Source organism: Amblyomma maculatum, chromosome 11, assembly GCF_055883805.1.
Source record: "Amblyomma maculatum isolate TAMU_Amacu chromosome 11, ASM5588380v1, whole genome shotgun sequence".
Lineage (NCBI taxonomy): Eukaryota > Metazoa > Arthropoda > Arachnida > Ixodida > Ixodidae > Amblyomma > Amblyomma maculatum.
In genome coordinates this window covers 33,787,386-34,075,743 of record NC_139354.1, presented here as the reverse complement: position 1 = coordinate 34,075,743, position 288,358 = coordinate 33,787,386, and the positions used below count along the sequence as shown (strand labels likewise).

At 49.9% G+C, this 288,358-nt stretch overlaps 2 protein-coding genes and 1 long non-coding RNA gene across 3 annotated transcripts; 2 read left to right on the top strand and 1 right to left on the bottom strand.

The window, feature by feature from the left end:
• Positions 1–58,107: 58,107 nt before the first annotated feature.
• Positions 58,108–276,467, top strand: pxb (putative Hedgehog signaling attenuator pxb). The gene is made up of 5 exons (XM_084584547.1): positions 58,108–59,000; positions 185,274–185,435; positions 186,970–187,222; positions 252,571–252,751; positions 273,221–276,467. Exons 2-5 carry the CDS (start codon positions 185,306–185,308, stop codon positions 274,355–274,357), a joined length of 1,701 nt encoding a protein of 566 aa, XP_084440673.1. The 5' UTR covers positions 58,108–59,000; positions 185,274–185,305; the 3' UTR covers positions 274,358–276,467.
• On the top strand, positions 105,334–109,591 carry LOC146173445 (uncharacterized). Its single transcript, XM_084585197.1, has 2 exons — positions 105,334–107,539; positions 109,495–109,591. Exons 1-2 carry the CDS (start codon positions 106,326–106,328, stop codon positions 109,589–109,591), a joined length of 1,311 nt encoding a protein of 436 aa, XP_084441323.1. The 5' UTR covers positions 105,334–106,325.
• On the bottom strand, positions 154,439–157,483 carry LOC146173444 (uncharacterized). The gene is made up of 3 exons (XR_014701802.1): positions 156,995–157,483; positions 156,752–156,912; positions 154,439–155,206 (listed from the first exon to the last, which is right to left on the bottom strand). It is a non-coding gene; the product is annotated as an uncharacterized LOC146173444 (long non-coding RNA).
• Positions 276,468–288,358: the final 11,891 nt, after the last annotated feature.

Genomic DNA, 288,358 nt, shown 5'->3' with positions numbered 1-288,358 from the left:
GAGAGAGAAAGACGCCATTCAACTTAGTCTAGACTGTTCACTTTGAGTACCCTAAATTCTCAAAATTATTACTCAGCCCTCCACAACCGCGGCCCTCATCGGCCACATGACAACATCTGAGCGCCATATACCACAATATATACCCTCACACAGGTAGGGGCATAAGTTTCTGTGATAAAATAAGAAATGAATAGAGGGTTATGTCTATCTGACCAATTTTCTCTGATTCCTCTTCTAGAAGCTATCTTTGCACAAGAATACGAAAGCACCAGATTTAGGACAAGGCATCCAATCTGGGGAGTAGTTCGGGCTATTCATTAGTGCCTCATTAGTGACCCAAAACACTTCGCAATGGATGGTAAAAAGATTGGCTTAAATTATCCCGGAAAACTGACGGTAACAAGAGAGCACGTCAGGCGCCGCACAGGTGGTTTATACAAACGCCTCGCTGCTTCTTTGTCAATACATCTGAGCGTTTAAAAACAGCACTACTGGCGCGGAGCCCGGATTCATGGTGGCGCACCGACTGACTGGGCCAATATTCTTCGGCTGGAGGTTCCCGAGATCTCAGCGGGGGCGGGAGCGTCACGATCTCTGCGTTGGAGGAGAAACCATCGCCGCGTGAAATGAAGACGTTCAGTTTTCTTGGAGTGCCCAGGATAAAGAAATAATAAAAGAAAAAAGATAACTTTGCAGGAGTTACGTATAGCGAAATGTTGGGGAAGGAATGAGTGAGCGCAGAATCGGAGGGGAAGCAGACGCTGCTTGCAGAGGTCAGCCCTCGGCACGAACACCTTCCCTTCCCCTCCCCGCTTGCCCTCTGGGCGTGTGCAATTAATCTGGAAGCCCGGAGGCAAAGAAAGCCGCCTCAAAGCCGGCGTCATCTGCACGTACTTGGCATTTTCCTCAAGGAGCGCTGGAAGATTGCGGTTTCGCCCGCTCTGTCTTTCGGTTGGTGGGTCTCTCATTTTGAAAAACGACGCTTTTTGAATGGCTAGACAGGACGCAGACAAGCGCGTGGTTTCCGGCCTATAGAGCGTAGCAGGCGAACAGGACGGGAAGAGCAGACGAAAAAGCGAAACGGGGCGCCACCTCTCTGTTTCGTCTGCAACAAGAAAACAGAAAAAAACCAGCGCACACATTGGTTTCTCGACGACTGTTTTCATACGAGCCAAGTTGTTTGTTATTAACGAGAAGAGCGCCTTACAAGCTGGAGGAACGGCGCGCACACAACACGACGCTGATTAAGTTGGCGGCGTCTCTCTTAGTCGTCGAGTGGTCGTTAATCCTGGCCACTTGGGAGAGGTGCCGGCGTTCATACAAGTGGAGTTGGGTATTGTCTGCGCGTATGACCTGAACAAATGGTGCTGTGTTGCTCGATGACCGTAGAGGTGATGGGGCGCCTTGCAAGGGACTCTGTTGGGAAAGGTCGCGCGAGTTCTGAGTCCGGATATGATTGCTGCAGAAGCAACGACGGAGAAGAAAGGCCGTAACAGCTTCGCGAGTTCGAAGCCAAAGTCACGTAGAAGTTCTGCTGTTCCTCGCTCTCTGTCTCTCTTTTTCTTTGTAATCTCCTAATTAAGACAAACTCAATTTATCACCCTCGCTTAATTAACATGCAGCCTGTGTGTTTTTCGCACTCGACTCTTCTCCTGTTTGCTCATCGCCTCGAGTCCTCATTGATGTTTTTTTTTTTTCTTTACACCACAGGAAGGCTCGGATACACCGGTCAATGCAAGACTTGCACCGTAAATTAAAGGAAGCAGTCACGTTGACTATATTTGGATCCAACTCAGATCTGCAGTAACCTTAACACACAATCTATCCCTGACAGAAAGTAGTCCACTTCAAACGTTTGCTTGCTGCCTAAATAAAAGGCTAGTCACCAATACAACGTATATAAGCCCAAGGATGTCAGTGCCTTCGCCTTGTTTGCTATAGTGAAATATTAAAAACAGATTTTATTCACTGTTTGGCGGAGCAATACACACACCGCATGCATACCATGGCCATAGTTACAAATTGGTGTTTTCGTAAGTGGTATCCGACTTTGGAAGCCAATCAAAATGACACAGGCTAACCCGGGGCCGATCAAGCGCTATATCTTCAGTGCTTTTCGTTCTGGAACTTCTGTGAGACCTCCAAACATAAAGTGCCGTTCTTTTATACACTCGTATATTCAAGGCAAGAAAATTTTTAAATTACCTTCCGGGAGGATTCGTTATCAAGCAGCTGCTGTAAAGGCAGTTTTGGTATTTTCATATAATGTTGCGTTTCAATAAGGAAGTGCTACTTCTTAGCAGTCTAAGGGCTCTTCATTCCATGAAAACAGCATTAGTATTACAGCTCTCTCTCTCTCTCTCTCTCTCTCTCTCTCTCTCTCTCTCTCTCTCTCTCTCTCTCTCTCTCTCTCTCTCTCTCTCTCCGTGCGCGTGCGTGCGTGCGTGTCTTTTCTTTTGGTTTGCTCAAGCACACTTCGCTTCTCTGCGTTTCTCACTTTACCGCAGTTAACTTGTACAACAATTTTGGAACCCTGAAAGCGCACGCATAGAGCAAGATCACTTCAAGTTGTGCCCCGGTAAAATTGAACCTAAGGGAGTCCTTCAAATGATCCCTCCCCCTCCTTCCCAGCTAAGCTTTATTCATTGTGGCACATTACTGCAAGAATAATCCGGGTGATATAAGCCAGAGAGCTCTGAAAATGTTTCATATCCCTGTAACTAAGCTTCTCTGCATGTACGTGAAATGGTGAATGTATTCAAATGCACCTACTTGTTATACAGACAGATTCTATAGGTCACTATTCTCCTTGAGGTATCCAAACACTTGCTCCTTTCCTGCTTTATTTCAGAAGTGGATATATGGAAAAGCACTCTGGGCGGAAGTCAAATGTCCTTTGCAGGGAACCGCCTTTATATGTAAGCGCCTATGGTGTCTCGGACCGTATACTCTTGGTTGCCCTCCCCCCTTTCCCTCTAGCTTTTTTTTTTCTTGTCCAGAGTAGTTGCTATCGGGAGCATGCAATCTTCGAGCCACCCTACTGAGCTCCACAAAAAGAGTGCACCCAAACCGCAGCCTACCGACAATAACGTAAGCCAGCAACTAAACCGCGGCAGCTGGCGAGGCGTTACACCACAGAAAAACCAACTGCAAGCTGCCCAACCTACTCGGGGTACAGAACCTCTCTCCCTACCCCCCGTCCTCAGCCTTCTCCGGGAGCGATTGGAAAACCACCAGAGAGCGGGCAAGCTTCAGAGGCTGCCCTTATTTAGCTGTTCCCTGGCGCTTAGCAGATCCAGGCAGGCATGCAGACGAGCTCACTCAAAAGTGATTGGGGGGAAGGGGGGGGGGGATTGGGAGAGGGGCGCAAGGAAGTATAGTAAACCTGACACCGGAGGTGTTTCTTGTTGCCCTGAAAGATGGGCCATTGTCAGTTGCCAACTTTCTTTCCAGCGGGGGTCTTATTTCTTGTTCGTGTAGTTTGTTCGTCGCGACCTAGACTGTAGTTGAGAGCGAACACTTCCTTCACACTGGGGGGTAGGTCGCGACGCCCCCAGTGAAAAAGAGAAACTAAATTCAACACCATTCGGGGCCTCTCCGCATAAGCGTCGCCGATGCCATCCTCTGCTCTTTGAGAAGAACGCGAGGTACGCCATTGTGTCCCGAGCTAAGCCTGGTGAGGGCCCCGGCGAGGGGTATGCGAGGTGGGTTGAGAGAGAATGGTTGGTGTGCACCGCTACCTGAAGACACACCGCAACGTTCCTTCCTCCTCGGCGGTGGGGCAAGCTACAACTGTGGGCTTCCAAACCGAGCTCCTACTACATAGGCATCTATTCGCCCTCTCGCTTTTGCTGGTGCGTCGTTACATTGCTGGAGTCCCGAGGCCGTGGTCTGTCGCGGATCTCTCTCCCCCCCCCCCCCCCCCCCCCCCCAGCCTTCCTTCATCTCAGGGGCCGCAATTTTTCCTCCCCGACCACAGCGGGTGGTGTTTGCGGCGGCAAGCAGTGTAGGGAGTCGGTTTGGCGTCGCTTCTGCTGCTGGTAGGCGAGGGTGGAGAACGTGGCAAGGGGGCTGGAGCGTGGCGGAACGGACCAAGTTTTCTTTACTTTCCTCTTTGATTTCATTCTCTTTTCGGTATTTTATCTTTTTCTTGCTCGCTGGCACGCGGATGGTTGAAAGGGCGAGCAGCAAGCCGCCAGAAAGTCGGCTAAAGGTGGCGGGGGAAGGGCCCCGGGGTACCGCCTGGGGGGCCAGGTGGCGTATGATTGCTTTCCGAGGCGGCTGCGCGCCGGTCGAAACCTGGCGGAGGCTGACGACGGAGCCCGCGGCCGCAGCTTCCACCTTCCCTGTGGGAACCCGAATCTTCGAGGGTGGGTTTTCTCAGCTGCCGTGGGTTCAGTGATCGTATAGAGCTGTGAATCGTGTTAGGCAGGCAGCGCCTAAAAAAGCTCAGTTGCTGGAATCACCACTCCCTTTCACTTTGCTGTCTTCTGGAATCGAACGGAGGGATGCAGTGGGTTAAAGGGCAACTCCGGCGGCTTTTTAATCATTTTGTGTTCTTGGTTGAATTACGTTCCTCGGCATGTCTTGACCCCAAAACAAAAAACCGTTTTTCGAAATTTCAATTAGAAGTATTTTTATAAATAACATGCAGCAACTCGAAACCGAAACTGCTTTCATGGCCAGAAACGATGTCTCAGTTGACGGAATGGTGACGTCACACTCAGTATTAGAAAAACACTCGTACGTGCGTTGGATGGTGAAAATAAAGTATGCAGATCATGACGCACTGCATAAAATGTCTAAGGTAGTTCAATATAAGCCTCACAATTTCATAATCACGAGGGAAGTGGACAGTAACGCCGGTATACTGTTTGTGACGTCAGAAACTCAGTGTTTCCCGCAGAAATAGTCCCAACTTAAGCCATAAAAACGGCATATTTTAAAGTCGTGTTGCGCGCTAACGCATTATCTTACGGCGCCCAAATTTTGTAGAGTACGTAGAGTACAAGAACATACAATAAAAATTTCACTAGAATATTTGAATGTCAAAAAACCTCCGGAGTTGCCCTTTAAAACATTCTGAGGACGATTACGGTGCTCCGTAATGAGAAATTTGGGGGCAGCTATTTAAGCGCTTTTGCGATATACCGAGGCAAAACAAAAAAAGAGAGATGCTTGTATATATGCACGTGCAGTTAAAAGTGCTGTTTATTTTTCTCGCGAACCAACAAGAAATTTTAAGAAAAGAGAGGAGAGACCAAGGGCGAGCGGCACTGAGCTCGTGGCTCTTCTTTCTCTTCTGAGAAATTATCTTTGGCTCGCGACTCTCTCGTGGCTCGAGGCGCGTCCCTCTGGCGGTGTAACCGGGCGAAATGGAGTCACGAGCCAAATACGACTTCTCTTCTGTTGAGAACTTATCTTCAGCGCATGATAAAAATAGTGTTTTGGGGCCACGCATGCATGCATACATACATACAAGCATCCCTCAAATTATTTGCCTCAATATATTGGAAAAACGCATGAACAGCTGCTCTAAGATTTCGTAATACAGAGTATCGTAATCGTCCTCAGACTTTTTTAATCCACAAAACTGCAGACTCGCAACTATGGACGTCCACTAGTAATAGAAGCTGGGTAGCAAGCGACTAGCACAGGAAGGCCTGAGCTCTATAGTTTTAGCTGCTGGGGCAGGCGAAGTATTCTGAACTTCGTAGCCGCTCGATGTGGCGTATATTACTCACGCAGAGGACACGGGTCTGCAGAAGAACTATACCAGAAATTCCGTTCATTAACAGTTTCGGGGCCCCATTTCATGCACATTATAACAGAAACTTCCTAGCTGCTATGAAAAACGTTTCTGGCGACTTACTGTTCGACATTTGAGGAACTGAAGGAAGCAAGAGAAACAAAGGCGAAAAAGTTGAAGGGCACTTAAGCTACGCCGTTAAGGGTATAATGGGAGAACAGTTACGGGCTTCGCGTTTGCATCACGTGCTCAAAACTAATTCAACGACTTAGTTCTTTATCTCGTTTTTCTTGTTTTTTCTCTTAGTCCTACCCCCTAGCGGTCTGTGCGAATGGCGGACCGATGCACAAACTTCTTAGGTGTCTCCCGAGTAGCGACCGAGAGTGTTTCCGCGCATATTAAGACGAAATCCTTTCTAGGCTCATGTTGATCTCGCATCGGCGAGATCTGTCCGCGAGATGTGTCAGCGAGATTCCACAAGTGCCAGATACTGCGTATTTCACTTCATGCGAGCTAATTGTGGGGCGCTGGTGTACTTTGATTAGTTCAATGGAATGCTGGTTTTGTTCGACAAGGGGCGCGCGATGTAACATGTGCAGCAGCCACGCCCAGGCTTTCGCATTTCTCCACTCTAGCTTCTGCAGAGAACTTATTTCCTCGAAGACAATTTTCAGTTCCTTCGAGCGGCTATATAGGTGGTCATATATTGGGTTCTGCTGGTCTTAAAACGTTGTCGGAACGCCTCACAGCATCCCCGACAGCTGTGATCCATATTTGTCTTTCTTGTGTGAGGACCTAACTACCTATCTGCACACTCGTAATGGGTTATGTATGCATAAGACAACGCTATTCAATAGATCAGGTATAAGGCGCATTCACCAGGTCCACCTTTACGCAGCTCGAAACAACGAGCTGTTGTGGAGGGGCAGCATACCAGTCTCGTAAACAAAAGGGTATGAACTCGACCCAAGCACAACTTAACCCTATTTTTTTTTGGCTCCACCACTTTCTTTTGAGTGCGGAAACGCCACTGAGAATTCTGGAGCCATTCAGAGCTATCTTTGACATGTTCCTGAATGTTGTTTTTCGCTTCGATAGGTATTTTCGATCAGCGCCATCAACGCCGATACCGGCGGCGCTCGTCACCAGCTTTTCTAGAAGTGCAACCTCCAACGCTATCGCGTTAACGGGGAAGGTTCGTTGAACCCATCCACCCAAATCGAACTGACGCAGTGCAAATGGAGGCTGATCAACCGCCTCGAAGTTTCTTCCCTTCTTTCGAACAGGTATGTGTAAACTGAAGATCAACTCTCGTTCTGCCGTTTCAGCGAAGGTTTTATCTCACCGGGCTTTTTCCTAAACAGGCAAGCGAACATCTCACAGTAGTCTGAAATTCGAAGTGAATGACTTTCACGCATATATTATGCGCTTCGGGTCCACTTACAAATGAAAATAACAGCTGTGATTTGCCGGAGCTTGTACGAGAGGACCAAAATTTAAATATTGGTTACGGATAGTTTAGCTTTAAATAGGTGCTGCTGAATAAAATAAACTGCACACGCAGCTATATTTACGATAACAGCAGTAAGGCATAAAATCCGTTCACACTTCCCAACATGCAAAGCAGGAGAAATCAACCAGACATAATCTAAAGAGATGAGTGCCATGTCAAATACCGAAAACAGATAGACGGACTGGCGTATGATATTTTCGTTCCCCTTTGCCTGACTGGACACGTCACGCACATTGGTTTATGTCTACCTTTATTGCACACCAATTCTTATCCCTGCTTCTTTATACTTGCATGCTTGTGCTTGTTTTCCTTTTGACAGCGGAGTCTTCCTTCTGTCGCTGACGCGCGCTCTGCGAAGACATTGCGGTTGGGCTAGTGTGGTCTTAACGTACGACTTGGCGCTTTGTACGCTGCTCATGGAAGAACTAATAGAGCACTTTTATCACGCCAGAAGGAGCGTTTTCTAGTAGTACTTAAAGAGAAAGCTAAAAGGCAAATATAGCATTCGTATCTGAAGGGAGTGTTTCAAGAATTGATCACAAAAGCCATCATTTCTCGAAGTGAAACTGGAAAAATTCCGGCCATTACTAAGAACCGGAAATGACGTAGAAAAGAGCGCAATCGAACCTTGGAGAAATGTGGGTCAGACATGGCAGTAATTGAATTACAGTAATGAAATTACTGTAATTTAAATACTTTTTCCGGTAATTTGTAATGTAATGAATTACTTTTTCGGCTTGGTAATTTAGTAATGTAGTGAATTACTTTTTGGTGGTAATTTCACAGCAAAAGTAATTGATTCCTTTCGAAATTACTTTTACCAAAGTGCGCCACTGCTTCAATAGACAACAAAGTAGAGTGCGCGAAAGCAGGAACGACGTGCTGCAATCCGAAGCCAGCGTAACGGATTGGCAAAAAGTGACAGAATTGAGCAGAACTATAGTCAACTAGAATACTCTGGAGAACAAGTTGTTTTGTTTAATAACTTTACTTAGTTTTTGCATTTATGGAAACTAGAATGTAATTTCAAAGTAATTGAATTACTCAGTCGAAGTAATTGCAATGTAATTTCATTACTTTTGGCGAGCAGTAATGAGTAATGCAATTTAATTACTTTTCTGCGATTTTCAGCGAAGTAATTAGTAATGTAATTTAATTCATTTTCAAAAGTAATTTTGCCATGTATGATGTGGGTTATAGCACATTGGCGGCTTGTTACTTCTTCGAAAAACCTCAGCGAGTGGGCGGAGGATTTATTCGGAAACTATTATAGAGCCGTGAGCTAGCGCCGACCGTACGAATTTACAGCACTGCGAACGAAAACCAGCCATCAGCATTCAACATGGACTACAGCGTGTTTTGCCCCACCTTTTATGTACTTCTGAAACGCTTGCGACGCGAGCGTTTCTTGCACGACGCGCACGTTCCTGCCTCTGACAGCTGCACACGTGGTTTTTGCATGGCAATAGCGGAGGAAATTGCAAAAACTTCAACATCGTAACAAACCTGGCACCTCCAATCCACTCTTCAGCCTCAAGCTCTTGCTCATATACCGTCCGCAGACCATTCACATGCACTGTGAACCGGCTGAGAACGCTTCTTGAGCGCCCATTTCTACTTCATATCCGGTAACTCGCCCAACTCCACGACACGCCACCAGGTGCACGCATCATCTGATACATAGCGTTGAAACGCTTGTTACCACAAAATAGTTTCCTGCGAAGTATAAAACTTCGTCTGGATTAGGTTTAAGACACCAGTCACAGTCGAGCCAAATTAAAATTTCGTTTCAGTTGGCGTTTAAAGACAGCTTACTTTAATGACCGCGGGTGCCGCTGAAAACCAAATTTCGACCAATCAGAACCGCTGTTTTTTGACACATGGAATCTATGGGAAGTTTCGCAACTGGTGATATGAAAGATAAGAGCTAAAGAGATAAAAAATAAAAAATAAAAATAGATATAAGAGAGCTGTGCGCTTCCATGGGCCCACACCCAAGAAGCGCTCAAGAGCAAGCTACTCCTATTCTCAGCTGATATTCTTTCTCATCCTCTATGGCAGCCGCCTTCTAAGTTCATCCCGTGGTATTCGCCTTACGGCTTCTCTTTCTTCGACCCTGCAATTGGAGGCTCGGATTCGCCTCTCTACACATTGTTACCTGCCAACCATGCAGGTTCACGGTGATGCTTAGAGCATTCAGAGAACACTGAACAGCTTCTTCTGTTTTTTTATTTTTTTAATATGTGTTGCACTATAATACTTTAAAGGTTGAGAAAACGCAAAACAGATGGTTGATCGAAATAAACAGCGCTGTAAACAAGGCATGAAAAGACATTCTCTTGCAAAAGTAGCAAGTCAGCAACGCTGTACATCACTGATCAACTAGCCTTTCAATATTGTAATCACACATTTTTCTAAATGGACGAGATAACTCTGCACAGAAGAAAGCGAATGAAAAATTATCACGGTGCATCGTCGTTAATGTTGTCCTATATTACCCGTTGGGTGCTATTAGCAAAGCAATAGTATCAGCATTAAGACATGTTACAATCGACCCTTCCTCCTCCCCTCCTCCCTCCGCCCCTTCCACCCGCTTGCCCCCCGAGGCAGCTGACGGCTAAATAAAATCTGCTAACGGGATTTTTTTCTGGGCTACACTTACCTAAACAGAGTTTAAGGATTTAAAAAAAAAAAAACTATCGAATGGTAAAGAATTGGGGTGATTGGATCTTACCAGTACCTTTCTTGAAGTGTTCAATACAACTGCCTTTGCGGTTCCTTGGAGACGTGCATGCTAAGGCCAGTACCCCTAACATGGAAGTGATGTGTAAATACGTGCAACTGGATGTGAAACAGAACGCAAATTAATTTTGACAGAAACCTCAATCTGCCAATTGAAATGAATAATGGTAATGAAATTATGACGCTGGACTAGTTTTTTATTAGCCACATGCATATAGACTGCATCGGAAATCCGAGTCATGAAGAAATAATATCCGTCCATTTGCTGTCTGTTTGCGAATTTGTGAACTAGGTCCAACAAAAGATGGCATATATGTCTCGCTTTGTGTGGATATATATCTGAATTATCTGTTATCATCTGGTCACGCAGTCTTCATTACGATATCTCCCCCCCCCCCGCCTGTAATCATTTGAATAGAATTTAGACATCTGCGCGCTTTTCACCGTCTAATGATGCCTGTATTTGTACGTCTAGATTCCGCTCACGTGACTTCAGAAACACCATGTACAAAGCAAACACATAGCGGTTTTTGTTCAATAAGATTATCTTAAAATTCCATGTCACGGAAACGTAGCCAATTCCTCTATATTTTGTTTTCAAAAAGCGAAAAAGGCGAAGGGGGGGAGGCGGAGACGGAGGGCGTTGAGTGGATAGTGCAAAGTTGTACGTATTTCGTCATGGGGAGGGAGAGAAGAATGCGGCGGGCGGCATACCTTATAAGACCCCTGTCTTCTTTTTCTGCCTGGTCCAATGGGCAGCGCTAGGCCCTTACTAATTCTCACCAACTCTCCAAGGTATGTACAGTCCTCTGGTTTGCTCCAACTCCAGGCAGTCCAAAGGAACGCGAAGGGAATGTAGCTGTCCTTAGTCTTCATTTTTGGCACGGAGCGCTGAGATAAACACGTGACCATTATTTCTTCCTTTCTTTCTTTCTTTCTTTCTTTCTTTCTTTCTTTCTTTCTTTCTTTCTTTCTTTCTTTCTTTCTTTCTTTCTTTCTTTCTTTCTTTCTTTCTTTCTTTGTCTCTCCAGACGCATACGCTATGCAAACAATTTGCTTTTTTGCCCAATTCTCGTAAACGAGCCCATACACCAGAGGTGTGCTTCCAGAGCTACCCATATCGGATCTTTTTAATTAGTTGGCCTTAATACTCGCACGTGAAGACAGCGTATGTGTTATCGAGGCGGGAGCGAGCCCAGCTATACACGAAGTCAGCGGCGCAGCGCGTACCGTGCATAGCTGAGCATCCTCAAGCTGCCGCGTTCTTTCGCATGAACGCGAAGGGAAATGGGAATTCGGAATTGAAACAGGGAAGGGGGTTCAGGGCAAGAAAAAGGGGGAAAGCATTGCGCCAAAGCGGCCCGCGAACGCGATAATGAACAGAGCGTTATCCAATTTGCATACCAAATCAGAGCCCGCCATCGCGCGCCGCGGGATCCAGCTGAGCGTGCACGATGACGTGTTCTGCGTCCCTACTTCGATTCGTTGGTGCTTTCTTTTGGGGATTCGCCGAAAAGAGCAGCGGGAGATGGCACAGGACGCGGGCAGAAAACCCCGTCTGTCCCGTTGTTTCTTTTTTTTTTTTTTTGTTTCCTGTCGTATTTTTAAACGAATCTACTGGTATTCTGACTGGGTGCCTGATTTCAATTACGTTATTTCGGGAACAAGGTGAAGATAAACATTTGAAAAGCGACATTCCCAGAAGCCAAAAGTATGATTCCTGGTCTAGATATTGTACATGTCGTTATTCGTCCTTTGTGGGAAGGACAGTGCCAATCAAATCGAATGATCGAATCAAGAGCGAGATTCGTGCGATGCGAATTAATAATTACGTATCTCGAGAACCCGATATTGCACTTATCGCTAATGATAATCCAATGATAATCCAATAATAAAAGCTGAAATCGCCCATGAAAAACGACATCGGAAAGGGCTCAGGATGCATTATAATAGTGCTGCTTGTGCCATTTCGCAGGACTGCTTCTTAAATGTCCTCGCTTTATTGCCTGTAATGTGAAATTAATGTCACCGGCTGCAGCTGAGGCAGTATAGAACAGCTCGAAGTGGTCACAGCCTATACAGTTGTACCCCGTTAATATGGAAGACCCGAATTATGGACAGTTTTTCTGTGGACGAAACCTTTTCACTGTATTTATGCCTCGTTAATATGAAAACTTGCTATCTGGACAAAGGAGAGGGGAAGAATGCACACGGCCCACTTGGGCCCATGTATTTTTGTATATGCCCAGCGGCGTACACGGAGACCACCACTCTTTTTACAACTTCCTCCCTTTTCCTCCAGTGCACAGGGTAGTGCGCCGACTTCTTTTGCCGGTCAACCTCCTCGCCTTTCCTCCTCCTCCTCCTTCTTCTCTTCCTCCTCCATTCCTTCTTTTGCCTCAGTAGCTCTGAAAGTTCATTGCATAAAACTCAGCGCCCGCCAACGCACTCTATATTTCGGGTGAAAGCGTTTCTAATACCGCTGTCACACGGGCATTTCGAAGGCCCTCGAACCGACTTCCTATCGACTCGAAGGCCTTCGAAAGCTGCCACACGGGCGTTTTCAATGGCCATTTAGTCGGTAGTCTATCGAGTCAACGGAACAGCTCAGAACTCTATCGAGATCTCGAAGGCCTTCGAACGTCGCGCAAGGTTGCTAGCGAGGAGCGTCACGCACACACGTGCACAGCGCGTTTACAATACAAAAACGTGAACAAGCGTTACTATTTTACATCTTTAATTTACGCGGTAAAATATTAATACCCGTAATAATTTTAAAATAGCATCGCTCGTTTTTAGGCGTATTATTTATGTACTCTCTACTACTGTAGCATGCGCCGCCGAGAAAAACACAATGAAAAGTGTGCTTTTCATTGTGTTGTCCTTGAATAACAACGAAACACCCGCAGTTACTAAAAAGAGATATTTATGTTACATTTATAGAGAGATTTTAGTTCTTTAAGCAAAACCGAAAGCAACGATAGTGGCGCCATAAAAGTTTAGTGCCAAACACCAGAACTATTTCAATAGCCTTCGAATTTTGCCGTGTATGTACTCTAATACTGTAGCATGCGCCGCCGAGAAAAACAAACACTATGAAAAGCACAGTCGTATAAACGCCAACGCGTTAAAAAAAAAAAAAAAAAAAAAAAAAGTTGTCCTTGAATAACAACTAAACACCTTCAGTTACTAAAAAAAAAAAGATATTTATGTTACATTTATAGAGAGATTTTAGTTCTTTAAGCAAAACCGAAAGCAACGATAGTGGCGCCATAAAAGTTTAGCGCCAAACACCAGAACTATTTCAATAGCCTTCGAATTTTGCCGTGTAGCAGCGGCGCAACTCCTTCGAGTTCGATTGCGATTGAAAATCTCGAAGGCTATCAACTCAATCGCCTTTGAAAATGACCGTGTGACTGGGGTATAATATTGTGAAAACCTTTCCTGTGATGGCGTTGCACTGTAGTGCGCCTTCAGAAAGAGGTACCGGTGAACTCTGTAAGCAGTGAACATGCAAGTTCAAGCACATCGACTAAAATGTCATTCTGCACAAATCATGAGAGGAACATCGTGAGCGACCGGCCTATACGTGGATGCCAAATATTTCAAGCTTCACCGCACCCTATAAAAGTTACTTTTCCTGGAGTGAAAACCGCTGAAAAGTCGGTGTTGAAAAAAGCTTTTTCTACCAGTAAAAGCATGACTGTGCATTCAGAAGTGAAATGAAACATGTTACATTAATATAGTTTTACTTTTTATTTCGTAAATTTTAGTCATATGACAGTCTGTTAGTCAGTCTTTCCCGACCACTACGAAAAATCGGACGAGGAAAGGAGTGGCGGTCGCCCCAACATACGGGCATATTTGGATCCGCCTGGAATTTTTCTGCCGTGGTTGTCAGCGATAGAAGCAAAGCAGTGAGCGAAGCAGATGCCTATTCCGCAATCGTTGCTGCCTTTCGACAGGCATGGGGCAGGCACTGATCGGAGATGGGGCGTCTCCCAAGGCAACGAATGCCAAGACATTCCTGCAAGTATATATGGATGCAACAGCCGTACCACGAAGAAAAGAAGCTAAACTGCGTAAAAGAAAAATAGCGAGGGTCTGGGCAGAAGAAAGGGGTGGTAGTCAGTACTGAACCTTGATGCATGTCAGACGGAAATTGGGTCAGCAGTCTCGAATGATCCACCGATCCGCCTGTTGTCGAGGATAGAAAAGGACTGGCTGATTGCTGTCTGCAGACGCCTACTTTCCGTCCAGCTGACAGCAGGCAGCGTAGCGTGTAATACGGCTTCTTTCTTTTTCAAAGAAAGTGATGACGCCGGTGAAAAGAGTGCAAGAAGATTACAGCTACGACCGACGGAACAGTAACTTGAAAACTCGGCGTTAGCACACTCTCTCTCTCTCTCTCTCTCTCTCTCTCTCTCTCTCTCTCTCTCTCTCTCTCTCTCTCTCTCTCTCTCTCTCTCTCTCTCTCTCTCTCTCTCTCTCTCTCTCATTCCCCCTACTCCGGGAATGCTCCTTAACAAGAGATATTTGTTTATTTACTTTACTATCAAGATACATAGTATATTACAGAGCGGATCAGCATTTCACAGCAATGTAGAAGATGAATCATCGTTATTAACCCCAGAAGACGGAAATCCACTGATCCAGTTAAGAACTGCAGGGTCAATGTTCAGCACACTTAGACGGCTGGAAGTTATTAACTTTAACGAATGGTTTAGAAAAGTCAAGGAATATGTAGTCAGATGAAAAAGCGGAGCCCAAATACAAGTGCAAGTCGTAAGTGAAGGAAAGTAGTTGAATATGTCACAAGAAAAAAACTTTCAGAAGCCAGGCTCTGTTAGGGAACAGAAATTATCCTCCAGAAAATTAACAACATGTTTAAGTATGTATGTACCATTATTTTGAATGCTAATTGTCTCAAAAGTATTGGTAATTAGTAAGATGGATTCTGTGTATATCCGGCTTTATGTACTGTTATGATCACATCAGTCTCAGTTTTCAGTGGTACACACCATGATGATACGATTGTGAGATTGTGAATTCCATAATGATAGTAGTATATTCTTTAACATTCCGTATGAAACTGTCTTTTACCCACTTTCACCCCCACCTTCCTCCCTTCCTCTATGGCGGGGTCAGGTTTCCACAGTGCAGGTGTGAACCAATTATTATTATTATTACCATCAATTCCGCTAGAAGATGTTAGCCTCAAAGCGATATTGGTATGATGCCTTGCAAGTCGAACATGGTGAAATTCATCGCGAAATGATTGCACAGTTGAGGGTCGGAACGTTGGGTAACATTCGATGAAGAAGGAAACGACTTGACGAAAGTATCATTTAGTACACTAGCACAGTGGTAGTTGGGAGCAGTTTCGCCGGTGGGGGCAATAACGACAATGTATTGCTGTTTCCAGGTTTTATTATGTTCCAGAACCGTTTTGTATTAGTCTTAAGAATGTCCAAGGAGGTTACTTTAAAGAAGGCGAATTTAGTAGACTTCAGTGCTCGTTAATATGCTAAAGCATCTGTCTTGTATGCTGTCCAATGGACTGTTTTTAATGAATACTTAGCAGTTCGAGAAAACTTTTTTTTTCTTTTTGTTTGAAAATTGTTTTAAATATACGTTGGATCTGTGGACGTTTAACAATGTTGAAGTAGTGTAGTACTGCGCTCGAGTGCTCTGCTGTTTTGGCCAAATTTGGGTTTTCATTATTTTCTTTACCGCCAGTCGCCGAAGCATTAAAAATTGTAAAAAACAAACACCGGAAATTTTCGCGAGCAAACGCAATGCGAAACACAATTTACAACCAATGAACTATCACACAATACAAACATTAGCAAATTTGATCATAGCGTAATGAAAGTAGTACAAATTTTCGACCATTTACCAGTGTGTCGCAATAGTTATGGGCACCGACTAATAAAGTTCAGCGGAGCTTTGATTTAGAATAGCATTCCTAATGACATTAAATTGAAAAGAAATGTTTTGCAATATCTGGAAACGTTCCTGCAGAACATGTAAAGTTATGAAGATTTTTTTTTTTTTTGCCAAGGTAAGTGTATTGTCTTCGCTTCCCTTGTTTTTTCCTGATATGTTGTGAATTGCTGACCTTTATTTCATGAATGGAACGTGTTCTTCTTCGCGTGCTGCAGTTATGTTGTATTGCATTGTATTGTATTGTATTGTATTGTATTGTATTGTATTGTATTGTATTGTATTGTATTGTATTGTATTGTATTGTATTGTATTATATTGTATTGTATTTGATTGGATTGTATTGTATATAGACCCGACACTAGCCCTTGGTTATGGGTCCAAAATCTTAGTGCATATTTTAAGGAAGCAAAATTACTTTCCTAAATAAAAAAAAATTAATTAGGACACCATGCAAACATGAGCAAAACGTATCATGGCAGGAAGAATAAAACGGGCCATTTTTGAAGAGAGCTAAATCAAATCACGAAACAAAACTGCGGACAGGGACTGGCAAAAAAAACAAAAACAAAATCGCTTATTTACACAACGTACATGGGAAGGCGGGTGTATAGTCATTTAGCGTGGCATTATCGAATAATAAAAAGTGTTTGTGTTACAGTGACTCAAGTGAACTTAGTGCTGATGATCGGCTAACGATACGTTGACGCTGATATAAAGTGGCTGACGGGAGGAGTTGGTTTAATTTGCTTTGCTGTGCGCTTTTTTATATGCTGCCCCTTAACCCATAGCTCAGTGAAAAAAGGGGGGGGGGGGGGGGTCAGAGGTATCTGGGGTGCTGGAAATACTTTAGGGGTGTGGGAGGGGTCCCTATACCGCCCCCCCCCCTCCCCCACAAACACACACAAACACATAGTCGGCGGGACCACGGTATATTCGCTATGCAAACGCCATTCCATCGGATCTCAATATAGAGAGCACCTATTAATGTGTCAATCAACTGGCTTTAGATCTTCCAGCAGATCAACTGAGATGCCACTTCTGAAAAGGCTATTATCATCGAACTTTTTCACTTTTTCGGCACTTGCGATGCACGTATTCAGCTCCCTGTCAGGTTACGTCGATGTAATCCAGCAACACTGAAAATCAGAAGCCTCAGCGAATTAAGTATATTCGGGAAAGAACATTCACCTCCCTCAGGGCGGGTGCGTCATGCACGAATCGCAGACCATTCCCATTCTTTTGCTGTGGGACACTGTCAGTGAGGACTGCCACCTGCACTTCCGTTGTCAGTTACAGATGTAATGAACTTAAAAATACATCGTCAAACCAGCTTGAAACCTAATTTTAAACTTGAACATTTTTTTGTGGTGCAACCCGTAATCATGTTAGCCACTTGGACCTACAGTGTCATTTTCGAATTGTCCCCGTGCTGTGATACGCTCTCTGTCGGAGTTAACAATGTCCGGACACGCGACGAGGCGAACAATGACGAGCGGCCGCCACCCTTTGCGTGCTCGCCCTGGATAGGGCTAACTCGATTTCGCCGGTGAGCCCCGCCTACCAGCGGCGCCTTGAAAAACACCAGTCCCCGACCTACTGCTGCTGCCGCTACTACGCGGGTGCAAGGGCGTCGGCGAGACGAGTGTAATGTCTCGCCGCGATAACTGCCGCGCGCCAGGCAGCCGAGTGATGGATGCACAAGAAGGAAGAATAACGCGTGGCTGGCAGTAATGATTGCGTCACCGCCGTAGCTACACCACCTGCCCGCGGGTTGTTTTGCGAAAGAGCTCGACCTGTCGAAATCCCATTACGAAGAGATATGTTATTCTTAAATTCTTTCTAGAAAGGATTCTTAAATTCGTGCCTCTGCGATTGACGCAATTTGAGCCGATGTGTTGTTCTCAAGATCAAGAAGAGTTTTTGGTTTCTGCGAGTTCTCAAAGTGAACAGAAGCGATCTGGGATCAGGAACTTCATTCGCCAACAGGGGCACGGTCGTTCGTTCCAAATTTCGACGTCCTAAGTTCGTTCGGCGTCTTCTGCTTTTGTTTTAGGCCTTCTCTGTAAAAGTTCTTTCTTTGTTGCTATTATTCCTGAGCTGGTTGAGTTTGTTCTGTTCTCAAGTTTTTCACTTTTACTTTCGCTGTCTAATAATAAACATGCGCTTCCAACCACTTTTAGAACGTGAAGGAAGACCAGAGTAAATCAACAATCCACGCAGTATCTTATCATTTTGAAAAATGAGCTGAAAGGCAATATTTCTACGCGGGAAGAGCCCATGATACTTCTGTCAGAAATCACTAACGTGATCTGATGTATTTAGAGTTGCGATAACCTCTGTAATGAACTCTCGAAGGGGTTAAGTTTTTTTCTGTATTTTGGCTTGAATTGCTTTGCATTAGTTTAGGTCTGGTTTTGAAGTTTAGGTTCCCCAAGCGACATCAACTATGAGCGATATCATAGTGGAGGGTTCTGATAATTCAATCACCTAAGGCTGTTTAACATGCGCTGATGTCGCACACACACAAGCATTTAACGTTTCATTTCCAGCGAAACGCGGCCGTCACGTTTGGGGTCGAACCCGCATCCTCGGTATAAGCAACCGAGAAAGATCTATAGTAGAATGTGACTCGAAATATGCAGGGCTTTGCTAAACCACAAGAGACCGCACATATAAGTAGATGCGGCAGTGATGGTGAATGAATGAATGAATGAATGAATGAATGAATGAATGAATGAATGAATGAATGAATGAATGAATGAATGAATGAATGAAAAACTTTTGCGGGTAGCGCGCTCAACTAATGTGCCCAACGATGCGCTATCGAATCCCAGCCGCCGATGCCGCTTTTCGATGGAGGCGAAACGGAGTGGCGTCCGTGGGCTGTGCGATGTCAATGCACGTTAAAGATCCCCAGGTGGTCGAAATTACTCCGCAACCCTCCACTACGGTGTCTCTCATAGCCTGAGTCGCTTTGGGACGTTAAACAGCGCGAACCAACCAACCAACCAAACCATGAATGCATACATACATACTTACATACATACATACATACATACATACATACATACATACATACATACATACATACATACATACATACATACATACATACATACATACATACATACATACATACATACATACATACATACATACATACATACATACATACATACATACATACATACATACATACATACATACATACACATATATACATACATACATACATACATACATACATACATACATACATACATACATACATACATACATACATACATACATACATACATACATACATACATACATACATACATACATATGTATATATATATATCTCTTTCCACCTTCACTCCCACCTTCCTTCCTTCCCTTACGGCGCTGTTCAGGTGTCCACTGACAAGTGTGACAGATACTGCGCCTTTCCCTTCCTCTGAACCAATTAATAATAATAATAATAACGCCTTTTACAATCGGCTTTAGGTCGGAGCAGTGATCAGTTATTTACACAGACTGTTGACGGCTCTCGAGGTATGATTTACTAAGATTCTAGCAATGGCCCTGTATACTCCGGACATTCCTAGTTTTTCATGTAAAATTTTATGGTTAATAAGTACAGTCAAATGGTTTTGTGAAATCGACAAACAGGCCAAGTACGAGTATCTTTTTTTGAAAACTGCGATAAAATAAACTCTTTTTGTTCCAGTAATGCTATTTCTGTAGACCTATACTTTTTGAAACCAAATTGAGCTGCTGTAAGATCACATTTATCGAAAAAACTTTAAAAGCGGTTGTGAATCATTTTTTAGTACTAAAGCTTTGGAAAATACGGGTAGCACTGAAAATGGACGATAGTTTATGACATCATTTCAATCCTCTTTCTTAAATATTGCTGTGACCTTACCTTAGCAACTTGCATTCTTTCTGGAAACAATTGATAAGCAAGGGTTAAATACATGCGTAATAACTGGAGTAATGATGTGGAAAACATATTGTTACGATAGTGAAGAAGACGCTCAGGCTAAGCTGGGTTCGTTCTGGTGGTGTGTGCGTCTAACAGTGAAGTAGCGTTTACCGCTGTGTACTTTTCCTTAACATTTGGTGGAGGTGCTAGGTAGGGAACTCGTGCACGGCTCGAACTTTGCCAGGGTCGGGCTGCGCACCATTCGCATCAACCAAATGACCCAGGACTTTGATTTGGCGTAGGCCGAAGCTGCATTTATTGGCGTTCAGTTGAAGACTGGCGCGGCGAAAAACGGTCAGGACAGTATAAGGTCGGTCAAGGTGGGTTGCGAACGTGGGAGAGAAAACGACGACGTCATCTAAGTAGCACAAACATTTTGTCCACTTGAAGCCACGGAGGAGTGAACTAGCATTTACCCTTCTGTACTTTTCCTTAACAATTTTTAAGAGGTCTAATCTGCATACCTTCAACATCACGACTTGAAATATTTTGAAACGACATGAAAACAGACCGAACTTGCTTATCGCTGAGTGACTCAAGGAAAAAGTTAAATTCGTTACTATAGGGGATATAAACTTTAAATAATCAATTGTGGAAAAATGATCGCCACTCCGCAAAATAGGCATTCAATATATGCGCTAGGGCGCCATTCGATACCTCAACGTCACCAATGATAAGTTTATCAGTCTGCGCAGATTTATTTATGATTCAAAACAGTGTTCAGCATTTTCCACAAAAGATTAGGTTTGCGAGAGCAGCCGTCAAGTTCAGCATGAAAGTAACTTTCTCTGCCTAATTTTATTTGTCTATAGTTGAAGGGGGGGGGAATTCGGCGCGTCTTAAACTTCTTTAACTGCGCGATCTTTAGTTTAATGAACTCGTGATACAATGTATTCTTATGGGTATCTTTTTTTTTTTTTTTTAAGCAGCTGAGGTTTAATCCACGGCTTATGCATTTTCCTACGCAGTTTGAATTTCCTTAATGGAAAGTGGTTACGTATACATCATAAATCTGATCTATGAATACGTTATACGCCTTACCAGCATTTTTAACAGGAAGAAGATATTTGAAATCACAGTTAAGCACGTGATTATGGAAGGCAGCTACACGAGCAGTATTGATGAGTTGAAATGTAGAATACTATTGTTTGGTTGTTTTTTGTCATAACTATTATGCCTGTCTAATACTATGAAGGAAGTAAGGTGGTCACTCAGGTCGCACAATATCAGACCTGCTGTGTTGAGTTCATGTACAGAATTTGTAATTATTATTTCTAACATAGTCTCACTATATTCTGTGATTCGGGCTGGCAATTCGATTCTATCGGAGCACGCGTTTGAAGCAATGAGCTCATTGATAGTTCATTTTACGATAAAATCATCGGCTGAAAGAAAGCAATGTGCAGCGTCTGAAATAAGCTATAAAAATTCTTCATAAAATGAAAAAAAAAATCAACGTTTCGATTAGGTGGCCGATAACAAACGGAGAAGACTGAATTATTTACTTCGCCGTCAGTATCTCATACAGGAAACTACAGGAAACAAAAAAAAACAAAAAAAAAACGAGAAAGTAGTTCACAGTTAATCCCTTCTTTCAACAGAAGCCGTCACCGCGACGGTCTGAACGATTAAAAAAGAAAGACTGATAAGAAGCAAAACCATGTCACCACGATTGTTTTTACACCTCATTTCAGTGAAAATTATCCAATCAAACCGAAATGAAACAGAGGAAAGGAAGAATCCCGTAGCAGTTTCTTTTTTACAAAGTGAGTGAACATTTATGGGATGGCCTTGCTAGCCCGATACAACGGCGTTCACCTCCTGCGGCAAAAGAAAATTCTGACGTGTTGGTGTGCACATCGTGAATTATAAAACATACAACGAGAGTCCGGCTTGGTTGCTGAGCAAGGTAATATCGGAAGGTCAGATTCACTGCAAATGACTATTGCAGAATCACCACTGGCTTTGCAAACATAAATACTTCCATTCCTGAACCAGACATATTTGCAGCCCTTTTCTTTTCCCATATTCTTCACTGTTCGGAATAGTTGTCGGGATCGAGCTGTCATATTTGTTGGTATAAAAACACTGTTTTCGCTGTCTACGAGCTTCTGCCTATGTTCGAAACATTTATCCGTGTCTGCTTGCCTGACACGGATAAATGTACTGTTATACCGTGTACTGTTATACCGGAGACCTTGCCAGCTTTGGTGGACAGGTGGCATACAGCATCAACATCAAGTTCGCTCAACTGTGGAACTGCCAACGAACCTGCCACTCAATTCACTTTCTGAAATAAATCTTCTCTCGGAGTAACCTCAATCCGAAGCAATTCTAAATTTAACCGACGATTTCTCAACACAAGATGACTGACTTCAGCAGCCGGCTTTTCAGTCTGTGTTTCGCCACTCCGGGCTCTTTCCTCGAGATTCTGTACCTTTATCTTGATATCTTTCGTGTGGTTTTCTTGTTCAGCAAGACGCTTCACCAGTTCATCGTACTTCTCTGACATAAGCTGAATACTACTGCCTATGCTTGAAAAACAGTCTGCTTAAGAGACATTAACCCATCAAGCTTTTCATTCATTCTCACAAAAAGTGACTGAAATTCAGTGATCTCTTCCCGAATGCCTTTATCACCCTGACAAGAGACAGTATGTTGGAGTCCATAGACAGACTCCTCCCGTACCACATATGTATAGCGGGTCCCGATAAGAGACCCGTTAAGGGACCTGATAAGAGACATTTGGTAAGGTGGAGTCCAAAGACAGAGTCCTCATTGGAAAACTGCGTTGTGCGGAGTGGGACTAAACGATCGCCTAGATGACGTCAATGAATCCCAAAACGACCGCAGCGCCCCTCCCCCTCTGCGGTGGATAATACAGGCGGAGATTTTAAATGCTACTACTCTTCTTTCAGCAATGCAATGGGAAATAAAACTGCATGTGAACTTTTTCAACACTCTTTTGTATGCATGAAAAGCCACCGTGTTTGTAGACGTATCTCAAGCAGACAGGCAGCAGACGACACGCTTGAGCTGCGTCTGCAACCTCCTTGCTTCAGACGCGTCAGTAGACGCGGCGGCTTTTCATGCGTACAAAAGTGTGTTTAAAAAACGCAAACGCAGTTTTATTTTCCGTTGAGTTGCTGAAAGAAGAGGGTTAGTAGCATTTAAAGTTACCGCTTTACCCATCCAGCGCAGCGGAGGGGGAGGGGCGCTGCGGTCGTTTTGGGATTCGCTGACGTCATATAGGTGATTGTTCCGGCTCACTCTGCAGCGCTGCCCGCCAGCGCAGTTTTGCAACTGTCTCTATGTCCACTTTTTCTTTTCTGACACGCTCCAACTTTTATACGGCTTTCTGTGACACCAGCGGAGTTTCCAAAATGATAGAAATTGGGGCATTCTACACACGACACGAAACCATCCTCGACATTGACAGCATCGTTACAGGCAGTGTAAATGCTGCTACTCGGCATTGTTAAACGCAATGTTTTAAGAACAAGAGAAAGTGAACAACTGCACAGAATTACAGAATTCACAATTTGGCAAAAGGGGCAGCAATTGCTTAAGCAATTGATGCAATTGTTCATATTATCCGCACATTCCGTGGACCCAGCGGCCTCTCAAAGTAAAATACGACGGGAAATGCCTATGAGTCATAGCTACGAGATGCTACGGAAGCGATTTGCTAGGTCGTCGTTTCTGCTCTAATAACTCTCTTTAAAAAGTGCGATAGCAGAAAAAATAATCCGAAGCTCGCTTCTGCGTTGAAGGTCTTCTGTTGCGTTATGTGGCGGAGATAGAAACGTTTGTTGTCGTAAATTACAATGGTACACTCAAATATTAGTCGCATATGCGTCAAACACCAACTTTTATTTTAGGTAGCGAGTAGAAGAAAAAAAAAAGAAAAAGAACTGACTCTCGAAACGGTTATTTACGTTTTTTTTTTTTTTTTTTTTTTGTACGCGATTACATTATGAGAAAGAAAAATAAGTTTGCACAAAGGGCGATTTAATTTATTGTTTCGCGCTAAAAGGGGGAACAAAGAGTCATGGGAATTCTCCCTCCATAGCCAGGAAGAACAAGCCCAAACACAAGTCACCGGTCAAGTCCAGGCCGCCGCCGGAAGCGAATTGATTCCGGCCTACGTCTAGGGAGGAGATAGACGATGAAATGGGGAGCTGCGTCTCACCCGATCACCCATACTCTCTGATAGGTGCAAATAAAGTACTTCCTTTCCCTCTCTCTCTTCTAGAGTCAAAAGTTACTTCTGTAAAGTATTCGCCAAGAATAATTCTCACTTTTTAACGCAAATAATTACTGAGTAATCGCCTATTACGTAGATGCTCAGACTTTCCTTTACTAAACGACCCTGTATATCCTCTATCCAGGGACCCAGCACTGTGGCTCGCTATATACCTCGCAGTTATTTATACATCCTACCCACGAATTCTAACACAGGTCGGGTTTTTGCCATATCACGCACCGTTGCTTCGGGGGATATAGTAATTACGAACGCGCCGACTTTCGCAATGCACTCTGTGGTCATGGAACCGCATACGTGCACTTCGCGAACAATGCAAAGGCAAGCCTTCCTCTTCGTACTTCCAACAAGCCAAAACCACAGCGTCGAGCGACGCAACATGGCGCCAGTAATCCATTGAAAAGGAAAGAGCTGTACCTCTCTTGGGCGCCCTGTGTGTTAACAGCTTTACGGCCACTTTTAACTGCATTTGCCATTGCCGCCTGAGTGACGCGCGAGCGCGCTCATCACAGTGCAAAGCAAGCAAACAAACCGTATAGACCGAGCAGAGCCTCGAACCGCACTGCGCGGAACCGGGCGCCGGCGTCGCAATCTGCCAGAGTGGATACGGCTGTCCGAGGGCGGTCGCCATCGTCAACCCCCTTAACGATGCCCACCAAGTGGGGACACAGCGGTGGTGCGGCGTTAACGCAGTCGAAGAGCGCGTCCGCTCATCGGGTCACAAGCGGCCGCAGGGAGTTTATGAACCGAGCCGGCGCCGAGGATTGCGCAAGTGTGAAGGAGGGGGGGAGCCGTTACTTTCGTTTCCGAAGCTTTCCCTGCAAGCGCGCACGTGCTCGGCCTTGGAAACCAAAAAATGAAAAGAAGGAATTAGGCAAGCATGGAAAGCAGCGCTTTCTTTTTTCGCTTTACGTAACCGTCGAAATAAAACGGCCGAAGGCTAACGGCGCCGTAGAAGGCGGGTTTAGCGCTGTGACGTCACGGCTGCACTGAGTCGCCGCTTAGTTCAACTGGCGTCATCATCCGCTTCCCTGCAATTCGGGCAACGTCGCAACGTCGCCGATGGTAAGTGCCAGCGGCGTGCTTCCGAGCCCTAATTGCGTGCAGTGCGGCAGCTCACGCAACATTCGTGCGGTCAGCTTGTGAGGATTAGATGCAGGTACGAGTTCGAAGATTGTACCATGGAACTGGAGCGTGCGCGCTTATGAAACCATTTGCACCTCCCATTACCGCGAACGCTACCGCCGATGCTACCTGCAAGTGGTACAATTTGTTCTATACTCAAAGCGGCGATGTCTTCGATTGGCTCGCTCTCAGTGGCGAAAGTTGGCGTAGAGAAGGTAGTGGTAGCAGCCGCTTAAGCTGACTTGGAACTTCATGTAACGATGCGCGGAACGAATAGGGAGGGCGCTGCGGCGTTGCCTTTTCTTATGTGCAGGGCGCGAACGTACTGTTCGACGTAAAGCTGGAAGTAGGGTCTGAGTTTTCAGTGACCACGTTTAGAGTATCGCAACACTAATTAAGTGTCATGAGTTCCTTAGGAGCAGATCAGATAACCGTTGTGTGGATTAACCTATCAGTGTCTTCGTGAAATTGGTTTACATTCTCACTCGCAACATATGCATCTCCATGCTCCTTAGTCGACTTGTACCTAATGGCGCAACTCGCTGATTTAACAGAAAATGACAGCAATAACGAAAGTTTAGCCGGACCTTCATAACTCCTTCATTAGGTATCCTTTGACTGCACTCCCCCATATGTAGAGAAGGCGACCGCTCAGGGCGCCATACAAATGCACCGTGACGGAGAAAGTCGATGCCGGGGCGGGCTGCCGCAGCGTGGTTTCAGTTACGGGCTATTAAGGGCGACGTTATGGCTGTGCAGGAGAAGGAGCAAAAGCGCGAATCTGCGAAGAAGGAAAGGGAAAGGCGTGAGCTCCGTGCCGGTCCGGGTATTAATCGCATCGGTTAGACGAGACGTGCTAACCGCACATAATATCCGCCACTCAGTGTGTGCCGTAACCGACCAGTGATGGTACGAAGGACGAAGAATGCTCCCTGAGCTGTCACTCAATGCGCGTAAGCCCGGCTCGTGATGGATGAATGGACAGAATATTGGAGCGACCCCTTTGAAACGGGGTGGTAGCAGTTGCTGTCATGCTCGTTTTTTTCCTATATCCTAATTATCGTTTTTATCAGTTAACTATGCCATCATTCCATTTATTGAATTTTCGTTTCTACATTGGATGGATGGATGGATGGATGGATGGATGGATGGATGGATGGATGGATGGATGGATGGATGGATGGATGGATGGATGGATGGATGGATGGATGGATGGATGGATGGATGGATGGATGGATGGATGGATGGATGGATGGAATATAGAAGCGTCCCCTTTGAGACGGGGTGGTAGCAGTAGCTATCATGCTCATTTTTCTCCCTGTATCTTAATTATTGATTTAGATTGGTTAACTATACCATCATTCAATTTATTCCTATGGATTCCTTGGAACAAGCGCCCTCTTGTGGTGAGAGATGGCTGCACAATTGTCTATCAGTCAATTCGCCAATCAGCCATGTTTTATCTCAGCTGAAGGCAGGAAGGAGGGAATAACTGAGGCGAATTCATCAGCTCTTGGGTTTTACGTAAAAAAGGCTCATTAACGGCATGGAAAATAGTACAGATAAACAGCGGAGAAAAGAAAGTAGTCAGAAGAAGAAAGTGAAGATATCAGTAAGCATATAAAAGCTCTCGCTCTCGCATTTACTTGGCTCCAAGAGCTCGTATGTTGCATTTTATCGAACAGCTCTTAAACACCCGTTCCTGCAGGTTGAACGTCCGCGTTAGCCTCATAACCGGCGTACCTGCTGAGGAGCACAAATGAGGATGAAAGAAAGCAAACACGAAGCATAGTAGACGCGCGGTGTGAGGTCAGGCGTCCTCTGATGGCCCCAAGTAATGAGTGCAATACAGAAATACTTTATCGTCATCATCTGGGTTTGAATTCAGACCGCTAGACCAACGCCAGAGCCTATAACACTGATATACGAGTACCTGCCAGTCTCTATCGTTGTGCACTGGATGTCGCCGCCTTCATCAACATCCACCTGCATGAAAGTCATTCCCAACGTAGGTAGAGCTCGCGGATGTTTGCACCTACAAGCTCAAATTTTGAACGCGTAGCTATGTACGGCGTAGCATGTCCGCTTTGATAGCAACTGATATGGACGCACGGAGCGCCCCCATGGTTTCGGCAGATGTCACCATGCCAATTCATTTTTAAGCGTTTTGAGTGCCCTGCACGTCCAACCTGTCAAACATCTGTCGGCGTCTATTCTTCCGACCGTGAGATTTCGTTCATGAAGAACGAGAAGGGAGCGAGAAGTGTTACTCGAAGAAGTGTTAAAAATAAAGTGCAAACTATAACTTTGCATACAGTTACATATCACAAAACCAAAAGATCTGAACAACTGAGCTCAAATTTGCATTAGCGATTGGCGTCATCATCAGCCATTGGTATATTTTTTTACTGAAAGGGCCGTTGTTGGCGTCGCAGTCGTGAATTAATATGAGAGGCAACAAAAAGCATCCATTCGTATATTGCTCTATAATTATTGCGACAATCATTGCTCATTTTTCCAGCTAGTCTTTCTCTAAGCGTATGTTACTCCGAAAGTAATTATCAAATTTAATTGATAACTTACCAAAAAACGCAGTTGTTTGTAAGTAGTGTGAACTGTCTTCGCTCTGACATTGTTCACGGATGTGAAGCCGTTATTGGAGCACCCGTTGCGACGTGTTCACAGAAAGATGTAATCATGTTGTGGTCTATAAATGTTTGCTTGCTTGTTTGTTGGTTTGTTTGTTTTTTTGTTTTTTTACCTTAGACATTCCCCTTGCCACTCATTTGACCCTATGTCCCCTCTTTTCCGGCGTCGCCGACGTACAGTCGAGCGCGATTTTAAGGTTATCGCGCGAGCGTCGACCAGCCTAGCACTGCAGGCACCTGGCGGCCGGTTTTGGAACAGGAAAAATCAGGATTTCGCACTCTTCTCTCCCTCGTTCGCTGTTCCATACAACAACCATCACCCCGCGACAAATTCACCGCCTTTTCTCTCTATACTAAGCTTTACATTTGTTGCAATAAAGTGTACATTTTCAGATAATACCGAATAATACGTCGTGCGTGCTACGATCACTGCCTGTTTGCAGAATTAAGAAAAAAATAAAAGAGACTGATAGCCCAGCAGGGAGTGACGGCTGCTGAAGGAACAGCAAAAAGAGTGAGGGCAGCTAGCTTGATGCCTCCCTCGCATCGGCAGAGAATTCTGGGCCATGGCGCTGTTTATGTTGTCGGTCGACGCTCGCGCGATAACCTTCAAATCACGCTCGACTGTATGCGAGCAACATACGGCAGAGAGCCTGCAAACGGCTGCCTCCGAGAACAAATTATTCTCTCTTCTGAATGGGAATCGACATTCTCATTTTCTTATGCAGCTAAAGAATCCTACCTAAGCGACAAGCAGGGCCCCGTGGTGGAACGTCACGAATAATAAATTTTCTCCCGAGACAGCAGGCGGGCTTTGCATACGTGCGGGGTTACGGTTGACTTATTTTTGAAGCACAAATGAACAAAAAGTAGCAGCCTGGGCAAATCAGTTAAACTGCTTCATTTTTATAAATGTGACAAAACTAAACCGACAGTTGAGATGTAGCAGAGACAAGTCCACTCCAAGAAGCAAGCACACATTTAAAGTCATTGATTGCAGCTTATCAAGAAGGAGAACATCTTGAACACTATTCAAAAAGGCTAATGTTTCAGGAAATGAGCGTTTAATATTTTACTACTGCTTCAGCATACCGTCTCTATTGAATTTTGCGGTTTCGTTTCCTGACACCTAACGTATGCATAGTCCAAATAAAAAAAAAAAGGAAGGGGGAGGAAGGGGGGGGGGGGGGGGCTTTTGTGCGGAACAAGAGAAAAAAAGTATTTGTGGGGCAGTAGAGTGGTTCCAGACAAGATCCCTTTCAATACAGAAGCGCGTTATATGTCGCTCAATTTCGCGAGCGACAGCGCATCAAAAAACGTGATGAAATATGTTAGCTTTAACGAGATTCCATTAGTTGAACTCCTGGTGAGGCAAACTGACGGGTCGAATTAAAGTGTGAGCGCTTAACTAAAGCTAAAGTGCGATTGAATACTCGTCGACGTTGCTAACCTAATTTGTCGTAAAATGAGACACAGTTACGACTCAGTACTAGCAGCCGTCCCCTCAGGTATTGCGTCACCGTAGAAGCGGAGACAGCTCGCGTTCAACGCAGCGCAATTTACGTTGTCTCGTTCCGCGGCTTTGGCTAGCGAAGCGTGACTGACTTTCCCTTGCGCAAAAGCCAAGCGGAGTCTTAAAATTTCTGGGGATATAGGGAGGTTGCCTCACTGGAGGATGCGTTGCAGTGCACGGACCATAAAGCTGCTCCTACATACTCTCGGCGGTTGCGACACTGCCCTCTGTCGGCCGAATAAGAAGACGGCTCGTGCGGCCTCGGGCCATCGAGGATGCGAGTGAGCAAACACGCACTCGAGTACGTAGAGAGCGCAACGAAAACCGGCGATTTCCGAGCGCCGTTTGGGAGGAGGAGCGAGTCGTCTTTTGACGGAATGGAGCATCTCGACCCGGGGCGGAGAAAATGGGGGATTAGAGAAGCGAAATCGAGCGGAGCAATTTATCATTTTCTGCTCGACTGCACACAGCCACTGCATGGGGAGGCCGGAGGGAAATTAATATCTACGATCCTGTACCTGCAGACAATGGAGGATACATTCTCTTCGACTAAGACTTTGCGGCGTTCTTCGGCGCTCGAGGCTACACGAAAGCGGACGTGTTTTCTTAAGGATCGATTTAAGCGTATAGACGAAGAAAAAAAATAAAATAAGGCCAACAAATTCTACCATCCGGGAGCTAACTAACGAGTATAATGTTCAGCGCGAAGCGACGGGACGACAGAAAGACAGGACGAACACGGGCACTCTTGATAACTGATTTATGGAAGGAGAGCGAGACTTTTAATATACAACAGGCCTGCGCAGGCGCAACCTAGCAAGGAACTTGGAAAGCAGCATACAATCCGAGTAGACACGAGATAGGAAGTCCGTCTCAGCATTATACAAAACGATAAAAGTATCAAACGATTTGGTGTCACTTGCACACTTCTTACACAATTATGTCTTTCTGTCGTCCTGTCGTTTTCCGCGAAATATTATACTCGTGATGTCAGAACACCAACTAACCCAACGTTTAACTCTTTTAGGGCTAATTAATGGAGGAGCCAGCTGTCTGAATTAAGAAGGGAAGATGTATGTACGACATCAATTAAGAGTCTTGGGACACGTAAACAAGGTGTTACAACGAAAGAAGTATGCACTACACCACGGGCAGGAGCGCTAGCTGAGCCCGTTCTTCGGGGACTAAGATTAGCGCATATCGCCACTACCGTTAGTCCTTTGAAGGGACATTTTTATTCCTCCATATAATGACTTCAAAGATATATGGGCTCCAGTCAACGTCATGACGGAATAACCTTTCGCCGCAAGGGCCAATTGTGATGAAGATTTCTTGAAGTGCAACTTAAGGGTTAATAGAGGTACTCATCATTAAGGCGCCAAACGTGAGCAATCGTCGCTGTTTTTCCTCGTCACTTGTAGACGAGCCTCAGTAGTGGTACATGTGCAATTCTTGGTGTCTTGCATGACCGTTTTCGCGCTTTATTCTGCTTTATGAAAAAGATACATAGAAACTATAGGTTGAGGCCTGATGATGACGACTCTCCCTCATCCTTGTTCTATATAGCTAGTGGAGGGATGATAGCAGACTTCTTGACAGATACAAAAGAGTCCATGGAGGAGGCGAGTTGATAGTCACGAGGATGTTTCAGGCTGCTCGATGTGTCTCTCCTTTTATCTTATTACAAGTCGCGAACGTGGTACCAAATTTTAAATTGCGCACCTTTCTTTCAAACTCCCATTACCTATCTAATACGTATTTGCTATTTTTTACAGCATGTGAGTACACAGAAAAATAGAAGCTTTTCTTTGTTCTCTGCTTGATTTACCTAATAAGCGATCACTCAGTGGAATGCTGTAGTGTGTATATATATTGCATGTGCTGCTTTGCAAACAATTAAGAGCTGATGGATAGCGGCAGCCCTCTCATGTGCGTGCATTTTTCTTTCCCCTCTTTAATTGCACTTGCAGCCTTTCGCTAAGTTTCGAAATGAACTAGCTAGATTTAGCAGGGGCGCTGATCCTTCCATTGTCATCCAGATGGATGTAGCTGTGCAATCGCGTTGAACGCGCTCGATAATCGGTGCCCGCTCGACACCATTCTTCGCTGCTTCGGGTTCCGGCATGAGTCGGTCGGGTGAGGAGTGCCTGGAACTGCTTCATTAGACCCTCCGCCGTTGCGTGGCGCTGGCTCTCGCGTGGAATCGGGCGCGTCATTCATCATTGGAGCCAGGCTGGAACGATCGCGTCTGGCGGGGCGATTCTCCCGTGGGAGCATGGCATGAGCGCGGCTGGTCTCGTCTTCCTCCTCTAATCAGGTTCCATGATCAGCGGTAATTGCAGCGAATCGGGCTCAATTTGCCCGACTTTTTCTGTTCCTCCCTACCCTCTCCCGTTTCTAGCGGTACACAGCAGACGCCGAATTTCCCCAGATTAAATCTTCACGACGTTGTTATGCTTCGTCGCTGCTTTTGCAGTTCGCTCCGAAAGGTGGATAATCGGCGCTCCTTGATTGGCGCTCACTTAGAGCCTTAAAATGAAAGATATTGATAGTCAGAGGCGCCTCGGTTAATTTCGTTGTTATATAACAACGTTTTTAACGCGCACGCACTTTTAGCTTTGCACGATGGATTTCGGTATACGTTCAACTGATAGAGTGTTGTCATAGAACCGACCAAGCCTAGCTTTGCTATGCATAGTTATACTATCACTATAGCTATATGGGGCTATGACGACAATGACTAAGAGCATGAGCGAGGTCAAGGAAAAATCTCAGTCACCAATTAGGCTGAACTGAGAACACCTTAGGAAACGAAGGCTCAACGGGCCTGAACATGTGCATTAGCGTAATTGCATCTTACTATGCCTAATTGAACGTGTTAGGCTTAGTGAAGCCTAATAGTCCTAGATAAGCATAAAAAGTTGTACGTGCTCTCGAATTAAAATTCACGTTTTAGCTATGACTAAGCTATGTCCGTTACTATTTTTAATGTTCCTTAAATGGGAATTCGAGACACGCAGGAGTGCGGGAAATGACGCATATGGTTAGGTTAGAGCAGGCAACCGAATCTTCTGTATCATCCGGTCATGTTTATGTGACATGCTGGCAGCCCACATAACATACATAAAATTTCAAGCAAGATATGAGAAAGAGCGGTTAAAACAAAGTTTCGAAATATTCTCTCTCTTCCTCTCTACAAGTGACATATCATTCACGGCTGCACTCTGCGGTGTGAGTGAGTAAGTGAGTGAGTGAGTGAGTGAGTGAGTGAGTGAGTGAGTGAGTGAGTGAGTGAGTGAGTGAGTGAGTGAGTGAGTGAGTGAGTGAGTGAGTGAGTGAGTGAGTGAGTGAGTGAGTGAGTGAGTGAGTGAGTGAGTGAGTGAGTGAGTGAGTGAGTGAGTGAGTGAGTGAGTGAGTGAGTGAGTGAGTGAGTGAGTGAGTGAGTGAAACTTTATTAAATGAAAGGCAAAAATTACGCGCGTATTCGTTCACTGACACCACGGGCCAACTTCCCTACAGACTGCTAGCCTCGATGGCCAACGCGGGGCGCGGGAAAGGAGGCATTTTACTCCCAGAAGAGGCCTATAAACTTCGGCGTGGCTGTCCCATTGCAGCTTACAAAGCTCGCAATGACATGGCGGCGAAGCTTCATGACCCGTAAAAGTGTTGAAGGGTATATGTCAACCGGCCGACTGGACCCTGCTAAAACAACTGCATTTTTTTTTTTTTGTAATATCCAGGGTGCTGTATTTGTCCCCACACCATTGTATGAGGAGTTTAAGCCAAATATTCACCACGATTGTAATATAATTTTTTGTCACGCTCCAAATGAGAAGAAAAGATTTTGTCCGGATTAAATAGTACTGTGTTGTTTTCGCAGAAACCTCGATGTTGAGTATGAAAAAGACGCGCAAAGAAGGGATTAACATGAAGGAGTTTACATATACTTATGAGGCACGAACTAAGCTTATTAGACACGACGAGAGTGACCTGAAAAAAAAAAAAATGTCGCGCGCACGATTTCGCTCCAGAAAAGAGCGCGTCAGGAGCACAGTATCGTCAGTGCTCATCGCTCTTCAGTCCCTTGTACTTTACAGTTCTCAAGCCCAAAGCCGAAAAGTCCGCGCTGAAGGTGTCCAGAGGCCGGCAGAAAGACTCTCTTTTGCTTCGCTAGTATCAAGTATCGTGTTGACTGTTTGCTTCCTCCTTGATTTCCCTTTCTACCTTCGTCTCTCACCGGACAGACCCGCTTGTAATACCCGGAAACTTTGTATCACGCAACGCCACTTCCGGTCAGTGGCCTTGCTTCGGGCCGCGCAAATGACCATCGATCAAAACGGACACGCACAAAAGGACGCGACCAGCTTCGCCCTCTCAAAGCGAAACGCCGCAGTAGAAGAACCGAATCGGCCCGTTGGCTCGGACACACTGGGGCCGTTCCGCTTTCCGGAGGCATCGAGTGTCGGCGCGGCGTCTTTCGCCAGAGTCGTCACCCCGAGCACACACAATGAAATTGCTTCCCCGCTCGCTTGTCCCCGATAATCAAGGCGCGCTTTCTTTCTACACGCGCCAAAGAGCTCCTGTCCCACTTCCAGAGGCGGATACAACGGCACCTAGCTCCCGGTCACATATTGAAAGACTCGGCCATACCTCGTCGCTCCGGCCCGAGGGGTTGCACCACGCTTCCTCCTCAGGCATTCACTGCCTCCCCGGGGTGAGGTGCGTGGGGGCTCCCGACAATGGCAGCCCGCGGCAGGGATGGTGGTGCTGTGAATCGAGCTGGGGTTCTCGGAGTGTTAGTTGCTCCCCAGCACTCACCTTCTCAGAGCTGTTCTTTTTTGTGTCCCCTGATCACAAGGCTCCTTCTGATAGTTATTGCTGCTACATCCCCGAGGGTGCACGCTCAAGTCATGGCTTAGGTGGTGTGGCTGGGAGCCGGGATGCGGGAGTTCGACCGCAGTGGCAGACCGCAAACGGTGGTCGTAAACCGGTATTGATATTCATTTTTTTTCGTTACCCAGGGACCCCAACCCCCCTTTTTTATGAATTTTTTTTTCCATGTCCACGCGAAAAATCCACGCACAGTGCGGCTCGCCTTTTATGTCGAGATCGAATGCCCGCCTGGAACCTTAAATAATAATTAATGGTAATGAACAGGCCTACAGGATCAGTCGATATTGTCGACCATAAACCCTGACTGCTCATTGGAGGGTCAAATTCTAAAGTTGAAGCTCAGCTACCTTGGTCATCTGATGAGAAGAAAGGAGTCGCTGGAGAAAAATTTGATGTCGGGAAAGTCTGAGGGTCACCGGAGAAAGGGTAGGCAGCGAACGCGATGGTTAGATGTCATCCTCGAGGCGTTGCAGATGAAGTTATGTGATGTTAGGAAGATAGTGAGAGACCGGAAAGCGTGGCGTGATATGGTCCATAGGGTCACCAAGAGTCGGACACGACTGAACGACTGAACTGAACTGAACTGAACTGAACAGGATAGAAGTGTCCCTCAGAAGGAAGCTTGTAATAATGGAGTTATTACTAATCAGCATACACCAACGAAAAGACATGCGCCTAGAGAGAACAGTTATACAGCTTAATTTGCCCCGGTCCGGATCGAACCTGTGGGACTACCGCCTATCCAGGCCTGCAGTATTGCTATCAACTGAGCAATCAAGGGAAACAGCACCGCGAGAAATCAACAACACGGAGCGAGGAAATTTCCCAACGGGGAGTAGAAATGTAATTATGCGCGTAAGGGCACAATTGCTCATATGCATCAACCCAAGCGCAGCCACACGGCTATGAAGGCTATAAAGCTGTTAACTTTCTTATTTAGCCGTACAGCTGCGCATGGATCGACACTAACTAGAAATTACTATTTGCTTTGAACGTCATTGAGTGTTCAATGCCCAGAAGAGCTCCCATTCGTATCGAATTCTCATCTTGAGAGTCTTGACATTTGAAATTTGCATCTTGAAATTTCCTCTACTGAACAGCAGTCGAAATGTTTTAGACAGTCTGTGAACAGCCTGGGGACTATGTTATCTCAATATTGGTGATGAAATATTTATTAGCAGCAGCAAAGAACCTCCTTCTTTATAGGCCTGATAGATGTGAACGGACGTTATGCAATCAGACTAACACTTCAAGGACGCGCGCCCTGATACAGCTGTACCGTGTCTAAAGGGTGACTTGCTATACTTCCTCTCACAAGATACCTGCAGCACTGCGAAAGGCAGAGGAGCCCTTGAAATTGTGCTCCTAAGTGCATCTCGCCCCAGCGCACTATAATAGAGAATTGTGCTCCTACTGTCACCCCGGCCAATTTGGAGGGCGAGAGGCGCGTAGGAGCCCAATTGCCTATTGTAGTGCGCGTGCTCCTGATTGGTCCGCGGTGCCTCTGCCTTTAGCAGTTCTGCAAACATCTTTTGAGACCAAGTATAATGTGAGTGAGCAAAGGTTCCGTACGCAGTCTTCTGTCTCCCGTTTGCCGACTTTCATTGTAACAAGCACTACGAACCTAGGTACAGGGGCAACCAGTGCGCGTTTGACTACCGAAGCACGCCCCAGTGTGGGAAGCTCGCACACGGCGTCCGACAAAGGAAAACCGAGAAGCGTAAGGGCCGGAACAACTGCTGCATGAGAACGGGGCAGGAAATTTCTCTATATCGCACCACCCGATGTGGCGATCCTGGGCCGAGAGCGGAAAGAAATAAAAGAGAAGAGCTGCTAAAGAACAAAACCACCAAAAGGGAGGAGGCGGTCGCTGGCCGAGATATGCTGCGATCTGAAACTCCCACACCATGCAGATTTCAAAAACCGACAAGCGTCCCGCCCCAGTACACTGCAAACGCAAACAGACGGAGTACATTTGCCGACGCCCGTGCGGCGGCGTATAAAAAGAAGTAGAAGTGAATAGACAGAATCAACAGCAGCGGCAAAAGAATGGGCCTACAAAACTGTCACGCGCCGGGTGTCGGCTTACATGGCGGTACAAAACTGCGCATGCGTCAAGGAGAATGGAGTTGCGTTTGCCCGTTCGAGTCGGCCAGGCGGGGGAGAACATTTGTGTCTCGCGGGCGTCGCGGCGATGTCGTTTCTTTTTAGGTATCTGCCATTTGGTACTTATTTTGCTCGTTCTTTTGCGGCTCTCGTGTCGCATTGATGTACGGCGGTTTTTAAGCACGCGTTTTGTCGCGTTTTCTTTTATTGTTATCTCACCCTCAGCTCTCTCTCTATTTCTCGCCCACCCGGCCTTGAACACTACGTCCTGCGGAGAAGTTGGTACCGGCGTATCGTCATGGTACTATCCATACACACGGAGCGGAAGCAGCGCCTACGGCCTGTAGGGGTTCTAGGCCGATCGGGAAAGCTTTGCTGAATGAGCATGGTTGAAAGAACGTGAGAGGTCTCCGTGTTCATTTGTGAATAGCCGCGCCTGTCTATTTTCTTTTTTTATGTATTGTTTGTTCATGTCAAGTGGATGCAGCTAGCACAGAACCGGGTTAAGTGGAGAAATGTGGGAGAGGCCTTCGTCCTGCAGTGGGTATAGTCAGGCTGGTGATGATGATGCTCATGTGACAAGATCGAGTGGATATGAAACAGCTTTGTAGTCTCCACTATTTTACAATGTTTTTTTAATAAGACTCTGATCTGGACTCATAATGGTGACCGCAGCAACTCTCTTTTGTAGGTGATTACGTGCATGACAACGCCAACCTGCCAGGTCATCGACCTGTGCTTCAATACCGGACTTTATTTAACATAGATTGTCGCTACGATGGAACAATTGGTAATCTCATCAGCACCTAGCAACAACAGCATTCCTTGAGCGATAGTATACGTTAAAACACGGCGGCAAAGCTTGTGGAGGACTCCAGTGGACTTGTCTTTCAGCTCGCGTAGAAGTTGTATGATATGCTGTGATGAGTATTTTTACGGCAGAACATTAGAAAGTTTGACGACAGAACATTAGGAAGTATGAATGATGGTACACGAAGTCCCTCATCTAGCCCACTAAATATAGTTGTTCAACATCGCTTGCCTTGTGTTCCTCCGCGGTACGGTTGAATTCGGAAAGTTCTTTTGCACCGCCTTCTCCTCCAGTCAGGCTATTGAAAAATGTCACAACCCTGCCTCGTCCGGGACGCGGAGGCAAACGCATGCATCGTAGCAGCCGAAGCCGAAGTCATAGACGACAACGAAGCGACGCAGACGCGAACATGGCAGCATCAAGATAACAGACGAGGGAGCCAGTCCCTGAACTCCGCGCGAGATCGCTCCGCCGCCCTCGCTATGGCGGCCATTATTCTTCCAGTCGAGACAGCTGTTTTGCGAGCTGGCGAAACAAATTTCAAGCGGGGCGCGATTTGGTCGCGGCGTTGCGACAGAAGGACCCGCCATTGTTGGCGTCGGAAGCGGTGTACGATTCGTGCGGCATGCCGCTAACCTCTACGCGCCGCTGCCACCGACACCCAGACCCTTCTCTCTCCCCCTACCCCTCTCCTCCTGTGTCGCTTGGTCTTGACAATGCGGTTTCAGAAGTTATTTCCAATGAGTCCGCCGCTGGTTGTTGCCCTCGTCCGTGACACAATACCACATGCTGCGTCGCGGCTAGGGGCACGTACACCAGGGGTCGCTCTACAATCGTAGTTGTTCTTGTTACGCCTACTGTGCAACCGGATGATTTCCCAAGCAGCTGAAAGTGCGACAGTTCGTTATGACGTCTGTGTATCGCAGCATAAACACGACACGTGAATGTCCTCTTCTTTTCTTTTAGAAAAAACGGCGTTATGTTTTTCTTTCATTAGGCCGTGGGCGTTTACAAGATGAGCTAGAATTGGAACAATATTACAAAATGCCTCCACACTGTCAGCTCTGAAAGCCCTACAATAGCTGCCATGCGGAATGTGGTTCTCTCTGAGAAGTGCTTTATACCCAGACGGCATTGTTGAATACAAGGGCGAGGGTTTTGTTATTCCAGTAATGCACATATCGTTTTTCCGTGATTACAAATTCTCGCTCCCTTACGCCGCATACTTGCAGATGTCTTTTCATGGCATTTAGCTCATTTGGTTGATTGCACTCTATATTTTGCTCGCCCGTATTGTGCGACGGTTATTTCTGGTTATTCTGGTTATTTTATGATGATTTACGACGGCGAGAGGAAAGAAGACCCCAGTGATTGAAAACTACCAAGAGAACGCAACGGCCGCATCACCATGCACTGCAGATAATAATCAATGTTTGTAAATCGTCAAAATGATTATTTTTAATTTTTTTTGTAAACGTATAAGCCACATGTTATCACCACACATTTAATATCGTAGAGCCAGATATAACTCAATAATGCAGTTAACACAAATCAAAGGAGACCGTTGAGCCAATGGCATCGGCCTGTTTTTATGACATCATGGTTAATCGCATAAGAATAGACGCACCTACCATCCACCTTCGATTTCATGGTAGGGGAAAGAACCGGTCACGGTGGGCATTCGCTATAGCGTTCTTGATATGTTTCTGACTATGGCATGTTCAGTGTTGTACTTAAAGGCTAATTATCAGTATACCGAGCCACATTGGGGACGAAACACAGCAGGCTCCCGGGTGCTGTACAATGGCGGGGCACATTAGACAACCTCGGGCTACTTAAATCGCGGCTTCCGCCATAACCGATTCGGGGTGCTTAGGGACCCTGAAAATTACAGTTCGTTTTCTTACTAGGTTTTCCTCTTCTCCTCCCCCATCCATCTCTTTCTGGTTCTTCCTCAGAGTGCAGTATTTTCCATCTCCTTGGCGCGCGTTCTATCCCTGGAAACTTTATTCTACCCTGTTAGGATGGTAAGGGGAGAATTTAACTCCGGCGACTATTGAGGGTCGCCGGAGAAGGGGTAGGCAGCGAACGCGATGGTTAGATGGCATCCTCGAGGCACTGCAGATGAAGTTATGTGATGTTAGGAAGATAGTGAGAGACCGGAAAGCGTGGCGTGACATGGTCCATAGGGTCACGAAGAGTCGGACACGACTGAACGACTGAACTGAACTGAACTGTGAGGCTGGTACCAGGACAACTTGAATGAAGTAATGCACAACGCGGCTTTATCGACTGAGGTGAGCCCGAATGTCAAATGTAATGAACTGCGAAGGCATGTGGGAACGCACGCCGCTGGCTTCGCGTGCTGAAGTTTACAGCGGACAGCAGCAGATGGCGCCACTGTATAGAAAGAAACAATGGCGCCAAGCTCGAATACGCGATGGGGAAAAACGTTCATTCTTTACTAATCTCCGTGGTATATTGATGGAATCAGAGAGAAGGAAACCTGGGATGCCCTCCTCCGGAGCTTCAAACGCGAGTAATCCGTGTGGCACGGGGCGCTTTGCAAAAGACGTCCCCCTGCGCGGCTCCCTTTCCCTTGGAGGCCCCCAAGGGTATTCCTGAGGGAGCGGAGGGGCCTCTACATCGACAGCAATAAAGTTATCTTGAACTTGAACTTCATTCTTTATGAAGACCCAACCGTACCGCCGCCTTCAAAATACTACCAGTTTTCTCCAGTAGCAGCCAGTTCCCAGTTATCTGGGTCCCTCGAAAAATGCTGGGAACTAAGCGGCGCAGTCTTTTGCCCAACGATTCGTCGTTAACCGGAAGGTGCGCTACACCGAGCTCAGGTCGGCGAGGGAGGGAGTGATGTCATTCTATGTAATTACATTCGAATTCAATATATATAGACGAATCTTTATAGCACCCCATACGTCTCTAAGTCATTACCACGTTGTTGTTGTTTGTTCATTGCATTATACTCAATCATGCATAGTTCCCAGATGGACCTGCAGTAATGTAAAAAATAACTAAAATAAATGAAACGCGACATGTCTACTGGCGGGCGATCCTAATGGACTTTTTTCTTTATTCCGTGCATTTACTAGTAATGAATGATTACCAGAGGAGTGCAACCCTACGCATCAAGAGATAGACATACCGCTACTCGTATAACCAAGACAAACCATCGGAGAGCATGCAGCTCTCTACCCAATCGCCTTGGGAGGCATCGTCGCTGAGCTCAGACCCAGAGGTTCATCTCCGGGCCACAGGCCAGGCAGAAGAGGTCGCCGAACGGCATCGTCCGTCGGCCACCCGGCCTCCGGCCTAGTAGAGACTACCGCAGGGAGCAGAACACCTTTCCCTCTCCCCCAACCCTGGCCCAACACCTTTTTCCATCAACTTTTCCTCCTCTTCCTCATTGTTAAGCACCACGGGGCGGAATACGCAAGCATTAGGGCCGTGAAATTAGAAGGCAGAAAAGAATGAAATTTATTTATTTATTTATTTATTTATTTATTTATTTATTTATTTATTTATTTATTTATTTATTTATTTATTTATTTATTTATTTATTTATTTATTTATTTATTTATTTATTTATTGAACTCAATTCAAAAACCCCAAAGCAACCTCGTAGTGTTCTTGGTCTGATCCCTCGAGTCATTCCGTTAACCCTTTCGTTAAGTCTTTACGCTGCGTTGTTTATACGACGTGGGAGGAGTAGTGTATATCATGTCACTGAGCAAAGAGAGTAGCACGCGGAGATTAAGACGAGGGGCGGCAAGGGAATTTTTCTAGGATGAAGAAATAGGACTACTTTCTTGAAAAGCCCTGCTAATATCCACGAAGCACGTAGACAACGATCTCCCATTCGTTGATTGCGTTTAAAGCCGGTGAACGTTTTATGCGAATCATATAGCGTAGTGCACGCCTATCGCTCACCTTATTTTCTTGAATTGCGCTGATATTATTCTGCAGTTCAGTAAGGAAGATCGGTTACCTCGACTGGAATTACCTTCCCGATTCACCAGTCACGTGGTAATGAGCACGAGCGACTGCCGAAAAATTGAAAGTACCACAATGGTCTCAGGTGTTCTTGAAAATTTTAACTTAGCTGCCATCCACACCTGCTGATGGAGCATTCTTTAGTGTGTCTGATTTTAGCAATATGGCTCACAGATAATGTTTTGATGCACCATGTAGTAGAGTAGACGACGAAACACAGGAGAGGTACACAGTACACACATACACATAAACAAGGACAATGCTGAATTGACAACTGATTAAATTTAACACCAACGTCCTCTTCCTTCTCCACTTCTAAGGACACAAACCACTTCTTTGACGGTCCTCCCAATGATCTAAAAAGTCTTTCTCTTTCTTCGACAGGAGAACAGAAGGCATGCTAAAGCAGTCTTCACCAGCTAAAGATATCGCCCAAGCTCCCAAAATCTCTTTCGTTAATCTGTCCTTGTTCTTCCTCAAAACTGCTACTTTATTAGTTCTGTTGAAGACATTCTTTCTTCACAAACAGTGCAGTCCTTGCAGTGTATCGCAAGGTTAGTCCCGGACCTATCCAATATCGTAGAGGCATGTTCTCTAATCCTATCATTTATGCATCTTCCGGTCTGGCCGATATAAGTCTTGCATCGTCGCCTACTCTGCTGCGTGGTGCATCACGTCGTCTGAGCAACTAGCTCGACTTTCAACGGTAGTATAATGTTTTGCATATGCGAATGGAAAACGTGAGGTGCTTCAGGGAGGTTTCCAGGAGGTTCCTGTGTGAATACGGAGAAAAATGTGTCATTCGATATGTGTGCAACGTCGGATTCGGAATTTGAAATTCTCGAATTAATAGTGAAGGAAATTTTGTTATGAATAAGGGGGCTTATGGGCTGCTTCAAGAGCGTTGCGGGTTATCCTGCACCATATTAGGCACGGTGGTAGAGAAGTTAATCTTTGTTCGGGCTATCTCGCAATCATTGTTAGCAACGGCAGTGTGATATCAGTTCCAAGCCTGTGTCAGGCCGATATATAGTTCCAGCTGCACGAAACAATCGCTACTTTTTGCTGCCTAGTCTTTTCGGTATTTTGTTGCCATGAACAACCAGGGCGATCTGTTATCGTATAGTAGTAGTAACATAGTATAGTAAGGCGTTTAATTTCAGACTTGAAAATTATTTAGTTATCTTCAAGAGAACGGTGGGAAAAACAAGATCTAAACGTGTCGAGAAAAGCAGTGAGGCCAGTGTTGAAGCCGTAATCATGTTTATCGGAAAAAGTATTCTTTTTTGTCTTTTTGTTATTTTGTATATGAGAAGAGAATGTAGTATGAATGGAAAAGTGATCGCTAAAACCTTCCAGATTAATGATCCAGCCCGAAAGTAAGGCAATTTGTAGTGTTTGTGTTAATTGTGCCTGCCTTCATCAAAATTGAATTTACCGCAAATGTAGCCCCTCCTTAAATGCCCTCGGGCCCTTAAGGATGAAATAAATGAAATAAATGAAATGACGTGTGAACAAATTCGCTGGCAGAGGTAATTGAAAGCAAGATCAGACAATGTGATAGATGGGCAGAAAAAGTCGCCAAAAAGTAAAGTTCCACTATTGGAATAGAGGGTCGTTATTCTGCTCAAGCCATCATGAAATCAAGAAATAAATGAAGAATCCTGATTTGGGGAAAAATACAGGATGCCCATTACAGCGTAGATAGGAGGCGTCACAGGAAAGCCAGATCACTTCCAATGGGCTTGGAGTGTTCACTCGAAAACAGCGTAATAAGCGATCAGTAGTAGTTGAGACTCCTCCACCCCTGACGTCACTATACGACCCGTTTGATATATATCAAAATTAGCAACAAGAATAATATATCAGTGTCGTTAATTGCAAATGTAAGCCAGGTTTCGGTTACTAAAGCTATATTAGCGGAGCATGATTCAACCAGATTATATAATGCATCGCGCATTTGGAATAATAATTTATACTGTTATTTTTGAACAAGAATGATCACTGAAATGAGTGAGGCTGTTCTATATGGCGCAATTCTGCTGAAGTAGTTGCGAGGGTTCGACCTCAGTTACGTCATAGACCTAATTGGCAATGTCAAATACATGTGACTTTTTCCAGGAGAATATCCTGTCGTATCGCAATTTAAATATGAGTTTTTACCGCATTCATAGAGACATTTACATGCAAGACGAGCATGATGGGGGCATAATTTTCAGAGACGCTGTAGCTGTAGCCAGAATCTTTAAATTTGCTGCTAACAATATAGCACATGCTGTTTTTCTTTAAAAGGAGCCAATTTGGCAATTAGATATTGTCTTTCTTTTTTTAAGAAAATCTGCCAAGACGGTGGGCGGGCTTGCTTACATACATCAAGATGCTAGCTTTAGTGCTCGATAATTATTTTTGTCAGTGTCCTGCCAGGATTCGTTATTAGAATCCTCCGAACCATAAAACGATGCATTATTTCTTCGTTCTCGGTTTTTGGTACAGTCCAGGCGAGCAATCAGCGTAGCAATCTCTGCCTTGCATTAGGTCGTTGCAGGTTTAATATCATCTACTTCAGGTTTTATTGAAGAGAAAAAAACACAATCCGCTTCAATCTTTAAAAGGCGGCTATTAACTTCGCTGACTACGTTTTCGGGGTCGGTAAGAAATGATTGATTTTAGCTCTTCGAGCACAGTTAATTGTCCGGACTTAACGGCTTCGGTGGCTTTGAGTAACTCGGATGCAGATGGCTCAGTAGATGGCTCCGGATATAACTCAATATTGCCGGCCATCAGGAGCAAGTCGAGTATAACTGAAAAACATTCATAAACAACATTGCATGCTCAGTGTGGTCTCGGCAGCACAAATAGGAGGCGTTCGCTTAAGAGTTTCGCATGGATAAAATGACAACTGTTTGTCCGCACAAGTAAAACAGGGAATATTCGTACGGCCCATCATTTCCTTGTTGCCAAGCCCACTAAGACGCCTGCTTCTGGGAAAGAGAACCATGGCTAGCCTTGACCGCCTAGTAAAGAGCAGATACATTAGTCTGCCAACCAAGATCCGTATAACTCGCGCTATGGTCTTTCCAGTTGTGATGTATGGATACGAGAGTTGGACTGTGAAGAAGGCTGACCGCCGAAGAATTGACGCGTTTGAATTGTGGTGCTGGCGGAGACTCTTGAGAGTTCCTTGGACTGCCAGAAGATCAAATCAGTCGATATTGTCGACCATAAACCCTGACTGCTCATTGGAGGGTCAAATTCTAAAGTTAAAGCTCAGCTACTTTGGTCATCTGATGAGAAGAGAGGAGTCGCTGGAGAAAGATTTGATGTTGGGAAAGGTTGAGGGTCGCCGGAGAAGGGGTAGGCAGCGAACGCGATGGTTAGATGGCATCCTCGAGACGCTGCAGATGAAGTTATGTGATGTTAGGAAGATAGTGAGAGACTGGAAAGCGTGACGTGACATGGTCCATAGGGTCACGAAGAGTCGGACACGACTGAACGACTGAACTGAACTCAAAGCCCACTGAAGCGTGAACTGCAATATGCTTTTGCAGGTGGACAGTTGTGGTGACAACTTGGTTACGAAGCAAGTTTTCCGTGGCTGTAGCAGGAGTAGTTCATCCAAGGCAAATTGGCTCGACGGCACACAAAGTGGTACGCAGAAGGCAGTTAATGTGTTGGATATGTGACAGCAGCGCTCGTCGGAACAGTGCAGCGGTGCAGCGGTTTCGCCAGGAAAGCGTGGCAAAGCTGGAACCCCAGCATGGCTTTGGCCTCAACGATGACCAGTCAGGGTTTATGGTCGACAATATCGACTGATTTGATCTTCTGGTAGTCCAAGGAACTCTCAAGAGTCTCCGCCAGCACCACAATTCAAATGCGTCAATTCTTCAGCGGTCAGCCTTCTTCACAGTCCAACTCTCGCATCCATACATCACAACTGGAAAGACCATAGCACGCGTTATACGGATCTTGGTTGGCCGACTAATGTCTCTGCTCTTTACTAGGCGGTCAAGGCTAGCCATGGCTCTCTTTCCCAGAAGCAGGCATATATCCAGGTCAAAAATTAGGGCACTATACGTTGAGTCGTGAAATTTTGAATAAATAATATAATCTAAAAATGAAGGCCTTACGTAACGAGCCGTTGTAAACGTCGTAAGCTGCTTGTGCTTTAGAGTATAACTGCACTTGGAATTTTAGTGAATATATATGTAAGTGGTAGCTATTGCAAGGGCATACAGCATATCTCTAGCTTCGTCTCCCTACACCAGATATGGCAGTAAATGAAGTTCTGTAATGGATTTAATGTCATTCAGCTACCTTTTCTAGTAATTGCTAATCAATTGAATTCATTTTTCTTTAATAATGTATGGCATCAGATTGGCTGCGAAAGTAACTATTTCGTTTAGAAATTACCTCTATACTAAGGTGCACCCCTGCTCCATGTATCGCAAAAGTAGGCACGCCGCCTCAAAAATAAGAACGATGCACTGCAAGCCTGGGTCATCACAAAGGGTCGCCAAAAAGAAACCGAATTGAGTACAACCTCACGTCTGATTACTCTTAGAAACTAATTGTACTACAATGTCACTAGTATTTGGGAGCGGAAATTGGTAGCATTATTTCGTTGTATTCGCACGATCTCAAGAGAAGCAATTAGTAAGGCAATTTTATTCATTTTTTAAAAGTAAGTTTGCTCACCTCCGCCGAAGCTTCTGGACGCCTGGCCCGTTCGCGTTTAGGCCCAGGTAAGGCACGGGTGCTGTCGAACGAAAATAGAAGGCAATATTGGAGAACAAATTAAATTTCATCGCCCTGATTTCACGCATCCATTAAAAGGTATGTGCCGCCTCTATTGTGACTGTACGGTGTACATAGTACGCTCGTAAATGTCAGCCATTACGCTTTTCGTTCAGAGAAATTAAATATTTTCGACAGTCGTCCTCTTCCATTTACTTTCGACGACAGACACGCAGCGAGACATCGCGCCCTTCTCTTTAAATCAACACGTGCTTTTATATGAGCGGTTTGCGAAAGGTCGCACGTTTCTCGAATTGGAGGCCTGCAGCCTGCTTTTATTACTCGAGTTTGATGTGAATGTTAGAGGAGACGAACGTTACGACTCTCACCACTTTCTCTCTCACCGACTCTCACTACTCACCAGCTAAAAAACTAAAGGTAGGAGGAGGGGGTGGGGGGGGGGGGGGGGCAGCACGCGTTATAGGGAGGGCGAATTGCGCAAACACACGCGCTCAGTAGAAGGTTGAGCGTAAGAATCGACCATCGCTGGGCGGTCGAGCGAAAAAGAGCGCGCGAAGCCCTTCTCCGTAAAATTCTCGAAATGCGTAACTCTCCTTTTTCTTCTCCTTGCTTGTTCTTCTTCGAACGTCTGGGCCGCTGTCGCAACTGCACGCCGTGCCTTCCAACTGAGCTGTAGGCTCCTCAACGGAGGCTGGGTCGCGAGGAGCCGCTATAACAGCGGCTGTTGTTGCGACACGGGAGCCCCTTCCTGGCTTAGTGGGTGGCGAGACTCGTACAAGCTGTTTCGCAAGGCCATCGGCAGCATTCCTTAATCCGGTCCGCGTTACGAAAGCACACTTTTCTTGGGGCTGTGACCCAACGCCCGGAGACGCGTGGCGGTGGGCGATCGACACACTTTGACGCGTGAAATGGCTCGGACAGGTTGGTCATGCATCGACGGGAGCAGTTACCCTCGAGGCCTGTTGCGCACTCCGTGAGGGATCACGCGCCGGTCTCCAATAGGCATGGTGCGCGCATTACTAGCTAGGGTTATCCTTGCGGCAATGCATGCGGCCTTTAACAGGCCTTTCAGAAACGTGCATCCAGACTGGCAAGCCTATATATTACTTTCCACTTCTAGCAATAATGATAAATTACATGCTGGCAGCTTATAAAACAATGGAGGATCATCGGCATCACTGATCGCTTGTGCTCGCTCATGCCGGTAGCATTTGAACACTGGCCCGGGCTGACTCGACCGCATTTGTTCAACGTTACGAGACTTATAGACCCGTCCATATTGCACGTGAATGGCTCTCGCAGCTCTGTTTAGGCACAATGATTACCTATTTATCCGCAATCCAGAATGGTCATACATAACTTGCCAGTCATCGGGTGCGTTTTGCTCCATGCGATGATAACGCTATTTCTGGTTGCCGTTTAGCGCAAGTGCAGTAATGCTCTCTCCCTCAATATACGCGCGCGGCTAAGGGCGGAAAGCGGAGAGAGACGACGGGAACGTTGGATTATAGGGAGTGTGATTGCACTTCCCAATGCTCCCTCCCTATACTTTATGAACACGTCAGTTGCTGGTCACATCTCCGGGCCGATGGTGGGAACCGAACCCACGACCTCCGAATATCGCGTCCGGTGCTCTTATCGATTGAGCTATATCGGCGGCTGCCCAAACTGCTACTTTCTTGGTATTATTGTTGCTTGTAAACTAACCTTCAGAGTGTTCACCAGCGCCACCCTCAACCATAGCGGCGGACGTGGAACATCCTGTGTTAAGGCGAAAGCCTCTGATGGCTCATGCTGCCGTGGACAAAGTGTGTCCCGCTTTTGCGGCATTCTAATTGGCTGAGTCGGGATGCGCCCCTGCCATCTGCAACGCCACACTTGAACGCGCGCCAAGGAATGCCACGCGACAGGAGCGATGGTGAACCTTCCATACTCACACTAGCCGGAGAAAGTGTGATAGATACTGCGCCTTTCCTTTCCTGTAAACCAATTAAATTATATATAGCACTGCACCGAATGCCGACAAGAGGTTAATGATGGAAGGCAAATTATAGGATAGAAAGGGTAGGCTTTCGCCATTCTTCTCTTAAGAAACATCTAAGAGACACTCAAATTTTTACCGCCAGCGTCACGCAGAACATGATCAAGAGGGAGGGCGAAAGCTGTGCTAGAATCTTCCTATGCTGCCTATGGCTTCAAGACCGCCACAACCGAGACTCTCGTAAGCTACAAGCAGACAAATAAAGGGGAAATGAGGGTGGAACGAAGCCAACAGTCTATTTATTCAAAATACCTTACAGGGCCCAGAAGGGCATTGAGTAAGGGGGACAAAATAGCGAAGTACAGTAGGAACAATTGGTTAAATACAACGCGCAGTACAAGACAGAATAAAAACAATTATTATTATACAGGGCAAATATAACGACAAGACATACAAGACATAGTCGGCGAGGCCAAGGAAAGCATTGGGCATTGTACTTTTCATTTTGTTTTAATTTTACTTTGGTATTCACCTAAATTACTAATGTAATCTGTTCAGGGGGAAAGATAATTAAATACAAAGTAGAAGGAAAAACAACGTGCCGATGGTGGGCACCTTCTACTGGATTCTTCTTTATATATATTAGACTCCATTGCCGGCCTTTGTGCCTATTGATCTGTCAAAGTAAAATCTATACATTAGCTACAGTCTAAAGTCTATAGTCATCTTAATTTTTTTGTCTGTATACAATCTTAAGACTATTCATAGACGAAAGTCTATAACAGCCTTCACTTCCTTCCGAGTATGAATCGTCTATAAACAACCTACAGACATTCCTTATTTGGCCTATAGATGATCTACGAAGATTGTACGGCCATGAATCTTGGCTAATCTGCCTACCTTATTAACCAACATCCTATACACTGTCTAAAGTAATGTTTGTAAAATAAAGTACTCTGATAATGAATATATCGCGTGCTGTCTGCGCAGCTATTCGCCTATTCGCGTATCATAACTTCCTCGCATCATATTTCTTAATCGGAATGCGATTTTTTTTTTTCGCACCTGCAGATCCCCCTGTCGGAAATAAAATTAATGTAGTTGAAATGACTACAACGCGAGGCTTGTGCTGATGAACGGTCCCATAAACAGCTTCCGCGCCAGCTCCGTCTATATGAAATCCTAAGCGCACTTATTTCTCGCTGAAGTGACTTTAAAAACAAGCAACATAAGCAAAATAACGACAACTTCTCAACAGTGATTTTTAGAGAAACGGGTGCCCTTTGCGTAACGGCATTGTTCCCTGGATTAAACATTCGTACTTTAGCAATTTAATAACGAACGCTGAGTGGACACACGCAGAATGAAGTACATATAGGACGCATATAGGGTTCTAATCACGCAGTGACTAACTGGTTTCGTTAGGAGTGTCTGCGTCACGGATTTAAATCGACAAACCGAAGGCGACCCGAATCGCACAACAATTAGATACTGTTTCCAAGGTTGCCATGGTAACCTGGTTCTTTTTTCTATCCGACCGGCTTACTAAAGACAGCGGTCGAAGCTGCCTGGAGCGATATGCAAGGCCATTAACGATGTTCCCTAGGAGGAGCATTCTTCCAGCGTACAGAGATAAGAAGCAAACGACTACAGACGATTCAGGTCCCACTGTCGTCAGTGTATACGATGAGCGCTGATTATGAGCTCGTTTAGAAGCTTGCGAGCGTAAAGCCAAGAGCCTGCAGGAGAAAGAGGGAGAGATATAGAATGCATTTTATTGAGCGAGTAGTTCTCTGTCTGGGGTTCCAGCCTTCTATCCAGGGCTTCAAGATCAAGAGAGAGTGCACTGCGCGTCGCACTCGGAGCGGCAAGCAAGCGCGCTCCCGGGAAAATGTCGCAGCGACGCTCGGGTATCTCTGGCGGAGCAAACAAGGCAGCTTAACATGGGCGGCGCGCGGGGGCGCATTCGGCGCCACCGAAAGTCGAAGTGAGACAGGAAGGACCGTTCCCGTTTTCCCTTCTGCAGGAAAGGGACGATGGCGCAAGTCGAAATGGGAATGTCGTGTAAAGGCATAATTTCCTCATTAGCTTCTGGAATCTCGACGACAGGACACAAGCGAAGGAGGGGGCCGGACGTGGGGAGCGCAGTCTTTTCGAGCGTGGAATATGCCTGCTTTAATTAGATTCAACTTGTGCACTGCGCTTTTGGACTTTCTCGCTGATTTCCCCGAACAATGTTGCCCGTGCTGATTCCAATTTCCGGCTCCGCTGCCTTGGAGACCGCTGTTCTGAGACTATCGTCTCCTGGCGGGGTCGAAGGGAGGCGGTAACTTCGTGTTGAGAGGGTGCAAATCACTATTGATGACTTTGTGATTCACTCGAGTGAAGTGTTTGCCCAAACGGACACTTGCTTATCACGCGCAACGAGTTCCAAGTCGGTGCCTTGTTTTCAGTTAGTGCTAAATGCAATGCGCTTTGCCGCGGAATTAGAGGGGTGCTCGCCAACTCAACCCAATGTCGCGGGATCGAAACCCGACTATCGATACTGGGGTAGAGCGAAAATGCCCGTGTGCTGCATGATATCAATGCACCTTAAAGACTCAGAGATAACAGAAATGATTCCCAAGCTCCATACTTTTTCAGGTGGCGCCACTTTTAGTGGTGCTTTGATAACACTTTTGGCAGGTGGTTTTATGTCGTCAGTTTCTAGGGATAGCACACACTTTTTCATAATGACCCAATCTCTTTATGAGCGCCGCGTTTCCCTCCCTTCTAGCGGGACTTTATTTCTAATGCTTTCGCATTGATTCAATCCATTGTGGAGGACAGCTGGTGGCAGGGATGTTATGACGCCACCTTTTGAGGAATGCTGCGGTGATGACTCGAGTAGGCTTAAAGTGGTCCTCGGTCCACACTGGGCATGAGCAGATGAAGGCACAGGCTCGTGATATAGTTTTCAACATATTTAAGTATAGCAACTGTCTCACTTTCGCTTACGGCTCACCGTCACTGGGTTGCGTCGCTGCGTCGGCGTGGTGCGGCACGGGCTCTGAAGAAGGGCTGGAATGCCGAATGCTGCGGCTCGCCGTCACTGGGTTTTGTCGCTGCGTCGGCGTGGTGCGGCACGGGCTCTGAATAAGGGCTGGAAGCCGAATGCTGCGGCTCGCCGTCACTGGGTTGCGTCGCTGCGTCGGCGTGGTGCGGCACCGGCTCTGAAGAAGGGCTGGAATGCCGAATGCTGCGGCTCGCCGTCACTGGGTTGCGTCGCTGCGTTGGCGTGGTGCGGCACGGGCTCTAAAGAAGGGCTGGAATGCCGAATACTATGGCTCGCCGTCACTGGGTTGCGTCGCTGCGTCGGCGTGGTGCGGCACGGGTTCAGGAGAAGGGCTGTGCTTTCGTCAAGGAGTGCTGAATGCTGCCGCTGCTGCCGCTGCTGCCTTCGTTCAGCTGATGGTGGAATGAGCTGCCAGGCGTGAAGGCGAGATGAGTGGGACCGAGCTTAAACGGCGGCTAGACCCCGGGCTCCTCCGCTGCCTGCGATTCTTCTCCTGCTCTCCCGATCACTTCCTCTTTTTTAAGCCCTTTCGCTCCATTGTTGCGCCTCCTTTTCACTGGTTGACTGGTTTCCGCGGCCGCCATCTACCTTTGTTAGCTCCCCCGCGGCTTTCACTCTTTAGTAGGTCCCGTCCCAAAGAAGTAGTCAGTTGCTGTTCATATATGGACAAGTTTTCGTGCCGCGATACCACATATGGGCAATTAGAGTTTGGCCACTCGACGCCGGCATGGCGCGGCACTGACCTGCGTCGCAGCCTCGTGCACGCGCACGAGCCATCACACTGCGTCGCCCTCCAAATGGGGCTTCCAATAATTTCGCATTTATTCAGTCACTTGATTGTACTAGGTGGTTTTATCAGGCCACTTTCTGAGAAAGAAGATATTCTTTAAGCATTGTACTGTACTTTAAAGATGCCACCTTGTATTCCTTGTCAAATGGTATGTTTAAGGCTTTACATTAATTGATTGAACTGGTTGTAACAAGCTGGTTTTATGAGGGCACTCTTTGTGAACGAAGGCACTCGCAGTATTAGAGAGCTTTAGCATACCGTGATCCGCTACCGTGATCCGTCACCGCGCGTTCCACTGCGCATGCCCAGACCACTTTTGACGCCGATAGATGGCGCCACATGCTGGATGTTTGCACACAGACCTACCGCGTCGGGACCAATGAACTTGAGCGCTCCGCCCACGCGCGGTAGAGAGTCACAGTGGCGGATCGCGGATCACGGTAAGCTATATCGCTCTATTATCGCACACTTGGAGATGCCGCGTTTCCTCCTTCCCAATGGTGTTTCTTAGATTTCACAATAATTAGATTCAATGGATGGCGACGGATGATTTAGGGTGGCACTTTTTGAGACTGAAGAGCCTCTCAACCGTTCATTTTCAGCGATGCCGCGTTTTCTCCTTTCCAATGGGACTTCTTTCAGAGCGCGGCTTTTATGCGGCCATTCGGTGGTTGAGCTGCACCGTCGTTGGTGCCGTTGCCGTGTAACCTACCTAAAGAGAGCCACAAGCCACGAAAGAGTCACGAGCCAAAGATAATTCCTCAGGGAAGAAAGAAGATTGATTGATTGATTGATTGATTGATTGATAAACTTTATTGGGGAAAACGGGAGGTTAGGGGCAGTGGGCTAGGAAAGAGCAGTGGTCGGCAGTCCTCTGTCCACGAGTCCGTTGACCTCACTAGTGGCTCTAGCTCGCTGACCAGCATGAGCTGATGCTGAGCGTCCGAGTCGGCTAGAAGGTCCTCCTACTGCTCAGGACTAGGGCTATCTATTTTAGGCATTATGGGGCTAGCCCTACATCCCCATGCTGTGTGGTACGGTGTAGTAGTGTCTCCGCACCAGACACATTCGCTTTTGTATTGTGTTGGCCATGTCTTGTGGTATAGGGCTCTGTTTGGATATGTGTTTGCTTGTAGGTGCCTAAGTGTAGTGGCTTGTTCTCGGCTTAGTGTGTCATGTGGAAGTGCGTACTTTCTACGCCTCTCCCTACATGCTCCTATTGTTCCCCGTATGTTTCTGGTGTTGTGAAAGGTTCTATACCGATGGCTGCACCTGCCCGGCTAGTGAAACCTTGGACGACGGCATCTATTCTAATGTTACCCTCCATCCCAGCGTCGGGGACCGAGGCAAGAGAGAGAGAGAGAACTTTTATTTGTCCAACAGAATGAATATCCCGCTCTTCGAGGGTTAGACTCGGAAGGTGGGACAGTCGCCTTATACCCTCTTTACACGGGCAGAGTTAACCACGGTTAGCGTAACTGCGGTTACGCGTAACCGTGGTTAGCCCGTTTACATGGCAGACCAAACCACAGTTACACCCCTAACCGTGGTTATCGCAAACCGAGTTTGGCGACCTCGGTTTGCGTCGTTAACCGAGGTTATGGCGGCGTCTGTTGACGGAGGCTGCTCGTCGGCACTCGAGTGCGCGAAGCGTACGAGCGTGTCTGCTTCAGCAGTGTACTCGTTTGCCCGTATTGAATATCCGGTGTCTGCTGTGCCGTCCGGCGTCTTCGGTTACGGCCTACAGCCAAGCGTCTGCGTACTGAAGCCCCGTCCAGTGTTCGCAGTATCGTTTGTGCGGCTTGGTGCTGAGCGCGGAACGTCAGAAAATGCGCGCTCTTAGCTTTATAATGAAAGTGCACAAATTCGCAACGCTTGCAGTGCGGCATGCTGCGAGCAAGCTGAGGTACGTTACACTTACCGCGGCGGTGAAGCGAGCGGGCGCGGCGAACTACGGCGGGGTGCGTAACACCCTAGTCGTCGATAGGCTTAAATTATTTCTCTTCGAAGCCGCGGCGATCGGCGCTTTGGAACTGATCAACGCTGTCGAAATGGTGCACTGATGAAACATCTTTATTGTGAATCCTATTCTACCGCCGTAAAATAACGATATGATAAACTTTGGCGATACATTAATCGCAGAGCTAGTACTATAAGCAGAACGGTGAGCCGCAATGTACCGGCGGCAGCTGTCTTGAACAGAAACTTGATAGTATCGCGGTTATCGGTCTTGCCAGCAATTTGCCGCTCAGTGATCAGGAGTGATTCAATTCTGATATTCGGCTCAGTATTCCAGGTGCCAATAAATTTAGCACGCTTTGTTTCTGACATCGGCGCTAGCGAACCGCCGTGTCGTTCGCGTACGGTCTGCGGGAGGAGGGGCCAACGCGGCGGTGTTTACGATGGTCGATGAGGTGCTGCCATCGTGCGGGGCTTCACCGCGTTGTTGACGCCTTGCCGGACGGCACTCCGGAAACTTCATTATAAATAAAATATTTGTAAATGCGGCTTCGTTCCTTAGATCACCGCGTCGCTTCGGTTGTACTTTATGGGCAATGGCGGCCGTAACCGAGAACGCCGGCGAGCTGTGTAAGCACAGCTAACCGCGATTGGCGGTTAACCGTGGTTAAGTTCGGTAACCTCGGTTAAGCGTAACCGTGGTTAAGCCGGCCGTGTAAATAGGGTATTAGTTGCAAGCCGATAGTTTTTGGACTCCGGCGGCATCTTCGGCCAGTCGAACAATTTCTCTTTGGACTCTTGGGTCTGAGCTTCGCAGAAGGGTCTCCCAGGTGTATTTAGTTATATTTTTAGCCCTGCCTGGTGACTTCGCGACTTCGCACATTCCCATATTATGTGATCTAGTTATCCCCTTTCTTTACATAATGAACATATCGTGCTTGCCACCCTGCCGCTGTCCAACTCACGTAAATCTATCATCATGCCATCACGTAGTCTATCACCCATTCTAGCTCTATTCTTGCGACTGTACTGTTCTTCGTAATTTCACATTTCACGTATTCTTGGATCCACCGCACACCTCGTAGAACTTCGATTTGGCTACATTTGGCTATCGCTACCAAGTAACCACTACAACTGCTACAACACTACTGCACCGCCCGGCTAGTGAAATCTTGGACGACGGCATCTATTCTAATGTTACCCTCCATCCCAGCGTCGGGGACCGAGGCAAGAGAGAGAACTTTTATTTGTCCAACAGAGTGAATATCCCGCTCTTCGGGGGTTAGACTCGGAAGGTGGGACAGTCGCCTTAGTTGCAAGCCGGTAGTTCTTGGACTCCGCCGGCATCTTCGGCCAGTCGAACAATTTATCTTTGGACTCTTTGGTCTGAGCTTCGCAGAAGGGTCTCCCAGGTGTATTTAGTTAAATTTTTAGCCCTGCCTGGTGACTTCGCGACTTCGCACATTCCCATATTATGTGATCTAGTTATCTCCTTTCTTTACATAATGAACATAGGTCTGATCGTATTTCCGGCCATATATAGTTGATTAGAACTGGGTTCGGGTATGTACTTGTCTGTATAGCTTTCTCCATGCTACTGCTTCCTCTTTGCCTAACATGGGGCCTGGTTTTGGTAGGACCCTGCTGCTCAGTCTGTAGTGCGTTGTTATTTCGCTATAGTTAATCAGGTCCTCTTGTTTGCCTTGCTCCGGTGGCACTCCTCCAGCCCGGTGTGTGAGATCTCGGGCTAGTTTGTGTGGCGCCTCGTTTCCGGGCAAGCCTGCGTGGGCTGGCGTCCAAACAAGGGTGACTTCTCTTTCTATTCGCTTTTGATCGAGGATTCTACCCGCAATTTTTGCTATTACTCCAGCGGTGTAGCTCCTGATTGCGCTTTTGCTGTCACTAACTATGTATTTTGCCTCGGTCTGAGCAAGAGCCAGTGCTATTGCAGCCTCTTCCGCTGTCTGTATCGATTTTGTTTTTGTAGAGGCTGCTGTAACCATTTCTCGCTTGCCATTGAGTACGACTGCATTCATTCTTTTTTTGCCGCTATATGCAGCGCCTGCATATGCAATTCTACCTGGATTTTCTGCCTCGAATATCTGTGTCTTTGTTTCTGCCCTTTTCTCCCGTCTTTGCTTATTATATTCAGGATGCATGTTCTTTGGTAATGGGGCGATATGGATCCGTTTCCAGACCTCCCCTCTTATTTCCTCTGTCTTGTCCCAGTATTCTTTCGGTTGTATACCTATTTCCTTCAATATGCTCCTTCCACCCTTAGATTTCTCTAGCCTTCTTTGTTGTGTAGCTAGTGTTGCTTCAATTATTTCATCTAATGTGTTGTGTATTCCCAGCATCATTAGTCTGTCCGTGGAGGAACTTGCCGGGAAGTGTATAGTGCTCTTTTAATGCATTTTCTGATCATGCTATCGATCCTATCTTTTTCGGCCTTTTTCAGGTGTAAGTATGGCGTGGCATACCCGACCCTGCTTATTACGAAAGCTTGTATGAGCCTGAATAGGCTACTTTCTTTAAAGCCGCCTTTTAGTATCAGCTATTCTCCTTATAAGGTTTGTCGTTTGTATGACCAGTCCTTCCGGTTTCGTTATCGTTTCTCCGTTGTATCCGTTAGTTTAGAAATTTGCGCCGATCGCCCATCGGACACCCGAGACCGAGCACTCGCCGCCGGTCACCGGGCAGAGCTGTGGGCCCCTCCGAGGCCGGCATCAACAAACGCCCTAGACGCTCTCTCTCTCTCTCTCTGGCTCCCCGCTACCACGTTAGATCTCCCCTTGCGTTCTCTTCGCTTAGTGAAAGAAAGCTAATGTAGCAATCGTCCTCATACTTTTTTTTTTTTTTTTTCAGATGCCATTTTTGAGAATAACGCCGCTTTTTGAGGAACGCCGCGTTTCCCTCCTGACGGGGCTTCTAAAGTTTTCACACTAATATGTTGTCACCCATACACAGGTCGGCAGATGCAGGTGACGGAGTGAGACCTACAATTACACGTGCTAAACTAAACAAGCAGTACTGAAAACACCAACAACACAATCAAGCAACATTTGGACATGTATACACTTTTGGCATGAAATGTATGCCTTTATGATGTCATCACTGTCTGACTTGTCAAGAAATTTTGTCGTTCACGGCTGCGGATTTTCTATGTGACGGCAACTCTAACACTTTTGGATCATGCTGTACGGAGCAACTTTTCCGCAGTGCAGCTGTGCTGTGCGGGATCGCCCACTTTATGGACCTTTGGACTCAGAAGAAAACCTGCCTTGAAGCAAACATATATGCAGCAACGAAAAAAAAAACAAGAATGAATAAAACCACAAAATTGAACCACAGGCAGTGCGCCTCGTAGAAACGGTGACCGTATACACAATATTTAATCAAATCGAAAATGAAAAGTTTAGCTGGAGAACGAGGGGCGATATATGCGAACGCGTTGCGCATGATGCCGTTTCGCCACGCGGCGCAAGAACTTCTTGACCGCAGAGAGCCTCGCGTATGTTTAACTCCCTTCACTCCGCAGGGGCAGGGAACGGGGCGCATCAACATAGCCCCGATGGCTTGCGAGTAGCGAGGTGAAGCCACCGGCGAAGGCACGCGCCTGCTGGCGCAGAAAGACCGACCGAAACAATTTGTTTTGTTTCTTGCAACCCACAGTCTCCCGTCTTCCTCGGTATTTCTTGGCGGAGAGAACGACTCCTCCGTTGCGCGTTGTTTTATTCCCTAGCTGCTTCTTTTTCATACTCTGCCGAACCTTCGAAAGAGGGGGTAGAGTATAGGATCCCCCCTCACCTGCCAACCTCTTTCCTGTGCCTCTCTGATTTCATCTCGAGAAAGGAACGACCAACGGTTTGGTGGTGTCTCTTTTGCTTTTCTCTTGCTCCTCTCTCTGCTCTTGATTACTCCCATTTACCCGCGCCGCCGCGCTTGCTCTTCTTGGCGCTTCGTTCTCCACCTTCCTCTCCTCCACTATCCCGACTCTGCCCCCCCCCCACACACCAAGCAGCAGTCCGCTTCGGCTTGCGTTTGAGTGGGGGGCGATTCGCGGCAGCCCTCGAGCACCACCTCTTCCCTCCGCGGGTGCCGCCGCCAGTGAGTGGACTGCACCCTCTCAGAGCCGCCCGCCACCAGATTTCCCTCACCCCCCCTGGAATCTCGTGAGGGGGAGCCAATGGACTCGTCCATTACTCCCCGACGCCAGCGCCTTCTCCTCCTATCCTCCTCGCCAGTGGCATCAGCAGCAGCGTGGAGTCGCTGCCGTCGCCGTGTGCTCGCCGCCGCGCTCCCGAATCGGCGGCTGACGCTGCCACCGTCGTCTAGTATTGACCGCGCGAGCCCAGTTCGTCGTCGGCTGTGTGGGGCTGCGTTGTGTGTTGTGCCTGAGGATTGAGAGCCTGCCCGGAGTTACGCTGTGTTCTCTTCGATATACAGGATACTTGTGGTGCTTCGATTGGGTTCTCCGAGTGAGCTACGTTGTGTGTTGTTCCGTGATAGCGTTTTGGATTCCGCGCCCCTGCTTTTCCGTCACTACTGGGCATCACTTCGGCGCGCTGTGCAAACCGGAACTGCTGCCGCTGTCCATCCACGCTTGTTGTCTCCTTCCGGCAATCCCGCTCTTTTGCACTTGACGGATACTTGCAGCATTTGTTTTCTTCCGTTGCACGGTAGCAAGGAGCAGCGCTTTTGCCACAAGCGGCTTCACCTAACAGCTCCCGCAAAGCGACGCCGGCTGTGCGCGTCTCCCTCCCCTTTCGGCGTGCGGCTTCGGCAACAACAAAGCGATGCCTTGTTTCCGCGGCCGTTTGCACTGGGAGACCGTGAACTGACGGCGAGTAACGCTGGAAGCAGCGACCATCGACAGCGCGTTGTAACCGTTTCTCAACGAGAGGGAGTTTAGTTTTTTTCTACAGTGGTGCGCGCTCTTGTTACAATTTCCTTTGCATTCTCCGCCGTGGCGAGCTGCTCGCTGCGCTTGCGGTGGGATTGAAAATCGTCGCCGTGGTTCAGCTTGATCGCAAAAGGATTTTGTGACAACGCGCTGTTCTCCGGATTGCACCGATGTTCTTTGGATACCAGGTCATCGCTACGGGATACACGGCTCGGCGTTGTTGGCGGCGGTTCTTCGGCGCCTGATGGATATACGCTAGGCAGGTGAGTCGCAGTTCGCTGTAACGCGCGCGTTTTGCACCTCGCCCCTCCTTCCCTGTGAATTTAACGCGAGTATATGACTATGAGCACCGTGCTATCTTCTATTTTGCCTCGCTGGTGATGATCACTGTTGGCAAAGCGAGTCGCAAGGTCTGCTGCTGTGTCCACAAATATACGCAGCGAGTTGTGACTCGCTGTTCATCCGATGACGCGCGTTTCATTTGGCCCTTGCGACATACCACAGGGCACGAAAGAAAATATTAGATGGGAAAGCGACGGCTTTTGGCTGTCGCTTGCCTTTCCTTTCGCTCATGTGCCGTGCGGTGTAGCCGGACTACTTATTGAAAACGGTTTATCGGCCTGCGAATGGTGGCTGCGAACATTCCGACTCTTCCGTTAGGCGTTGGAATTCCTTTTCGCGAACTTTTTGCTGTTTAGGCGTAATATCGATCGTGTGAGCTTAACGCATTCTTGAAATACTTTCCTCTGTGACGTAAAACGCTCAATGCGCTTATCTCCGACGAGTCTTTCTTTTCTTTAATGATCTGTATTCGAACTTCTTTATTTCTTTAGGTGATATGGGCTGAGTGCGAATTTTTTTGAACCGAAGTCAAAATACATCCACGCTATGTGGCTGAGGAAGACAGCAACAATAAAATGATGAAGCACCCGAACGTCGCCCTTTTTGAGAGTGCTCACTTATTCACAATTTGTAACGAAAGATTGTCATGATTCTGAATAATGGTGCTGTTGATTATGAGTGACGTTTAGTCTTCGCGCCGTCGTGGAATCAATATATTTGCCGCGCCTCGCAACATTTCGCCCATGTTTGGGCGCCGTCATTTTTATTTTTGGCCATGTCGTTCAGTACTATTTATTTTTATTTTGGACAGTGTAGTCTTGACGAAAATAGCGCTGATGAAGCCATAGCTCAGGTCTGTTGGCTCGGCGCAATTCTGAAATAATCTGCCCTCCGTCAGCTTCGTTCAATGTGTTGAGGTCCCCGAATCATTTGAGTCACAGCAGTACAAGCTGATTGGACATGTGGCTTTTCCGCATTCATACAAGAACCTGTCAATCCTGTCGGTACTGTTAGTGGCCCAGGTTGCCAACGTCGATTCTATAATTATTTTGTGCCCCTTGTCGAGCCACAGGGGTTGAAGGGTATCACCTCATGTAGGAATCTACGTTGAAGTTGTGTTCTGAGGTATTGCGCATGTAGTATGAATTCACACCGTGTTTTCTTTACAGAGGGTTTTTATTCGCTCTTATTCGGAGTCATTCCATCATACTCGTATGTACATGTTTTCTAAAAGCGAACGGAGTGCGGATGAGCTAACATTATCTTCGTCAAAATTTCAAGAGGCGATGTGTAAGTTTGCAGAATCAAACCTGCGTAAAGCAGCAGAATATGTGGCTTCACAACTGCGCCTTGCTGCCTGTCCAGGGAACTTAATTCATGCTACAGCTTCCGACACTGCTGATTTGTCTGACTCATCTGCAAGTATTGTTGACTCAAAACCGCTTCCGTCGAGACCATCTTCGAAAAAAAAAAAATAGTTACAGCGATATCTTTTGTGCAGGCATGAGGACGCTGTCGAAAAGTGAATGGGCTGCGGATTTATCTTTCGTTGCAAGAACTGTAGCTCGTTCAGTTAGGTGTGCGCACAAAACGTCTTCTATTTCCTTTTTCTAGTGTTAACAACTCGGCAACCTAATTTGAAACTTTGCACTATGAGTTTACTTCGACAAGATTTACTTGACTCAGCGTGGGACGTCAGCTCTTCTCGGTACTGCAGGGCGGCTCCATAAAGCCATGACTCATGGTCCCCCGTGGTGACCGCTTTGAGTCTTGCGTCCTTGTTTCGGCTTTTTTTTTCTTTTTTTTTTCTTTCGCGTCTACTTTGTTGTAAGCAGTGCTCCAACGGCCGCTTTGCACCTGTGGTTTGCAAGTACTCGCTCTCCGAAAACTTGCCGAGCGCAGTGCAACTGGAGGTTCTGAAAACGTCCACTCCCGCCGTGGTGACTCAAGTATTTACGCGCGTGGTAGCCGAGCGCAGCAGCGCGCCGTGGGATCATCACCGGGAAAATATCCGGTGCTCGCAATCTTCGTGCGCTAGGGGTTGGTGGCAATTAACCCGGGGCGTTCAACTCTGCGCCCGGTATAGTGCACGCAGCGACTTTTTTTTCAAGAAACGTAGTCTTGAGAAAACAAGCTGTGGTCACTGCAGTCTTGCAATGCATGTGTAATTATACGAAAGCCTACAGGTATGGTCGCTTGCGAGTGCGTTGAAGGATTGATTAACGTTTTGAATGCTTCCTTTTTGTAATTAGATTTCTCACGTTTTTTTTTTCTTGAGCTTTTGGGAAGCGCGGGTATGGGACAGTAAAAGTAAAGCGATATCGAGTTCACTCCAAACATCGCTAAATGCTTCATTACGCAATGTGCCCGGCAGGGAAGATGATGAGAGATGTCTGTGAGGTTATTTATTATTTTCCTCTTGATATTAGTCGATCATATTTGTGGCTTTTCGTAGGACACCGACGACAATTGTATCCGATCTCTATTTGTGAAAGTGATTATCTGACCTTGTTTATGTGTTTTCATGTTCCTACGGCAGCAGAAAATTATTCATTGAGGAGAAGAAAAAAATCATTCTTCTGACTCTCAGCTCAAAAAGATGAAGTCTGTACCGAAAAGGACTTAGCACCGTCTGCAAGTGTGGGGTGACGTGGCCGCACGTCTGAAGTCGGCGTTAAAAAAAAGTGGTATCGACTCCCGCAGGCTGCTTTAACATAGTGATAAATGCAAGCTTCAAGTTTTGTCACCTTTGCTGCTTTGAGGGAACGTTGCATCGGAGTAAAAATAAAGAAACCCTCCGGAGCTTTGTCACGTCATTCTTGCAAGGACTACGAACGAGGACTACACCGGTATCAATTTCCGGAGCCCTCCACTACGGCGTCTCTCATACCCGAGTAGCTTTGGGACGTTAAATCCCATGAACCAAACCTACACCGTGAAACTCGAGAATTCCTTCGCCTGATAGAGCGATTTATCAGTGCAAAAAATTCAGGGCTTAATAATAGCCCACCGTATCAAGCGGATAGGTACCAGTTATAAAGAGATTTCTGGCATCTATTTGCTGTGCCGCCTGTGGGTTGGTGTAGCATTTACAAACTATTATTCTTTTGTGATAGGTATGGCAAATAGCCCTGCATGTACAAACTGCGGGTGCGACGAGACTATAGGCCACATTCTTTGTTAGTGCCCCATATACAGCGAAGGAAGACAGTGTCTATGCCGTGCGCTGGAGCGTCTAGATGGGCGCCCACTAACTGAAATTAAGATCCTAGGTCCCTGGCCACGGCGATCTTCTGCGGTGAAGGCCTCCCAGGCACTGCTCCGCTTTATGAAAAGCGCAGGACTGATCGAAAGGCTATGATTTTTTTATGTTACGTGATATGACTGTGACGTGATGCGACTGTACTTTCATCACCCATCCCTCTCACCCACACCTTTTATACCCACCTACCCCCAGTGCAGGGTAGCATGCAAACCAGTTCCTTTACCGGTTAACCTCCCTGCCTTTCCTCCTCATCTTCCTCATCCTCTGGCATCTACGTTTCCAGAAGATTCACTTCCCATAGGTTCGAGACCTCGAAAAATTCTGGAGATATTCCGATATAAAGCGGCGCTGCAGTTACCTGTTTTCTACTGTTTTCAGTTCACGGTCACAAGATGCGCCGGTAGCGGCCCTCTCGATCACTTCTGCGGTAAACGCGCGCACAGATGGCAAGAGCGGGTTCAACGCTCTTTTTGCCGACGGTTGTTTCGCTGCATCTGGAGCTTCCGAAGGTCTCTCTCTCTCCCCAGCTCGTGACGCATGCACCGTTCGAAAACGGCGGCTCCATGGGACAAACAAAACGGAGAAGGCTGCGTCTGTCGGCAGCCTTGCTCGTGCTGAGCCCCGCCGGGGTGGCGCAGTGGTAAGACGCCCGACTACTGTGCCGAAGTACCCGGGTTCGAACCCGACCTCAGCGGCTGCGTTTCGATGCAGGCGAAACGAAGAGGCGTCCGTGTGCTGTGCGATGTCAACGCACGTTAAAGATCCCCAGGTGGTCGAAATTACTCCGTAGCCCTCCACTACGGCTCCTCTTTCTCTCTTTCCACTTTCACTTCAACCTTCCTCCCTTCCCTTACGACGCGGTTGTGGTGTCCACAGAAAACAAGTGGGACAGTTACCGCCCCTTTCCCTTCCTATAAATGATAAATTGCCCGTGCTGAGTCAGCGTTTCGTTTCGAGTCGCCCATTTCAGGGGCGCTCTATGCCTCCGCGGATAACGGTTATGACGAAGTTGACGTTTTTGGCTGTTCACTTTGAAACGTGTAGGAAAAGACGTGGCCGCGTGGACTCTGGGAGTGGCCTTCTGCAAGAAGCAAAAAGAAATGAAAAAACTGCGAAGAGGGTTGAGAGAGGAATATATGGTAACAAAACAAATATAAACGTTCTCTTTGTCAACGCGCAACTCATTCGTGTTTCTCGTCTGAGCACATTTCATTTCCTCGCCTGTCGTGTCTTCTCTGGTGAGCCTCTTCTCTTGGGTCCGCGTTATGCTCTTTTTTTTTTCTTTTTTCTTTTTTCTATGGCTGCTTCCCTCGCTCCGGTTCTGAGGACTCTTATGCTGATTGCGCCCGAAGCACGAACGTCGTCGCGATGATTTGACAACGGTCTGACAGCGTCGTCTGCTACGAGGCTTCCGCGTCGTCTGCCGACGGGGATTCGCGTCGTCTGCATCGGTGCGCGCGGCAGTAGAGCACGATGCCGAGGACACAACAAAGCGCAATAATGGGGGGGTCCCGCCGTCGAGTCTCGTCGGCACGTCAGGAAGCTGCTTAGTTCATTTCATCCAAGCACCTTCCGATGATTGACAAGCGCACATGGGAAAACAGAAAAGAAGACAAAAAAAAGTGGCAGGAGAAAAACAAGAGCGCCCTGAGCATCGATCTCGTCTTGCTTGAGAGGGCCCTCGCTCGTTTTCGTGCCGCTGCTTTGGCCTTTGGGCATTTCTTTTCGCGCCTGCAGCGACCTCTTTGTCTTTGTCTGTTTCGTCACGCTCATTCTCGAATCACGAAGACGAGCACCAGGCACGGACGGATAATGTGAGCGCATCGCTTCGTTCACCCCCGCTCCGCTTCTGCTGCTGCTGCTGCTGCTCTTTTGCGCCGGTGTCTCGTCGGAGGAGAGTTGAGCCTCTCGGAGTCCTTGATTTGCATGCATTGGGGACAAAAGAGTCTTTGCTTCGTGGTTTTGTTCGCCGCCGCCCCGCGCTCTGCCGCTTGTTTCTTTTCTTTTTCTTTCTTTTTTTATTTTTTCCACCGCGCTCGCTCGCTCGCTCGCTCGCTCGCCGGTGCTGTCGAGGCGGCGGTGCGTGTGGGAACATTGTCGTGATTACGTTTTGACGAGGCCAGCCTCGTCCCCTCGATCAGCTGCGAAGGTGACAACCGGGTTAATCCCATTCTGTCCGCTTCTCTCACTGGACGCGTTGGAAAGCCGACACCGCTTCTCGCTGGCTGGCATCTTTGCCATCGGGCGTGCATTTCGCGCGGCTAGCTTTTTTATTTCTGCTTTGATCCCGCGCTCCGAAGCCAGGTGCCCGCATTCGGACGTGCTCGGAGTCTTGTTTGCGGCGGTGTCGTGATGGTTCTCTCCGCCTTCTCTTCCCTTTCCCGCTTATGTATATCAGGGACGGGCGTCTTTTGAAGGCGCCCGATGTCGCTTCCATTGTGGTGTCGTCGTCGTCGGCACCGCGCACAATCCGGGCGAAACCGATTGAAGGGACGACGCGCGAGGCGACCTTCCTTCCTTCCTCCTTTCCCCGTTTGACACCGCGGCTCCCCATCTCCCATGGCCCGTCCTCCTTCCCTCTGTCGCGCCCGAATTCGGACAATCGCTAAGTGGCGTCCTCGACTGGGCGGCGGCGTGAGTCGGCCATAAAAGCTACCGAATTATGAGGGCGGGCCGAACGTGAACGGAATGCATCGTTCGGCTTCGCCGCCGCAAACGATCACGACGTTGCCGCGTAGCATGCCCAGTTTTGGCCCCCGGGCAGTCCGAGAAGCCGGCCTTCTCACGTCCTGTACTTCTTTTTTTTTTCTTATTTCTCTCTGTTTTTTTTTTTTTTTTTCGTGCCTGCGTACGCAGCTTCGTTTTTCCGGTCGAAGAACCGTGGCGTAGAAGAACGTGCCCGCTGTCCGTGACGGCGCAACATTGCTTTTTCTGCTACGTGCAACGCGCGATCGGGTCTAGTTTGGCGTGCACTCTGGGCGTTCTTTTTCTCTTTTAATTCTTTTGGTAGTAGCGGCTCGAGGGTATGCACATGGTCAAGCTATGCCTTGTTAGTAACGGCCCAGAAACTATGCTAAATTCACGCGAGCATAAGCTGTTCAAGCAATATGACAAAAAAAAAAAAAAAAAACATATTTCAGACTCTTCGCAAGTGCGTCAGGACAAAATTGATGTATACAATTTCAAGGAATTCATTCTCCTGAAAAAAAAAAAATAAATTAAAAGAAACGAGCCCCTTGCGCTGCCTCGCGGACCGAACGCCTGTTGTTTCCACCTGAGGGAGCATGTGCGTGTTTGCTCATATACTTGTTTGCATTTCCGGTGAATGGTTTGTGCGCCATTGCGAAAAAAAGAAAAAAAGTCCGTTACTTTAGCATCACGCGAGCTAAAGTAGAAGTGTCATACTGTGTTTCTTTTTTTCTTGTTGCAGTGAACAAAAATGCTGTAATGTTGCTTGTGTTGTGACACCTTTTTGGTACAGGGGGTCTAGTCAGAGGTTTTACGTCTCCGCTCTTGCCCAGATACCTTGGCAGGGGTGCATTATATTGGCGAAAAATTGGAATAAAACTCAAGTTTTAAAGGAAATCCGCCATCCTGTGTAAGAACGGACCTATTTTAACTTCGTTCTTATGTGCAGCGGTGGCACAGACTCCTTAATGTATCGCTTAATGTCAGAAGCACCCCCCCCCCCTGGCGCTCGCACACACACACACACACACACACACACACACACACACACACACACACACACACACACACACACACACACACACACACACACACACACACACACACACACACACACACACACACACACACACACACACACACACACACACACACACACACACACACACACACACACACACACACAAGTAAAAGTGAACTCATTGTCTCTCGATGTAAGTAGATGCCTGCTGTAGCGCAAGCCAGCTAGTGACTTGCGCGGTACTTTGTGAGCGCCGACACCTCTGCGGTATGAACCAGACGGTAGAACGGATGTCGCTGCCATGGTTAACCTGGCAATCCAGAAATACAAGGGCTTGCGCTATAAGACCGGACTGTACTGCAGCGTCTCCTCTTCTGACAGATCTTTTCCGCGCTCGTTGTCTAAAGGCTTTTGTTTCTATCGTTGGCGCTTGCTTCATGCCTTGAAGGGCAAGAAATGCTAACTCCGCCCCGTGCTTCCATCCAGCGAAGCTAGAACTGCAGTCCCAGTTTTACCATACATCCGTATCTTGTACGCGTGCGTGAAGGCGTCCCTAAAGAGTTGCCTTTGTCATCAGTCTTCGTCAACACAGCGTTGCTCGCGTCCACTCTAAAAAGGTTGGTTCGGCTATCGTCTGAAATCGATACTCTCTAGGATTATGCCGGACAAAACCTCTCCCGTAGCTTTCTATGCCCAGACTGGCGCCCACTTCATGGCAAAGTGCGGGAGCGGGGATCGTCTGACCTGTAGTGGGTGGTGCAGTTAGCTTATGATAACCATGATTGAGAATCCAACAGGCGATGCCTGCTGGATGCGTTCTACCACCTCAGTGGCCACGCCACCAAGCGGTGGCTCAGGTCCCTTCGCTCGCTCTGCTCCCACGCTGCATCAGCGTGGGAGCAGAGTTTTCGACGAACAACGTTATCCATTTATTACTGCGATGCCTCGCGGCAACTCATTATGCGAATAAACTTCGCCAGGATCCCAGAAGTGCCCGTCTCTCTCCCAAACACGTCACCGTCATGGGAGCAGAGAGAAGGAAACAAGCATCGGCATTGCGATGAGGGTTCCTAGGGGAAAAAGCGGGGGGGGGGGGGGGGGGGGGGGGGGGGGGCTTGATTTGACGAAGGCTGCTGGAAATGAAAAGGCGCCGCGCTCTTCGGGTATGCGTTTCTGTTTTCTTTTTTTTTTTTTTTTCGCACATTTCGTTTCAGGAGCGTGCGCGCCGGGCCGCGTTCTCGAAGGGGCGGAATTCCGCATTCATCGCTTTCCGGGGCCTCGCGCGCGCTCCAGGCTCGCGCCGCTGCCGCATCGATCAGTGAGAGTACGGAATTCACGTGTCCGGCTTCTGCCAGCGTAGCGGGCGATATCAGAGCGCCGAAGTGCAAAAAAAAAAAAAAAAAAGAAAAAGAAAAGAAAAAGAACTGAAAACTAAAGGAACGTGTGCGCGTGTCTGAAGTAAAATATTAAAAGGAAATGGAATCCTCCGAAAACCTATCCCGATTGAGCCGAAACATCACGTTCTCTTCAATTCATTTTCGGTGCGCTTTTTTTTTTTTGGGAAGCCTCCCTTTTTTTTCCCCAGCCCTGTTCTTCCGTTCTTTCCTACCCATCGCTCGGAGAGCCGCCCTGTCGTCACATTTGCATGCAACCTTGCGATTCCCAGTTGGGCCCTTGTGCCGGGGAGACTGCCGTCTAGGGAGCGGGCATGCACCCTGCGCCGTGTTCCTTTTTCTCCTCCCGCGTTGCGGGAGGGCTGAATTGGGGAGCGGCTGGGAGTCCCCCGCGCGTCCCTTCTTGGATCCCGGTGGATTGAGAAAGCTCGTCCCCTGCACATTGCGATTGTGAAATGCGCGCCAAACGAGGGCTCGACGACATCATGTGCTTCATAGTGTAAAGCATGCATATAAATAACTGCTCGAGGGACGACCGCTGTTACGGCTGCTTTGACACTTCCGCTGGAAGTTAGGTTACGTAAGGGGCTAAGGGAATTACGTCTCTCTCGTTTCGGGGTTGTTTCATAATAGAGAGAATGCTGCAGTTCCAAACTAACGCGTGCCCAGCGAGTTTAGCGCAATCCGTCAAGGTGGAGACCGGTTATGGAATAATTGTTCATCTTTCGTTCAGCTCCATGCCCGTCGGAGTTATTACTTTTTTTTTTTTCAGCTGCGATAATTTCGATAAGCTCCCCTCGATTTCTTCTAGATTTTTTTTTTTTTTTAGTCAAAGGCGACTCTCGACCATCGAAAACGTCAGCTTAAACTTTTGCTGTTCTGGGCAGAGCTATGGGGTGTTTTGTGATTTATGTGTATGATTAGGCAAGAGTGTCTTGTGTTCCCGCGTCTTTCGCTGGTCCTGGTATGTCAGATTCGTGCCATCTTACAGTGGTCTAGTTCTTTGCCTTGCCATTTCGGAAGCTTCCAGTGACTGCCTATTGTTGGTAACTGCACTTATCGTCTCATTCCGAGAGGGCTCCTCTCTGTAGACAGTCACGGCGGAATTACAATCGCCACCTCCCCCACCCCACACACACACGCTTATCCTCCCCGCTTTTTGCTTTCTTTTCTTTCTTTTTTTTTGCGTGTGTATTCACTATCACCTTGCAGCGCTTGCGCGAGATGCACCTATACTTCGATTTGATTTTGGGGAGGTGCTGCTGCGTCTAGCGTCATTTCGCTCATGTTCCCGGAAATAACATTTTGCTCCGTAACTTTTTCACTCTGTTTTTCCCAGAGTCTGCGCACCCCGTTCTCTCTTTCCGTTTCGAGAGACGGCGAGGGACGGAGTCGATCTTCGCCTAGTTATCAGTTGAAAGCTAGGCAGCGTGGTATGAGACGGGAAAAAGAGTTCAGCGCGGTTTACGGCAGCTAGCGGCGATCATCCGGGACCGATTGCAGGGCCTCACCTTCGGCGCGTTCTCAATGTCGACAGAAGGCCGAGCGGGCTCTTCCCTTCCCAGCTGCGCCGTTGTGTGGATTGGGAAGAGGCTGGGAAAAACGGGAAGAAAGCAGGTTGCGCCTCGGTTCGCCCTCCCTCTGAAGCGGAGAAGCGAAGTTGAACACCCTGGAAGAACGGCCGGCCGTCGCGCATCACTGCTTTGCGACACTGTGTGGTGGAAAGGGAGAGAACGTGTGGGTTACTTCGAACTCAAAATGCGCGTGTGGAGAGGCTGGGGGAAAACGTTCCCGATTTTTGGCTATATAAGGGAATTAGAAGTCCCCCGCCTGAGTGGTGCAGGATGTCGCTTGGTCTGGCTCCCTGGAGGATAAGCGTAGGTATTCTTTTTATCGCTTGTGTGTTTTTCCGCGAGAACACGACGCCACGCGCGGCGAGAGTTTGGGGCAAGCGAGCGAGGAGCGTTTCTCGTGTTCCATGCAAATGAGGCGGCATCTCCCCCGTTGTCACGGCGCGTCGAGGGGTGCGCCTGCGCGCTTCGCTTTGAATTCATACTCGCGTTCGCAGTTTCGCGCAGCGTACCGAAAGGCGATCTGAACCGGATTGCTTCATGCGCGCGCGGAAGTAGTCCCTGCGTCAAGCGATCAAATAATTTGTGCCAGGCTGACTTTAGCGCTCGAAACGTTATAAGTCACCTGTGCTGGCGAGACTTTTTTGGAAATAGGCTGCCGCGCAGGTAGGTTTGAGTGAAGGCTGTTGTAGGATGGCGTTGCAGTGGCCACCTCGCATTCTTTCCCGCTGCTTGACTGCGGCAGCTGGCTTTCGTAGGAGTGCACGGAACGGAACTCCGGTCGCCGTCGCGGAGCAAGCCTCACGGGCGTCCGCTCGCTGTTGTCCGCACGGTGATACGCGTGGGTCAGTTGCAAAGGACAGCCTTGCCTGTTTAACGCGCCGCTCTCATTGGTTGGTACGATGTCGACTCCATTGCCTCCGCCTGCCTCGCTTCTAACGAGAAGGTGGATTCTATTTGTCCCATAATATCGATGCAAGGACGAGGCTTCGTATCCGTGGAAAGGTGGCCGATGAGTTTGCAGAAGCGTGGCCCCAAATCCCACATGGTGAAATAGATATATAATGTGTGTTTGTGTGTGCGTAAGAGAGAGAAGTGAATGCGTTTACCGTTCTGGTCTTTGCTCTGGGTCCAATTAGTGATGCCCGACGAGCAAGGCCCCAATTACCAGCTTGCGCTGAACTCCCTTCGTTCGTCCATAGCGAGGTGAAGTTGTGCGCATACGATCGAAGTGATTGCTTCCGTCAGCAGGAGTACGCGGTACAGCACCGCAATTGCAAATCAGTGACCACTGAAACGCGGTGTACCTACAAATTTCCTCGTCTTTTTGCGAAGTTTCGAAAAATGTATCGCCGTTCCTACTTCGTAAATGCTGCCGTCGACACGTGTGCATTTAGCATGTCGAGAATTTTACGACATTGTTTTCATAACAACGGCATAAGTGTGAGGCAGACGTCTATGGAGCCGTCGTTTAGCTCGAATCCGGAGACGGACAGTTTAGACATCTCCTCACAAATGCTGCGCTGTTTAGTTTTACACGGACAAAGGAACTGTACAAACGCTGAGGTTAAGCGCAACCTCACTTGCGCTTAACCTCAGCGTTTGTCCAGTTCCTTTGTCCGTGTAAAACTAAACAGCGCAGCATTTGTGAGAAGATGTTCCAACTAGCTCAATCTCAGGCACTTCAGTTTAGACACTTGCTTCTCAGTGGTATTCAGTGGCCGCGCGCACAGCACAGCGCCAAATAACGCCCGGCTAGCCGTTCAAAACATGCGCAGCTAAACGGCACAGAGCCCAAGGTGTACTACACACCGCCGACGGTATAATTGCTTCCTCGGTATTCAGCCACCAGGAAGTTGGCAGAAGCGGCGCCGTATGGCGCCCAATCTGCGCGCTTTTATCTCGGTTTTCACTTACGCCTTTCGATAAACGGAAGCCCGACCGGCCGCGTCGGCGTGCTCCAATTGCAAGCGTCCCAATCACGAACAACTACGGCGCCCCGTTCACCGCCCGCCAGTCTGGGCCGTCGTGGCTTCCCACCCAGCCGAAGGATAGTTAATCTTCGACGCCGGCGCTTTGTAGCTAATCACCGTCCGACGCCGCTGCTTAACGGGGCGCCGCCGATCCGCCGGCGGCGTCGAATGAGGCACCGGGGGAGAAGCGGCACGCCAGTCGGGGGGGGGGGGGGGGGGGGGGGGGGAGACAAAAATACGTCCGAGGAAGAGAGCCTGGAGAACGGTGCCATCGGTTCATCGCGCGGGCGTTTTATCTCCGCGCGTGCGAGGTAGACGTCGTGAAAGAAACTTGCCACCTCGGCTCAAAGGCGTCGCGTTTTAAGGCGCGCGACATTGTTCGAGGAGGGGGGCGGGGTCTCGCGTCCAGCTGATAACGGCGCGCCGCATAATGACTTGGCCGCGGAGTGTGTCAGATAAGTGTGTTTGGGGAGCCGTGACCTAAGCACTGCACCTATATAGGCGAAGGATAACGCTTCCAACCGTGCGTGCTCTATCTGCGCCCGTGTATGTCGGCTGGCATTGTGTGAGCACTTATTTTCTAGGCAGTGATCTTGTTAATGAAAGGTAATGTTCTACGCTGCGTTGTGATGCATCGCAATAGCTTGATGTGCTGCCTTCGTCGTGCCTGTCCCTATCCATTAGTGTAGTCTAATGCGCCCTACGCGTGTACCGAATTGGTTGCATCGAGCATCGTTGACGTCGCAGGCAAGTGGTTGCTTAGCGTATAGCCTGGTAATGTATGTATACTGCTCTTTGTGCTCAGCCCGGACGGACGAACGGGGCACGCCCTAGTTTCAGATGTCATCACGTTTATTTAATTTCTTTATCTGTCAGTCTTAATGGTATTGTCGATAAATTCGGAGATATTCTTTACACTTAAAGTCCGAATAGTTCCTAATCCTGGACTTGTGTTTTTGTATCTACGTCACCTGAGTGCTTTCAAGCCCTCCCCTACCCCCCCCCCCCCCCAGCTACACACACACACACACACACACACACACACACACACACACACACACACACACACACACACACACACACACACACACACACACACACACACACACACACACACACACACACACACACACACACACGCGCGCGCGCGCGCACATACACACACACACACACACAAAAGAACTTCGCCAACGTTTTAATGCTTACCGCTAAAGTATAGACAAGTGCATTTTACGTACGTACAACACAAATTCGTGCATACGTACATACACACATGCATACATGCCTGAGGCTGCGCCATCATTTGATAAGAAATGGAACTATTCAGTTAGTAAACGTTATATTCATTACAAAAAAAAAATAAGTTCCGCCCATCGCATGGGCGCCCGCATCTGAGTGGTGGTAGGTGGTGGTGGTGGTAAAAATGGTTTGTCGCGCGGCAGCTGGTCGGCTGGCCCTTTTACGCACTCTCCCTCCGCAGCTCTAGAGTAACCCTGTGCGCGCGCAGTTTGTCTGCGCAAGACAAAAGCTCGCTAAAACTTGCGCGCGCACACGCGCGCGACCAGAGAAAACACCTCCACGAGTGGCGGTGTTGGCGGCGCGCAGCGATAACTGGCGCGCGAAAGCGTTTACCTCGCCCCTCTTTGTTCTCGGCTATCCTCTGGCGGCAGGCTGATATGTGCGTCGATTAGCGCGCGAATAAGCCGAGACCGGTCTCTCTCTCTCTCGCTCGCTTTGTGTGGTGCGGCCAGTGGTCGGTCAGAACGACCGCCGCCGGACGACTGTGCAACAGCAGTATGCACGTACTGTAGCGACGACGCCGGCCAGTCGTTGGGTAATTGCGCTCTAGTACCGCGTTTCCTCGCGTATAAGGCAAGCACCTGGCGCGCCGGGAATAACCTGGAGCCAGGCGGACAGCTAGGCGGCTCAGGTTCTTCAGACAAGGGGATTCCGCTACAGAGGAGTGATTGTCTCGACTGAATTAATGGTACCAATGGTCGCAAAGCCGTATGTCGTGCCTCTGTCAGCATGCTATCGGACCTCTTGTCTCATACTGTAGCCTTTCTTTTCTTTTTTTTTTTTTCCGCGACGCATTGTTTACCTGTTAATTGAAGAAAATCGTGCGCGTATGCGTTTCACGCTTGCCTGGATGCGCTCAACCATAGCCTCTGTCTCAACGCTGAAGTCAGTCACGACGCCGGAAGTGAAGGGCTCTCTCTCTCTCCAGCTCTGTTCAGCCGCTTCGCCTTCGTCTTTCGCGTCGGCGGCTTATTGTGCCCTTTCCGTGGTATACGCATTTTCTCCTTCGTGCAGTCGTGCGAGATGGTTAAAAACGTCGGATTTAGTGTTAGTGTCTCCCTCACTCGGTGCCTTTTTCCGTCGCCACGAAGCGGGCAAGCGGCGGTGGGATGCTTACAGCCGAGGAAACGCGGTATTGCCGCTGACCAGAGTAGGAAGTGGCGGTGCGCATAGCCGTGTGCTGGTCGTCGGCGGCGCAATTGGGTCGTTGGCGGCCGTAAACGCCGGCACGTCGCCGAGTCATTGGGGTTAAGCGCGGGGCAAGCCGCGTTGCCGCGCTGTTTGTGGACACGCCCCTCGGTCCTGCTCCAGGGACCCCTCTTCACGAAGCCGCCAGGCACTCATCGCCGCCGCATTCATTGGCTCTGGTGGCGGACTTGAATCCGGCCCAGATTGCAGGTGTCTGAGGGTCACAGTGTCGTGCGCAAACGCCCCCCCCCCCCCCCCCCCCCCTAGCCCTGTTTGCTTATTTAATTGTATTTTTATATCATTCTCTCTCTTTTTTTTTTGTCCGTATATATCGTGCTGGGCTTTATTTTCGATCATTATTTGCTCCAAGTTGTTGAAATTAGCCGCAGTCCTCGACTAGGACGTCCCTTATTACCTGACCACTGTAAAGTAAACGAAGCCAAACCTGTCATCGTTCGGTGTCTGGTTCTATACAAATGCTTCACTGGACGTTATAATCAGCGTGTGTTATTTCATTGCGAACCCATTCGGTTTTTACAGCCTCCCAAAAGGAAATAAAATTAAGAATAGCTGTGTGCAGCCGCCCATGTATAATTTACACTATAACCCCCTGTAGTATTCTCGCGCAGTGTACGTATTATGGGACGGCTTTGGCATAAGCACTATTAAAACCATGCGAGAATCGCTTGGAGACTGCTGGCGCCAATACTGTTTGCTCATCACCGGGTTTAACAGCGAGCGAGCAGTCCCTCGCGGACGTGTCGGTAGAAGGGGCAGGCACCTTGTGAAGTCTCCGTGGACGCGGCCGGTGGCGGGTCGCCCTGTACGCATGGTCGGTAGTGAGGATGCAATCACGGCGGCGTTGTCACCACTGCGATCAATATGCTAAAGCGGCGGCTCGCTGCGCGCAGCCGCGCTCTAATGCGCTCTCTCTCGGCGGTGGGCGTGTCTGTGTCAGGGCCTGACCGGACGTGGCGGCGATGCTACGGCGATAGACGGACCCCGCGCGATTTGAAAGCCTTTCGCGTAGCGTAGACTGTGGCCATTTGCGCCTGCCCCCTCTTCGTTTGTTGCTTTTGTGTTCTCATTGTGTTTTTCATTCCCGTTGTCTTTGGAGTATTGGACGCATGGGATATCTGGAATGCTCCGCGTTGCGACCTGCTACCAGTTTCTGAGCTTGGCCGGTTTCTGCGCTTGCAGTGCGCACTAAAAGTGTTCAAGCCACTTTTCGGGATGGCCAGATGGACTGGGCCCTCTTAACGGGTCGTCCTTCGCCTTGTCAAGGGTGGTACAGAGCCGAAGTTTTATTGCGATAGCAATACTGCGCCAGGTTTCGGCCCGTCGCGTCGTCCCGGGAAGAGCCTCGTTTGACCTTGAACAGCCGCAAAGGAGAAGCATAAGAAGAAGAAGGAGAAGACAAAGAAGAAGACGAAGAAGAATGCTCGGTCACCGGCACCTAATGATTTCGCTCCACATTCGGTTCAGCATCATTGAACCCTTCTCATTTATATGTGGGCTGGTAGCTTACGCCTTCGCGTCAAACTCTTAAAGGAAGAGCTTGTGTCTCCAATAATGTAGCACCTTACGCTGATAGGGTGCCTGGTAGGGGAATAATGTAGCAGGCAAAAGAAGCTTCCGTCGTTGCTATCGCAATTCAACTAGGGTTAACTAGAGTTAAACCACAACTAATTTTTTCAGAAGCGCCCTTGCGTAGCTGCGTCGGTAATATATAGAGCAGGAAGAGTCAATCGAGTAGGCGCGATTTTTTTCTATCTCCGTGTGCGGAAGGATGTCAAAAACGAGCGCAGAGCACACCAAGGTTGTTCTCTTGTGCATCGTCCGAATGGATCGCGTACGGCCGCCCACTTGTAGCGTAAGTGATGTGCATCAAACCTGTGGGGTGCTGACAGTGGCCGGGTCCTTTATGTTACTCGAGTTACGAAACAGCGCAGGTTTCCAAAGTGTCGCGACACCTATGTTCAGTGAAACGAACTGGAAGATTACTGGAAGAATTCGAGATTATCCCGAAATGGTATGCCCTAGCTGACAATGAAATTAGTCAAACATGTATTAAGACGACTGACGGCGACAGTTTCGTTTGCAGCTTCCAGCTCATGCATCTGTTTGTTCAGCTCCGCCACAAGGAAAATGGTCTGGTTTGATTGATTTGATTGATTGATTGATTGATTTATAGGAAGGGAAAGGCGCGGTAACTGTCTCACTTGTTCTCTGCGGACACCTCAACCGCGCCGTAAGGGAAGGGAGGAAGGTGGGAGTGAAAGTGGAAAGAGAGAAAGAAGAGCCGTAGTGGAGAGCTACGGAGTAATTTCGACCACCTGGGGATCTTTAACGTGCGCTGACATCGCACAAAGCTGACTTCCGACACTTTTTTTGATAAAGGAGAGGAGATTGACTGAGGCATGGTATAGACAACAACATATTGCAATCAGGGCAACGTTTTGCTCGTTCGAGCTCCCAAATACATCCCACGGTATTCGTAGATGGTACCACGCGGCGATGTCGTGCAGGCGTCCACTGGCGATCCTTGTACACCGTGTTCAGCAATAATGCAGCCTCCGGCGGCAAGCCCCTCAGGGAAACGCTCAATCTCGTCCCTCTCTGTGCCGCGTAAAACGGGCCCTGTCAACTTAATTACCTCCCGGCGCTTCGATTACACGAGGAGCAGCGAAGGAGGAAGATGAGGCTCGCCCGACGGCCATCGAGCGGACAATGAGCGCTCCGCACGTAACACGCGCTTTGCGCCGGCGTCGCATATGCTTTGACAAAAGCACTCGCGCGCCCGCCCGCTCTTTCTTGCCCGCCCACTTACGTCAGCCGGCGGCCAAGCGACATTGGACTTTTGTTAAGCGTGATGGATGAGGCCGCGGGCCTGGTTCCATCGGCGGCCTCTGTGAATTGTTCATTGGCGCTTGCGTCTCCTGTCTGGCCGCCTGCCTCTCCAAAGCGAAGGTTGTGGCTCTGCCCGGCGTCCCCACCCTCTCTCTCTCTCTCTCTCTCTCTCCGTGTGTGACTTTGCCTTCTCGTTCCCGCGTCATTGCTTTTCTCGGGTTCTTTTTGTGGAGTTCGCGATAAACCTTGTTGGCGGTCGTGATTACTACCTGTCTCCCGGCGTGTTAGGCCTAACAAGTCTCGGTCTCTCTCTCTCTCTTTCTGTGGAGCTCAGTCATCGTTCCGGTTTTCGTCGCGATCGAGATCGGCCGGCTGCTATGTTTGGAATTGGGCCGCGCAGAACACCCCCTCCCTTCCCCCTCCCTCAATTCATCGCTCCGAAAGGGACCTTAATCGGCTCCCTTGTTTGATCGCGGTGTTTGCACAACTGTTCCGCGATAAAGCGTAGTACATTGCAAGAGGCAACGATTGGCCGGGCGCTGCCGCCCTTATAAAGAACAGGCTCGGCGCTTGCACTGAGAGGACCAGTTCGTGCCCGTCTCTTGGAAGACCGCATCCATCTCGCCGCATTTCGAAGCCCGCTATCTTTAGTCGCACGCATTAGTCTGGTCACGAGATGAGTGAGGTCGCCCTATTCGTACGCACCGAAGTGTATTATAGCTGCAGCCCACCATCGTGACGGAGTTGCTGTCATGCTGGGTTCTCGCGCCAGCATGACTGGGCGAAGCTTTATTCGGCAGGATAAGACGGACGGCTACGAAAAACAAAGGAGTCTTGTGGTAGTGCACTGAATTTAGCCGCTCTGAGCAGCATGATTTCTCCTTTTGGCTTTGGGCGTAGCCGGTAGAGGGTTAAATTTAGAAGTGCGCGCAAATTAGTGGTGATAAAAAAAAAAAAAAAAAAAAAAAACAAGACCGTAAAGTGTCTGACAGTTGTCGTCCATACACGTGAAGTGGGGATTTTTTTAACGTAAGTGCGACAGCAAGAAAAAAAAAGTTTGCTCTGGTCTTGCTGGTTGCCATAGCAACTATGACGCCACTCATTCGAGTGACCATATAGCGGCGAGTGTAATTACGGCATGCACAACACGGCACTCCTGAGGCAGGCCGCCTCCACCTGACCGCCTCTGACGTGTCGTATATGGCATCGCTAACGGTGAAGGTGGTGGTGGTGGTGAAGACGTTTATTTCATATTGGGAGCTCCATGTGTGGCGCCAGATTTCCTCTTTTGTATAAAAAATGTGACGCAACAGTTCTTTGTGCGGCGTTTAGATGGCGTCATATAACGTTTCACTTCCGATTTGGCATCTGTCTGCTAGCCAAATTGGACGCTAATTTGCTATAAGGATTCGAGCCGACGACACGTGCACATTCAATTGAGCGTGCACGTGCAATTTAACGTGCAGATTCGATTGAGCGTGCACGTGCAATTTAACGTGCAGTGGATTGAACGTGCACTTGAATTGACACGTGCAGTAATCATGCGCAAAACTTTGCAGGACTGTGCGAATCTCTCTCTGTTAAACAGCCAAGCAAAATCGTTCCAAACATTGCCAGACAGATCTGGTCATTGGCCAAATATCGGAAGTATATTGGAAATCAGCTGGGAATATGCAGGAACATCGCCAACATAGTACCAATATTGGGTGCATGACCTTTGCTTCCTGCGGCGCTTTCGCTCGTCTTAATCGGTTTAGGGGAGTTAAACCCCTGCGAGGATTATGAATGTCGCTAACGAATTGCGGCGCGGGTGGCGCTTGTTTGGTTACATATGCAGACGGCCGTCGTTACTTGGTTGTGAACGCACCATATAGCTCACCTTCGGTTGTCTGTTCACGGGAACCACGGTGAAACATCTGAACAGTCAAAATGCTTCCAAAAACGTAACGCGCTACCGTATCTCTCTATCGGTTGAAAAACCCATTTGAGACTTTTTTTTTTTTGTTATTATTGGGACAGTGAGGGACACAGAGGTCGGGGGGAAAAAAAAAAACAAGAACATAAATCTGTTTATTCTGGTTAGCACTTGTCCTATAGTGTACGTACCTTTATTTTTGTTTTCAATCTACCCTGTTCTTTCTTCCTGCCTCTCACCTCTTTGTTTCGCTCTAACGCTTCCTTACTGACCCTTTATTTCCGCCGCCCAAGGTTAGGTGCTTCGGTAATTAGGTATAAGATACCGAGGCCGGCAGACATATTTTCCTTCCGCTTTCGATATTTATTGAATAAATAACCACTCGCTCTAGGTTAACAAGAAAAGCCAAAGTGGGGTTATGGGAAGATGCCAAGTGGGTATATATTTTTGTGAATATTGAGTCAGTGCTTCGAGAACGCGATCCCGCCCGGGCACAGCCGAGGTGCGTTGGGAGCGGCAGGCAAAGGCCTGCACTCGGGGCTCTCGGTGGGGGGGAACCGCTAGACTCAGTTCAACGCTCGCCGCCCCGCGGAAAAACGACGCGTTGTTAACAGGCGCTGGCATTCCAATGGCCTCTCGTCGCCGTCCCTTGACCCGAGTGGAGAGAGGCCGACCGTACGCCGGTCATCGCTCGTATTTCTTTCCCGAGAGTTAAAGAGACACGGAGAAGCGGTGGACGTGAAAAAGAAAATGCGGCGTCCGTGCTAACACGTACCCGTCTGTGAACAGTGGCCGCGCTTTCCGCGGGAGGGACCCATCCGAGTAGCTTCTTCTTAACTGCCTTTGGACACTGCACGGCAGGCCGTACCTTAACCAAACTTGGTTTTTGCCGGAGCACCGGTCGGTTTAGACGAGTCCGTCCTGCGCCGCATCGCTCGCAGATAGCCTCCGCGTACACGTCACGGATGCACGCATGCCTGTTCGTCCAAAAACATACACGAGACAGAGGGTATGGGCGCGCGACCTTGGATCGCACGTGCACGGCACCGGCGGCCCCAAGTTGCGTGCACCACCGTCTCACTTGGACGCGTGCACGGAACGAGAGATCGCCGCTGTCTAAAGTCACTCAGTTACTGGTTAGTCTCTGCTTGTCTTACTAAAGTCAGTCATGGGGTAGGTAAAGTCGCCTCTGCAGGGGTTAAGACACTACTGCAATGACGCGATCGGGACAACGCCTCAACATTTGCGGTGTTGAAGCCGGACGCCGGTGGACCGTGTACGCGATCCCCGCGTGGTTGTATGCGACAGCGACCACGCGTGCTTCTTTAGCGGCTGCGTCATTGGTCACCGTTCTCATTGGTCGACCCTGCAAAAACCGCCACACATTCGTTGTTCGGAAGCCGCTCACCTCATCCAGCAACTGAGAAAACACGAAGGTGGTTGGCTAACATCGCCCCTCCCCCTTTCCAGCTTCGTAGGCTCAACTGCAATTCTTCTTCAGCTCTACACGTCGTCTTGTTTGGACAGTTGTTAACCGGATTCAGGAGCGTAAAGCAATCTCTGTGCGCGCAGCACGCAGCTAGTTACGACCCGAGCAGCGCGCCTCCCCTAGGTCACTGCATCCCGGCCATCCGTCGCAGTGCACCGAATAAAGAGACGCAGAGCGGCGGACCGGTGGTATCTATGCATAACCCTGCCATTGCAGCCGCTTGCCAGGCCATGAGCGGGGCTGTTTGCGGCGGCGGCTTTTGCAGCGCGCATAATCTTGCCGCAGCTGATGGCCGCTGCTACAAGGAGGCAAATAAAAAAAAAAAAAGAGAGAGAGAAACGAGCTAGAGTCGGAGACGAAGCGAGCCGCCTAGGAGACCGGACGCAGCGCCGCGCAGGAGGAGACCCCCTTCTTCCTGGCTATGGCACAAGGTGCAATGAAAACAAGCCGCGCAGCTCGCAAGACAGATGGGTTTGGTAATAACAATAATAGGCGGAACCGGTTCGTTGGCCCTGCGACGGCGGCCGCCGCGCTTCTGCTGCTGTTTCTTCGCTCGTCCTCCTCCTCCCTCTCCTCCTTGTTGCGGGTGCGTCCTGCGAACGAGGAGAGGGGGAGGAGGAGACTCTCTCCGTCGACTCGTTGCCGACCGATCGGCGAAATATCGAAAGTACACGAGGAGAACGAGAGAGTACGCGATCAGAAAAGACGAAGAAAGACAAGAAAGAACGCCGTCCCCCCCGTCTTGGGGCATCGGCGGAAAACCAGGCGAAGACGAAAGAGAGGCAGCCGAGGTACTTCGACCGGACGCCGCCGCCGCCTCTGCGACGCTCTCCGGCCGCAGAATGTTGTTGCTCCTGAGGCGCAGGACCTTTTTCCGCGTGCTGTGTGCGTTTGTGTGTGTGCGAGGGAAGAGCGTGAGGGGGGGGGGGGGGGTGTTTTCTTTGTTGTTTTTTTAACGCGCGGGGCGGGACCCGGCGCGCCGCTCTCTTTCTCTACCTGTGCGCGCGTTTCGTCCGTGGCTGCGGGCGACGATCGTTCCTCTCGTATCTTTCCTTGACCCTGGTCTCTTCTCCCGATGCTCCACTCGGAAATTGCCTCACGTTTCCGTGCTTGCGATGAATGCGGGCGGTGTGCCGGCGTTTAGCGAGCACGCGTCACTCGCGACTGACAGGACCGCCGCCAGTAGGCGCCGCTTCGGCCCCGTGTGCGCTTGCGCAGAAATAAATGGCCAGCCTGCAGCCGCTTGAATTCGCTTGGCGACTAATGAGATGAGGGGCGCTGGGACGGATTTCGATACCGTGCGCGCAACTGTCTACAGGACTCCCACATCTCGGCGTGGTCGGCACGTAGTGGTGCATGCCTGCTGGTAGTAGTGTGGCCGGGGTGTCTATTATAAGTTCAGGGGGGAATCCCCGCTGGCTCTGGCGTCGTATTACCTTATACTTTATAGTATTATACGATATTATAATTAAGGAGCAGCTCACTGCGGCGCTCTCCGATCAGAACCTTCAGGGTTTCATTGGCTGACAGACTGCCAAGGTAAGATAAAACGGTTGGCGTGTTCTGTCATGGCGGTGTGACACTCGTTCCGTGCTTCCATCTATTGATGCAGCCTTGAAGCGCTGGCGGATAGGGAATGCTAATACCAGTGCTGGAGCGGTGTGCACGGGTCTCCGGTATAAACGGTGAAACTAGTATGTTGGTTCGCATTCCGGCGTTATGTTTGGGAGGGCGTCGCCTCTCCGAATACGGAACGAACGGCAACGAGCTAGGCCGCCTCTCGGTTTGTCGAGACGGAGCGTCGTCACCGTGGATGTCAGCCCGCTGCACTACCCCGGCGATGTCGCGGCCGGCGAAACTGCGGCGCACGTCAGTCTTTCTTCTCCGGCGCATTAGCTGTCACCGCAGTTGGCGAGCCCTGTCATTACGCGGCGGCATTTGGAGGCCGCAGCTCCGGTCGCTCGGATTCTGCAAAACCACCTCGCGCGTCGCTTGCAGCTGGCGCGCAGTCTCTCTCCGCTCGCGCCTAGGGGCACGTTTCGTTGTTCGCGCACTCGCCAATTCCGTGCCGGCTGACAGAAAAGAGAGACGACGTGTCCTTCGCGTTGCATGCCGTCCGCTGAGTCTGCTTCGAAGAAACGCTTTCTCCGCTGTTTTCTTCTTTTCCTTCCCTTTCTTCGGAGAGTTCCCCTGGAGGCATCCGCCAAGACGACGAAGAAAACCTCGAGTTGCATCGTTTCGGCAGGCACCGCCGCGGCATGCTTCTTTGCGCCGGCCTGTCGATGTCTGCTGTGACTCGTCGAACCTGGGTGTGCGCGTGTATATTTGCGTATATATACACTAGGTGCCTGTCGAGTAGGGCTAGGTGCGCTTGTTCACCTTGTTCTTTTCTCTTTTTTTTTTCTCTCGCTTGTGAAAACGGAAAGGAGAAAAAAAAAAAAATGTACGGGAAATGCGCAGTCGAGCGCGGAGGCATATGCATGCGAGCGTGACTTAGGCATTTCTGAAGGTGTCTGGAGATGAGGAAACACCCACAAGACATGGGCGGCGGCTGCGGGTGACACGGAGTTACTACGCCTCGAGGCGCACTTAGCGTCTTTCTTGTTTTTTCTCGCTCTTTCGCTCCGTGGCAAACCTTGGCTACGCGGGGCTGTGAAGGTTCTTCCAGCGTATGGTGCACCTGTAGCGGCGCCTCCGTCTGAGGAGTTCCGTCAATGTTACAACGTTTCGGTACTAGACGATTGCGGGGGCCCCCTACCAATGGTCCTCGAGGTGACTGCAGGACAACGCCAGCTTCACAGTCGCCGGTTCAGCTGGACGGCGACGCCAGAGCGAAGCAGACGTGTGAACCGTTAGTCCGTGCAGATGCCGTTGTGTTTCGTTGCCGTTCGTGACGTAAACTTTTTCTTTTTGGCCCCGCCGGGGTGGCGCAGTGGTTTTGGCGCTCGACTACTGTTCCCCAGGAGGCGGGATCGAATCCCGACCTCGGGGGCCGCTTTTCGCTAGCGGCGAAAAGCAAGGAGCCCGTGTGCTGTGCGATGTCAGTGTACGTTAAAGAACCCCAGGTGGTCGAAATTTCCAGAGTCCTCCACTACGGCGTCTCTCATAGCCTGAGTCGCTTTGGGACGTTAAACCCCACAAACCAAGCCAAACCTTTTTCTTTGGCATGGATGTTTCTGAGACCCCTGTTGCCGAAGCTTCTATAGCGCTGCTCATCCGTCACTGTGTTTATTGCTATAACTGGATCACTGGCTCCGGTTTTGTTTGGCTGCACGGGATTTTCGGTATCTTGTTGTGCGTATGCGTGAACATTGTTTAGTATAGAGAAGGACGTTTTTCTGTGGCCACTTTTGTCTTTTCTTTTTGTCTCGGTCATTTCTTATCATCTATATGTTCATTTTTTTTTTTGTCACATGAATCACGGAAGCAGCGATCAAAGGATAGGGAAGGAAGGAAATAGGAGTTGCAATCACAGTTAAACTCGGACGCAGAATGCGTCCAGGGAAGCTTGCATTCCCCCGCGAACTGTGCCTACTAGGTTACTGCCCATTCCTATCGCTTCAACACTCCTTGTGTTCAGTCTTCTTTTTTTTTTTTCGCAAGCAGTGCATTTATGTGCTCAATCGTGACAAGCCAGTGACTCGAAACTCCTGCGTTATTTAGCAAAATGAGTGTTTGCGTCATGTGTGTTTATCAATAAACATTAGTTGCGGGTTTGGCGGTCGGATATGGCGCCAGCAGGTTGATGGGTGCGAAATACAGCGGCCGGTCTTATCTGTGGCTCGTGGGAACGCATTGAGTGAATCGTTAAGTCGTATTCGACTTCCCCTGGCATCTGTGGATGCCCCTGGGCCCTGCCCTATTAGCCCGAAAAACTGTCTCGACAAAGGCCTGTTCCTGTTCACATACGGATCACGCAGTAGCGACAGGCTCGCTATGGTCGACCGCAAAGAGAATTCTTTTCCTCATTTTCGACAAATATAGGCACACAACGTATGCAGCACTACATCACGAGCACTCATTCAAGGCGAACTGTCGTAGTTTTATTTTAAAATACGTTACGATTATGCGAGGAAGCGAAATTTGATAAATGATTATAAGCGTGCAATGGCGGCGGTACAAATGAAGTGGACAAGGTGTTTTTTAAGTTGTAAACCGAAGTGTTCACGAGTAGCATTCGGTGCAGTCGCTATAATAGTCTGTTACGTAACAATTGTATTCCATAGTTTTTGAGTACCGCAGAACAATTTAGTACTCACAACGTCACGTGTTATATGCAAGTTTGTGGTCACTTCTAGACGGGCCGGCGTTGGATTGTTCACTGGTGGACACCAACCAGTACGCTTAGCTGCCTAGCGGTTCGTAATTGCAAGACGCCTTCTCGTTGCCCGAGGGTCGGTGAGCCTTCGTTCCGCAGGTGGCCGTGACGATGTCTCGGTGGTTCCGGTTCTCGCTAGCCCAGATTCGCCGTCTTTTCTCTCCCGTTCTTCGCTCAGCTTGCGTTGCTAATTGCGGGTTCCGTGTTTCGGCGGCCGGCCTCGGTGCCCGCAGAGCTCGACGGCTCGACCAGGCTCGACTGCCGCTGCCCGGAAGTAGGAGCCGATCGGAAAGGGATGATGAAGAAGGAAAAGGGGGGGGGGGGGGGGGGGCATCTGCAACTGACGGAAGTGCCGTCGCATTGTTCAATGCTTGGCCGTACAGGTGGCTGTTCCCCGTATTCTTCGGCATGTCTTTGTTTTTTGTGCGCTGCTTCTCTGTGCACGTGCAGTATCTGGGGCTCCTCATCCCCCCCCCCCCCCCCCTTTCCCCTTCCTCCCTTATCAATCCAGGGACGACTTTTTCATTTCGATCCCTGTCGTTACTGCACCGAAGTCGCTTCTCGTTTCCGTCTCTATCCGTATCCTTAACGGGCCCAGTCATGCGGAGATATTCCTCTGCGCGTCCGGTTTTTCCTTGGGTCGCGTCTGCTTGTGCAACGTTAGGTTAGGCGCTCCTGTCCGTATAGATTGCGTTTCGCACTTCCCTCTTCCAGAAGATTCCAAAGAGGGCAGGCTTTTTATTCTCTGCCTCTCAAGTTCCCCCCCTTTTTTTTTTTTATTGTTGTTGGTCCCCTGTTCGTCTTGCTTGCCTGCGTTACGAGATGAGCACTGGGAGATGGCTTCGGAAATCCTCGAATCCGGTTCGTCCTGGCAGGTTTGCGGCGCCGGCGCCCAGTCGCAGGTGACTGGACAGGTGTGATTTGTAGAGTGTGGATCTTTACTTCTTCTTTTCCTTGTCGGATATTTCGTGCCGACTACCCAATAAAGTTTTCCTATTTGTCCTCGAAGTTGCGGGCGAGCGAATGATAGCGTTGATAGTATTTGCGTAACTTGTTCCGGGTTCATGTGAGGCGGAGTAGTCGTGGTATACACGCACGATAGAGGCACAATGGAGCGCCACAAGACACGAACGTTTGTGTCTTGTGTTCCTAGGCCCGTGTCCGACGTGTTTCCTTTGTATTCAGAGTTGTGTTTCCGGGCCTCCTGGCTTCAAAGAGGTCGCTCTCCAAATTGTTTCGTTTTCGTCATATTTGTTTTCATCTGGGCTTTGGAGTAAAGGCTTCGGCATAGTTGTGAGTCAGCGCTTGTACTGTGGCTTCCTTTTATCTTGTCCTGTGTCTTCTCGTTCGCGCCGTTTAAATTAATAAGGGATGTTTACCAATTCGCCCAACAAAATATCATGGTGCATCCCGCTACCAACGTGACGTGTATTTTTGCCACGAACGTGGAAGCCTCTAATGCGTGCTAGATCGGAGCGCATTAATTTCAGGTCACTGGATTATATATATATATATATATATGTATAACCTTTACGTCGGGGCTTGCGGGTAAGTCGGGAGAGCGCATAGCACGGCGTTGCTCGATCATCGCGGCGGGAAGCTTTTTTTCACAACCGGCCTTCTTTCGTGCTCCAAGATTTCCCTTGTTCTCGCGGCTGCCGTGTCACAGTCCAAGCAAGAAAGACGGCCTTCCGGCGCTTTGAGCGATGCACGGACGGACGAACCGATAGAGGCGAGGATTACACGGCGGCGCGGCCCCATCGTGTCGCTTTGCTGGAGCGGCCGTCAACGCTTCGTGAAGGAGTGCTAGACCCCATCGATCTGTGTCTCTCTCCGGTGTGCGGCACCGGGGCCCAACAGCGATAATAACTAACTGCAGGACGATGTCCCTGATCGATATGCTAAATACGCTATAAACTGCTTACTTCGTTTGCATGCCCTGGCTGGCTGACTGTTTCGGTGTAGAGTGGGCGCTTGCTTTTTTTTGTTTGTTTGAATTCTTCGCTTTTTTTTTTTTTTTCTCTAGATCTGCCTGCCGATGAGCTTGTCGCGTGCGTCGTATTATAGCGCTGCCTTCGCCGTGTCGGCGGGTAATTGTGATGGCCCAGACGGGTGATCTCGCTGGCCCCGGTGTTCGTCTGCGGTGCCGTCGTGTTGCGGTATTGTAATTACGGGTACTGCGAACGATGGATATATACGCAAGTTTTGTTTGCGCCGCTAAATTGCGTTGCGTGGATACCGAAACTCTGCTGGCTCTCTGCACTGAAAAAAAAAAAATAATAAGGGGGGGGGGGGGGTAATACAATGAGCACGAGAATCCCGCTCAAGCGGAGTAAACCGCCCGGCCCTTTGGCCTTGTCGGATCCACTTGCGTATAGGCATTGTAGTGTGCGAGGAATTGTTCGATGTGTAATATATTTTAATGTTGTCGAGTGACGATCGAGCCTATATTGGTGCGAAATGTGTCCAGAGCGTGTTAAGAATGGTTTAGTTACAGGAAGTGATTATAGTTCCGCTCATGCCTTTGTACTGAAGTGCGTATGGGTTGTAAGTCTAAAACCTTATTTTCTTCGTGAGTGGCGTGAACAGAAAATGTGGGCAGAAGATATTGGCAGAAGGCGTGGGTAGAAGTTGTGGGTAGATGTTGGCAGAAGACGCGGGTAGTAGATGTGGGTTGAAGAAGTGCACGGGCAGAGCACGCGGGTAGAAGATGAGGACAGAAGTCGTGGGTAGAAGATGAGGGCAGAAGTCGTGGATGTGGGCAGAAGATGGGGATTGGAGTTGTGAGCAGAAAATGTGGCAGAAGATGGGCGTAGAACATGTGGGTAGATGTAGGAAGAAATTTTTTATAGATGTCGGCGATTGTGCGTAGATGTGGGCAGAAAGATCTGATCGAAAGTGTGATAGCAAAAATGGCACGTGATTTCGTGTTTAAATGTGCACGCATCTGTGCGGCGATGAGGGTGGTGTATCTTACCATTTGGCTTCCTATTTAGCAATAATCTGCTAGTCAGGTTGCGGGCTAATAATTTGCGATAGTTTCCAGCCGACGAGTTACGTCTCCGATTGTATGACGCGCGTTAATTGCTAGTGTAGGTGTCCACCGAGATTCCCCAAAAACCAAACCATCGAAAGACGTTCGGAACTCTGCGCTAACCTTCTTTGCAAAACCGTCCCAGACCATGTCGTATAGAGTTTTTGCACGCCTTAATCGATTTAAGCGGGGTTCAGCCCCGGCAGTTCTTTTTTTTTTTTTTTCCTGTTTAGATATGAAAGTATCTACGAGCATTTCCATCTGGTCAATGTCCAAGTTGTACGATGGATTTTTTTTTTCTTTTAACTAGCGTACGGGCGGCAAGTTGTGCATACGAGTTATACGCAGAGGTGGATTTTGAGCTCGGAAACACGGTGCATGACACCTCTGGCGCCGAGCGGCTGCTCGCCTTGAAATGCAGTGTTTTAGAATATTAAACCCCGTGATATATACACGCACTGAACCGCAATAGGGCCGCGTGCTTCGGAAATTAATTCGACTGTGGCCGTTGTGGCTGTAACCCCGCTGCTTCGTCCACTGTGGCCAGGTTGCGTGTGTGCCGTTCGAAGTGTGCGCGGCTTTATTCCAGACCCGCGTCGTTTTCGCCTGATTTTTTCTGTGCGACATCAGCAGACATGGCAGTAATTGAATTACAGTATTGAAATTACTGTAATTTAAGTACCTTTTTGGTAATTTGTAATCTAATTAATTACGTTTTTCGTTTGGTAATTTAGTAATGTTATAAATTACTTTTGGTAGTAATTTCGCAGCAAAAGTAATTAATTCCTTTCGAAATTACTTGTACGGAAGTGCGTCTGGTCTGTTCCGGTTTTTGCTCTGCTCTTGTTTTTGTAATGGCAAATGCTATAGGAAAGAGGGAAGGAATAGCTCTCTGGGACGGAATTTGGCGGAAAGACGAAAGAATGTGTGTGCTTCGCGTCTGGAGAACAAGTTGTTTTTTTTTGCTAGGTTTACTTAGTTTTTGCATGGATGGAAACTAGAAAGTAATTTTAAAATAATTGAATTACTCAGCAAAAATAATTGTAATGTAATTTCATTCCTCTTTGGGAGAAGTAATGAGTAACGTAATTTATTACTTTTCTGCAGTTTTCACCAAAGTAATTAGTAATGTAATTTAATTCCTTTTCAAAAGTAATTTTGCCATGTATGGACATCAGCGCTGCTGTCCGAGTTTGTCACCGTGCTTCTTTCCCGGCGCGCGGTCTTGTGTCGCAGCCGGCGGCGAGTGCCGTTTTGGCCGAACGCGGCGCGGACGTTTTCCCCGCAACCCACTGCGATTGCTGTGTTCCTTCACCGGGCTTGTTCCGCGATTTAATTTCGCCGAACAATCCTCGTACGCCAGTGCACATTCTTATGCTGTGAATCTTTTTTGTTTGCTGGTTTCCTTTTTATTTATTATTATTTTATTTTATTTTTTGCTTCATGGTCCTCACCGGTAGCGTTGTCTCAGTTGGCGTTTCTCGCTGGCGCCGCACAGACGTTGTCCGTGTGTCGTAACCAGGCTTTGTGTACTTTGAGTCGAGCTCCCGGTCGAAGCGAATTGCGAAAACACTGCGGTCTCTGCGGCGTCCCTCTTTAGTTCTGCTCCGCCGGACCAGACTGCAGATTACGGAACGGATTGATTGCTATCGGTTGGGACAGCGCGGAGTCTGAAATTGCACCTGCGCTGAGCACAAGAACAACTTTTCCCTGTATTTCAAGAGGTTCAGTTTCGAGCGGCGACCTTGAAAAGGCGTGCCGCACACTCCTGTGAGGCAGGTTTCAGCTGGGGACAAGTTATGCCGAAGGGAGCTCGGTGCATTCGTTGTAAGTGTAGCAAAAACGCTGCGTTTTCAAGTACTAGGGCCATTTCTTTTTAACCTACACCAGCTACACTAGTGTAAAAAATTTTCTACCTTCAATGTTTTTTAGCTACACTAGTGTAGCTGGTGTAGGATAAAAAAATGGCCCCACTGTGGGCTTCGCGGACAGATTCGATGCTCGCTGTACCAGCTCTTTGAGAAAGAGCTATGCAGCATTGTGAACTTCACGTATAGCGGTGGCTAGTGGGGCGAAGGTGAGGGAAGGGGGGGGGGGGGGAGGATTTGTCTATATAATGCGGTGACACTTGGTTCATCAGCGACACGCTGCTGGGTTAGCGGGACAGACATACTTTTGTGTGGGTGGAAAGGAATGGGCTGTCAAAATTGCCATATGGGCGGGTTAGGAAAATGTTTAATATGTGACGCACGGAGCGGGAGCTGTAGTCCAGGTTCTACGCACGTGTGAGTTCCCGCGAATGTGGTGTCATCGGCAGGGCGCCGCAAAAACCATACTCCGATTTCGTCTCTAGTAATCGAATCGTCGGCTGAAGTCTGGTGAGGAATTGAGCCCGGAATGTATATGCATACGTCCTCTGCGACTCGGAAAGATGAGCGAGGAAGGGATCGGTTATTGGAGAGCCTGTGACTGCCTCAGACATCGAAGCAGCACCAAAGTGTCACACTAGTTCGCGCATTGACAATCTTACAAAGGTAGAAGACAGTATACCGTCTGAAAGGCGATTGCAGCGGACGGCGATAGCGGTAGCAAACTGTGGCGAGGCACTTTGGGTTCTGGAAGGCTTTGCGAGAAAAATGTCAGTGAAGGAACGCTCATTAAGGCGACGCGGCGCGGAAATCGACCAGTCCGAACTAATACCCGATTGCTGTGTCCGAAGGTGCGGGATCGAATCCCGGTCGCGGGCGCCGCTTTTCGATGGAGGTGAAGAGCAAGACGCCCGTGTACTGTGCGATGTCAGTGCACGTTAAAGAACCCCAGATGGTCGATTTTTCCGGAGTCCTCCACTACGGCGTCTCTCATTGCCTGAGTCGCTTTGAGTCGTTAAATCACATAAATAATTAGCCAGTCCAAACTAACAAACGCCGATTTCGGACGAAAAAAAAAAATATTCGGGTTTTTAACATTGCTAGACCGACGATACAATGCGAAAGCTCTGTTTGAATAACGGCGCTATGAAATGCGCGCTATATGACGTCACGATCTGGCGTGCCAATCAGGAAGAAGTCGCACAATTAAGATCCAAGGTTGGCGCCCGGCTCTGCCGTCTGTGAATTATTTCACACTTAAAAATGAAGTGCACCTGATTATGGAATAGCATCCCGGGCTAGACACGATCGCGTATCTGTCTAACGGAAACTAGGCTTACTCAAAGATGCTTAAGCACAAGCACGCCTCGCGTGTAGCTCTGCGTCTCTGGGCATGCGTTTGTCGACGCGACGTCTGCGCTCTGGAGATAACCCGTCCTCGGGTCGCAAATCCCTTTCATCTCGCCAGCTTTAACGCGCTAATCACGGCTCAAACCTTTAACGCGCCGTTGGCCTCACGGCGTTTTCAGCGCAGCCGAGGAAAGTGTAGACCCTGCTCTGCTTCCCCCCACGGCCTCTACCGAGAAAGAGAAATGGCGACTCCTAGGCCGGCTGCTTTCGATCAATAACGCCAAGGATGAACACACGCGGACTCCGGAAAGCGGCCCTAATTAAGACCAAGCCGGAGGGCCCTTTCTTCCTTCCTTCTCTTCGGTCTCTCTCTCTCTCTCTCTCTCCTCCGTGCGCAGCGCTCGCGTGTTGTGCGTGCGGCATTTTTTTTTTTTTTTCTTTCTCAATGATGAAAGTTTAATGAGCTCGCGGGCGCAGAACCTTCCTCGCGTGCTTTCGGCCTCCTCTTGTGCCCGCGCGCCGTTCGGCTCCGTGCCTGCGGTGTCGTCTGCTCGGAGCGCGCGCGCAGACGACGACGACGCTGGTGAAAAAAAACGCCTCGGGTTTTGCGTTCTTGCGTGCCCTCCTTTCTCGTTTGTCTTGACATTTCTGTCTGAAAAGAGGGGCGCAATGCCTGTGTATAGCAGAACCGTGTTTTCTGTCCCGGAAATGAAACCTTCCAGTCAGTTCTAGTTTATGTCGTCTGCTGGAGGTTCTTTTGCGTTTGCCGAAGAAGCATGCGAGCGGAGTGTGCTGGGATACCTCCATACATTCTTAAACTGGTTCCACATAGGTTCCAGTTATCAGTGGAACTTTCAAAAATGTTCCACTTATAAGTGGAACATTTTTAAAAGTTCCACTTATAACTGGAACCTATGTGGAACCAGATTAAGAGTGTACAAAACGAAATGTGTAGGATCCCTAGTATTTCGCCGTGCATCCGGAACGGTGCCCTTGCGGCACCGGATGGCGCCACTGACGGCAATGCATATGATTGAATAGTTATTGAATGCAGCAAGTTTCCGATCCATGTGTGATGTCCTGACCAGCGCCGCTTTGAGATTTGCGGGGAGCGGACTGCTGAGGAAAAAAAGGTCAGTGGTCGACGTGGTTTTTCGCTGGCTTTTTCGCCGTGTCAATTGTTTCAGTATCTCTTGCCAGTGCGAGCCCAAATACTGAAAAAAAAAACAACAACTACGAACAGACAGAAAAACAAAATGAGTGTTATTATGTCTATGGGTACAAGTCGGTGCCCAGAAATGACGAAAAAAAAAAATTGAACAGCATTTAGCACCGTGTGTATCTTTCTGATAGCAACCCCGCCCGGTCATATAAAACATGACAGTTTCATATGACATCTAATGTCGGGCCTTATCATAGGTTTTGCTTTGTTTCTGTGTTCTCCAAATTGCGCGTATCTAAGGAAGCCTCAGTTTTCAAAACCGCTGTTGGCTGTGCGAAGGCAGGTCGTTTGATATTTTTCTTTCGGTCGTATCACTTCAAGGCAGGGTAAATATTTTCGAGATTCAACCTACTCTACTTTGTCGTGAAGGCCAAATAAAAACAGGCCAGATATTTCTGCAGGGTACCATTTAACGAGCAACAATACAGCGCCTACTACAAATGAAAAGAATTCTGGGTCATTCCCCCCCCCCCCCCCCCTCTTTCTTCCCATTTGCAGCGAACAGCTGCACTGTTAACACTGAAACTGCATGTTGTCCTGTCTGCCGTGATTGCGATCTGGTTGCATCAGTGCTCTACGCGAAAGAGAAAGTTTTTTTTTTTTTTGGATGGTTCGCCTAATGAAAAGGAAAATAACAACGAGGCTTTCACAAGATAGTAAATGTTACCCAATCCGGACGCACATACCGCTCGTGCATACTTACACTGCCGTGTGTGGGACTATGCTCTTTCGTCAGTGGCACTATTGTGACGTCACTCCAGCGGAGGATGGAATAATTTGTTTTGAAGGAACAGCATTACGTTCACGGCCGCCTCTCTCCCGGCCATTCTCGCGTTACACGGTCGTTACGGAAATGTGAACTTTCGTTTTTCAATTAGAAGTGCGCAACACATACAGGCGGGCGGGTCATTTCATTGCTCGGAAAATCCGAGTTTGCGTTTTGGCAGGCATGTTTGTGAGCGTTCTTTTTGCACGCCGCAGTTGGGACCGACGATTCAAACCAGCAGCTCATTTTCGTAAAGCCCGTTTCATTTGGAAAAAAAAAAAGGGAATCTCTGACGCAACTGAACTGGTGCTTATTCTCGAGTGCGATTTTAGCGCCCGCAACCAGTCACGTAATATCGCACGCGGCTATGTAGACCGAGCGTGTCTTGGGTGGGCGCGGCCTGCGTCAATGCGGCGGCGCGTGCCTAGGCAGCGATCAAGAGCGGTGAATTATTGAGAGAGATGTTGCCGCAACTTGGCGTATCGGCGGTCTCTTCCTCCCTTGTAAACTGGAACGACGTGCGCGTTGCCGTGGAAACGGGTCTAGCTGGCTGCATGCCGCAACCGGCCCGCCGCCGCCCGTTATCCACCTTGGGCGGACGCGGCGTTCAAAACTTCGGGGCTTTTTTAATGAGCGCGCGGCGGTCCGTGTTATACGTGGCGCGTTACACAGCACTCGGGACTTGTATACGCCCGTAACAAGCACGGACGTTGTTGTTTCTGGGCGCATAGTTTCGCGTCCGTGCTGCCTCTGAAGACAAACTCTCCAGGGTTAGAGCGCACTCTCACCGCTTGTGTATAGTACTTTCTTAGTGGCTTTCAATTTTGGTGCTCGCAACGCGGAGCAAGACGCGTCGGCGCGGTCCCTCGATTATAACATTTTTTTTTTCCTCCGAATTTCTCCTCGCATGGCGCCGACAAACCGGAAAATCGTTCCGAAAAAAAAAAAAAAAAAAACGAAAAAATGACGCCAGACAGGAGCACTTTTAATCGTGCGTCAGGTGTGTGTAGTTCATTAGGTCCGCCCCCCCCCCCCCCCCTTTTTTTTTTTTTTTGTAACGTCGGGCCATCGTAGCTCGGTTAGGTCAGCTAAGTGAAGCTTAGAATAGGCTAGACTGTTATCGGAAAAAGGTCGCGTGCGAGCGTCGCAGCCTAACTTTACCTCTGGCAAATTTGGGCTGAGGTGGATCATATCGCTATGACTTATGATATAACGAACACGCGGCTGGCCTAACGCACATGCTCTGTCGGGAAGGAAGGGGCGGTCTAATGCGTTAGAGCTTCTCGTTAGCCCCTGGCTGTAGTTTTCAGCGAGCTATCGGGGAATGAATAACTTTGCCGCTTCTTTGGTGGACCTTCAACGCTAGGTAAAGGAGAGAGAGAGAGAGGGAGAGAGAGAGAGAGAGAGAGAGAGAGAGAGAGAGAGAGAGAGAGAGAGAGAGAGAGAGAGAGAGAGAGAGAGAGAGAGAGAGAGAGAGAGACTTGGATGTTGCCTGGCCTAGCAACCAACATACATCGGCTTCTCTGCGCTGCTCTCGCATCGCCTAAAGCCCTAGCATCGCTTCAGCGTCAGCGCCACATGTGACACTGCGTATTCGAGCCTTGAGGGGTTGGAGGGGGGGGTTCCTACTTGCAAGCCTCGAACGATTGTCACTCTGAGAGATTCAGGGGTTCTCGTCGTCTCTGTATCGCGGCTATCTTTGACCCGCTGCTACAAACAAAGCAGCAAAAAAGGTCTGTAGCGCCGGGTTAAGAGAAAGAGGACAAGATGTCCCGTCAGCCGAACCGACGAGAGATGCCACCCGATATCAATTAAGGACAGAAGCCACGTGGACCTTCGCTATCTGCTCTCTGTGAGGCTTCCTAGCTCGCTGCGGTGTAACCCGAGGAGACAAAAAAAAAAAGGCCTCCCCTCTTTCTTCCACTGCTGCTGCTACTGCGCTCTTGTTTCGCCGACGTCTGCGCCGAGCGCGGGGGCAGACAAATTGAAGTGGGCGAGGCCGATGGGGCGGCGCTTGTGTCCTCTGCGACAGATGCGACACACGCGTTTCTACGCCGCTGCTGCTGGCGCTGCGACGTGACGCGAGGGAGGCGGTGGGAGGCGTCTTGATTGTTGCCCCGAGGCTGGACTCGGACGGTGGAGGAGCAGCCTAGCTGCTGACGAAAAAAAAAAAAGAAAAAAAAACAAAAACATGTACATGTGTGGTTTCTGGACGTCCGCTGCAAAAACAACTGCTTTTTGAACAGCGCTCGTCTAGGCGTTTCCCGGCCACAGCGCCACATTGAAGTTGTCCGCGCAGAACGAGATGGCTGGCGGGGTGTCTTGACGTCATGGGTGGCACGGACCTTATGCGCACTTTCTCCGAGACCCTAGTACGTCGGCAAGTCAATGCCAGAAGGCGGCAGGGCCCTGCTCAAGACGGCTGAGGCGTCCCGGCTGGTGGTTCGCATCTGCCGAAGCTTGCTGGTCTTTGTTGAAGCGCATCGTAGGGTTCCGGGAAGCTGTCGAGGGCAGCGATGGTCGGCCGTTTTTGTAAAGCCGTTTCAAGCGGCGGCTCTGTCTCGGGAGTTCGGCTTTTTGTTCACGTGCTCACCCGCGGTTCATCGCGTCTTTCTTTGTCCCACGTGTCAAAGATCCCCAGGTGGTCGAAATTGCTCCGTAGCCCTCCACTACGGCTCCTCTTTCTCTCTTTCCACTTTCACTACCACCTGCCTCCCTTCCCTTACGGCGCGGTGGAGGTGTCCACAGAAAACAAGTGAGGCAGTTACCGCGCCTTTCCCTTCCTATAAATCTATCAGTTTTTACCCCTGGTGTACTGTGACAAACCGGAGGTTTTTTTCTGTGTCGTTCACTTCGCGGAACATTTTTTGCGTCTGCCACAACCGCACACTTTCCGTTCTTGCTTCCCCCTTCCCCTTTTCTTCTTTCGCTGCCTCCTATTTCTTCTCTCGATGACGCAATTCAGCAGCGAGGCTGTTCGGCTAACGGCAGCAAGTCATTGAGTTTGAAACTCGTCGCAGGCACCGTCGCCTGCCTTCGGGACTCACCGGAGCTGCCGGTGTTCCGCGCGCGCACGCCAAACCGCCAAACCGGCGGGGAATGCGTGACCGCCACGAAATGGCAGCCGCGCGGCGTCCGTTTCCCGCCGTTCGTTTCGTGACAGCGGTCAGTTTCTATCGTGTATGCACACCCCCCGATCGTTCCTCCTATTTATGCTCCCCCCCCCCCCCCCCCCCCTTTATGCCTCCTCGCAACTTTTCGATGCGATATGCACACACGCCTGATCGTCCGTCGAATAAAACAACGCAGAAAAGCTCCCTGCAGCGGGCTTGCCTGCTTTTTCTGATCGCCCCTTTCGAATGTACTTGGGCATTTATTTTTTTTCAGCCGATGCACGGTTTACGCAGCCGACTCCTGCTTGTCGGTCGGAAAACGTTTTATACACGCCCCGATTTCGGAGGGGCCCGAGTATGCGGTACGTGACTTGCGGTTCAGGAAATGGCTTCTCTCTCTCCCTCTCTCGCCCTCTGCGGCTTGCCGTCTTCCTTTTATATTATCTCTTTCCTCGTTCAGTTGCCGCATTTTGTTTCCCGCTTTCTTTCCAAAAGCCACGTAACGAGCACTAGAGCATTCTGGGACAGGTGAGGGCAATCGGTTTTTTGATGATGTCGCGAACTTGTGCGACCGAAAGAGAGCTAACGATTATGGCAGGAAGTTCCTATTGAAAGAGAGAGAGCACAAATAGAGAGAGAGAGAGAGAGAGATAGAGAGAGAGAGAGAAGGACAGATGGAGGAGTATGGAGCTGGATGGGAGAAAAGCTTTATGGGAGGCAAACAAGACGACGGCGAATTGCTTCGAAACACCATGACGCATGGTCGACTGAGCTCGCTTGAAAAGAATGAAGCTCCGCTAGGCACCAAAGCGGGCAGTGGCTCGTCGTGCCTTTCCTTTTCTTTTTAGTCCGTCTCTGGCTTCATGTTCAATTCAGGCCGCACCTGGAGTCGGGCCGAGTAGCTGGGACCAGGCGGGTCGGCTGTGCATCTCCCGCCTTTGAGGGGACCACGCGGAAGTACCATAGGGGCGAAAGAAAAAAATAGTAGTCGTGAAGTGGCAGTACAGCAGGAGAACAAGAAATGAGAAGATCCGAGGAGCAGGTGCGGTTTTTGGACGATGCCTGGATCTTCATTATTAATTCGCCTCCCTTACATGCGGTTGCCCTCTCGGTCGGCCGCTTATGTGCTCCTAAACGTCTCCCCTGATGGTACGTCCGTCGGCTTGTTCCGTGAGCGGACCACTCGATAGTTACTACATCCATCTATTATGTGCGGAAACATGTATTTTGAAGTGTTCTCGGATACTTCCTTTCCCTCTGCTCCGTGAAAAAAAAAAAAAAAAAAAAAAGAACAAGAAAGAAAGCAAACGCCGAAGTGACGTAACAGAAGCATTGTACTCCTCCCCTTTTCCTTTTGGGTGTATTCTTTTTCAGTTCTCTTTTTCGATGGGAAGAGCGCGAACGGATCGAGTGAAGAATGGTGGTACTGAAGGCGGATGGGCGAATTCTTTTCACGCGTGGCACTTAATTAAGGTTTGACCTAGTTCTGCTGGCCGGATCGCTTTTGTTGGGTTCGCCTGCCGGCGTTTCGTGTTCGGATAGGCGGGGACGGTTATACACCTTAATTACGACTGATAACTTTGCCCGCGGAGTGTCGTGCTTCGCGTGCGGCCTGCTCGTTGTCCATCGTCCTCACCACTGTAAACGTGCCAGAGGCGTTCGCGGAAAAAGAGATGCGGAAGGGGGAGGAAGGGGGGGGGGGGTGCTCTAGCGGCGTTTACATGGACCCGACAGGAGCAGGTCAGGTTGTGTTATCGGGTAGAGAACCGATTATCGAGTTCATGTAAACCCCGTCGGGTCGGGTCGCGAAGACGACGGTACGAGTCAGGCAACTCCCGCGCAGGCAGGGGGTGGGTTGACTGGACTCGACCCCGCAGGAAGCATGTCAACGCTGTCGGGTTGAGTAGGGGAACAGTGGGAGGGGAGAACAGTACGGAAAACGCTAGATATGCGCGGGGGAAAACCGGAATCGGGTGCCGTCTTCTCGTTCTTCGGCTCGACTCAAGGTGCCGCCGTAATCGCCGCTCGTCCAGAGCCAGTTCTGCTCTTGTCGGGGCGTGTTCATGTAAACCCGGTAGGGTCGAGTCCACTCAACTGAACTCCCCAACTCGACTCGCAAGCGGAGGGTCCATGTAAACAGGTCTTCTGTGTCGCTTCATGTTATGCTCCTAAACGCGTTAGCGCTTTAAGGGTGGCCGTAAGAAGAATTTTAGTATAATTTATTACTGTCTGTCATCACCGATATTTGGTCGGATATTTAGGGGAATCCCCCAAGGTGGATTAGATTCGTAATAAGGGAGTAAGTACTCACTGACATCCACCCAAGCGCAGCCACACGGCTACAAAGGAAAGCTATACAAAGAAATGCTGTATAGCTTCCTTTGTAGCCGTGTGGCTGCGCTTGGGTGGATGTCAATGAGTAATTACTCCCTTATTATCATTGATATTTCCCTACGGTTATGCTTCTGAGCGCCTTTTCGCCAAAGTTGTTTTGCTGAGTGGCTGCATAACCACTGAAGTGAGTGTAGCTGAAGAAAAAAGATTTGGTTACCTGGTGATTAGCATCTCACTGCTGGCGGGTGTCTGCCTCTGCTTGCCAGGAACTCTTCCGTTGCGATTTTATAGTACGTTTTTGGCCCAGTGAATTCTTCTACCCTTTTATTCCCTTCGTGCTTCTCCTTTATATCCTTTCATTCCTTTTTCACCAGCGCAGGGTATCAAACTGGATTCTTTTCCCGTTAAACCATCTCGCCTTCCTCCCTCTTTTCCTGTCCTACCAAGGGAAAGTTCGCTCACAATAATTAAAGTGAAGGAAATACTATATTAGCTCTTAAGGCTTTGCAAGAGATACCTTGTACAAGCTTAAACGCGAACGTTAAGGAGCCATGGAAGCCTCTGAGCCTAGGTCGGAATGACAGTAAAAGACAGCTCAGTCCAGAACGTTTTTTTTTTTTTTTTTTTTCGCTTTAGCGCACTATTAATAGAACCACCTTCTATTCACCGACGAAATTAGCGGAGGCAGTTCTTCCGGGTGCCTGCGACGCATCTGCCCCACTCCCTTCTTTTAGAAACAAGAGTGATCCGTTCTTAATGCCTTCGGTGCCGGAGGATAATGGCCGCCATTGGTGCGGATGGGGAGCAGCGCCGCGTCAACCCGCGAAGGTTGAATGAAACCCCTTTCGCGCTATCGGCTTTAAAGGCTTTCTTCTTCCCCGGGGCCTCCCTCCGACCCTTTGGCCCCGCTGTGGCGGCGGCGCGTGTCTCAGGCGGGAAGAGTTTCCAGTGCGTCACACAGCGGCGTGCCACTGTCACGTCTGATGATTAACGAACAACGCGAGGCGTTCGTCGTCGGCGTTCTTTTCAACGCACCCCCCCCCCCCCCCCCCACCTCCACCCTGCAAAAAAAAAAAAAAACAATAATAATAAATAAAAAAAAAAACATGGAAGGAGCTGCGCTGTGTAGTTCTAATATGGCGCAGCGTAGCTCGAGCCATTACTTTCATTAGCGTCCTATTGGTAAAGTCGCTCTCGGAGGATCGTTCGCGCCATAGGTCGGACTTAAATACGGCCCCGCGAAAACGCGACATTTTTGTTCGTTTGTTTTCATCGACCGAAAAAAGGCGGTTTAGGCCGACCTGTCTCTGTCGTTGACGATCACGGGCGATATAATAAGAGTCGCGAGGCCGATCACGGACCGTTTTTCACCATTAACGAAGTTACCGAATTGATTATCGGACTCGATTCGTATATAGCTTTGACGACGCTGCACCGTTTTAGCTGAGGAGCGTGCGGTAACGGCGGCGCTGGGTGACGTTATCCGGGGGGGGGGGGGGGGGGGGGGGGGGTACGCCGCGGGGCTTGAGAGAGGGAGCTTTTCAGTGTTGTGTCGCGGCCGCGCTGTTTCATGCACGAAACTCGGCGGCTCGGTGAAAGGGCCCCGCGGAGGCGGAGCGCCATAGACATCAGACGCAGGCGCTTCTAGTGGGCCTCTCTCTAGTCAGGCTTTCTAGTCGCTTCTCCTTTAGGCCGCCCTCGTCGGCGGGTGATACAAAAGAACGCGGCTGGCGGCGGAGAGCTTCTCTCGCTTCGTGCCGCTGCCTCGCCTCATTTTTATGCGCCTATTTGTTCTCTTTTTTTTTTTTTTTTTTTTTTTGTGCGTGTCCGAAAGATTCTTTGCGCGGAGCTCTCCCTCTTCGTGCGCGGGAAGAGATCTCCTTTCACGTTCCGTCCCGCATCCATCTGGGCCGGAGAAAAGAGGAGGCAGTGACGCCATATTGGATTGTGACAGTTATGGCCGCTGGCTGGCCCCGACGGCGATCAAATTAATGAAGCGCACGCTGCTCTTGAAAGGATCTGCCTGCAAGCTAGTCCTTCTCGTTTCTCGTGTGCGTGCGTGTATATATATATTCGCTTTCGCCTGCCGCTCGCTGCAGTTTTCTTGCGCTCTTTTGCGCTCTTTGCCGCTCTCTTCTTCGGTGCTACGAGTTTGGAAGTTTGCAGCTCTGGAAAGTCGGAAAACTTTTTGCAGGGAAGCTTTCGCCGCGTAAAAAAAAGCCTCGGGTCGATGTGTAGTGGATCCATACTTCTCGCCTCGCCCCCCGAGCTGTCCGCTGAACTGTGCTCGCGTACGTCTAATACGCTCGTTCCGCGCGCTGTTATCAAATTTATTCGCCGAGTCGTTGCCTAATCTCTGACCATCCTGCTCTCCGGCGAGCCTATTTTTGCGGGAAATGAAAGTTTCGTCAGCCCATGTGCTGTATCCGCAAGCGGCGATTCGAAAAAAAAAAATAATAATAATCTACTTTCGTCGTATTTGTTCAAAATTTGCGCCTTCCCCTCGGAAGCGCAAAAAGCTGGCTCGGTGGAAACTTTGCGAGGGTAGCATAAATCAGGGGGTGCTCAAGGACTCGTTAGCGCACCGGCTCCGCCAAAACGCTGACCGAGTTCCTCTTCCACACGGATGATTCTCGAGCACTGCCTGCGCAAGTGGGCGGATAAAAAAAAAAAAAGAAAAAAAAAAAAGCCGAGGAACAAAGGAAGAACAGAAAGCAAATAGAAAGGCAGAGCGTAAAAAGACGAAGGCCTCTCCCTTTTTTTGGTTTCCGCATTGCTGCGAATGAAAGGTAAAAAGCGGGCCTAACCTCAGGGAAATGCTTTGCCCACTTTCGGGGATTCTAGTTGGGGTAATCTTTCACGTTGCCCCCCCCCCCCCACCCCCCCCCTGCTCCCGTTCTTGTGTTTTCAGATTTTTTTTTTTTTTATCTGGCCCGCTCGCTCCGTTTGATCCAGAGACAAATACACGTGCCCAACTTGGAAAGAAGAACTGTGGAAACTGGGTGGCTGGGTTATAAAAGAGAGCAGGGAAACAATGAAACCGAATAACAATGAAAACAGGACGAAGGATTTCGTAAGCGAATAAAACGGAACGTATACACACAACGCTCCGGGGGCGGAGAGATAAGAAAAAGCTCCAGCGGCAAGAAGCATGCGCCGAGAAGCGAATAAAAAATGCTTACCACCTGTACGAGCTTTCTTTCTACGCTCTGGCGCAACGTACAAATACTGATACAAACGGGTCGGCCAAGCCGTCGGGTGGGCCAGCGCTCTTAGTTGACCGCGCCCGCAAACTCCCATTTTTCACGTCTCGGGGAGCAAGGCAAGAAAAAAAAAAAAAAAAATCGCGCTCAAAAAGAAAAGCTCCCGCTCCAGTGCAGCCGCGTTCATTAACGCCGGCTGACTCTGGGACTTTGTTTCGTCTTGCCTCCATCCCTCGCTGGCTGCGCTCGTTGCCATTTCTTTCTTTTCCTTTTCTGTCTTATTTCTTCCTTTCCTAATACACGTCGGTCGCGGTTGCGCTTCCTTTCAGGGCAAAAAAATCCTGCTTTTCTTTAATTCATTCATTCATTCATTCCGCGCTCCTGGTGGTTGGGTGCAAGAAATGAAGAATCAAAAAAAGAAACGTGCCTGTTTTTGTGTTCCTTTAAAAGTGAGGCATGAATTAAAGCCCGTTATTATTTTTAACCCGAGCAGAGCGTACTCTGCTCTGTGGGATATGCATATATATCATATCGAAATGCTCACCAGCGCGGCCTCGGAAACCCCGGACCTCTCGCATAATGTGATGAAAACGAAGAAACTTTCCTAGTATTCTTTTCGGCTTCCTGCACCCCCCCCCCCCCCCCCCTCCCCTCACAGACGAGCCCGCGTAGAAGCTAGCTGTGCGCGCTAATGCTTGCGTGCAGCTCGCGTCTGTTGGTTGTGTTTCGCCCCGAAGCGGCTGCTGCGGCGGCCGGCTGTAATATTTAGCGCCGTTTTGAGCCGTCTTCTTCATTGTCGCAGTTTTATGGGGCGGAAATAACGTCGCGGCCCCCGGCGAATCGGTCTGTCCCGCGTCAGGCCTTTTTTTTTTTTTTTTTTTTTTCCCGCTTGCCTCCCTCTGTCATCTGGTGTCGCTGCATGAAAGCGGGGATGAACTTGCTTGCTATGCCGCGGCCTCTGACACGTCCGTCCACGAACGGGCTCCCAACGTTGCTGCTGCCGTAATGCGCTGTCTCCTCGCTTTCGAAACCCTTTTCGTCATTTCTTCTTCTCATCCGGCCCTTCTTTCTTTCTTTCTTTTTTTTTTTTTTTAAATCCTAGTTTAGCGTTAGTCGCCCTTCCCGCATGCCGGGCTCATTTAATGAAACAGCCGCGTACATTCTCCCCTCGTGCCGTTATTGTGAGGTCTTTTTCTCTTGAACTCCGCCCTGGTAGCGTCGCAGCGCACGGCGCAAAGCGTTCGCGTGGCTTCTGTCAGGCCGGCGTTGCTGAAAGAGGTCGCCGGAGCGTACGCAACCGTCTTTCTAGCGGAGCCCGCGGTCGAGGTTGTCAGCTAGGAGAGAAGTTTTCGTTCGCCTGATTTTTTTGTTACTTTTTCACTGCGATATGTTGTAGTGTTATGACTACACTTTACGAAAACACTGCCGCCTCCTTTTTATATTCCTTTCTTTCTCTGCGATCTAAATGCAGCTCAACGCAGCCTGTGGTTGTTGTGTTAGAACGAACCGTCGGCTTTGAGAAAGGTGCAGACGCGTTTGTAAATGGGCCCGAACGACAGCGCCGTACGACTAGTGTTGATTCTTGTTCAGTAAAGTTTTATTATCCTTGTCTTCCTGGATGTGTTAATTTTTTTGCGGCAGTAAGAGACTTGTTTCCAGCCCATAATACTGAACTTAGGAATTTCCCCGCTGATGGATTCAATAGGACTCGACATCGTTGCCGCTTTGGTTTGCATGAATGTGAGGCACAGCCTCCGAGATCCGCGTCTCTGAATAGCTCTTAACTCTCCGTTTCCTCCGAGAGTGATCTCTTTTACTACAATGCGATACCCTCTTCATAGAGGCCAGCTTCCCGAGTAAGCTGAGCTTAGAGAAATGAAGTTACGAAACCACCTGGCGTGTTCGCTGTCGTCGCCGGCGTTTCCAGGGGCTCACAGAAGTTGCTTCGTTTCTCGAGCCGACCCAAAGCGGCAGAGAGCGAACGATGCTGCGTATAGAGCACGGGTCTTTCCGCATCGTCACCGGATCCCGGAAGCCTCCGTCCAGAAGATGAGTGACCGAACTATCTCCTCGCAGTTCAGCGGCGGCATCCGGGGTTCTGCTAAGGTCAACGTCAACTCGGGCCTAAGCCGCGCCATCCCGGTGACGTAATCGACATTCGCAGGCCGGCTGGGCTTGAAAAAAAAAAAAAAAAACAACAACAACTAAAGAAACGAAAATGAGGCATCGGCCCGCGTGGGAGAAAACTCGCGTGCAAATGCGGTCGGAAGAGCAGAAAAAAAAAAAAAAAGAAAAAAAGGAAACGGAGTGGGGTGGAGATGCCCCCGCGCTCGAGTTATCCCCGCAAATCCATCAGGAACTGCACCGCCGGTTGCCGGAAAATGGACCGGACCTCTTCTGCGATGCGACCGGCATCTTCTGGGCGCCGGTGCCATCCATCACCCCGCTCTTCCTCCTCCTCTTCCTGGCCATCCTTCTCTCGTTCATTGGCAGGGTAAAATTGGCCACGTTTGGGGAAAGAGACGAAGCCTTTCTCTCAGACTCCTTCCCTCCCGCTTTTTTCTTTCTCTTTAAGGAAGGTTGCTAAGCCGCGTGTGTGCGCCGTTAGGGTTGCTAGCGGCGTGGGCAACAAGCGGCTGGCAGATCGGCTTCGGCTGACGTTCGGTGCGTGCGTGCTCAACGCTTTCGTCGTGCGTTGCTTTTGAAGAGAGAGAGAGAAAAAGAGAGCGAGAGGTGCGCTTGACCGGTTGCGTTTGCCAGCAGCGTAGCGTTTGGCAGAGCCTGCCATCATCTGGAGCTTCTTTCTTCCCTGACGTGCGCGGCGGCGAACCCCTTGGGAGACGCGCGAGCATGATATGCGTGAAACGCCCCTTTGGCGGCAATGCGTGCCTCTGACGAGGTGGAGCGAAAGAGAGAGAGAGGGGGGGGGGGGTGGAATCGCGCTTTCGTCATCATTGGTCACGCCTATCTAGACCGGCGCTGAGGAGCCCGATCGCTTCGACCTCTGCGCACGACGGGATGTTGCCGGATCACAGTGTGGTTGGGGCAGTCTTGGTTGAAAGTTTCGAGCACAGAGGGTTTTGCTGGTTAGCCACACCGTATGGGTTGTAATGCATTCCCAGTATGGCAAATCTCCTGAAGCAAAAGAAGATAACAAGAATTTTTTTTTTTTGTTTTACTCTCTCGAACGTGAAACCGCTTTCACGAATGCTGACAGAACGCACAAAGCAGACTCCATGGTCTGTAAACTTTTGACTAAGGCTTGTACATCCAGGCACCGAACGTGCGCGCGGTTTCCAGGACGAGGTCTGACAGCTGCTTGTCGGGGGCTGATATAGAATGATGACATCGCCTAATTGCTCCATCAGGGGAGTTAAATACGTCAGCATGCAGGGAATAAGATGCGTACCGAAATGAAGAAATGTTACTTTTCGTACTTGCCGGAAATTGTTTCTTTATATTCGGTTCTCTCTAAAGTCATGCTCTTGTCTAAGCATGCCGTAACGCTATATGCATGGTCAGGATTTGTCCGCACGGACCATATGGAGCCGCACATTGTCACATCGCGTGCTAGAGGAAAGAAGCTCGCTAGGAGAGTTGAGGTGGCTCGTGTCTTCAGGTGTTAACGGCCTTGCTGACAACGCCATCTAGAGAGTTTTAGCTTACCGTGATCCGCGATCCGCTACCGTGATCCGTCACCGTGCGTTCCACTACGCATGCCCAGATCCCTTGACGCCGATAGATGGCACCACATACTGGATGTCGGCACATAGCGTCTGGACCAATTAGCTTGCGCGCCCCGGCCCCGCAGGGTAGGGGGCCACGGTGGCTGATCGCGGATCACGATAAGCTAAATCTCTCTATTGTCACCGCGCCGTACCACTGAAGGCCGCTGCTCCTATAGTCCTTCCCTTGACAAGATCCGATAGCCTTCTCCCCCAACACGGCCGTTCAGAGGCGTACTTCGTACAATATGCGTGTTTTGCTCGCAATCAGTAGGCGTATCTTGACGCAGTGCGCGCGTGAAAGCAGGCCTTCGCCTGAAGGCCTGCCGCTCTTTCCGTCGCTTTACACACGTGCTTGTGTTATGCGAGAGCCATCAGCAAACCGACGGCTCGGAGATGTGCGCGTGTGCGTGCATTAGTACAATCATTATCAAATGTCATCCTTCGTTTAATTAAAACAACTATATATATAATGTGTGTGTGTGTGCGTGTGTGTGTGTGTGTGTGTGTGTGTGTGTGTGTGTGTGTGTGTGTGTGTGTGTGTGTGTGTGTGTGTGTGTGTGTGTGTGTGTGTTTTAGCTACTGGGAATGCGATGATATATAGCTGCCATTAAACGTGCATCGAACTACTTCGATTGGACGATGTAGCTTAGATGTATACAGTGTTACGTTTCGAACTTCCCGAGTAACGAGACGGTGCACGTGTCGAGATGGGCGTCCGTTTTTCTAAGAAGACTGCACGCGACCACCTCGGAGTTCGTGGACCAGAACCACCCAGGACGCAGCAACGCGGTGTCGCATATCGGCAGCGACGGCAGCAGTTGCCCCAGTTTGTGTCCGGAGGACTGTGCGCAGAGGCGCTAACGAATTCGCCGAAGAGCGGGCGCGCCTGTGTTTGGAAACAGAGAGCCGCGGCGCCTGCGTGTTAGCACCGAGGAGAGAGAGCGGGTCATCTCCCCCCCGTGGAGAAGAACGGTCACCGCATTCCTTTCCCGCGGAGTGCTCCCGCGCGAGGGGTCCGCGTGGGTGGCGCGCGGTTCCGACCTTGGACAGCCAGCAAGCCTCCTTGGGACCCCCATGCCTGACTTCCCCCGGCGGAGTCGCCATCGTGCCGCTAAAGTGGAAAGAGTGCGCTGGGAGGACGTTCTAGTGGGCGGTTCCCGAATGCCAGCAGATCAGGAACTCAAATGTGATTGGACTTTGACAAAATAGAAAATTCCCCAACTAGGTACTTGGGGACAAAAAAGTTGTTAAAAACGAGAGCACGAGTGCTCTCCAGTGTGTACCTTCTCAGATTCACCATGTAAATAAACCTTCGTTAAGTTCTCTCTAACTCTCGGCCAGTCTCTGCTTGGGTGACCACCGCCCAATATTGAAGTGCATGCAGCCCGACGTCTGACTCGGCTTTTCGCTACCCGTTGGTCCGCTACCGGAGCAGTACCAACGCAACAGCTGGTTGGCAGCGTCGGGATGGACTCCGCTGGAATCATGGTTGCAAGGTTCGGTGAGTGCTTGGCTTTTCTTCACTGAGGTTTTACCAGGCTTTGTAGTAAGTAAGTTTACAAAGGTGGTGGGAATTGTTTATCGTTAGCACGGGACTTGAAAGTACGTGACGATAAGAGATTTCTAAAAGGAAGAAATTGCAGCACTCGGGATAACCATGAATTTGAAAGTGTTGAAAAAGCCACTTTTGCTGGAGTTGGCCAAAAGTCTGGGTTTGGATCTTCAGGACCAAACGAGAAAGCCAGATATCATTGAGGCTATTGAGGCACTTGAGGCAGACGACGATGAGCTCTCGGAATGCCTGGAGCTGATTGCTGAGAGAGAGAAATCAAAGAGGGAAGCAGAAGAAAAAAATGAGAAACGCATGGCTGAAGAGAGTAAGCGCTTAGAGCAGGAACTTGAGCTGAAGCGTCTCGAACTGCAGGTGCTAAAAGCTCGAAATGAAAGTGATGAGAGCGTAGCATCGGGCACAGTAGAACGCAAGTCGTTCCGCATGAAAGACCTTATGCAACCTTATAGGAAAGGAGAGGACATAGGTCTGTTCTTGGTAAACTTTGAGCGCACGTGCGAGAAGGCAGGGTTTAGCAAAGCAACTTGGCCACAGTGCTTGCTGACACTGTTGCCTTGTGAGGCGGCAGATGTGATAGCCCGCTTGACTAAAGAAGATGCAGATGATTACGATAAGGTTAAATCTAGTCTGCTCAAAAAGTATAGAATGTCAGCGGAAGCTTTCCGGCAAAAATTTCGCAAAGCTAAAAAGGAGAATGATGAGTCGTACCCGGAGTTCGCGTATAAGCTTAGGGCTAACTTGGGGGAATGGCTCAAAGAAGCTAAAGCTTATGACGAAAGCCAAAGAATGTTGCAATGCTTCGGACTCGAGCAGTTCTACTCTTGCTTGCCTGATGAAGTAAGGCATTGGGTGCAAGACAGGCCAGAAGTTGCGACTGTTTCGAAGGCAGCAGAACTGGCAGAAGAGTTCGTCTCGCGCCGTGCGCTGGACAGGACGGAAAGCCCTAAATACCAGAATAGGAAAGCAGCTGGATGGAGAGGGCAGCCTGTAGAAGAGAGACAGCAAGCACGAGGCGTAGACGTCTCAGAAAGAAGTGTGATCGTAAGAGAGGAAGCACTTGAAGCAGAAAACGGTCAGAAGAAAGCTTTTGAAAAGAGACGGCAATTGGTTTGTTACAACTGCCAAAAGCCGGGACATTTAGCTGCGGCTTGCAAAAGCCCAAAGATTGTTTGCTTGTCAGTGAACAGCAACAATGAAAGTATGCGGCTTTTAGAGCCATACTTACGAGATCTCGTCGTGAACGGAAAACCGTGTCGCGTGCTTCGAGATTCGGCGGCCACAATGGATGTAGTTCATCCTTCGTATGTAGAGCCAGAAAATTTCACTGGAGAGTGCACATGGATTAAACAAGCGGTGGAAGCAAATAGCGTGTGCCTTCCAATCGCTAATGTCAGCATTAAAGGTCCATTTGGCGTACTTCGCACAGAGGCTGCCGTGTCAGCCAGTCTGTCGAAGCAGTACCCCTATCTTTTCTCGAACAGATCTGACCAACTGTTACAGCAGAAGGGACTAGTGTTCGGAGAGGGGGCTGCCCAAGGGTTGACTCGCTCGAAAGCAAGAAACTGGACTGCTAAAGCCAGCACACTGGAAGCGTCAGGTGGCGTTGATGCGGCAGAACATGAGCCGTTAGACACGACAGAGGCAATCCACGCGCCGACTAACGAGGATGGTATGGAGTTTAAAGAGGCCTGCGGTGAGCTTCTCATAACACCGGCATCTGACAGCTTGCAAAGATTGCTGGGGGTGGACCGATCGTCCCTGATAGCCGAGCAAAGAGCCGATTCCACACTGCAGAATCTTAGGCACATGAAGAGTAAAGGTATCGCGAAGAAAAACGTGATATTCTTAGAAAGGTCCGGAAAACTTTATCGAAAGTATCGTGATCGCAGAGGAGTGCAGGTCGACCAATTGGTCGTACCAAAACGCTACCGCGGTGATCTTTTGCACTTGGTTCACAAGAGCTCCCAGTCAGGTCATTTAGGGCTCAAGAAAACAAAGAATCGGTTGTTGCAGGAATATTACTGGCCGGGATGTTTTCGGGAGGTGGAAAATTTTGTAAGGACCTGCGACACATGTCAACGGGTGGGCAAGCCGGGAGATAAGGCGAGAGCCCCAGTGAAGCTAGTGCCTGTGATCACGGAGCCATTTCGACGACTCGTGATCGACACTGTTGGTCCCCTTCCAAGGACTAAGACTGGTTGCAGCCACATTTTGACAGTAATCTGTCCTGCCTCCAAGTTTGCTGAGGCAGTGGCCCTGAAGGAGTTTAGCTCAATGGAAATTGTGAACGCACTCATGTCCATTTTCGCACGGGTTGGGTTTCCCGCTGAAATACAGTCAGATCAGGGGACTGTTCTTACCAGCGCACTGAATACAACTTTCCTGGAGAAGTGTGGGATTAAATTAATCCATAGTTCAGTGTACCACCAGCAGTCCAACCCGGTAGAAAAGATGCACTCGGTAATGAAACGCATACTGAGAGCCCTGTGTTTTGATCGCAAAACCGACTGGGATGCCTGTTTGCATGCAACAATGTTTGCGCTGAGAACCGTGCCTCATGAGGCCACGGGGTTCTTGCCGGCCGAAATGGTCAACGGCCGCTCCCTGCGATCGCTACTACGCTTTCTTCGGGAATCGCGTGAGGGCAGGGAAGAGAACCCTACGATGGTCGAATACGTGCTCGCGCTGCTTGAAAGGTTGCACAAGGGGCAGGAGCTCGCGGGAGGCGAAATGAGTAAAGCGCAGGTGAGGGCCAAACAGTGCAATGACCGAACAGCGAGATCACGCTGTCTTGAAGCTAGAGACGCGATAATGGTGCTAAAACCGTCCCAGAAAAATAAATTGGAAGTTCAATGGGAGAGCCCAGCGGAAGTCATTCAGAGACTGTCCGACACGCGCTGTCTAGCTAGCTTGCCCGGAAAGCGAAAGATAGAGCCACGGTAAACCTAACGGCAATGCCGATGACTTAAGTCAATGCTTTTGGTGTTATTGATAGCATCGATGAGTCTGGCTTGGGTATGTTTTTTTTCCTGGCATAGGTTTGCATAATTACCATTTTCCTTTTAATCTTGAACATTGTGTTTGTGTGAATGAATAATGTTCTGGTTGTATCAAGTGCTGAAGTAGTAGTAAAAGGATTAAAGTAATATTGGTATGAGAGCCTGGTGGATCTCGTGGAGAGAGTCCTGGCGCTTGCCGTCTTTGCGGCTGTGATTTTCGTGTTGTTCAAACTGATGCTGTCTTTCCTGCGAATGAGCTGGTCTGCAGAGATCAAGAAGCCCTCCATAGTCTTGACAAGAAGCAACGAGGAGCTGCAGAGTCCGTTGGAGGCAGCAGAACATCAGCAACAGTGAACCGAACCAGAACGACATCGTGTATCCCTCTGGACAATGGTTGCTGACCTTTGTGCATCGGGATCTTCAACCGCCGCCGGAGAAGCTGTTACGTTTCGAACTTCCCGAGTAACGAGACGGTGCACGTGTCGAGATGGGCGTCCGTTTTTCTAAGAAGACTGCACGCGACCACCTCGGAGTTCGTGGACCAGAACCACCCAGGACGCAGCAACGCGGTGTCGCATATCGGCAGCGACGGCAGCAGTTGCCCCAGTTTGTGTCCGGAGGACTGTGCGCAGAGGCGCTAACGAATTCGCCGAAGAGCGGGCGCGCCTGTGTTTGGAAACAGAGAGCCGCGGCGCCTGCGTGTTAGCACCGAGGAGAGAGAGCGGGTCATCTCCCCCCCGTGGAGAAGAACGGTCACCGCATTCCTTTCCCGCGGAGTGCTCCCGCGCGAGGGGTCCGCGTGGGTGGCGCGCGGTTCCGACCTTGGACAGCCAGCAAGCCTCCTTGGGACCCCCATGCCTGACTTCCCCCGGCGGAGTCGCCATCGTGCCGCTAAAGTGGAAAGAGTGCGCTGGGAGGACGTTCTAGTGGGCGGTTCCCGAATGCCAGCAGATCAGGAACTCAAATGTGATTGGACTTTGACAAAATAGAAAATTCCCCAACTAGGTACTTGGGGACAAAAAAGTTGTTAAAAACGAGAGCACGAGTGCTCTCCAGTGTGTACCTTCTCAGATTCACCATGTAAATAAACCTTCGTTAAGTTCTCTCTAACTCTCGGCCAGTCTCTGCTTGGGTGACCACCGCCCAATATTGAAGTGCATGCAGCCCGACGTCTGACTCGGCTTTTCGCTACCCGTTGGTCCGCTACCGGAGCTGTACCAACGCAACAGTACTGGGCGCTACGAGTCATGATATTCGAGTAGCACTCGAAATCGATGCACATCCAGGAAACGCGCTGCACACGCGTACTGGTCGACCCGATACGAATATTGTTGCCCTTGCATGTGAATTAATTCACTGTCGTAATTCCTAGCGCTGGCCGACGCAATCGTGGCTCTGCTCAAAGGGTTGGGAAAGTTTCGTCAAGCATCGATTGCTGCATGTGGCCCTTTCAATCATTCCGTTGGCCCACTCGTGGATCTGACCCGGCTAGCCTGCATTACCGGCCGGCTAAGTCTTCGTCATCTGCTGCAAGGATCGGCGGATCGAAGGTAGCGGTTTTCTTTTGTCTCGGTACAAGCCGGCGATCTTTTATTAGCAATCTATCTGCCTTGTCGTTGATTTTCATTTCCTGCAGTCTTCGGTCGGGTTGGTCGATCGATTTTGCGTGGTCAAGTTATTGTCTGGCGCGGTATTTTTCTTGTCCGAGGGGCAGCCAGAGCGTGGTCAGCGCGCACTGTGCCGTCCTCACTGTGTCCCGCCTTTGGTGACGTTGTCGCTGCCCCAGTGATCCGTCGCCAATCGGCCTAGACAAACAGGTGCCCGGTTCCAGCTAATTATCTCTAGAGGTTATCCAACCAGTCGCGTACTATTTGCTTTGTTTGTACCGTTCGTGTGACGGGTTGCTGCATTTATAGCACTTTAGTTGGTGGTCGCCCATGGAAGGCTATATCTTTGGTCGAATTGTGAAACAATCGCGTTGCCATTCATCGTTCTAGATTATTTTACTCGGTCCAAAGCAATCAGTTATTTCTGCTTCGCAGGTCAAGTCATTTATGTATAAACCCCGCAGTGTCCCTAGTGAAAAAATTGTATATGGCAATAACCTCACATTTTCTCACACAGTCTCACTCAATTCACATAAGAAATCACATACAAGTCGCATATAATTGCTGAAGGTCTCATAGTTTCTTCTACATTATCGTAACTTATGTAGGATATTTTATGATAACGATGTGCACCGTATGAGAGTCTGTGCGATTATATGATATTTTATGACGTTATTGCCCCGTAGAACTTTTGGTTTTTCAGCAAGTGTTGGCGCTCTGGTTAGAGCGCTCGACTGTTAGGATGCGGTTTCAAATCCAGGCCGCGGCTGCTGGTTTTCGATGCAGGCGAAAAGCGAGGCGCCCGTGTGGCGTGCGTGTCAATGCGCAGTAATGAACCAGGTGGTCGCAATTTTCGGAGCCCTTCACTACGGTGTCTCTCATAGCCCGAGTCCCTTTGGGACGCTAAATCCGATAAACCAAACCGAACCATGATTGGTTTAGACCACCCCCGCCAAGTGGCGTGCTCCTGTAGCATGTAGATGTTAGTGTGAAACCTCTTTCTCTAGCGGGACACTTTTGTCCAGAAACAGCGGCGTTCCTGGCAGTGGAGCGCGTAGTACTAACGACGATTAATACGACCCCCGAAATAATATAAAGCAGTGTTCGTCGACAGCTATCTTCGGTGCAGTTGAAGCACGGACATGCGCATTAGATTGAAACTTTATATCATGCTATTCAGGTTGGGCGCCGCTTTGTGAAGGAAAAGGATGATATATATATATATATATATATATATATATATATATATATATATATATATATATATATATATATATGGCGCCGCTAATGAGCTGTGTGCGAAGGGACGGACATTTGCCAGCTTGCGACCCAAATCTGAACGCGCAGGATGGCTCCGACGAGCGCACTCTGGGAGATACGCGTCTTTCAGCGCACTGTCCCGCATTGTTTGGACAGCTAGGTTAATGCGGTGACCCAGACTTCTGAGGACACTCCATATAGTATGCATCGCAACTTTATCTGCGAGCCCTTTCTAAGCTTTATGGAGGCGGCTATGCGAATGCTATTGTCCCGCCGAGCTTCGCGCATCTCTCCACTCATCCGTTACAGTTCGCTCAGGAGTCATCGGTGTGTGCAGCGACCTTGCTGTCATCAAGCAGCGGCGGCAACGCCTCCCTCGGAGTCTTGTCTGAGCGACTCGCACACAGTGAATGTGTATATATTACATAGATAGCAGGCCTCTTCTTCGGGCGTCCCCTGGCTGCGATTCCTAGCGTTGTTCGCGGACGGGGACACGCCTCCAAAGACACTGACCTTCTTTGTTTAGCCGAGCGCCGACCGCGATCTGGCGGCTGACCGTCCCATCTTAAACGTTATTTGTAAGCTGGACCCGTCCTGATCGCGCGCGCTCGTGTGACGCCGTGGCAGAACGAGCGACCGCAGCGACGCGTAGCGGCAGATGCGCCCATTCAGGAAGGCGGTTGCGCCAACGTCCATTTGACCGGCAGCGCGGGCGAAGAACCACTTCCATGTCCGAGTCGCGGTCGTTACGGAGCGCGAGCTGCTGTTGCCCTCGAAATCGACGACGACGTTCTGGTCGCCCGTTTCTTCTTTCTCTCTTGTTTTCACTTTGCCTTCTCCTTTGGCGCGCGCGCGGAAAGGAGCACCTTTTAACAATGGCCACTCAAAAAGCGCCGCTCGGGAACGGTCATTTCCGGAAGGGAGCAAACAGCGCCCGCGTAGCGCGAGTAAAGAAGAGTTTGGGGGGAAAGGGGGAGGGAGGGAGGGGGGGTGCGACCACGGATTTGTTTCTCGTCGTAGCAAAACGGGCGTCGTTCGTCGTCGTTGCCGCCGCCGCCGCTTTGGGGCGTGAGAAAACTGAAGTTGGCGGCGCGAGGCGTTTTTTTCTTCTTTTTTGTCCTTTTTTTTTATGCACCAGCCGCCTTCTGCCGACGTCCTCCGCCCCGCCTTCGCCCCTGTGGCACTTTTCTTTATTTATTTGCAATTTTTGTTCTTTTGCAACGTATTGATCGATCACCGTTTGTGTTTCTCGTTTCACGAAACGGAGGCGGAGTATTGTGACCGAGTGGCGTTGTTTGCAGGCTCTGAACGACTCTGCCGCCACGCTTTTGGACACATGGTCCGATCGAGAGACGTCTTTTCTTTCTTTTTTCTTTTTTTTTTTTTTATCTTACGCGTTGCATTTCTATTTGCCTTCCCCGCTGCTCCCGCGTGTCCGTGAGACGTGCTGTCGTGCGGCTCTTTGCGATTTCCGTATCTCGATGAGAATCGGGCTTGCTGGTCTTGCGTTGCGTTACAGTGTCCCGTCTTTCCTCCCGCAGTGTAGCAGACGTGAGTGCGACATAGTTAACCGTGCAAACCACTGCCGCCGCAGGGGTCGTAGCCGTTAATTCTAACCCGACGCGCGTTTCTGTCTTCGGGCCGCGCGAGCAACCCGTGGCGAGATAAGCGTGGCGTTTTTTGTCGGGCTTCTCTTCTTGTAGCACGGAGCGGGCGCGTGTTCACTTTGTCTCCCACTGCTCGACGTTAACCACTTTGCGCCAGTGTTTCACAGTGCTGTGTACTGCTGTCCACTTCGTCTTTTCCTCTTTCGGCTCTCGCGGAGCATGTGTGCACTCCGACTGTGGTCCGCCACCCTTTCCTCGGGGGCAGCAGCGTGCGGCGCTGGTCCATCGATCGGGGGGGTCGCGGCGATAATCGCGCGAGAAATCTAACGTGCCGTGAGAAATGGCGCGATATAAGCCGCGGCCGCTCACGACAGGTACCCATCGATTTAACTCCTCCGCTCGGCCGTCTCGTATCGAGAGCAGTTCTTCATGCTACGCCGCAACTGTCCGCGGCAAAACAGAGGCCGTCTTATAACTGCGCGCTCTTTCGTCCGTGATTAAACGAGGGGAAAACAGGTCATGAGAATGGCTGCTTCCTGCTTATCTGTCTCGATGTCCCTCATGAAGAGGGGGGGGGGGGGGGGGTTAGGTCTCCTCAAGGTGGCCCCGACAGCGCCTGCTTTCTTTTTTTCTTTGGAGGACGTCTCGTCCGATGCGCCGAACGAGTACTGATTGTCGGCGGCGGTTCTCTCTGGGCGCGCGTGTTCGGACTGACCAAGAGGGTTGTTCTTGGTGGGCTGTCGCCTCGCCGGTCAGGTCTTTTGGCGGTGGCCTCCTCAGCGAGGGGCGACTCTTTTGGGCGGGCGGCTGTCGTTAACAAATAAACGAGGGTTGGTTCTATAAAAAGAAAAAAAAAAAGAAAAGGCCGTGCAGGGCCGAGTTCTCGTTGCGTCGTGCCGCGTCTGACCGCGGCGCGCGCGAACGTCGCCGAGAATCCCCGAGAGTTTTCGTCTCGCTGGAAGATGCGGGCTTTGATGTTGCGCCAAGCCGACTGCGTGCAACGATCTCGAGGCTAGGCGGTGCGGTTTATTAGGCTGCGTTTGGCGATTGGGAGAGCCGCGGTCTCTGATTAGACCACACAGCGTCTCCTCTGGGAATGTAAGCCCAATCTTTTGGCTGGTTTCAGTTATCTACTGAAGAAACCGACGCCGTAAATGGTCGAGGATTCGCTTTAACACCGCTCATTAAAATTCCATTTTTCTTTTTATCACGTACATTTTAGATAGCCCTGACGAACTGCGGTCATCGGTGATGGTTTTCTACATGTGTCGCAGTAGTGAAAAAAAAGAAGAAAAGGACGGCTCGTCCGTCAGTGGGTGTTATCGCGTGGCCAGTGAGCCTCGCATAATAAACGCAGTCTGTGGCGGCGTCGGACCTGTTGCTTAACTGTGTTCAGCGAGGGACCATCTTTTTTAGGACCGTGAGACGCCGGTCTTCTAGCGCTGTCTAAGATGGGGCTGTGCTTGATGCACAGAGCCTAAAGTGACATTAATTGCCACTGGTGCGGCGTGGGCGCATGCAAGGTATACGCGAGGAGGGAAGCAAGTAAGAAAGAGGGCCACTCTTTGTGAGAGGATGGTTTTCTTGGAGGAGCTAGGCTATACATCGATTCCAATTCAGGCTGAACCTATATCCGATTAATGAAGTCGAAGAAACACAGTGCGCGAATTAAGGCACTCGACATCCTTTCTTCCCCGACAGACTGCAGGTTATGAAGTGGCTCGTATACATTATATGTGTCCTTATACTCGGGGATGCAGGGCTGATTGGACACGAAAACAAACAGAATTAATTCCTACCCGGCTCGGTTGATTCAGGTCGATGCCCTGCGATAATCGGGAACATCAAGTGCTCGAGATACAGGCCCCGTTATCCCGCTATTGTGACTCCTCTCGACGGTCTCACGTATTTACCATTGTGCGGTGTCGGCCAGGAGCTTTTGGCCCGCACGCGTTGATCTTGCACAGGCAGCGCGGAGCTGTTGTTATCGTGGTCCACATATTGTTCCGTTTTCCTCGTTTCCGCCGCTTTTTTTCTTTTGTCTTTTCCGTTCGTTTTCTTTTTCTGAGCCAGCGGGCGGCGTTTACTCGAGACGTGCTGCTTGCTTTTTATGCTGCGACGCCCACTTGTCTGCTCACCCTTTGCATGCCCCGGTGGAACAATTATATGGCGGTGCCGGCCCGCAGCAGTGTTTCGAAGCGCGCGCACCGGAGCCCCGTTCCTTTGTTGCGGCTTCACCTCTCCTTCCAGCGTTGAGCGACAGCTGCGATGATCGCATTGTCTTGTCCTCCGATGTGGCCGCGATGACAGCGTGCGCGCGGAGAAAAATTGTGGGAACCAGACGGGCCGCCGCTGTGATGACGGCCGTCGGCGCCTTCCGCGGAAGTGCTTCGGTGAGACGCCTATTCGGCTGCACGCATCGCCGAGCATCGGCCCAGTTTCGCTTCCTCACCGCGGCATCGTTGTTTGAGGAAGAAGCGTCCCTCGGGTCGGCCGCGTCGTCGCTTATCTCGGTCGTCGCCGCGGTTCTTTTCAGTTCAGCCTTTTATTGCGGAAGCAATACTGCTAGCAGTTCGAGCCTTTGGCGTGTCGTGGCGCCTCCATACATGACCTTTCACGAGACCGTGTGACGTCACGCCAGACCGAGAGACGGGGTCCCCAGCTCGCGCCATCGGATGGTGGCGGTGAGTCCTTACAGCAGCCGCAACGGTGACGTCACGCCATTTTCACGTGACCGTGTGACGTCACGCCAGACCGAGAGACGGGGCCCCAGCTCGCGCCATCGGATGGTGGCGGCGAGTCCATACACGGCGCTGTGTCGCAGCCGAGAGAGGGCGCTCGCTGTTTGTGACGTCACGCAGGAGGATAAATGGGGCTGTGGCTCGTCTCCTCGCAGTAGTCGGGGCGCAGCCTTGCGGTATGTCGGATGATGCGCTTAAGGCGTATAAGGCCCATTTAAATGGGCAAACAAAAAGTGAATTAAACTACTGGAAGCAACCAACAGCAGCATCCGTGCTTTCGCATTACTCCAATGTAGATTCTGGAGTGCTCTAATTTCATTAACTTTTTTGCTTCGGCTTTTTCTCGCTAGGCGTCGTGTTCCCTTTGCGGGGCGAATGCGGCACGCGACCAGCCGACTCCTTGTCAAACCATCGACGAAGAAGTTGCGCTGTGCGTGTTCAACGACGCCAGGGAGTACGAACGGTGTCAGCTATCGCATCTATCCGCACAGGGTATACTACCACACGATAATGAACTCAGCTCCGATGATCCCGACGTATATTCTTCTCGCGCAGGCAGCCGGCGCTTACGTATACTGTCCGAAACGGAAAAGTGCAATCGATAGTGCTAGTTTAAGCATCTAGCATGTTTGACCAATTTCTGTACAACAACAGACTGCATTCATGCTACCTGCTTTGCTTTCCTTATCTTTTTTCTTGGTATTCTTTCATATACAGTGTCCTGTCCAGGGCGTTTTTATATGTACCAATATTCAATGGGTTGTTAGTATTGATAGGGAAGAGTTTTGTGGTGAAAACCTCCCGGAATCATTTGATTGAATATTGGATTCACATCTCAATATATTGTAGTGGTATTGAAACCAGGACCCGTGTTTTATAAGGTTACTACAGCACAGAGCGGCTGTATATAGGGGCACGTGCGTGCGACATAAGTGATGTTTCGCGTTTTCAAGCGTATCACGCGTTGATATCTCGCTTTATCATCTTCGTTTACACAGACGAAGAATCCTCGTCGTCTAGCACTGCCATATTCGAGGCTTCACCTTCTGCGACAACGAGTCTAACCCCACGTGACAAAATTTGCCGGCCGTACGAGCAGGCAGCGCTCGCTAGCTCCCTTCGATCGATCTATCTCGTTCGGTGTACGTACTACAGCACAAGCACGGCCGTTAATGCCATCTGTATATTGCCGCGAAACCTTCAAAACAGTATTTGTTGTTTTTTAACAGCCGCCGGCATACAGGCTTATCACTCTGATTCTGGGCCGCGTATCAGTTCCGTAATCTTTGTTTGTTAATGCTCGATGTCGCGAGTCACACCTTTATCAGTTTTGTTGTAGCGCAAGATGCACCGAGATCTGTCTCGAAGGTTCCGGCCACTTGGGTGTCTTTCCACAATGTTCCAGCCCGTGCTGGTAGCTGTTTGCGACGTTATCCAGATTGTTCTGTGCAGCCTTTAAATTGAGCGTTGCCGAGTGTGACGGGCATTCTTTATTCGACGATCGACGAGCACGTTTGTTTCTATCGCCGCCGGCGTGTTGCTTAGTTCTTTTGCGGGCGCAAGTCAGCCCAAATAAACAGTTTCTTTAGTGCAATCATCGACCCTTCAATTGTGTCGTCGACCTCGTCACCACTACGTGACAATATATTGCGAGAAGCTATGAAGGCGCTCTGCTACAGTTCCGTGATTGGAAATTGGCGCGAAGCTGTAAAACTGATGAAATCGACTTGCATGAAGACGGATATATGTCGGGTTAATCTGAGTCTAACTAACTTATGAAAATTGAAAGAATGCGCATATGTTGATTGGTATCTGGTGGCGACCACCCGAATTGCAGCCAGACTGCTGAGCTCCTTACCGGGCGGAATTTATCGACAAAATCAGCGCAGCGTGTCGACGTGTTACGGAAGTGCGTAGTAGTCTTTTTTTTTTTATCTAATATTTAAATTGAAAATTTTGTAGCAGTTCTGAGGGAGTGTGGCCTCCATATATCTGTTCATTTGTTATATGTGCATATTTTATCCCGTATATGTCAATTGGCACCTTAAAAAGATAAGTCCCGCTTTAACCAAGCCACACTAACGTGCCTGTTTGGCCTATAGGATTGTCTGTATGGATCGGAATCAAAGGGTTCCCTAGGGTTCGATCACCATCTCACCCTGCCATTGAATGGCGCTGCCCCAGTTGACAGGTCGATCTTTCCAGCTCGCGACCAAGCCGTGCGATCTTGAGTCGTCATACAACCCGCCGAACCAGTCAGGGCCGGACCACGCTTCTTGTTAACCACCACCCCTCCAGCAGCACGCCCGTGATTTTTCGCTCACATCACCGTTAACGCTGCATCTCCTTGAGAATCAGGCCTCTAACGCGTTAACGCGTTAAATACATACCAGCTGAGAAGAAGTCTTAGCGCACTTTCATTCTTTTTGTTTTGTTTGCTCTTGCTGCACTAAATGTGTGTATCGTCCCCACCGCCAGTCACGTGCTGTCATCATGCCAACGGCTCATGTGCTTGCGGCTGGCTCATTCTTTTCCCACGGATCCACACACTATCGCCGCGGGCCGGGCCTCTCGCCGAGATGCCTGCGCGGCCGGCTGAACCACTTTCGAAGCAAGCGGGTCAGCTTGTAGAGATTGAGGCGCTCTGCATAACGCGAGTGAGTGAATACGCATGGATGATGCCGAGTAGGGTACGGAGAGTTGTGTATCCGAGAGTCGACCCGAGTCTATTCTTCCACGCTCTCGCGCACCTCACGCTCGTCGCGCCTTGCGGAGTAGCATCGATGCACGAACAGGAGGATGCCCGAGCAGAGAGAGAGAGAGAAAGCTCGCGGCGCGCGTAGCGTAATAAGGACGTCGCTATGGAGGTGCCCCCGCGTTAAGGAGCCCCCTTACGACGACGGGGAGGCGGTGGGGTTGGCTGTTATTTTTAGCTTGCCCGCCTGGCTGGCGCCGACGCGAGGCAGCGAGCTTCCCCGAATGCAGTAGGAGCAGCAACAGAAGTAGCAGCTGCAGAAACAACCGGGTGCGCGCGCAACTTGGAAGTAGTAGTGCACGAGCTTGGCGCGGTGGCCGGCGAGAAAGCCGCCACGGAGCAGAAAAGCAACAGCAAGAAACGCCCGGTGGTAGTGTTCGCCCCGGCGCCTTCGATTAGCTCCGCCAATTACAACCATCCCGGACCGCCCGGTGCAGCCAGCGCTCGCGTGCCTAGGCTCTCCACCGCCTGCAGCGCACGCCCTGGTCGGGCATGGCCGTCCTCGCTTGTCGGCGCCCCGTAGAAGAGATCTCGCGCGTGGGCCGCTCCTCCTCGACCCGTGCGGCTCTGAACGTGACGGACCCATGGCAGCTGCCGCTAACGACCGTCGTCCTGCCCCGCGAGGAGGCTTTCTTCTTTGGTCGCGCTCTGTGCGCCGCTGCTGCTACTTCTTTCGCCCCCCTTTCTCCGCCCCATTCTCGCGAGCGAGACGGTTTGGGTTATGGTGGCGTAGCGTGTTACCCACCCTCCCGTCACCCCTTTTCCACCCCCACCTAAAGCCCCTTCCCTTCTTGCTTGTGTCCGGGTCCCGCTCTGCAGCGTCTTCTCGTCCCCGGTTCTCGTATTCTGATGGCCGTGGTTCTGACCCCGCGCGCGCGTGTGTTCGTTTGCTTCTCGTTAGCGACGACCTGGTTAATGGAGAAAGCGAGCGGCCTTCTCAGCTTTTGCCTCTGTTTTCTTTCAGGTTCTAAGCATCGTTCGCAAGGCGCGTTTAGGACAAGGCGATTGCAGCTCGATGTGATAGTCGCTTTGTACCGAAGGAAACGGCGTTTCAGATTGCCTCCGGCAACAGTCATTCGTGATCCGTCTAGGATAACGTACCTCTTGCAGTCCGCCAGTCCGTGAAGCGACTGGACGAATGATGGAGAAGAGAGATCGCGAAGATGACGTTTCAGCCACCCTGACCGATGTATGTTTGAGGCTCTCTCTTTATAAGTGGCGCACTTCTGCAACACGACGGTTGACAAACAGCTTGGATGATCTACAGGTCTGCTCGCTGGAGACTACATGCATGCTCTTGGTCGTTTTGCGTTCGCTTTATCTTATCTGAATAAACCAGTGCGACTGTCACTGAAGAAAGGGAGCTGCACCAAACAAGCACGAAAGAAAAGGAAACAGGACAGCCGCGATTCTCTTACAGCCCTAATGATGTACGGCCTTGTCGGCCACGAATGCTTTGCCCTACCTAACAAACCAGTTTGCGGCCCGTCTAGGTCCTGAAATTTTATATTCGAAGCCATGTATGTGATATCTGAGTGGACATTTTGTGGTCGATCATTTCACTCGCTACATTTTATCTCGCACTAATCTGTCTCTTAGCTGACAATGGCAGGACCGCCGACAGCGTCGCTGCACCAGATAAGCTCGTCGCTTGGACAGAAATATCAGTGAAACGAAAGAACAGCCGAATGTTAAGCGTATACCAATGGTACGCGACGGGCCTGTATTAAAGGAACATTACCGGGAGCGTGGTCGGAGTACTTAAGAGAGCGGGTTCGTCCTGTCTAGTCAGTTTATCTTCAATTACACGTCGCTGCGCCCATCACTAAAGCCCCTTCTCATCATTGCTGCCCCCCCCTCTCTCTCTCTCTCTCTCTCTCTATGCGCATATCGGAGCGCGCACCGCGCGTTCACTCGCGTCTACCCTATCTGGTAGACGCGCGCGTCTTGCTTGCAGCCGCGAGTTGCGTGGGTGGGGCGTAGGTCGTTACTCGCTTCATTAGCGTCATTACGGTTGCCGATGCTCGGGGATTGATCGCGGAACAGTCGCCTCTTCAATTAAACGGAGCTGTTATTGTCTAGAGTGACGGCGCTCGAAAGGAGCGCTGCTGGCTTTGTTGTCGGGCGTTGCCCCTGTTTCAAATTCGAGTTTCTTCTCTCCGTTGTTGCTCTTTTGTTGTGTTAGCTTACAGCGCTCCTTCAATGTGAGCTACATGATCCACTCGTTATTTGTAGGTCCTTGTGTGCTCGGCGTTTGGTCCTTAGTTGTTGATCGGAGAAAACTTCTTTTCAAAAAGTGACTAGTATTCTATGAACTTCTCGGGGGTTAATGGATGACGGAGAATCGGTCAATAAAAGCTGACTGTTATTGCCGCCGTCGTCTTCTGAAAATCGCTTTTCTCTCCCCGCCCCCCCCCCCCCCCCCCCCTCTCAATTACCTTTACGACTGTTACGCTTAATAATTTTGTCTACTGCATCTGTTCAACTGATTTTATTTGCCAGGTGGTTGTGCACTCATCAACAATCTGAATGTTTCAACTTAGATACAGTTTCCCATAATGGCAGCGGGCGCCGCCACTGTCCGTAAACACCCGAACTTCCACCAATCAAAACTGATGTGTTCTGATACATGGTCCCTCAGGGATGTTTCGCAGCTGGTATTATCGAAGAGCTCTGGTTTTGCCGTGGTATAACCAGGCAGAATGGCCTTCGCACAGCGGCTAAAAACTATGCGCGCTAGTAATTTACGATGTCTGAAACACTGGAAGGACTGTAGTCCTATGCGCGCAAGTCTGACTGTACGATCATACAGCATTTCGCGTACCGCCGCTACTGCGCATGCGTGGCACGATGCCGAGGTGAATGAAGCCCGCGGCAGTGCGGCTTGCTCGTGTGCCAACCTCTTTCCTTGGCCTCCACGTTAATTTCACAGCAACGCTCTTTTGTTCGTCGTTTTTTTTTTTTCTTTTTCGCGCTTAGTCATCTACCCGTAGCTTAGCTTTCGGCTGGTTACGTTTGGTTTTTGTCTCGACTCCTGGGACGCTCCCACTTGTTTTTGGGTGTATATTTCCTGCGCAAAAAGGTCGACTCATGGCAATTTTTTTTCCACAGTGCCGTATCAAGGGCAAACTGTAGAATTATCGAGGTTGCCTCCGGTGGCATCGTGCCGGGCATGTCTCATGTCTTCGAAAGCGACGCTCGTAGCCGCTGGTGTCGCCGACCTCCGGCACATATATTATTCGCTTTGAAACTATTTCTCATATCATTGTTGTTCCCGGTAGCCCTAATAACGCTATAACTTAATTACAATATTTTCGTTTCCACTCGCTTCGCCATAGTGAGAACGTTTGAAACGCCCGACTAAAGAGTACCGCGTCGCGCGGTTCGGTAGAATCGCATCTGCTCAGTCGGTCATTTGAGTGGTGCATTCCTGCGCATCTCACGCGTGGCGCTTCGGCTACGTGTTTTATTCTGTGGTGGCGTATGCCTCCTTTCACTTTCCTCTACCAAAAAGGGGGGGCGGGGGGAGGGCACAGCGCGGCACTGACAGCAGGCTTCATTCCAGGGTGGCGCCGTCAGCAGCCGCGCACGGAGTCACTGCTTTTCGCCGCACCACGCTACCGCGCCCGAGTTGTCGCATGACGAGGCCTGACTCGTTCCCTGCAGAGTCGGAAGACGAGAGCGGGAGGCGAGCCGGACGAGACGAGAGATCATGGGGCATTGTTTTACGACGACCATTCGGCGGGCTGTCAAAAAGCGTCTCCGCGCGCTTTTATTGCCCCTAGCGCGGAGCTTCTCGCTTCCTGGCGGCATGAGCTGTCAGGTCAAATCAGACTCCTCCGAGTAAGACCGTAAATCGCGGTCACGTTGGTCACAGCGCCGCTGTTCCTCATGCTCCGCACGCACGTACACACACGCCAGAGCCGAGTCACTGCGAAGAAAGCTCGCGCCCTCGGTTTCGACTTCTGCCCTCCACGCGTTTCGGAAAGGTAACAAGAGCAGTACTAGAGGCTCATGGAGGGAGGGAGGGGGAGGGACGCCGGGGGGGAGTCGGTACCTTGAAGAGGCCAGTAGCAGCGGCGGCGGCGGCAGCAGTCATCTAACGAAGTGGACAACCTCCCCTCCGTGAGCCTCCTCGTGTGCGGGTCCAGTCATGGGATGACACGGGTGGTCTTCGCAGACGCAGGTCACGTAGCACAAGAAGACAGGCTCGCCTCCGCCAGTGACGCGCCCCGATGGCCGCTGCTCTTTCTTCTGCCGTTCTCATTTTGCGGCTCGTATACTTGTACGCGTTCCCGGTTTTATTTCGTGTTATTGCTACTTTTTTTTTTTTTTTCAAAGACTGCTCCGGCGGAAGCCTTCTGCGCGAGCAGCAGCTGCCAAGAACCGGCGGACCGGCTTTATACGCCATGCGCATCGCCTATAGGGGCGCCACTGAAAGCCGCCTAGCGGCGGCCGTCGGAACCCGAGGCGGGCCTCATGCGGCAAGCCTGGCCGTGGCGCGCGCGTGCGATCTGCCGTTTGTGCGCGTCTCGCGGGCACTTCCGCGGTGACAGTGTGCGCAAGGAGATCGCCTTTTATAATAGCGGACATGTGTATGATATCACGGCCGTCTGAAACTGCATCGCCTCCATATGCATCAAGTGTCTCCTGCAGACTGGCGTAAACAAGATTGCGTATATATACGAAGTGCAGCTCATTTTGGGTGCCCCGCTTTCATTACAACGCCACCCTAATTCGTTCATTCCTTGACCTATGAACCAATGCTCTTTCTTTGCTTCATGGTACACGCTTGCTTCGTTTACATGCAATAAATTGCTACAGAAAACTAGGTAGCGTCTTCGAAACTGCGAGCGGTTTCGTAGCGGTGCGACCGCAAGAAAAGCCAGCGAGCTTGCAAATCCTGAGCATCAGATAAATAGCGCATATTGGGCTCCTGTAGCAAGGGTTCAGATTTTTCATGCTTGCGCTTTACCACTGCCTGTACGGCATGGATTTCACGTATTCCGTCGTCAAAAAGGCAGATCGGGTAGATAATTTCATGGGGGAGTGAGATATCAGCAGAGGCAATATCTAAAAAGCAGCATCACAGATTAGCCAAGTACATATTAGATTTACATTTTATATCCTATTTTATTATTGTAGTATCATCATTTCATTTGTATCACCCTCGCGCCCAACTGCGCAATCGCAGCGCTCTTTATAACAAGCTTTAGAACCTTTAGATTGAATATCAAGTGCAGCGACATGTTATGTTTTCGTAATCTTGCCAGCCAACAAGAACACTGGCTCTGGTCTTCAAAGTAATTGCATGACAAGTTTCAAAACGCATATTGGAAATTGTCTGTTCAATAACCTGCCACAGCGGCTCAGGCTACTGAGGAGGATCGAGTTATCGGGACCGAAGTCGACCGCGCCGCCCACGTTTAAGTGGAGGCGAAACGCAAAATGCAACCGTGTGCTTTGCGATGTCAATGCACGCTAAAGATCGTCTGGCTAAGCATTTAACAAATCTAATGCGTATTGTATATTCCCGGTAGCGGAGGCAACGAAGTTTAAATAAGAAATATTCATGGAAGGTGCAATGACAAGCAGAAAACACTAAAAACATAGTTATCACTCAGCCCTGCCACACGGTAAATTTAGTACCTTTTCCATCGAATGACGTTCGTTCAAAATGATATTTGTTAGCTGCTACCCGAGAAAATATAATGACATTCGATGAAAGCGACTCATCCGAATGCGATCAACGAGGAAATGTGTTATCTCGACTCCAGAGACTCGATGAGAAGATACACCCAAAATAAACTACAAACATGCCACCTGCAATAAATGCTACTGTGCTCCTATAATTGTGCCGCTTGTCATGTTTCTGAAATATGCCAAATACCATCGTAAAAAAAAAAGAAAAAACTGGCACCCATCGCTGCCAGCCAATCCGTAGCCACCGCACCCATGCGCGGGCGGAACAGGTCGCTCCTGCTGCCGCGGTCTGTCGGCGCCGAGTTGCCGACACGGCGAATTTCTTTCGTCACCTTCAGAAACGCATGCTCTGTTGATTATGGATAATAAGCGCCTAATTTGATGAAGGAATAAAAAAAAAACACTATTTCCAAAGCGCTTCCAGCTACGGCTTTGATGTGAAACCGTTTAGGCGCTTAGGCATAGCGACGACTAGGGCATAGCACGCGGCCAGAGCGCCGTCGTCGGCTGCTTTCGCGGGAAGCGTCGTTGCGGTAAGCTCGCGGTATCCGATGTGGCAAGCGTTACGAATTTGCCATATGTTTTCTTGATGAGGACAAGCTAGGGCATTTTTCGACGGGCCTTAATACGCCGAGCGAACGATCTGGCGAAAACGTACGGGAGTCAACGGGGCTGTAGTATGCTGCGCCATAGGGCGATACTCGAAGGTTCTATAGAAGCGCCTTCGGAGAGTACACTAGATACTGCCTATTTTGATCTTGACACTTGCTTTAGTGCGCAAAGTGTACGCGTTGTTGAAACTCGTACGCGTTTCGCAGTCGAGCGCAGACGTACGCACCTTCCGTGCCCTTTCGTAAACAAACGCCGCCGACATTGCCGCTGACTTCGTAATTGATAGTCCTAATCAAAAGGTTGGTTACAAGGCATGCAAGACAGGAATGTCAATTTAAAGGCTGCTTTCTTTTACAGCGCAGTGATCTTCGCAACATATTGAAGGCGCACCAACATTTGCATGTCAATCGCAGTTACCATACTTTGGAAATGGCATTAGCTTTGGTCGTGTAGCAGCGCGTCGAAAAAAAAAATGGCATTAACCTAAACAAATGTCATTCGGTGCGATTGCTTGCTTTCTGCGTCGAAAAACCACGATTCACGGCCGCCGTCGTTCTCGTGAAGCATCACTGGAAACGTATACAAACGTGTTCCTGGCAAGGTTTTATGACTGTTTGACAAATCAACTACGCAGCAATTCTTCCCGGTCATTACTAAAGATTGACAGCGGCGTTATATCAGTTAAACCACGACGAAAGACGAAAACGCGACGCGCGCGCATAGAGGCTGACATGAACAGCGCCCGACCAAGCCCGCCTACGCTTTGCGGCTTTGGCGACAGGCGGCGTTGTCGGCGTTTTGCGCATCGCCTATACAGCTTCGGATTTGGTTTGGCTTTGACTCGGCTCTTGCCGCGCGCCTGTCTCGGCGGGTCGGTCAATCTCGACTTCTTGGAAAACTTGGGCCGCCGAAACAGCAACCTTAGCGGGGGGGAGGGGGGGGGGGAAGAAAAAAAAAAAAAGAAGAGAGGAAAGGAAAGCGAACGCGAACGGCGCCTCAAGATGCGCAAAATGGCAGATATAAACGACTTCATAACAAAAAAAAAAAAAGAAGAACCTGACAGTCGTGAGTCCCGTCACGATGCTTACGCTTCCGCTTCAAACATCTGGGGAATTTTTTCCCCCGGTCCTGTCATCTTTTTAGTCGCTTGACTTTTCATGCGCACTGGTATGCTGTCGAGGCTCAAGGTGATGAGCTCTCTCTCTCCTTTGACTTGATTTATATTCTTGCGCGTCCAGCTTCCCCATGTGTCACGTCGGGCTTTGCTGGGCTACAGCCTCTCCGTGGTTCTCCTCTGGAGACTGTGGGCAATCGTCGGGCGTCGGTGCCACTCGCCCTGTTGTTCGTCATTTCGCCGATTCTATCTAGGTCATTGGTGTGGTCGCCGGTGACGTTGAATTGCATTTACTAATTCGCTTTTCATGTTTTTTTTTTTTTTTTTTTTTTTTTAAAGGCGCAATGGAACGAAATTCCGTGCGCAAGAGATGTGTGCGGGATCTGTGCATCGGATCCCTGTGCTGATGTGTCGCTTGTTCCGGATGACGTCATCAGAAAAACAAAAATACTGTCTCCACCGGGAATCGAATCTCCATTCCTCGGATCCCCAGCCGAGCGCTTTAACCACCTGCGTCACGCCCGGGGTCGCGAAACTCGCATTACAATTCCTCCTTGTCTACCGTGAGGATGATAGTGGCGATGACAATGACGCTGCAATTAGTGATAATGACAATGATGACAGCAATGATAATGACGGCGCATTTAGTTGATAATGACAATGAGAGCAACGTGTGCAGCAGCAACGGCTTTCGCATTTCTGAAGTGTAGATTCCACAGCAGACATGGCAGTAATTGAATTACAGTAATGAAATTACTGTAATTTAATTACTTTTTCGGTAATTTGTAATTTAATGAATTACTTTTGGTAGTAATTTCGCAGCAAAGTAATTAATTCCACTCGAAATTACTTTTACTAAAGTGCGCCATCACTCCTTCAACAGACAACAAAGTAGAGTGCGCGAAAGCAGGAACGACGTGCTGCAATCCGAAGCCAGCGTAACGGATTGGCAAAAGGAGACAGAATTGATCAGAACTATAGCCAACTAGAACACTCTGGAGAACAAGTTGTTGTTTTGTTTAATAGCTTAGCTTAGTTTTACATTTATGGAAACTAGAAAGTAATTTCAAAGTAATTGAATAACCCAGGAGAAGTACTTGTAATGTAATTTCATTACTTTTGGCGAGCAGTAATTAGTAATGTAATTTAATTAATTTCTGCGATTTTCAGCGAAGTAATTAGTAATGTAATTTAATTCATTTTCAAAAGTAATTTTACCATGTATGTTCCACAGTGCTCTCGGATTTTCCTTTTCTCTTTTTTTTTTTTGAACCGGTACTCGGGATACACGAAATGCGACTTAGGCATCTGCAATAACGCAACGTTGAACCGTTCGCGCGCGAATCTTATTCGCCTATACCGTCACGTACGGTGTAGTGCAGAGCCCGCTGGCGGTGCTTTATGCTCGTCGTCTCGCAGTATGAGGGGAGGCCAGCACTCACGCGAACACTCTCAAGGTTCGTATATAGACAGCATTAATACCCAAGAAAGTAGCAGGGGAGACAGCGGCCGATGTAGCTCAGTTGGAAGAGCACCGGACGCGATATTCGGAGGTCGTGGGTTCGGTTCCCACCATCGGCACGTTGATTTTCTTCTACTTTGTGTTTAATTATCTTTCCCCTAAACAGATTACATTACTAATTTATGTGATTACCGAGTAAAACTTAAAAAAAAAGTCATAAAGAACAATCCCAAATGCTTTGCTTGGCCTCGCTGACTGTTGGCTACTTTCCTTCACACACACACACACACACACACACACACACACACACACACACACACACACACACACACACACACACACACACACACACACACACACACACACACACACACACACACACACACACACACACACACACACACACACACACACACACACACACACACACACACACACACACACACACACACACACACACACACACACACACACACACACACACACACACACACACATATATATATATATATATATATATATATATATATATATATATATATATATATATATATATATATATATATATATATATATATATATATATACCGGGTGTCCCAACTAACTTGAACCAAGGGATACGAAATAATACATTTGAGGTAGGTCAGTGAAACCAATTGCATTCAACTGCCAGCCTCCTTGCGCACTACAGGCAAATTTTTGTTTTGCAATCACTCAATTAGCTAATTATGTTAATTTTTCTAATTTATTAAATATCGGCTTTAGACCAAACATGTAAATTGGAAACTTGTAGAGCACCTTCAGAAACCCCCATTCCATTAATTGCGATAAAGAAAGTCTCACGTGTATCTTTTTTTCTGGGCTCAAAAGAAAGCCCGCGAAATACAAATAATACCACGTGACTAGCGCATTTGTGCGCCGCGATTGTGGTGCTCTCAGTCGTGGTTTGAGCGACAGGAATTCAACAGCGTTCAGCCGTTGGTTTTGTTCGGATTCGAAGCGCTTGTCACGGAACGCATTGGGAATGGAGCGCGAGTTTGTTGCTTTCCCTCGCCGACTTTCGCTTTGCTCTTCAGCAGGGCCTCTCCACCGCGCTCGTCGCTGCTATTTTTGTCCGCGCGTAGTCGTCAGCTTCGTTTGTAACAGTCTTAACGACTTCCCGGGACATCGCGCGCATTGCTTCCTAATGTGTGCGCGTGGTGTGTGTGTTCTTGCTCTCTACTGAAAGAAGTTCTTTCAATCAGGGACGTCTTACTGACGTAATTATAGGAGGGGTCATACAAATATCATTCAAATGTCTTACATTGTTATACATTTCGTACGACATGTACGCGGTAATTTATGCATTTGTGTGATATCTGTATGACTTTGCTTGATAAAGCATATTTATGAGGTTAGTGCGTCATACAACGTTTTCTGTATAGTCACAAGTGGCAGGGGGCGTCACACACGCGTTTTTGGAGCGAACCGTGCAAGCTTTTAGTCGGTCAGACTTGCTGTGTTCATCTGAGCGTGTCTGAGTCATAACATCTACGAGGCACAAGGGTTGCGCGCTATAGGTAGGCATTTGAGGCAGGTTGAGAAAATCTTCTGACTGGGTCTGTACCTATAGTTTAAACTCAAGCTTTGTGCGTTCTCTATACTAGCACACGCCTGATGTCCTATTTGGAGCTGGCGCTTTTTAGGTGATGTCACGCATATTGCCTTTCCCGAGAAGACTAATTGGACGACAGGGACACACACACACACACACACACACACACACACACACACACACACACACACACACACACACACACACACACACACACACACACACACACACACACACACACACACACACACACACACACACACACACACACACACACACACGCGCGCACACACACGCACGCACACACACACACACACACACACACACACACACACACACACACACACACACACACACACACACACACACACACACACACACACACACACACTTGAAAAGCTCACTTCTGGGCACGTGCTTTGTGTGTTTATCGTTTTGCATACTTCGTTCCTTGCTTTTTTTTCCTAAACGGGCTTCAACCCAGACACTAATTGTGATCTTTCCGCAAGATTCCATCGCTTTGGCAGCGAGCGAACCTGCAGTTCCGGCATTCGAAGAGAGGGAAAGAGATGCTGTCTGTACTAATTATGCAAGGCCCTGTCGGCTGGGAAGCCAAAAAAAAAAAAGAAATAGAAAAGAGTGTCGCGACCGCAGCGCCGCCTATCCCTGCCACGGCGCCGCAGCGCGCGCGCACGCTTTTGACCGTGCTGACCCCTGGCGGTGAAGAAGTGCGGTCCATTCTTGGGGCGTTTTCGGTCCTTTTCTTCTCACCCCTCCGCCACAGGTCTAACTCAAAGCGCTTCTTTTCTGTTTTCTTGCCTGATTTCATCCGCCCCGCTGCGGCCGCCGCTCGGAACTCGCCCGTTTTCTTCCCCTTTGGCAGCAGCAGCCCCTCGAACCGGATTCGGCGGATACCTGCAGCAGCAACCCGCCCTTGCCTCTTGCGGCAATCGTTTTTATCTCCCTTCCCGGAAGACCGGCGACCGCTTGGCCCGCTGCTGTCGCATGGCGCGCCCTTTAAGCCTTGTCCTCTGCGCTGCCCGTCCGAGCGAAGTTTGCGAATTGTTTGATTCTTCTTACGGAACGAGCTGCTTGAGGGGACGGGGAATCTTGCATCATAGGTGAAGGCATTAAAACAAAAAAGAAGGGAGAGAAGAATTGCGTTACTTATGTCCTCAGTTTCATCCCCACACCAGCCTAGCCCTTAGTGAAGGCCTCGAGCAGAGCGGTTTATGTTTGGAAGCGACTCTGTAGCCGTGTCTACATGAAAGCGACAGTAGCGCATCGTATCGTATCGCATTTAGTAGCTCCTCACGGTAATGCGATGCGACAGCGTTTACATGTAGCGCATCATCTCTAGCCTGGTGGTGGCGGAACGCGGTGTCGCCTATTGAGATTGAGAGGGGCAAGTCAACTTACCCCTCTAAATCCAGCCCTGCTTGGCGCAATAATGCGATGCGCTAGCTGTCGCATTCATGTAAACACGGCTTGTGAAGTGCACGGAAGTCGCTGTGGATCGGTAGTAGTGCTAATTTCTTTATTTCCTTCCTTGGAGCCGAAGCTTAAGATCCAGCCGGTGGACCACAGCGCCCGCTGTAGAATTTTCTTTGCGGAAGGATTAGATGGCGCTTTCATGGACGCCCTAAAGATTCCCGCCTCAAGATGTTCGCGGTTACACCCGGGAAGAAACGCGAGGGGGGCGGTTCCTTTGTGCCTGCAGCCTGCTTTACGAACAACGCGGACGGCGCGCCGGCACAAGGACTTACCAGGACATTTACCGCTGCGGCCGGCCTTGACCGTGAGGCCCTCTCGTGCCGCCTCGACACTCCCTTCCGTTTGTGGGTTTATTCATCCCGTCCTCGCGATCGCGTTTCGTAGCAAGGGCAGAGAAGGACAGGGGCAGAGAAGGACGACGCTGAATGTCAAGCGACGCTGCTGTGGTTCCGTCCAGACGTGGCAGCTTTGAAGTCCCCACATTCAGCGAAGCGAACGTAGCCGCTGGGTGGGTGTGGAGGTCGAGCGGTGATGTCGACTGTGGCGAGGGAGAGATGTCGACGGAGAGTCCGCTTTTTTGCTTCTAGCTCCATCTGGCCCGCCTTCTTTTTTACGCCCGGTTGTAAAAAAGCTCCCCTCGGTGCGGGTGCGTCGGCCTCGGTTCCTCCAACGTCTGTGGGGCCTTGTGCGGGCGGCGGCGACAGACGCGGGGCCCCTTTTCTTCTTCTCGGCTCGTTCCTTATTCCGCCCCGCTTTTCTTTCGAAGACACCCCCCGTTCGTGTCCCTATATGGTCGGCGCGGCAAACCTCAGACTTCTTTGTGCGTCTGTGTAACGTTTCCCCTCAGCCAGTGGCTTAAAATGGGGACCTCTTTGTGGGCTGTCTCGGGCTCCGAATGATCGGTAATGTCCGCAGAATGACAGGAGATCCGCCGCATTTCCAGACCAGAGACCCCTATACGAGGCGTTCAGGGGCTACCGGAGGAGAGCGTCCGTCGAAAACCGGGCTGTCCATATGTAGCTTTGCTTTTTTTTCTGTACTTTGCATTTGCTGTTCTCATTCTTGACTGGGAACTTCGCTGCCCTTTAACTTCGTCGGTATTCATAACATCATCTGGACGACATGGTAGTCCAGCGGATACGGCTTTCCGCAGGTCAATACTAGGCCGTGGGCTTTGATCCTGGAGGCCAGGGCAGTCGAGGAGGTTACCGCCTTTTCCACGCCGGAGAAATGCAGGGCGCGTCGCGTTCCGTGAGACGTCAGTGCACGTTGGGGAATGCAAAGGTGGTTTAAATTAGTTACGGGCTCGCTACTAGGGCGTTTTTCATGGCCAAGGTTCATCATCGGGACGTTACTCCTTTGCAGCCAAGACCGCAAAAATCAACTTGCTACTGAATATAGAAGCTACGATCGTCGACACTTGGATTGTGGTCTCGCTTTCTCATGCGGTCCGTGCTTGAGCGCTGAATAGTGTCCTTAGTCGAAATGCCACCTCATCTTTGACTTAAGCGTCTCCTTTTTAGCACACTCAAGTGCGCGATGGTGGTTCTCAATGCGAGCCACCGTGCGGCCTGTTCCGAGGCGTGGACGCTCAGACTACATATCCTCGTCATTGGCGCTGTTGGTGCCCAACAGACCGCATATGGCGCCGTTGTAAGTGCGCTGCCCACTTTGGAAGGCCCTCTCCCGTACCAGCTACGCCAAGACGAGAATAGCGGCTGTGGCGCGGTGATCTGCTGGGCACACGTGCTTCTGGTTGCCCTGGGAAGACTGTGGGTGAACGCTCGCGGAGGAGCGGTTTGTTTGCGCTGTGGATTTCGTGCGATGCCAGGGGCCGGGCGTTTCGTCTCTCATCGACTGGTTGCGGCCTCGCTGCTGCCCCTGAGCGGCCTGGCGTTATGGCGCAAACGCACGGGCAGCGGAGATCGTGGGGTGGTTGCGTCACTCGTTACAGTGGCCTTCGCATGTGATGCGGGCAGGACTTTTGTTTTCGCTTGATGCGGACGTGTTGAGCCTCCGCCATTTGCACTTGCCTTAGATACACTGTTTGTGATGGTATTTTTGCGTATTCAAGATTTTGCCACGTCCTTTGTGGTTCGCATCGTTCTCAATGCGTGAAAAAAAGAGACTGCAGATGGCAGGAACGCTAAACAAAATGAGAATTCTGGTTGGCCGCTTCGAATTTGGCGGCTGGTGACGTCACTTTTCTGTCGATCAATCAGGAGCGTCGCTCGTGCGGACTGCTTTTGTCGACGGCAGTACAAGCCATTAAAGGCTTTCGCCTTGAAAAGTATTAATCCTTATTCGAACGCCATGAGCTTAGATTCTTCTTTTTGGCGAAGAAGGCGAGTTCCTTTCGTTTCTCAGGAATCGAGTCGGCGGGCATTCTGCTAGGAGTCGAACGCACGGCCTTCTGGTGCACGCTATATAACCGCGTAGTTTCGCAGGGCGCCAGCTTTGCACCGTTAGCGTCATCGGGTGCTCGCCTCCACCAATGCCCGTTGTATCCGCTCGCGCAGGAGTTGAACGACCACGCCAGCCTAAGCCACCCCCCGCCCTATAGATATAGCTGCTGTCGGCGGAGCGCTCGTCGGATTTTCTCTCTTCAAATCCCCCGAGGACCGCGTAAACACTGGCGGGGGTCGCGCTCTGGTGTGCCTCAATATGTTCTCGCAGCTCAGCTGCCTGTCTCGGGTGAAATTTCGTTCGGACTCCGTTTCTTGGGGGCCGTGTTTGTCCGGCGCCAGCGGCGTCACCTGTAAAGTCGAGGCTGATTGACGTGACCCACTTGGACGCCTAATCCCTGCCTCTTCGAAGGGATTAGGCGTGCCGGAGGTGGCTCAAGTAGCTTGGTCGAAGCACTTCAGTGCCAGAAAGTGAAAAGCGCAAACAAAGAATTGGACATTTCAACAAGACAACAGCGCGCTTCGAGAACGCACTTGTTTACCCCCTGCCCGCCTTTCTTTTTCTTCGTGGGTGGAAGGGCTAAGAGGCCTTCAAACCGAATAAAAAAGAACGGCTTCAGCGGTGACCTAGGTCATCTGAACACTTGTACACTTGCACGAAGGAGGGTAGGAGAGCTTGGTTCGTAAATGTGCCGTCCCCAAAGCAGGAATGTCAACTTGACTGAACTGGCACTTGGCTGCACACCCTCCAGGGCCGCCAGCCTCAGTTGCTCAACATTTCACGCTCGCAGTCAGTATCCCTTTGGTTTTTCCATGCAGTACGTGCGCATGTGCAGCACCTGCACATGTGCTTCCGAGGAGGTGTACATTTGCGCCGCGCAGCAGTGCCACCACGACTGGGGTAGAAGGTGAGGCTCGCCTTCTCAGCAGTCAAGGGCAGGGAAAGCACAAGGGAACGTCTTTATTCTGTATCATTTTGTAGGTAAAATGTCCTTTAGTAGAAAGTCGATTAGAAAGTGGAATCCAAACCCACGACCTCCGAATTTCGCATCCGGTGCTCCAACTGAGCTACGTCGGAGGGTGTTCACTCTTCTGCTTTTCAGGGTATTTATGCTTCGGAGTGTTAGCCAGCGCCACCCTCGTCCTTAGCGGCGGACGTAGTACGTCCTCTAGAATGATCACAGTGTTAAATTTCTATTAGTCAGCATCACAACTGAAAGCGCATTCCTCCGTGATTTCAGTTTTCGATGACTGTTGGCTTCCTTCACAAACATCTCTAATATTAGGCATTACTCAGGTAGAAATCGAAACTCGGTTACTTTTTTTGTGAACCGTTGTTTATTATAGAGCAGTTGGATTTCTTAGTTACTCTCTGGTAGTAGTTCTAGATAAACATTAAAACGTGTAAAACTTAAATACCGAATTCCACTACCTTGCTGTCCGGAGTAGGTATAGGCTACTATTGTGCTTCACAGCTTGAGATTCAGCATGTTATATCCACAGACTAATCCGCGTTCAAACGAGCCAGAACATTTTCAGATCGGTTTGGTTTGCAAGGCTTGCAGCGTTTTTACGAGGACAGTTCTTTCCGAGGCAAACACTCTTAGCCAAGCTATTCACTCTTTGATAAAGATAGTGCTATTACTGATAAGTTCTTACCGTAGTCTCTGTCCTTCGTTTTGGGGGGCTTCAGGACGGTGCTTTTAAGGTACACAAGTTTACTGCTTGGGCACTCGCGCATATCTTCGTGTCATTCGGCCGGACTCGTCGAATCTCGCTGCATACCTGTAGCATTCTGCAGGTGGCTATTATCTTTTTTACACGGCTCTCGGCGCTTCTACAGGGGTGAAACAGGGCATTGGGCGATGGCAGACATTAAAGTCTGCGCGGACATTTAAAGTTTTCCCCGGCGACATCTGCTTCGTGGCCCGACGTCCTGGCGTGTTACGAGCTCCGTCCGCGCACGTCCTAATCTTGACGAGTCGCGATGTGACAGGCCCACTCTCGCTGTTCAGCGACGCCGACATCCTGCGACGCGTCTCGCGGTTCTCGTGTTCGCCGCCAGGTGCGCGAGCGGCGCCGCTGGACGCACTCGCGCTGTGCGTTGGTTGTGCCAGTTGTGCCCGTCGCCGCCGCTCGATCGCGTAGATTGATAAGACCGCGAACGATGCGGACGTTGGACGAGAGGAGAAGGAGGAGGCATCGTCCAGCCGATCTCAGGGCAGGTCGACGGTCCAAAGGCGGCCGTGACTCTAAATTACGCATTTTGTGTTTTACGATCCCCACTAAAAACGTCACGGTGTGTGGAGCTGCGCTTCTAGCTCGCGGCCATCGTCCGATAGCGAGGAGTTCGGTCGCGTCGTTCGTCGTGCCCGCGCGATGGACGACGCCACGGTTCTGCAGATAACGCCGCGTTCCGCTGGCAGCGGCCCGGTCGTGAGCGGAAGGCAGGTCACGGCGTACCGGGGGCGAGGGGCGCCAATAAAACCTGGACCCGCGACAAGTTGCGCAGGGCCAACTTTTAACGGGTATACCCCACGGACACGCCGGGCGCACGGCTGCGGAGTGCAAGCGTCGTTGTTAAGCCGTAAAAGGACGGCCGAAGTAGCATCGGGAGCCGGGTGATTAGCGACGGCGCTTGGAGCCGCGACGCCTTTGTTGCGCGAGCGTTTAGGTCGCCGTCGAGCGATGCCCGTTTTTTCGCCGGGCCTCGTGATGGAGTGGGGTCGAAGGAGCTTCGTTTGTTTACAGGGGCGCGCTAGCTCGTTATGGGCAAACTTGCTCCGTCCTTCCATTTATGGTCCCGCTATTTGCGCAAGCTGTCGTCGATGATGATGGCTTGACGGCCCTAAGCCGTCGGACGGTGTCCGCGAAGCATCCGGGTGGAAGCCGACGTGTTATGACGCCGTAGGGTTCTGGCACGTCCGGCGTTGGCGTGCGCTGGGACTGACGTCGGCGCGCGTCGAGTGTCGTCCATTTTTCGGTTTATTCCACGAGTGAGTCAATGTGAAGTGGATGTTTCCTTCTTGCCTGGATTGCGCCAATCGTTGCGGTGGTAATATGGAAAGAGAAGACCGCTATAGGACTAACCATCAGCGGTGGGAAGTGATACTCGGGAAAACAAAGCTTTTTGAAGGAAGTGACAGGACAGCCGCTTGCAGGGCCAGAAAAATAGGAGGGAGCAGAAAACGACAATGCGTACGCTATCTTTACGTGCTCTCTTCTGTTTATCCCCCCCCCCCCCCTCTATTCCCCCCTTCCAGCTTTCTTGTATGAACAAAGAGCGCTCTTGCCTCGCGTAGCGTGATGCCCAGGCTCCAGGGACAGAGCTTCGTGGCTCCCGGAGAAGAAGGGCAGCGAGACGGATGGCTCCGTGGACGGATGTGGGCGTGGGCTGCGGCTTTCGGAGGGTAGGGGGTGTCCTCCTGAGCTTCCTTTTTACGCCGGCCAGCGCCGTCCTCTTCGGGCAAGGAAGGGCTCGTCGTCGTCTTCGTCGTCGTCGTCATATACTTAGCCTGACAAGTTGAGCGCCTGAGACAAAGTGCCGCTCCCGAGGCCCGAGGCGGCGACAAGTCTTCCGTCCTGCGCCCTTCCCCCCTTTGAGCAGCAGGGCTCCGGCGTCGCGGCGCGGCTCCAGCTCCCTCTCCGGGCCGGGATGTCGTATTGTTGTGTGCAGCGGCCGTGCCGGAACTTCGACACGCGCTGGGAAAGATAGGCTCTCGAGAATTTAATCCATCTTCATCTTTTGACTTTGTTGCGTTGTTCTCTGTTCTTCGCACTGAGTAAAGTATCCCGGCTATTCCCTATAAAAAGTGCACTACTTGACCTAGCATAGGTTTTAGTAGATGTTACGAATTAAACAGGGAGGAAGCAGAGTCGGTGTCTGTCTGTGACGAGGACTGAATAGGACGAGTTTTCGGCCCGGTTGCTTTTGTATTAAGTGTTCTCTTGACTAGTATGAAAACAGAGTCTGTGTCGTGTTCGGTCCTTTCGTACTGTGCGCTGTTGTCCGATTTGAAGCACAGAAGTGTCGGACCTGTGGGTCGATGCTATAGGGTGGCGGTGTAACGAAATTGGGACAGGCTTCCGACAATATTTTGGCGCTTGGATGACTTAACAGCTGTGCTTGCTTCACTGAAGATCACGGGACGTTTTTGTGGAAGTGTATACGCGTAGAATGTATTCTAAAGCGTCTGGCGAGTCATTCGCAGCTGCTCAACGAGCACAGATCGAAGCAACACTGAAAAATATCGGCGCTCAATGCGTAAAGCGCCGAGAGCCGAAGTGAAAAAAAAAAAAAAAAGAACACTCACGAAATTGCGCGCGCAGCATTCGTTCAGGGAAGACGCATGCCTGCGGAAGGCACTCGTCACTGTGTTACGGTTCGATGTGTAGTTGGCGCCGCATTTCGTGCGCCGACGCGGTGGGGCATTGTAGCTTTCCTCCTGATTTTTGCGCTGTCTTCCGCTCATTGCTGAATGTCACTGTTGGAAATTTCTTCATAGGAACGTAATATCATGTTTGACTCCCCTTTCGTGAAATGGAGCATTACACACACACACACACACACACACACACACACACACACACACACACACACACACACACACACACACACACACACACACACACACACACACACACACACACACACACACACACACACACACACACACACACACACACACACACACACACACACACACACACACACACACACACACACACACACACACACACACACACACACACACACACATGCGCGCGCGCGGAAAAATAATTTGTTGTGGTTTAACTCTGGTTAGCCCTAGTTGAATTGCGATAGCAACGGCGGACGCTTCTTTTGCCTGCTACATTATTCCCCTATCACGTCCTATCAGTGTAAGGTGCTACATTATTGGGGACACTTAAGCTCATCCTTTAAGAGTATGACGCGAGAGAGTAAGTTGCCAGCCTCCTCCTCCTCCTCCTCCTCCTCCTCCTTCTTCTTCTTCTTCTTCTTCTTCTTCTTCTTCTTCTGCTGCTGCTGCTGCTGCTGCTGCTGCTGCTGCTGCTGCTGCTCCTCCTCCTCCTTGGCTGTTCAAGGTCAGGCGTGGCTTCCGTCGGGATCACGCGACGGCTCGAAGCCTGGCGCAGTGTTGCTATCGCAATAAAAGAAAGAAACAAGCAATTAAAATTTTGGACGTCCCGGATCACAGGTATACTTCGTAAACGTCAACGGCCTGCATCGTTTACCACGCTATATAGTGTCCGAATTTGGCCCGAATTTGTCGAGCAGCCCTTCCAATGCTTCAGCAGGGCAAGCTTCGGGCCGTTGTACTGCGCACACGTCAGCCTTTAGGCTAGCATGTGTTGCAGAGGGCGTAGCACGGCGGTTGAGGAAGGCCTTGAGGCGTGCGTGAAAAGCTTGATGTAAAGAAAAGAACTCGCTCGGTCAGTCCCCGCTTCTCGCCCGCTGCACCCAACTGAGCGCAAGTGGTGTGCCGATGCAGGCGTGCATGCAGTTTCCGTCACTGATCCTCCGTTATTTGTGCCCCGGCGTTTACCCCCCGGCTCGTGCGCTTGTTTTGGGTTGGGCGGCGGTGAGGGCGGACTTCTGGTGTTTTTCCTCGCCCTTTCGGCATGCTGTTCTGTGCTTGCTACGGAGACGGGGGAAGCATGTGCTGCCCGCGTGTTTCATGTTTGTTTGTTCGTTTGTGCATGCGCGTGTTTCTCATCGTGGTAGGGATGTACAGTCGTGAGCAAAAGTGGTATGCAACACTCAGCCGCTGACAATGGTCATGAAAACTGCCTTGAAATGCCATCTAGCGACAGCGTCAGGGACAGCGATAGTGACACATGCATGTGGATAAAATGGGGCACCATCACTATTGCCTCAATCTCAGATAGCTGTTGCGAGATGAACTTGGAATGCAGTTTTCCGGAGCTTCGTCACCGACTGAGTGTTGTATACCACTTTTGCTCGCGACTGTACTACAGCAGACACGAAGTGTCGTTTAATCCTTTCCTTATTTTTCGTGGCTTGGACAGGTTTCATGCCTGCCAGTTTTTGATAGCATCTATCAGACGTTATGGGATGTTCGTTGTAGATGAGGAGGGGGGGGGGGGGGGGGGTTCATCATTACTGGTTGACATGCCGAAGGTACGCGCGCGATTCTCGCTTTAGAAACTCTTGCAAGTTCGCTAGTTTCATGTACGCTGTTGCTATACTTCGGCAGTTACGGCTTATCACACGCCGAAATGCATGCGTATAGTCTTTGCCAGAAGTTTGGAGCCCAGGGCGTCTGTTTCTAAGCAGTGTAGTGGCGGTTCTTTATCGTTCATAGAAGTGCCGTTGTTTGGAGAGGGTAGGAGGAAAAAGAAATCTTTTTAGCATCAGCGAGTCACACGGGGAGGCTCAGAAAGAAGCCCCCTGGACTCTAAACTTTTGACAAAGACTGTACAAGCATGAACGGTGGACGTCGAGGTCCTGCCGTAAAATTCGAGATATATATATATGCTACATATACCGTTAACGAACTGAATGTATTTTACTATCTTCGTAGTGAAGTGTACAGCTAGCTGCCCACTTCGAAATCTTTTTTTTTTTTTTTTTTTTTTTGTGTCAAGAAAGGTTTCACAAACGCTGCATTTTTGTTATCTTTTTTTCCTTCTCTCTTCCGTGTTCGGTTCGCGCGCGGCCAACCCTGTTATATTGGAGGAATATGAGTTGCGTGCTTTCATCTCCCCTGCTTTTTCGAGCGGGGCTCTCGCTGTCTGGCGGGCCACTTTCGCTTCACGGCCGTCGTATACGTCATCCCGATTATCTTCGCCCGGCTGCGCTTGCGCCAGCGGCCAGTCCGGCGGATCGCGCACTGGGCCAAGATGGCGTCAGGTGACGTGGAGCGGCGAGCTTTCTTGGCGAGCCCTTTCAGGACGTGCGCGTGTTCTTCTCGTTTTTTGTGCGTTCGTGCGTTCTCTTGATGTAACTCACAAGCACACACACACGCGCGCGCGCGCTCCCGGGCTCTTCTCTTTCTTCCGAGGATTTTGCAGAAGAAAGTCCCTCTCCACGCCTGATTTAGCGCCGCTGCTCCAATCCATCGCGCACGCTCCACTGGATGCGTCTTTGGATCTGGCTTTTGCTTGTCTTCTGCTCCGACTCCCGTTTCCGTCTGCCCGCTTCGCCTCCGTCGTCTGCTTTTCTCGGGGCCGCCTCGCCCCCGCGCCATTCTTATTTCATCTCTCCGCAGTCTTTATGGAACATGTCGTTTTTCTTACTCCGGTCGCTTCTATATCCAGATCCTCCTCAGTTGTCTTCGCGCTCTCGCTTCCGTCTCTTTGGGTTTGTCCTGCTGGGCGGAGACAGTTTTTTTCTGATATGTTCTTCTGCTTTTTCGGCTCGTCATTCTGGCCATTTCTCTTTTCCTGCCGTCCGCCCGCGTGTTTCACTTCTCCCCCCCCCCCCCCCCCCCCTCCTTTTCCTCAGCGACGACATCCGACCGTTTTCATCTCTCCAGATTGGTATCTCATTTCTTTGTCTTTCTTCCGCTTTCGTGTCCTCCGCCCGCATTTATCCGTACTACATGCCGTCGTGTGTGTCCCTCCTGTGTCTATCAATCTATGAGGAGAGACAGGTTTTTATCCGCCTCTCCCCTCGGCGCTGTCGTCGCCTGGTGAGCTGCGCTGGGGCTTTGGAACTGCTGCTCGAGCGTCTTCACCCCGCTGAATATGGGGAACTCTTTCCGACATTTCTCTCAGTGTGCCGTTCGCGCTGCTTTGCGTTCAATTCAATTTGCAGAATGCGCTTCCGCTGCCAGAATTTCTATAAGGTATTCCCGATGAGTCCCCCCGTTCTCCATTCTCCCCGTGAGTTTGCGCTTTAGCTTTTTTCGCGTTCTTTTGTTCTCGTTTTTGGTCGAATTCTCCCTTTTTTGTTTTCTGTAAGGGATAGGTTCGCGATTGTTTCGCGCCGTCTCTCCCTCGATGAGGATGCAAGGGGAAGCACTATCCCCTGCTGCCTTGACCAAATTTTAGATCCCGCACGTGTTGCTTGCCAAGAGTTGTGGTCGTTGCTGGTTTGTGTATACAAACTAAGAGCCCGGATTGCGGTCGACCCTTTTAGGCGCTGTTGACAGCGACTTTTTGCCTTGGTGAATGGCGGAACTTGAATTCCTCCCTTTGTGCTGTTTGTCGAGGGACACTTTCGCGGTTGGGTCGCTTCCTCCATGACGACGCAAAGGGATGGAAGCAACATCCCCAGCCGCCTTGCCCGAATTCTATAGTTCCTGCAGATGTTGTGTGTCAAGAGTTAGGGACGTCGCTCGTTTGTATATAGCCGTGGGCCTGGATTGCGGTCGACCTTTTCACGCGCTATTGACAGTGATCTCTTGTCCCGGTGAATCTGGGGGAACTTGGAACTCGAGACGCGAAGTAGAAACCATGCACGTACAGAACGTTGCGAGGCGCGTGCACACGTGCTGTCATCGAGTTATCTTTCATTTGGTCGTTGCGCAACGATTTCCCCCTAGCTCTGCGCATTTTCTGTGATGCATCTTATTTTAATCGACCAACTGTAACCCTGAAAAACACGTTACTGAAACGTTCAGCGCAACGAGCGAGCAGTTCTGGGTGGACATCTGCGTGGCCTATTTGAATGAGGTAAACGTATCCGTGGTCTTACTGAGCGTGAGATGATAATCTACCTCTCACGCTGTCTTGCTAAAGAAATTACGATGTAATTTAGCTGATACTAATTAGTAGTTAATTAGTTATCGTTTATTACAATAATTAATCAATAATTAGTACTTAAGTAAATAACTAAGTAATCAGTGATTGATCATTGATTGACATATAGCCAAATAAGGCACGCATTCGCGCATACTGTGATGGTGGTCTGTGTTTGGTCGAAATCTCTATGACGTCATCCCGCCTCGGCCAATCAGAGCCGCCGCAAAAGCGGGACAAATTTTGCCCACGACAGCATGAGCCATTAAAGGCCTTCGCCTTAATTTGAGCGTTGATCCCAGGGCAGGTTCAGTATTCATCTCGTGCTTTGTTAGTTACAGTAACCAGTCTTGGAGAGGGGGGGGGGGGTAGCTGGTAAAGTCTAGTTTGTGTCTCGGGACTCTCTCTCGACCGGTGTTTGCGCTTGGGAGCTTTGTTTTCGGCTCCTGAGGTGAGGTCGAAAATACCTTCAGCACCAAGACGGCGATGCCCAGCGTAGCCCCTCAGAATTCGTGATGCCGAACGAAATCGCTAAAGAGAATAAATAAACGAAAAAAAAAAATAAAGGTTGCTACAAGGATACTTACTGCCATCAGGAAAAAACGAAAAAATAAAACAACAGGAGAGAGCTACGAACGATTGTGGATGCCGGCCGTATACCACTACGGAAAGGAAAAAAGAATTGAATTAGGCCAGGAAAGAAGAGAAAGCTAGAAGGAGAAAAAAAAAATGCCTATAACTGCGGTGGACACGCAGCTCGACGTGAAAGCAGCTGCCGGCGTCGCAACCGCGCAGGGCGCCGTTTTCCTTGCGCCGGGCGGACTCGAAATGAAATTCGTCACGCAATGCGCCGGAGCAACTGCGAGAGCGCGCATCATTAGGAAATGCCGAGCGGCTGCTGCCGTCGTAGAATAGAGTGCGCGAAGTAAGCGGCCAAGTAAACCCCCTCCACCACCGCCCTCGCCTCGCTAGGGGAATATATCATTCCTCGTTTACTCTCTGGGCTACTGTATTCGCTTATCTCCCATTCCTCGCTGCAGATTTTTTTTTTTTTTTCCTTTCTGCCATTCGCTGCATGGTTGGTTACATTCCGAACGGGAAGAGCGTGTATATAAATTTTGTGTTTGCTTGAACGTCGAATGCGTCTGTTCCTCTCTCGTGGACAGGGAAATCTTCCATTATTGGGAATGTGAAAGCAAACGGCAGTCATGTTTGTCGATGTAGTGACAATGCAGATATTGGAAGTATAGTTAGCAGGCATGTTGGCCGTTGAGTTGAGCCTGTAAATGCGGAAAGTATACCAAGGAGGTACAGTCGTGAGCAAAAGTGGTATACAACACTCAGCCAGTGACAGAGCTCGAGAAAATTGCATCAAAGTGCCATCTAGTGACAACGTAAGGGACAGCGACATCGTCACATGCAAGTTGATAAAGTGAGGCACCGCCACTATTGTCTCGATATTCGATAGCCTTTGTTAGAAAAAGTTGGGACGCAGTTTTCTCGAGCTCTGCCACCGGCTGGGTGTTGTATACCACTTTTGCTCACCACTGTACATCTGCAGCGTTGAAGTTACGTAAGTACAGGTGTGTGTGCTTTTCATTGTAGCTAGAATGGAAACAACTGTATAACTGAGACTTTATGCCAAGGCTTATTTGTACCAAGGAAAGGAAGCTGCTGGTTTTTAGGAATAAGTAGTTTGAATTCGCAATGAGGAAAACCAATCAGAAGAAAATCCCGTTCCTGATTTCCTGCACCACTTATTTCAAGCGAAAACTATCCTTGCGTTCGGGCGTAGCCTTCTGTCACGTGTAAGTCTATTCTTTAATGGAAGTGCGCGCTCTGTAAAACAGCGAAAAACACGGCAGTACGGCCGCCTACGTTTCGTTCGCGTGTGTCTTGCGCTGGGCTCATGACAGTCAAATTAAACTCGCAACTCGCTGCGGCGACGGATGACAAGGTCTTTGTTCAGATCAACAGAGCAAACGCGATGCGTGATGGAATGGCTGTATGTAGGCACATGGCGTGGTACCTTAATGGTGATCCCCCCCCCCCCCCCTCTCTCTCTCTCTCTCTCTCTCTCTCTCTCTCTCTCGTAGCGTCTGCTTCCCCGCCTCCATTTGTTTCATGCTGTCTTGTCTGGAGTGGCTTTCGACTTAATTGTTTGCAGGCAGATCATTACAGCCCTCTTTTGTCTTGCATGTCAGATCTACGGGTGCGTGACATTCGGTCCTGTGCACGCGGGGAATCATGGGTCGCTGGTTAAACACGGTAGCATTTATAATGCCGACAAAGCGCGCTTGCGCACTCATACCCTGACCATGACTGTACTGGCAGGCCTCAGCGGGACAGATGCATCGGGTTTCGGTGTGCAGTGGTTAAATGCAAATCAGCTTACTGGTTTTACGTGCGAGTTCTCTGGACGGTGAATGGCTTTAATTTTTTTTCTCTCAAAAATTAAACGCAGGGACTGTTGACCCGGTGTAGTACTTCTGGAGACAAATGATCGAGACGGATGTACATTCTTAGACTCACTCTTTTCCTTTGTGAAACCAGTCTTGCTGCCTACGTATATCCTTGCCCAGCGAGAAGGCTTGATCCACGAGCATTCAGTGGTGACCTTGCGGTGTCGACTAATTGCGTTATTCGTGGTTTGTCAATGTAGAATAGACGGAGCGTTGTTCGGTAAAAACTTCACTGCGATGGAGAACGTCTCACGCGTTCACCACCAATCTTTTGTCGAATGAGATGAAGTCATCGTGCAGACGTCCACTCAGCTGTTCATCCTTCCCTATTGGATGAGATTACACGTGATTTGACTGAGTTCGTCCGCGCACAGCCGCAAATTAGATCATCTTCAATTGCCTTGCCTGGCTCTTCGGTTTACTGGCCTAGTTTATAGCCAGTTTCTGCATTGCATGACGCCATGTAACGTCATTCTCTACGCAGATCTCCGTAAAAATCGCGTTATGAAATTCGAGTTCAGAATGCGAAATTCTATATCGGTATTTTTGTCGTTCAGTGCGCAAAGAGACGCTCTTGCAAATTCAGGAATGAAAATCGCGGCCTGTCCCATATTTGAAAAACGTTAAATAAATATGGTTATAGCTGGCGGATCACACTAAATATCGTGTTAAGCACCAGTTTTTGCATTTGCATTTTCCTCTCGCGTCGTCGAGTGGCGACAGGGTAATCATATTAGAGCTGGTTATAGGCCACGACGACGGACTGCACGTCAAATCACACAGCTTTATCGCCTCGCTCGTCAAGATCCACCATAAACGTGCATACACCGCTCGGACTCCGAACGTATAGACCCCCTCCCGCCGGTCCTTGTTCACGCATGCGCTGTTCCAGCGGTAGGCACCAGTGGGCGACCTACGAAAACTATAAACTTCCTTTATCTTCGCCTCCGTGTTCTCCGGTTCGGCGCTGTTTTTCTCCATCCGTAGCGCCGACCGCGAAGCTCTAAAAGCAGTTCATGCTTAAAAACATGGAGGTAACGCACTCGGGACATGTTGGAAACTGTTTCTCGCGTTCATTGCTGCAGGTGCGTTGCACTGCAAAGTCTGCTGTGATGTAGCCTGAAATTTGTTCCGATATTTCTTTTTTATGTATTCAGCTCTGAGAGGAAGCGGTAAAGCTCCCCTTTATAAACTCACTTCACATGTTCTCTTCAGGGATCCGCGCCCTCTGCTTGTCTTTCGCTTTTCGCTGCTTTTGACATGTGTCGGCGTGGCTGCACCGAGCTCTCGATGGCGGTGAGCGGCGCGGCATATCGGCCGACGTTAACCGGCTCGTGGTCGAGGCCCGCACGCACTTCTGTTGGGAGGGGGAGGAAGCAGAGCCTGCGCCGAGCGCTTCGTCCGAGCAGAGAGCCCGGACGCGCGCTCTCGCGTATGCTTGCGTGCGCCGGCGCGCGTGTTTCGCGTGACGGACGCCATTAGGGTCGCACGCTGCCGGCCCCAGTCTTGATGGAGGATGGAAACTCGTCGAGATTGGATCCGCGGGAGAGCCCGGATTAACGCTGCGCTCTCTCGCAGCCTTCGCGGCGTTGCTGTCCAAGCCCGCTCCCCGGACGCGCGCTGCTCGCGGCGAAAGTTGGCAGCCTCACGTACCCTAGTCGCTTTTCACTTCTTCTACGGTGTGCTTGCACGATTGAGCGTCTCGAGACCCTAAGTGGCGCTGTTGATTTTGTAGCGACCGACGCTCTGTGACTGGAATTATGTACTTCGTCTCACAAGATGTTTGCAGCACTACGAAAGGCAGGGGAACCATGGTGCATTCATGGTCGAGCGCACTGTGATGGATAATCGTGCTCCTATCCGTCGCCCGCACTAATTATGGAGGTGAGAGGCGCGCAGGAGCACCATTACCTATTTTACTGCGTATGATCTTGGTTGGACCAGGTTGCCCCTGCTTTTCGCAGTGCTGCAGACATCTTGCGGGTCAAAGTATATAGGAGGCAGAGGTGGACGTGGAGGGAGGATCACAGGGACGCGGCTTAGGGTTACGAAACGGCTGTGCCTCGAACTGGACTTGTGTAAGTGGTAAAGCGAACTTGGCGGAGCGAATCGGGTGGTAACGCATTACTTACTGGTGCTCGTAACGAGAAAGTAATTACTCATTAGTATTCGCCCGTTACCCATTAGCGACAGTTCAACTTTTTGCCGCCAGGAAGTTAGACTGGCGCCACCTGGTGGTGGTGGTAAACATTTCCATAACGTTGACTTCCACCTCTGTGTGGTCGTTGGCCAGTGGACGGGGGTCAAGTTGACCCCAAAGTTGGCAGTTTGCCCATTTTTGCAAGCCCCTCTCTAACAGTGCATTCTCCATTTTGTTCTCTACCTGGCTAAAGGGTTACATACCAATACCTTCCTCAAAATTTGGCAAAAAGTTCACAGGAAGCGCTTGCCTGTTGTTCGTCCCAACTTTTGCTATTCAGTGTCGCTTTGTCGGTGGCTGCCTACACCGCACGCCAGCGACGTGATGTATTTGCAACACGACGCGGTAGAAGACTCTCAGCTGGCGTCTTCACGATGAAGTATAACTGTAGAGTACGGCGTCGCTTATTCAGCGCAGTTAACATGCGCCGAACACAAGAGCGGGGTAGCTCGTCATTCACCATCGAGTATCGCCACCATATCGCTGCCTTTGCGCATGCGCACAAAGGCAGCGACATGCAGTTGCTCCCCACACTACAGTTTTCTCATTTTTACAAGAATGTAAGCCTTCAGTACCATCTGGCGGAGACGAAAGCTGATGATTTCTTACGGGAACAACATGGAATTGAGCTCTAGGGGTAAAGTTTCGTTTTTTGTTCATCTATCTTCCTTCGAGTCACGGACTGTCAGATGGCCTTGGAACTGCGTCTCGCTGAAAGGCTTGCCCACTGTCTCCGAGACCTGCGACTACAACAGCACTGGCGCTCACCGCTTCCCCCGAATCGTTCCCGTCGCGGCGCTCTTGACGGTGCGGTGCGTCCGGGAAATTGCGTGGACGTCCGCAGGAGGCCGCTCTGCGGGACGCACCGCTCGTTTCCGTTGGGCGCCGCCGCGGCTTTTGCGAGTGGCGTCGACACGCGTGCGTGCGTTCATGCATGCTTGGCCTCTTCTCAATGTCAAGTTCATTTAGCGGCGCAATCGTTTGTTTCCAGGCAGCAGCGCGCCGTGTTCGCCGCGGCTCGTCGCCGAACAGGTTTGACCGGCGCTTCTTCTCTTTCCCCGGCGGCGTTTAAAAAGAGGAAGCGGTTTGTCGTCTTCCGGCTCCCGGGCGTCCCCGCTGGACCTCGTCGTGCGATTAGGCCTGTTCTTTTTTTCTAAAGTTCGTGGAATGCGTGTTTCTCTCGTTTGCCGCGCTGCGTGTCGTCTCTTGTTTTCTTTTCGGGTTATACTGCTGAGTGCTCACTCTCCGAGAAGACTGCATGAAAGAGATGGTGTCCCTTTTGGTAACCCGTATATCTTTGTACAAGCGGCGGTGCTGCTGTGTTTAACAGCCTCGCGGCGACGCGCGCTAGATTAGGGCAAGTGCAGTTTGAAACCGGCGATAGTCAAGAAGCTGTGCGATGGGTGAATTTATTCGTTTCCTCTCTACGTTGTCGCTGCTTTTTCTTTTCTTTTTCTTTCCTGTTCCGTGGGCTTGTCTTCAGACTGCCGTTTGGGGCATTTCCGTTGTCATACGTCATTGTACTCGAGTGTTTGGTATGCTAAACTGAGCTGGGGTTCTTTTGAAAGTTTAAAGCCATTTATGGCTGATGACTGGCCGGCGTGTCCGTGCGTGCGTTCGTGCATCCGCGGCTGCTGTCATTCATCTTCAGAAGGTTTAGGATGGTTTTAGTACTGATAGTTAATCAGTGATGTAGCAGATAGTATAAAGAAGGCTATGGTAGTAGTAGGTGTACGAACATTAGTAACGGTAATTAGTTAATTAGTCAATGATAATAAGTAGTAATTAGTTAATTAGTCAATGATAACTAGTTGATTAGTACGCTTTGAGGCATCTTAAACGCACGCACTGCGCATGCGCAGTGTACGCCTCCAACCACTTCTCGGATCGGTTGCAGATCTCGATCTCAAACGTCGACTTCCGATAGATACTTGTCAATAAATTTGTAGTCTCAAAAAAGGTCTCGTCAGTGCATTCCAGCGCAGTGACACGGGGCCCTGTGTCGCGCCTAGAATGTGCCAGAGTCAGCAGCAAGAGCCACCAAACGAAACCAAGCAGTAGCCAAACAGAGGGCAGCGACGTTGAAGGCGTTCGCCTCTGCGCACTTTAGGTCGTCAAAGTAGCCTTTTATTTTTTTGCCCCTTTGCCTCTCGCTGTTCCCTTTTCCTTCTTTTTTATTGCTCTTGTTCGCACTTCTTTCCCTGCCTCTGATTTCTGGAGCGGGAAGAGGTGTCCCCTCTGGTGTCAGTTGCCCTCTCTAGTTCCTCTTGGCATTCTTAAAGGGGTCGTGAAACGAAAATGTAGCAGCCCAGTTGCAATTTTCCTTGCTTCAGTAAACATTAGGTATGCCTATTCCAAAATATCTCGTCGAAATATTGCTTCTGCATTTAATAATACCATTCTGAAATCAAAGCATTTTTGCGTTCCTGAAGCGACCATGCGACCCTGTAGGCCGGAATTAGAAGTACTCGCCTACGTCATGTTTAGCCTTTTGGAAACGCAGATATAATCATTATTTCCCATACAATAGTAGGTTGCTGTTAAAGTTAGCAAATAAAAATACATTATATCAATTATTCGCTCACGCAAACGCATTTCTTCAACAATACTGTCACGTGACGCGCGGTCGGCGGCGGCGGCGGAGCAGGACGGGTGGTAAAGCTCACTTTACGGGTGGTGTCTGCTTCTCGCTGCGCTCTGGAACAGAGCGAGAGGTGACGCTCAAGTTCAGATTTTCGGTAACGACGGCTATACCTCGCTCCGCCGGGTACTCCAAATGACAATGGTTCCAATCTAATTTGTTGTTGTTATTTTCTTTTTCTTTTTGTGAACATTCGTGATGGAGCACAACGTCCTGAGCAGTCTCATACCACCGGTACAACTTGGTAGTGCGGCCGCTGCTGTAATTTTTTTAATTATTATTATTCTCGGCGTCATTAAAGATACGATCTAAATACGGTTCCAGGTCAAAGAAATCGACAAGTGTGTTCAATCCGAGTGGTGGGTGGAGTGTTTCAGGAGCGGGCGCCGCGGCGCGTACTCGTATATATTAGTTGCTCGCCTCCGCGCTGCATCACTGAGAATAGCGTGTCGAGCTTCGCTTCCTTTATTTCGGCCGGATGACCTGAACTATGGCACTACACGGAAAGCCGGAAACCGAAAAAAAAAAAAGGTTGCTACAATGTACTTGGGTGGCCCTTTCACCCTACGCGTTGTCGCAGCTTTGCTCCCCCACCTTCCCGACGCCTCTCTCGTAACCTTTCTCAAAAAAAAAAAAAAGAGAAAGAGGAAGCATACTTCCTACAACGTCTACAGTGCTCAGACTTCGCCTATTTTTCCTGTCACCGTTAGGTTCTGGGTTTAGGCGTGTTGTGCGTGTTTGAGTGCTCGCTATGCCAACCGTGTACGTCGCGATCAATTGCAGCACGGCTTCTCCGAGTGGAAGTAACGTTCGCTTTCACAAGTTTTGGCACACCGATTGGGTTCATGTGTTCGTACTACTTTCTACTGGAAGTCCTAAATGAACCTCGGCGTCATTCGAAGCCTCGGCATGGACCGGAAACGAAGAAAGCTCACCTCAAACGATGCGTCGTACCGACGCAAAACCGCTGGCCCAGTGCATTGGCAAAAAAAAGTGTAGGTCGCGTGATAAAGGCAGTAAACGTAGTTGCGATTTGTAGCCTTACAGATATGCTTATTTGAGAACTACTCGACTCGCAGAAGCCACCAGTTCTATTTGATTGTTTCCTGCCAGATTGCCCTCATAGCAGTAATATGCGCATTTTGGATTTTTTTTTATTTTGAGCGATACCGTGAGGCCAGCACAACAGGTGCCCCTACCAGCATATCGTACCACCCAGAACAGGCCCCTTAGTTCCACTTCGATCACGTTCTTTCCACAGCACTCATCTAGTCCCATAGAACCTGATGAAGACTCCAAAGAGGAGGATCATGTTGAGCAGTGCTCAGAATCCTTCACATCATTTAAAAGACATTTCTAGGGTAAAAATTGTTCACCTCAAAAGCTCATACGCCCCATGTCCTTGCATTACGATGGTGTGATTACCAGATCAACCATCCAGGAGAAATGCATTCACGCAAGTGTTATTGATTGGAAAGGCGGATAGATTGGCTTAAAAGTTTAATATCTGACCTGCTACAGAAAGAGAAGAACAAAGAGGGTCGTGACTTGATTAAAATATATACAGAATCCTTCACATCATTTAAAAGACATTTCTAGGGTAAAAATTGTTCACCTCAAAAGCTCATACGCCCCATGTCCTTGCATTACGATGGTGTGATTACCAGATCAACCATCCAGGAGAAATGCATTCACGCAAGTGTTATTGATTGGAAAGGCGGATAGATTGGCTTAAAAGTTTAATATCTGACCTGCTACAGAAAGAGAAGAACAAAGAGGGTCATGACTTGATTAAAATATATACAGGAATAGTAACTTGCACCACAGTCACGAGTCAAGTCCTGTGTCATGCAAGAAGCAGCAGAAAGCCTGCACTGCCTGTAGTGCTTTCCATTTCTGGCCAACCGGCCAATAAGTCCTCTGAGAGAGGCCTGTTGCCAAAACACTTCAAAGAAGTAACTCGAGTTATTGTTTTGCACGCATATACTGGGACACACCACTAGTACACGCTCCAGAGTCTCCGTAATGTCACATGTGGAACATTCTGGGCAGTCCGCCTGTCCAATTAAGTATAAATATTTGTGTGTGAAACCACATTTAGATGGTCTATGGAGAAAGCATGCATAATGGCATATAATTGGCAAGTGGGTATGGATCCACTAAAGCACTACCTTGGGGCCTTGATGACAAGTAGATATAAGGAACTCAGTGATGTGTAGTGCCAAAGGCTGGTAAGGGTGTGGTGTTGAAAACTTCCAAAAATTTGTAATGCAGGCTTTGAAACTGTGAATTCACACCACTTCTAAAGTGGTTTCCCACAGATGTGGAAAGCCTCTTACCAAGGGGCCACAAGCTCAGCAGCGGTTTGTGGAGAATTATGCCCTTAAAAAAAAGATGAGTCATGTTCTGAGCGGCATCACCACAATTGTAGGCGACGCTTGCGGTGATACAGATCTGTGTATACATGGATAGAGTTGTAATATTCTCACCAGAAGTATGTCAGATTAAGTTGCTTGAATCTACTAATTGATATCTTGGATTTCTCCAGTATCCCGAGAACATGCAAACGCACCAAAGGTTGAGTCATTACACACAGAGGTTGGGTGGGGTGGTATGGGAAGTCGTAGTGTGATAGCATTTGTAATTAATGGCAGCGGAGTGTACGTGAAAAACTGCTGTTCAGCTGCTCATCATCAGTGGGTGGCAATGATGTTGTGCAAGTAGTCGTAAATACACACAAAGTGGTTCGTGTGACAATTATGTAGATATTGGGCAGGCACATGACATTCTGAAGTAACAGCACAAAACGTGGATGGGAGCACAAGACGAGAAGACGACACAATGTCTCATCGTCTTCTCGTCTTGTGCTCCCGTCCACATTTTGCGCTGTTACCTCAGGATGGAAAACCAACAAGCCCAACCTGCTATTCTGGCTAACATGCCATTGTTTGAGGTGCATTGCGGCAGCCAAGGTTTATCCCAAGCACCTGCACTTCTATGTACATGTTAAAGAGTACTGGGAGTGGTGCTCATATGGGTGTGTACCATTTTCCTGGCTCGGGCAATCAGATTGCAGGCGGGCTAGCACACACAGCCCAAAGCACATGTAGTAGAAGTTTGGACTGTCGAACCGCGAAGTCTTCAGTTCAATTCCTTCCCTTATATTTTTCAATTTGTATGAGTATCATACAGTCTGTGCTTGTATGGTTAAATTGCGAGGGTGTACATATCACCTGCGCTCCTGACCAACCTCACTCTGCATAAGTATTCACCAAGCAGTTTTCGTTCCATCAAAAGGCTTTCACAATATTCAGCGACACAAGCAGCGACTCAGACAGCATCAGTGTAGCATTCTTGGAGCTTCGCAAATCTGTGGATACATTGTTTACTAGCAAAACATGCACGGTATGTAGATATGTGTACTAGGACGCATAAGATGCCGTGACAATGTGGACTGCCCTTACGTCTACAGCTGCCCTTTAATCCTGTTACATTCTAGCCTGCAGTGAATTCAGCAGCAAGGTTTCACAATTAAATCATCCCAACTTTATATTTCTAGACTTGACCCCAGCACCGACAAAGTTCATTGTATTACCAGCATTTTGGTGGCATATTCAACCAGCAGGCCAATTAACTCAACGTCATGCAGGTTCTAGTGCAGATGTTTTCATGCAAACTACGGGTATCATCAACGAAGGAGGCTTTACTATACATACCTTTTCAGCACGCTGTTTTATGACTGGTTAAAGTCTGGTACATTTCAAAGTATAAGGCACATATTATTGTATGCATGTCTACAGATTGCAGATTATGCTGGCTTGCTTCTGAATGAGACTGCAAAATGCTGAAAATAGTGGCCACCTTTCAAAGCAGCTTTTGCAGAAAACGGTTTGATTTTTCTATTCCCCATGAGCCACTATTTTTCGAGGCCGTGTAAAGGTGAACGCGGCAACTAGAAAATCCAGGTTTGTCAGTGCCACAAGGACCACCACTTTGTAGTACATTTGGGCATTATCTAATGTTACCAAATGAGTGTTAGAGACATGTTGCTTTCAAAATAATTTATTGGTTAGCCGCAGGTTCATCAGTGCATACAAAATTTTTAGGCTAGAAGGAAGTTGACCTAGAGCAAGACATCTTTTATTCACGCTTCTTTGCTGTCTTCCTCTCTCCTAAATATACAAATGTGTATATACAGCTTCACAATCATGATGTGTTGAGGTCAGTGCTAAATAAAAAAAAAAATGCATCCGACAAAGGTATAGTTAGAGATTGAGTACACAAAATTCATTCAAAGTGAGCCTATATATGTCTTGTAGATTCCAAGGGAAGGCAAGTATAGCAGGGGGCAGCAGAAACTCAGGCAGGCAGATAAAAAGTTTGCGGGGATCAGATGGATGCAGCTGACAGAGCATCGGGTTATTTGGATAGATGTGGGAGAGACATCTATACAAGCAGGTAGTATATACACAACTGCACAATTATGATGCATTTGCGGTCAGTGCTAAAAAAAATTCCACCCATCAAAGGTATAGGTGGGGAGTGAGCACACAAAATTCATTCTAAGTGAGCCTATATATGTCTTGTAGATTCCAGGGGAAGGCAAGCGTAGCAGGGGGCGGCAGAAATTCGGGCAGACAGATAAGATTAGGAAGTCTGCGGGGATCATATGGATGCAGCTGATGTATCTGCGGTCAGTTCCAAAAGAAGAAAAATTCTACGCATCAAAGGTAAAGGAAGGGAGTGAGTACACAAAATTCATTCTAAGTGAGCCTATATATGTCTTTTAGATTCCAAGGGAAGGCAAGTTTAGCAGGGGGCGACAGAAACTCGGGTAAGCAGATGAAATTAGGAAGTTTGCGAGAATCATGCACCTGGCACAGGATCGGGTTATTCGGATGGATATGGGAGAAGCATTTGCCCAGCAGTGGGTGCAGTCAGGCTAGTGATATCAACAAGACTAACAACTGGATGAGTTGGTACTGATTCATCTTAAAACCAGCCAGAAGACGAAACACGTGAGAGGAGCACAAGACAAAGTTTGACTAACAACTGAAATGTTACTGAAGGAAAGAGGCAAAAGAAGATTCGCACAGAAATGCACGTGCACGAAAAACCCCCAAAGCAGTGAAAGCGTGGAAAGCAGAAAGGGTCTAAAAAATCAAAATCTAAAAAAAAGCAAATTCCTTATGGTCAAGAACCACTCGTTATAAAAGGGAAGCCACAGATCCAAGTCCAAAGGCACACTATACTGCAAAGGCTAAGGACGTGTGTGTGGCTAAGAAATCGGTCAACAGTCTTTTGGGGCCTTTTTTACATGTGCATCTCTGTGCAAGTCTTCTTTTGCCTCTATCCTTTAGTAAAATTCCAGTTATTAGTCCAGCTGTCCTGCAATTCTCTCTTCTCATATTTTCCGGCTTGTTTCAGAATGAATAAGGTGACGACTCTACAAACCTTGTGCAAACTGGAAACCAGTGTAACTGTCAGATGGAAACCTTTGCCTTATTTGGCTTGCATCACAAATAGGGAGGACTTTACTGTGATGTCTGCCGAGGCATCCCTAAAGCCAGTGCGCAAGCTGGCTGTAGAAGATGTAGTGGTGCCTCCTGTTGACAAGAGAAAAAGCAATATTCACTTTTCAGCATAGCAAAATGAAAATATGATTTAGGTCTTTTACAAATTTGAAAGTTATTCATGCATCTGTACAATTAATTCCCATCTAACAGAAGCTGTACAGTGTAACTTTCACTGTCAATTTATTCTCCCTGGAAGTATGGCAAACTTTGAATTCTGCTGCAGGTGATTGAGAGAGAATGAGACCCACCCAATATTAGAACTTCAGTGCAATCACAATTTGCTACTGCAGCAAAATAATGCCTGAAGGCAATGCAGCTTTTGACTGAAAAAACCTAGTAGTCGTCTTACACCCTCTATACTAGTGTTGTGGCCGATGTCAATGTCCACGCTGATATCATCCGCATAGCACAAAGATGTTAAGTATGCGACTTATGCATTAAGCAGCTCTGTGCATGGAGTCATTCTATTCGAAGGAGCCATAAACTACAAGTGCACTTCTGTCAACAGCTCTCCGTTGTTTTCCCACAACACGGCACGTGCCAAACTTTCTGCAAGTGCCGCAAAACTACTCTATAACTTCATTTGCTAACTGTAAAATTTCCAACACTTACTCAAACTGTGGAAGTTTCGGTGTACTGGCCTTTGGGAGAACGTCTTTCTTTTTTTTTTTTTTTTGGTTGTTACATTTCAGCACATGTAAAATGTCAGTGTCAAAGCATTTTGGAGAGGTTTACTGTGTGCAGGTGTTGATGATGGTATCAGTGAAGTCAATTTTTTTAATTATATTTGCACACTATACAACACTAACCTAATGCAAGTGGGTAAAAAAAAAACTAGCAAATAAAACTTTGAGTGCTGGTATGGTGATTGTTCTGGCAGCAAGTGGGGACAGGCTATAACAAGAGTTGTCGGGCTAGTTAGTGATCGTCTGCAGAAGCCAGTCCTGCCCTGTGTGTTTTTCTTTTCTGTGTCGTTTTTTAGTGCATTTTCCCACGGCTTCCGCAGGAGACAGGCTACTTCACTGCATGCAATTTCACTTAGCACAGAGTCCTCCGAAATGAGATTGCTTTTGTACTTATTTACTGCATTTCTTGTGGCATTCCTTATGTATTTATGTTTTGAAGTGCTGCACTTGCTGAAGGTCATAACTGGCTAATAAAACAAGCAAATTTGTCCGGACAGCGTCCCCCCCCCCCCCCCCCTCGTTACTTCACATCAATGTGCATGCCCTTTCCATTTAGCAAGTTCACACTATCAGATGATGCGTGTTTTCTCATTTACTCGTGCATGGAATTAAGCAAACCAGTAATTTGCATGGTGAAACGTCATGCTCATGCGCACCTTCTACGAAAACAAGAAAAATATGAAAACCAGCGATGTGTTCGCGCTAACGTGGCGCAATATCAACACTGTAGACAGTGTAGATGATCGCAGGTAAGTAACGTTAAAGGGGAAGCTTTATTTTATTAACACTGCCTTCCGCAATAGATTTCATTACAGCATTTCTTGCTCGAGAAAATGAAAAACAGGTGCCGCTTGTTCAAGTTATGTCGCCTTTCGCTCAAGGTTCTTACCTTGTGTTCTCGACTAGCAGTCCATGATCAAGAAGCATTTGGAGTAAATGCGGATGATCTGTAACACCCAGACGGCTGCTTCAACTACGTAGTCGCCGCCGGGATCTCGCCAGATGCTCTCAAGAGCAGTCGGCATCGGCACGCACCGCCCGCAGCTGCATCTGTTCGAAAGCTTCGGTTAGCGATTGCGCACTCTCGCAACGGTCAAACGTAGGCTAGGCTGCAAGACTCGGACATACATACCAATGCGTAGTTCCGAAACGGCTGGGATCGGGAGGCTGACGGTCGGGGCTTCTGCAAGCCGGAGTTGTGCCGCGGTTACCGCGGCCTCTCGACACAAGTGTTACTGTACCGGTCGCTCGCAGGGTCCATCTTCGCCGACCTGGCACCCGAAAAGTTTCGTCGGCGTAAGGCTCAAAGCCCACGATGTAACCATGTTTTAACAGTAGCGACTATATTCTAGTTCACAGCGACGCTGGAACCCAGGAAGGAACCTAGGCGTCGGCCATATTAAAAAACCCTGTGTGAGCGTAGAGTAGGGCACAATTAGAACCTCTAAAATACACCGAGCTTGGTCAACTTTGGCTCAGCAGGCTCCGGCAACGGGAGCTTCTCATTGGCTTAGCGCTATGACGTACTCTGTTGAGTTGAGGAGGACGCGCGCTAGGAAACCGAAATTCTGTTTTTGTCGCTATTAAATCAACGCGGGCGATGAAACGAATCGAGGTATATTATATGATGCAGGACAATGATTCCATTTAACTAAGCCGTGCAAAATTTGCGGAAAACATTTCACGACCCCTTTAATGCACACCACCACCACCACCACCACCACCACCACCACCACCACCACCACCACCACCACCACCACCACCACCACCACCACCACCACCACCACCACCACCACCACCACCACCACCACCACCACCACCACCACCACCACCACCACCACCACCACCACCACCACCACCACCACCACCACCACCACCACCACCACCACCACCACCACCACCACCACCACCACCACCACCACCACCACCACCACCACCACCACCACCACCACCACCACCACCACCACCACCACCACCACCACCACCACCACCACCACCACCACCACCACCACCACCACCACCACCACCACCACCACCACCACCACCACCACCACCACCACCACCACCACCACCACCACCACCACCACCACCACCACCACCACCACCACCACCACCACCACCACCACCACCACCACCACCACCACCACCACCACCACCACCACCACCACCACCACCACCACCACCACCACCACCACCACCACCACCACCACCACCACCACCACCACCACCACCACCACCACCACCACCACCACCACCACCACCACCACCACCACCACCACCACCACCACCACCACCACCACCACCACCACCACCACCACCACCACCACCACCACCACCACCACCATCGCCGAAGCCATTTATATTTCCAGCGACGCGCCAATCGAGGGAGTGCGCGGAAATGTAGCGCGCGCCATCCCTGTACACCTGTGAGAAGAACCGAGCTATGTACGAGTGCTTAAAGGCGAATAGGCTGAGCGAAACCGGCGATTAGTGCGTCGTATCAAAGCGCTCCCACGCTGCCAGTGGTGGTGGTGGTGGTGGTGGTGGTGGTGGTGGTGGTGGTGGTGGTGGTGGTGGTGGTGGTGGTGGTGGTGGTGGTGGTGGTGGTGGTGGTGGTGGTGGTGGTGGTGGTGGTGGTGGACCACCACCACCACCACCACCACCACCACCACCACCACCACCACCACCACCACCACCACCACCACCACCACCACCACCACCACCACCACCACCACCACACCACCACCACCACCACCACCACCACCACCACCACCACCACCACCACCACCACCACCACCACCACCACCACCACCACCACCACCACCACCACCACCACCACCACCACCACCACCACCACCACCACCACCACCACCACCACCACCACCACCACCACCACAACAACAACAACAACAACAACAACAACAACAACAACAACAACAACAACAACAACAACAACAATAATAATAATAATAATAATAATAATAATAATAATAACAATTATACATTTTTATTGAGGCTCAAGATGAATACTGCAAACCGGATCTACATATTAAACGCTGTTGATGGCTTATGTGACGTGTATTAGCGATGTGTGTTCACAATATGCTCGCTTGCCGGGATAAACAAATCTATAAGAACATTTAATCGTAGAACAAGTTCAACAAAGTCACGAAACAAGAGTAAAAATATTTGGGAAGTTTAAAGCCCCAAACAGGTTTCTGGACTGACTGCGGCTCCGTGATGAACTAACGTGAAGTTATAAGAACAAGAAATGCATTGCAGGAATAACCGAGCTGGACATCAGTTGTATGTGGTGGTTTAAACTGTAGTTAACTAACCGCGTCATACAGACGGTCTCTGTCGATTTTGTATTTTGGTCACCACGTTGTCCAGCCACATCGTCCTGTTTTGACGCGGCAAACTTTTTTTATTTGATTGCATGTGACCGCTTATGCCGATTTGGAGGGGAGGGGGGGGGGGGGGGGGGCTTTTTTCTCAGTCCAACCGCGGCACAACGTAGAGGCTGCGTGATGTTTGACTTTTTACACTGAGCTCGGATACTGGTATTTGTTGGACCCTGTGCAGGCGCCGTGACGATACTGGCAGCGTGGGAGCGCTTTGATACGACGCACTAATCGCCGGTTTCGCTCAGCCTATTCGCCTTTAAGCACTCGTACATAGCTCGGTTCTTCTCACAGGTGTACAGGGATGGCGCGCGCTACATTTCCGCGCACTCCCTCGATTGGCGCGTCGCTGGAAATATAAATGGCTTCGGCGACCCAACCTTGACACAGCCGAGCGTGGCCCTGGCCATCGCCTGTCGCGAGCGAACGCCTGTTCCGCTGCTACCAGAGAACGTTACTCTCCCATGTTTGTGTCAGACTGCCGGCGACTGTTCGCTCCCGGTCGCTCCCAGCCTTTCGCCGGCACTCCACGGCTCAGTCCTCCAGCGGGCAGCTTCGCTTCCTCCTGGCTCCGCCGAACGGGCAAAGCAATCCGGACGGAGGCTCGGCCGAGGAACAAAAGATCGCGCCTCGGCGAACAATGGGCCGCGCGAGAGGCGACATTTTGTTTTTTCTCCGCTCCCTTATTTGCCTTTTCCCTTCGCTGTTTGTTTCGCGGCCGAGGCGACGAGCGGCCGTTTCCTGTGCTCGCGAAGCTTTGTCGTGGTAATACGTCTCTGCAGACGGCGGTCAAGAAGAAGAAGAAGAAGGGGTCGCTAGATTTGGCTCTGGGTTGGCTGTAGCGCTGGCGATGCAGAGGCGAGGCAGCGGATGGCACTTCCACGCGCCCCTATACACGCATGCACGCTTGTGTGCGGAGTTAGGAGGGGAGGGCAAGATGGCGGCTCCGAGCTGTTGCGATGGGAGGGGGCGCCACTCCGGCGACCGTTATTGTTTGCTACGTCGGGTAATTATAATGCACGAGTTTGAGCGAGCGAGGCCTACATACGCGGTGCCTGCTTCTGCCACTACTACCCTGTTTGCCGAGTCGGCGGCGGAACAATGTCGATGACGCTGCGCTAGCTTTTGTCTTTACGCTCCATGTATCTTTTTTGTTTTTCTTGATCCGCGGGGGGCCATTTGTTCTAGGCATGTCGATCGTGTTGACGATGCCTTTGTATACGCACGCGCTTGATATGCGCCGACCACGGCGCGCTGAGCTGTGCGGCTGCCCGCCGTTCTTGTTCGAGCAAGGCTTACATCACAGCTAATGCCCGGTGTTAGTCAAGAATTTCGCTCAGGCCTTCTTTATTCCGTCCGTTGTATTCCATCTCCAGGAGAATCTATCGCTATACCGGCGTGAGTCAGCATTAAGTGCCAATATTCGCGTTCCCTAACTGGTTAAAAGTCGCAAACATTCGTGGACGGCTGTTGCCTACTCTTGCTTAGCATCGGGTTGCTGCGCACATTTAACTTAGCGACATGCGAACCTTACATCACGTAGACTGAAAGCGCTCACGGCTGCATGGCCTTCGGAGCTGTTGAAAATCGTTCCAACAAGATAAAAATTTAGCTGGGATTTCGCTAAACTCGGTAGGTTGAGTAAACAAAGCCGACTTAGCTTCTCTTTCAGTTCTTTCTTCTTATTCTGCGGCGCGGTGTGGCTACCGACCGGGTTTACGCAACGTCTTGAAGAGGGGCTCCATCTGCGGTCGCTCTAAAGGTCAAACGTGGCTACCGGCCGGGTTTACGTGTACGCGACGGGCTGGAACCTGGCGTAGTATTGCTTACGCAATAAAAGAAAAGCAACCCCATAATATCATTCGATTACGACAGAGCTCAGGCATGTTCTTACGAATTCTTCCTCCAGATGTGGACTTGTATTTACTACCAGGCATTTCACTGTAATGTTCTCGGATACCCCAGGTGTATAAACGCGTGTCCCCTACTTCTCTTCACTGCCGTGGGCGTTGAGCGAACCAGCTTGTACCGCGACGCCGCTGGGTCCAGCCATAGCCTCCTTTATAAATTATAAAGGAGGCTATAAGTCCAGCGAACAGTGCGGAATGCAAGCGGCGTGTTTAACCACTCGCTGGCATCCGCGCGGCCTTCGGCGTCACCGCGGTCCTTGCGCCGCGCACGCATGCCGGCTGAATTTTAATTGCGTCTAATCGCCGCTCGTTTCTTTTGGACTCGGGTAGAGTGGTCGTATCATTTCCAAGGCCACCCACCGTCTTGCTACCCCAGGTGCGGCGGAGAAATCCGAGGCGGTGCTGGTTCGCTGTTGTTGTTGCCAGAAACAGCGGCGGCCGCCTCGGGCCAACGCGAAGACATGTGAACAGACGAAGGCCCGCGCTAGCGCGCGTGGTTAATGAATAGAGGATGATCGCAGTGCCGAGTTGCCTCTGGGCGCCCGCCACCACGTTGGCAAAACGGAACAGAGGCTAACAAGTAAACCCGATTGCATATTGCCGCACGTCCTGCCGTCGTTAAAGAGGGTGGGAGGGGGGGTTGGTACCTTAATCGGTGCTCGATGCCTGTCCAATTGCCTGTCGGGGATGGTCTCTCCGATGAGCACCGTTTATCATGGGCGCCCACTCCCATCTTTTCCCTTATTGCGGAATGACCAGTCTCGCCGGCCGTTTGCTTTACTTTCTTGTTGCGAATTACGTCATCCCCCCGCTTCACTCTCCCGACCGATGCTGGGCGCGCTGTAGGAACAGCGGAGCCATACGCCACGAGAGAGGGGTCGTTGCAACCTGCGCAGGGGCACGTCTCTGGCTGTATGTGGCGGCGATGGTTGTGGACCGTGCTTCTCGACGAGCTTCGGAGGAATGAAGAGGGTGGGAGTTGCGGATAGGCGGGATCGAGCACGTCAATTCGCAGAGAGAGAGAGAGAGAGAGAGAGAGAGAGAGAGAGAGAGAGAGAGAAGGGGGAGGGAGATAGGTGCACCGGTTTCCTTTCGAGATCGCGCAGCCGTTAAATATTCATGCGAGCCCATTAGCCCCGCGCGGTCCCATGGCGACGTGCAACTAGAAAGCCCCGGCGCGCAATGAGCAACTCTCGTTATGGACCTCGTTGTCTCGCTGGGCGCACTCCTGCTGTGGGCAGTGACGCCCCGATACTCTGCAAAAGAAGTGTGAATCATTTCACGGCTCTTGAAAGGCCACCCCGCGCTTCTTTTTCGTTGTTGTTGAGTCTAGACTCGTGCCTGCGAAGATAGCCCCAGGTGCGTAATATCTGCCTACACTGTAAACAAAATCGCACCCTTTTTATAACTATAACTCACATCCTCCAGGAAGGTTGCGTTGTGGTAGTATTGCACCTTTTTAATTCAAATTAAGATGCATTTTATTTTCCGGCAGAAAACAACGGAGGAGGCTCGAGCAAAAAGTGAAACATGTTCACGTGGCTCAAGCCCCTTTTTTCATGGCATACAGTGACGACACACAGGTGGATATTATATACAACATACTCATGCTTTTCATGGAACAAAGGAAACAAAGTTTAGAAGGTTAAACAATATAGAGTGGTCTTGCAGAACTCTCTTGTGGAACTTACATGTACAGCGAGTACAAAAGCAAAACAAAAAGAAATTAACTCTAGTAATTTACAAACAGAATGGAAAGTGCATACAGGTACATATTCATAAAGGCAAACGGTTTTACAACAGAACTGCATGTTATTTTTTAGTAGCATTAATCAGTATGGGTTGTCATGATGCTTGCTCAAGACAGGAAAGACCTAATTCTTAAACGTCAATTCCGTTATGTTCCAGGTTCTTTAAAAGCGTTGGTAATGAATGACGTAGCATTTGTTGACTATAATTTGTCCGTGAATAAGGAACTTTCCAAGCTTCTGAAAAGCGTGTTTCACGTATACATGTGTTCATCGAGTTAACTGTGCTATATACTTTAATTCTTGCTGGCTGTTACGAAGTTGTTGTTTGTATCTTTTTGTCAATGTATTTAGGCGCAGCACTGCACCCATTAAAAGGGTGTATCAGTCCTTCAGTGCACTCTTTTGGGAGGGTGTTAGTTATAGACAGGGAAATGCACCTTTAAAGGTTCATTCGATTTCGTTTATAGTAGTTCGCGTAGAGCTGTAGGCTGGGGCGTCAAAATGCTCGCAAGTAGTTCGTTGTCGCCGCTTATCGCAGACCCGTGAGCGTATGAAAGTTGTGCGCGTGTCCCCTGTTATTTCGTTTTCGGTTTCGTGATAAAGCCGCTCATAACGAACGGGTTCGAACTCTTTGTTTCTCGGCGACGCTGTCCGCAGGTCCGTCAGGTGGGTGACAAGTGACACGAGGAAAGCGCAACTCTTGGCCACTCTGAACCTCGGGGTTCAACCGCGGAGTACCGAAATGTATTTGCGGGAAACAGAATTTCTTCCGTATTCCAGGCGTGAAACCTTTCACGTTCGCTGTCCCGCATATAGCGTCCTTATTTTAGGCTATAATTTAAAAACGATGCTGGCACTGAGGTATCTTAGCATGTGCAAGGTCGAATGGGAGAAGCTCAGAATCCGGACTCAGTGTGCGGCGCGTTGCCGGCCAGTATAGTATATGAGAAAATGCAAGACGCAATAGTTGTTGGACTCTTTTTGGACGCCTCGTGGATGGAGTGAGCTCCCGGAGTTCTTTCTTGCGCGTGTTCTAACATCGCCCAATAGACGGGTGTATTGGAGCCAACTTCGCCTTTCGAAAGGCGCCGCCTTTTACTGTGGTTTCTCGACAGGCCTCTTCGGCCCCCGTGCTCTTTTGCGAAGTGCTGAACACAAATAGAAGAGCAAAGTGACCGACGCGCAGCTCGCCAGATGTCTGGCGGCGGGGGCAGGCGGCTAGACCTGATCGTGTGAGCAGTCTGCCTAGTCATCCCTGACCCACTGAACCCCGTTTCGCCTTGCCCCGACGCGCAAGAGAGGAAACTGATGTCAGCGATCGCCAACGGCTCGCCCTGGGGTAAGGGAAGGGGAGACTCGCCGAGGATGCTGAATAACTGAATATCCTCACGAGCTGCACGTCGCGTAGACCGGATGACGTCAGGAAGGAACTCTGTGGCGTCGTTCTGGGGAGGCCTGCAGCTCAAGGTGGACACTTGAAGTTGATTGCGCCGAGTTAGTTTGTAACAAAAGGTTAGCTCCGCCGGGTTGTGCAGCGGTGGAGCGATGAAGGCGAGATGAAGTGGTGTCCGTGTGCTGTGCGATGTCAGCTTACGTTAAAGATCCCCTGGTGGTCGAAATTACTCTGTAGCCCTCCACTACGGCTCCACTTTCTCTCTTTACACTTTCTCTCCCACCTTCTTCCCTGCCATTACGGCGCGGTGCAGGTGTCCACAGCGTGTGTGACAGATACTGCGCCTTTCCCTTCTTGTGAACCAATTATTATTATTAACAAAATGTTAGGTTTATGTTTGATTTATGGAGTTTAACGTCCCAACGCGACCCAGGTAGGAGAGATGCCGTAGTGGAGGGCTCCGGAAAATTTGCTTTTCGCCTCCATCGAAAAGCGGCGCCGCTGCCGAGATTCAATCCCGCATTCTTGGACACAATAGTCGAGCGCCATAACCACTGCACTACCATGGCGGGCTTGTTACAAAATGGGTGTAACAGAAGGGTATGTGCTGGCTGAATTCCGCGGTGCGGTGTTTGCCTTAGCGGAGTTCTACTTGGACGCCGTCAATACGTCACGAAAGACGAAACCCATAGAAAGAGCTAGTATGTGTCGGTATTGACTTGTTTGACGTTGTGTTTGAGCTTTGTATTCGACGTGGGACTCTTCTTTCATAACCTTTCTGTCGACTTTGTACGTTTGTTGCAACAAACCGTGAAAATGAATCATTGGTTTTGGGGAACAGGAAGCGCAGTCTATAACTATGTCACTTCCCAGCTTCACCCGCGACCTGAGGGAAGGAATAAGAAGGGAGTGGAAAATGAAAGGCAGAAAGAGGTGCAGTGTCGGAATGATGTCGACCAATTTCGTCTGGGAGACCATTGCTTTCACAGGTACATATAGGGAGCGGGGTGCACCAAGAAATCGGTCTCCTGAGTCCTGCCTCCTCCCTCCTCAGGCGATGCACTTTGCAGAGAAAAAAAACCATGCTGACGCTCATTTTTTTTTTTCTTGCCTGAAACAATTCAAGATATGTTTGGTGCGTGGGATTTCCCCCTCTCCCCCACCGGCCAACCTCTCTATCCAGGAGTGAGCCATGAGTCGTCCCCTACACTAACTACTACTACAAACTATCTGATAAATGTGCACGGCAAAGCCGCATACTTGTTTACAGTGCATAGTAAGAAACGGTCAAGTAAATAGCACGGCGAAGACGTATTGCCGAGGAGCCCCGCCCCTCCAACTTAGCTCCACACCGCAGGACGAGCAGTAACGCTCAAGGACGATTGTTTCTTTCCTCCTCCTTTTCCTAGCCACTCTTTTCTTTTCAGCGCAAGTGTCACTCACACCGGAGCGTAGGCGTGCGCTAAGAGCCTCAAGCCCCGCATCCCCCTGCTAGCTGAGAGCTGCGGTCGCCGACGCAAACAGTACGGTGACGCGAGTCGTGACTGAGTGGCTAGCTCAAGTCGTCTCGACGGTCTGCCCCATCTGCGCGCAGTGACGCGATGTCACCCGGCGTGCGGCGTCTTCGCTCAGCGGAATATGCACTCGCGCTCTGTCACGGGCGCCGCTCCGAGGACTGGGACGAGGCCGGCGTCGAGCGTCGCCACAACGGATGAGGATCAGGCTTGATTTGCGTTTCTAATGCGCCCCCCTCTACTTCTTTTTTTCTACTCGAGAAGCTTTTGCGAAGCGCGTGCTGAGCGAACCACCGGACGTTGTTGTTAGCTGTGCTGGACGCCGTTGGCCGCGCATGTCTCGCGCGTGGGCTTGACCGCGATGCCAAACGCGCGCTCGGAAACGGGCCGCTGGAAACCTGGTCACGTCCCGTCCTGACTGCGAGATGAGCGCATCCCCCCTCTTTCAGACGCCGTCGGCGCATCTCTCTCGTTGTGAGCGGCTGTTTGCGTCGTCCTCCCACGCCCGGTGCCGGCTCTGCAGGGGCGATTCTCTTGCTGAGAATCAAGGTCGGGTAATGGCATTGTGGTCGGGAGACCGCCACTGCAACGATTGCGGCGCTTTAAAAGCCCGGTCGTGATAGAAGTTGATCTGTGATCCCCCATACCAGAGTCCGTCCGCCGGCCCTGCCGTCACTGTGCGCACTGTCCACACCGCTAGCTACTGATGATGTTCGCGCACGCGTCAAGTGTCTTCTTCTTATCATTATTTTTTTATCGCATCAGCCAGAGTATGTAATTTATCGGCCTCCAAAGCCGTACGGGGACCCAAATAGTAATGTCCGGCGGTGGGAGGGATAAAGATTCTAAAGATTCAACCAGCACCCGGCGTCATATATTGCACTGAAGTTTCCATTATATAATTCGTTACTGGATTTAAATGAGTCCGATATTCGAAAATAGAACATCTGTAGAAGGATCTAGTGCATGCACCGTATTTAAAGTGCGTACCCTAGGCACGGAAAACTACCCCATACGTGTAGAGCTCCTTCAGAAAAGTACGGCTCGCGATAGTCTTTGGGCTACTACAGGCTCAGTAAAGGCCACTTTTGGCTTTCATTGTTCGTGCTTTGTGCTCAATCCTTACGGCGTCCATTGGAGTTTTCGCTTTTCGCCTCATCGCAGCTGAGAAAGAGAGAGAGAGAGAGTAAACATCTTTACTGAAACAGCTTTCTCCCGTGGACGAACTGGTCGATGTGACTCATTTTCTGTTCAAGTGCTGGGCGCGCCTCGATCAGGAGCCAATTCGTGTCAATCTATTAAAACAATATGTGATTGACGTTCAGCAGGGTACGTTATACGCCCACGTTACATTCTAAAACGCTCGTGCTCTTACCGAAGGCCTAACGAAAAAATTTGGCTGAAGGCTTAGCTTGGTTAAGCCTGGTGATTGCGTAAGCAATACCATAGCTACGCTTAGTTCAGCTGGTAGCGTTGCTGCTTGCTGGTGGTGGTGCTTGCGACAAGTTGGAGCTCTGCTCTTGTAGCTGTGACGTCACACCGCTAGGCGCGCCGCGCGCGGCGGGCGCAGGTAAAGTTAGGCAACAGCCACCACGCGCGGCCTCGCCTCGCGACGGCACAAGTTGGGCCACTGTTTTTTTGCGGCAGATGGTATGACGTCATAGCAGAGGTCAAGCTAAAGGTCAATGGTAGCTACCGCGGCCCCGCCACGCGAGGAGCTGAAAGTCAAAGTAGTATTGCTTTCGTAATAATACTTTGCAGAATCATACCGTGACAATAATCCTTCGTCACCGAAAGAACACGAAGTAAGCATACGGAGTTTAACGTCCCAGAACACATGACCTGTGAGGCATGCCCTAGCCGATGGTAAATCGATTAACTGCGAGTTACACACCCGTGTGTCCTCTTATTTCTTCTTCACCTGGCCCCGACGGGCCAAGGATACTGAAGCATTAACTCGTCCGATCCACCGTATTTATCTGCCTTCTTTTCGTTCGGTTTTACTCAGTGACTCACTCGGAGTCACCGACGGTGCGAATTCTGGCGGCAAACGATTCCGCAACCTCGCGTTCGCGTCCCGCGGCGTGCGGAACAGCGGCGCCCAGGTGCAAGACATTGCGCAGAGCTCCCCTGGGCGACGGCGGTATTGCCCAGGCAATGCGAAACGCGTCGCGTCCTCGCGGTCCTCTGGGGCGACGCGCGACTCCGGAGACTAATGGCTGACAGGTGATTCGGGGGAGGCCGCACAGCCGCCGCAGGGGCCCTTAGCTGCCTCCGCGGCCCGCTTGGCTGGCAATCTCTCTGGAGGTAGAGAACGCGGCCAACATTCGGACAGAGCCAAAAGAAATATAATCATCCGCGAGAGGGAAACGTAGGGGGCGACTCTCTCGTTCTGCCTGTTTTGTCTTTGGCCTCTGCCTACACGGCCGCGAACCCTCTCGGAGCGATTTCCTCAGAACTGGCGGCGGGTTGAGGGGCTAGTAAGGGAGACCCCGCTGAAACATCTTGAGAACGGCGCACCTCGACTCGATTGCTTTTACCTGGAAATGATCCGTTTTCGCGCGCCTCTGGCACCGGTTTTCGAATCCGTTTACCGGAGCAACTTCGCAGCGGAGTAGTGTCCATTTTTTATTTCCTCTCTCGCGCGGCTTCTTCTACCTGTGTACGCGCTCACGAACATGCACACGCACACAAGGACCTCCTCCGCTCACGACACGCGTATGGTCTTTTGTTTTTTTCGGCCCGTTCCCATTCGCTTTCCAATTTCGGGTTCACACGCGCGCTCTCAGTGTTCGGCGACTGCGTAATTGGTCGGCTCACTTAAACCCGCTTGACCCCTCTCCGTGGTAGCGGCTGGCCTGTACGTGGAGGGAGGTATTTCCGGAGAGTGCCGTTTTATTGCTGCTGCTGCTGCGCTTGTGTGGCCCGCCCGCCTCAAAACACCAGTCTGCCCTCCCAGGCCTTCTCCCCTCTGCGATACTAGCAGCGCGCGTTCATTTGGACTGTTGGAGATGAGGTTGCTCAGATTTTTTCTTTTTTCACTCCGACGCCTCGGAACTGTTTAGCCGGCTCTGGGCAATCGCAGTGGAAACTTCTTCTCAGAAGTCCTCGGGCCAATTAAGAGCCAATGCGCGACGCAGCGAGAGCGTGCGCTGCAATTGCTGCCTCGTGCCGTGTGGCGCCATTTATACCGAGTGCGTTCAGGATGAGCCAGGTGAGATCTGTCGGAGAATAAAGGGCCGTTCCTACTCTGTTCATCCATCTTTCTGACGCGCTCTGCACTCCAGTGTGTAACTCCCGACTATGCCTCGTGAAACAATCGCCTCGGAGGAGATATCCGGTCCTCGGCGAGGCCTTGTTTTCTCCGTTGCCTGGCGTTGTGCGAGCGCACTTTTTTTTTTTTTGGGGGGGGGGGGGGGGGGGGGGGGGGGGGGGAATCGGTAGTTGGTTGATTGGTCCAAATTAAAACGATCTTTCGAGCTGTGTCATTACCGCCGTCCGCTGCCTGCTATTTCGGCTGTGCTTACGTTTGGAATGACGGCTGCTATTACCGTCGTCTTCTACCCCCCCCCCCCCCCCCTCTCTCTCTCTCTCTCTCTCTCTCTCTCTCTCTCTCTTTCACTGTAGTTATCGGGATGCAATCTCTTCGCCTGCACTTCGGCTGCACTGTGGGAGCATCGGAGACCGTAGCACCGTATACTGGGCAGCGCTAATGTACTGTCTATAGAGAACGAGGCCGAGAGCAGGAGGTGGCGGCCGACGCTTCGGTCGGGGTCGAAGGTCAAACGCATTCCGTGTGACCTGGGCTCCCATAGGCGCGCTTGGGTTCGTCTCTGCCTCACGGGTCAGTCGGTTCCCGGCGCTGGCGTGCGGCGCCTGGTACCCTTGGCCGCATAAACACACATGGCGTGCTCAGTGGACGATGCAACGTCGGTGCTGCTGGCGCACGTTGCCACGTTTGAGAACTGAGCTTTCGCTGGCTTGGCGCTTTGATAACCACTGTTAAGCTTTTTATATAGGCTTGGCAGCATGTAGTCTCCGTGCGGCCTGGTGTGTGTGTGTGTGTGTGTGTGTGTGTGTGTGTGTGTGTGTGTGTGTGTGTGTGTGTGTGTGTGTGTGTGTGTGTGTGTGTGTGTGTGTGTGTGTGTGTGTGTGTGTGTGTGTGTGTGTGTGTGTGTGTGTGTGTGTGTGTGTGTGTGTGTGTTGTTTTTTTAAACATTTCTGAGCGTTTTTTGTATTGAGGTGATCGCTTACGCATTGGAACCAAACTCGCATCAGCTATAATAGCTCGGCCGTGATCGAACAGTCGAGCTATAAGATTATGACGTGAACTTGAGTCCTCTAGTCGGAAATTGCGGTGCCGAAGCTGTAATGAACGTATAGGCTCCGCTCGCGCAGTTATTCGTCAGTGTATCGGAAGGGCTTCCACGGTGCGGCGGCCAACAAGCCTCTTCGGTCGAAGGGATCTCTAAGCCGACAGCTTACGTCTCGGCTTATCGCACGGGAAGCAAACTGGCCCTCGAGGCGGCACCGCGCATTTCCATAAGCGCTTAGCTCCTCGACTGGTTGGTGGCCCTGCTCTTCGATCTGGCCCATTAGCGTTTGTGCGCGCCCAATTTGTGGTGTTTGGGGTGCGTGTTTTTCTTTTTTCTTTGCGAGGGACGGAGCTACGCTTCCTTGATCTTCGTTTTGCCAACTGTCCAGCAGCGTGTGTTATTATGTGTAGTATATACACCCATCGCCGCATTCGCGTACTTCTTTTACTTTGGCGATCTCCATGTCTCCGCTCTCGCCGGAGGTGGATTCCGTGACTCTTCTGCGTATTTAGTGCTGGCAACGGTATGGCGAAAATAGATCGTCATTTCGAGGAGCGACCGCCTTTGCTTAATTTCATTGCTTTCGGCTCGTCTAGTCTACAGTTGGCCCTGCGCTTTCCGGGCTCGTTCCGCTACTTAGACTCGTTCATTTCTCTACGTGTCTAATATCATCTATACCTCCTGCGGAAGCTTGTGTACCACGTCATGTTCCTCTTTGTTCCAACCTTGACTGAAGGAGAATGAATGAATGAATGAACGAATGAATGAATGAATGAATGAATGAATGAATGAATGAATGAATGAATGAATGAATGAAAAACTTTATTCAGACAAAGGGAATTCTCCCGGCATGGGTGGGGCCCTCAGTCCAGGACCCCAGTGGCCTTTGCCGTCTGGCGCGCTCTGTCGATCAGTTTGAGCTGGTCATCAGGCGTCGAGCAGGACAGCGCAGCCTCCCACTGCTCCGGTGTTGGTGTGGTGTTTATTGGCGCTACCTGTGTTTTTTGACACGCCCATGTAGAGTGTAGGGGGTTCCCCTCCTAGTGGGCATTTATTCTCATATGTTGTGGGATGGATTTTACTGAGTAGACTCAGGTTGGGGCATGTATTAGTCTGTAGCTGTCTCCAGGCAACCGACTGCTATCTATTAAGGTCTTCGTTGGGAGGTGGGTAGATCCTCCTTAAGGCTATTTGATGTTCAAGTATAGCTCCATAGCGTCTAGTGACTGCGTCCAGTTCCCCGTCGTTGTGCGCGTCCCGGTTGGCGTCTGACCCGGTTGGCCGCGCGGCTGAAAAAGCAACGCCTCTATCCCGTTGGTTGGAACCCCCGTTTCATGGCCTGCGCCACGTCGTCGCATCCGGCGTACATCTTGGGCGCAACAACCATCTCCCGCATTTTCGGCAAAGAAAAATAGTTTTCTCCTCCTCTCGATGAGAAGGAGGATACGCGAGCCACCTCTCCGCCACCCGGCGCGCGTCGCTGCTTTCCTAGTGCGCGGAAGTCGGCGTCAACTCGTTCCCGGCTGTCCTCACCGCTGCTCGAATACTACGAACAGGGCTGAACCGGACGCATTTGGAGCGTGTGCGCCTGCGTACGCCTACTTCGAACGCGGGGAGAAGATCAGCGATGGAAGAACGGGAGGGCAGAAAGAAGAACGCCACCAATAACGCGTCCAACAAAATCCCGAGTGGGGCTGTATAGAGGACCACCGCACGAGCAGCAGCAGCAGTGTACGCCGTCGGTGGCGGCGGCCACTGATAGGACGGCGAATTCTCCGGCGACAGCGGGCCATTCCAGGGACCGCGATCATTTGTATCCCCTCCCGCAGCCCCATGCGCTTGTGTTTTTAGAGTTTCTGGGAAACGGCGAACGATTCGTCTCTCCCGCCGATGCGTAATTCGCGGTCGACGCTCGTGTCTCTCTCGCCGGCGGATCGGGCGCTTCATCGATGCTCTCTGCCTGGCGCTAATTTCCGCTGTTGGAGGACGAATAGGCGTCTGGTCGTGCGGCTTCTTGCTGGCACCAACGCACCTGCATCGCGTTGCTTCGCGGTTACAAAATGTAGGGCGTACAGTTACCTATGACGAGCCAAGCCGTCTGCTGCACTTTCTTCTGCTGCTTTGCGACAAATAACCCTGAGATGTTTTTTTCGCCCTTCGGAAATGGGCACATTTTCAAAGAACCTGAACGTTTCTTCACAAGTTACCTTTCAGGCTCCACGTTTTCACCCTGCTTAATAAAAAAAAAAGGAGATTAATTTTAATAAGCGTTCGGATCGCTATTGTTACCTAATCCAAATTTAGTTTGAATTTATTTCTTTTATTTTTACTGCGATTAGGTTGAACATATCGAGGCTAAGCCATTTTGGGAAAGCGTGATGGCCATAACGGTGTTTTTGTTTGCACGAACTGCGGTGAAAGACCCAGTTTTCTTAACTATACTTCGTGCGCCACCTAAGAAAAGCACCGCATGAAGAGGAAGTCTTGTTTCCCACCGGAAACCTGGGCCACCGATTCTCAGTCTGTATTACTGCGGCTCGCGTCAATATGAACGCTTGGCGCTACAAATGCATAACAGCCATCACATTAAAAATGGGCCTTGTTGATTCGACTGGCCCCCGTAACGAGCAGGTGTTGCCCCAAAGTTAATGCTCCTTTACGACTTTTCATTCATTCTGTAAAGAAGAAGTTCCGATTTAGTGGGCAGATCGCCGAGAAAGAGGAAGAGGAAGTGATTTTCTGGACCAGCTGACTGCAAGCTAGGCCACCCCCGCTCCGGTTCTGCTCGCTACCAGTGCCCGGATCCCCGCTTAACACTTGGTGGAGCTTAATAATTTCATTCATTCATTCATTCATTCATTCATTCATTCATTCATTCATTCATTCATTCATTCATTCATTCATTCATTCATCTACTGTTGCCATACAAAATATCAAAACACTGACTGAACCAGAGGGTTCAGAAACAAAATACGTGATGGCAATGAAACAGCACTTGCGTAAAAGGAAAAGCACAAAATAACGGCCAAAGACCAAAATACAGCACGCGACGAGAACAAAATGAAATAAAGTGCATTTTACAGTATAAAGAAAATAAAAAATCTGTCATGAACAACACGGTACAACAAACACATACCGAAAACGACTGTCACATGGGTCAAATGAGGATCATAAAGTATGTTCATAATGCTTTACTTGCTTTATGGGACTGTTTTATTTCTGGAGGTAAAGCATTTCAAATCTTGGCTCCTGAAAACTGCACCAATCTTTCGCTGTAGATGTTATTATTCGGTGGCAGATTGAAGTTACTATGGGTGAAGCTTCTTGTGAGTCGAGAAGAAGAGCGAAACAGAGAGGCATTGAAAGGTTGATTATATTTTAATATGTTGTTTACATACACTTCGTTATGTATTTTCTGTGCTGTCAGTTTCAAGTATACTGTTCAAGTTAAGCTACAGCCTTCCACTCGAACGCTACTGGAAGCTCGCAGAAGCTCAAAGCTTCATTGGCAGTGGGAAAAAACAACGACAAGAAATCAGGAAAGCGCAGTAACTTACATAAACGTTCGCAAAAATCAAAACACAGAATAATGTTTGATAACCAGATCTCTCCACAAGCTACATGTCCTCTCCCACAGTCACCGTCTCGGGGTGGCGACATATGTTGGTGAAGGCGTAGGCGCGCCGCTAAAAAGGCGGCGAGCGCCATACGCTCGGCGGGAAAGCGAAACGAATGCGACCATGAATCTCGGCCGGGAGAGTTGGCCACATCTTCGCAACTAGCCGAACGACCGTGAGGAGGCTGCTCAAAAGAAGAACGGAAAGACGTACAGAAAAGCAAGGCACACGATATAAGCCATTCATCGCCTGCAAACGATGGCGCCAAGCGGAGGCCGAATTCTTCGGAGACGACCGGCACGTTTCCTCTCTCTGTGCGCCTTCTTTTGTTACGCGTGTCTTTTTCTTTTTGCATTTCTTCTCTGTGTCCGTGTGCGTGCTATACGTCCTTTCGTTTGTGCGTGCGCGTGCAGCTTCGCGTCCCTTTCCAGGCTTTAGGCTTCCTTTGTGAGGTGGGATTCACCTCACGGAGGCATAATTTACGACTGGCCTCCTTAACGCCTCCCTGCGGCCGCGCCAAGTACGGCCTCTTTCTCTGCTGTCGGTCGGTCGTCCGCGCCGGCGTTGTTCGGCTGCCCACTTTCTTTGGGCTTTTAACTTTCTCCCTTGTTTTCGCGTGGCCGTTGTGGTGGTGGTCGGCGCCGGCCGTTTCCTCGTTTCCTTCGCTCAGTTGCGTCTTCGGTTGTGTGGGTTGTTGTTGTTCCAGTTGGTTTGCCATAAATTTCGCGCGCAACGCGCGGCCATTCAGTCACCAGCCAGGACTCTGCTTCAACAGCAATGCGACGGCGAGAGAAGGGGAGGGGGGTATTCTGAAGAACCTAACTCCATGGATTAATTAATCAGTCGATGAATCGATTAGTGAAGTATGTTCAACATGGCAGGAAGCTTAGAGGGAATAAATACCACGTCAGAGCACATCAAGTTCGCGATGTACTGTGGCGCTTAGCTGCAAACAGAGCCGGCAATTCTAGCAGAGCAAGAGTTAGTCAATGATTAAATAATCATTGACTGATTAATCAGTCAATGAATCAATCAGTGAAGTATGTTCAACATGGCAGGAAGCGTAGAGGGAATACCACGTCAGAGCACATCAAGTTCGCGATGTACTGTGGCGCTTCGCAGCAAACAGAGTCGGCATTTCTAGCAGAGCAGGAGTTAGTCAATGATTACTTAATCATTGACTGATTAATCAGTCAATGAATCAATCAGTGATGTATGTTCAACATGGCAGGAAGCTTAGAGGGAATAACAGGTCAGCGCACGTCTAGTTCGCGATATACGTACTATTGCGCTTTCCTGCCAACAGAGCCGGCTGCATAGTTTGTTATGCGGATGATTCGGGCTGTGTTGTATTTGTGGGATTCAGGGTATATAATTCAGGATGTAGAGGCAGGCACAATAACGACACGGTGTTCTCACGCTGCGCGATAAGGATTGAGTGGGATAAAGAAAGGAGTTCGCGATCCGCCAAGCGCCTATATAGCGCAACGCAGGCAATACAGACCCACGTGTCGGGCTCGGTTCATTAATTACACACGACCTAATTGGGTTGTAACCATGGGTTCTCAAGCAATCTCCTAGGCACGAGACTTCCGTTCATGGGTGCCGCAGCCTACAAGCCAGGTCCGTGGGAGAGTCTTGAAGGGCGAAAAGGGATTCGTCGTTTTCTACCGCGCTTGTCGGGTTCGAATCCCGGCCTCGGCGGCTGCTTCACAGTGGAGGCGCAAAACAAGGCGCCCGAGTGCTGTGCGATGTCAGTGCACGTTAAGGAACCCCAGGTGGTCGAAATTTCCGGAGTCCTCCACTACGGCGTTTCTCATAGCCTCAGTCGCTTTGGGACGTTAAAACCCCACAAACCATCCAAACCAAACCAAACCAAACCAAACCGCGCTTGCCATTTGACGACAGAAAGGTGTTGACAGTGACTATCGTCTCGACCATTCGCGCATAGCCAGAGCTTTGGGGTTCAAGATACTAGTGAACATATTGTTAGGGGAAAGTATTACTGTGATATTTCTTTTCTGTTTGACAGGCTGGTTAGTGTCTTCTCAGCTATTACCCTGTTTTGATCGAGTCGGTACCTCAGCCGTTCACTGCATATTTGCCGGAAATCAGCAGTGGAAAGCAGCCTGGCCAGGATCAGTGAATCTAGCGTATTGAAGTAGCGAAAGACATAGAAACACAAACACAAGAAGAGAAGTACACGGGACAGCGCTTCTCTGTTCTTGAACTTGTGCTTATTGTGCTTCTCTTCTTGTATTTCTGTCTTTCGCTAGTTCAGTATGTTAGATTCTATACCAACTAGCCCAAATGGTCACCATGTTAAACAAGATCAGTGTACGGAATCTCGTTTTTCTTGCAGCTCCTGCTTAGTTAGGCGTTGTGGCACATGTAGTGGTGAAGAATGTTGTGAGCTTTGCCCCTTGAACTTGTTCCGTGACCGTCGCGATGCTCCAACGGCAGGCCCTCTCTTGAAGCCTTAAGGAAGTAGGCAGATATATGGGTGGTCCAGGCCAGAACTGTGCAGATGTTGCTCGAGTTGTTAGTTGCACATCTTGTTTGCTTTGTCATTGTGACGTTCTTTGAGGCTTGAAGCTCTTTACTCGGTTTCGGGAAGCCATCCTGCCTCCGTAACTGTAGTCGAGGCAGACTGGCCGTTACTGGTGCTAGTGCATACCCAGGGGTCTCCGCAACGTGGCGGTGCACGTAGACTTCATATACGTGATATGTCGTAATACTTTTAAATTACTTGAGCGCGTTTTTGTTTTTTATAGTTGTGCGGTAGCTTTGCTTATTCATCGGACGTTTTATTACGCGTCCGACAACATGGAGTCTGAAACATACAGATCTCCAATCAGGGGCCCTTGCCTTCAATCCGCGCCTGCTACTGAGGCAGGATGGAATGTGTCCACAAGCACCTGCGCGGCTGAGGCTGATAAAACTTTATTCACAATAAGTGGGAGGAATAGGGGCAGTCAGCTAGCGTGCCGCAGAGGGCAGCGTCTTGTGTAACGCTGGCGGCCCGTGTGCCCTACTCTCCCTATGAATTTTCGTCTCCCACCCCCTTTGCGCATACCTGAGCCCGTGCTCAAGTACACTTACTCGTTATCTCGTGCACCCTCTTCACTGCATGCTGCAGGGAACGCTTCACTATACCGTGTGAGGAGTCACAGTCAGAGAAGCAAGGTAGGAGCACGTTTAGACAGGAAGGTGGCTTTTTTTTTTCTTTTTTTTTTTTTTTTTTTGAAACAAAATGAGTCGTCCCTACATGCGGGTGGCTCTATTCACGGCAGAAATCTGTGGCCCCTCATCGGCATGCGGCTGCAACCGAGAGCTCGCCCCGACGGCAGCCTTCGCGTCCTGAACGCACGGCGGGCACCCTCCCACACGGGCAGGTGAGTTCGCGGATGGCGGCTCATTTTTCACGGCCGAGCCCGCATGGCGTTCGCGTGGCCTCGTCACATGGCCTCGGGTGCCGCGCCAAGTCCCCAACCGTGCGCGTACGTGTAGTTGTGGCGCGCTGCGAGTGCCCGCTGTATAACTCGCCCCTTTGTGCAGGCATTCATGGGGCCTGCGCCTCGACCTTGGCGTCGCTTGCCCCCTACCGTTTCCTTGGGGACCGTCTTTGTTTTAGCACCATTGTTTCACTTCGAGCACTTTCCTCGTCTTGCTCGGAACACTGGGCGGCTCTCCTGTCACGTGACAATGAACTGAGAAGGCTCATTATACGTGGAGCCGCCGCATGGGGTGTATACAGTTTGATTTTTCGGACACCCTGTGTGGTTCGCTCTAAGCCCGCTATTCGAGCGGCGGTGCGGAGAAGCCACTTCATTCCTTCTTTAGGGTGGCGAAGCTAATGTATCATTTGCTGTATGAAAAGAATTCGTTAGCTGGGAAGGAAAACGAAAATAAGACGCTGTGCGAAAAAGAGCTTTTCGTTGATCCCGTGTTACGATCGTGCTGCCCTCTGTACTTCCAGAACCAAGGGCATAATTAAGGAGTCTAGGGGGAGAGGAGGGGAGGTGTCTCTACCGCCAGACGTAAAATGTTAAATAGGAAAACAGTACTCAAGCTTGTCTTTATTTATTTATTTATTTATTTTTTCAACCAAAGAGTCCGTTATATCCGGCCAGAACGCGAGCTAGCATGCACGTTACTGATACGTATCTTAACCGAACCGCGGCCTGAGCTTTTCGCAACACTTACACCTGTGCCGCATATCCGTACTCGAAGGGAGCTAGGTACCACTCGCGCAAAAGTATCACGCGAAGAAAGCAAATGGGAATGACACATTCGTAGTAACACAGCGCATTCCACGTTAGCCACTATGGACGAGGATGGCGTTGGTGAACACTCTTAAATATAAGTTACCCGCGGCACAAATGCTGAAACGAGTAAGAGATCGAACAGCCGTCCCTGTAGCTCAGTCAATAAAGAAAAAACAAATGTCGCCGTCGCTCAGTGGCAGTGCACCGGACGCGAAATGCGGAGGTCTAGGGTTCGTATCCTACCGGCGGCAACTGGCTGTTTTCTTCTGCTACTTTCTAATAAACTATCTTTGCGATTACGTTATCATTTCACATTGAGAGGTAGCAAATACTTCCCTATGCATTCTTGGGGTCAGTGTCTGCTGATTCCTTTCGTGGGAATCTCATAACGAGCCCGTCGTTTTCCCTATGTTTGTTTACCGACTATCGATCCGTAGTCGAAGTCGCAAAAGGCGCAAACACACGCTTTGCTCCCTCGATGGAAGCATGCAGGCCGTATTCTTGTAGTGCATGGCGGAGCGAAACGTTTCGGCGGTGGAGTCGAATATATGATCATATCTTACTTGGATCATAGGTTATAGATTTGGGAGGCTCGAGCCTTCAAGTGTCATACAGGTGTCCTTGACTCGTTGCTACTACCTGAGTGCAGCTAATCGGGCGTTTTACCACATCGGCGGCTGACGCGTTCGTGCGTCATCTCTCGCGTGTCCGACGTTGCGGAGGAAACAGATGATCATAATTCGCGCACTCTGTGCAACTTAATTACCTTTTCAGTACCGTCGCGAGAATCGCTAGCCAGCATGGGCAAGTTCCTAAGCCGAGGAGTTTTGATCGCTGTGCGATTTTTTTTTCTGCAGCTCGAGTGGATCGAGTGTTGTTTTTGCAGTATCGGGCGCGCACTCAGCCTACGAGAGCGCTTTTTCTTTCTTTTGTCAATCACTATTGAAATAAAGCAGTGTGTTATGTCGTTTATTGTCGGAGAGACTGACGACACGGACCAGCCCAGTTGTGAACAGCAAAGGAACTAAGGTTTATTCAGGATTTGAACTTGGGTCGCGGTTACGTAGGTGGCGCTGTCTGGAGCCTTGTTAGGATTGAGGCGGCCACGTAGAGATGGCGCTACAGGATGAGAAACCTGAAACCGAGTTGCAGTTGTGCGTATACATAACACAGTGGATATATGCACACACATACGCACCACTCCACTGCCCGACTCGGCTTCGTGAGTGCTGCTGCGGATCGCCGTCGCGTCCCCTTTCAGGCGACTGATTTCTCCGGACGGGAGCTGTGTGCAACCGTTCCTTTTGAAAACTTTCTCTCTCCCCAATTTCTCCACCGGTCTTTCGACGCTCGCTGTCTCGATATTTCCAGGGCGCGTCATTCTCTCTCTTGCCATTCCCGATTCGGTTTTGTCGTTTTCGTTCTCTTCATTTCGCCTCGTTGCCATCAACTCGAGCACAAAGAGTTGTCGAAATTGGAGGATCTTTTTCTCTTCACCCACTCGTCTTTCCCTCTTTTTTTCCTTTTTTTCCTGCGGCGCGCAACGGCACTGGGCTTGCTTTTGTGCCGCAAGGTGTTCCCTCGGTGGCGCCCAAAGTGGAGGAGAGCGCAACAAATGAAACATTAAGCCGTCAAACCATGCACGCTATATAGGGCGAAGACAGAAATTAAAAGTAAGGACGGGAAGAAGGAGAGAAAGGAAGGAAGGGAAAGGAAGTGCTAGCGCGCTCCAGTCGCGATAGAAAGAATGCCCGGGGTTCTCGTCTCTCGCTGCGATGAGCGGCGCCCATTTTGGCCCTCAAAACTCCTCTGCTCGCGAACAGATTGCGATGTCAAGCTGTTGCGCTTTCGCGAGAAGGAAGCCATACAGACTGCGCCATGGCGTCCCCGAAGGAAAAAAAGGGGAAAAAAAAAAGGGAAATGGGGAATAAAATGAAAGTGCACGGCAAACAAGAAATTTCACAATGCGCGTTATACCCGAGAAAGTGCAACTGCTGCTGCTTTGTTTGGAAGGCTTGCGCTGTAGACGTTTCCAGGACTTGTCACACACACACAAAAAAAAATATATATATATTTTCGGCGTTTGTAATTTTCCCTGGCCTCGTCTTTCCCGAGTTGAGCCTATAATGGGAGCTACCGCGCGCGCGTAGCGTGCTCGGTTGGAAGCGCGGCTTCGAACCCGGCGAGGCTGTATAAAGGATTACGTTCTTTCGGTCCACTCCACTTTGCCTTATGAAAAATAAAGAAAAAAAAGTACCGATTTGTTCGACTTCTTTGTAACGAACTTAGCCTAGGGTATACGAGGCCGAACAATGGCATAAAACTGTCATTGATTGGCTCGGCAGGCGGGTCAATAGAACCTCGACAGAGAGCCGTAGAAATGTCCACTTTGACTTTAATCCTTTGAGCTACTGGGATAGTTACCATTTTTATTGAACATTTCTGGGCGTTTAGGATCACCTTCAAGCGCAGTGAGATGCCTGATATTAAGGCGAAAGTCTTTAATGACTCATACTGTCGGCATCCGTCCGGTCACACTATAGCTGTCAACCAAATGACGTCATGATGACGTCACCAGAAAAATAAAGCACTATATCCACCGGGAGTCGAACTTCCATCCCTCGGATCCCCAGCCGAACGCTTTAACCTACCACGCCACGCCCGGGATCGTGAAACGCACACCATAATTCTTGTCTGCCGTGAGGATGATAGTAGCGATGACAGTAACGCTCCATTTAGTGATGATGACAGTGATGACAGTGGCGATCATAATAACGGTGCATTTAGTTGCTTGACCAGCGGAACACGCAGAGCGTGCGCCGGAAGTAACGCTGAGTCGTTTCCGGAAGTCGAAACCGCATGCTAGCACACAAATGTGTTGCGAGTGATAAATAGGCAGGGGCGCGGCACTCTGCAGCTTGCTTTCGCGTTCTTTTAACGCTGTAGACGTTTTCCAATAAACGCACTTCTATATATGCGTGCAAAATTCACCTATGCCCGTTTACTCTGCTGATATTTCTGAAACCGCTAGAAGCAGCCAACAAATCCCTGGAACCTCCGGAAGTGACGTCATGGCAGACTAGAACTTCCAGCGAGATCCTACTCTGGGCGGCTGATCGAGCTAGAGTGCTCCGAGTTCACCAGCGGAATACGCGCGACCTGATTTGGTCGACCAGTGCAATTCGAATTCGTCATCCCGGAGCAAGAAAACCTGCTCCGGCGCGACCACTGGAAGTCGCCATTGATCCGCTCGAAAGGTACTGCGAAGTCGAGGTTGGCGGTAGGCTCTGTGACGACTTTTAATGCCGCGAAAGTTGCATACCGGTGAGGTAATTTTCCACGCGTGCGGCATTCCGCCAGTTCACCGCCCACACTGCGTCCCAGCCGCGCAAATATAATGACGTCGCGGTCAGCGATCTGCAACGTTGTAACGCGCGACTTGTGCGTCCGCAATAAAGTGGAGTTAACTGTTCCATATTTCGCGCGGAAGTTTGAACATTAAACCGTGGCGGCAGAACGCACGTCGCGGCGGGCCCAATGCGTTTTCCGCAAACTTTGCGCACATCGAATGTGCGCATCGTCGTGGCCTTTAGACTGCCGTAGGTCGTCCGAGAATTCCACGGCGGCCCGCCCTCGAGTGTGCTTCCGTATTATACGGCTCCCGAAATCAAACTTTATAGCGCGGCGCCGTTCACCGGTGCCGGCTACCGTCGTAATGGGACGGCTTTACGCCAAGCATGCCTTTTATTTTATTTTTTGCTTTTTTGTGCGTGTGTATGTCGGTCGGAATGGGCCCGTGGCGTGAGCAGGCGACATAACGCTCCGCCGTTTCCCTCTAGCGGCTCAATCCGCCATCAGGTCCGCAAGCGGGTGGCTGGAAGCGAACGCCGACTATCTCGCTTTGTCGTCCACCGATTCTGCTTTCTCCTCCCGCGCCCCTCCCTTTCCTCATTGGCCGCCGTGCTGAGACTCTCGCACTCTGGCTCTCTCTCCTTCGTTCGTCTGCCCCCCGGGATGTCGTCTGCTTTCGTTATGGAGGGCCTGCTCGGTCTGTTTCCTATCTACGTTGTGGCGGGCAAGGGCGGATTCTCCTTTGGTTCTGGTTGCTTGCTGCCCGCGGGGATTAGGCGTCGTTTCTACTTTCGTGCGAGCTCGTCCCCCTCACCGTTGCTCCCTATTGCCCCCCCTCCCCTCTTCATCTCGACCGCGCGTGGTGCGTGTGTTTTTCGATGCGCGCTTGCGTTTGGAGGGGAGATATTTCGTGCGTTGGTTGCCGAGCGGAGAAAGAAGTGCCTTCGTGTGTCCGTCCTGACGACTGACCTTCGCAATAAAGCAGTCCTGCCTATTGAGGAACCTGCCTGGTTTCGGCCTGGATGGGGGGGCCCCGAATTGGGGGGAGGGGTGTGTAGCGATGGCCGAGTCGGGGGAGGAGGGAGAGCCGGTTATGAGAAGGAGCAGCTGAGGCACGCGTGATGGCGATTCTCGATAGGCGGCCGATCGCTCTTGTCGGGGGGCTGCTACCGTGCTCTCCTTTGCTATCGAAAACGCGCGGATACCATCGCGTGGAATTAATCTTATACAGTGACGTACCCGCGAAGGGTCGTTTTAACGATAGGAGGCACACCAGGAACGTGTACTCGTAAAAAGTGGGCACTGTTGTAAAACGCCAAGAAAATGTATGCCAATCTCGAAAATAAGGCGACTTCGTATATATATTTCTTGTTTTTCTTGTTTTTGCATGGTTGCCGCCGACGAGACGAAATTCTGTCGGTCGAACACAAGTTTAGAATGTCATCAACCTTTCCTGCATACCTTTTTTCTCGAACTGCGAACTCTCTAGCGCTAAAGGTTTGAATTCGGAGTTCATGGTTGCATGTGTAATGTCCACCCACTGATAGCGAGCGCTCTTTTTCATCGGGAAACCGCGCCTCCGAGCGCGGTGGCAATTTCTCGTTGGCTAGAAAGAGTTGCCGAAAACTAGTGGTAATATCACCTGCTTGGTAGTAATTAGGCACACTTGTTTAATGATAGGGGTTGATTCCACTTTCTCCGCTATTGCGGCATAAGGGGATAACATGGTGACGAAAAAAGTATGTTTTCGTCACCAGGGTTACCGCTTCATCCAAGCAGTGCAAACACTGTGGCGCCATCTAGGGATGACAGCTAAAATATATCGTGGGCGATGGGAAGGATGTAATTTGGTGAACAGGATGTGTAGACTGGACAGCCCCAAATACCAACGCCAAGCGCAAGCTTAGTGCCCTGCTAGACTTGATGTCGGAGTCTGGCGCACTCAACCTCACCTAACCCACGCCCTTCTCCTCTAGGCCACAGGTCATCCTCATGAATAAATTTCTATGAATTAATGAATGAATGAAGGATATAATAATTTTCTAAGAAATAAGTGTTTGTTTTTTTGAACGGCCCACTGATGATAAAATCAAAATAGAATGAAGCACACGGCGAGCACTTCTCTCAATGTGCAAATGGAGACTGTATTTTCCTGGGATATGAACTACAGCGGTAATGGTATCGCCCGGATACGGTAGTTAATAATTTTCTCTACCAGATGAAGATTTTAAATCCCATTTTTTATTATTTTTTTGTTTGGAGGGGGAGAGGGATATTTTAAGAGCTCAGTCTATACCTTGTGAAAAAAGCTTTTTTTTTTTTTTTTTCATTTACACCGTAATTGCATGATGTGTTAGTATTCGGTGTATTGAAAGGGGGAAAAGGGCAGCAATTGAAACCGCGGAGTGTTTGGTGAACTTTTAAGGCTGGGTTAATAATATAATAGTAATTGGTTCACAAGAAAGGAAAGGCGCCGTATCGGTCTCACTTGTTCTGTGGACACCTGAGCCGCGCCATATAAGGGAAGGAAGAAAGGCAGGAGTGAGAGCGGAAAGAGAGAAAGGGGTGCCGTAGTGGAGGGCTACGGCGTAATTTGGACCACCTGGGGATCTTTAACGTGCACTGACATCGCACAGCACACGGACGCCACTTCGTTGCGCCTCCATCGAAACGCAGCCGCCGGCGATCGGGGTCGAACCCGGGTACTCCGTCACACTAGTTGGGCGTCATACCACTGCACCACCGTGGCAGCGAAAAGCTGGGTTCTCTGTTTCGCTGTTTGGGCGTTTTTAGTGGTGCCTGATTCGGTTAGCCGGCAGACTTCCTTGAACGCGCTGCTGCCCGAACAAACCGAGATATTGGTGTCAACAGGCCGTGTCTCAAAAGAGGAACGTGATTATAAGTAAAAGGCTTCACGACATTCCGATCCAGATACATTATCGGCTGTCGGTCATGCTGATATGCAGTCACCGTTGGTTAGTTGGAAAAGTATTATGGAACGAAAATTTTGTCAATGCTAAGCGATAAAAACAGATAAGCGACAGGATCATATGAAGCCACGAGGTCAGCTTATCTCCCGGGGGTGGCCGGTTCTGCAAACGGTCTGATTTTTTTTTTTTTTTTTTCGCCCCAATTGGTCTTTCAGAGTGCCGCCTCTTCGCTCTGTCAGCAGACCCCTTTGCGTTTCGTTTGTCGCATATATGGTGAAAGGCGTACCAGCAACGGAAAAATGCCTTTGGCAACCACTTGGCGGACGTCGGTCACTCTACCTGTCATCTTAATTAAGGGTGCTGTCGCTGGGCTTTTTCTTTTAACTTTTTTTTTTATTTCTAGCCTTGTATGAGGGCTTTTTTGGCCCCAACTAATCGAGCTCACCTGCTCGGTTTGGAATGTGTCCAGCGCTGTCGGATTTATGGGTGACTCTTGAAGAAGGAGGTTAGTGGAGAGGGAATGGGGCTGTCGGACACGAGCCGCTTATTTCTAGGAGATTATCCGGGCAGGCAATATAATTCGGTATGGCGCCTGTTGCGAGTTTGTGCTAGACGGACAAGCCCGTATTTCCGCGCGTGGAACCCAGAAGCCTGACCTGTGTATGCTTTCACGAGTGCTCGCGGGAAGCTACTGTTCATTTTCTTTTTTTTTTTTTTTTCAGCAATTCCGAAAAAAAGGCGAGGGCGGATGGACGAGAATCCCTGAAGGTAGCAGAGCGCATAGTTCGTCTATTCGTCCTCCCTCGTCTTTTCATGCAGAGTTTGAAACGAAACACCGACTAGGCCTACAGGAAACATGCTGCTATAAGTACAGGGCTTGTCCCGTGCTGTGTCGGTTGTCGTGCGGAAACGCCACATGCGATGCCTGAATGTTTTTTTGTCTCTCTCTACCTGTAGCCGGAGCCATCGCGGACCAGGCGGGTCCCAGGATGTCGTTTGAGTCCCCGCGGTTCCCGGAGCCTCCGGACGAAGGCGGCGGAGGCTTGGGCGACTCCGCGGCCGACGACGACGACGACCCCCTAGCGTCGTCGTCCGAGTGCGGGGACGACTCCGGACCAGGTACGCGCACAGCCACTGGACCGTTCCTCCTGTTCTGTGGCCAGCAGTGCAGCAGACTCTGCATTTGTGGTTTTCAATGCAGGGGGCCCTATACCCAAAGTGCAGAGTGTGTGTATTGCAGCATGAGTGGCTGCTCTTACGGCTTAAGGGGTTGTCTCTCCTGGGGCAGAAAAATCCAGTGAGACACTGCCGAGTAAGCACTAAACATTGGTCCAATATTGGAGTGTGTTTGCCGGGCACTGATCCTATGTTGCACCGAACTGCCAACGTAGTACCAATATCGGACCCATGATTTGCGCTGAGTGGGTCAAAATCACTCCGCAGCGAGAGGACAAGCGCGTCAAACACGCGAGTTGTCTTTTTTTATCATTTTGCACTGAAAATCATGAATGCAGCCTAATTTGTCGACTGTTCTTTTTTTCCTGCCGGTTTTGATTAAACTGAGCGTGAGCTGGGTCATTTTGAAGTGAGATAGTGAAAATGAAAATAAATGAGTGGTATACTGAGTAATTGAGTGAGAGTTGGTCAGTGAGAGGGAGAGAGAGTGAGAGATCAAATTACTAGTTTGGTGACGAGTGGTAAGTCAGTTACTGGGAATGAGCAGGTCAAAGTGGGTGGATACAATGAGCGAGCCATTTAGAATAAATGGATCTGCGTCAGTTGGTGACTGAGAGAGCTAAATGAGAGTGAACGGAATAAGTGAGTGAGAACGACTGACGGATTTCTAAATATCCCAGTGTATCGTCTTCTCAGTCATTACAGCGTTGTCCAGTATGCGGCGACATTTTTTCTTCTATATATAGGGCTCCTTCCGCTCAGCCGTTCTCGTAACTCTCCAGTTTAGTGAGGAAGTGCTTTTGAGGTGCTCCACACGGCTATACTGACTGCTTGGTGTTCCGTTCTTCTTTTTAAGGCGAGAGCCTTTATTTATAGGCTCATGAAGCGAAAATCTGTGCGCGTGATCTGGGCGCTGATGCGTCACTCGCAAATAGCGGACGTGTCAGGAGGGAGGTTACGAATGAAAACGATTGATGGTGACAGGTTGTGAATAAAAGTTTAAATAGACATCGATAGAGTTAATGGCTAATGGTAATGACTAAAATTATGATTAATAATTACTTGTAATGGCTAATATGTCAAACTGCGATTTGTAATGACCGCAACTGACTGGAAATGAGTAAAAATGCTTAGCTATGAGTGGTAATGACTACAATGACTAGGCATTACTCATCACGACTACGAAACGACCAGTATTTCGAACGACGATTTGAAATGACCGCAAATGATTGGAAATGTCTACAATGACTATCCATGACTCATTATGAGTGCTAATAACTATGAAATGATCAATATGTCAAATAACGACTTTAAAGGCCACAACGGATTGTAAATGAGTATAAAAGCTTAGTTATGAGTGGTGATGACAACAATGACTAGGCCTGACTCATCATGACTCCGAAACTGTGCTTTCGATCTCCTCTTAAGAGAAATCTAAGATACCTCCATTTTGTTTTTTTGTTTTTCCCGCACACAGGCTGCTTTCCTCGGCCGCCCGAGTTCGGCGTGCCCCCTCCGCCGCTGCCGCCGGGTCTGTGCTCCTCAGTCGCCGCCGGTCGCCGTGGCGGCGGCGCCGCATCTTCCTCCTCCGACGACCTGCAGTTTTGTGAGGTGCGGCCGGTCGGCGCAGAGCTGACCACGCCCTCGGCGTTCCCCTCGCTACCCGTGATCGCCGTCTGCTCCTCGGTTGTCCTCGTCGCCGTCCTCGTCGCTTCGTTCCTCCTCTGGAAGTGAGTACCGTTCTCTCTGGCTCCCGCCCAGCACTGGCGGGCCCAAACAACCCCACTGAAAAAATTGTATGAGGCCATAACCTCACATTTTCTCACATAATCTCACTCAATTCGCATAAGAAATCGCCCAGAAGTCGCATATAATCGCATAAGATTTCATAGTTTTCTTGTACATTATCATAAATTATGGGAGATATTTTATGATAATGATGTGCACCGTATGATAGTCTACGCGATTTGATGAGATTGTGTGAGGTTATTGCCCGTAGAGCTTTTGGGTTTTCAGTAGGGAAGCACTGCTCGCCACGAGTGGAGACATGCTGCACGCCCGTGCTTCACAATGCAATGCCCAAGTCCAGAACGTACATGGTAAAATTACTTTCAAAAAGGAATTAAATTACATTACTAATTACTTTGCCGAAAATTGCAGAGAAGTAATTAAATTGCGTTACTCATTACTTCTCCCAAAAAGGATGAAGTTACATTACAATTACTTTTACTGAGTAATTCAATTATTTTAAATTACTTTCTAGTTTCCATCCATGCAAAATCTAAGTAATCCTAGTAAAAAAAAAAAAAAAACAACTTGTTCTCCAGACGCAAAGCACACATATATTCTTTCGTCTTTCCGCCAAATTCCGTCCCAGAGAGCTCTATTCCTTCCTTCTTTCCTATAGCACTTGCCATTACAAAAAAAGACCAGAGCAAAGACCGGAACAGACCAGACGCACTTCAGTAAAAGTAATTTTGAAAGGAATTAATTACTTTTGCTTCGAAGTTACTACCAAAAGTAATTCATTACATTACTAAATTACCAAATGAAAAACATAACTAATTACATTACAAATTACCAAAAAGGTAATTAAATTACAGTAATTTCAATACTGTAATTAAGGTACTGCCATGTCTGGTCCAGAACCTCGGTGTTTTTGAGGCCCTGCGCGTGCGTTCAGAGCTGCCGATTATGAATTCACCTTAGTGAAAACCGGACGGTGATGTCTTGCATAGTGCGTGCCCGCATGTTGGCCGCTGCGCGTCACGGTACATTATTATACAGCCCAGAAAGCGAAGCGCGAGCAATTGTCGTCGCTCATAAAGGGCATACAAATACGGCGTGTGCGTGTATACGGTACTGTCTGTGGGACACACGAACGGCAAACAAGGCATGTAAATTTCTAATCCGCCAGCATACTTTCAGGTCATATGTGTGCATGTAAAAAAAATTTGAACTTGAGTTTTCTCACACGTGCAGTAGGAATTGGCGACAATTCGTTCATTTCGTGCTTCTAGTCCGAAATTGACAGAGGCTCACGTTCCAGGAACTTTTGCGCACGACAATACGTCTCAATTTGAGGGCGCCAAATTGGCTGGAGCCTGTAGGTCAGGGCTCAACGCTTCTGATCGTTGTACGGTTTGCGACTGGGGAGAGCCACGGGCTACCCAAGAGGCGGCGGGAGGCGGTCGTCGAGATGAGCTTCAATAATACGGTGTAGGTTCGCTGGCGCGACCTCTGTACTACAGCCTCTATAGTCGCGATAGCATGTACTATTGAGCGATTAATTTTCCGTTCCCTTCTCGGCCGTTGGCTTCGAAAAGACGCCTCTTCGGTGAATCGTTGTTCTGGCAACCCGTGGCAACGTGGGGCGAGATAGCTGCCTGTCCAAAGCAGAAAATTCGCGTGGTTATTTCTTTGGAAATGTACGCACTTCGAATTTAAGAAATTGGACGAGTGAGCCGGAATATCACAGGCACGCCCAGCATTTCATTGGTAAGCGTCGGCGTTAAAACTAGCCATACTTTTTTGTGAGTTATATTTCGCGCAGGCGTCGTCTTCCAAAAGTCGCCTTGAACTCATGCCTGCAGCATTACGGTTAACGTGGTCCTGAATGGTCAAAAACAGCTCCTAGTATAATTGCTAGATCTTCTAATTGGTTGCTTCCATACGAAATAGAACCAGCCAATGGCGCACGGGTGATTCCGAAGTTGTGTCCCTTTGAAAGCCGCGTAAATTTCGCGATAAGGCTCACGCAGTTGCAACCTCCTACGTAGGCCTGTAGGAGCCCTGCCCTTCTGCTGCCCATTTCGCGGCTACCAATCGAGTTTCCTTCCTGCGATGCACAGCTCTGCTGCTCACGCCGCATCCCTGGCGCATTCTAAGAGGAGGGAAAAACATGAAAAAGGAAATAACGCCGAACTCCGCTTCTAAGCCCGTTGAACGCAGCAATAATATGTAGCTGTGTGCGTGGTGCTGAATGCACCTTTCCATGTGATAGAGTCACTGGATAACGTTTAAGAGCACCGCTATAGTTACACTATAGTTCAGTATAATACCGCGAACCTCATCTCCACGCGACCAGGTTCGGAGGATTCATGTCTGCCACTGACCGTTGTTTCTTGTGTAGTGCCTTCGCAACGTTGTTTCTTCCAAGCCAGGCGGCGCGGGGAGAGTGAACGCAGGGCTGTAAAGCTTTTCTATGTTAGGAAACAACTTAAAAAAATAAAAATAAAGCAGCAGTTACTAACTATGCGGTGTGTGTATTACTCCGCTGGATAGTAAAGAGGATCAGTTTTTAATGTTTGACAATATTAAACAAGTCAGAGGCAACGAAATTCCAGCGCTGAGACGCTTAGTTTTGTTTTATTGGGGTACTTGAAAAGGTCTAATAACGGACTATTTTCTGTCGCGGAGAAATTGCGTGTGTCGATTACTGCGAACTTATTAAGTTGTATCCAACTGTTGTGGCTCTGCGCTCTGCCAGAGTTACTATAATATCTTTAAAGTTGCTATATAAGCGTAGAGTTAATACATAGGCACAGCCTATATATGTTGTAACTCTCCGCTGTGCCACTGAGCGACGTCCTCAATGCGCAGAGGCGGGAACGGCGCATGCAGTAGTTCGCCACGCTGTACATAGAGGGCGCTACCAATCCGCGGTGTGATATGCTTTGCGATTATCCGCTGCTCCGCGTTTCACCTTCGTGTTACGCAAACTCCGGAGAGCCGATAAACAGGCCGAGGTAGAGATATCGCTGCTGCAAAGAGCGCGAAATGGGACTAACGGCGCGAACTCGGCCGTTCGCAACGCGCTTGCATCGGCTCTGCCAGCTGCGAGTGAAGAGCGCACAACAAAGTCAGTGCCAGCCCCTGTTTTGTAAAGCTGAATGCCATCGAGATGTGGGCTTCTCGGTGATAGAGCTTCCGGGAAACAGACTGCCTATACCAAGCAAAAATGTACAATCACGTCTACTAGCTCTTGTTAGTTTCAAGATAAATCGAGCAGCGGCCGCGTGAGTTCATGCGTACATGATGGCGGTCGTAGAAAGTGCAATTACAGCTGATGCAGTTTCAAAACACGTCACTCACGCCATTACTCACTCGTAATTGCATTCGTCGATCTGTAACCACCCACAGCGCCCGCCATTTCGTGTGCGGCGACCCGGACCCTTTACTCCGAGTTCGCGTCGTTTTTCGCAGTGTCGTTCTCGCCCTCATCGAATTGGTGGAAACGCCGTAACCGGAAGTGATGGCAACGGAAGTGACGTTCGGTTCCGGCTTTTCCACCAGTCAGACGGCTCGAGGCCAGGGCGAAAACGACACTTCTGAAGACGGCGCGCAAACTCGAAATACGGACCCTGGCTTGAACAACCTCTCTGTGCCTTTCTGCAGTGGGCCTGAGTGAATGCTCGCTTGCGTTTCGCCGTCTGACGAGGGCCGGTTACCCTGTGCATGTGCTGCGAAGGGAGCACTCGGTTTGTGTCGGATGAAGACGTCAGAATGGCGCCCGGACATCCGTCATCTCGCGCACCGTCATCGCTGTCGTATACTCGCCACACTCTGTGCGCAGAGAAGAGCTCCGTGATTAGCGACTGCGACGACGTCGAAATCATGACTGAGAGCCGCGAATGAGGCCCTCGCGTGATTGCGGGGCCTTGAGGCGCTCCGTACTTGGCGGATCTGTCCCCCTCAGTGTGGGACGAGAAGGAGGAGATCAGGGGGCCAGTGCTGGAGGAGGTCGAAGTGAAGTCTCGTCGGGAACTGCTGCTTGCAGACGAGAGAGAGAAAACAAAAAGAGAAAAAGAGGTGAAAATGTGCGGCGCGTCGTCTGTTTAGCTGCATCCGCCGGCGGTGCAAAAAACGGGGCGCGTGACGCGACAAACGTCGTGTTCCAGCGTCTGTTACAAGAGTACCGAGGAGTTGATCCGTGCAGCGTGCCTTCGTGTAAGGGCTGCGGAAATTACGCGTGCGTGTCTATGCTCCGTCCGCACAAGACCTCCCCCTGTCCCTCCCCCCTTTTTTCATTGCTCTGTCCGATGCCGTCACATCCGCCGGGGGTGCATTCTACTTCCGGCGGCGCGTGATGAGGTGCCCTTGAACCGCAACATCTACATCCGCCGGCGGACATCAAAGGTCGCTGGGGCATTAACATCATCCGTGCATGTCGCCGTACAGACTCACGAGGGTGTGTATTCAGGCGGCTATGGACAGCTTGAGGCACGCCGAACTTTTGCGTGTTTTGTGGCTTTCTGTATACCTTCTTGAAGTACAGAAGAAGCTGCTACACAGAAGAAGCAGCTTCTTCGAACTTCCCGGTTTTGGGTTTATGACCCAGGGGTGGCACGTCTTGGGAGTCCGCGCATCGTCAGTGGCCATGCGGATATCGCCTCGAGGGCGCGCTGTGCGAGTCTGTACCTAATGAGTTCTTGATAATCCCTAGAGCGCATGCAGACTGACTGAATGCTACAAGAAGCCCGCGTTAGCCCCTCATTATGAAAGAAAGCTTATTGACCCACTATTAGCAGAACGTTGATGGGCAATTTGTTGTCTGCGTACTTGGATTGCGATTACCACCCGTTCCCTAATACGGCCGAGTGAGGCGCCTGCGTGCGGTCAATCCTTCTAACTCATGTCGGCTTAGAAATTACACCTCATACTGCCGTAACTTAACACAATGCTTGCCACAGGCGGCCACGCCAAAGCGGTGCCAATCATGAGAGAAAGCTCAAGAATTCATTTATCGACTCGCAGCTTGCGGCGCACACCGTATACATATACAGACCAATACATATACCGTATACATACACATATGCATATACATATCCATATACGTATACAATACCGTATACATATACATATATCCGCATACAGACCCGAAATTGTAGACAACGGAGCTACTGCTTTGCTTCGCAAACCGCAGGTGATTTGAAGGTTTTCGAAGGTGCCGTGATTAAAATACCTGTACTTTAAGGCGCCTCTGCTGCAGAGAGTGCTACGATCTTTTTCGGGATACATATATCGGTCGCAGAGACGCGCCTCTCAATCGTTCAGTTCCCGTTGTTGCTTTTCAGCGCGGCCCGCCAGCAGGCGCTGGCTGCTGTAGGGCTCCATTCCCCCGCCCCGCGTCGAGACAAATCGAGAACAGTCTCGGATAGAAAAGAAAGCCCGCGCGCCTTCTCCATGGACGGTTGGCGCTGCACCTGCCGAGCAGTTAGTTATACACCAGGAGGAATCGTCGCTGGTTTGTTTCTGTGTGCGATATATCCGGACCTTATACGGACATGTCTATCTCCGTCTCTCCCTAGTACAAAGCGCGTCTTTCTGCCGTTGCGGTGGTGGCCGCTGGCCCAAACCCCGAGCTCTCTCGCCTTCGCCGTAATCTCGCCGCCGGTGGTGCGGCTGCCACCGCCGAGAAAACTTCGCAACTTCTCCGGGCTCTGGCGCAAGGGGGCCTCCATTCATCACGGCCGAGCCTCTGACAAATTGAGTGGCGCGACTTTTAATCTTCTTTAAACCCGCGCTTTTTCTTGGCGGTGGCCAGTGGCTCCTCTGTTTGCCACTCTCTCGCGTCTCTTTTTCGTCGTCTTGGAGCGTTGGTCCGTGTGATGGCGCTGCGGGCCGCACGATGCGAAAGTGAAGTCGGGTCGTGATTGCTTTGGATCTTTTCCTTCGCATGGCGCGCTCTGCCGCGTCTTCTTTCCTCCCCTCAGCCATGAGCTCGCCGCTCGCACAATATACCGCTGCGGTTTGTGATAGAGCCGCGCGCGTTATATAGAGCTGGTCCGCACTCTGCGCGCTCTCCTCCACCACCGCCGCCATTGCTCGGTGGAGCGCCGCCGCGTCCATTATTTAGGGCCGTACCGGGGAACTGACATCCGCTGCGTTAAACTGAACGCCCGGCGTCCGCAGGCGCCATTACTCACGACGGGGCGCGTTCTCTCCGTTAGCGTGACTATCAGCGCGAGACGATTGCGTGTTTTCTGCCGCACAACACGTGCGCGGTTGGGTGGAATGTCCGGCTTGGTTGCGGGATGATGTTGACCACGCGATGCAAGAAAAGTGAACCCCGCCGACGGTGTCGAAGCCGCTCACCGGTAAAAGCCAGCAGCCGCTGCTTTTGCGTGCTTTAGCATGCTGCAGGTAGCTAGCTATTCGTCCCAGAACAAAAAACGCGTAGAAAAAAAACACTCACAATAAGAGAAGCTGTGAGCTAAAAATAAATGACTAAAAGGGGGGGGGGGGGGGCTACAGTCATCGCAACCATCGGTTAGTTTTCGTTCGTTATAAGCGCACGAATGGCTTTACTTACATTTGTATGCATATTGGCAGAGAATTCAGGTGGTCGGTGAGGGTGAGGGAGTTTTGGAGTTTGCGGGGAAAGGGCTGCCGCTGCTAACAAAGGGCAGGGTTAATTTGGAAGTAAGCGGGAGAAGCCTTGGCCGTCTAATGAAGTATTAGGGTTATGCGCTCACTCACTCTCACTCACTCACTCACTCACTCACTCAATCGCGCAGCCTCTCTCCCTTCATCCAGAGAGAGAGAGAGAGATAAATTTATTGATTGTTAATGTCACAGCTTAAGGTCCTGATTGAGTCTCTCTTCCAATCCAGCGGGCGTTCTCTCTCAGTGAGTTCATTGTTAAGTTCAGTTCAAGTTCACTGAACTCTGTTGCAGCTGTTCTCGCTCTGTGCCAACAGCCATGTCATTTATTTTCATTTCATTTTCGTTTATTTACTGTTCACAAAGGACATGAGGATGTTGTTCAGTAACCCATATTGCATAACCCCCACCCTCGTTCCACGCTAGTCGGAGTGTCGAGAGTCGGGCCACTTTGCCTACAGCTTTCTGAAGCGAGCGTTGACTTTGGTCCCCATAAGCACGAACGAATTCAGCACCGCGCTGCTAGCGCGATTCGGAAGGCGAACCGACGTCGGAGCGTGTTCGGCTCGCTCTCGCGCGCCTGATGAGACGAAACTGAAATTGTGTTTCCTCCAAACTGTTGTTGTTGTTGTGGCTGTAGGAAGAAGGAAAAGAAAATGCACGGGCCTGCTACTGACTCTGTAGCTGAGCCACCTCCGCTGCCTCGTGCAGACAGAAGAGAAAATAGAGAAGAAAGAAAAGGAAGAGGGAGAGAAAGACGCGCGCCGCAACAACAGCCGTCGTCCACCACCAGCGGTGGCGTGTGCAATGACGGCCTACAACAGAGAAAAATTAGGTGCCAGGCCAGCCCCTGCCGCAAGCAGCGGTGACCCACCTGCACCAGCCCCATCAGGGCAGAGCATCTTATCCAAACTGCGAAGCAGCGCCGATGAGCTCACTTCTCGGGCGCGAAATGCGTTCGCGTGTCCGTCTCGTTGTTTGGCACGTATATATATGCCTCGTCTTTTCGCGCTCGCCGACGTACTCGCTTTTTCCACGTATCGGCCGCCGCCGCCGCCGCCGCGATGTTCGCCGTTCGCCTTCGCCGAGTGATTGTTTTACTTGGTTTTCGTAAAATTAGCTGAGAAACGCGCACCTGCCCGTATAGGAATCAACGAGAAAACGCGCGCTCCGGTTCTGGTGTACGGCGGAAACCGAATTAGCGTTCGCGTGCGAGAGCGCGCGGGCCTCTCTTTACTAAGGCTTATAACTTTTTTTCGAGTGCTTTTTTTTTCTCTCCCTCTTTCGCCTGATTCGCATTGCGGCCGCCGTTGCTTTCGCGGGTATGGGTAAAAAATGGGCTAATCTACCTCTTGCCAAGCGCCGGCGGCGGCCGCTTGTGCGCGGGGGCGTTATTAGCCTCCATTTCTCGGGGCTTTCGCGGTGAATAACGATTGTCCGCCGCCCGCGCTTCGAAGAAGCTACGCCATGTTTAAACAAAGAGCCAAGAATGATGAATAATGCTGCGTGTGTGTGCAATGGGGAGCGAGTTGGCTGCGCAAAATTGCCTTCACTAGCACGAGCTGCTTAGAGAGAGAAAGAGAGAGAGAGAAAGGATTGAAAAAAAAAAGACGATAGTGCAAAAGAAAAGCAATGACAAACATACACACGTCCAGCATCGTGCTTTTGTAGAGCCAGGCAGGAAGCAGGCGCTTTTCTTAGTTTTCGTGAATATACGCATATAGCCAGGAAGGCATATATCACCTGTATCTGGCCGGGAATTACACGGTATATTGAAGCTTTCCGCCGCCGCTGAAGGTATAGGTCCGATCGCGCGCAGACATCAAAATTGATTTTCTTTCGGTTCTTGTAGTTTTTGTAGCGCGCTTCCTTTTCTTCTTTCTTTTTTTTTTTTTTGTTTGATTCTCCGTCGGCGTTTTGTTTGGGCTGTACGTGTATCTAGCCCGTTGTACGCTGTTCGTATCTGCGTTGCTGTTTAGGTTGATTGTTTGCTTGCGGGATAAAACGCGGGAGCTGTGCAGTTTTCGCGTGGCATATACCCCTTATATGCGGCGCGCTTATATATGCCCTCCAAACTTATTTGCTAGGAGATTCGTGTGCATATATTTGGGCTGCTGCTGCTGCTGGCAGTCGGGCAGAAGTTTTTCGCCGCGAGCGGTGGTGTCCGCGTACTTATCCTCTCAGGTGGCCCATATATGCATGACCGCAGCGCTTCAATCCGATTGTGTTCAAAACCTGTGCGGAATTGTGGTGTTTAAACATGGTTTGCAGTGATATATATATACGAGTCAACGATCCTAGCGACTAACAACACTTATATCTTCTTCATGTAAAAAAAAAAAAGGAAACAAGAAATAGCAAAATAGCATTCATCGAGGAAACCGGCGGTGTTTATTTTAACATTAAGAACACCCTTGGCTTTTTATCGCGAAAGCAATACTGCTAGCACTTCGAGCCTTTGGCGTATCGTGGCGCCTCCATACATGACCTTTCACGTGACCGTGTGACGTCACGCCAGACCGAGAGACGGGGCCCCAGCTCGCGCCATCGGATGGTGGCGGTGAGTCCTTACAGGAGACGCAGCGGTGACGTCACGCCATTTTTCACGTGACCGTGTGACGTCACGCCAGACCGAGAGACGGGGCCCCAGCTCGCGCCATCGGATGGTGGCGGCGAGTTTCATACACGGCGCTGTGTCGCAGCCGAGAGAGGGTGCTCGCTGTTTGTGACGTCACGCTAGGAGGATAAAGGGGGCTGTGGCTCGGCTCATCGCAGTAGTCGGGGCGTAGCCTGTCGGATGATGCATATAAGGCGTATAAGGCCCATTTAAATGGGCAAACAAGAAGTGAATTAAGCTACTAGAAGCAACCAGAAGCAACCAACAGCAGCATCCGTGCTTTCGCATTACTCCAATGTAGATTCTGCAGTGCTCTAATTTTTTTGTTGTTTCTTTGAATAAATTGTATGTTAATGGAAATAAAGACAATTCAATTCAAAGGAGGCGTCGGCAGATGATTATTGCGCATGGATGCGGTAATGTCTGTTGTGGACTCAATAATCGCATATTAATCGCAGGGATAATCCGCTGATTTTCATACAACACCCTAAACCTGCGCGGAGGGACAACTAGCACATAAGCTCTCGATGGCGTTGTTACCCTCGACACGACAAGCATATTCGACGTTCTGTTTCGCCCACTTTATAGTTAAAATCGAACACACCTCCATTATGGGGACAGGAGTTGACGTAGGAACGTCAGCATATATATATATATATATATATATATATATATATATATCTTAATCCGGGGTGCGTTTTTACATGTGATGCCCAGCGGCGTTGTTTCACACGTGGCAGAGTGGACTTGCGGAAAGCAAAAACCGCCCTTTCAGTCTCTGAGAAAAAAACGGGCCATGCTGGCAATGCCTATATCGTAATTGGGGGGCGGGGGAGGGGGGGGAGAAATAGAAAAAGGGGAAAAACAACCGACGATCTTGAACACGCTTTTAACTAACAATAATTTGCTTTTCTTCGCCTTTGTATCTTGCATAGAGTGCAAAAACCTAGTTAGTCTGCCTTCTTCAGCTGCACATGCGCTGAGACCGCATTTGTGGCAAAGCTCGCCTCGAATTTTCGGCGAACTTCAGAAAAGAAATCGCAGCATCAGCTTGCGCGAGCGAATGGGCAAAGAAGGACGCTAAGCGATGCTGCGTATATACCAGCCAGAAAATGGCTGCGGTGGCATAATTCGTACACGGCGGAGGCGTCTAACTGGGGATAAATTTACAGAATGCCCACTGCTGCGTCCGTGGCGGAAATTAACTTAGCCTCCCTGTCTCTCTTTCTGCCGGCGCTGGAACCGCCCGCTGGTGGCCCTGGATCGCATGCGCGAATTACGCCGCAAATAAAAGCGGATAACGAGGTGGGGGAGATAGCTGTAGGAGAAAAAAAATAATAAATTTGGGAAGAGAATAAATGGGAGCAGCTATAAACGGGCGGTTAACTTGGCACCATGCGGCGGCAACTTCCATGCGCGGGTCTTCAAACCGCAAATTAGCACGAGCGCGGAAGTGGGCGGGCGTAGTTTTCGGTTCCTAATTGAGCACTTCGCTTTCGGCGCGGTTTTTCTACCGGAGAGGAGACGTTTTTGGAGGGCGGGGCCGCCCGAACGAACCAACTAACGCGGAATGGGAGCCCGCGATTAAATGCTGCTTCGCGGGAGCAAAAGCGGTCAGTGCAGGAGGGGGAGGGGGGGGCTGGAGGGTAGATGGAACAGCCTATAGCAGTTGGTTCGCTTGGTCGGCCTTCCCCTCCGGGCTTGGTCGTTTCTTTCGCGCCTTTCGTTACTATTAAGACGAAAGCCTTTAATGCCTCATCGTTGTCGTGGACAAAATGTGCCCCGCTTTTGCGGCAACTCTGATTGGTCGAGACGGGATGACGTAATGAAGGTCTCGACCAATCACAAAGCACCACCACTGTACGCGCGAATGTGTGCCTTAGTTTATATGGCCAAATGCCAATCAATGATTAATTACTAATCAACGACTAGTTAAAATAATGATTAGTTAATTACTAATCAACGACCAATCACTAAGGATAGTTAATGAATAATTAAGCAATCATTAACCACTCTTAATAATTAATTATTGCTTGGTTAAATAATTTATTGTTGATTAATTAGACATTGATTAATGCAATCAGGCTTTCTCCTTATACTGGTCGCTAAAGTCCATCGTGATTATTGCTTTTTCTTTCTATGTCTTCTGGATGTTGTCGTAACCCCTCTCCCCCCTTCCCCATGTCCTACAGTGTCTCCGCATAGCTATAATATAGAGCACGTCTCCGTGCGCTCTCATTCAATTCAGATTCACTGCGTCCGGTGTGGAGCTAGTAAACAGTAGTAGCAGCCGGGCAAAGACATTCTTGGGCGCCGAAGGCACTGCGCGCGCATGCGCCCGGAACGAGCGCCCGCCAGTATATATCCTCATCTTCCCGTGTAATGATGACGCAATAAGCGGTGGAGGGTTCTAAACCGAGCCCGCTTAACGTCCGGCGCCGCAGTCGACCTCGCCATGTGGCGGAGGCTAATTGTTATGCACGCATTGTGGAAGCCACTCGTTCGTCCTGGCAGGCCGCGTGCGGTTATTATGCAGCGGGTCGAAGTTTGCTTCTTTTCTCTTCTTTATTTCTTTATTTATTATTGTTTTTATTTTGGTCTATTTTGGCACCCGCCTTTTGCTCGCCTCTTTAACGACTGCGTGCGCGGACCGTGTCGGCGTGCGTTCGCGCAGTGCGACTGTGCAGATACCTGTGGCGCTCGCGGGCTCGCGGTTGGTGGCGCAACTAGTTCGCTTGGTGTCGGTTTTCCGCTGGTTATTTTTCAATTAGTGTCTCGGTTGAAGCGCTGCGCGGCGGCCACACACTGCTGTGCTGCGCGCGATGCGTGCTCTTCTTCCCGGCTCGCGCATTATACGGGTAATCGGTTTGATAAGGTACCAAGGCACCCTATATGACAAGCCCCATGACATCGACCCCTAGCTGTATCTGTTCGGGCATCCTTCGGAAGCTATGCTGCCAAAGCCATACAAGGCAAAATTACTTTTGAAAAGGAATTAAATTACAATACTAATTACTTTGCTGAAAATCGCAGAAAAGTAATTAAATTACATTACTCATTACTGCTCGCAAAAGTAATGAAATTACATTACAATTACTTGTACTGAGTAATTCAATTACTTTGAAATTACTTTCTAGTTTCCATAAATGCAAAAACTAAGTAAAGCTATTAAACAAAACAACAACTTGTTCTCCAGAGTATTCAAGTTGACTATATATAGTTCAGCTCAATTCTGTCACCTTTTGCCAATCCGTTACGCTTGGCTTCGGATTGCAGCACGTCGTTCCTGCTTTCGCGCGCTCTACTTTGTTGTCTATTGAAGGAGTAGTGGCGCATTTTAGTAAAAGTAATTTCGAGAGGAATTAATTACTTTGCTCCGAAATTAGTACTAAAGGTAATTCATTACATTACTAAATTACCAAACTGAAAAGGTAATTCATTACATTACAAATTACCGAAGAAAGTAATTAAATTACAGTAATTTCATTACTGTAATTCAATTACTGCCATGCCTGGCCAAAGGTAACCAGGAAAGGGAAGAAGACATACATCTGTCCCCGCCGCGTGCTCTGTATTGTTCTGAGTATAGGGGGGCGAATTAGAGAGACGGTGCTGAGTCGATCGGCAGAGCTTTCTCTCCGCCGACGGAATCGAAGGACTATCGCCTCTGCTTCCGTACCTAGCCTTGGCTGTAGACCCGCATAAAGTTACCTGCGAGTGTAGTTATGAAGTTGTGGCTCTAAATCAGAGCGTTTATCTTGACCTAGTTCAATTTTTGGCGCCCTTTACGCGGCGGTCGGGGACAGCGGTTAACTATAGTCAGCAGAAATGAAGCAGCGATGTTTTTGCTTAAATATGGCAGTGCCAGTCACGGGACTTCGAACTGTGGAACAATGCAGACGCCCTTCTATACGCCGTAGGGGTCAGTGGTTGTTACTAGGATTTTTTTCTTTTCTTTTTTTTTTTTTTTAGCAAATCGTAGTCGTATATACCGGCTTACCGGACGCACCTATACATAGGCACAGTATTGGGAGAACGTTGAGCGATGTGCATCACGAACCTATTGACGTTGTCGCATTCTCAGGTGTGAAACGAAGGCCGGGGTGTCGAATCTAGTTTGCGCATCTTGGCGCCGTTTCACTTGTCCATTATAATTCTTTGAAAGGTTACATATACTTGCGCGACGAAGACGGGGCACAAAAAGGCACCCATACGACATGTACGGAGCGCTCCGTACATGTCGTATGTGTGCATTTTTGTGTCCTGTCTTCTTCGCGCAAGTATACGTAACCTTTAAAAGATGAACCAACTCGCTTAAACAAGAGTATTAATTATAATCCTTGAAGTTGTGCTTAACTGCTGTAATCAGGGAGCAACCCCCTCGAGAGCCCCATACCACGCCAGTGTGCCTGGTACTGCGAGCTGAGAAAGTATTCCACATGGTTGATGGGTGTCGGCTGTTCGTTCAGGTGGAAGATTTTTGGTGTTGGGTATCGCTTTGTCAGTTGGCCGTCCGTGCGTGCGGAAAGCGATCTGTGAAAAGGTCGTTTCGATACAAATAAATACGACGTTTTATTTTTTGTTCCAGCACCGCAGTTACACTCACTTCGCCTTTTTGGAAGCGCTTACTTGAATCCGGGGAAACAAACAAACCAAGCTTGCGAGTCCAAATGACCGATCGGAATCGGCGAGTTTGGTACATAAGACTTCGAAATGGAGGTGCGATGTACTTGCAACAATATTCTTTGCCAAAGCCTTCGATGCGCAGTCTTGCTTCAAAATATAACAGCGGGTCGCGAAGTGATGCATCAGACCGCCGCGTATGTGGGGCTGCCGAGAAATTCGCTGGAGTTTCACGATCTCTCCGAAATGCGGGTGCCTCGTTTGCCGGTAGAGTTCAAGCTCGAAAAGGAAGCTTCGGGGTCGCCGCCGTCCTGTCCTTGTGTGCTCGGACGCTAACACGGTATACCGAGTGATGGAGCACGCAGCCAGCCCGCGCGCCTTTTCAACCGCAGCTCTGCGAAGTGACTCCACATATAACGCCAAGCTTGAATCTGTCTTTCAAGGTGGCGCGGCGCGGAAGCCCCGCGTTGCCTCCCGGCCCCTTTCTGTATAGCGGCCCCGTGTTGTCGACCTGGGTGGCGTCGGACGCGACCTTGTCACGGGTGCGTGAACAGCGAGGACACCGATAGTGCAGCGCCCACGCCCTCGGGAGTAAACAAAGAAAGCGCAAACAAACAGCAAAGTAACGCTTCCCGCGCGCCGTCATTGGCCTCTCCCGTAGCCCGAGCTGTGGACAGCAGAAATCTAGGTAGAGAAAATTAAAACGGAGCGGCGTGCTACCGAAGCACGTAAACGGCGACCAGCGTAGAACTGGCGAGCGATGAACAGGCGGGCGGCGCTTCGATCGATAAGCGCGAGACCTCAGCCGGGAGGCCGGTTCATGCGTCTTTTGTGCGCGCTGCTGCTCGTACTGCGCAGCCCGAAGAACGAGGGAAGACGGGCTCAGTAGTGGGGAAAAAAAAAAAAAACAAAACTGCAGAGAAGCAGCTAACAAAAAAGCGCGCAAGTTGTAAGTGGCAAAGGCGCGGCCCTCTGGAAGGAAAAGGAAGAAGAAGCGTCCCACGCGTGTAGGAAGCGGAGCCGGTCCGCGGTGCGACCGATGATCGATTAGCGCTGCCGCCTCCTCGGCGGTAGCTGCCTCGTGGGCTGTAATCGTTCTGTCATTCCTGGCCACGACGGTCGGCGGAGACGACGCTTCGGTGCGTCTCGTGCACGCTCAAGAATTCGTGGCGGACGTCCCGGGCATACGTTCCGTCTCTAGCGACGAGACAGCCGCCGTGTCCCGTTCGCCCGGTTGAAACTTCATTTCCTTCCTGCCCGCCGCTGAACCCCCTCCCCTCCACCCATCCAGTATGCTGGGCCTGAAAAGTCAGAACGCAGTTCAAGGGCGTGAATCGGCGGGGGAATTAAGCGCGATCACACCGGCGTGACCCATGCTGCCAGAAAATCTCACCCGCGTTGTTTCTTCTGAACACGTGGGTGTGGAATCTCCCGCCGACTCGATGTGGCACGGTAGCTTTTCTGATCGTGCCGTGGTCGCACTCTATTGTTTGCAGCGTTATGAAGGTTAAGGGGGTGTTAGGCCAATCAGGGTGACCCACACTACATGGTTCGGGCCCTACGCTACTGTGCCACCGTCGGCCACAGAGAGGAGTGTATAGAGCTTAATTATTCCGTGTGCGCCATTCCGATTGATCCTTAACGTTCGCAAATGTGCAAAGAACTTGACAAACCGACTACAGTATGCATATAGTAGTAAGATAATGTCAGCAGGAAAGGAGTCCATAGGGGGGGGAGCGGCTCTACACACGCATGGAGCGCCGTTGCCTGTGAGCTGTCCACGTTCACCGATGATCGTCCGTCTCGTTTCTATGCACGAAGCTGCTACGTGGTCGCAGTTCTTCAGGGCCCTTTTGAGGGCATCACTCTGAGCGTGAGCACTCGCGACCCGTTACGACCTATATTCCCCTAACCGATAAGGTCTGCCTATCGGTCAGGGGAAGTGCAACGCAGTGACAGTGCCCGTATGGGTGCAACAGACGATAAACAGGACTATCATTGGAGGTGCCAGAGAGTGGCATTCCCTATATTCGGGAGCTAGGGGCAACACTGGTCCACTGTAGGGCCTGAGTTTGCTGAAACTTTGCCATCTCTTTCCCAGTATTGAACCTTTCCTTGTGCTGCTTGGGTTGTTCCCAGGCAGATATTGACCAGAAGGGCTTGCCGTAATTTTCGGTGGCCATTTAAACAGAGTGGCTTCGGTGTGCGAGAGTGGCCTAGACGCGCTCGTGGGGAGCGCGCGGGAGACGACAAGGCGGCTCTCCGGTCACTTCCTGAAGAAGCAGCGCCTCGTCGCATTATTGTGCGGGACAGATCGGGGGGATGAAGTCATCAGGGGATCAACGGACAGCGGCTAGTGGTTATCTTTGCGTGCTGGGCGGATTATCTCTGGATGGCTCTCCGAAGACGGATGGCCAGTCATCAACGTCTTTCACGGTCGGCACCATCCCATTACCGCCGCAATCAGGTTCGCCTCGGCGAGGCTTCTAGGCCGGCCTTCCGCCGCGCGTGCTCGCCGGGTACTTTCTGCGCCGTGGTCGCTGTGCTGACTCTGCACCGTGATTGATCTAATCGGGTAGGCTAACGCATACAAATAATGTGTACCGCGTACTGCTAGCGTGACGCCGGGGCGTGCATTGGTCATATGGTTCTTGAACGGGCCCTAGAAGGCTGTCACACGGCTCGCCGCTTTCGCCATAAGCGCCGCCTGAAGACTGTACATCTTGAACGTTTCTGTGCAAAGGTCCTGGGGCGAGGTTTTCCTGTGTGCGTTTGGATTTGAGTTGACTTAAAACTATTCATTGTTGCTTAACACAGCTGTTAGGTACAGCGAGCGGAATTTGCAGCGCAGTTGAAGCGCTTGATTCTATCGCAGAGAATGTACTTTACGCTACTATTGAAATGTAATTTCAATAATCACTTTGGAGCAGGCGGTTACGGGTATACCTTTCGCCATGCCGCTTTTCTGATACCGTATACCTATAGGCAAACTTGCGGTTGATGGTGCGCTGCCTTTTATCGCGGTTGTGTACGCAGACGGCCGATTTTCTATGAATGCGAAAAGGAAGCCGCCCGTGTGCCGCGATGTCATTTGCACATTAAAGAACATCAGGTGGGCGAATTTTCCGGAGCCCTCCACTGCGGTGTCTCTTATAGCATGAGTTGCTTTGGGATGTTAAACTCACCAAACCAAACTTTTGTGCAAAATAACTATATATTTTCATTCACGCACTGTAAATTATCTTTTAGATTGCGCTGTAGTTGTCATAACTGTGTTGGCAGTGCACGTGTCTGCATACCGTTTTCCGGAGCCCTCCACTGTGGTGTCTCTCATAGCCGGAGTTTCTCTGCGATGTTAAACTCACCCAGCCAAACTTTTGTGAAAAAATAAGTATATATTTCATTCACACAGTGTAAATTACTTTTAGATTGCGCTTTAGTCGTCTTAACTGGAGTGCACACGTCTGCATACCCTTTTCCGGAGCCCTCCACTGCGGGCATAGCCTGAGTTGCTCTGCGATGTTAAACTCACCAAATCAAACTTTTGTGCAAATATGAGTATATATTTTCATTTACGCAGTGTAAATTATCTTTTAGATTGCGCTTTAGTTGTCTTAACTGTGTTGGCAGTGCACATGTCTGCATATCGTTTTTTGTTTTCGCGGGCGATCGCATGAGAGCAAGCGAAGTTCTTTGATCTCTGTACACTTCAGATGCACTAAAACGACGCCGCAAGAAGCTTTCCAATCCAAGTTACTTCGATCAAGTTAGTCCAAATGGCCACCTAACCTGACAGTCAGAAAACCCATCGAATGCGTCTAGGGGTTTACGACGCCGAATCTTCGCCAGAGGCACTGGTTTTACGAACATAATACGAACACATGGGTACGCACAGCTAAAGGTGAATTTTCAGCACGCGTAGAAAATTTGTCAGAATGCGAGCTGTTTGAGCGGACAGGTCCTGTTCCTAAAATCTGCGGACCGGTAAAAACATAGCAGGTGCTCTTTGATGCTCTCGAATACGTTCGGTATTGAGGGCTGGTGTACGTGTTTTCGTCCGCCTAGCCTGCGTCGGCAGGGCATGTGGTTGTTTCGCTGTTTCTCTTCTTCACCAGCATTGCTCTTCTGTGTCGTCGCTCGCCGGCTTCTTTTCCCGACCCATCTTCTTCCCCGGTCTCCGGAACCGTCCTCTCGGCGTCATTTCTTTCTCTGTGGGGTGACAAAGTGGTCGGACGTGCTGTTTGGAAACACGCACGTCGGCCCACTCGCGCCGGCTCTTCCTTTCAGCCTTGCCGCCGTCGCTGCGTCCCGAGTTTTCTTTCCCTCCCACTATTCCCGGTTCTTCCTAGTTTCTGTTCGCCTTTTCCCCCCCCCCCTCGTCCTTCCCCTGCCCTCTTTCTGTGCCTGTCCTGTTTCTCTCCTCCTCCAGTTAGTGTGTCCCCTCTCTCGCAGAGTTCTCTTTGGCTCGTTCTTGGCGGCGTGATTCTCGCTTTCCCCATTTTGCTCGGTCTCCTTTCACGTCCCGTCGTTCTGTTTGTGGTTCCTGTCTTCCTCCAAGCTCATTGAGGAGAGAGCGCAGTGCGTCCTGTGCTTCAACGGCGGCTCCTCTTCGTGTGCATTCGAAAGCTGTGTGTGTGTATGTGTGTGGAGGACAGCGGAGACGCGTTTTTGGTTTTCCATCGACCGAACGCGCCGGCACCGACGCGCCGCGGCTTGAGACGTCGCATCTTCTTCAGGGCGTCGCCGTATGTCTCTCGGTTGCGGTTCGAGCGGAAGGGGGTGGGCTCCGGCGTGCGCCGGTCCTTTCGGACTCCTTCTGTTTAATGCACTCGTCTACAACGCACGCACGCACGCACGCACACACACAAACACACGCACGCACGCACGCAGGGCGACTATATATATAGTCGTCCTTTTTCTGAGGTGAGTCCTCCCTGCCTCCTTTTGACTGTCTTCCACGTATTACTGCTCCATCGCCATCCCACGATGCTCTTGTCGTAGTTGTTATATACGGCGACCTACTTTCAGGCGCACCCATGAGCGGCTCGCCGCTACGGGCGTTCACACTGGCTAACCCGGTTTAGGTTCGATATAGTGATGCGTATGCAAAACAAACGAGTCTTACACCCTGGGCGCCGGTGGTTAGTTCAGTGGATTCGCGACTGCAGGGAGTCGTCGGGCTGGGTAGCATGCATCCCGTGACGGCCGCTTTTAATTCAACCACAAAATGGTCTCGCGAACTCCACGAGCCGCCCTGTAAGTCGGCCTAAAATTATAAGCGACGATATTTCTCGAAAAATTGCAAAGGTGTTCGTCGTTCGTTCCCTTGTAGAAGTGAAGGTGGTTCAGAGTGTTTGGATTTATCGTTGTTCAATCGTCGCACTGTTTTGCGCGGTCTGCTTTTCATGATTACGCAGTTGGCTTCTACAGCTATGGGGAGTCGATGTTTTATATAGGTGGTTCGAAGAGCTTCCTTGCTTACTTTCGGTCTTCAAGGCGCTCAGTAATGCCCTATAAGATTTAGTGAAGTAGCGGGAGCTGAAGCGACAAATGTCACTAGTGGGGCGCGCTATCTTATGCTATCCAGCGAAAGATTGTGGTTGGGCTCAATTTAAAGTCGGCAAACAAGCGTGTATAGATAAACCCGCCAAAGTAAACTAGAACGGTCTGGAACAATGTGAAAACATTCTCGCTTGGCTGCAGTCGTTCAAGATAAATTTCGGAGCCTCTTACGCTACAAATAAAGTTACGAAGTTGCGTCTCGGAGACACATAGCGCGAACAAGGAAAGAGCACAATGTAAATCAGCACACTGAAGCAAAGTGGTGAAACGTTATGCTAGCGGTTCTTGGCAGCGAATAACAACGATTAAGTCCGGCAATGTTAAATCCCTATATTAATAATTTAGGGGCCTGCAGTCATTTATGAGGCCCGCACCGCGGCTATGTTCTGCGTTACTCTGAAGTGCGCCTACAGCAAGGCTAAACTGTGCGGTATGTACGGCCTTCCAAATATTTAACTGGTGCGCGGCGGCCTCATTCTGAGCGTTGCTGATTATAAAAACTCTGAAACTTTCCAGTATAAGCAAATGCTCGCCAAGTCCTTACTTAATCTTAAGCTTCAGCGAGTTTTATTCGCCCTAAGACGCAGGAGAACAGAAAAGGCGGCCGTCACGCATGTCAGTTAAAGATTTGGTTGACTGTACGCTTAAAATTTAGGCACGGCAACGCACCGCAACCGAAAATAGAAGAATGTACGCTGCAGCCGCGCTAGTGTCATGACCGACTACAAACCTGGTAACTCACACCATGTTGTGCTGCAGTTGTAAGTGCGGCCTGTGCTTTTTTCTTTTTTTTCACTTGAATTAAAAGGAGTTTAGGGCGGGGCGCGCGCGGCCACTCTAGCTGGGCGCAGAGCACAGTCCCTGCAGCATCTCGCGGTTGCGGCGCGGCAGTCCGCTCGTGCGTCGGATACCCTCCGTGGTAGCAACGATCGCGAAATGGAAAACCGCCTCCATTGTAACGGCCACTAAAACAGCCCCGGGGTGCCCTGGGCGCAGTCTACGGCGCCCCGCACCCACCCGTAGATTGGCCCTCTGGCCTTCCGAATGTAGGCGGAAGGGTCGAGATGGAGCGGGAGCACCGCATCGTTTCTGGCTCCAAACGCTATTCCGTGATAGCTATCATGGGGGATGGACACGCCAAGGAGCGCCCGGTCGTGACTCTGCTTCCTCCGCCGCTGCGGGGAGAAAGACACACACGCGACTCCGGGGGAATAGAGTTCAGCAAGAAGATCGCCCTCTGGGTGCGCGCTGGGCTCTATCTGGAAGCCGTCGTTTCGCCGTTCGTCGTTTTTATAGTGGGCGGGCAACGAGGGAACGTAAGTGGTAGGGAGAGGGGGAGGTGGCGCTGTTTGCGCAGAAGCCGCTCGCTGGCCACGAACTCTGCAAGTGCCGTGTTTTCACGCCGTTATTCCCACGTATACATAAGGTGCATACGGATGCAGTCGTAGTTGTTGCACCGAAGCGTTGCGTAATCTGTGAATGTCGACTTGTGCTCTAGTAACTTTGTATTCCTGCTTACGTTTGGTGCGCCCCCTTTTAGCATTCTGAACCTTCGCCCATGCACTTGTGCCACGGTGTCGCTAGCTGTGCGATGCCGGCTTTGCCTACTGTGACTAGAGTGAACCGGTGCATGCTTGGTGTACTGTTTCGTCGTAGCTGCCGAGCAGTTGCGAGCGTTGTAAGGAGCAAAACAACATACGTGCTGGGATCGTCAATATGTCGGCGATCACAGCATGCATTTTCTCTTCACCGATGCATTGGGAGCTGCCCTCGTAACGACAGCCGACCCAAAAACCGCACGAAAGGTCACCTCCACTCCCTCCCCTTTCCTTTTCATGATGGTCTGTTCGCTGGGTTGGCTGTGTCTTATACGCTGCTTTTGCTTTGTCTATCGTCTACGAAAAAAAAACAAAACACATTAGCCACCCTCTCAGGATGAGGGAGAACTTTCCGCCTGGCAGGGATGCTGACTCATCTTGGGAGAGAGGTTGATGTCGTTGGGTTCGAACTCAGTGTAGCTTTAATTAGGGTGCTGGGATCATCAAGATTCGAAGCATCATGCAGCTAGCCGCCTTTTTATGAAATATAGAATTCGGAGCTCGATGGGAAGTATTGCTGGCGCTGCAGCGAGTCGCGAAAACCCTTCAGCCGCCTTAGTCGATGATTCTATTCTTCGTTTGCATTACATAACTCGCGCCATCGTGGGCTCATAAGGTGTTGCCTTACCGTTAGAGGCTGCGCCTATACTGATATAGCGGCGCTTACTTTGCAAACGAATGCTCAGAGCGCTGCAACACGACGACAACAACTGAGGAGGGGCTGCAGTCCTAAGGCTGTAGCCGCTCCTCAGTTGTTCAAGCACAGTACACTGTGAAATGTCCACGTTTAAATACTCGCGTTGTGTCACGTCACAGATAAAACCGATCCCTTGCACACACACACACCCCAGGTGGTCGAAATTTCCGGAGTCCTCCACTACGGCGTCTCTCATAGCCTGAGTTGTGTTGGGACGTTAAAACCCCACGAACCAAACCGAACACACACTCTTGTGTCTCGCGTGCAGGCCGTTCGCTTTCCGGGTCACATATCTATTCTCTTTTTCCAGCACTGTCGTCCGTTCTTTCGCTTTGCATTTTGTGGGCGTGCTTTGGCCGTCGACGCTGGCTGGGCGCGGTGCTAGCAGTGGAAAGCCACTCGAGGCAGCCGCTGTGAGGCGTCAACCATGCTGCTGCCGCTACTCGCGACGGCTCGGTCATTTTGGCGCGCCGAGAGCCGCCTAAAAATGGCTGCCATTGCCGGGTGTTGGCGCTGGCGATGGGGCCGCCCTTTCGGCGAGTTTTGACCCGTGAGAGAGGAGGATCGAGGTGAGACGAGCGAAAGGGAGAAGAAGCGGGCGCTGCTGCCGCCCCCTAATGCGTTCGAAACTGGCCGCTTTTGAAGATTGCTGACTAGGCATGCGCCGCCCCGGGAACGCGGGCCGTTGCGAAAGAAAGCGCGCTGAGAGCGGGAGAGAATAGGGGACCGGCGGTGTAACGACAGTGCGGAAGGCGAAACGAAAGTGCAAATGGCAGCAGTGCTTAGACGCCCGGCTAGAGCTAGGCAGCGGCGTCTAGGGAGTTTTTATAGCTTTTGCTCTTCTCTCTCTCTCTCTCTCGTCGCGTTTTGTTTGAGCTTTTCGTTGTGCTGCTATCCCGTCGTTTCTTTTTCCCTCTTTGTAGTGTTCGGAAGCCTTGCAGCCTCAGCGCTTTAGCCGAGGCTTCGGGTTGCTTCGCGCGGATTGTGTGTGTGTGTGTGTGTGTTTTTTTTTTAATTTTCTTTTCTCTATATCCTTGCGTTTCTGGAGCGCTTTTCGCTTTTGTCCCAAGAAGAGCGCCCGGTTGTTCCGGGCATCCGGGTTCTTTTCAAATATTTACGGGCTTCCATCCTTCTCTGGCTTTTAATGCTCGCGTACGGTTTCTTACGACGCCTACTTTTTTTTTTTTTACCCGCCCCTGCGCTGCTGTGCCTCCAAATCCGGAGTCGGGGAAACTCGGTGTCGGCGGGATTGGTCGTTGTCGCGCCCCCGCACACGACCCCGCACTCTCTTCTTCCCGCGCGAGGATTTGCTCCGCTTTCGACGGCGGTGGCCGCGAGACCGTGCTTGGTTTCGGGGAGGAAATTAGGTGGCCGCTATCGTTCCGGCTATCGGGCGTTTTTCGCACTCTTCTCAATCTCTCTGGCGTGTATACCGTCGCGCGGAAACTGGGTGCAATGCGCGCAGGGGTTCCTGAAAACCAAGTTCTGGCCTGAACTCAATTTTAAATTTTCCGCGTCGCCAATCGCGGCGAAGTAAGTGTTTCTGTTGCTGTTATCTGTTTAGTGTGGATTCACAGACGCAGACAATTAGTGCGTCGGGTGTATATTATACCGTCGAAGAAATAACACAGGACGACATCCATTCAGTGTGCTTCAGAAAAGTCGTAGAGCGCCAGCATGTAGAAACACTCATAAACAAGAAACACACACAAAACGCGCTGTTTGTACCATATATAAGTTCCCAGATCTTCGATTACATATTAGTAAGAACAACAACAATAGTTATACTGTAGGTGCAATGTAGGTGCAACGTAGGTGCAACCTGTAGGTGCCCTTGACCAGCTATGTGGGGGCTCGCACTGGCGCTGTATAGCTGTCTCGTGTGTCATCGAATGAGTATTCTTTGCTTATGCGCTCACTCACTCCCTCGGAGCTAGTGGTGTGGGCGTGCAAAAACCTGCCCTGAATCGGCGTGCACCGATGTGCGCAGTGTTGTCCCCAGTGTACCCCGAAACATACGCAGAACGCGTCGCTCCCCAGCGGTTCACTCTTTTTACTGGCCGGAAACCTGTCGGAGCGAAGGCTGACGCAAGATGAACAGGAAACAGAGTGTTCCTTGTGTCGCAGACCAACATTCTCACTCGAGGAATATTTCCAATGTTAACATTATGGCCTGGCGGCGACCGCTCGTTACTAGATCGGGTTAAACAGAATTTGCAGTTCAAGTGAACCTGTTCTGTTCCGGCGCAGCCGTAAAGCCGAACCGCGCTTTATCGATCTATCGCAAGCTTGCTCTGGTCTGCGGCTCACACCCGCGTGACCAATAATTTCCTTACATATGGGCTCCTCGTTGTGCCGGCGAGCTAGGGCTGCTGAAGACAGCACTGCGCGTTCAAATATAATAACCTCCCCTCGAAGATGGATGAGTGTAGTGGGGCCGTGCGGGGGCCCAGGGGCCTGCGTGCCCCGAACTCCTCTGTTAAAATAAATGTTTTTACTACTACTACTACTACTAGTAGTGTGATTCACACGCGCTGAAGGAGTTTGTATAGATGAATGAGTGCACATCCTCGTTTGAAGGCCGGTTCATTTTTGACGATTTGCGTCTCGTTGCCGTTGAAATAAAAACATTTTGAGTCTCCTTTATCCCAGCATTGCAATTTCGGCGGTTTGCCGTTGCGAGTGCGTGGGCGCCGCCTGCTTTACGAGCGCATCACGTCGAGTATGAAACGGACTTTGGGGTGGAGGAGGAGCGACGGGGCTGTCGTTTGCACCGCGCCCACCCGAGGAAGCTGCCGGGCGCCTTGCGTCGGGGGTCGCGGCCAAGCCACGAAGAAAGAGCCCTCGTGGTCGGGAGCTCGGCGGAATGGTTTTTGACGGCGATGAGTTTGCGTATATACGGAGAGGCAGCAGCGGTGTATATAGAAGAGGCACACACACACACACGCACGCCACCGCTCAACAGGGGCGTCCGTGATGGGAGGAGATCTTCCCCGGAGCCGAATGAATGGCAGCGGAGCCCGGTCGTGGGGCGGCGGGGGAGCGCCAGCGCGTTGCCAGGCAACCCTATTTGTCAGGCAGAGCAGAGCAAAGAGGAAGTCAGCGGGCCAGCTACAGCCGGCGCCTGCGAGTTTTCTTCCCCGCAGGCCTCCTCCCTTTTGCTCCAGACAGCGTTAACGACCGCTGGGAGACGGGCATCCACTCTCATCTGGCCGCTTCGGCCCGTGCAGGCTCTTCTTCGGGCCCGTGCCAAGGAGCACCCCGGCACTACAGAAGAAGCGTGCAGCGGCCGTCACCTGGCGTCGGTAGATGGAAATGGAGAACCCCATCGCGACTGGCCGCCGGGCGTGTCTGCGCGGTCAATCACACCGTTCTTGCGCGTCAGCAGCGTTTTGAGTGACTTGGCCGCTGTTGGGATATGTTAGTGGTCCCCTGTCGAAAAAAGCGAAAAAAAGAAAAAGGGGGGGGGGGGGGGGGGTTGTCGAATGAAGGACATACCATGCCTCTGTCACGTTACGGCGAATTCTGTGCGCGTTTTGCGTTCGACGTCTGGTCGGAGAGCGTTTGCCGCTTAGTATTCCACAGCGCTGCACGCTTCTAGCTGTAAGGAAAGCAGCAATAGTGCTGGTGAGGAGGAACGGGCCTGTGGCGGACTCTTCCGTTTTCGCGCGTTTTTCCGGAACCCATCCCCGTTTCCTTTCAGGCGCTGCTTTTTTTTTTTTTCTTTTTCTTTGTGTATGCATGTGAGTGTCCTGCGCGTAGTCAGCGGTGTCTGGTGCACAGGACGCGCGCACGGCGCCCTGCTGTCCAAGACGTGCCGCCACCAAACCAGCAGGCCTCTCCGCCACGGGTCTTCTCCTGCCTCTCGGAATGTCTCTCTCGAGAGTGTTGTCCCCTTCCCGCGCGCCGCGAGAGAAGTGGCCGCCGCCAGTGGTGGTGGGGAGCTGGCGGGGGTCTGGTCGTGGCATGAGAGAAGCAAGCGAACCCGCGGCCTCTCAACGTAATTCGGGTTGGGTTCCCTCAATTGGCTCGTATCGGCTGCTTCCCCCCACTGCGTCTGCGGTTCCTAACGCACGGTATGGTGCTTTGCGAGTGTTTCTTCTTGCAATCTAACGCGCACCCTAGACAGCCACAGGAACCCGGCTACAGCGCTTGAAACAGCTCTATTTGAGGCAGTGGGCGTCCATGGGGAATTTATTGGACATGGAAGGGAGGGGGCGGGGGGGGGGGGGGGGGGGGCGTCGTCTCCACATCACAAAACGGAAGGCGGGACGCACAGGTAAGGTTGTAGTGATTTTAGAACGACTCCACCGGCCCACCTTTTCGCACATAATGTGGAACCGGCACGTCGAAGCCTTTTTCGGGGCCTGCCTTTGGATACGTACCTGCGTGGAACGCGTCATACCTGTCCTGACTTCACTCAAGTATCAGGAGATAACGCGTTTCATTAAAGCGTGTGATGCCTCCCGGTGTGACGAGACGTACTAACTAGGGTTGGCCTCACGCCCTCCTGATCGCACGCGGTGTAAGTACGTGTACTACGGTGGGCACTGCGATTATATCGGGCGCCTGAGACGTGGCCCACGTTATTATATGAGCACGTTTTTGGCGGAATGTTGTTCTTCCTACAAGACGCAGGTTTATCATCACCGTTTTAAAGGAAGAGCTCGACTTCTGTCGTTTACAACAGATGGCGCCACTCGTTAACGTCGTGAACACACTGCCAATATACTGTTGGCGAACTAGTTCGTCCTTCATATGCCGTTTTAAAAAGCCTTTCGATATTTTGCCTCAAAGAAATCAAATTCGACATCGAAAATGACCCCGCTGAAGGAGCGCCCGCTGCTGCCGTCGCCAAAATTGTTTCCTGCATAAAAAAAGGGAGGTGGGGAGGAGCGGTTTTCCCTGATAAGTTGTACGCTTGGAAGAATAACGTCGCGGAGCTGCAACTCTGCTTCCCGAGTGGACAGCTCTCAGATTTGTCGGGACCGCCTAACAACAACAACAACAACAACAAAAAAAAAGACCATTCTATGCACTTTCACGTTACTGGTGCAGCTCCCGAACGGTTTGTCAAAACTGAACATTCATGATGCCTTTGGACAGGAATAGAGAAGGGGCCACTTGTTAAATCGCGTACTGAAATGCCAAAACGGCTAATGCGCGTAGCTCACGTCGCCACATCTTGCTCGTTCGTCGCTTTCCCTCCGTTCGTTTGAACGTGACGACGTCTTAGAGTTCCTGATTGCTCTTGAAGAGCATTTCCGCCAATTACACGCACATTCTTCAGACGGCGCGAAAAGCACGCAGTCACTCCGCTTCTTCTTTTTTCTTCCTTTTTAACTTTAGCCTTAAGGGGGCACTTCACACTTTTTTTTTTGCAACTTACGGCAAGGCGTTGCGCCATAATACACATATTTCGAATATTCGGCTGTTCTCGTAACACGGGGCTTTTTTCGCAAACTCTGCCACTTCACCTGTCAAACTTGTCCGATTACGCTTACGTGATTGGCGGCAGTCAGAAGGACAGAGCCCGCTCCCACAAGTCGTGGGCTTGAAACATCGGCAGACAACGGAACTTCGTGTGCAGGGCCGTTATCGGAAGACGTTTGGACTGCGCGAAAAAGAAAATCACGATAAATAAAGGACCGGTTCGCAGGCACCGTCATTTTTCATCACAAGAGAAAGATCAAGAGTTTGAAGCGCTTGCAGAAATGCGCGCGCTTTCCCTTGCTTTTAGCGTAGATGCCATTTCCCGACTCCAACGCTCCTGCTGCGCGTGACTGAATTAGTGGCGCCATCTTTCGCCGCTGCCGGGAACGACGCTCGCTACCCGCCGCGTCCTTTTTCAGCGGTGGCGTGCTGCAGAGCGCGAGAGCGCCGGCAATGCAGCGAGGAGGGGAGACAGGCGGAAGGCGCGAAGTGTGTTCGCGGGGCCCCGATAACGACGCCTTATTATTTCATCGGCCGAGTATAAATAGGCCGCCTCGCTGCTGTTTCTGCTTTCGCCTTTTCCCTTTCGGAAGAACCAGAGCGTGGAACTTGGCCGCGTTTGCAAAGGGCCTGTCACACTAGCACGACATGACGCCGATTTTGTCTGCCAACAGCGCCTCTTCCTGATGTCTGCGTCTATGTCACACTGCGCCGACGGAAACAGTCGGCCGACAGTCGGTGTCGGCGGCGCGTCGCTCGCAAGACGGCTGTCGGCCGACGGTCGCCCAACTCCTATGTCACACTAGCCAGACAACGTGCGAAACCTCCCCACCGACTAGGCCCTCTCATTCTCACTCTCTTCTCGTGTCATGATACGTTCCTTTTCGTAGTCCTTTTATTTTTTTTCTACCATGCGAAATTCTCCTTTCTGTAGCTACTCCCTATTTTATTTTTCTTGGTTTATTCTCGGAACTACTAAATTAAGGAACGCATAATTTTAATTCTATTCCATATATTCGACCATACCAAAACAAGCGCCTCAACAGTCGTGATTATGGGCCGAGACTGAATAGTGCCCAGTATTTTACGGCTCTGGTTGCCGGATCAGAACGTCAGTGTTCGAAAACTAAAAGCTGTCCACGGTGAATAAGAGACAGTGTATATTAAAAGCTGAAAAAAAGAAAAAAAAATTCTACCCTGGGATCGAACTCACGACTTCCTGGTTGATAGCCAGCTGCGCTAACCACTACACCACAAAAGCTAGGCCTAACCGGTACTTTCAGAGGTTCACATACCCAATATGCTGTCTTGCAGTGCGAACGTCGTGAACGCAGTAGGAGCGTTTACCGCTTAACTGACTGTTCAGCTTGCTGAGAGTAAACTGCAGATAGTTTGAATCATGCCGTGTTGAGCAGTAACAGATAAAACTTTCGGCGGATTTCGTAAAAACTTAGGCGGATTTCACAGGCTGGCCGCGGGACCACGACTGCTGTTGGTTCTGTTGCAAAGTGTAAACGCAAGTTCTGCGCTTTTTGCGCACACAATTCTTGAAACACATTGAATAATGGAACAAGAATTTATTGCGTGATGCGTAACATAGCTTTGAAATAGGCTTGTGAAGCAGCGACTAGACGTTATGACTGTAAACACAACGATCGAAGTGCGCAGTAGGATCGGCAGCTCTAGGCTGGCTTCAGGAAAATAATAGCTTCTTTTGATAATTTCTTTGTCACGCACTATGTTCATTTTGCACTATTCTGTGCTGTTCGAAAACGCGGAAAGATTGCTCATGGTCCCAACGCGCGCCGCAAATATATGCGCCCCGAGTTCACTGCCGTTGATATTTCACGCGCATTCGGCGGCCCCGAGTATACTTTGGCGGCTCACGCTCGCGTTTTGGTCAGGGATTAGGCGTTGATTCTACTTTTTTACGTATATTAGTGCTGAAAGGTATTCGCCGTCGACGTGGTGTACAGAGGCGGCTTTGCGTTTCGAGAAAGTTTTTGCTCGGCGGCCGATCTCGGAAAGACTCGATCACCGACAGTCGGCAGACTGGTTTTGTCGGTGTCCCCGGTCTCAAAGCCTGTCACACTGGGAAGACATTTGGTTTTCGGTCGTGTTGGTGTCGTCGTCGGCCTAGTGTGACAGCTTGGTCGGCCGCAGACACGGTCGGCCGACGAGTTGGCCGAACGTCGGTGTCGTTGTCGGGTCTGCGTCGGCGTCGTGTCGTGCTAGTGTGACAGGCCCTTAACGAGCGCTTGACGTGCCGCCCGAAATCGCGTGCCTTCGCAAGTGCCTCGCGCTACGTCACGCCCACCTAGCGAGGAAAAGAAGGCGACTTTTTCCTAACTACTCATGCCGCTTCACTGTGGCGTGCGAGGTTCTAAACTATACGGGGCGGTTAGGCAGGTTATTTTGGCCGTTAGAGGGGCTGATGTCTCCATTTCTTCAAGGAGATGATTTGCAGGTTGCACCGAGTAGATTCGGCGCTGCTCAAGAGTTTGGAGCTACCGGTAACGCCATCTTCATCTCCTATATAAAACGAGGCTTTTTCCTGTTAGAGACTCTAATGTTGAACATCATCTGTCGTGCACAAATGTTTATTGTTTTTGTATTGCCGTTTTTTGTCCCGTCTTTGTGTCGGCCATAATTTTCATGTCCGCTTCTCCTGTCGCTACGTTGTGGAGACGTTCACGGGTTATGTCGAACGGTGTCTTTCAGGGCATCGCTTTGTCACCGGGCGGCAGAATCGCGTTGCTATGTGATCTTGCACGACGTTTAACGGTGAAGCTCAGAGCACGGCGTTCTAGTCGCTCAGAGTGTGAGGGCTTCCGCGTCACGCTTCTAAGTAATCAGGGACACACATACTTGGTGATACAAGGCGGCATCGTCCGCGTAATCCTTGTTGCTCTGGGAGGGTGGCTGCTCCTGGCGCTACGGGGCTGGTACTGGTAGGGCACTGCCGCTTGCGTCGGGGGCTAGCCTGGCACCGAATTTTTATCGCTACGGGGCTGGTACTGGTAGGGCACTGCCGCTTGCGTCGGGGGCTAGCCTGGCACCGAATTTTTATCTGTTGTAGGCCGTCATTGCACCCGCTACGGTTTCGGTGCCAGACGATGGCTGTTGTTGTTGTTGTCCAAATAACTTATGGCACATACCCACAGAGGGGGATCGGCCAAGAATTGGGTAGCAAAAAATATATATATTTTTTTAAATATACTTGCATAAAAAAAATGATTTGAGGGATAGAGGAAAGGAAACAAAACGGGAAATAAGTGAAATATAAAATGAAAAGTGGTAACACTCACGGGAGATTGACACTACAATTGTAGAACAAGTGATGTTTAAATATTTTGCAAGGCAAACGATTTGAGTCCAGTAAAAAAATTTTGCATGGCGGTAAAAACAGACCTGTGACTGTGCCCAAGGATGGTGGCGCCAAATGATAACAATGTCGGGCTGCTTAAACTAAGGCCAAGCTGTTGCAATGGCCTTTCCATCAACTGTTTTCTCAACGCAATAAAGCGGCGGCAAAACAATAAAAAAGTGATCTAATGTTTCTTGTTCACCGCAAAATGCGCAGACGGGAGACAGAACGGAAATTTAAGCTGTTGCGACGCATATCTTTCTCTCCCTTTTCTTTTTCTTTCTTCTCTATTTTCTCTTCTGTCTGCACGAGGCAGCGGAGGTGGTTCAGCTACAGAGCCAGTAGGCCCGTGCATTTTCTTTTCCTTCTTCGTTCAGTCGCAACAACAACAGCATTATCCTTGAATGAGTCCGTCAACGTTAGCGCGCATTTGCTTTCGGTTGGTCGGATCAATAATCCTTACTACAGACTTAACTAGCTGAAATGAACTAATCACCACATTTCTTTTTCCTCATTCACCATGTTACTTAAAAACGAAAAGCTGTTTGGAAGCCGCGTTGCTCATTCGCTTTCGAAAAGCAAGTCAACAAAATTCACATTGTAAAAAAATTGCCTTGTACTAAGTGTATATACCTTCATTTCTTTTTTATCCTACCCTGTTATTTCTCCTGTCGCTCAGCTCTTCGATTTCCCCTGCCGCTGCCTTACTATTCCTTTATTTCCGACGCCGATACCGGGCCACCTTTCCTTTATTTCCGCCGCCGATAGCAGATACTGGGCCCGGCAAACATCTTTTACGTCTTTTCTATATATTTATTTAATAAATAACCACTTACCTACATGGTCCGACCAGATGCCGGGTGCCGTTCTCTTCCCCGCCGGAGACGAATGGGCCCTAGAAAGTTCGTAACGCAGGTAAACCTGATCAACCCTTGCCCAAAGATTAACTCCGGAGGCAAGAGCCGGCCAGAGGCGAAGCGGTGGCCTGCATGATTGGTTCTGACGCGTGGTAGTAAGCGCCAGCATGCAATATGAAAAAAAGCTCTCACCGATATACGCGCACGCACGCACACATAGACGCAATGTGCGTTGCCCGTCCTCCTCCATCGGCTGGCGCGTTCCCCTTTCAATCTGCGCGCAGCTTCTCTGGTGGTTTCGTGCCGGAGCTGGAAAGTGCGGTTCCGCTTCCGAATTGGGTTTGACGAGCATGCTCTCTCTCTCTCTCGTTACTCCTTCGTCTTCGGCGCTGCCCTTCCCTCACCTCCTTCTCCGATACCGCCTCTTTTTCTCCGTATACTTTTTATTTGCTGTAAGGCTGTTTGCGTGCATGCGCTTGCACTCGGGTATGTCCACTTTCTGTTCTTTTTATGGGGCTGTCATTGGCTGGGCGCACGCCGCGGCCCGATCCTTTTCACGCTACAGTGAGCCCAGTGAAAACGAGGACGGTGCTGGGCCAGGTCGGTTCGTCGAATGACCGCACTTATTTATGCCGGAGCTCTGTCGGCACCGGCACATGGCTCACGGAGCTGCGGTTCGCGTTTTGACGCGTGCGAGCGCTCGCCGTCCACATGCGCACGAGGAACGAGGTCTTCCAAGAACGAGGGGGCATGACATGACGTACGGCCCTTAAAGGTGGTGCTAAAGCTTGCGCAGTAGTGTGCCTCGATGTCAGCGCCGCCGGCGGTGGCGCTGCATTGAGGCACCGTATTGCGCAGTGTATTCGAGTGACACCATTTACACGTTCTTTTTTAAGGCAAAAGCCTTACTAGGGTCATGGAACAAAATCTCGTGCGCGAGAGTTGTGCGCGAGATCTGTCATATTCCGCGAGATTCCACGAGATTATTTCTTGTCTAGCGTTCCTGCCATCTGCAATCTCACACTTCAACGTGTGCCAAGGAACGCCATGCGACAGGAGTGATGGTGAACCGTCTAGGGGATGGGGTGGCTGCTTCTCGCCATACGGAGCTGGGACTGGTAGGTCACTGCCGCTTGCGGCGGGGGCTAGCCTGTGTTGTGCCCGGCCAAAGCAGCCCAGAAATTCAGCCGGACGCCAAACTTCTCCGGCGAACGCCTCCTTCACAAAATACGGATACTTCTCTTCAAAGCACCGGTGCACTGGAGGCGAGCCGTGCCAAGGGGAGAGAAGCGACGTGTTTGAACATGAGCTGAGCATCCAGACTGCTCGGCGCCGTGGCCCTGGCGGTGGACCCCGCGCCGCGGCATATTTGAAGCAAGAGCGCAGCCAGCTCTCCCATTGGCCCTGCGAAAGTGCTGCCGTCGTTTTGGACCATTTGAGCGTCAACGGTTTCTCGGTTACGGAGACTCAAGTGCTTCCGTTCGAGACTCCGAGTGTAAGTTCGTCACAGCGTCCATCAGGAGCAGTTCGCCCCCTGAGAGAGCGGACACGGCGGAATCTACCCGGCCGTTGCTGCGCGAGAACAGTCGCGTATGGCTATGTTAGTTTTCGGCCCCAGAGCCGATCTCGTTGTGTAAATGCTTGTAAATAGTGTATAAAGCATTTTCTTCATCTCACCAGCGCCGACTCGGATTCATCGCTACCGCCCAGGGAGCTGACAGCCCTCGTTCACGAAACGGGTGACGAGCGCTACGCAACCAACTCCTTGGCACAACCCTGTTGACGGTGGGCTACTTTGTGATAACCCCACCGGCACAACACCTGCCACCGAATTTTTATCTATTGTAGGCCGTCATTGCACCCGCTATAGTTTCAATGGTGGACGAAGGCTGTTGCGGCGGGCGTCCTTTTCTCCCTTTTCTTTTTATTTCTTATCTATTTACTCTTCTGTCCGCACGAGACAGCGGAGGTGGCTCAGCTACAGAGCTAGTAGCAGGCCCGTGTATTTTCTTTTCATTCTCCCTTCAGTCGCAACAACAACAACCGTCCAAACTCACACTTGTCGGAGCGTGACAGATACTGCGCCTTTCCTCTGTAATCCAGTTATATGTAGCACTGCATCGAACGCCGGTAAGAGGCAACCGATGAGAGTCAAACGATAGGAGAGGAAGGGTAGGCTTTCAACATTCTCCTCTTAAGAGACATTAAGAGACCCTCTATATTTTTTATATATAACTGACAACGTAACGAAACCATCAGACGGAAGTAGTTTAGTGCAGTAACTCTCTACGTCGATGCTTAATTTCTCACAGGGAAAACACAAAAGAGATAAAAACCATCAATGCGTAGTGCGCTTGTCTCAAAAATCGCGATTCCAGTGCCGCCCGCGGCCTGCGTTGGTCGCGTTTACTTTTTGGCAGAAAACAGACCACCGTCTTCCTGAACCCTCGTGACACGGTAGTTCGTGCGACTTGAGCCGGCCCTGCCTCGATGCGTGTGCGAAAGACCGCACGTCCGGTCCAGAGCGCAGTGGAGGAGGCTGCGCCGGCATTGCTGGGCGCGCGCGCACACGCGATTGCCTCCGAGGAAGGAAGAGCACCGGGCAGGCGGCGAGACCGATCGGCACTGGACACGCGAGAACCCCTCTTTTTTTTTATGCTTGGTCCCTTCTTGGCGGTGGAGTGTGGGGGGTGGCCGGCGCCGCCAAGAACAGCCACGGCCGTTAACCGAAAGAGCGATGATGGTCGGCCCGCACGGCACATCGGATGTCACGCCTCGGATGGCCCGCGAAGGAAGAGGACGAACCTATCCCGAAACTCTCTCCTCGGATGCCGGCACAGCTTCTGCTGCTTCTACCGTGTGCCGGTGGCCAGATCATTTCTCGGACGGCATGGGAGAAAAGGGTTCTGGACTGTGCAAGATGCGCTTCCTGCGTTACCCTGTCGGTAGGAATGTGCGGATCTGCTTGGCTGGAAACTTTCTTTGACGAGCTATGTCTATGCGGCGTCAAGTCCGCTCCTGGCTTTTCTTTTCTGTCTTTGCGGCGATCTAGGTCGTAGCGAGGCTCTTTTTCAAATGGTTACTAGTCCGTTGCCGCCGTCGTGTGTCGTGGTCGAGAAATCCCGCATAACAGAGAGATTGAGTACACCGTGATCCGCGATCCGCTACCTTGATGCGCCACCGCGCGTTCCACTGCGCATGCCCAGATCACTTTGATGTCAATAGATGGCGCCACATACTGGAAATCTCTCTAATAAGCCTCTTTCCCCAGCCACTGTGCCGTCTGGCTCCTTTACGGCGTCCGGCCAAATGTAGCTGCAGAGAAACCGAACGCCCGACGTCACGTGACCACACGATGTGATTTTGGGCCTTGACTTGGACCGTGCATACATACCGTTATCGCTGTCTTTTCGCCCCGGGTGGCCAGGGCAGGTGAGATGCAAGGGAAAACTTGGGAGCGTTTCTAACATCGCATCGACGACCGCGCGTGTGAGGTATCTTAAGAGTGCTTAGAAAGCTGCTACATGTACCTGACTCGCCGGTCGAGTCTAGTGTATAATATTCGCTCAACTTCGTTTTGCGTGAAGTTCGCATTTAAACGCACCTTGAGCAGCTCTCTCTCCAGCCATTGGGACGGCTAAAAGCGGCTGGCATCGTTGCCTCATGTCGCTTTCACACCGAATGTGGACTTGCCGAATGATAGCATATCCCGCCCACTCTGTGGTAGTATCCGCTGTCCAGTAATAATAATAATAATAATAATAATAATAATAATAATAATAATAATAATAATAATAATAATAATAATAATAATAATAATAATAATAATTCGCACCGCTAATACATGATACCGCGGGCTGCAGAAAAAGCTACCACTTTTCAGCTTGACAATGCCGTAGGCCTTTACACTGCCAACATGACGTAGCAGTCAGTACATTGTACAGTGTATATGAATTATAGTCAGCACTCAATGAAATTCATGCATACAAAGACGAAGCTCGTTCCATATTTAGGACATCGTGTTACAAAATACAGTTACAAAGTACGAAGGTTCAGCTTTCAAGACAAATCCACACAAGAATACCACCGCACAAAATTAGTCAAAAATTGCACCGCCGAAAGGACAGATAACTCGAAAGGGGAGCTAAATTATAGATTAACGATTCTATTCTTTCTAGTGCTCCCCACCCATCTCCTTCTTTTTTGTTTCTTCTACGCACTAAAGTATTTCCGAAGATCCGCAAAAATAATTTCGTTGAACTCTCTCTCTCTCTATTTTTTCTTTCTTCTGTCATGTATTCAGAAACTTGTCAGCCGGGTTTTTTGTTTACATTTTAAAGCTATATGTTGGCCTACAATTATCTATTTCTCACGTTTCAATATTTCGCGCATTATAGGTAGTAGAGTGACATGGTCAGCTTTGCTAACCGACGCAAGAACGAGCATTGTTTTTCACCCCCTCTCTATATCGTTTGCATAGGCAATGATTATAATTATTCGTCACTGGCCTGGTTTTTCCTCGTAAAAATTTCTCCATAAGTTTTCCTCTCTCCTGCGATATATCCGCATCTATATGTTGGATACTCCTGCTAGTCGTAAATACCGTTATTTGCGAGTGCTTCAGCAGAAACGCAGAGTGCCTATGCCGCACCAGGTGAGAGTATAAAAAAAAAAAAATTGAAGTGCGTGCTGCATATATTCTTCGGTAGCGACAGTCCATTCCGATCACCAGAGTTAGCGTCAACAATGATCGAAGGCGTGCAAAAAAGGGCGACGGAAAGCATAGGACGGGGCAATTACCGCGGCACGGCTGTTAATCTGCCCGCAGAACTGTAAACATTACCTTTTTTCTTCTTCTTCTTCCTCTTGGTTGTCTTGACCAAGGAGAGCAGCCTAGCGCTCCTCGCGAAGAGTAAAGACAAAAAAAAAAAAGATATAGGGACAGGCTTATCCAGCGCGCCTTAGCCGGCGGTGTGTGCGTATGCACGTTTCCGCTAGCTGTCACTGACAGGAGAGGTGGAAGAAATAGAAATAAGCAAGTCAATCATAATTGAAGGGAAAGGGGGAAGGAGATGTAGAGAGAGAGAGAGAGTGAGACCAGAGGTGTGTAGCAGCTGCTTGGATCGGCGCCTGTATGAATCATTAACCGCACGTTCCCTCCTTCCCTCCTCGAGCAGCGTCCGAGCAGGTAATGTTCCTTCCCACATCACCTCTGCAGCGGGCAGTGCTCGCACGGTGACGACGACCGGGATCGGTTTTGGCTTTTAACGAGTTGACAGCTCCTAATGGCAGAGCGGTGTGCGCTGAGGCCGGCGCGAATTAATTCTCCGTTTCCACGCGAACACTTACGTCTTCCCGAACTCGCTGCCCCACGCAGCAAAAGGCGGGGGTCCCCGCCATGGGTTAGGGGGAGGGGAATTGAGGAGGAGAAAAAAAATTAATTAACGTGAGCTCCGTAATTAAGGAGAGCGCGCGCACCTATTTAATTGGAGGTCGCACCTTGCGAGACTAACTCGCGCGATTTGTCTTTTCTTTTTCCTCTGCGAAGTAAAAAAAAAAAAAGAAACAAAGTTAGGGGAGAGGAAATAACGCGCCAGTTTTTGTGCGTGTTTGTGTGTGACAGCCCGCACGCGATGTTGCGAATGCTTGTACATGTCTTTGTGCCATTTTCCTCTTCTACTGCTTTTATTATTTTTTGCGCTTTGTTCGAAGTCCTTCAGTTTTTGTCGTAGAAGCCGGACTAAGTCGTGCCGAGCCGCCGAACAAAGTGGGGGACTCGGAGAAGGTGCGTTCAGCTGCCGGCCCGCCCGGTCCTTACCAGGTGCAGCCGGTTTGAAGCAAAATGTTTCAGAGGAAGGGGCTTCCAACAATTTGTCACGATGGCGTGGTGCCGGAAGTTAAAAGACGGTGTTGAAATTCTCAGCTGCCAGCCTCCGAGGAAGAAGCTGTTAATCAAAGGACGGCGAAGGCTGCCCTTCGCCACGTCCAAGGCGAAGCCGACATTCGGGGCTGTTACGACCAAGCATCCGCAATTGCGCGCTCTATTGTTCGCCTGTGGGCATGGATAAGTTTTGTGAATATGTGGTGATGGTCCAATGGCTCTAAGTGAGCCTGTTTCCAGGAATCCTGTTTTGTAAGCCTGTTTTGCTTTGTGGACAACCTGCAAATGCCAAATTGACCTTGTCAAGAGAACATCTGGAAAAACACAAAGAAACGTCCCCCTGCGGGAAATAGCAGGAAGTGCTTTCTTTCTTTTGTTCACCCTTCCAGTCGAGAAGTGCTATCCTCCAGTGATGAATGCCTCCTATCCAAAGGAGACGACAGAGTGACATGTCCGCTGACGTGCAGGACAAGAAAGGAGCATGACTCATACGGCCATTAAGTGATTTCCCGGGAATGCAGGAAAGATTTGCAATTGTCGAAAAGGGACAATGTTGGGAGCCCTATGCGGCGCCACGTGCACTCGGGTTTCTGAGAAGTAAAACCCCTTGACAGAACCAGCCTGTGGTTTCTTTGCTGAAGAATAGAAATGTACCTCCTCTCCTCGCCGTTCCCAAGCTTTTCCCGCCAACAAGTGATCACGCCCAACGAATGAATGCCGGACCAGTCAGTGCTTCAGACCATCAGTGCAGTGATGTGTTCGATTGGATGCCGATACCTGAGGGGCGTGCCCTGGATTTGGTTGGTCAGCATCTTCAGAGAGGGGCTGGACATAGGGGGTTTTAAGGACGCTGCAGAGCACGAAATGTCGCTCTGGGCCCTGGGTAAACGGCTCATCCAGTCGCTTCTCGCTATGAACTCTTAACGCTTGCCATTTTGCTGATGTACCCTTCTTTTTCGTGTAAATAATCTTGTAAATAAGTTTCTCAAAGTGCCATTAAACCTGCTTGTACATATTTCGCCAACTTCGAAGATTCAATCCTACTTCAACCCCGAGTCTCTGCACGCTACCAAGTGAAGGCCGGGTCGACATAGCCCCAGCGTCACGACAACTGGTGATCAGCGGTGGGATCTGAATCTACAAGCACAACGACTGGTGACCAGCGTTGGGATCTGAATCTACAAGCCACAACATCTGGTGATTGGAGGTGGATCAGAATCTGCAAGCCACAACATCTGGTGATCGGAGGTGGCCTCTCAAGCAACAAGCAGGCGCAACAATCGGCCAACAAGAGGGCAGCTCGGAACATCGATCGCATGTGTGGGTGAGTGCTTGGCTTTTCTTCTGATGTGGACCAGGTTCTAGAACAGGGTTAGATTTTAGAACTGGTAAAGAGAGTGTGGAAACGCCTTTAGGTTGGTAGTTTGCACAGTTGTTTTGGAAGTAGCCGACACTCGGAGCGATCATGGACCTACAAAAGCTGCAGAAACCGGACCTGTTGCTATTGTGTGAGGAATTGGGAATTGATACAAGTGGTTTGGCACGAAAACCCTTGATTATAAAGGCAATCACTGATCTAGGAACCGATGATGAGGAGCTCAGTGAAGCATGGACAGCTCAGACAGCAGAAAGAGCGTGAAATTGAAAGAGAAGCAAAAAAGCTGGAGCTAGAAATTGAGCTCCGGAAATTAGAACTAGAGTTGAGCAAGAGGTCGGGCGATTGTCCCCAGCTAGCGGTACCTCGTCTCAACAAGGAGGCAGATTTCAAGATGTCAAAGTACATGCAGCCATATGTGATATCAGGGGATATCGGTCTGTATCTGGCTAACTTTGAGCGAACTTGCGAAAAACTGTCCTTCCAGCGAGACACGTGGTCTCAGAGATTATTGACGGTTCTGCCCTGCGAGGCAGCGGAGGTTGTCGCGCGGCTAAGCAAGGAGGACGCGGACAACTACGAGAAGGTCAAAGCTTGCCTTCTGAGAAAGTATAGGCTTAGCGCCGAGGCGTTCAGACAACGTTTTCGGAACGCTACTAAGTCCAGGGACGAGAGTTACCCTGAATTCCTGTACAATTTAAGAGTAAATTTGGGCGAGTGGCTAAAGAGCACAGATTCCTACAGTGATAGGGACGCTGTAGTCGAGCGAATTCTTTTGGAGCAGTTTTATAGCTGCCTCCCAGAAAAAGAAAGAAATTGGTTACAGGACCGAGGCGACGTTAAGTCGGCAACTGGAGCTGCCGAACTCATTGAGGAGTACGCTTCGCGCCGACAATTCAGCAGCCCAGCAGTGGATAGGCCCCGCAATCCCAAGTTGAGTGTAAATAACCGTCAGAAAAGGCACTTTGCTAGATTTGCAAACGAAGAAAGGAAGGCTTCTTCAGGCAAACGCCCTAGAAAGGACGGCAGTGAGAAAAGTGGGGAAGTGACCAACGCGCAGAACACAAAGAACAAGCTTGGGGCTAGGAAGCCGCTCACATGCTTTAGGTGTAATGAGCAGGGTCACATTGCCGTCAACTGCCGGAAAGAAAAGTTTGTTTTCTCGTATGTCAGTGACTGCGATGAAAATATGCAGCTTTTGGAACCTTACATGCATGACCTAGTAGTCAACGGGAAGCCTTGCAAGGTACTGCGCGATTCGGCCGCAACGATGGATGTTGTCCATCCGGTGTATGTGTCGCCTTCCGACTATACAGGACAGTGTGCGTGGATCCGCCAGGTAGTGGAGGAACAGAGTGTGTGCTTGCCAATCGCGAACGTGGTCATCGAGGGCCCTTTCGGCAAGTTGACAACCGAGGCTGCCGTTTCAGGAAAGCTTCCTAAGTGCTATCCGTATTTGTTCTCCAACAAATCGGATATGCTACTGCGAAAGAGGGGCATCCTTTTCGGAGACAGAGTTGTGCCAGCCTTAACACGTTCAAAGGCGCGAGAACTAGCTACACTGCTAATTCCAGAAAAATCCACCGCGGAGGAAACGACAGCTAAAACAGTGGTCGATGCGGAAGACAGTGGGTCAGAAAACTTTGAGAGCAAGGCATCTCAAATAAGTCAACTTGAAAGTGAGCTTGATGAGACGCGGAATGAGGACGTCCTTGGGAGTAACCTCTTGCCGCCAGCGTCTAGTAATCTAACGAGACTTTTAAGTGAAAACCGAGAGGACTTAGCTATGGAGCAAACCGTGGTAAATCTAACGTTAAACCTTCCCGAGGAGATGGGGGATAACTTGATTTGCCTCAGCGGAAAAGGAAGCAACGCTCAGGAGCTTCTCAGAAAGACAGAGCAGAGAGGAGAACTAAAGAAATCCCAGCTGTCCGATCTGGGCGAGATAATAACAGAGTTTGAGGCCTGCTTCGTGGACAGGTCAGGCAGAACTGATTTGACTGAGCACGATATTGAGCTGACTTCAGACGTGCCAGTGCGATCAAGGTGCTACCGATTCTCTCCAAGGCAAAGAGAAATTCTAGATAGGGAAGTAACTCGCATGCTGGAATTGGGAGTAATAAAACCCTCGGAAAGCGATTATGCTTCGCCTATGATCTTAGTAGAAGTTCCAGGTAAAGACCCTAGGCCTGTGGTAGACTACCGAAAGCTAAATTCTCTCACCAGGGATCAAGTGTATCCTATTCCGAATATTGAGGAGAGAGTAGAACAGGTCAGTAGAGCGGCATATGTGACTACGCTGGACCTTACTCGAGGATACTGGCAAGTACCGCTCACTGAACGCGCCAGCAGATACGCGGCTTTCGTCACTCCGACGGGCAGCTACCAGCCAACAATGATGAGTTTCGGGCTCAAAAATGCTCCATTTTGTTTTTCCCGACTCATGGATAGGGTTTTAAAGGGGTGTGAAACATTCGCGGTGCCTTATTTAGACGACATTGCGGTTTTTTCCGACTCATGGGCGGACCATATGGTACATCTAAGAGCTGTACTGAGCCTTTTGCGTCAAGCTGGACTAACCGTAAAGGCCGAGAAATGTTGCCTGGCAAGGGCGACCGTGGACTACTTGGGTCACAATGTAGGTCAAGGTTTCAGGAAACCCAGCGAGATTAAGATTTCTGCGGTAGCAGACTACCCGCGGCCGAGCACGAAGACGGAAATTCGAGCATTCCTGGGTCTGACTGGGTACTACAATCACTACATCCCTAACTATTCAGCTTTGGCTAGCCCTCTGACCGACGCTCTCCGCAAGACAGAACCGACAAATGTAGTCTGGGACGAACAAAAGGAAGCCTCCTTCGTAAACCTGAAGGCTGTGCTGATTAGCCGTCCGGTATTGCGAGCTCCAGACTATGGCCGAGAATTCACGGTCCAGTGTGATGCCAGTGATCGAGGGTTAGGTGCTGTTCTCTGCCAGAGAGATGACGACGGTAATGAGCACCCCGTGCTCTACTTGAGCAGAAAACTGAGTTCTAGAGAGAGGGCTTATTGCGCGTCAGAGAAAGAATGCGCTTGCATTGTATGGGCCATTCAAAAATTGCAGTGCTATCTTGGAGGGGCCAAATTCACCGTAGAGACGGACCATTGTCCCCTGGCTTGGCTGCAAACTGCGACATCGAAGAACAGTCGCCTTCTTAGGTGGAGCTTGATTTTACAGCAGTACAATTTTGAAATAAGATACAAAAAGGGAAGTTAAATGGGAATGCGGACGCGCTTAGCCGCTCTTTCTAAGCGGTCCGAGATGTTCCTCACCATGTATCCAAATTGATAATCAGGTTTTTTTTTTTTTTTCGTGCGCTTGTATATGTGTGACTATGTAAAGCAGCACGTTTGGTTTTCTAGGAATACGTAGGTCCTAACGTCTTGAGTGTGGGCTTTTCTCGAACAACAATGGCAGTTTTCTTTTGACCTGGTCTCTTCAGACGGGAGCCGAGTGCTTGCTTCGACATGTGGTTGAGTTTCAGACAGCTCGAGCAATTTGTCCTACAGCAATCAAGACAACGCGACAAGCAACAGCGAGCTTCAAGCGTTCACGTGCAGGCCATTAAGTCGTCTCTTCATGCAGCAGCTGGGACTGCTGCCCTCCGAGACTCTTCTGGCGGGGGAGGAGGCTGTTACGACCAAGCATCCGCAATTGCGCGCTCTATTGTTCGCCTGTGGGCATGGATAAGTTTTGTGAATATGTGGTGATGGTCCAATGGCTCTAAGTGAGCCTGTTTCCAGGAATCCTGTTTTGTAAGCCTGTTTTGCTTTGTGGACAACCTGCAAATGCCAAATTGACCTTGTCAAGAGAACATCTGGAAAAACACAAAGAAACGTCCCCCTGCGGGAAATAGCAGGAAGTGCTTTCTTTCTTTTGTTCACCCTTCCAGTCGAGAAGTGCTATCCTCCAGTGATGAATGCCTCCTATCCAAAGGAGACGACAGAGTGACATGTCCGCTGACGTGCAGGACAAGAAAGGAGCATGACTCATACGGCCATTAAGTGATTTCCCGGGAATGCAGGAAAGATTTGCAATTGTCGAAAAGGGACAATGTTGGGAGCCCTATGCGGCGCCACGTGCACTCGGGTTTCTGAGAAGTAAAACCCCTTGACAGAACCAGCCTGTGGTTTCTTTGCTGAAGAATAGAAATGTACCTCCTCTCCTCGCCGTTCCCAAGCTTTTCCCGCCAACAAGTGATCACGCCCAACGAATGAATGCCGGACCAGTCAGTGCTTCAGACCATCAGTGCAGTGATGTGTTCGATTGGATGCCGATACCTGAGGGGCGTGCCCTGGATTTGGTTGGTCAGCATCTTCAGAGAGGGGCTGGACATAGGGGGTTTTAAGGACGCTGCAGAGCACGAAATGTCGCTCTGGGCCCTGGGTAAACGGCTCATCCAGTCGCTTCTCGCTATGAACTCTTAACGCTTGCCATTTTGCTGATGTACCCTTCTTTTTCGTGTAAATAATCTTGTAAATAAGTTTCTCAAAGTGCCATTAAACCTGCTTGTACATATTTCGCCAACTTCGAAGATTCAATCCTACTTCAACCCCGAGTCTCTGCACGCTACCAAGTGAAGGCCGGGTCGACATAGCCCCAGCGTCACGACAGGGCGCACCTTTCGTTTCGGACTTCTCTCGTCGCTGGGTTACTTTTTGTATATGCGACCTTCTTTTTCCCCCTTTCCTGTTTTCTGATATTTGCATTCGCTAGCACTATTGGCTGTCTTGAGGTATAGGTATGTGCGTGTTAAGAAAACAAAACAGCGTACTCCTGACACAAGGACAAAGGAAGAGGCTACAACACAGCGCTGAGTCTCTTCCTTTGTCCGTGTGTCAGGAGCGCGCTGTTTTGTTTTCCTAAGATGAACTACTAACTATCCCGTTCTTCCACCCTTGCAAGGTATGTACGTGTTTACAGTATACGTTGGTAAGTTGTACCCTGTATTTGGCTGCGTACAAAAGTGTAGTGTAAGCATTTGGCTGATGGGCGCACGAAAGTTCTTGTCCTTTCCATAACGGGGAATTTTTCTGTAGCGGTATTGTGCGGATGTAATTTACGCTTTGTTCGGTGCAAAATGTTACCGCGTGGTAGCACCGGAGTATTAGTGTATGGCAGTTCCTGTAGCGTTGCTGTACTCGCTCTCCATGGACGAGGGGTGCCATGCTGTGTCGTAAGGTTACAGTGGCTAGAATGTAGTAAGGTATAGCCACGGACGGACGGAGGGGGTGGGGGGAGGGGGTGCATTTGGATTGTCCGATGCCGAATGGCATGAACAGCAGCGAAAGAGGCAACTGCAACTGCAACTTTAGTCGATTACCCTGGGCACGTGACGGAAAGGAGAACCTGGAAAGGGATAAAACTGCCGAAACTTGCGGAAGGGGGCGTGGAAGCGCTTCACTCAAGTCGGTGCAAATATCCTGTCCATAGCCAGCAAAAGCAGAAGCTGAACAATTTCAAAACCGAGCGAAACTGCTGCTGAAACTGCTAGCGCCCGTAACGCGCATTTTGCCTAACTCTCTCTCTCTCTCTCCACCCGTTCTTTTCTTTTTCTATAGCTTGGCGCACTGTTCGAGCCGGCAACCAGTGCCTGTAGGAATTATTCCTTTAACGCGGTCCGACTATTCGATTGCAAGCGATTGGTGTTCGTTTGGCCAGCGTTTGCCGTACACCGCCTCGGCGTGCGATAATACTATCTATTTGCGGAACTGATTAAAACAACGAGCGACCAGCGCCCGCAGCGTTTCTGCATCCGCCGCCGCGCGTAATTCGGTTTAAATGGCACCTGTTTTCCGGTTTCCTCCTCCGCACTTTGTTTTCGTTGCGCCCCTGGGAGAGAACAGCGCCAGCGTTTCGGCGGCTGGCCGCGCGCCTTGCGCGTATAGCTCTTTATTCTTAATTACCCGCACTGTTGCGTTGGCCAGTCCGGGCAATTCACTCCTGCCTTCATTTTTTTTTTTCTTCTTTCTAATTTCTTTCTTCTTTCTATTGCTGGCTCGCTAATCGTGCGTAATGGAAGTTACAGCTTGGATCGTCACGCTTGAATTGTTGCGCCGCCGCAGCCTCGGGCGTGTTTGCCGCTCGCTTCTTCGGTTTTTCTCGTTTCTCGTTCAAAATGCCCTCTGCCCACTCTCTCTCTCTCCGGTTGGTTTGCGTCTGTTACTGCCCGGCTTGTAATCGGTGTTATCGGGCGAATCCCATTAGCTCTCGTCGTAAGTATCCGAAACGCGGAGGTTTGTGAACCACTGTGTGCAACGCTTGCCAACGTTACATACTATATATAACCCGCGTGTTTTCTCTTTTCCTATGTGCTTCTCTTCCCCCGCACGTGTGTGCAATTTCGGAAGCCAAGTGGCCGCCGCTGAACGGGTGGCTGCATTTTGGCATCACTCGATACACCGGTAGGGGCCAAATTGCGCGTACTTCCAGACGCTGTAGGATAGGCAACGCCTGGTTGGCCTCGAAACTATCTGGAACGTGAATTCTTTCTCGGGCAAGTGTGTCTAGATTTGCATGTTTCGCATGGTTTGCCTTCGTGTACATGTTTACCTGTATGGTTTAATTCTGCTGTGTACTCTGCGAGATACTTCAGTGGCTGCGCTTAGGAGGGGAAATTTAGAGCGTGTGATCTGAATCTCGCTCTGTACGCTTTTTACTTCACAATCATCATAGGAGACGCGATATAACAAAACTTGGTCTACCAAGCAAGTGAAAATTAATAGAGAGTTTTAGCTTACCGTGATCCGCGATCCGCTGCCGTGATCCGCCACCGCGCGTTCCACTGCGCATGCCCAGATACCCTTGACGTCGATAGATGGCGCCATATACTTGATGTCGGCACATGGACTTGCCACGTCGGTACCAATCAGCTTCTGCGCCCCGCCCACGCGCGGTAGAGGGTCACGGTAGCGGATCGCGGATCACGGTAAGCTAAATCTATCTATTTTTACTATTTTTTTTTCTCCAATCAAAGCCTACAGCGGCGTCATCTAGGTGCGGGATATCAGGGCACAGAAGCGTTTACTCTGGAGTCCATGAAGATGGGAAGACAATTTCTTGCAGCAATCATCGAGGCATGCGCCGCTCCTTCAGACACGACAGATCATGGGAGGCGCGCGCTTACCTTCCCTTGAGGGCGGCCTTGCTTGAGCCTTCGTTTCGCCGGGCGCCCGAGAAATGCCGATATGGACAGAAGTAGCGCATTTCAGTTCTAGGCGGGGGTCATATATAAAGAAACCAAAGCACACAGGTGGTGTGTGGTGTCTTTGTGGACCAGCGGACTTGATTCGCGCTTGTAAAGCAAGCCACTGTGCCTGTAGATATGTGTTTCATATGCCTTCTCCCACATCGTCACCTATCACGGTCTTCTTTCTTCTCTCCTTTCCCTTCCTCAGTGCAGAGTAGAAGGCCAGATTTGAATTATACCGGCCAATCTCTCTGCCGTTTCCTTTCAGTAAGTCCATCTATCCATCAATGAAGAGGGAGCGTGCTTCATAAGACCGAATAGTGTATATCGTGTGACGGTTATCGTAAAACTGCACGCAAGTGCCCATTTTTAGCATTAGTGTTACAGGCTGGCTCTTCCACATGACTTGAAACTTATTTCTGCGCTCTTGATTTTTGTTATGTCTCATGTACTTACATTACGCGTTTTCACGTTCTCGGTTCCACTTCGGAGTAGTTCTGCATATGGGCCCAGTATAACTGAATGGCAACCGCTTTGTTCGCAGGCCAGGTCGTAAATTAAACGTCGAAACTTTGCAAGAGCGTCCGCAGTTGGCGGGAAAGGCGCGGAGCTGGTCGTAACCGAGCTTGTTTCTACATTTTTTTTCCGGCAAAGATAACGCGGAGAGAGCGGTGCTTTTCGTGGGCCAACTTGTTACGGACGAACAGAAACAACGCATTACAAGTGCTGCTCGACTCACCGGTGTCCCCTGGCGGAGTGCGACGTTTCTCCTTCCGTAGCTGCAGCCGCCTACGTCGCCGCCTGCATCGCGCCAGATATCGGGTATAGGGGTGCATGCGGTGCCGTCGTCTCCCCTCGTCTGTGGCTCGCACAGGCCGCTTGGGAGCTGGCGGAATTGAGCCATCCACGATGGGGTTGACAGCTCGAATCCCTCTGACAGTTCGCGTGGAGGTATCTTCTCTCTATAGTGGCACTGTCTTCGCGCTTCACTTGCCTGGTGATTGTGTGTTAGTTCGTGCACGAGGGTATAGAACAATTTCCGCCATTCCAGTCTCTCAGACGACAATCGCACCCGCTCGCCCGAAAGGTATATGCCCTTTACAGCCTCAGTTTGCAAGCCGAGCCAACGTTTCGACAAGTGGACTTCTCTTCGTCTCAAGCGTTTGCGAAGGTGCGCCCTTTACGTCCCACTTCAGTTTTGGCAGGGGAAAAAAAAAAGGAGCGCTTTATTTTTCTGGTAGGTGCATGCGCTTTTTTCCAGTAAGCGGGCTTTTGAAGAAGTAGGGACTCGTTTGTTTGATATCCGATTATCGCGGATACAGCGTTTCCCTGGTTCCTCGAAGTTTTAGTAGTGTGGACATGTCTTGAAACTTTACGCGTGCACTTCCATCTCTGATGGATGTGGTATAGCAGTGTTAGGTCGACGCTAATCAGTTTGATCAGTTGCGCCCTACTTATTGCCTGCCAGTCCCCAGATGGCTTTCTTATCCCGCCAGGTGGCGCAGGTGACCTTCAACGCACCAAACAGCTCCACGAAACCGCTACAAGCACTGATCTGCTGATTTGGGCTTCCGCTCTGCTTGACCCGACGCTTTCGATTTAACGATGTCAGAAAAATTAGTTTTTTAACACGATACGTTAAAGGCCTCGTTCACCGAAAGTTCGGTCTCGTCGGCGCCGGTCCTCCGGGGTTGGCGTTATGAGCGTAAAATTGCAAGCATAGCGCTGACAGGCGGGAGCTGGTAGCTGACATGGCCGCGTATACTGACTGGGCGTAAGGTTGCCCGACGTTACGTTTGGCAGGAGCTGCGAACTCAGCCCTCCGCTTTCACATGGGAGGGTGATATCAGAATCAGCCTACCAAGAACCTTGCACTCACATTAACCCTTGGCCACGCAGACACTTTCATGCGGCTTTATGTGTGGGCTGGAGCATACGCTATCGCGTCATACTCTTAAAGGCGGAGTTTAAGTGTCCACCTGTTTTTTATAAAGACTTACCGTTACAATTTTGAAACTGCTGTTTTATGTTGCAGAAATGGGCGAACTGCGTCGTACATCACCCTTGGCCACATAGCTACCCTATCCTGCTAAATTGAAAGCTTGTAGTCTTATTGAACTCCGAAGGATGCGCGCCATGATAGTTTAGACGTTAGCAAGAGGACAGATGTTATTTTGTCTGTTATATAATCTAAGCCAATGTCAATAAATGTTTTCATCATCATCATCTGCGATCCTTTTCTTTTAGTCTAATTCAGCAATGCTTTTTTTTTTTCGTCAGTTATTATGTTTACCCCTCTTATTGCCCTGAAACGGTAAGCATCGCTCTAATGATGTCAACCTGCGTCTTCGACTGTCGTTTCATAAGAACGCAAGCAGGCCGCGTGGGCTACCACATAGCGGTTGCTTTTATCGCGCGCGGGAACTAACTAGCACCTCCTATCCGCCACGCAGGCGTTCGAATGGCGCACTGCACTCGGGTCAATGCATAGTCCGTGTGGTGCGCGCGTCGCATGTTGCATGTCGCTTGGATCGCGTCTAGCAGGCTGGGGCGACGCATTGGAGTACGAACTCTGAGCAGATCACTGAATACCGTGGTAGACCTCAGGCTCCGAAACACCTGCACCAAATGTTCAGGACGGCAAGCGAGAAGCATCAGACTTGGTGACAGGCGGTGATGATATCATTTAGTGGCTGACGGCTTGGAGCGGCCGCTACTGCCCGCGTCACTGCACCATTTTTCGTCTTCTATATATATATATATATATATATATATATATATATATATATATATATATATATATATATATATATATACAGTACCATGTGTAGATTCACTGGTTTGGTTTGGCGCATGCGTGCCTGTTATCCAGCGTTCTGTTTTATAAAAGTTTCGCTTGGTAGTCTAGCCCGTGCCTTCGTTCTTCTTTGTGTCTACGCCTTGCGTGGACAGTAACCGCCACACCTTCCGTAAAGGAATTACCAGCAGTTTCGCCATTTCAGCCTTGCTTCGCGCTCTCTACGCTGAATTTGGTGGGGCTGGCATAAAAGTACATCTGTGCATACAGCGGTGTAGCAAAACGCGGTGCAGTTAAGGGCCACGTTTATAATCGCCCCTCGGTATTCTGCTTTGTAACTCATTCGATAAAACGCCCCTTCGAAATTGACCCTAAACGCGAGTACATTCCCTTTTTCCCGTGCCGCACTCTCTTTCCTTTGTTGCGACAGCCTACACGTCTACCCTCGTCTGTGTCGTGACCTCGCGACGAACTTCGAAATCTGTATGAAATGATGAACAAACGTTGCCTCCTTCTCCCCTTTCGGTCACGGTATAGACTTCGGGAACTATCGGCTTCTCTAGTACGTACTTCCCGTGGCACACGTGCTCTTGCTTCTTCGGACCGGGCTCTACACGACCGAAGGCTGAGATTTGATTATCGGCGCGCAGCTCACTGCTCGGTCAAGCGCGTGCCGCCGTCTGTGTCGGCCAGGACACAAACCAACAAAATACGCCACTCGTCGCTTCTCTCGTGTGCGCGATCGTCGTAACGATTTAGCGTTTTGGCTGTGAACGAGCGGCGGGCGGCAAGAGCAAGAATCGTCGGCCTGGCTGCGGTGCACTACCAGTGAGGAAGAGGGGGGCGAGGAGGGGATGGCGGGGTGATTCCTTAATTGTGCAGCTCCGGAGAGCGCGGAATCGGGAGGAGGGGAGTGCTACGGAGCGTCGGCGCGTGCATCCGCGGTAATGGCGCGTTAATTAGCTCGTTCGTAACCTCGGTACGGTGCGCGGCGCCGCCAACGCAAAGCGAAACAAAAAAGCTTGCCCGGCGGGGTGACGCCCGCGCGTCGGCCGCCGCCGCGACGCGCTGCAGACGCGTTGCTATGCCGTAAACCGTGTCTTCGTGCTCACGCACGGCGAGCGGTTCGCGCGTAGCTTGAGAGGGGCTTTCCGCGCGAGGCGCTGAAGATTAACTATTTTGGAATGGCTAATTAAAGCGTGGAGTTGTGTGTTGCAGCGTCGCCGCTCGAACGGTTTTGCATATCGACGTGTGATATGCAATAGTCAGTTCATTTCATGCTCGAGTAGGAGGCGCAGTTGTAAATTTTCTAAGAGTAGTTTGATTTTGAAGAGTAGTTTGAACATGTTCTCATTGCGTCGCGAAAAAGAAATGAAGTAGGGTGTCTAGTTGAAAATGGAGACAGACCCCCCCCCCCCCCCCCCCTCCCCCACTTTCCTCGCCGCTCCTTTTTGTTCTTTCGCTGGCCTGCGTCAACGACCTTTGCCGCTGACCTATGGTTTCCAGCTCGGGTATCGTTCGCGCTTAGCAGAAAACGTCTCAGTTTCAACGCCCCAAGCATAACCACTGGTTTGCTATAAATAGTTATTTCGCGGTCTGACCTTTCGTGGCGCTATGAAGCTTGGCTCTTTACCATACACAGGACGTTTCAAAAGCTAACTTAAGACTCGCCGATCATCGGGGCGAACGGCTTTTACTGTTCGAGATGGATTTTTGAAAGTTTCACTGATCTTTGGTCCGTCGATGCGAGCACCAGTATTCTTGTATGCGAACTCGGTACGCACTTGTCGAAAGCAGACAAGCTATTTTGAGGGAAAAGAATACCACCGTAGTGCGCGAGCAAGCCCCCCTCCCCCCCCCCCTCCCTCCCTCCCTCCCTTCGCCTTCCATATCAAAATTTCTGAGCGGGCGCGGATGTCCCCGAGGCACTTTGCCAATGCCCAGAACGCAATTCCGCCGCGAATTGCGCGAAGATATGTCATTTCTGAAATTTATTCGTGTGACTTCCCGTGTCTATAGGCTCCGCCGCCTGGATGCTGTCCTCCGTACATTTTGAAAATCGAAATACAATTCGCGCCGTGTTGTGTGCCGGCGCGCCGTGGTGTGTGCCGGCGGCGGGAACAGCCAGGACCGTTTCTTTGGACGGAGTGCGCGGCTCGGTTCGTGCAATTGCGTTTTCCTCCATCTCCCCCTCTCTGCGTCGGACCGAGAGCAATTGAAAAGCCCCGGCCGCATTGCGTTCCAGTGGCCTCCGCGCGGAATGTAGGAAACACCGTTGCAACCCCTCTCCGTCCTCGGCCAGTGCTCCCTCCTACCGATCGGCGCCGCGTATATTATGTACTAAATATCTCGGTGTCCAGGTCCGCGCGAGCCCATATTTCAACCGGCTCCCTAACCTTCCCCGATTCGGGAAAGCAAATGTGTTAGCTTTTATACTTCGCCCTGCGTGGAGCGCTGCATCTAAAAAAAAAAAAAAAAGAAAAAAAAGAAAAGAAGACACGGAGAAAAAGGAAGGAAAGGTACGGGGATATATATATCGGCGACGGCGAAACTGGTGCGGAGGGTAAAGTAAGCATTTCGGAGGTACGGACGGAGCCAGCGGTATATTTGTCACGACCACTGGAGAGCTTTTGCGGGTCTTGGGGGGAAAAATGGACGGAGCGGTGAAATAGGCAGGGAGAAAGGTGTGAGGGAAGGCAGGGTTGAAGAGCTGTGTGTGGCTTTGAGTGGGCGTGTGCAGAAGGGCTGCGAGACTGCGCTCTATTTGGAGGGTGTGTTTGTGTATATATGTGTATGGGGAATATGGAAAGGGGAGTCTAGATGAAGGCGAGAGCGAAATAGTGCGGAATGGGCCAGCGAGAGAAAGGGGGAGGGGGGGGGGGGGTGAGTGCTGCGAAAAAGCGCTGCAGCAGCACATCTCGATCGGGGCGTCGTGTTGTTTCGGCAATGAGCGCACTCCGAGTTATTGGCAGCGGGCGGCTGTTCCGTTCCGCGCTTCTCCTCCCTTCATTCTGCGCTGCCTAGTTGCCGCAGCCACCTCCACCCCTGCATTTCCGATATCGCCTCTCAATCTTCCCGCGTTTTTCTTCTTTTTGGTTTGCCGCATGTGGGGGCCATGTGAGAACGAAGTTTGGGACCTGGACAAGGGTGTGTATGGAGCGGCATCCGCGTGGGGAACACGCGAAGCACACACACACACACACACACACACACACACACACACACACACACACACACACACACACACACACACACACACACACACACACACACACACACACACACACACACACACACACACACACACACACACACACACACACACACACACACACACACACACACACACACACACACACACACACACACACACACACACACACACACACACACACACACACACACACACACACACACACACACACACACACACACACACACACACACACACACACACACACACACACACACACACACACACACACACACACACACACACACACACACACACACACACACACACACACACACACACACACACACACACACACACACACACACACACACACACACACACACACACACACACACACACACACACACACACACACACACACACACACACACACACACACACACACACACACACACACACACACACACACACACACACACACACACACATATATATATATATATATATATTATAGCGCCGTATTTTTGGCCTCGTTTGCGCTTTACCGCGGACACTGACGTACGACGCACTGTCTTTTGGTTGCTCATTTAGCACGGTTGCGATTACTCGCTTTGTATTACATACTTCTGGCTTGCATAACTGAGCCACATTTCATGTGTCGGCTTTAACGAAAATAAAAAAGAAAAATGGAAAAAGCGATCTCACCGAGATGTTGCAGACTTCGCCCTTGCCTTTGGTGACGCATTGGTGACTGAAGTCGCCACGGCTTGCCCATCCGGAACGGCATACACTCGCCTCCTACGTCATTTATGAGGCTTAATTGTTCACCTGCAGCGGTCGTTTTGTTTTTCTTTATTTTCACTTCAGATATACAAAACGTTTGCAAAAACTGCTGGGCCATTAGCCGAAGCTAGTATAGGCCCAATGTACACATTTGTTATAACAGCTTCATACCTTGCGTTTGGCGCACGATGGCCTCAGTCGCCTATGCACCATTAAACCCAACACAACACAATACACATTTGTTATAACAGCAACGGAAGATACCAACATGAAACTCTGTAATAAATTATCAGTGAACGAAGGAATAGTGAGCAACACTCAGCAGCAGGCATAAAAAGGTTAACAAACATAACCCTCAATCTTCGAAAAGTAGAAGCGCTTAACTGAAAACAGGAAATTGATAGCCATTTTAATTTCAAGTGGTACACTATTTTATACTTTCGCCCCGCAATACTGAATTAGGCGCTGACCATAGGCGTTTCTGGTTACAGCGTAATTAAAATTATTATTGCTTGCATTTCTAGTGCTCCTGTTAGGCAACACAAAAATAATAATTGTGCGAGCCTAGCCTGCCATTTGTAGCAGGGCCTCCAGAAATCTTTGCCAGGACACTGGATTTTAGGATTTCTCGAGGCTACAAGGATCGAGAGATAGAGGGAGAGAAAAAGAAATCTAAGTTTTTAAACCTCAAGGCTCAGACATCCCGATGTGATACTGGCTCGGAAAGACCCCATTGTGGGTGGACCCCGAATTAAATTTAACCACTGTAGTTATTTTACGAGCGCTGGTGCTGTCGAAATAGTCTTGGGTCGTCCGGCTAAGTAGCTGAGTGCGCTAACCACTGAATTATCACTACCAGTAAATACAACATTAATTACCGATAGCCACCAGTTAAAGGTGTAATTATTTGTTTATTTACCACTTGTGTTCATCCTGTCAATAAGCAGGCCAGGCTGGCTTACGTAAAAGGTACTTTGCTTCATCATTTATGTCATAATTCATCTGATAAATAAATGCTGAGCATAACTGTCTCCTATAGCATATAGCCTCCATAGATTACGAGAAAGCATTTGACTGAGTCGAAACATCAGCATTCGTGCGGACAGTGCGGTGCCCGGGTTTACAAAAGCCATTTTTGTATGTATTGGAAGATATTTATAGCGGCTGCACAGTCACCTCCATAAATCGGCAGTAAAATCACAGCAAGGAAGGACGTCAGGCATGAATTACACCATCTCAGTGCTATTCACCGCCTGTTTGCAAGAGGCGCGCGAAGGGCAGGATTATGAAGAGATCAGGATGAGAGTTACCCGAAGTTTAATTGGACATCATGATCAACGACCTATAGAATGGAAAATAAGAACGGTGGATGTAAAAACTGTATGCAGCAAACGAAAATAAAGTTCAGCAGTCTTGAATGCGATCAGATTTACTATGTAGAGCCAGGGGTTGGAAGTGGTAGTGGAATACATCAGCTCGGGACAGGCAGTGACCGCAGATCCGGAAATTTGAGTAAAACAGCTATGAGAACGAGTATGGGTCACATTTAGTAGGTAATATCGGGCATCGGGGACTTTTAAGGGAAGGAAAGCTTCAGAGGAATCAGGTGACCGAGTGAGTTCAAGTTTTCGCTGATTAAGTTCCCGCTGCTGGCGCAAATAATAGTTTAATTGAAGGCATATAGTAGAGCCTCTGGTGCAGCGCCGCGATGATTAAACGTGTAGGGTCAACGTGCAGTTATTGCAGATCGGAACGCTGAGCAATGTTTTGGACCTCAGGCGGCCCTAGGCACCAGGCATCTGGCGTATAGGAAACTGGTGGCGTCCGGATTACGGTTGCAGGTGCGACCTGTGCGAATGAGCGAACTAAGAAGAGTTAGAAACTCTACATAGCCGCATGCAGTAATAGGATGTAACAATCCGTAACAGTCCCGACGCGACGCGGGCCCGGGGGTATGTCGCGTGCAGTCAACGGGAACTCCATTGCGAAGGTCGCGCCGTAACCCGGGCTGATCGGAACGGCTTTGCTGGTCGGATGTGGCCCACGGGTCGCCATATTGGACCGCGACGTCATCATTGCCACCCGAATTTGGCCCCAGCTTTGATTTTGACGTCATAATCACGTGGGTTTCTTTATATCCGCCATATTGGAATATGACGTAATCATTGGCACCCGAATTTGGCCGCCATATTGGATTTCAGATCCCGAAACGATGCTATAGTGTTCTAGAATTGAGATGTGTGCCGTCTGCCGCCGGCGAGCTGGTCGTTTCAGCGATGACCGCTCCAGACGACACGAGAGGGCGCTGCGTTTAAGAGACTGTAAGGGAGCCTACATGTATACGTTCCCTAGAGACCGTTGGTCTAGGATAACTAAACATCGGTTACCGGTTATCGGGCTGCGTCGCATATCGATCAGAATAATTACTTTCCTCGAGAATAATATCCTGCGTACCGCATCATGCGGCGAACGAGTTTCATTATTGTGCCTGCTTGATGAATGCGGCTTGATTTTTTTTTTTCCCGCGACGTGCAAACGTGACGGGAGCCGCTCCGCTCAGACGCTGCTCCCTGGCTGTCCTCCCGAAACTTAAGAGAGTAGCGGGGCCGCGGTCACCGCTCGCTCGTTTGTCCGGCTGCCCGGTTGGCCTTTCCTGTTTTCTTTTTTTTCCCTTGCGCAAGCTTTCTCCCAACCCTTTTCACTTCCGTCTTGCCCTCGTACACTGTTTCCCATAGCCCTGCGAATAGTTGCACAGGCTCTTTCCCCTTTCTGCGTTCCCTATCTCCCCACTCTCGTGGTGGCCACGCGCGTGATTGATGCCCGGTCAGTGCATATAAACCGCGTGCAACCTCTGCCGCCGAGTTGCGAGGTGCCGTGCCGTTAGGTGCGCCGCCGACGCGCCGCGTGTATGTGATTACACTGGCGACCTGCAGCGTTTCTACGGCACTGGCGCGACGCACGCAGTGGACGGGGAACGCTCCCTTTTTTCCCATTCCGGCGTACTCGCTGCGGCCGTATGTCTTTTTTTTTTCAGTGTTTATTTTCGCGACGCTCCATGCCCGAAGTCAGCTGTCGTCGCGGAACAAAATTATGCGAGGTAGACTTGTTCTGAACGAAAGAAGAAAAGAAGGTAATCGAAACGGGGCTGCAAAGAACACGAGTAATCATGGCGTTCCGGGGAAGTAGTGTCTCATTGAGGTACACTGAGAAGGCCAAGATTTCGTAATTCGAGGTTGCGGCATTTTCGCTACGTTGGCAATAATGGTGAGTTGTCTGGAGGCTTGGTATTTGATCTGCTATACTGTATTCTGCCTACCGCTCTTTCTTCTGTTACTTTCGTTTGTGTTCAATAATTCATTCATCTTTATTGATAAAGATCACCTCAGGCCTAGGGAAATTGATGGGTTACGTAAGAATTGAATGGTAAGAGCGGCAGACTTTGTAACGAGGTCGAGCAGGGCACCTGAACTACTTTTAGCCTCGCCGCAGAATGTTGGGCTGTGTCCACTGAAGCAACGCTCAGGGCGCTTCGTTTTTCTTTCCACAGATGGCGCCAGTGCAATCGCCGGCATTTGCATAGGATTGCATAGGCAAACACGCCAGCCATGGCGGTGCTGCATAGAGCCGAATGCCTTATTTCAAAGTTCCGGAAGTAAACATTTTGTGGTCAACACGGGTCCATTTCTACTTCGCGGTAGCTATTATTATGTACTGCTTTCACAAACGAATCACAAGACATGCGTCACATATCGGACCTAGAAGGGCAAACTCAGGCATATAAACAGTCGTAAATGCTTCGCCAGAAATTTTAAGTAGAAAGGCAAATCGAACTTTTCTGCCTTGGTTAAGCCGGTGTTACTGTGGAAACTGCCATTAATGTCCACGTGTTATATGTCATCGTCTTTGCTCAAGGTGGTCAACGCGAACGAACTATCCCCCTAATTACGCGGCCATCTTAATACGGTGTATAATTTGTCCTGGGTCTTAAGCATACTTTGCGTTGCACGCTTAACAAAGACGCAGGTGATCGCCATTTTCGTACAGCAGACATCTGCAGCACAGACGCAGAAACTGGGTCCGCGGGAAATATCGCGTGGTCTTTTGAGGGGGAAAAAGCAAAATAGAGAAACGGTACTCGAGAATCGTCGTCGCTGACGCCATCAGATCCACCAGTGGCCCGAGTGCGGCGGCGGCTTCGCCGCGCCGTTATCTGTGTGTCCTTGGCTGCCGCTCCAAGCTTCCCCCGCGTGAGCGCAAAACGTGCGCGTAGTGAGAAGGAGTAGGGGCGCTGATTGCCCCCCATCCACCTTGGTCCCCGTGCGGTGCTCGCGACGCGGATCCATCTCGCCTCCCTAGGTTGCTCCCTAGGTGACGAGCCTCTCTCTGCGCCGCCGCCGGCCTGCCGGCAGGAGATAAGCGCACCGCTCTAATTAATCTCGCCGGGACATTGTTCCTTCCGCCGTGACTAGGAAGAGCGAGGTGCCGTGAAAAGAAATAAAAGAGTCGGCCGCGCTTGCCTGGGCGCCTCAAGACCTGGACTAGACGTCCCCGTGGGCTCTCGATTGAATGCGGCCTCCCTCCTTGCCGTGGGCGAAATGGGCGCGTGCTCCTTCGCTCACTTTCCCTCCCGACTGCCCGAGAGGGAAGGAAAACACAGCGGCGAAGGAGAAAAGAGAAGTTGGGATGCGGATGACTAAACAATAGCGGCGAGGAAAAAAAGCATGAGCAGAATATGCCTCAAATCCCTTTTCGCCGCAGTGGCCGACTTCTACAATACGATACAATATAATACGATGTAATCTTAAACAGGACGTAGTGCAGCATTTCTTTAGAATAAGGTGTCCGTATTGCTTAGAGGGACGGGAGCTGTGGGGCGACAGTGCGCTGTAAGCAAATGCAGAACGCGAACCGGCCTTTGTTTTGGGGGGTTGCGTATACGCTAAATTGAAACTGACGAGATGTGGGGACGTGCGGCAATTGAGCGTGGGTCGCTGCCCACGCCGGAAATTGATCATTCGTAGCCGCCCACTGTATCTTGAGTTGACCGCATATTAATGGTAAATGAATCGTTGGATTCGTCTCAAGGTTCCCGAGCCGCACAATGCCTGTGATTAAGCACCGTAAATAGGCATAATAATCTGGTTCTTGATATCTCATTGAAGCTATCAATTATCGAAGATGTTAGAATAATGCTTCTACACTCCACACATATTTTGATATTTGTAGGCGTCCTAGCTGCTTGACTATACTGCTCAGAAACAGACCGTGTGGCCTGGGAACTTTTGACTACCCATGTACATACTGTCTGTGAAGTTCCAAGCAATATTTTGTAATGGGGGTTGTCTTGTCTGAAGTAGGGCCGCGCCTTGCAGGCGACGAGCCGCAGAGCGCAGGAGATGGCCGTAATGTATAGGTTCGATTGAATTAGTCACAATAAACGTTTTGCACATATAGAGGTAGAAGGGGCTCGTGTCGGCTCGTTCCCTTTCCAGTTCCTGTTCATGGACGTCATCGACCGTTGGCAAAGTCCGTTTAGCTGTGCCCGGGTATTTTCGATTCCCGTATTAGATCTAATGACACGTGCTTCAACTTTCGGGCAGCGTAATGATTTTCTCGCGCGGTCGAAAGCGCCTATTTCGTCTCCGGAGAAGAGGTGAGCGCGTTCTTCATTTGACCCAGATGCTGCACATTCGTGTCGTGGGCCTCTTTTAGAGCGGCGATCGTAGATAGCCGGGTTTCCGCAGGACTGCCTCGAAGCCACTCTATTCCCACGTATAAAACTTGCGTGACGTGGCCGCGCATCGTCTTGAAAGCCATCAAGCCTAACGCACCGCACGAGCCGCCGCTGCGGCCTGCTGACGGCGGAGAAAACGAAGCATCGATCGCCTCCTCGAAACGAAAGTACAGTAATTGAAAAGGGGAGGCAGCGAGAGAAAAGACCTTACGAGCGGAAGCAATGAACACCGGTCTATGCTTCCGAGCACGCTCGAACTTTTTGAAGCGAAAGCTTTACTTATGCCATGTAAAGCCAAGGTCACCGTGACGGGCTCAGGCCGCAAGTACTCATGGTAATTGAGTGCTCATGGTAATTGGTGCGCATGGTAATTCTGTGCGCAAGTGCGCATGGTAATTGATGTGCATGGTAATTCTTCGTCCCTCTTCTGTCTTCTTCTTGGCGTCTTCCGAATCTTGCTTCATTGACCGGCTTCTTCCGTAAATAAAGAGCTTTACCACGTGTGATGATTAGTAATGAAGCTTTCGCTTAATACACAATATAGGCTTAAGCAAGCTAACGGTCGTTAAGGCCAACTGCCGTTTTCCTTAACGGCCGCTAACGTGCCCGTGTAGCAGGGGTATAAGCCATCGGAGGAGTTCGCTCAAGAAAGCGTGTTATTCGGACCGCTATGTCTTGCGAAGGAGGCTACCTGGGACGACGTCGCTTTGTTCTTTCGAAGAGAGCGGTACGGTAGCGACGGGTCGCGGGTCGACTGAGTAGCGCAGCGCGGCCTGCGAGCGCTTGTTGACTCGGATCTGCAGCGTGCGGCGTCTGAGGACTCCATCGACGCTGACAGGAGATCTTCAGTCACGCATGGGGACAGTGCGTGCTCAGGTCCCCGTCGCTTATCGTCTTACGCTGTAATTGTTTCGGTGCCTGTCGAAGTCGCACCTCACGCCACCAGTGTGCGCTCACCTGGACGGAAAGGAGACGAGGGAAGACATGGAGAATGACATGGAATAATAAAAAAAAAAGGTTATTGGGGTGTGTGTTGGGAGGAGGGGCGTCGAAAATTCGGAAGACTCTTGGTACGCGCTTGTATACGGGTGTCCCCTCTTGCGCTGAATGCTTTGAGAAGCGGCGGCAGTGCGACCCGAACCGGGTAATCGGCTTGCGCGTTCTCCGCTTATCGAGTCTCGGCCGGCGGCGTGCTTTATTTCGCGAGGCTCCGGCCCGAGCCTTCTCGTCCTGCTCTGGGCTCTTCGCTTCCTGTCTTGTATTCGTTTTCTATTCGCGGAGTGCCAATCCGAAGAGCGGGTCCCCTTTCGAGGAAGCGGTCGTCAATTCCTTTACCGTGTATTCCCTTTCATAGTCTTCCTTCCATCGATCGGGGTTTGCGCGTTCCATCTCGCGAGATAGAAAGCCTCGTGACGGACCAGGTTGGCACAGATTTCGCCTACGTGCGCGCTGGTGTGATCGGCGCGACGGACAAATTGCAATCAACTTGAAAAGGAATTAAGCCCACATTGTTGGTTTTGATCGTATTATAACTTTATAGCGTCGCCTGCTCTGGGCGCCTCGGTTGAAAAAAGTCCAACAGATCGATGTTAAATTTGTGCCTACCGGGTAGTGTAGAAACATCTCTCACTGCAGTTTCCTCGCTCACAGTCTTCACCAGTCAGCATTATATTCGAAGCTGACCGGCTCGATGTATTTTTGTTCATAGCGGTTTCTGGTGGTCAGCGCCTACGCGTTTGGCCCCATTTTGCTGTTTGTTCTTTTCCTATTTTGCTCGAGATGGTCTGTTTTCATTATTTTGAGGGGGCCTAACTAAATGGCTTACTGGCATGCCTGTATTGAGGCTTCTTCACTGCGTGCTGATTGTTCCCTTTAAAAGCCGTCATCATCATCATCATCATCATCATCATCAGCCTGATTATACCCACTGCAGGGCGAAGGCCTCTCCCATATTTTTCTACTTAACCCGATTCTGTGCAAGCTGCATCCACTTGACCCCTGCGAACTTTTTTATCTCATCCGCCCACCTAACTTTCTGCCGCCCCCTGCTACGCTTTCCTTCCCTTGGAATCCAGTTTGTTACCCTCAGCGACCATCGGTTATCCTCTCTTCGCACTACATGTCCTGCCCATGCCCATTTCTTCTTCTTAATTTCCACTAGAATGTTGGTAACTTGAGTTATTTCTCTGACCCATTCTGCACGCTTTCTGTCTCTTAATGTTACCCCTACCATTTTTCGTTCCATAGCCCTCTGGGTTGTCCTCAACTTAAGTCGTTATGGGGTCCCGTTATTCGGTACCGTGGTCAGCCTCTTGCTTAATTTTGCCGCGCTAACTTTAATATTCGATTCCTGCATGTCCTTGATGCTTACGGTGTGCTCCGCCGCTGTATATATATAGCGCCTCGCTGGTGACCATTTTTTATATACATACCCAGAATTATACGCACCAGAGTATTAGTTCGTTCAAATTCTCACCACTTATATTTTAAAGGTGCGGTCGTTGTCAGAAGTAAGCAGGCCGGCGGGCTTGCTTTTAAGGTTATAGTGGGGCCGTTAGAATATCAGTCGAAGCGCAAAATTTCGCAGCGCCAGTTACCAGATCTGTCTCCACCAGTGAGAAAATCGGAACGCTGAGCCGCACATAGCGAGCCATACATTGATGTCTAGAAGTCAACTGCGTCCACGCTCCCAACTTCTTATAAGGGCTGCAAAAGTTCGCACTCAAGCCATTTTTCAATGTTTCTTTATAGTATATTTGTATAGTTCAGCTATACTAGGGCAGCATATAGAACCTGTTTCAAAAGGGTGCCACTCTTCGCGTCTGAATTACTCGGACTCATATACTATATTAAGCGAAAAAACGTGTTATTGACCGGGTCTGCTATGTTACTTTTTTATGTGAAGCTTTTTTTTTTGTCCCATTAGTCGGCTTGGGCACGGCGTGCCTCTTTAGTAGTATCACGTTTAGAATCGGCCGCGCATATACTGGCGCCTATGCAGCCTCTGGCATTTACCGTTTCCCCGCATGGCCCGTCAGTGCTGCATATCATCCCGTTCCGACCGCAAACCGCAGCATTCTAGTTCGAGCAATCATCATAGAGAGCGTACAGTTTCTCGAAGGCGAAAACCCGGACGTCCGCAGTAATGAGACGGCGCGAGTTTTCCCGCGAAATTGTACTTTTGGGCACATTGCGTCTGCGCTCGCTGTTAAAATCGCATTACTCCAGCGCCTCCATGCTGTCCTTCGCCGCTGCCTTCGCACAGGCGAGGCGAAGAAACACCCGCACGCGCACCTTCCAATCTCTCGTCGCCGTCGCGGCGTTGCACATTCTCGTAACGGCTGCAGCAGCTACGAGTCAGTTCCATGCGCGCCATGGCCCATTTCATCCGGCGTTCATCGCCGCCGCGCAGAGCAGATGGGGAAGCAGTTTACCCGCGTTCCCTGTTTTCTTTTCCCTCTTTCGACCCGCTGCGAGCTGAGAAAATGAACTGGACTTCTCGAGCCGCGAGCTGCACGCGGCGCCGCCGTGAATATGCTGCGCCGGAGGAATTTCTCCGAAAAACCTTTATCTGGCGCGGTTATTCGTGCTGCCGGTGATTCGCGAAACGTGCGTGGTACAACACACACACACACCGCGCCTGGCCCGGTCCTATCAGTGATCATCGTTGGCGGCCTCCGGCGTTAGGGATTGCGCGGTGTGCGTGCGGGCGTCGCTTCCCCACCGCCTCTTCCCTATAGCGCTTGGAGGCACCTGTGTGTGGGGAAGAGCCTGGCGGAGGAAAAACGGGCCCCGCCGATCTCGCGGACTTATCGCGCGCCTCGCGTAACGGGCCAACAAATGGGAACGCTTAGTGCAGAGGCATGCTCGCTGCGCAGCGTTTGTTTAAGCTTTGGGAGTAATCACGTGCCTTGTATCTTGTGGTAAAAAAAAGAAAAGAACTGGAGCAGCTTATCTGGGCTTCCCGTGTTCAATGCTGGAGTTCAGAGCTTATGCTAAAGTGTAGCAATATCGCGGAGATGAAACGCCCGTAGTAATATTCAGGCGCTCTGGTTTCGGAATCTGTTGCTTCTTATCGACTCCTGTGATGGGATAAAAAAATGTCGCCAAAAGCTTTTCCCTACTCCGCTGCTGCTGCATCGTTACCACCTTATTTATGATTTGTTGCTCTTCCAAGCGCCCCAGCCGTATGGTTGCTGGCGTTTTTAACGCCTGTAGGGGAGTTCAGGATACTACTTAGCTCAGGCAGAGTGACTAGTGGTTATTCTGTGATCGGTCCTAACTAACCCAGTCGAAAAACCTACACGCCGTGAACCTGCCGTGGCTTCAAAAATTTCTGCAGTAATATCAAAATTTGTGGAGTTACTACAGAAAATAACTATAGAAGTGTTTACTACAGAAGAGCGATATAAAAACTGTATAACTACAAAAAAGTGCTACACAACTGCAGAAAAATGTTTTATGGCAGAATGTCAAATATTTTGTATTTTCGGCATGGTTCTGTAGTTTCTTTCTGCGATCCATGCTTATCTTTGTCTCAACACATTGCGCCCGATTTTTTGGATCGATGCTCAAGCTTCACAGCAACGCCCATTAGCGGCTGTAGAGCGAAGTCTGACATTGTCAGGTTGTAAGAGCCTTCAATCTTAATTTACCTATTCATAGAATTTAATGGGGAATGGTGGATATGCTTATTTATTCTCCCGCTCGAGAAACGTGTCGCGACGTAGTACATGGAGCGCAAATCCTAGTTTGCAAACGTCGTCAGGATCGAAATACAATCGCGCAGAGGTGGCCCTTAACATGACCCTTTCACTTGCCTAATAGCCAACGTTTACTCGATTTTTAGACATTCACGTGCACATACTTTCTTGGGACTTGTCCCGTAGTGGTTACCAAGACACCGCACCGCGTCTTACAGTTACTGTGTATCGAATCTATCAATATCGAATAGAAAGCCGTCCTTAAACTGCCCCATTCCAAATGAGAAATGTAATGTGCCACGTTCTGTCCGTTTTAAAATTTAGCGCGTTCTTCGCTGGCCACGCCCAAGTTCCATCTTTGACTTTGTTTCTCTGTGCCGTTCCTCCGTTAGCGGCGAGCGCGTAGCTCCTTTTAGCGCAACTCTGCCTAACGTCCCTTGTCCTGTCGACTGCGCCAGTCCATTTTCCCGCCGAGCTGTGTGGTCCTGTCGACTGCGCCACTGTGCTCTCGTTTCCCCATCTGAACCCTCGGTCGGCGTAGGAAGCGCAAACCGCAGCGCGCGATTCCGGCCCTCTCTTTTGCGCGGGCAACGAAGCATCCCATCGCGGCCGCGTCTGCTCCACCAGTGATGACCGTCCGAAGGAGTCGGGGCTCATTTAATTTGGGCCTGCGACAACGAGTAGGACCGTGTGCGACGACTCCTTGCCGGTTCTCAACGAGGCATGAACGCAGACGAGCCTATCTTCCTTTTTTTTTCGCTTCTCGGCGTGGTCCGAGAGAGCTGGCTGCACTATACGACGACGGGAAACCGTCGGCGCGCGTTATGGACGCGCGCTCGTTTCCAGCGCGATTTGGGGAGTGTCCCCCAAGAGAGCCATTCCACGGTTCGTTGTCTTCCGAATTAGGTCTCTTCTCTGGGCTGACTCGACACTGTGGACCTCCTAAGCCGCCGGCGCGGGCGGCACGTGCGTGTCTTGTGTGTCTCTCGCTCTCGGAGCTCTCTGCCTAATCTGTTTGGCGTGAGCTTGCAAGCTGGGCGTCACCAAAATTTGTCTTGCGGCAAACTGCGTTGCTGCATGCCCCGGCACGCTGGCGGCACAAAGCTATTCTCTAGAGTGCCTCGATGCCCACGCCTTCATCCTACCTTTCTCTTTACTCCTTGGCTTTAGTGCCGTTGTTAAGTGCGCAGAAATAATGGCAGTGTGAAGAAAAACCCAGCCCCGTTTTGTTACTTTTTGCACCCGCTGGGCTTTGCGTAGAAACCAAATATGAGAAAAGAGTTGTTGAGTGGGCAGCCGAAAACCATCGCCATTTAACGCCACCGTAGAGGAGGGTAACAATAGGCCGCCTTTCCCTTAGGCATCTCTTTTTATCAGTATCGTGGCTACTACTTCATAGTCAGCAGTGCAACTGTTTCTGAGGTGTTCGCGTCTTGCTGTGATGCTGTGAACTGTGATCAGCTTTGCTTCATGTTGCCCACGCCATGTAGTCCCGCCCATACATACATAGGACATACATACGTACTTACGTACGTACATACATACATACATACATACACACATACATACATACATACATACATACATACATACATACATACATACATACATACATACATACATACATACATACATACATACATACATACACACATACACACATACATACATACATACATACATACATACATACATACATACATGCATGCATACATACATACATACATACATACATACATACATACATACATACATACATACATGCATGCATGCATGCATGCATGCATGCATACATACATACATACATACATACATACATACATACATACATACATACATACATACATACATACATACATACACACATACATACATACATACATACATACATACATACATACATACATACATACATACATACATACATACATACATACATACATACATACATACATACATACATACATACATACATACATTGGCTAGCAGTACCGTGTGCCCGTTTACTGGGCTACTGTTCGGGATAACATTCCACGGCGGCGTAAGCGCCTAGGATAATGGCTAGCAATCGAACTGACGTTAAATCACAAAAATGTGACCTTATTGCACTAAAGTTTGGCGTAAAGCAAGACTTCGTAAACTCGAAGTGTGTTCTTCTACAGCTCTCTAGTGTCCGCGACATTGTTGCTGTGTTGCTATTGAGTGTTTCTCAAGCCCCCGTCTTGTTTACTGGTTTTGCAGACACAAGAAGAAGGTCCAGAACTTCTTGCCGTGCAAGAGCCCCCACCAAGGCGTGCCATGTGATCTGAGCGCGGCCAATGGTGCCGCGTACAGCGACATCCTGCTCAACCACCATCACCCGACCAGGCTGCCCGCACACCTCGTCCACGGAACCGACACGCACACGCTAACACCCATAGAGGTGAGGGTTGCTTTGTTTCCATGAACTTCGCGTAGTGATCAGCGCCGCACCATTCCGGCACTGATACAGACTTGCGGTAAACTTGCATTTGCCCCATGTACGAGGGACGAGATCTCTTGTGGACTTCGTTTTCCCTTCGTTTCAGCCAAACTATCCTTGAATCAGAATTTAAGCTTTCACCTCCTCCTCAACTATTGGTCATCCTGTATTCGTGCCGTCGATTATATTAAGCAAGTCTAGCATGGGAGCGTGCAGCTAAGTAGCAGGATGATCACCGATTTCTTAACAAGGCCCCTTTAAATTACCAGAAAGACCAGCGTCGGCGCTGCCGGCGTTGTGAGCGAAAAATCGCGGACATGCCTCTAACAGATAGTACAGTTGGCGGGTGACGTGTACCGGCGCGTATTGGTCGGCTGGGTTTTGTGACGGCACAAAACGTCATCAAAGGGCTGAGTTAATGCCAACTCGTCTAGCTCCTCGTCTCGCGCCGTCTTCATAATCCACTTCAACCATGAACAAACAGCCCAAAGCAAAGTACTTCATGAGCTCCTGTGAGCTTTGCAGGGTTAAATTGGGGCTGAACACAGCACCTTTAGATCCACTCGGACACCCTGCACCTAGCCATTGTGTGCACGATTGCACTGCTTGGTACGTTAAGGCGGCGCTTTGTATACACCTATGTAAGGCGGTGCTACACATAATGTGGTAGCATGCTGCTGTATGCTAATGAATGTATTACATAATAGAGGCATACGTTAAGTGATCGATGATTGACCGACTAGCAACGGCATGCACGCCACCGGTGATCAGCAAGTTGTCGTCGATTGGACGTGTGTATATGTATGTATGTAAGTATGTATGTATGTATGTATGTATGTATGTATGTATGTATGTATGTATGTATGTATGTATGTATGTATGTATGTATATATATATATATATATATATATATATATATATATATATATATATATATATATATATATATATATATATATAATTTACACTGAAGCTTCACCTTAAAGGTATCCCCCAAATTTATTTTAGCACAAGTCACTCGCGATCGGAGTGCATAGCCTGGTTTGTCACAAAATGTTCTGAGAAATATTTTGCGCGCCAGACGGTGTCATTGACTAGCTTTTTCTTTGCTTATATTTACGCGGGGGATCCTTCGACCTAGACGCTATATTACAACAATCTATAGAGCCCTGTTCGGCACTCAGACCTGTAACTTAACGACAGAACTCCGTGGCCCGAAACCACTTTTACTTTGCTCTTTCAAAGGCTGCTTTATGTACCAAGATAATGCGCGACGTTTTTCATGACTATTGAAATCGAGTTGCGTCACTGATGACTACTACCTTCCCCCCCCCCTCCCCCCCTACGACTTTTGTCTTATTGACTTTTGATGAGTGGAAAAGCGACAGCTGGTGAAAACTCATAGGCGCGAAACATGAGGCGTAAGGCTGGATCAAGCCAATCGCCCTGGTGATGTCCGGCGCTTTTCTGCAGCACAGCTGCTGGTTTCCATAGCACACATGCGGTACCGTTAGATGGGCTTTCAGACCTTTGATCAGTGGCAGGCGCGACGCTGTAATGCGATTCAGTTCCGCGCTGTTTGGAGTCAGGTGCCCGCCCTTCCCTGGTAGCCGTTGTCCTACATGTACTCGCCACTGCAGTGTCTTTTTTTTTTTCTTTTTTACTCGCATCGTTCCCCACCATCTCCTCCCCCTTCTTCGCCAGCGATGGCAGAGCAAGCAATGTGGTCTAAAAACGTATCCGTTGGCGCAGTGGAACGAAAAAAAAAAATACTCTACGCCTGATGTGACGAACCCGAGAAATAACGAGTACCTAACTCGAGAAATAAGTCCCAGCGGAAAACAAGAACAAAAAGTTGACTCGGATAACTTTTGGTTATTGCCAGGTTACACCTTTTTCCGGGTGGCCCGCCTACTTGGACTTATCGCTGGTGTGCACAAATGGCTGCCGCGCCGTTCGGGCGCACGTAGCCCATCGGCACTAAAGCACTGCCTCATGTCGAATTAGGGACCTTTCGTTATTTTTTGTGTCAGGACACCGCGTAAAGTATTCAAGCGCGTTGTGCCATTTGAGCTCAGTCACGATGCTGTCGCGCGGCATCGGTATAATTGTTCCCTAGCCACCTTGATGTCTCGTCTATAATATGACATTCTCGTGGGAGCCTGTAGCGCAAATACCGGCAGGGAGTAGCCGGCGCACCTACGCGCCAAGAAATCCTGCCTCGCACATAATCGAACATAAGTCAACTAAATCTCTTACCTTACGTCGACAAGTTCGCAAACACTGCTCCTTTGGTTTCTAAGAACAACGTGGTAATGTGTTGGGTTTCCTGGCGACTTGGCTAGAACATGACTGCCATACCTTTCGGCACACACGAATACCTTCACCCGCTCATACTTGCGGCATAATCGCTTTGTGTATCCCCTCTCCCGTATCTTCTGTTAGCGGGCGATAACAGTCGCTCAACATGCCGGCAGGGTTTGCCTTAATAGACACCTTTAGCATATTTCGCACCGTGTTACCGTTAGCTTTACCGGAGTAACTTTGCCCGTAGGCCACCAGCGCTCACGCGCTGATAGTTCGCGATGCGCGGTATCTCGCCGCGAGGCCGGCAGATGGCGCCAGGTGACCGCCAGCCAGGCGTGTATGCTTATCGTGTTGGTACCAATTAGCGGTTGAACACTGGCGGTGGATGGCCTCCCGGTGTACTTCGTAACTCGCATGGTAAGATGGTGCACGGTATGTTGAAGGTGCCGAATATCGATGCCACCCGACACCTGTCAAAAGGTCTGTGCACCGTTCGTATTCGATCTTGACTCTTCGCGCTGCCCCCTCTCGCTATGAGGCTTGTCTATAAATAATTCTGCAGTACAACGACAGAAGCGTTACTTACACTGTACTAGCTGAAGACCCCCCCCCCCCCCTTCCGTCTTTCTCCCTAAAATAGTATACAGGTGTTCCCACCAAGGAGCAGTTCGCAAGTAAGCTGGGGTAGGTGGGCACTGCTTTTTTTTTTTTCGACCCGAATCTTTGAGGCTGTGCTACACCGCAGTTCACTTCAAACCGGTGATCTGGGAGCTCTCTTCGGTGTAGACGTGATGTGTTCCGTCCTGCGAGAGTGTACCACTAATTTCGAATCTGACGCCTGCTTAGTACTCAAGAGCTATGTTCGATAGCCATAGGTGAACTTTACGAGAAATTCTGCGTGACTGCGTTCGTACCTGGAGTCCAAAATTCTTGCTGTGCACGCAAGCAGGCTTTCGTGACGCCTTCACTCGCGTTCGATGTCCGCGCAACCGCACGCGCCGCGCCATTCGATTCTGCGGCGAGGGACCCGTTGATCTCGTCCCTATGCGGGAAACGAAGGGAAACAGCCGAATGGCCGCGCAGTGTCGAAAGAAGAAAACCCGCTCGAACCACGCCTGCCTTTTCGGCCGACCGTGCTGTACGCACGCTGCTTCGCTCGCAGCAGCTCTGTTACATGAAGCCCCCCACGCACACAACCTCACCACGTCCGCCCTCCTCCCCCCAATTCCTCTTTTCTCCCTTCGTATCCCGTTTTCCCTATACAGTTCCCTTTTTTTATTCTAGCGGTGAGTAGCTCTCCCTCGCCTCGTTCCATCGGGCTAAGTCTCGGCCGCCATGCTTTTAATGGAGCGGCGGGTCATTTATCACGGGCTTCGCTGGCCGCCGCCGGCGGAGCCGATTTTCCTAGGGGCTGCGCACTGCTGTTGCGGATCCCCTTCGTCCTCTCTTCGCCGCCGGACACCAAGGGTCTGTCTTTCGCCGCGTCTGTCTGTGCGAATCCGGGCCAGCACTCTTTCGCGTGGGTGGAGGGACAGTAGCGTGCACTGGATGCCTGCGACGGTCCCACCGGTCACGAGGAGTCCGTTTCAACGGTGGCGCAGTCCAGGCATGCTACTAGTACTTGGCACAGTGTGCTCGATGAGTGCGTTAGGGTAGGCGGCCGACATCGCCCGGAATACTACTGGGCTTGCAAGTTGTGCGAGGTGGTTTTCCTCTATGGGAAAAAAGTAATTTGACTAGCCTTCTTATTGGGGCATGGGCTGCGTTATATTAGATAACACATCATATGACCTTTACAAAAACCACGAATGCAATCACCCAGCCACTATCTATAGTTGTACCGAACTGCCCGCTGTGGACACAGCGTGTGTTGTAGATTCGTGAAGGAATCTGCAAGAGAAACCAAGGAGGAGGAAGAAGAGGTGTTAGACTGGGAGAGCGCGCGGTAGGAGACTCGACGCCATATTGGCATATCGGTTGCTGGGGACAGCCGGGAATTAAACGCATTCAGAGGTGCCTGCGTGCCTGCCCTCCTTCTTCTATAGCGTGAACGCAGCTCTACTCCTTAAGCGACCGATGTTTGAATTAAAAACCTATGACGTTCGGCGAAGAACCTGTGGCGGAAAATTGAGGAGTGCGAATAAAAGTTTCCCTGCACGCAGCAATGCACGCATCGCTGACCTATGGTCTGTTTCACATCATCGGTCAAAGCCAGGTCGAAGTGTGGGCTGCCTGAATTTTCAATTTAACTAGGAGTGTAAGGGACACTTTTTCAAAATGGCGACAGGTTTCGACGAGTTGAGCATGCAGCTAACCCCAACGTGCGCCGCACACCGTCTACCTACCCGCCGTTTGACCCACTAACCTTTCACCCAGTGACGTGGATCGTATGAAGTGATAGCCGGGGGATCACCGAAGCGTTATAAACATCCTACCCACCTTCACGCTTTTATTCTCGAGAAAGCCCGCCCTTCTCCTCTCTCATTCAACATCGTGAGTCATGTGAAACTGAAGTGAAAACATCGGCTAAGAAATGAGCGGATACCGCACCCACCACCCCTCTATCATTCACGCAGCGCTGTGTAGTCCTTCACTCCGCGCCCGTTTCTTTGCGCAGGATTGTCAGGCGCAAAACTTCTTGGTAGACGTAGACACTTCAATAATGCCGTCGACACGAAATCGAACCTAAACGAACTTTCGCGAAATTTAATCCTCAGTAGGCACCTCGAAACTGTCGTCAACACGATGACGAGCCTGAACGAGCTTTAGCGAAACTGAAAAAAAAAAAGAGAACTATCTGCCTTGCCGCGGTGGCGCAGTGGTTAAGATGCCTCATTACTAGGCCGGAGTACCCAGATTCGAACCCGACCGCTGGCGGCTGCGTTTCGATGGAGGGGAAAAAGAAATGCGTCCGTGTGCTGTGCGATCTCGGTGCATGGTAAATTCCCCAGGTGGTCGAAATTACTCCGGAACCCTCCACTACGCACTTCTTTCTCTCTTTCCGCTTTCACTTCCACATTTTCCCCTTCCGCGGTTCAGGTATTCACATCGTGTGACAGATACTACGCGGGGGCGGGCGGGGGAAGGTTGTAGGCCGTTATTGCACCCGCCACCGCTTCGGTAGCGGTCGACGGCCGTTGCGACGCGCATCTTTCTGTCTACTTATTTTTCTCTCTCTATTTTCTCCTCTATCCGCACGAGGCAGGGGAGGTGGCTCAGCTATAGCCGGTAGCAGGTCCCCCTTTTTTTTTTCCTTCCTACAGTTACAACAACTACAGGCACTACGCGTTTCCTTTCCTATAAACCGATTAATTCTTTTCGGGGGACATCTTGTACGTGCCGTCAAAGGACACACGTGTTGAAGCTGAAATATGGCGCCCTTAGGCGCCTTTCATTCACGTTTTTCTTTCATTAGCAAACATTACAGAAGGCTTAATAAAACGTGTTTGGTCCCGTAGCCTGGCAGGCTAGTAGCGGGACCAACTGTTCCATGCATCCAAAACGATTCGGCAGGCGGTTATAATACAGTAAGAGAGAGACAAATACCAAAAAAGGCATTACGAAAACAGCTAGATTATGTACAAGTTTTCTCAGCTTAAGTTGCCTGGGTAGTGACGTACAGATTGTCCAGAGGGTGACACTAAGTCAAAAGTGCCTATTTGCAAGCAGCAAACGTGCATGACTGGGCTGTCAACAAACGTGTTTCAATCAATCAATCCATATAAATTGCTTATCCATTTAGTGTCAACTGAGGTATTTTTTTTTTCGTAGTGAATTTTCCAACGTTTGTTATAATTGAGAGATGCTTCCTTCTTGCATAGCCCTCGATCCGGCCTCCGCGGCGCAATCGGCTATCGCGTTCGCCTGTAAACCGAAAGGTATTTAAGGCATTTCTACATAGAAGCTAGAAACCACTGATTTATTTGTAGAGTCAAATATCCGAAAACGACCCAGGCTATGAGGAAAGCCGTAGTGGATGATCCAGGAAATTTCGACCACTTGAGAAGTGCTCTCGTGTATCACGCAGGGGGGGGGGGGGGGGGGCACATGCGTGTCATGCTTTTCAACTCCACCGAGGAAATACGGGTAAAAACCTTGGAGCTCATAACTATTATCCGTTCGGTGTCCAACCTTCGGCTGCTCTGCATCCAACTTCTGCGGCAGGTGCCATCGTGTATTCCTGGCGTCAGCCAGGTCTCTTTTTATCGGCACGCAGGGCCAGTCCTATAGTTACTCGCTCGGAGTTGAAAGGAACCTGGCCGAGACAGTTATCTCCCTTGTCTTCTTGGATCGCGGACCGATCCTAACCTCTGCTGTTCTTGTTCTGCTTGTTCGATTCTGTTTTGTTCTGTCTTTGGAAAGAACAGGAAGTGTGCCTTCGCTTTTTCCTTGACGGAAGCTCTTCGTTCGCTTCAATTATCCTCGATTTTCAAATCATGCGAGTCTGTCGCAGGTTTGCGCGGCCTTGCGGAAGCGACATCGAGTCCATGCTGGTGAGCATGTGTAGCAAGGTAGCGACGGTAACTGTGACAGACACGCGAAGACGCCCGCGCGCGTTCGCACTAGCGGCAACTGCGAACGGCGTTCTCGCCAGCTTGAATTTGAAATTTAATTTGAAAAAAAGAGCAAAGCCCGGCAAGAAATGAGACGCACTATGGAAGCGGCTCGATATGTCTCAACACCTCGCTTGCTGGGTGCTTGGTGCTGCAGGTAAGCGAATATGCGTCAGCTCGCCGGTCGCTGCCGCCCCGTTTTTTTTTTTTTTCCTGGCTTCCGCCAGCTCCCACTCTGCCTTCCTTTTCAATTTTCACGACCCGTGTCCTTGTTACCATCTCATTCCGCGTCGGCTGCTGCAAAGCGGAGATTAAATAGAACAACTATAAAACGCGGCCCTAGAAGAAATAATCGAAAAGGAAGAAAAGGAACAGAAAGGAGAAAAAAAAAAGCAATCGCATCACCATGACCGGGAACTGGATGGAAAAATAAGGGAGGCGGATGACGACGCAAAAAACTTGGAGTCGTCAACGTACGTTATGCGGCAGTGCGTGCGTCCGTACTTTCGTGCTCTGTGAAAGACTTCGGGTGACGGGGAGGCGCGTGGATTTTTCAATTTCTTCGGGTCTCTCTCTAGCCCGTCATCCTTTTTGCATTGCAGTCACGGGTACAGGTATGTGTGCGTGCAGCTCGAGCGCGCAGTTCGCATCCGCGCCTTTCTTGCCGCGGCGTCGCCGGCGCCCCTCCTGCATTGATTGCTACCATGCGCCGTCGCCCCTTTTTACCTTTTTTTCCACATTTGTATCCCCTTTTTCCCCGTTGCGCTCAACGCGTAAGAAAGTCCGCCTTGTAAATACAAAAAAGAATAACCAAATTTATTTTTCTAAATAAGTGAAAATCGGGGGAGAAAGTAGAAAAAGTAATAAAAGAAATCACCTAGCTTGGCCACGCAGGGATCGAACTATGTGATGAAAAAAAAACGCAGCTACAGTACAGGTGGACATCGAATGTGTAAAAACTGAGTTCTGCTCGCAGACGCGGCTGAAACAGAGTAGAGATGTAGGCCTTGCAGCAACAGAGAAAAATTGGAGACTGCATCTACTTCCCGCGTGTTCCTACGTGTTCGGTCGCATTCTTTCGCTGGCGTGTGCGTATACCGTGTGTACGACTGCTTCGCGAGGCCTTCCCGATGCATTGCACACAGCGCCGCGTTATCCACGGCGCTGCATTATTTGTGAACCAATAGGGACGGAGGGCCCGGCGAGCTTCTTGAGCACGCATCACCGTTGTAAATAGGCGCGCGTGCGCGCGCTTGTCCTTACTTCCGCGTGCGTGGTCCCTCTCTTTCGCGGCGGCTGCGTCTGTGCCCGCTGTGTACAGTCACGATTCCCGAACGGGGACCGTATTGATGCAGCCACGCCCTCCGTCCCTCTTTTATGCTTCTACATTTCGGGAAAAGCTCGTCCCACTCGCTTTCTTTTATTTTCTCTTGAAAACAATTTCTTTTCTGTTTCTCGTTGTCCTGTCTACGCAGACCTTCCTTTCACTCATACGTAAGAGCAGCAAAGGTTTTGCGTTTTCGTCTCTCTTTGAAGTTTTTTTTTTTTCTGTCCCGTGCTGAAGAGATTATGGGAACGGACTCCAAGCGAAGAAGCACATCCGGAACGTTTGGGGAGATGGTTTTTCAGAATCCCGAAGAGGGAAAAAGGACGGCGCCTGACACAGTCCGCGGCTTTGTTTGCAGCGGCAGGGAGAAGGTTGCGCAAACCTCCAAAGCCCCGTGTTTGCGTGGTGACTGTGGCGAAGAGTTGGCTCCGCTTCCCTGATTCCCTTTTACTGCCGTCATTACGCTCGCCTTTCCCGAGGCGGGGGTCGGTGGGGAGACAACCAGAAATTGGTTGTCGGAAGAAAAAGGCCACGCGGGCGCTCGGGCGTGGGAAGGGAGCGGGAAAAAGAGGGTCGCGTGGAGTTGTCTCGAGCCGCAGCATGTTGTTCCTTGGCGCTGCGCCTGCAGGAAAGCAGCGCCGTCCCGTTTTTCCCGATTATAGAGTATGGGCTCGACATGTCGTTCGTTCTTTCTCAGGCTGCACAGTTTCGTTGCACAGATGCTCGAGGTTTCTGGAACGACTGTGGTCCTAGAAGACACGCAGCGCGCATGCCTTCGCGGAGCTTTTTGGAGGACAAGGCGACCGCTCTCTGTTTCGGGTCCCCTGGAGAGCAATATATGATTGCCCGCGCAGCGTTTTCTGTGTTCTTTTAGCTTCAGTTTCTGTTAAGCCGCGGGGCTTCGGTCGAGCATTGCTTTTCTTGTGGAAGGATAGTTTCCGCTCGTCCCTTTGGTCGTCTTTCCATGGCGGTCGAAGTACAACTTATGGTGCTCGTCTTTGCCTGTAGTCGACGCAAATTACGTTGTTGCGTTCGTTTTTTTGTATGCTGAAGGCTAAACCGTTCTTGGTTCGCGATGTGCGTGTTTTTTTCCTACTCCTTGTTTTCTTCTCGGGGAAGAGGATTTTGACGTAACTTGGAGCGTTGCACGTCATTGGAGCGTCTTCCGTGGAGTCCTTTACTTGGAAGAGGCTGGGCCGTCGTCAACGAAGCATGGCGGCGTACCTGCGTTCATTGTTCGTGGGCTACGCGCAGAATACGAGGCTCGGGGCACGTTCACGTTCCCGATCCCAAATTCGTGCTGGGTCTGAATCATTCGCGTGAATAATAGAGCTTGCACTTTTCTCTCTCTGCTCGTATAACTCGTGCGCCTCCCAATCGCTTCATTCTGCCGACACCGCCGTGCAGCACCGGCTAACCGCACTATGTATTGGGGGTGATGGGGATGCGAAGCTAAGAAGGTTTGCTGAGTGTACGTCTCCGGCGGCGTCCGCGTTCTCTCGCAGGCCTAATCAGCCGGCCGCCAGCGCGGCGCATAATCCTTTCCTCGGCGCCTTTGCCCGTCGGCGCTGAGAACGGCAGCAAAAGCTGCTCACCGCTGCATCCCACGTGGCCTTCCTTGCCTCCCCGCCTGCCGAGCTGTTGTGTGGCTCGGCGCGCGTCCCGTACGACGATGATGACTCGGCAGGGAAAGAAGTCTTTGGGGTCCGACTAGACCAAGAAGAGGTGGCCCCGAGAATCCCGCCCCTACTAATGAGGGCAGGGCGCGTGCGCATGTTTTCTGCCGGGGCGCCGTTTCTTTGTCTGCGCGCGCGCGCGCGCTAGCTGTTCCTCTTCTCGCGTAAGCTGATTACGGCCGCCGCTGAGCTGCTTGCTCCCCGCTTGTCCAGCGTGGAGAAGTGGGCCGGATTCTCCAACTCGCCAGTTGCCGTCTTGTTTCCCCGGCACCCTATTTTTGCGCCTTTTCTGGCGGCCTGACCCTTAGTCGAGCCTGGGAAGAGCAGTCATTAGGGACCGCGCTTGCTCGCCTTGGCCGTGTTCTTTGCCTCTGCTGTAACAGAGCTACGAAAGCCAGGGGGCGACGTGCGAGCTCGGCTGGTTTGCTGCAGCTTCCCCGGACCCTGGCCCGAGCTTATGCGCTGGCAAGCATCCCGTCCGCATTCTTTCGGCCATGGATTCAGGTGGAACGGAGAGCGCTTCCTCTCCTGCCAGTGGCTCCTCTACGGACAGATCCGCATTGGTTGGTTGCCTAGGAAACGGTGGGACTAGGCTACGGCGGCCGCTGTGCCAGGCGATTCACGTGCAAATTCATATATATGCGGCGATTCTTCGGAACTTCTTAGCATGTGTATTGCTGAAAGAAGCGCCGTTGTAAGTACGCCTTCTTCGTGGGACACTAAGGAGGGTGACCTGGGGTCACCTCCGTACTCTCCTTTTTTCGCTACCCAGAATGCATCACTCCAATGTTTTTCGACGTTGTCGCCTCCGTCGTCAATTTACTTGGTAGAATAGCCCTGGAATAACAGCAGCGACAACAAAAGGCCCATGCAGTGATCTTGCTTTGTAACTTTGTTACGAACACAGCCGTCTGGACACATAAGTTATGTCTCCCGGTCAGAGCCGGCTAGCTGTGACGATTCCGTTTCCAAACGTGCGTTTGGTGATCCGAGCTCGCGTACCCCTTGGCCTGGCTGATCTGAACAGAACCGTGCGCTACAGCTGCCGTGCTGCGCGCAATTTGGCCGGGTCCGCATTGCCGCTCGTGTTTGCGCCGCCGTGTCCAACGGGGCGGAGTGTTTTGTCCTCTTTACCGCGCCCGGCTCTTCGTTGCGCTTCTTTATGGCTCCTCTTCCTGTGGGAGCGGCTTTCGCAAATCCTTTCGCGAAGCGGGTCCCGCCGCGTTTAGGCCAAATTGTGCCCCCTGGGCCATTCCGGACCGTCGCTGGCGTGCGGGCCGCGAGCTCCATCTGTTGTCTCTTAAAGCCTCCGCCTGTTTTCTCCTTTTCGCGACATCTTTCTCTCATTTCGGCGCGGACGTCTTCTCTTGTGTTGTCGCATGGGATACCGCCGTGTGCTTCCTGCGCATTTATTTTTTGCTCGAAGGAATGGGGAGCAGGGATGCGGAGGCTACGAGCGAATGCAGCAGCGAGCGACAAAGCCGGATGGGAGCGGGGAGGGGGACGCTTTTGGAGTATTCCGGACAAGTCAGGGGAAAGGGAGATGTAGTAGGCGGCTGCGGGAAAGTTGCGCCATCTCGAGTAAGCTAATTTGGAGTTCACGGCTCATTGTAGCATGAAGAGTCGAGCGCAGAGAGAAGCTTACGCCCCGGTGCACTGTTGCGGGCTTTCTAGGACGCAGAAGAGTGAGGGTGTGCACCCACCCGTAGATGCGGAATACTGTAGAATGTTAAAATTATATTTCATTGCGGTAGCATGGGCGAAGTACGTGAAATGGAATTTAAAAGTGAAGCAGAACAGAAACTCGAAACAGAAGCTCGACTTATAACATGTCTATTGGCGCAATGCTAACTCTCTTAGCTTTGTTCCAATTTATGTCTTTATTTTCATCGGAAGTGTTCTTTTCATATTTTTCGCTCCCACGTTTACAGCAGCCGCTCTTCGAGGAACGAAATAAGGTCGAAGTGCGGAGACCAGAGAGTTTTCCGTTCGAAGACTCTAGATTTAAAAAAAAAGGAAAAAGAGGAGTAGGTTCCCGGGAATGATTGGGGATGAGGAGGGGACGGGAACGGAGAGCAGTTCGATTTGTGTGTATGTGTGTGGCTGTGGGGAGCCGCTGTGATCGCCGGGTGGGAAGAGGGAGAGCAGGCGCCGCGCGCTCCATCCTACGTCGTCGCCATTCGCCGCACTTCCCCACTGCTCCCTAGAACGCATTCACCTCTTCTAACAGTTCCTGGCAAAACTTAAAAAAAAATTGAGGGTGCAACTGGGGAGTTGGGGAGATTGAGGTGAGAGGCGACTGTTACCGACCTTTGCGGGAACCGAAAGCCTCCTGCGCCGCCGCAGCGCAAATGGAAATTGTGCCTTCGGGCGAGTTGTAAGTGGATGGGCGAATCAGCTGTCCCTGTTTCTCGTTATCACCGTTTCTTTTGTGTGACTCCTTTTATTCCCTTATTTTGCATATTATCTCTGCGCTCCGTTCCTTCTCTCGCCCTGCACCCTCGCTGTAGCCGCGCGGATGAAATAACCGCCCTTGGCGCTGTTCTTAAAGTCTTATCTCCCTCGAAGGCGCTTGGCGGAAAATAAGGGATACGGTGAGGGAACGGGTAAAGGTTGGTTTTCTGTTCAGAGCGGGGGGAAGAAGCTATTTACTCTCGACGTAGATTGGAAGAAGCTTACCTCAGTCGTGTAACGTTCATCTGAAGCCACTTTATTGCAAAATGGACACGGAAGTTGCAAAAAATGTGCGAATAAAATTTCACGTTTCTTCTTTTATAATGGATTTTATGCAATGCACTTTGGGCATGCGTTGCTGTCGCAGGAGCTTTTACTCTGCCGTCTTTGTCTTCGTTATTTTGGTGTGTGCGGTGATGGCGACCGGTGTGTTAACAAAAAAGAAAAGCAGGGGACGATAGTCGATTTGATGAATGCTTTCCAACCGTATTCTTCGTGCGTATTTTCTCAAACTTTATATTAGAATGCGAGCTGTTCCGGGAATGTACCTCATGCGGTTAGCAGCCGGCCGGTAAAATTTCCGAATATCTTTTATTTACGAATTTCTCTTTCAAGGGCTCTAAGACGTTAAACTCTGGAGCCGTCAAATCTTGTGAAAACATTAGAATCTACCTCTTGTTGACCTCTGAAGAGCAAACTAGAAGCGACAACGTCGCACCCGGCTGAATCAGGGTCACGAGTGGCCTGTTGTCCCTTTGTATACAGCGGGCCATAAGGTTTGCTTCCCGATACCTTTCTTTCCATCTTCTTGCTTTTCTGTTTTGTTTCCCTAGACTTACCTTAGATAACTATTCGCAATAAATTGGGGCCGATGTGGTACCCTTCGAGAGCGTGGATTCTGCTGGACATTTCTTACGTGCTGGTAGGAATCGCCCGGACTGCGGCACGTTATCCCCCTCTGCGCGACAACGTATAAAAGGCGGACCTTCACTTTTCTGAACTGCCGTCTCGGACAAAGTTCGTGCCAAGAGAGCGGGCTGGAACGAGAGCGTAGGGAGCGTTAGCTGCCAGCTGAGGGCGATTATTATAACTTGTCGTTGCCCGCTTTAGCCAAATTTTTTAAAAGTTCCTTTTGAGCACTAGTGGTAACTGTTCGTCTGTGTGACCAACGTCCACGGCACGGCCACTGTGGCTGATGTAGCTTTCGTCATGGTGTAAGTTGAGCAGATGGGGTTACAAAAGTATTTACTGCTGCATTTAGTCGTTACAGGAGTGATCAGTGGTGTTAATAGCGCCACTTCGCTAAAGCCTCTATGGCTACCAACGGATGGGTCACGGTACCTGCATCGGTGCGCTGCGCGTGTCGCGTTCCCCATTTTTACCCTGGCTGCATAGTTTGCTCAGTGAATCTACCGAGGAACAAGAGAAGAGCTAGCCGGACTGTGCTGTGCGGAAGCGCTCCGCTCCTCTTTCCCTATTTCCCCTCCCCTTTCCCGAACCGGTCCCAAATGCAGCGCCGCGTGGGAAGAGCGCGGAACTCGCTCACTGCACCCAGACGGGAAGTGTAGGAGAGTGGGGAACGTCGTTCAGCGCCGGTGTTTGTCGTTCGCGATTTGACGTGCCCGGAGAGCGACGCTGATGACGTGGCAGCGTGGGCGCTTTTGCCAGCATCCTCGGCGGAACAGCGACCTGGAGAGAGAGAAGCCGGCTGTTTGTTTTCCCCGGTCCTGTTCGGCCGCGCGGAAGTTTGCAGCCCCGGGGCGCGTGAAGCTCGCGCTTGCGCCACTCCCCTCTTCCTTTTTTTTCCCCCTCGCTTCCTTTTTGCATCGCTCTTGTACCGGGACTCTGTTTTCTCTCGACGCCTGCCTACCGTCCCTCTTATCCTCCACCTTGCCTTCTAGCTCTTGCGTTCGGCCTTCCTGCCCGATGCTGCATCGGCGCAGCGTTTGCAGTACGCAGCGAACCGTGATCTCGAAATGGTTGCGCCCCCTTTTTCACCGCCAAAGGAGGAAAGGGCCTGGACTGAAAGAAAAGGCAGAAAATGCGACGCACAAAGCCGCGTTGATCGCTGCGTCACTTTAACGGCAAGTACACAACACCGAACGGTGCGTCGTGTCTTGTGAGAAACAATGGGACAAGCGGTTAAGCTGTAGCAGCCTATGGCGGACGTTGGATCGTTGCATTGTCACTCGCACATGAGGGTAAAGTACACGTTCCGGCACCCGCACTTGGTAGAAACGTTATCTGCGAAGCCGCTCAGTCCAGGGTTATTTCGCGCCAGACAGCGCAAACCTGAAGGCATAGTGCTCGATAACTTTACTTAGCTGAGTTAAAGCCTTCCGACTGGGTCAATAAGTTTCGCTGGTGGGATAAAGAGGTCTTTGAGCTGTTGTAACCGAGTGGCGCCGACCTCTTTGTTCCGCTTATACTGATCTGTATCCCCCTGTTTCGAAATCTTTGAGCTCGCTGTCATGTGAGACGTCACTGAAGGAGGAATTTGAAACCCGCCTTTGATTTTGTTCACGGGCTTTTTTCATCTGCCATTCGCAGTGCGCTGCTTCTCTAAGGACGTCATGAATCACGGGTGTTTAGTTTGGGTGAAACGGGTGGGAGTGAGGGAGCGGAAAATGGCTGTGTGTCAGTAGTAAAAAGTTTGTCAGAACAAACACAGCATGAAGAACGAACTGGACTATTATGGTACTCGGGAATATCAACGCAGATATTGATGCTATTTTGGATTTTGCGATGTGCTGAGGTAAAGAACTTCGGAGATCAAAACATACGTGTACAGCCGTAAGCCTCTTTTTTTATCGCGAAAGCAATACTACCCGCACTTTCAAGCCTTCGCGTGACCCGGCCGCAGTGACGTCTTACTCACGTGGCGCTGTGACGTCACACCCCACGTGACACACGGGCTGCCAGGAGCTGCCAACTTCGGTCTCTCGTTTCACATGGGATGGTTATGTCAGAATCAGCCTGCTAGGACCCTGGCATTCACGTAACCCCTATAGGCCACGAAGGCACGTTTATATGGGTTGGTTAAAGCGGGGCTTTATATGTGGGCTGAGGAAGAAGAAAAAAAGAGGAAGAACGCTCGGTCACCCGCAGCTAACGCTTTCGCTCAATATTCGGTTCAGCAGCGTTGAACCCTTATAATGTTTTCTTTTTACGCATACTTGTAGCCTGGAAGTGCTTTCGCATCATAGTATAACCATGGATAGTAAACTAGGCTAGCAGTGCCTTCGCATCACAGTACAGCCATGTATAGAAATGCCATAGCGACACCCGGTTGTGCAGCACGGAATGTGGTGCCTGTGTAGAGTGGTCATACGGCATATATAATGTGTTGCTTGAAATGCGCATCCACCAAGCGTACCCAATAACCACGACGAAGTAGTGAATTCGTAGTGCTTATTGGGTTTTTCAGATAAATAAAAAATGCCTCCACTGGTCATCAGTGAGGCATCGGTCTTTTTTTTTTATTTCAACTACAGCCAAGGCCCACGAGAGATAAATATGCCTCCATTTCTTTTTTTTTTTTTTATTCCAAGTGACGGTTCTGCCGGTCTTCGTCCTCAAGGACAACGCCGGTTTGTTGACAAAAAGGGTTTCAGTTGTGAAGGCTAGATGGCGCCACTAGGCTGGTAATGGTCACTACGATTTCGTTTTCCATACAGTGCAGGTGGGGACAAACAACATGTACCAAAATGCTACAAACCAAAACTCGGAATCTTCTTTCAATGTTCGGTGTGTGCAAAAGTCGACTTTTTACGCTCTGTTCGAACCGTATCTGCGTGCGTCGCGAGCAGACGGCAAGCAGACGACAAGGCGCGTGGGAACACATTTAGCGTGCTCTCTTAACTGATTCTGCTGGTCCTCGCTTTTCACAGTCGTGCAAGTTAGCAACGGATAGATTATAGCAATCCTAGTAGTGGTAGTACTTAGGTGTGCTATCATCTACGGTGGTGCGCCGTGCCAAAAATGGGGGGGGGGGGGGGGGGGGGTTGTTTTGTAGCGGAGGTTGGCGAAATCCCTCGTCCTCCAAGCTCTTGGATGCGCGCTCGGTCGAGCGCTGTCTGCAGTCCCGTCTGAACTAGCGACCACTGCCGTCGTCTCCCCCGTGCGTAGTGTGACACGCTCTTGTGCTGCTGGTGCGGCGGGGGCCCATTAGAGGGCGCATCGATCAGAGTTCATTGTCTCCGGCGGCTTCCGTCGAGCGGATCGATGGCCATTATTCAGTGTTGCCGCGGAGGCGGCAGCGACGGCCACTCGCGGACACTTCCTCCGGATTCTTCTTCTCCTTCGGTCTTCGGGGCTCGGATTGGCTGACAGATTTGCGCCGGATTTGGAGGAAACGGAAATTCTGTTTGCACCCTTTCTGTCCCCCCCCCCCCCCCCCCCCCCCCCGCGTCTTGAGCGGCGCGGCCGTCGGGAGAGGGGAAAGTGGTCGCCTGACCCGGGTTGCCTCGTCCTCTTTGTCTCTTTTTTCGGCGACGTCGCAGGTACACTGATCGAGACATTCCGCGGCAGGACACCAGTTTGAAGTCCGAAGCACTTGAGCGCCTTCGTTTCGGTGTCTGGTACAGGGCTTCGACTTCTGCCCACCGGCATCAAAGTAATAATAATAATAATAAAAAGGGGGAAGGGGGGTTGAGAAGAGCAGCCTGAACACAGACTTCACATTTTTATCCATTCGCAAAGAAATGAAACCAATCGTTGTGCCCGAATACAGGATAGCTAGCTGTCCTTGATCGGCAGAGCTACGACTTCAGAGGGCGTGGGGATACCCGACCTTGTTCAAAAATGTATTTTCTTGCTCGGCCTAGCGAAGGATATACGAAGCTGAGCAACTGCGATATCGATTTTCTACAGGATTGCACGCGAAACTGTCAACTAAGTTCTTGTGAAGTTTGGGTGACGAGGGGTGGGCGGACGTGTCGAGCGCGTGTGGGGCCGTAACTTATTTACCCCGATGAAATAACGGTAGATGATGCGTAACAATACATTGATACGCATGCCTATTAAAATGCCAATTTTTGATATCTTCATTGTCAGTCGCATAAGGACCACGTACACTATATATAATAGTCCGGTCGCTACCTCTGCGGTAGATTTGATATCGGGCGTTCTGCGACGACGAATGAAGCCTTTCGATTTTTGCAATTTCATGCTGCTATTAATGCACATTTTAATTAAGCGTTAAATGAAGCAGATGCCGCAGCATGAAATGTTGATATTTTTTTTTATTTTTTACTTAGCTTCATGCCGTAGTAGTGTCCTTCACCTGTCCTTTAACTAGGTCATTGCTGCCTGGACGTAGTTTGCGCCGCATTCAGCACCCTTTTTCCGCAACTTCTCGCCGCGGACACATTGCTCTATCAAGGTCAAAATCTTTCCCGAACTTATTTTATTAAACACTAGACAGCTTTACCTAACACCAGGACAAATAATAGAAGGGCACACGCGGCACTGAACTTGCAACTACGTATATTGGGAAAATATGCATGACATTTTATAGCCGGACTTCAAGTGGGCACGCATGCTGAGCTTTGTCAGTAACGTACAGTTACTCCTAAAATAGCCCATGCAGTCATCCGTCTAAGTAATTAAATCACAGTCATCCAGTAACTAAATGAGTCACCCGATATATCATTCTTCGTCAGTTAAATTGCACGGAGTTTTACAATTCGAGTATTATGAGCGTTACCATATACGTGAACAGCTATAGAGGGTATAGAGACAGATGATTTCTCCTGCGACCCCGCCGGGGTGGCGCAGTGATTACGTCGCTCGACTACTGTTCCCAAAGACGGGATCTAATCCCGGCCTCGACGGCCGCTTTCGGTAGGGGTGAAAAGCAAGGCGTCTGTGTGCTGTGCGATGTCAGTGCACTTTAAAGAACTCCAGATGGTCGAAATTTCCGGAGTCCTCCACTACGGCGTCTCTCATATCCTGAGGCGCTTTGGGACGTTAAACTCTACAAACCAACCAACCTGATTTCTCCTCAGAAGTGAGCAGAGGCGTGGCACACAGCGTCACGCATCAGCTGGAAGGCCAGCACTTTGTGCGGTTCATATTGTGTACCGTTCCGAGCGCCGGAGCCTTTCTGTCACTCCTTAATATCGCCAATGCACTTGCTTGCATTTTCATTTCTGCCTCAAAAAAAGAAAGAAGAAAAGGAGTGAAGTCGCTTTCGTTTTCGCGTTGCCAGTTTACGCGCAGCGCCCTTCTTACAGTTTGGTGACCGTTCTTCTTCCTATACTTTCAAAACTTTTCGCTCCTGGCGTTCCGTTTCTCATCCGCGAACAGTGTGGGCCGGCCGCTTCTCTCGCTTCACTTGTCAGCGATTGGCTATACCGTCCGTTCTCCTTCGGGGCAGGTCGCAGAGTGGCCCCTCGTCCGCAGCCTTAGCTCTCCGCCCGTATCCTCCCAATAAAATGCAACTGCGCGTCGTCGGCCCCCGATAAACTGCCTTGCCTGGGCAGGATCGCCCCGCGGGCGCTCAAAAGTTTTTTGCCGCGCTGCCTCTTCTTCTGTCGCCGTATCGTCTTTTTTTCTTTTTGCCCGCGTTTTCCTGTCTTGACAGCGCTGCTTTCCCGTGCATGTGCATTTTTTTGTTCGTTTCATCTCCGTTAACAAGCTTCCACGCCCCAGTGTGACCCCGCAGGGCTTCGAACGAAAAACCTATTACGACCTCGCAGTGGCATTTTCCTCTCTCACGTGGGATTGATGCCGCTAGTTTTCTTTATTGCATCTACCTGCCGGTAACGTTTTTTTTTTTTATCTTTACCGCCTCCTTTCAGTGTGAGGCGTTATTTTTGTCATTTTGTTTTTTCGACCACTTGAAATACCATTTTCGTGTCACGCCTTATTTCACCGCGGGAGAGCATGTTTAAGGCGCATGCGCAGATTGACCGTCGCCCATTTCCAAAGCATGCCGTGCGACGGAGCGTGTGTAGCTTGCGTACGCGCTGTATAGCGCTTACCTTAAGATAACATAGCTATAGCATAGCACCATACGCGTTCGTATGTTGCACTGCGCATGCCCAGGCCGCCTTGAAGGCGCCAGATGGCGCCACATGCTAGGCGATGGTGCGCCAGCCTGTCGCGTCAGTACCAGTCGAACACGTGAGCCCTCGCGGAGCGCGGTAGCGGCTCACGCTAACGGATCGTGCTGCTCTATTACTTCTTAATATCGTTCCGCCTACGAACTTAGATTGCTCGCGCGTCGCTACCATGCAATACGAGCTTCCTAGCCAGCTCGGTCAGGACCACGGAGCTCGGAAGCGGCGGAAAGCCGATCACCTTGCCGGGCATCGGCGCAGAATCGGACCGTGGCTGCTAGCGATGGTCTGGGCGACTCGGCGCGGCGCGAGACTGCGGTCAGGTTCCGCTGTTGAGGTCCATGTTTTCCCAAGTGGCGTCCCGCGCCTACTTCGGACTCTGTTGTAAATCGAGCCAAAGCCGGCGCTCGGTTTAAGTTGCTGAAAGTTGATGCTGTGTTTTTCCCTGAGTTACTGCGGCCTTGTGTGAATTTCACGCAACGGCATTTCCACGAGGCTTGCAGCGTTTTCTGCCGAACACCGTTCGGTCTGCTGGGGCATTTTATTTATCGCAGGCAGCGGCCACGCCAAAGTCACGCCATCTAAGTGCTTCTAACATTTGTCACGCACGAGCCGTTGAGAGTATTTTTAGTCACATTTAATTGATCCGGTTCGAGCCGCCCCGAAGCCATGCGCACGACCGACGAGGCAATAACGGAGGCAATCTGGTGTGTAATTGTGCACGAATGTCGCAATATTGTGGCTTTGAAAAGACGAAGGTTAAGAAAATGTACGATTGATGGAACCTTCTTAGCCTCTGGTCAACGGGACTATAACGCGGTGTTTTTACAAAAAGCGCGTTATAAATTGAGCGCGAACAGTTTGTCCTCCCCCATGTATTCCGAATAGCGAATTTGAGCCCCTTCTTACGGCAAAGGTGGCTACAGCGTATGAGGAAGCACTTCATGGGTAGCAACGGCAAATAGTTACAGCATTGGCCGTATGGCAGCCTGGCTGTGCCAAAGCTCTCTAATGTATTTGGCTCCTTTGCCTTTTCCTTTCATTCGCAGTTGCTGGATGTAAAGTACGGCAGCTACGGCGCTCCGCACCTGGCCCCGCTGACGCAGACCAACTACACCTTCCGGCCGGCTAGCCTGCGACCTCAGGACTCGCAGCAGAGCCGCACGCCGCAGGGCGGCAGCGCCACCATGCACCACGTGGGCGGAGCGGCGGGCAGCGGCCGTCGGTCGGCGCCGGGCACGTCGCAGCGGCCCCACCACCACCACAAGGCTTCCAGCAGCCGCACAGCACCGTCACGACGCTCGCATCGCGGGGGCAACAGCGAGCAGTTCAACCCAATCTACGAGGAGGTGTCCGGTCGGCCCAAGTCCAGGAGAGGAGGCTACCGACACCACGACAGCGAGGACAGCGAAGAGGACGAAGCGAGGAGCCTGGGAAGCGAGGACGAGTTCGCCGAGGACGAGCTCAGCCTGGGCGAGTACCCCCGGCCGCCTGAGTCCGGCAGCAGCAGCCTGCAGGGCTCCACGGGAGGCGACCTGTGCCCGCCGGACGCGGAGCCCCGGCCCAGCCGGAGGACCAAGAAAGGCGGCGCCAAGCATAGCCACTCGCTGGAACGCAACCGGAACAACGCCAGCGGGTTGCAGGCGAAGCACAACTATTACCTGAGCAAGTCGGCGCTCGCGTTCGACCAAAGGAATCTGGCGGCCCCTTCCGACCCCACGGCGGGGGCGTACAGTTCGGTGGACCTGATGCACCAGGACAGCTCGCCGCCCCCACCGGAGCCGGCCCCTGGAGGCATCTCCGGAAACTCCGTCTTTGGCTCGGGCTTCGGCATGCCGTCTTCGCAGGCCGCTTTCATGATGGGCCCCGACTGCCAGTACCCGCCATCGTCGGCTGCCGCGCCCTTCTCGACGTTCCTTCTGCAGCCATGCGGCGGTGCGGTCCAGGAGGATGCGGGCGACGCGGAGAACATCTACGCGTCCATCGACGACGACGACGTGTCGGCGACGGGGCCGTACACCATAGGTGGCGGCGGAGGTGTCAGGGCATCCGTCGCTAAGCCGAGCCAGGGCGCGGCGGGTCGGACAGTGGTGACGGGCGGCAAGGAGGCGGCCATGGTTCCGTCGTACGGTGACATTCGGCCCGTGTTTCCCACCGACCAGAGTGGCCGGACTCTGTGCACGTGATCTGCGCGCTAGTGCCATGTGCTGTGCTGTGACGCCTTCTCGTCGCCCGCGCTCTGTGCAAGTGTAGATCTGTAGGCGGCGGACGCGAGGAACTTCGTTTTTCCCGGGACTCTTGCAACGGCTGTTTCTTAGCGGGAGGACGATTATGCGCCCGTTTGAGCGATTGTGTTGCGTGTTCCTTTTCGTTTTGCTGAGAATAGCTGCGGGGAGAAGAGTGAGTCATATTGTTTTTTTCAACAGCGTGTCTCCCGGCAGATGTGGGAAACGCCGTTGTGTCACCTGTGTTGTCGATTGAGGCACGATCGTCCCGAAAAAGTCCACTGTCCTCGAAGCATCGAAAGCGGTACCCTAGTCGTCGAACTGTTTCTCGGAACGAGAGTCGTCTTTCGATTTTTTCTCCCATGTCCATCTGCCTTCGCGTCTGAAAACCGCGGTCGCGGGTATTCTTTCTGGCCTGCTCTGGGTGCGTGTTTTATTGCCCCTCGGTGTGTCCCGCGCGCGCAATTTTTAGCCGGCAGAAGATGTATGTAAGTACATGCCTTGTGCGCCGAGAACAGCTAACACTTCGCAATAATCGCTCTGCGCGCGGTGGACAGGCTGTAGGCAAAGCACCCGCCGCACAGCCAGTGCTACGTTTCGTCTTCTTATCTCTGTTGAAACTCGGGTGACAGCTGTTGTCCTCGCCGCTGTTGAGGGGGCAGAGACTCTACCCGCCTGTCATCGATCTGTTTCTCCCCCCATCTTCTGACCTTCCGGAAGTCCCGAACACTCGCGGGGCGCGATCTTTAGCCGCGCAGTCTTAGAACGAGCCGTGGGCGCAACTTTTTGTCGCTATCCGGCGACGAAGTGTCGCCCCTCGGCGTTATAACTAGTGGTAGAAACGTATTCAGATAATTTAATATCTTACAGAACTATGCAGCGAATGAGTGTGAGTGTATACGGTTGTGTTGCACCATAGGGAACATTTACGGTGGGGACTCACCGCGGTATAGCGGTGTCTATCGCAATGCTGCTCTCGTTTGAAAAGTCCTGCCCGAGAGTTCGTGCAGGCAACATCCTCTGAACGGGTGTGCGCTGTCGTACCAGTGACTGGAGAGCACCGGCGCAATCACCTTTCTCTTTCTCAGACAGATTTCTTGCGTATTAGCGAGCGAGACATTTCAGCAGTCCCTGTTGCCGGCCCGTGATGAGCGTATTCCTGGATTGTTTCCATCAGCCGTTCCCTACACTAAAAACCACGTCGACTTTTCCTTTCTCCCTACTCGCATCCAACCCTGGGCCTATTTGGGGGCTTGCTTTTAGCTCTTTGTTAGATACTCGCTTCTTTACGAAATTTCACTTCGACCCATTGCCGCAATAGGTCGCCAGCTCAAAAAAAAAGCAAGACACGTCACGTTTCTGAAACCTTTTTATTGGCTGGAAATGCCGTTCCGCGGGCTGCTGTAGATGCCTCTCGCGAGCTTGCCAGTTGCCTCTATCATCCCGGCTTGCTAATGAACGGGGCCTCGAAGTCCACTTCGTGATAGTTTCCCGCCAACACTCCCCCGAACTGCTTGCGCTGCTACCGTCGCAGTCGTTCCAGCAGGCCGGTAGAGGGAGGCACAGGCAAGCGCTTCGAAATTAATCAGCGTTGGTGTGCCCCCTTAGGCACGGCGCAGCAAGCGGCCATCGACGCGTTAATGTTTCTATCCCAGTACACAACGGGGCGGGGAATGACCTACCGCCTGTTTAGTATGCAAGATGTGCGTTAACAGCCTCAAGGAACCGGGCGAGGACGCGATCGAAATGGGTTAAGCGCAGTTTGTCTCATGCGCCCGATCCGGCGCTGTGTTCACTGGATGCTGTAACGAGGTCCGGGCGCACACCCGTGGACGCTTAATTGCTTCTCGCCGCATTTCTTTCCCCTGTTTTCTCGGGCGGGCAGCACCTTAGAGAGCCAACCAACCCTTGTGATACCGTCGGCAACCGTTTGCTTGTTCGAGACAATGGCTTTTCAGCGCGGCACTTAGAACGGCTTGTCTGGACGCATATCCTGCCTGTTCTTCGCCGAGTCGCGTTAGGCAGTGTTAACCCTAACGGTTTGTCGATGTTCCAGAAAAAAAAAAAAATATCAATGGCAGACGCTGGCCTTTCATTTGTTCCACAATCGATCGAGTAAAGTTGCAGCGATTTCGATGGTCACTTGACCTAAAGTAGAGGGGGAAACAAATGAAAGAGCTGAAAAATTGAAAGCCGGAATCCGGATCGAAACGTTTCCCCTTTTAACCGATGGTTGGTCCCTAATCGAAACTGCTTGTTGGTAGCCAGAATCCATCGATATCGAGATTTTATGTCTCGTCGTTATAAAGGCAAGCCTCGTCTGTCGCGCGAACATAACGACATCCTGCCTTTTCGGCTGGGGACGCAAAATGTCGTCTCGTAATATATCGTCGGAGCCCGTGTTCAGGCTATCACGTGTGAGCGTAGGCAAAGATAAAAAAGAAAGCTAAAAGATAAGGAAAGCCAGTGCGGCTCGAAGCAGAAAACCTTGCAATCCTGTAGTGCTCAAGAATGAGTGGGTGGTTGACAGCTTTCAAACTTTTTCGACGAAGTCGTGGTCGTACTGTCGGGTTGGTCGGAAGGAGTTGAGTTGCGTCGTGTGTGTATGTGTGTGCATGGGGCGTGAGTGGGGCCTATTTAAATTCGAGGAGACACGTGTCGCCATTTCATTCGATTCCGTGCTGCTATTTTCTTTCTTTTGTTTATCGCAACTGCTCGTGTCTTGTGCTCGTGCGGTTGTAACCGTGGCGAATTTGAGCGCTAGGTCCGCAAAACTGCACTGCGGGTCCAGAGGGTTGCCTTCGGCGTGTCTACAGCCGTATGGACATAGGTTGACGTCTATTTATTGGGGCCATCAAGCGCCGTGGATGTGGAGCTCTTTAAGGTAATGCGGCCGTGTGATCTCAGTGCATGCCATTACTGATCGGTCCGCTGCAGTTAGAGATGACGGCCTCTGTAACTGTTTTCAGAAGTTAGGGTTCAGGATCACCGCTAAGGCAGCACAAAACACTGACCCAATGTTGGACGTGTGTTGAAAATGCTCAGTTCTACATAGGACCAGTACATTGCCAACACAACACCAATATTGGGCCGATTTGTGCTGACTAGGGTGGAGTGTATGACCAGTGCTGCTGAGAGTCGGTCAGGCCTCCTGCATTGTGCACGATCTTCTGATATTTGTCCGCGCTGAAGTTGATCTCGAATTCTTAAAAGAAAAAAACCCATTTTCATTTGCACATACGACTTCATTACAAAAGGCTTTGAGTAAGATGCCCTCTACTAGAGGGCGCTAAGCGTACCGTAAGGATTATCTCCTGAACACAAGTGTATAGTGAAGCTAAACTAGCTCAGTTTCACCTTAACTGCTCCGGTTTGAAATTTTCCTTTACTTGTCATTCGTATTAGGCTCAAGAGAGATTACGTCGATGGGTTGCTTCCGGAGTCTGACGTAACTTCCCGTTACATCTCAAGAAAAATCCTGCCCTTTTAATAGTTCTCGATGCTGAGCAGATCACTGTTCGCTAAAACCTAAAGCAGATAAATTATCCTCGAGCAATACTGAACAACACTAACAGCTTTTGTTTCTAGCGTGACTGACAACAGCGACGTTTTACTGCTGTTAGCTATACCCTCCTTAATATGAGGTGTCGTTTATTTAAATTTTTGGCACTTGCATATTTGTGCGGAAAAACAAATACAAAAAAAAAATCCTCCAATCAAATGCCCAATTCATTTTTTTTTTTTTTTTTTTTTTTTATGGAAGTTGAGGATGGTGTGCGGTAGTGCACGGATATCGCGGAATCGCCGGCTGGGTAACAACGGCACAGGAGAATAGCGGCACGAAGGCTCTAGTCATATGTTTCATTTCCTTTGCTTATCGTTTCGCCCTCGGCGGCCTTAACTAACGCCTGGCTCTGTGCCACGCCTTGAGACACCTCTCGACATAGTTTCCTTTAACACAAATTATCAATTTCTCCTGTGCTTCTGTGCCGAAGGAAAGGAATGCCAAACCTTGGTCGTGTGAACTGGAGTTGGATTTCTTTTTTTTTTATTTTGGTGCTTGATTTGAGCCTTTTCTTCGGAGGGAAAGTAGACAGTGGTTCTGAAACAGATGATTTGCGCAGTATCACCAGTCATTCGAGGCACGCGCTATTTGCAACAAAAAAGTGCATTTCTCCAGCTACAGGCGCTTCTTCTAGAAGTTGCTATGATTATATTTGTCTGTGAGCTAGAAGAAACGTTTGTAATTGAATCATCTCGCCGTTGGCCCCTCGGTGCTTTTGCGGAAGAATGGCCGATTCCTGTGACACATCGGCTCTTGCTTTCACCTCTGCCCGGTCAGCGCATAACTATAAATTTCTTGGGAGATAATGGCGTTAGTTATTGCTGCATTTCTTTTGGCTTCAGCATGGTGGAATTTAAGTTCATGTTCGCTGCTGAGTTCTGAACGTTTAGTTATCGGTGGCATAACGTACGGGGCTTTTCTGGTGGACACCAAACAAAAGGGCCACTCGCGTAAAACACCTGCGAAATAAATTGAATGCTACGTAGTGGTGCAGAGAGGTCAACGCCAGAACCTGTTGCTTTTCCTGTTCCATGTGGTTTACTGATGCTGTACGCAAACCACAACTAAGTTACCACGTTCGTAAAGCAGGCAAATCATTTTGCTCTTGCTTTTTACGACGACTGTTCCGAGTTGGTTTACTGCATCTTGCCGTCTAGATTTATTATGATTGTACCCCTCCCCCCGACCTTCTTTCTGAGCATGAAATCGCGCTTTCCTTCGTGGTTCTTTGTGTTCTTCTCTGTCATCTCATACATCTCCAAGTGCCGCCCGTAAAGTGCCATTTGCGTTGCTCTGACTTGGTCGTTTGCCGCACATTTCTTTGTGTATATTTTATTCTCAGTGTGACACGTGGTTGGGACGGATCCGGCTGCGTAACTGCGCTTTTGAGAGAGTGTCTCTCTTGTGAGTGACGTTCGCTGTGCGCGTGTTGAGTGACTGACGTGTGCGCGTAGTGCGTGATTCACTTTCAGAGACGAGTGAGTGGGTGGTGAAGAAGGCCGCCACCGAGAAGAAATGAGAAAAACGACAAACAAGAAAAAAAAATGTCACGCTCCGTGTTGTTCCTCGTTTTGGTACCTCAACTTACTATTGTTTCGAGCTATTTCAAATTTTCCCTTCGTTCTTTTGTACATAAGCGTGACAGAGATGGAATACGAGACAAGAATATTAAAAAAGAACGTCATCTCAACACCTGTGCTTGTCTTTCTCTCAGACCTCGGTGTGCTTCAGTGTGCAACATTCTTTGTGGTCTATTTGTGTGACAGCCGGTCTGAAATTTCCTTCCCTGCAATTCGTGGCGACCAAAAGTATTGAACATGGCGCGGATGGCACGTAGTTTCGGGAAACGGAACCGGCGTGCGCTGACGAACCTCATTGGTTGGGCTTCACCGCGACCATTAAAATTTGATTGAGGTGAATTGTCGAAATATATACTTTGTTTACTAAACACCATTGGGATAGAAATTAATCAATTACCATTGTCTGCAGAGGGTCTATTATGCCATATGTTTGTGTTCAAGCCGACAAGGAGCACCCATGGCTTGTATTCCGCCACATTTTCTTGGAGTTGAACGGTTGCCATGGAGACGAAACGCGCTTTCTTCGAGCGCAGCTGAATATAGTCCCTGCTTGGAATATATTTGCTGAAGTCTAATTCATTGCCATTGTGAGTTAAAGATACATTCCTAACGAAGCTACCAATTTAAAAGTGCATGAAAAAACTGTTATCTCGATTACAACGAATTTGCAAGGTACGTTTAGTTACAAGGCGCTTCTATAGATGGCGCCAGCTGCACCAACATTATAGAGCTAACGCAGAGAGCAATGCACCAGGTGGCCAAGCCCGCCGTCGTGTGGCTTATAGAGGTGTGCACGGGACGAAATTGTTTCGGAGCCCGGGCCGGCCCGGCTCTGAAAGGGCCTGAGCCAGGTCTGGCCGGGCCCTGAGTTAAGGCCTGGCTTACTTAGCCCGACCTGCTTGAAGCGACGAAAAGGAATATTTTCTGGATGATGTGTTCATTTAAGATCTTGAAATGTTGAGTCTTCACGTTTAAGATGAAAAACGTGTAAAATATATAGGTGCACATCACATACATATAATTATAAGTTATTAAATAAACACAACTTCTGCATTGATGACGACTTGAGGCATTTGCAGCACTCCCGGATAAGGAGTCCGGCATCCCTGAAGCTTCTTTCCCTGCTCTAACTTGTGGCTGGAATGAATCCTTAGCAAGAATCCTTAGAATGGTCCTTAGCAAGAAATGCAAGTTTTGGGTACACGACATCCTGGCTTCTCCAAAAGCGCGCTGGTTCAAACTCTGGACCAGGGTTTGCTCATTTTAGCGAAGTCTGAAACGCAAAAAAAAAGCAGGGACGTGAGATAGACGCATGTGAGTGATATTTTAACCACTAAATTTACGAAATGCCATACTATTGGCAACAGGCATATTCTCTCCTCACATCATATTTCACACATTGAGCCACGCAAGGGATCATTTAAATATTGCACCAGACGTTTTGGGTTAGCAGTTACAAGGCATAAAAACCGGGGTTAAATAATAGCAACTGCTTGCTTGACCTAAGCACATTTGCAAGTGAAAATCAGTTTCTGTTGTCGATCAAAGGTGGTCTATATTCCTGGCAATAAAATTACACCATAGCTGGGAGAGGATGCCATGGCCCCACAAGGAAGTGTGCTAAAGGACATGTTACCCCCTTTTAACACCCTTTCGGTCTTATTCGTGTTTAGAGTGTAGTGGTGCTCAGGTTGGTGTTATGTATTGCACATATGCACTGCAGGAGGTTGGAACATCTTAAGATTGCACCAGACGTTTTGGGTTAGCAGTTACAGGGCATTAAAACAGGGGTTAAAATAATGGGAACTGCTTTTCTTGACTTAAGCACCTTTGCAAGTGGAAATCAGTTTCCCAAAGGTATTCTATATTGCCGGTGATGAAAATCTACACCATAGCTTGGAGAGAATGCCGTGGCTACAAGGAAGTGCGCTAGAGGACAAGGTATTCTATATTGCCGGTGATGAAAATCTACACCACAGCTTGGAGAGAATGCCGTGGCTACAAAGAAGTGCGCTAGAGGACATGTTACCCCCTTTTAACTCCCTTTCGGTCTTATTCGTGTTTAGAGTGTAGGTCAGGTTGGTGTTTATTGCACATTTGCACTGCAGGAGGTTGGAGCATCTAAAGACTGCACCAGATGTTCTGGGTTAGCGGCTAGAAAGCAATAAAACCGGGGTTAAAATAATGGGAACTGCTTGCTTGAGCTAAGCACCTTTACAAGTGAAAATCAGTTTCCGTTGTCGACCAAAGGCATTCTACATTGTCGGCGATGAAAATCTACACCATAGCTTGGAGAGAATGCCGTGGCCCTACAAAAAAGTGCGCGAGAGGACACGCTACTCCCTTTTTACTCCCTTACGGCCTCATTCGTGTTTAGGGTGTAGTTGTACCTAGGTTGGTGTTATTTATTGCACACTCAGATGCCGACGTCCTGCAGTGTGAATGTGCTATGGCTGCCTTTCTGGAAGAACGAGAAACATCAATGCAGCAATTTGCGTCGACGCGTGATGAATTCTCACTCGTTTCTGTCAAAATTTCATGGATCACTAGGAGCACACTTAGTATTCGCTGGCAAAGCACGATGTACCGCTGTCACACCGTTGTATGCGTATGCGTATCGGTGCCCAGCGGTGCCGACTCCTAGGATAGTGCGTTGTGACACCCGCATCATCACAACGGATGATATGATGGAAAATCGATGTTGTTTGTCAGAACGGAAGCAACTGCATTACAGACAATCTTACACATTACCCGCGGGCCGGGTTGAACAACCTGAACCGTGTTTAAACAGTAAAAAGGAAAAAAAAGGGCATTTTCACAAACTCGTAGTGAAGATTAACCGCACAGAATTTTTTTTTCTGAAAATACTGCAGGCCAATATTTTGGCCCATGCAGGAGGGGAAATACAAGGCATTCAATGCTTCACAGGTAAAAAAAGTAATACATAATTTGAACATAACGAAGGCTTTGTCGGTAAGGCATAATAATAATAATAATAATAATAATAATAATAATAATAATAATAATAATAATAATAATAATAATAATAATAATAATAATAATAGGTTCACAGGAAGAGAAAGACGCAGTATCTGTCACACTTGTTTCTGCGGACACCTCCACCTCGCCGTACTCTTTGGCCTTTTTTGGGGGGGAACCCGTTACAGGATTAATGGTGTCGTACCCCACCGCGATACGCCAGTGTTTCGCTCCTACCTGTTTGTTGGCCCAGGTAGCTTAGCTGCCCAAATGGAAATGATTTCGGCGCGAACTGGACGCGGAGGCGAGAGGAGCAAACACGGGCGGCGTCTTCGTCTTGTTCGCTCCGAAATTATTTCCCTTTGAGAAGGGATGCGCCTTGCCGGAAGCGTCCATTAGACGCTTGCGTGGCCGGCGCTCAATGGGCGGCGGACTTTGGGCCACGCCCGGCAAGAACTTATCGCCGGCCTTCCTCTCAATGGGCGCCGCGCGAGAGCCGAGATTGCGCTCGGTGTTCACGAGGCTGCGCCGCGAAACTCGGTGTTTAATGAATACCGGCCGATGGAATGATGAAGCCCCTTCTCTCTGTTTTAATTACGGCGAGGAAACAATTACGCGGAACCGGTTTAGTGAACGGCACCGATGGTCAAGCACGTATTCGCCACCGTACAAGAACATTCTCGTCGTCCCAGCTTTCATTCTTCACGCTCCGTCCAAGTCCTGCAAGGGCCGCGAATTGAGCGCGCCACACCGACGCGATGACCGCGTGTAGGAACCCTCCTTCGCTTTACCTCTCCTCATCTCAGCGCTGGAGTCGTGAGAATGTGTCGCAGACGGGGATGCTCACCTCCTACGCAAGCCTTTCTCGCTGTCCAGAGCTCTCTGTTATTACCAGTTGCGAAACTTCCCATAGTGGGGCTCATGTATCAAAACGCGGCACTTTTGATTGAAAAAATTCGAGTGTTTACGGATAGTGGCGACGCCGCGCGGTCATAAACAGTGTATCGGTTGCAAATTTTCAGATTTTTTACAAATGCATGATAACCTCAGTTGATGAGATGCAGTGGTAAAAATTATCAGACGTAAGAGCAGTGGGAATAATCAAGAGGGAAAAGAAAAATGAAACAAGCAGTTTTGAGAAGCCAACAGCGGCAATAGCAGATAGCTTTTATTGGCAGCTTGCAGATGGCGCCACAATCCGTAACACCCGAGAAATGCGTACGTTTCAGTACGCGTTTCAGCCTGTTTGTGAAGTGAAATTTCATCCATCACGCGCAGCGGCACCATTTAAAAAAAAAATGTGCGGAAGACAAGTATGTTCCGCCTTTAACGATAAAGCTGCGGCTCTTCTTACGAATATTCGTTCTGTACATGAGCTTAGCTACTTGCTCAGTCTCTGCCCTCTTAATTCATGAATATCTGTTATGCCACATATGCTCATCAGCATACAGTCGTAAGCCGCCACATCACCCGAAAGACCACCTGATATAGGCATAAATTGGGGCTTTAAACAAGCCGTACGGACGACTCGGATGGCCCAGGAAGAGCACGTCTGACTCGAGATTCTGGATGTCCGAGCTGGTAGCTTCCGCCGACTCAACCATGTCATGTGGAGCCGTCAGGTTACACAACCCGCCGACCAATAAGAGACTAGCCATGTCTCCTGTCATATGCCGCCTGCCAGAAGCCTTCTAGTGATATTTCGCTCACAGTCACAATGACGTCACTGGATTTCCCGCAAAATGAGACCACGTAATACGTAGCGCAGGAAGGTTGATTGAATGAGAAGTAAGCGGAGTATTTTTCAACGTTTCATATCTCGAAGCAGAATGCTGTTTCAGAACGTTTTATTGCGAAAGCAATACTATACGCCAGGCCAAACCGCTCGTCGCGTGGTTCGTGGCCCGACCGCCCTGCTCCTCGACCTCCTCGATCAGCCTGCCATGACATTTGAATTCACGTTACCCCTATGCCGCGAGCTGCCAACTCGAGTCGCTTCTTTCATATGGGAGGGTTGATATCAGAATCAGCCTGCCAGAACCGTTTGCATTCTCGTTACCCCTACGACACGCAGGCACGTTCATACGACATGGTTGAAGTGTGACTTTATATGTGGGCTGGTAGCTTACGCTCTCGCGCCATAACCTTAAAGGATGAGCTTAAGTGTCCTCAATAATGTAGCACCATACATTGATAGGGCGTGATAGGGGAATAATGTAACAGTCAAGAGAAGCTTTCGTCGTTTCTTTCGGAATTCAACTAGGGTTAACCAGAGCTAAACCACAATTAATTTTATCAATTGAAGGGTAGAAGCTTGGACTGGTTAGTACATGATTCAAGGGAACAAAATGTAGCGCACCAAGACAAGGACGGAGAAAGAAGACGCACACAGCGCTGTGTCGTTCTTTTTTAGCACAACGACCCTTTTACGTGTTCTGTGGATCTTTCGGCTACCGTTTATTAACTGAGCTTGCTTTTGGTATCGAAAGCCTACAAAAGCAATAAGAATGATCCCGCCGCTATATTTTATTATAGTTTTTGCTGCATTCTGTTGAGCTGACAAAATCCGAGATGCCGTATAATTATCCTGCACAGACCGCGCAGACTACTGCTTCACGGCGTTTAAAAAAAAAAAAAAAAACTTTAAATTTATAATTTGAAATAGACGGAATAAAGCGCCCCTGTGCTTCGTGAACTCAGTGCGCCCTGCTGCACCAGTCTTGAGAAAGTGTTTTTACACGGGACTCCCAGAAAGTTGCTGTAAAAATACCCATTCCAGGGACAACAACGACTACCGTCTGCATGCTTAGTTGGGCCTGCACGGAACATCAGTACTAGGTAACTTTTAAATATTACGGCCAAGTATCAGCTCTTGGACGGAGCTAACGATATTCAGAGGAGCCAAGTTAAAGCTGATCTTCACCGGCTGCACTTCGCGCATTGTATGGTTTGGTGTCGAACGACTGGGCGTTGCAGGATCCTTCGACTGGAGTAGTAGAGCGATTAGGCCTTTCAGAACCCCGTAGATTTGAGCGGTCGAGCGACTAGGCATTCCAGAATCTCGTCGAATTGAGTGGTCGAGTGACTAGGTGTTGAGGACCCCTTGATTCGAGTAGTCGAGCGACTAGTTATACCTTGCAGGACCCCGTCGTCTTGAGCAGTCTAGCGACTAGGTGTTGCAGGACCCCGTAGATTTGAGCAGTCGAGCGACTAAGCGTTCCAGGACCTCGTTAACTCGAGTAGTACAGATCATCGAGCGTGAAGGGAACCGTGCCTTGTTACAGAACGCTTCTGTAGTAATTGAAGCTAGTCGGCGAGATGTCACTGCGGGTGAGTTTTCACAACTGCCCAATGCGATCAGGAACTCCACGTGACCGGTCGTACGCGCGCCGCGCTCCAGAAAGAGCAAGCGTTGAGTCGGAGATTGCTAAGCTCCAGGCTAGAACCGAGTTCCTAGAGCTTTGAAGAAACACTTCCCGCGGAAATGAGCAGTGACAGGAAAGCAATACAGCAGTTTAAAAATAAACGAAGCAAACGCAAACACCATTTCTTACTGAAGTCAGGCGGCAGATAAAATCGTTGCCAACATCTATAGCGATAAGGAAAAAGTAGCAACGCCAATCCTGCTTGAAAGAGGCAAATGCCATTGCGAGGTCGTAATAGGTTTTTCGCTCAGAGCCCTGGGGGTCATACTGGGACATGGAAGCTTGTTAACGGGGATGAAACGAAAAGCGCCGAGAAATAAGAGAAAGCAGGCTGTCAAGAGAGGAAAACGCGGGAAAAATACAGGGTCTGAGAGGGAGTGGCCCACGGCGAAAACTTTGAAACCCCGCAGGGCGAACCGGCTCAAGGAGCCAGTTTATCGGGTCAGCGCGCAGTTGCATTTTATTGGGAGGAGACGGGCGGACAGCTAAGGCTGCTGCCGGTGGCCGAGAGGCCACTCTGCGACCTGCCCCGAAGGAGAAAGAGCGCCAGCCAATCGCTGATAAGTGAAACGGGAGGAGTGTGCCCACACTGGGGCCACGGATGAGAACGGAACGGCGAAGGAAAAGTCGAAAGAAGGAGGATAGGTCGCCTGACTATATAGAAGGTGCTGCGCGGTAAACTGGAAACGTGAAAACGAAAGCGGTTTCACTCGACTGTAGATATCATTGGAGAAACGAACAAACAATTTAATAAAAACAAAAATAACACCTGCAGTGGCGTTCTATACGTTTGGCAAATACGATTGAGTGAGCGCTCGGAGGAGTAAACGACGAACCTTGCAGAAAGCTGGACCTTCTCGTAAGCGCATTACGCTGAGTGCCGCAACTGCCTCAATTTCTCAAAAATGGCTCTGTCTCGGACTTCAGCAACTCACGTGAGATGAAGGATACACCTCTTTATTACCACTCATTAGAATTTATGCTTAGACGTCGACATGGAATCGTCATTTAGTTTTACATTCAACGTTGGGAATAATTTTACTCAAGCTATTGTTGTTGTTGACCAAATAACTTATGGCACATACCTAAAGAGGGGGATCGGCCAAGAATTGGGTAGCAAAGAAAATTTTTGAAATATGCTTGCATAAAAAAAAGAAAGAAAATAAAAGTGATTTGAGGGGTAGAGGAAAGGAAAAAAAAGAGGAAATAAGTGAAATATAAAATGAAAAGTGGTAACACACACGGGAGAATGACAATGCAATTGTAGAACAAGTGATGTTTAAATATTTAGCAAGGCAAACGATTTGATTGCAGTAAACACTTTTGCATGGCGGTAAAAACAGCCTTGTGACTGTGCCCGAAGATGGTGGCGCCAAATGATAACAATATCGGGCTACTTAAACTGAGGCCAAGCTGTTGCAATGGCCTTTCTACGCAAGTTGAATGAAGGAGCTGACAACTCTTTTCGAAACACCACGATAACTGAGGCACAAAATGAGAAACACAGTTTGAGCATAGTACATGCCAACTTAAGGTAGTAAAAATAAAACCATAGCCTATAAAGCGATCACGGAATCGCGAGGTACCGGCTGCATGTTTTACAAACATCTAAAAACGAAAGCTAAAGCTGCTCACCATAGCCCCATTTTTGTTGTCGTGGCTGCAGGAAGAAGGAAAAGAAAATGCACGGGCCTGCTGCTGGCTCTGTAGCTGAGCCACCTCCGCTGCCCAATGCGGACAGAAAGGCAAATAGAGAAGAAAGAAAAAAAAGATTTAGAGAAAGACGCGCGTCGCAATAGCCGTCATCCACAACCGAAACGGTGGCGGGTGCAATGACGGCCTACAGCAGATAAAAATCGTGCTGCATGGTAGTGTGACCAGCTGGCCGGCATTCTACCATACAGCGAAAATATAGCGCTACATTACAAAAAGGGGAAATGGAACAGAGCAAATAAATATGACCAATCATTTCTAGCGCTGATGTGAACATATTTATTAACGGCGTTAAAATGCAAGTTGCGCAGAAGAGTTGTGAGCAGAAAATCACAAAAGTGGCACCTGCTGGTGGTAGCTGGCAGCTGGCATGGCCGGACACGGATTCTTCGGTGGGTTGTACTACTTGATAAGACCACGTGATGTCATACAGTTGGCAGGAGCTGCCAACTCGGCTTACTCATTTGAAGGGCAATAAGAGAGAACCTTGTGCTCTTGATACCGAATCAGGTACTACTCTGGTTATGCAGGTACGTTCATACTGCTTGGTTATTGTGGGGCTCTCGGATGGTCGCCTACGTTATCGCGTGTTGTCCTTAGGGGCGGAGCTTAGGTGTCCCCCGCAATTTTTTTTCTAGTACACCGCCTCAATGTGCAACGGAGCGCTATTTTGGTTTTAAGATGATTTTTAAGGTTGACT

Excerpts from the sequence above, each read along its gene's own strand:
- LOC146173445 (XM_084585197.1), top strand. The coding sequence starts at position 106,326 with ATGAATTTGAAAGTGTTGAAAAAGCCACTTTTGCTGGAGTTGGCCAAA. Across the intron at positions 107,540-109,494 it reads ATGGATGTAGTTCATCCTTC|CTGGTCTGCAGAGATCAAGA; the intron begins GTATGTAGAGCC and ends CCTGCGAATGAG.
- pxb (XM_084584547.1), top strand. The coding sequence starts at position 185,306 with ATGTCGTTTGAGTCCCCGCGGTTCCCGGAGCCTCCGGACGAAGGCGGC. Across the intron at positions 185,436-186,969 it reads CGGGGACGACTCCGGACCAG|GCTGCTTTCCTCGGCCGCCC; the intron begins GTACGCGCACAG and ends TCCCGCACACAG. Across the intron at positions 252,752-273,220 it reads ACACGCTAACACCCATAGAG|TTGCTGGATGTAAAGTACGG; the intron begins GTGAGGGTTGCT and ends TTTCATTCGCAG.